Source organism: Lissotriton vulgaris, chromosome 2_1 (assembly GCF_964263255.1).
Source record: "Lissotriton vulgaris chromosome 2_1, aLisVul1.2, whole genome shotgun sequence".
Taxonomy (NCBI): domain Eukaryota; kingdom Metazoa; phylum Chordata; class Amphibia; order Caudata; family Salamandridae; genus Lissotriton; species Lissotriton vulgaris.
The window spans coordinates 1,103,750,688-1,104,039,045 of NC_141687.1; the positions used below are offsets into that span (position 1 = coordinate 1,103,750,688).

The 288,358-nt window shown below is 47.2% G+C and overlaps 1 protein-coding gene across 1 annotated transcript; it reads right to left on the reverse strand.

Annotated features, from left to right (window-relative positions):
- Positions 1-12,979: 12,979 nt before the first annotated feature.
- BUD13 (BUD13 spliceosome associated protein) lies at positions 12,980-216,264 on the reverse strand. The gene is made up of 11 exons (XM_086956813.1): positions 216,065-216,264; positions 168,452-168,539; positions 145,596-145,680; positions 129,271-129,328; positions 102,747-103,531; positions 98,231-98,490; positions 96,984-97,092; positions 37,890-38,028; positions 32,707-32,891; positions 32,388-32,469; positions 12,980-13,591 (listed from the first exon to the last, which is right to left on the reverse strand). The coding sequence occupies exons 1-11, from the start codon at positions 216,223-216,225 to the stop codon at positions 13,498-13,500; spliced, it is 2,046 nt and encodes a 681-aa protein (XP_086812939.1). The 5' UTR covers positions 216,226-216,264; the 3' UTR covers positions 12,980-13,497.
- Between the last annotated feature and the right edge of the window lie 72,094 nt (positions 216,265-288,358).

Sequence of the window (288,358 nt, forward strand, 5' to 3'; positions counted from 1 at the left end):
TGTGCCCAAAGACAAGCAAAACATCACTCTCATGATAATCAAATCATCAATGAGACGGAGAAAGTTGTAATCACTATACAGCCCAACCCGGAGAGTAAAAGAAAACAAAAATATTAGAAGAAAGGAAAAGGGGACTCCACGTTACTGTACCCGCCCCATGGCGATAATGGCGATCAACAATCCAGACAGCAAACATTCTTAGGGGCGGGGCAGCTAAGTCAGGATAAGCAAAACCTGAAAGTACCATATCGTATAGGAATACCCAAACCTCCCCCCCCGGGCACACATCCCGCGGGGATCATGCACAGTCATGGAGACCCAAGAAAAGGACACAAAAGAGCCATAGAAACAAAGAACTATCTAATAGACCCCCATCCACCCGCCCCACCCTGCACCCCTGCAGAAGGCTATGGCCTACCCCTCCCAGCAGCGTGCCTGTCGCCCTAAGCATGAACCCGAAATATAGAATGAGATAATGTAGGGAAAGGGAAAGAAAACAGATAAAAAGGAGAAAAGAAAAGCCAGGGGGGAGGATACCATGTAACAAGGCGCACGGCCCCCGCCCCCCGCCCATACAAACATTCTAGTGCAGCCCAAAACGAAGCTGGCACGGTTTCAGGTAGCCATACATATTAAGGATTCGACATATTATCTCAATTTGGGGCAGTCCATAACTCCATGCATTGAACAGCAGTCCTCCGGGTGAAAAAACCGGGCTCACCCCAGTCCTTTCTTAGCCATCGACTCGATCTATGGAAAGGTAGCGGGCATAAAACAAAGCGGTGAGAAAAGGCCATGGAGCAACCGCTGAACGGCCAATGGAAGCCACCCACGGGATCTCCTCCGCCAAAGGCAATGCAAAAGCTGTTCACGGCAGTCATGTAAATCAGTGTCAATGATCGCCAGCAAATCTTCCCGCATGCGATCCAAGACATCGCTGCCCCCGCCAAAGTGCGGGAAACAAACAGTAACCACCTCGGGCACGTCCGCATCTCTGAGGGACGGCTCGGGAGCAATGGCGATCACCACATTGTCTTGCACACAAAAATCCTGGGCCAAGGTCACTTGCCAAATCTTCAGCGCCCGTAGGACGTCGCCAATCGTGGGTTCACACTCCCCAGTGCAGGCCCCATCACGGCACAGAGGTACAGCATCAACATCCCTGGGCGTTCCACAGCGTACGGCATCAGCCGCCATTTTGTGATTGCTGCGCCGTCTTTTCGAGACCGACTCCTGGGGTGGGCTCACAAGCAGGGCCCCCGCGGGATCCCCCTCAAGCATCCAAACAGCAGCCTCGGTGCAGAGATGAGGGCCACCAAAAGAGAGGGACCCGCCGGCGCCAACGCTCCGCCGGAGCCACTCTCCACCACCGAGCGATGGAAGTCGGAATGACCGGGCGAGGCAACAAGGGGGGGAGCCACCAGCACGGCGTCCCCCACACACAACTTGCCGCACCTCCCCTCTGGACCACCGGACGGTAGTCCCAGGCGCGTTCAGTTGCCTCCGGCCTTTTCGCACAGCGGCCTCCTCCGGCCGGCCTCCATCCTCCACCCGAGGCCGCCACCGACACCGTCTCGCCGGCTACTCGCTGAAGGCAAGGCCCCGGTCTCCACTCCACAGAGGCCGCACTTCCTGGGAGGACGCCGCTGCGGACCCACTGATCTCCGGAGCCACCAGGACGGGTGGTAAGTATCAGCAGACCTTCATCTATAAAATGTTGTCGTTTCTGGGCAGGATAGATGAGTTTGGGCAGGGAGGCCGGCGGAGCCGAGCTACCGTGCGGCCATCACGATGTCGAGCTTGGCTCCTCAGTTTTTAACAACTTTAAAGATTTTCCTAGCTGTATTTCCTGATCTCTCAATACTGTCTTCCAGATGAGCCTACTTGGCTATTCTGACTTCAGTATAGTATTTGTTTTAGAGGCACCTTGTAAATAGCCTTAGCATTAGGGTTATAACATTTCCACCATTGTCTCTCTAAGGTTTTGCATCGTTTCTTTCCTTCCCTGAGACTATCTGTGTACCAGGGGCTGGATGGCTTAATACTGCATGGTATATGTTGGGCCACTGGCGCAAGCTTATGGGTTATGTCGCGGATCCAGCTGTCCAGGAGTCAGGAGTTATCCTCCACTACGCCAGAGAGAGAGAGAGAGAATGCACTCTCTTCCAAGGACCTAGTGAACTCCAAACCAAAGGCTGAACTCTATGAAACGCTCTGGAAGCGCATGAGGTTATTATTGTCAGGGGTTTCACATTTACTAAGACCAGCCAGTCAAACTTAATCAAGTGGTATTCTCTCCAGACTTTCCGAATAGGTTCACCCATTTCTAGAGTGACGTTGGAGAAAATGTGGTCCAGTACATGACCTGCTTGATGTGTAGGGCTGAACATGTGTTCAGTAAGTTCCAGGGAAGACATGACTTAAAGTAGTGTAGCCACCTCACTATCTTCTATTTTGTCCATGCGTAGATTAAGATCCCCCAATATTAGAAAATGAGCATATCTTAGTGTCATATGCCAAAGCATTACCCAGGAATTAAAGGGAGGGTCCAGTAGGGCACGGAGGTCTGTATATTAGTACCCAGTTCATCGATTGTTGGGGAGACAGGGTGAGGCAGAAGTCAAGAGCCTCAGCTCCTTCCAAACAATAAATAGGGACTGCTTGGCAGTCAATCTTCTCTGTACACCACGGCTACCGCTCCTCCCCTTCCACTTAGTCAGCTTTTTTTGTGCTTTTTATGGCCCTTTGGAATGGCTGTGGCTATTCCGGGGTTGGATGTCTCTTATGTTATAAATAGCATGTATGAGGTTCAGGAGTCGAGAAAACTTGGAAACAATAAATGTGATTTGGGCAGATACAGCCCACCTCTTAGTGTCTGCTACACAATCCAAAAGCAAAGGCATTAACATATCACTGTTAGTCCGTAAAACACAGCACCATAGCGAAGGAGAGCCGTGCTGACTGACTAACCTTGGTCAGAATCCCTATAACTTGAGAAACAAGAATATAGAAAAAAAATTCATAAGGAATACGGCCTATTGATTTTGAGTTCTGGAAAATCAGTGTTTATGTTTTTCCTCTTTGTGGCTTACTTTTTCTAATGGTGTCTTTTAGACTTGGCATCTTTTAGCGTGTTTCCCCTGACTTTTTGCTTTCTGACCTCCCATTTTTGACTCTGTTTTTGCTGGTGTAATGATTCTGTGCACTTTCCTCACTGCTGTCCAGTGGTAAAGTGCAAGTGCTCCTGTATAAAATGTGTTATGGATTGGTGTTTTTATGATTGGCCTATTTGATTTATGTGTCAGTCCCTAGTAAAGTGCACTGCGAGTGCCAAGGCCTATAAGTGAAATGCTGTTGGTGGGCAGCAGCACTGAATTGTGCCACCCGCGCAAACAGCCTGTAAAGTGTAACTCTGGCCTGCTATTGCAGAGCCTGTGAGCAGCCTGGGGCTGCCATGTCGACTTTGCAAGTGCACACACTTGCAAGTCCCTAAACCTTTCCTTTTCTACACGTGAGTCGCCCTTAAGGTAGACCCAAGGTATCCCCATGCGCAGGGTGCATTGTATGTGAAAGGTAGGACATGCCCTGGTGTGTGTGGCATGTCCTGATAGTGCATTACAGCCCACTTCGTTTTCCACTATTGCAAGGCTACCTGTTCCCATAGGCTAGGATGGGCAGTTTGAATATAACATCCTATAATCCTAACTGACCCAGGGAACATGGTAGAAAATCGAGTTTAGAGTGCCTGAACTCAGAATGATAAAATGCATCTTTTAGTTAAGTTGGTTTTAAGATTCTGTGTTTGAAAATACTACTTTTAGAAAGTAGGTATTTTCTGACCTAACCATCCAGCCTGCCTCTGCTAGCTTGTATATTGTCTGTCTGGTTTGTGAGTGACAGGGGCTGGGGGAGACTCCAGGAGACAGGGTGAGTCAGCACAGGGCTGAATAGGCACCTCTACACATAGATGGGTGGGAGGAGTAGCACCTGGGTCTGAATAGGGCTGGGCTTGCCTTCCACAATGCTGGCTCACCTCCTGTGGTGCGTGTGAGGACCCTGGCCACACTGACAAAGTAAGAAGGTGCCCACTGGCAGAATGCATCCCAAACTGGTTTGAACTAGGTCCAGGCCCCTCTGCCTTCAGAGGACAAAGGGATTGCTGGTATAATTATTGGGGCCAAGACCCCAAGATTTGAGAACTCGTTGGAATCAAGGAACCTGACAAGAAGAAGAGCTGGAAGAGCTGCCAGGAGGAGTACTGCCCCTTTGCTGTGTTGTTGCTTTGTTGGGTTGACCTGCAGCTGCTGCTTCTCCCTTGGGTAGTGAAAGGACTGGATTGAACTTTCTCTACTTGTGCAGAGTATCTCCAAGGGCTGAAACTGAGATGGCCTCCTGGTAAGAAGTGTCCAGGACTGCAACATTTTCACCAACCTCTGGGTACCACTCCTGGAACCACTGTTTCAGTTGCCAGAGAGAAGAGGGAACCGCGACCGATTCTGTCAATGACGCCGTCGCTGGCCTTATGTCCTGCAGACACCGCAGGCCGCACAGTCTCGCCCTGCACCGCAAGCCTTGGTCTCACCAGCGCCGTCTGCACGATCGTCACCAAGCGGCTGTCCGCACAGCATCAAGAGGCACCGCAACCCACACCGCCTCGCTTCACTTCGCTGGCCAACACGATCACCGCTGGCTCGATACCCGTGACCGTCTCGTCACGCACAGCTGTCTGGGTCCGCCAGCACCAATTTCTGCCAACCGGCTCTGTCGCTTGCATAGCAACCTGCCAGCACCGCATGGAGCACCGTCTTGCCCTGCACCGCAAGCCTTGGTCTCACCGACGCTGTCTGCACGATCGTCACTGAGCTGCTGCTCGCACCGCATCGAGGGACACTGCACCGCGCACTGCTTCCACTTTGCATCGCAACCGCGATGGATGCCAAGACTGACTCGCACCTCCGTGTGAGCTGCACTAAGAAAAGGTACTGTTAACGAGTCTGTCCCGCTTTTGTTGGCCCGGACCGACGCGGTCAGCTGGAACTGCGAGACTCCGTTGTTTTCAGCATCGTGATAGGCTCGGACCGAGCTACCGACTCGTACGAACTATGTTTCCAATGTATCTTTGCAATTTAAAGACATCAACTATTTTTAAAGTACTGTTTTGTGAATTTTTTATCATATTTGGTCTTGTTTAAGGTATATAAAAATATTGGATATTTTTCTAAAATGGCGTGGTGTCCTTTTGTAGTGCTTACATTGTATTACTGTTGGTTATGTGCAAATGCTTTAAACACTGCCTCTACGATAAGCTGGACTGCTCGAGCAAGCGGGTGAGCAGGGGTTATTTTTAGGAGTGTAACTCCCTTATCCGGACTAGAGTGGTGGTTTCTGCCTGGTTTTGGTGCAAACCTTAGCCAACCAGAAATCCCATTTCTAACACTGTCCATAGCGGTCTGAAGATTTCTGCCACTAGCGGTCTATGATTTCTTATTGATATGAAGTTGCAGTGTTCAATGAGCTGTATTCAGTTCAACCACTCTGTGTACAACAGAGACCTCATCCATATCTGATGAGACCTGGAATGAGCCGGAACATGCCAAATAGAAAAGACCCAGACTACTGCTGCCTGCTAGGCACTCCCTCTGGGTCCAAGTATCGTAAGATTATTTTGCAATAATCAAATTCTTCTGACATTATTTTTTGGTGATTCCAGTGAATTGCCACTTAGATCACCCAAAAATAATGTCAGAGAAACTGGACCTCAACAAGGCTAGTGCAGGGCTGCTGTTTGAGACTCTTTTTTTCCCCCTGGTTCATAAATACATACTAAGCCAACCACGTGTCCATGAGTTTTTCTGGTGCCAGGGCTCAGAATTCTATAAGTGCCTAAATTCCCATTATTTATTGCTCACACCGTTGCAGGTACAAGCAGCCAGGATTTCCATTTGTTTCCAAAACGTGGACTGGTCTCAATGACGTCAAGAAAAGACATGAAAGACAATCTTATTGATCCTAGAACTTTAAAATCTCTTTGAGCAGCTGCAATGTCTCTAGAGACTTTCAAAAGAGAAAACGGAGTATATGGAGGCTCTACCAATCTCTTCTGCCTGATGGCCTATCTAGTCACAGGGCAAGGTGTTTATCTGGTAACTATCGTTTTGTCATGAGTACCCTTCCTCAATAGATAAGCTATGAATCATTCATGTTGCCAGGAAGAGATACAGACTTGCAGATTGTCACACACTACGAGCGATTCTGTTCTAACGAATCAACGCATCACTGAGCTAGATGCGGGAAACACAATTCTAAGAAACATGCCGCTAGGTCCAAATGACTAGAAGAGTGTAGTCAAACACTCAAAAGGTGATGGGAGAAATGCTTGAAATCCTCCAATAACTGACAATCACTCAAGGTAGCATTCTAAACCATGCGTTTCTTTTGCTCATCATGTCACCCCAGATTAGAGCCAGCAATATGCAAAATGGCCTTGGTCCTGCACCAATAGGAACAGTCCAGTCTGTACATCTAAGTCGATTCTCGATTCGATTAGCTTTATTCGATTTTGAAATATAAAATCATAAAAGCAACATTACATATATATACACCATTACATTTCATTTCACAATAAATAACGTTATATTAATATAGCATTAAATCTTTGGAGCAAATCAGCTAATCATTGAGTTAGTTACGAATTATGTCAAACCGAAGTCTGAATATTATCGCCCCTCACCCCAGGGAGGTTTCCTCCCATCAGGAAGTTACTCTCTTCGTTTAGTCTTGATTGGGGAGGAGAGAAGCTCTGGGATAAAAGTCAGATAGTTCCCAGGTGTGTATAGGGCCGTCTCCTAATTGTGGCTGCCAGGTTTCAAGATATGGGACAACGTTATTATATCTAAAATGTATTAATACCAGGTCACCAGGTATACCTTTTCGGAGGGGACCTAGCCAGCCCACCCTTCTAACACTTTGTATTCTTCCATCAATATCAGGTGGCAGGGGGTCTATTTTTTGTTAACCAAAACACCACCTTATTTCTTAGGTCCTGTTGTCTTTCAGGTTTTCCATTTGTAAGTGCTGGCACTCCAGAGAGGACGCACACAAACGGAGCAGCCTCCGGTGGTAATTGTATATGATTAGATTTTCGTGACATATTCCCTCGATTAGGAAGTGACCCTTTATGTGGTATGGGTTCTTTATTCAGCTCTATTCTGGAAGAAGAACTCTGTGCTATTGTGTATTTTGCAGATACTTTAAGAGTGTTTGAAGATAACATGTGTGAGGCTACTGGTTGATTTTGGTCAGTGTTACTTTGTAGAGACGTTATGGGCACTATAGTGGCGGATAAAGACTGTGTTTGGTTGGGGCCTGCCATACTTTTTAAAAGTAGCAAGTTTGCCTTAGTCATTTCCTCTATGCCCGTAATCCTATCCCCTAGATTGTTCATTCTTTCTATCAAGGGGGATATTATAGAGTTGATCATGGTTTCAATCTGGGCCAATAGAGTTGGCCGGGTAGAGGATGCAGAAGTTACCCGTTTCGCAGAATCCTTACATGTTTTAGGAGTGAAGGTGATAGGCAGTGGAGGGCTTAAGTTCAGTTTTTGCTGTTTCGCTTGACTCCCTGTGTGTTTATCCACATATCGTTTTCTTTTACCAGTGGGCACCTGGGGGGACAATATGGATTTCGTGTTTCCTTTTGCAGGTAAACAAATGGGAGTATCCAGCAATCTTTCATTTGGTTGGGATAATGTACTAGACTGGGGACTTGAAATGATTGTATGGCAGATAGAAGCACTGAGTTGCTTGATTCTCGATTCGACAGCAGCGTATTTAGATTTACATAAATTATTTAGTTCCTCCAGCAATGAAGAGTTTTCTACTACGTCAACTGTCTGAGGGAAATCGCTCACTGAAGGTGTAATCTGTAGACAGTCGTCGTTCTGTTATCACTGTTTGATGGACAATGGGAGTCCCTCTGGAGAATGGGATTTTTGCACACCCCCTTACATGTCATGATGTAATTAGCACGGGAACAGCAACAACACCTAGAATAGTCTACAAAATGTCACAAATCACAATATGGTTTCCCTTGCGGAGGGACGGAGTGTCCCTATGAATATTAAACGGGGCTCTTTACCTCCTTTAGTTGCACGGACAGGGGGGGTGGCCCGGCCTGGCCTTTTCTGGCCTGTGATGGTCCCGCCCTTGTCCCGGGCTTCTCCCGGTGCCGACCCGCGCGCGATCCCGCGACGCGGGGGCTGGCCTCCTTTTGTGGCGCCTCCTGGCGCAGGAATGAGGTGTGGCGGCGTTCTCCGCCGCTAGGGCGTCTGGGGAATGAAGTCCTGTCCCGAACGCCCCCCTCCCATTGCGGCCGCTGGTGTGGCTTTGCGGCGGCGGGGGAGAGCGATTCTGCGGCGGTGGTCCTTGCAATGGGACTGGCGAGGCATGCCCACAATTTCTGGATGATTCCCCCCTCCACCGAGGCTGGCCTCCTTTTGTGGCGCCTCCTGGCGCAGGAATGAGGTGTGGCGGCGTTTTCCGCTGCTAGGGCGTCTGGGGAATGAAGTCCTATCCCGAACGCCCCCCTCCCGTTGCAGCCGCTGGTGTGGCTTTTGCGGCGGCAGGGGGGGGGGGGGGGGGGGGGGGGAGGGGAGCGATTCTGCGGCGGTGGTCCCTGCAGTGGGACTGGCGAGGTATGCCCACAATTTCTGGATGATTCCAAGTCAAGCCATCTCTGTACCTGAACACAAGCAATCCAAGACCGGTTGCAGCCTATTTGGGCCTCTTCAGTCAGGTGCCGCATGGTTCTAGAGGCACAGTGTGCAGGGGATCCACATCTGGGTAGAAAGTTAAATACGCAAAAGATGGGAGAAATGCAATTGCTCCCAACACCATTTTTTATTTGCCCACCATGCCACCTCAGATTAAGCCCAACCATGTACAAATCAGCCTTGGCCCTGCACCAATAGGAACAGTGCAGCCTGAAGTGACAAGCAAAGTCCTCTCTGAACCAGAACACAGGCAACCCAAGACCAATTTTGGCCTAATGTATAGTCGCTTAGCATTGTATTCCTTCTTAAGTGTTTTTGAATATTCACTGCTGTCTCACAGGCCAACAACAATAAAAGATATAAAGTAAATAAATCTATGAAAGGAACAATGCTGGAGATTAAATCTCTCTGATGATGAGTAGAGTTAGGATACTCTATCCTAAATAAATGGTCATGTTTGTTCTATCAACACGTATTCAACACTTGATAAAGTAGTGTATCTTTAAACAAGGGCAGCTTTCCTTAGACGAACATTTAAAAAAAACAGTTGGGATGCAGTTAGGATCATCGAGCACAGAATAATTGAAACCTGGCAAGTTATGTTGGCAGTTCTCAAGGGCCATAACATGACTGTTTAGCACTGTGTTCGTATGAAAGAAGACAATGACAAGACCTGTTGAGCACCGAAGATATACGCAAGCGAGAAGGCCGTGGTCATACACAGGTAAGCAATCATGCTGGTTTAATGGATGGTGGTACAACAGAAGTTATTTGTATCTAGCAGCGAGCTTGAACAATGAATAAAGCTGACCGAGTGCTGCAAGAGGCTCAGGAGATACACCCTTTCTCCATCATCCTCTTCTTGTGCTTATTGGAGGAAAGTGAGGAAGTGTAAACGTTTTGTGGAATTTCATAGGCCCTCTCATAATCTTTACATCATTCAAAACCTGGGTATTGGCTCGGGGGTCTGCTGTTCACAGCAGGAGACCAATTTTTCGGAACATAAGATTTTCGCTTTTGGAAACGAAAGGGAGAGGTCTTCTGACACAAAGCAAAACACTCAGAAGCATTCACCGGGGGGTGGGTGGCTCTTGATGTACTGCCAGATGTATGGGATAAAGAATTCCCTATCATGCTTCTTGCTATATGAGGATACTGTAATTCAGCAAGTAAGTTTATAAAGGAAAGAGGATGAAAATAAAATTCCTTTGTAATGTCACAGTACTCCATGTTAAATTGTCACATCTTTCTTGCTACATGTGGTAGGGGATATTTTATTCCTTACTACATGGTCACACCCTCACTCTCAAACCAATTTGAATCCGCTGTCCTGCTGCCGTAAGCAGTTTGTTATGTATGGCTCTCACTGAGCGCCCCTAGACTGACCACCAGATTCAAAATCTTTTTACTCACTGCACTGATATAGCAAATGTGGGAATCAAAAGTTGTTTCCCACTGTTGATACCTCAAAAAGGAATTCCTGGCTGCTCTCACAGCTCTCTGAGAGACAGTCCGCCCACGGCTGTCTCTCTGCTCCGATGGAGAGGAGAAAGCACAACTTAGGGAGGGTAGGAGGAGGGAAGAGGGTGGCGAGTTTCAGCAAGCCAAGTATTCCTTTTATTTTTTTTCTACATTTTCACATTTGGGGCAGGGAGGACAGGCCATGCTATGTATAGTTCCCCCTTAGCCCTCTGTCTCCGTTTAACAGATAAAAGAAGCGGCAGATGATTTTAGGGGCCATACAAAACATAAAAATCTAGATGGGTAAAAGGTGAATAAAGGGGATTTTTTCATCTTGGGGTACCGAGTTACATGTCAGAAAGCTTGAGCTTCTCTCTTATTGCCTATTTAATGTCACTCAGAGTAAAAAACATTTCGTTATTCACCATGATACCATTCATAATTCTATATGTAATACACGGAAGTCTGCAGTCCCTGTATAACCGCCGGTCTCAAATCTCCTTATTACAGCAGATTTCTGATGTTTCGCTTCATAAAGATAGTAGAGTTTTTGGGACTCAGGGATGCGTAGTGCATAGGGATTAAGTCAATACTTTTTAGGGCTTTAGGGCTCAGGGTTGAGTACTTTATAGGGGAAGCTACAAGCTTGTAGGCCTCCTGGTTGGGCAGTGGGAGTAATAAAACGAGCTAGAAAGGATTTGTTTTGTTTTAGGGGTCATTGGTGGTTAGTAATGTGTTTGAGGGTTAAGGGATGGGTAGTTTAAATATTAATACTAAATTGTGGTGGTTTCGTTAATATGTACTATTAAATTAATTTTAAATAATTAATTTTTGTAAAATTAAATTGGAATATACATATCTATATATATATACCGTATTTATATCAATCTATATATATATATATATATATATATGTGTGTGTGTGTGTGTGATTAACACCTTACCTGCTAAGTAACCTACTCTCAATATAATAATCTGCAATGTAAAGGTACTCCCCATGTAATGACTGCAATCTAATGACTTCTGATGCAAAGACCTGCAAAATAACTTACATGTGGATATGCATTTAAAACATTACAAATGTAAGCGAATCAGCTTTCCACATACATTTCACCTCTCCCAGGCTGCCTGCAGTACCCACCGTTGCTGAATAGAAAGTCACAAGCAAACTTTCTGGTCCTTTATGAACCAACCATCACTCAAGACCCTCCAATATCTTCTCTGCAAAAATGTGGTGCTCTTAGGAACCGACTCACTGCTGTTTTAACAAGCAGTGGCAATGCCACCCAGTCTCACTTACCCTTACCTACAAGTCAGACCAACTGGCATTGACAAGGCTTCTTTATAAAAGCTTTCAATGCAAGTCAAGATCGAAGTTGTACCTTTCACATTTCTGCTGCAGTTTTTTTAGTGACCACTATGTGGCAATGGTGAGTGACCTTGCTTTTATAGGTCAATGCAGTATTCAGAGCAGGACGTCTGAGGTATCTGATGACGGTGAAACCAAAAAGCTCCTGTAGGTGGGTCAAACACAGGGAGTAAGAACGCCACAAACATGAAGCAAGGCAACTAAAATTAGCATGAAAGCCATACAGGCTTGAGCAAGGATTGGCTCTGTGGCGTATAGTATATAATACTGTCTGCAACAGGCAGATGGATCTGTTTGTAGCTTGACAGTAATCATTCTGTAAAAACATTGTTACTGTAACTTTAAGTTCATATTGATAAAGGAATACTTGCTCATCCAGCCCCCTGGAGTTGGAGACAATGATTGTTCAAGAAGGACCAATTTCAAGAACCTAAACCTGTCTGTTGTACTTACTTAAGAGAAGCAAAGAATATACCAGAGAACCACTGACTGTTTTGAGCAGTATTTTAAATTAATATGCTTTTAAGAATCCAGTAACACTGAGCCACTGAATTAAGTCTAACTGGATCAATAATACAGTTATTTCAAGGCAGAGGAGCAAAGGTTACTGGCAAGTAATACTAGAGTGGCTCTCCACAATGTATTTTCAAACTTCGAGTACCTATTTCGGATCCAATCATTTGATGGTAGGATTAAGCAAAACATGGGTCCATCAGGAACAGATGCCTGCTGTAGTTGCAAACTGACTTTTTGCAGAAACAACAGACCCATGCTGCAAACTAAGCTAGCCTGTTACAAGAGCAGGGGACACCTTACAGAGATGCACGTCAGCTACACCACAACCATGCTGCAGAGAAAACTGGTTGTTTTCGAAATCATTTGTAAATGGAAAATATTCAGGGGTCCTACATAGAGTATTAGTCCAACGAAGCCATTAGTTATGAAAAACAATGACTGGTTCATGAACTGGGAGTTGAACTTACTAATGAGGCAGCTTCTACCACTTTCTGCTCAATCACCCTCTCAGTCACCAGCATGGCCAAGAACCAACCAAGAAAAAGGTGCTGCCATCTCCATCAGATTGTCAGACTGAATGCTAACACTCACAATCAGCCTCATCCTTAATGGACCTGTGTCACTGCTAGTGCCTTGACAAACACACACACAACGCAGCCTTATTCGTGAGCTGGGCACCAAAGCTCTGCCCCAAAAGATGTATTTTATCAAGGTCTGGCATTCCAGATTTTGATGATACAGGGGAAAAGTAAAAGATAACTCTTGTGCAGCTCCAAATCAGGATGCTCCCAAGCACACTAACCATGACAAGAATAAACTCAAAACTACACTGGCAGCACAAGGCATGACCCATCACACAGCAAGACTGTAACAACTTGTTTATTAAGGTAAGTTGTCAAATAAATACCAAACTGAAAAATACATCTGCAATGAAAAACGAATGTTGTAGGTTCTTGGAATAAGAAAATACACTTTTTAAAAATGTCTAAGGAGTCAGGTTAACAGTGAAGACTCCTTCAGAACCTACCCTGAGATGGCAGCAAAGGTCCATCAACCCTTTTCCCAGAGCTCCAGCAGACTGTAAGTGCCAACCTTCAGAGGAAGGCATTACAGCAGTTCATTGTTTATTAAAACTTCTTAATGTTCATGGGCTCATGTAGCTTTTTCGAACGTACTTCACATTGAGCAGCAATTCCCTCTGCAAATGCCCCTACTCAGAAAAGGACTGCCGTTGATGGGGTCTACAAGAGTCTCTCCTAGCTCTGTACTTTCCTCATTGCTTCTTCTGCCACCAATCATGTTTTGAAGTATCTTGCTTCACTATGAGCAACAGCAGCAGGTTGATCCTTAGATCCATGTTAACTACCCAGCCAGCTCCGGGTTACATGTCCTCCACGCTCCACTTGTAGGCAATTTCTTGGACTGCCTTCTTGTCGGCTTGCCTGGCATACCGTTTCTGTTCAAATCCATTGGACCTGTTGGACGGAAAAGAAACAATGCATAATTAAAGTTTCCCTGTATTTTCAAGGCTTAAGAGTTAATGAGCGTATGGTAGCATCATTTTTTGCAGCACCTTCTTTTACAGCACTTTCACTTCAGACTTTCAATAGAGAATTTAAGACAAAGGTCATCTTCAGAACTGGCCTGTAGGAGTAGACTGCAAGGCCCCTCTGGTTTTACGTTAACCCGGTCAATGATGCAAGTGTAGCCAACCATCTCCAGCTCTCACACACACAACACCAATTCTGCCTAACGAAGTAACTCATAAACTTAAGCTTAATTAGGGTGGGTGACTATACACCTCAAGGAACAATCATAAACCTTGAAATGATGAACCTTCAATGTTACTGAATGAACCTGAACTCAAATTGCTGGTAGCTATGGCACAGAGCTAACAGGCCTAATATATGGCAATTCGTAAAGTATTTATGCAGTACCAAAAAGGTAATAAAGTGAAAATGCAAAACAATAAAAATCCCAAACCAAATTAGAAAGATTATCAACAATTTAGTAACAAAATGACAGAAAAACGATTTTAAAAAATCTAATAATGGGAACCAGAAATATGAATTTTCAAAGTTGTAAGTAGAAATGATGCCAAAAAGCACAAAACGCCAATGTTAGTAATGAGTAATAGCCAATGGCTGAGGTTAATTTAGGCATCAAAAATTAGGAAGGACACGCACAACCTGGTGATTCAAAGGTGAATGTTTTGGTTATAAAAATGTCGCGTGCAACTAGGGCTTTGTTGTCTGTACCAACCAGCTTGTAGAACAGTAACAAAAGTGCAGCCCCTAAATAGGGGTTGTCCCCCAATGCACAGCGTAAAGAGACAAATAAGCTTGCATCAAATTTTCAAGGTAAATAATCCAGAAACGTGAACCAATCCGTACTCAAATGTTCTTTAGTGACCACTTAACATCAATGATCATTCATTGTTCAGAACAGTTCATCAAGGTGCGAATAGATATCACATGGTCATAATTCAAAAGTAGATCAGTAATCCCAATGCATTTCGGGCATTACATATGCCATTCGTCAGGGGACATTCTATAAGCAAAAGATGAAAAAATGGTCTTCATAAGGAAAGACTCGCGTGTCTAAGAAAACTATATAAACTATATACTGTGCAGATAGACATTAGCTTATAATGACGAGATGCCAAATGTGCTAACGAGTATACCAGAGTGTGAAAGGCAAAATGCAAAAATGAAATGAGGAAATCATGCATTAAACAGGCTGGTGTTGTGCAATGCATTCGGGATGTGCCAAGAAGTCCGGGTGGTCAAGAGAGTTGCCAATTACTAAAAGTATACTGGTAAGGAGAAGGAAAATAAAGGGTGAACAGTGCCACCACCGACTAAAAGTGTGTTGAAAGAAAAAATATATCGAGTGCAAGTATTAAGTACAACAAGTAAAAAGTCTCACGTGGTCAATGGTGATGTTTGGAAACTGAGACTTCTGTAAGAAAACAGTGCCAAAGAAATGTGTTAAAAGACGTGTTGTCTGAGATAAACCGTTACAAGCGAACACACCGAGTGGTACTTACTGACTGCTGTATAATCAAAAGCGGTGAGACAGAGTGTCCCGCAAGGCTCTGAAACGCCCAGCACCGTGAGTCCGAGTGTGCATCTGCCGAGTCAGCCGGTGGGCTGAAGTAGCGAACGTGTGTGTTAAAATAGAAAGAGGACAACGCGATCAAAAAATAAACAAGCGCCATCTTGGAATGGGGTCAGAAGTAAATAACCGAAAACGTCTCAAACAGTGAAGAGATCTGTATACTGGTAATGGAAATACAGTGTAAGAAATGTCAAGGAGGGGAAAAACAGAAAACGTCATGTTAATATAAACGATAAATGCATAAACATTGTAAGTGCAGATCAGCAGAGCAAACAGTTTCAGAGATAACATAAAAATTCCATGCGGTCATTTAGCCCGTTAGGCTGCATTGTGCACAGATAACGAATCCAATGGTTTTCTCTTTGTAATAATTTGTTCTTGTTGTGAACACCTTCTCTGGGTTTGCTAATCTGCAAAATGAGAAACTTCAATTGTGATATGTTGTGTCTTTTTTCCGCAAAGTGGGTCGCCACGGTGGATTTCAGGTTGCATGTGCGAATATTACTTTTATGTTCCACGATGCGTGTTTGAATTTTCCTTTCAGTGTGTCCCACATAACATGCCCCACATGGGCACTTCAGCATATATATTACGTTGGAAGTGCTGCATGTGGCGTTTGATAGCGGGGCCTTTCATTGGATGGTTTATGACATTCCCTGGAATGCTGTTGTGACAACAGCTACAGTTATAGCAGGGTACCAAACCTTTGTACTGGGTGGATTGTGGATCATCTGATGGTTGATTAAGCAAGTCTTTCAAGTTGTAACCCCTAGTGTATGCAAAGATCGGTTTATTCTCAAAGAGTCCCTTAAAATCAGGTTCATTGCTAAGTAATGACCAATGTTTCAATATCATGTTGCGAAACCTATTGCTGATGGTTAAATATTTGGACACTACTACCATCCGATCCTTAGATTCTTTGTGTTTAAGCTTGAGTAGGTCTTGCCTTTTGAGTGTTTGGCATCTTTTTTCCGCAGTTTTCAAGATTTCCTCTGGATAGCCTCGATCTCTGAATCTAGTTAACATAGCATCCATTTGTTTTTCGCATTCAGGAGAAGATGAAACAATGCGTTTGACTCGGAGAAGCTGTGAAAATGGCAAGTTGTTGTTTAATCCTGGTCTATGGAAACTATTGTAATGCAAAATGCTATTTCCATCAGTGGGCTTACGAAACAGATTTGTTGAAAACATGCCATCTGTTAAATTGAATTTGTACATCCAAGAAGTGGATTAGCTATTGGTTGTACTCCCAGGTGAATTGTATCCGTTCATCAGTGTCATTCATTTGGTGTACAAAACATTCAAGACTGTCTACAGTACCGGACCAAACAATGAAAATGTCATCAATAAATCGAAGGAAAATCCTGCCGTGTTGCAACCATGATTGTTTATTTACGATGTGTTGTTCCTCAAAAATAAATTTGCGTAGGCAGGAGCTGCGCAATTTCCCATGGATTTCCCGCATAGTTGCAATTACCAGTCATTATTCCAGTTGAAATAGCTGTGGTACAAGGAAAACATAAGCAGTTTAATTAGAAATACTTGTAAGTCAGAGTCTAAAGAAGAATTCTGTAGGACTTGTTTGATGGCTTCTACGCCTAGACTGTGAGGAATCGATGTGTACAGAGATTTAACATCAACTGTACACAGCCAGAGTTCCTCTTCTGAACACAGTTGAACGGAGTTGATCTTGATTAAAAAATCTGTTGTATCTCAGATATATGATGTTGTGGTGATCACAAAGGGTTGTAAATGTTTGTCTATGTATTTGCCAACTGTTTCATGGATGCTGCCTCTGGTTGAGACTATATGTCTGAAGGATGGATGCTGTAAGTTCTTATGAATTTTCGGAAGCATATAAAGAGATGGTGACCTGGGGTTGTCTTGAATAAGGAACCTTTTAACTCTTTCTGTGATGGTGCCATCATCCAGTGCTTGTTGAACAATGTTCAATAAAATAACTGCAAATTCATGTGTAGGATCATGATGCAGAGGAGCATAAGTGTTGGTGTCAGACACATGTAACAAAACTTTTTCTTGATAATAAGTTTTATCCATGATCACTAAGGCTCCGCCTTTGTCAGCGTTCTGGCAGATGATAGTCTGATTTTCATAAAGTTTTTTCAATGTACTCTTGTCTTTGGCAGTCAAATTTGAATATTTGGAAGTTTGTTGGAATTTCAAATTTGATAAATGATGTTTAACCAGGTTTTCAAATGTGTCAATCATTTTATGGCTTACTGGAGCCAAGAATGTACTCCGTGGTCTTAGTCCCAACAAGGTATCTTCTTGTTGAACATTAGTTTGTACCACATTCTCAAAGTAGTGCCTCAATCTGATGTTGCGCATCAATTTAAAGAAGCTAACTTCTAGTTCTAGGGTGTTGGTATTTGTGGTTGGAACAAATGTTTGTCCCTTTTGTAGGGGTTGTGTCTTATGTTGTGTAAGATCGTAAGAAGAAATGTTAATAACCAAGTTGTTAAAATCTGTCATTTTCTCCTGACGGTGCTGGGCGTTTCAGAGCCTTGCGGGACACTCTGTCTCACCGCTTTTGATTATACAGCAGTCAGTAAGTACCACTCGGTATGGACGCTTGTAACTGTTTATCTCAGACAACACGTCTTTTAACACATTTCTTTGACACTGTTTTCTTACAGAAGTCTCAGTTTCCATACATCACCGTTGACCACGTGAGACTTTTTGCTTGTTGTACTTAATACTTGCACTCAATATATTTTTCTTTCAACTCACTTTCGATCGGTGGTGGCACTGTTCCCCCGTTATTTTCCTTCTCCTTACCAGCATACTTTTAGTAATTGGCAACTCTCTTGACTACCAGGACTTCTTGGCACATCCCGAATGCATTACTCAACACCAGCCTGTTTAATGCACGATTTCCTCGTTTCATTTTCGCATTTTGCCTTTCACACTCTGGTATACTCCTTAGCACATTTGGCATCTCGTCATTATAAGCTTATGTTTATCTGCACAGTATATAGTTATATAGTTTTCTTAGACACTCAAGTTTTTCCTTATTAGGACCATTTTTTCATTTTTTGCTTATAGAATGTCCACTGACGAAGGGCATATGTAATGCCCGAAATGCATTGGGATTACTGATCAACTTTTTCTTTTTTTTACTGATCAACTTTTGAATTATGACCATGTGATATCTATTTGACCTTGATGAACTGTTCTGAACAATGAATGATCATTGATGTAAAGTGGTCAATAAAGAACATTTGAGTACGGATTGGTTTACATTTCTGGATTATTTACCTTGAAAATTTGATGCAAGCTTATTTGTCTCTTTACACTGTGCATTGGGGGACAACCCCTATTTAGGAGCTGCACTTTTGTTAATTTAGGCATTCCATCCCTTCTTCTTTCTCATTGATTAACCAACTCTCCAGCAGCTTCTTTCATATTGATGTGGGTTAACTTCCCATTACGCATGCTTCTTTGCTGTCCTCACCCCCCAGCCTTCCCACCCCTTTGCATAGCCCCCTGGTCCTCCCCGTTTGTAGTCTCCTCCAAAGTGCATTCCGTACACTTTTAGGAGTTTGTCATTCACATCGTTTTTCATCCACATGAGGACTTAGAGTGGAAATGAGAAGAGGCCAGACCACAGGCAGCAAGTTTATACTCGATGAAGAAGAGACCTGGGTATTAATGTTTCATGATATTCTATTCAGAGAGGAAACAGATTAGCGAAAACTACTCTGAGGGTGTTATGTTCTTACTGGAAACAAATATGGGGAACTCTACCTGAAAAAGCTATTCCGACTGTCCTAGTTATGTCCTGACAGGGAGCAGGTGTTAAAGTTAACACGGAGCACAGTTGAACCCTCCCATCTTGAACCCTGATTGTACAGCATATAAACGGAGACAAAAATATGCAGTGTGTCGTTTTGTAGAGTTCAAGCGATAAACTGAGTTTTGAAAGCTTTTTGACATCATAAACCTTTCTATGTGAGGCATGTTATGTTGTGCATTCTAAATAGCGCACATTAATGTTTTTGGTCCCTAAGAATTTTGGTGGAGAGCTTGTATGCGATTTTGGGGTTTGCCCATCAATCTGGGGCTCCACTTGGGTGATGTATGTGGGTATGCTGTGGCCCAATAAATAAGTGTATAAGGGGATGAAGGAAGGGGGCTTCTTTCCTTACAGAAGATGTGCATTGGTGGTGGTGGTGGTGGGTGCTGAGGGGAAGGAGGGCGGGGCTTGAAACCTGCCGTGGGGCTATGTGTGCTGAGTAGGAATCTCACATATGTCAGTGTGTAATTAAATGCAGTAAATCATTTGTATAGCACATAAAAAGAACTGTTTCTTACATCACTTAATAACAATTCTTTAGTACTTCCCAATAAAATATATGTTTTTCTAAATTTAAATAACAACAGATTGAGTGAAAACTCGCTAGGATTAAAAAGTATATAACACACGTTTCCTTCAGGTGTTTAACTTACACAAATATCTACTAGTAATTTGGGCTCACACTTTTATGCCATTACTTTTAGGCATTTCTGTCAACATGTATCCATATTTCTTTTTTGTATTCATCCATATTATTTATGTTGTGTTCTGTAATAAAGTAAAGCTGCAACTAGACTATGTCCAAAGTGTTTCACCAGGAAAGGTACTCAAAAACATTAGTACTGTAGTAAGATTATATGGACATTGACAGCTGCGCAAAGCTTCAGTAAGAAACCTAATTCCTTTTACTTTTTACTCCATTGCTTGTCAGGCTGCACAGCTACTGGCCTGGCAGTCTCGAATAAAAGAAATGAGAGACCCTGAAAAGACCAATTTTCTGTTTTTTATGTTTAAAAATAAATACAAGAAATGTATGTTTTCTGTCAGTGTTTAACAAAAATCAGTAGAAACGGAAAACTATGAGCGTTAACTATAATGTATGGCTGGCACACTTTGCTGCCATATTTTGCTATGTTGCAAATTATTTTGCGGGCAAAGTTTGTAAAAAATAATAATAATAATAATGTACTGGCAGTATGTTATTAACCTCTCAGCTGTTTACATCGATGTCTGCAGCAGGTCGTTTCACTCTAAGTATCATGTCATGTCAAGGTAGAGATCGAATAGCAAAAAAAGCAACGTTCTTGGTAAGAACCAGAACAAGCATTTGCAATGCTATAGGTCTCGCATTTGCGAGAGTTTAAGCTAATGGCATTGTAAATGACAATGCCTTTTATTTATCTGTTTTGATAATTAACACATAAATAAAAAGGCACTGTCATTTACAATGCCAATAGCTCAAACTCTTGTAAATGCGAGACTTATTCAAAGAAGTGGGTGTCATTGACCCGGACTGCTTGGAAAGTGAAAGTGCGCATGGCGTGCTGAATGTTGCAGTAAAGCATGTGGTGCCTGCAGTAAGAGAAAGTCATTAAAGAAAATAGTGCTTACAGACTAAATGCACAAGTTACTACTTGTGTAACGATATATCTGTAAGAGACATTAGTTAGTGATAGATTCCTTACCTTAGAATATCCCCAGGCGTCAGACTGGATCCGGAAATTTTTGCGTAGCAATACCCCTGCGCGCTGGTAGGCGTCGTCTGCGGCTCCGCGTCCGTCGTCGGCGTCGTGAGCGCCGGGATGACGTCATCGGAGTATATAGACGGCGCCCATGCGCGCTGACGTCAGTTCTGATAACACAGCTTTTCCGCGCCAGATACGCAGAGCCATGATAGAACTAACACTGGTGCCATTGAAACTAGGGCCCTGGAAGGGAATGACCTTAACCCTAAATATCGGTCCGCAGAACGGGGAGGATGGGAGGGCGGTAAGGAATCTATCACTAACTAATGTCTCTTACAGATATATCGTTACACAAGTAGTAACTTGTGCATCTGAAAGAGACACGTTAGTGATAGATTCCTTACCTTAGAATAGATACCCCAGCAATACCAACCCCGGTGGTGGGTCTGCGAACCAATATCACACCAGAAAGTCCTGGAGGACGGAACGGCCAAAGAAGCCATCCCTCCGGACTTGACTGTCCAGGCAGTAGTGTCTTGCGAACGTGTGCAGTGAGGCCCACGTGGCTGCCTGACAGATGTCCTGCAGGGGGACACCGCGGCCCAGGGCAGTTGTCGTTGCCGTGGCCCGAGTGGAGTGAGCCCGCAATCCAGCCGGGGGCTCCTTCCTCGCCATAGAGTAGCATGCTTGGATGCACAAGATGATCCACCTGGAGATGGTCCTCTTGTGTACAGCCTTTCCCTTCTTCGCGCCCACGTAACCAACGAAGAGTTGGTCATCCACCCGGAATTGGCGAGTGCGGTCCAGGTAGTAGGAGAGCGCACGTTTTGGATCCAGACGGTGGAGCCTCTCTTCCTCTTTCGAGGGATGCGGAGGCGGAAAGAAGGTGGGCAAGGTGATGGACTGCCCGATGTGGAAGGCCGTGACAACCTTGGGCAGAAAGGAAGGTCGTGTACGCAACACCACCTTATCAGGATGAACAGACAGGAAAGGCGGAGAAGAAGAAAGAGCCTGGAGCTCACTCACCCTCCTGGCAGAGGTGATGGCAACCAGGAAGGCCGTCTTCAGTGTAAGGAGACGAAGAGGACAGGTATGAAGTGGCTCAAAGGGAGCACACATCAGATAGGTGAGAACAAGGTTCAAGTCCCACTGGGGCATCACGAAGGGAACAGGAGGGAACATGTGTGAGATGCCCTTCAGAAATCTACTCACTATAGGGGACTTGAACAAAGAAGGCTGATCTGGTAGCCTCAAGAAGGCTGAAAGAGCAGAGAGGTACCCTTTAAGAGTGCCCAGAGCAGAGCCCTGCTGGGCAAGGGAAAGAAGAAAGAGCAGCACTTCCGAAAGGGGTGCAGAGAGGGGATCCACAGCCTTTGCTGCGCACCATGCCACAAATCTGTTCCACCGGCAGGCGTATACCGACTTAGTGGAGGGACGCCTGGCTGCCAGAATGATGTCACAGACTTCGGGAGGCAAGTCAAATGGCCTCAACTGCCGCCGCTCAATCTCCAAGCTTGTAGGTGGAGACTGGACAGGTTCGGGTGCAGGACCGTCCCCTGCTGCTGCGACAGAAGGTCCTCCCGAAGAGGCAGACGAATCGGGGGATCGACTGACATGCTGAGTAGCTCGGGATACCAGTATCTTCGTGCCCAGTCCGGAGCCACAAGGACGACCTGGGCCCGGTCGCGCCTGATCTTCTTCAGCACTCTGGGCAGAAGTGGTATAGGCGGAAAGGCGTACAACAGACCGCAGCTCCACTCGCGACGAAAAGCGTCTCCGAGCGAGTGCCGCCTTGGAAACTCCAACGCGCAGAACTGCTGACATTGCGCGTTCTCTTCTGTGGCGAATAGATCTAACCAAGGCTCTCCCCACTGTCGAAAGAGACCTTGCGCCACGTCCGAGTTCAGACGCCATTCGTGATCCATCATGCACCGGCGGCTGAGTTCGTCCGCCCTGGCATTCAGAGAGCCTGCCAGGTGTTGAACCACCAGGGTCACGCCCTGATGTTCCAGCCACTGCCAGAGGCGCAGAGCCTCCTGGCAAAGGGTCCACGACCCCACACCGCCCTGTTTGTTGCAGTACCACATGGCGGTGGTGTTGTCGGTGAACACTTGCACCACGCTTCCCCTGACAGAGGGGAGGAATGCCTTCAGTGCAAGACGAATCGCCCGCAGCTCCAGAAGGTTGATGTGGAGCCGGGACTCCGCCGGAGACCAGAGGCCTCTGATCTCCGCCTCTCCCATGTGGCCTCCCCAGCCCTGGAGGGACGCGTCCGTCACAACTACGTGCTCCGGCTGGGGTAGGGAGAGGGGTCTGCCACTGACCCATTCGCGGTCCGTGAGCCACCACTGCAGTTGCTTCGCAGTGCCCTCCGAGATCAGGACATGATCGGACAGGTTGCCCTGATGCTGGGCCCACTGAAACTTCAGGTCCCACTGCAGAGCCCGCATCCGCCACCTGGCGTGACGCACCAGAAGGATGCAGGAGGCCATCAGTCCCAGAAGCCGCAGCGTCAACCTGACCGAGACTCGGGATAACGGTCTGAAGACAGGAATCAGAGCCTGAATATCCCGAACCCGCTGTTCGGGTGGGTAAACCCGAAACTGCGCCGAGTCGAGAACCGCTCCGATGAAAAGGAGCTTCTGAGAGGGACACAGGTGCGACTTCGGCACATTGATGGAGAACCCCAGCAAGTGCAGGAGGTCCGCCGTAGTCTGGAGGTGGCTGACGACTGTCTGGGGCGAGCCCGCCTTCAACAACCAGTCGTCGAGGTAGGGGAAGACTGATACCCCCTGCCTGCGCAGATGGGCTGCGACCACCGCCATCACCTTTGTGAACACCCGTGGGGCGCTGGTAAGGCCGAAGGGGAGCACGGTAAACTGAAAGTGCTCTAGGCCTACCGTGAACCGCAGGTAACGCCGGTGGGCCGGCAGGACGGGGATGTGGAAATAGGCGTCCTGCAAGTCCAACGCTACCATCCAGTCTCCTGGGTCCAGGGCAGCCAGGACCTGAGCTAAAGTGAGCATCTTGAACTTCTCCGTCCGGAGGAAGCCGTTGACGTTCCGCAGATCCAAGATAGGGCGTAGGCCCCCTTTGCCCTTCTTGGGCACCAGAAAGTAGCGGGAGTAACAACCACGTCCTACTTCTGGCCCAGGAACGCGCTCGATGGCCCTCTTGGCCAAGAGGGCCGAAACTTCCTCCTGCAGAAGTTGCAAGTGATCCCCCGACACACGGTGGTATTGAGGTGGCATGGATGGAGGGGAAGACTCGAAGGGGAGGGAGAAACCCCTTCGGACAATTTGCAGCACCCACCTGTCCGAAGTGACTGTATGCCAGTGGGAGAGGTGATGGCGAACCCTGCCTCCCACAGGCGTCACATGGGCCTGAAAACTCGGACTAGGAAGGTTTTGAGGCGGGGGCTGCTGAGGGAGGTGTGGACTGGCCGCGCCGCTGACCCCTACCACCGCCACGGCGGTTCCCACGTCCGCCACCGCGCTGCTGGACATTTTGCGGCGTGTGGCTGGCGGCCCGTGGAGGGGCGCCCCTTCCGTGGCCACGAAAGGAGCGAAAGGCACCCGATTGCTGGCGTGGGGCCGTAAGGCCCAAGGACTTGGCCGTGGCCCTGGAGTCCTTGAAACGTTCCAGCGCATGGTCTGCCTTGTCGCCAAAGAGGCGACGGCCATCAAACGGCATGTCCAGGAGGGTGGCCTGGACATCGGCCGAGAAGTTGGCGGACCTCAACCAGGCGTGGCGTCGAACCGCCACCGTCGTTGCCATCGCCCTGCCCAGTGAGTCCGTGGTATCCAGCCCACACCGGATAGAAAAGCGTGCCGCATCTCGGCCGTCCGCAAGGGTTTGGCTGAGTTTAGCCCTGACCTCCTCAGGGCATTGTGGCAGCACCTCCGCAACCGTGTCCCACAGAGTGTGGGTGTAGCGGCCCAAGAGACAGTTGGTGTTCACTGACCGTAGCCCCAGGCTCACAGACGAGAAGACCTTCTTCCCGAACTGCTCATATCTCTTGAATTCCCTGTCGGGCGGGGCCGACGGGAATGCGGATTGGGAGGTAGAGGCCTGGATGACCAGGCTCTCGGGGGTGGGATGGGTGGACAAAAAGCATGGGTCGCCCGGTGCCGGGCGGTAGCGTCTGGCCACGTTCCTGTCCACAGGGGGGCCTGTGGCGGGCTTGGACCAAGTGCCCAGCAGAACGTCACACAAGGCCTCATTGAACGGCAGAAGGGGCTCCGTGGAACCGGACTGCTGTTTGAGGACCTCAGTGAGGAGATTAGTCCTCACGGCCGCGACGGGGAGCTGAAGGTTTAAGGCCTTAGCTGCCTTCGTCAACACTACGCTGTAAGCAGAACCCGCCTCCGAAGCCACAGTCGGGGGCGATGTAAATCCAGTGTCTGGCGAGGTGTCAATACCACTGGCCTCCCCAAGCTCATATGTCCAGTCCTGATGCGACTGGCAATCGCGTGCCAGAGGGTCCTCGGACCCCTCCCATTGCTCCTCGTCACCCGGCTCCTGGAGACCAGGATTAACAGCCAGGGCCTCCTCGTGGAGATAGAAGTCTCCGAAGGCCGACGGAATCGGCGCCCAGCGGCGCCCCTCCGACACCTGAGTAGGACCGTAGGAAGCATTGGGGTCGGCAACCACATCGGCTGCCGGGGACGACACCTGAAGGGACGGCGCCGGTGAGGTCGTAAGGTCGACCGGCGAGGTCCCGGATCCGGAGCCGGATCCAGCGAGGTCGCGCGGCGCCGGGACCGAAGCCGCCAGCGGCGCCGGGGCCGAAGCACCCGACGTCGTCGGGGCCGAAGCGCCCGACCCGGAAGGACCTCCAGACGGAGCCGATCGGCCCGAAGGCGCCACGGGAACCGACTGAGGAGGGAGGGCCCTCATGGCCATGAGGTACCTCTCGACCTCCTCCTGCGACGCGCCGTGCCCAGGGACCCGGAGGTGTGGGGCAGGCGGCGACGCTTGCGACTCCCGCGGAGCCGCGTGGGCGGTGTCGCCCGAGTCCCCGGTCGCATCGCGCGAGCGACGGGGCGGGTCGGAGGATCGATGGTGTCGCTCCGACCTCTCATGCCTCGTACCTGAGGACTTGGAACCGGACGATCGGTGACCACTCCCGGAGCGTCGATGACTCCGACCTCGCGACCTGTCCCTCGACCTCCCGTGGGACCGGGACCGGGACCTGGAGCGGCGCGGGGCCGACTGCCTCAGCTCGAGACGCTTGCGGGACCGCTCCCGCCTAGCCTTCGACGTCAGGGCCCGGCAGTCGTCACAGGTTCGATCGTCGTGGTCGAGGCCTAAGCACTTCAGGCACCGGCGATGGGGGTCCGTGACCGACATGAGTCGGCCGCACTTCGAGCAAGGCTTGAACCCGGGCATCCCTGGCACCTATAGTCGAGAAGCGACTAAATAGAGGATCAAAAAGATCAAAAAAGTTTTCAGTCAAAAAGTGACTGGGGGTAGAGCTTCTTCCGGATCTGCGCTAGCTGGCGCGGAAAAAAGAAGAACTGACGTCAGCGCGCATGGGCGCCGTCTATATACTCCGATGACGTCATCCCGGCGCTCACGACGCCGACGACGGACGCGGAGCCGCAGACGACGCCTACCAGCGCGCAGGGGTATTGCTACGCAAAAATTTCCGGATCCAGTCTGACGCCTGGGGATATTCTAAGGTAAGGAATCTATCACTAACGTGTCTCTTTCAGATAAGACCTACTGTGTAACAACAGAAGTAAGAGGTTGAATCCTCATGGGAGGTTACAAATGAAGACAAGGCGGTTAAGGAGGGACTGACAAGCCTATTCACGAATCAGAAACCAGCGTTTACAAAAGACAATGACACAAGCCAATGACAGATATGGGCTGAGAGTGAGCGTGGCTTCAACTCCAAACACGGATACAGCAAGCCTTGCAGAGCAGCGCATGCGCTGCCCAGGCCGACTTAAAAGCTTTGGAATGCCCCCACATCTGTTACCATAGCATGATAACTGCACCCCATAGAATGGGCCACAGTCTCTACAGTTAAAGCCACATTTTAGTTTGCGTTTGGGTGCAACAAGTGCATCACTCACCAGGTATGGATATAGCCTCTTCTTGTGCTCTGGCATACTGTCCACAACGTTTTGCTAGTCCTCATAAAGCATGGATATAAAGGTCCTAAAGACAGGAAGCAGTAGCAGTGTGTAACAGCCAAGTTGCCAGAGGGAAAACTGTGTGAGCCAAAGTGTCAAGTTTCTTGGACTGTCTATAGAGGCTGTAGGAAAGGAATTTGTATTCTGCTTCAAAGACATCAAACACCCAGAATTTCAGGTGATGGATGGGAGGACTAAACCTATTTGCCACCAGGAGGTAAAGCTATAGCACCTGGCTATCAGCCTTTGGGCTGCTGGGCCTAAAAAGATTTCTCCTGAGCTACAATTATAGTGTCTTGGCATACCTTATTAAAAGAAAATAGGACTTCACAGAAACTGTAGAAGAGGCGGGCGGATCAACTTATAAATCATATTCATAATCCTCCATGCGTCCATAGCCCTTCTTCTCCATTGCCCAGGTATCTGTATCTAAACCAATAATTTCCTCTAAATATCATTGGCATAGGGGAGAGGTACACAGTGATGCATCACTGAAGTAAGCCTCGATTTCTTCCCTTGCCATATGGATGATAACTTTTTCACATCCATACATCAGCCAGCTCTGGGCTAGCTTTGTGGGCAGCGTCACAACCTACTTTTGGGTTGCCACAGAGGGATCGCCTGAATTAATGGGGGCATAAGGACAAGACAGTACTTAGGTCAGTTATGACTACACTTCAAGCACTTTGGCTGAACTTGCAGAGAGAGCAGCCAGAGTGACACAGTGAAACCTTTTATCGAGAAAAAGACAAAAAACACAGGATCACATCTAGCCTTCTTTCTGTATTACGCAGTTATTGGCAGCTTTTTAAAAAGGAAAACTTTGATTTGCGTATATATGTATGGCCTATATCATGCAAAACCCACCCCAAAATGGGTTTCAGAGCTCTGTACAATCATAGTGGAAGCAGCAGGGATGGAATATAAATAGGATCCACACATGAGCCAAATTTCCAATAAAAGGCAGCGGCTTCAAAGCGCTATACAGCTGCTTTATAGAATCACATTTAGAAGCACATTAACCTAGATTGCAGGCAAGTTAGAAGTCGCTGAGCACTCGGGCTAGCAGTGAGTAGGTACGACCAGCTGCTGGAAAGGTACAGGATGAGCTAAGTAGAAACAAGCATACAATCTACTGTCGAACATGTCATATAGGACGATTTCAAAATGTGTGCTATTTCATGAAGGTCCACATCAGTAACAACCATGAGTAAGTTTGCACGCTCTGGTCTCAACCGAGAGACACATTACACACAAATAGCTGGGTGTCGGGCTTGCTCCAGTTTCTCATAAAACACCATCATCAGAAACATCTGATTTCACCCAAGGTGTTTGGACAATGTTCAAGTGACACACAGCTTTGGAGCTGGCATCCAAGGATGGGTAAGCCTCATCAGTGCAGAAAAATTCAATGGACGTACAGGTTCATCTCCTGATGTCTGAGGCATTGTAACAAAAAGAAACCTTTAATTGGCACCGGAAACAGACAAAACCAGTGGTCACTTCACATAAGTCAATTAAAGACCAAAATGCGCGGAGGAAAGGAGAAACTCTGGGGCAAGGACTGCGTGCCCCATCATACCGCGAACCTGAAGGCTGGTTGATTGATTGTACAGCTGCCCATAATCTGCCCCGTGTTACAAAGTGTTTAAGGTGTCCTGTAGTGCGGGACGTGCGTGGGCCGGGCCTGGGCCTTCTGAACGCACATTTTTTAGAGTTCTTTTATAACCGATAATGAAGGAAAATCATTTTTGGTGAAAAAAAATGTTACCTAAAATCAGACAATTTACGAGGAGAAGCAGTGATTTATCCACGTGTTCTCGTTTCGCTTTGTACCAAATAGCCAGCAAAGTGTAATCTATTTGTGTTCCCTTAGGCTAAGGCTTTGTTTGTTTCATGTGTACATTTCCCGATGCTTATGATGTCACATGAGGGAATACCGTATCTCTCCTGCAAGTTCATGCACTTTAAAGTCACCACATGCCTAAAGTACACGCTATATTCAGTAGATATAAACAAAAAAATCATTGCGAGTTACACTTTACCCCTCCTCATCCATTCGCGTAGGACCAGCGGTGGCAAATGCCGCACCCCCTGCTAACTTTCTACTATTCCAATTTCAAAATCTATCCCTTTTTTCCAGGGCACTAGAAGCGCTCCAGCTGGGAAAGTGCAATTTTGCCTGGAGCGCCGTACATGCTTCCATCGTTTCTGGAAGCATCTCTGACACTGGAGATCTCAGTATCTTAGAAAGAGTTTGAGTCATGCAGACAGCTGACAAGTGATATCCTTATGTTTTGCTGTTAGTCCTTGTAAATTAAGCGAGGTATTGGCACGGAAAGTGCAGCGGGAGCAACTGTAAAGCGTGCGCATATGTTTAAGTGGCAGGAGAGAGTGCGTGGCAGAGTGAAAGGAAGGACAGGGAATAACACCAGGATAGGTGGCAGAATAAAGTGCATGGCACAGGAAGAGGCATGGGTAGACAAAAATATAAGGTTAAGTACCAGGACATGCTGACAGCGCCTATTTTTCGTCCTAGTCTGACCCTGATGAAGAATCATAGCAGTAGAAAGCACTGTAGTAATGCTTACAGTTGCAGAACATATTCACTGTGGGATAGGCTAAGGCGGGGTTTTTTTCAGTTAACAGGCGGCATGAGAATTCCCTTTTAAATAAACATCGAGCCACTGCTGTCTGCAGCGCTCTTGTGGATGAAGTGAATTAGCACAGAACAAACAGATAATACTGCCTTTTCATATAATGGGAATCAACAGGAGAAAACAATCACACAGTGGCATGTGCGCTCCGAATGACAGCGTCTCGGCTGCCGCTTCCGTGAAAAACAGTAATAATGGCAGATGTAATTAAATGGAATAGGAGGATGTTTCAGGAAGGCTGCAGCTGGGAGGGTTGGCGCTGATGAGGACAGAGGCCCCTCTTACCTCATTTCTCTTCACTTGTGTTTTTTGACGACTGTCCTGTTTTATCTTCCTTTCAGCTGAGCAGAAATCATGCACGCAACGCTTCTCCTCCCGGTGCACGCCATCATGGCCCTCACGCGAAGAGGGTTGTGAATGCTGGTATATTTTCTGAAGTTTAAAACCTGTCTATGTCACGTCATATTATGTGATGTTATCGGCATTACATAAAACATTTCAACAGGAAAGTGGGAGGTTAAAAAATGCGCTACGGCTCCGGCGGTGAATGCTTGCAAGAGGTAACAAGCCGTGAGCGTGCACTCTCCCGAACTTCTGGTTTCGGGATGTGAACGCTCACGGCTGTCGTGGGGCGGGACTTATGTCTTTCGGAGAAGCCCGCGCCCACGGAGTGGATGGCCCAGGGGACTGGTGGCAGCAGAAGGAGTGGCGGCTGAGGCCGCTGATGCAGTAAGTGGGGCTTAGGGGGCTTGGCACGTGCGTGTGTGTGTGTGTGCGTGTGCGTGCGTGTGTGCCTGCCTGTGTGCGCGCGCGACTGAGAGAGAGGCATGGCTGACTGACTGAGATGTGCACAGCTCCGGGGGGCGGGGCATGCGCGTCAACGCTGTGAAATCGCCGCGCGTGCCCCTGCCTACGTCCCTTGAGAGCCGACTTAATAACAATAGGTCTCGAGCGAGACCTAAAAAGGGACAGCCACATCATTTGCTAACCACCCATTGTAAGTTTTGAAAAAAATGGACTTGGCCTTTACTCTGGTCTGTAAGGATTTGCAAAGAAAACTGAAAAATCAGAAAAGGATCCCCTTGCTGCAGATCGTGGGAAGGTCGTTCTATAGTACAAACATTGTTGAAAGGGCCAAGTGCTTAGCTGTGCTCTGTTCATCTGGCCCTGGTAGGCTCATTAGCTGCCACTACCCCTTATTTCTAAATTTATATCAGCTGCAATTCCGAATCCAGGTTTTCTATTGGCAACTTAACACCTGTTTGTAATGCCCCCTCCTGAAGATCGGGCCTAGAAACAAATCAGTGTCTAGTGCACAGATTACAAGTAAACAAGTAGAACAGCTGGCCATAAATTTAACTGCCTTGACCCACAGAAATGGCGTTCGTTCATCCAATAAGCACCTCTCTAAGTTAATTTCCATCAATGACAAGAAACAAATATAGCCAAACGGGAGGTACATGGTAGAGGCTCAAAAGATGCCAACCTTTGTCTACTCGGCAGGACTCGAGAGTTTAACACTATGTTCCCTAGCTCGGAGCACACCTATTGTGCTCCATCACACAAACTAGCTACTGGCCATGGAAGACCTACTGGCCTGGAAGGCACACTATGCCCTGTCTAATTTCACAAATTGACCTCGCACACCAAGAAACTATATGATAGACACAATATTAGTGCTTAATAAACATTTGTATTGTAACAAAGATAAAATCCAACTGTCCTCCCAAGAAATTTTTCAAGTCGATTTTCTTCGTTTTATTCTTTCTTTATTTGTTCAAAAACTCGCAGATAAAAATAGCCAACGCGTTTCGTCCGAAACCGGACTTCTTCAGGGCTTTGCGCAGTGTATTCTTAAGTTAAACGTCCCATCCGTCCTGGCAGGTGTATAAGCAATGGGTTTTATAATTATATAGTTGGCAGATCTAATAATCATCCATTCGTTTTAGGATCCAGTAGAATTTTTAAGAGAAGAGTAAGGTTTGTGCCATAAGTTCGGCGTCGTAGTCGCGTGCGTGTGCGGTCGTCTGGTCTCCCGGTCCGACCGCGAGTTTTTGAACAAATAAAGAAAGAATAAAACGAAGAAAATCGACTTGAAAAATTTCTTGGGAGGACAGTTGGATTTTATCTTTGTTACAATACAAATGTTTATTAAGCACTAATATTGTGTCTATCATATAGTTTCTTGGTGTGCGAGGTCAATTTGTGAAATTTGATGTACAGAGCAAATTTTTATTTGTTCTTTGTTGGGATCTAGGGGGTTGTATCCCAGACCGTTTGCACCCGTATCATAACAGATATTAGGAACTTGACCCTTGGTGCGGCCCATAAAGCCTCAATCCCCCTCTTTGCTGTGACACACTATGCCCTGTCTGTATGGATATGTCCGTTTTGCACGAATTTTGCCTCTCACCCCACCACGAGCTTAAAGCCTAAGTAAACCTGGCTCAATGAAAAATGTAAGTTCACATTTTTGTATCTTAGAGGTGAAAAAAAGAAATACCATTGAGTCGGGCATTTACAGTGTCAACAGATGCCAAAAATCTGTGGTAGCAAACTACTGCATTAAAAACGCACACAAAAAATCACCTTGTGGGAGGTAACATACCCAACCCATATTGTGGACATGGGGTGCGTGAGATTTTGAGGCAAAAATGCAAGCAATGATCATATCTTGAAGGATGGTCACCCTGAAGAGAGCAATCAATATCCCAAAAAACGGCACTGTAATTTCAGAAGCTCATGCCAACCTACTTTAACTCCATGGTTACCCAATTATTGCTTCTGAAGTGAAACTGTCGTCAAACTGTATTTAAAATGACATTAAGAAACAAATATACAACAAATACCTGTCAACTCCATCCCAGCGGTAACCAGGCCAAATGTCAAACCGATTCGGTGGAGGGTTTGGTCCACTGTACCTTGGGCGAGCTGTAGAGAACAAAGAAAAAAATGTCTCTAGCTGTTGTGATTACCAGCATTGACAGAGGCTACAGCTGACTTTCTTGGGACAAGGCCTAGCTGACTTCAGGACTGAACCCTTCGGGACATTGCATAATGACAGTGCTTTTTTGTCTGCATCCAATAAAGAAGTACAGTCAAATCAACCAGTTTAGCATCAACCCTCCAGCAACTCAAAGATGTCGAGAGTGATCCCACAAAGCTCACCTTTCTTGTTCTTTTCCTCCTTCACTTTCTTCTTTCTGATGAAATTGGCCATGGGGTCCCCGTCTCGTTCCTGCTCCCGTAGCATTTGGTCCAAGTCCTGGTCGTCGATGTAGCGGGCCAAGGGTTTCTCAATCTCTTTGGCTGCATCCAGCACATTTTGCTGTTGCATCTGCCGCTGGGCGAGACTACCAAGTGGGAAAAGAATAACGGACATTAGGGAAAGGTAGGCTTCATTTCCTCTGCCGTTAAACAGTAAGATAATTGTTACGTTCTACACTAGACCACTTTCAGTGGTAACCAATGTTAGGTGAAAACCTAAAAAAAACAAGATTTTGTGGATGAGACAATCGGTTTCTAAAAAAACAAACCAACTAACAGAGTCAGCAGGCACAGAAAAAGTAGTACATATGATCTTGGACCTACAAAGGCTATAAGCCATGAAAGATGTTCTACTGTAGAACTATGTGTGGGTACTAGTAATGGTGTTGCGGCTTATGCAGGTGAGGATTTAGGTGCCTGGTAAAGCTATGTGTAGGGAAATGGGTGCTTGTTGCCCTACCTCCCCCCCCCACTTACACTTTTTGCCTGGTTTTGTGAAGCAACTTTGACTGAGGTGTACTGGGTCCCTGCTAACTAGATTCCCAGAACCCGTGTTCTTGCCCTAAAACTGTACCACAATTGGTACAACTTATGTGGCCATTGTAAGTCCCTAGTAAATGGTACCCCTGGTACCGAAGGCATTGACACTGAAGAAGGACCCCAAGGACAGCAGCACGAATTATGCCACCTAGGGTCCCCTCACCAAGGCCATGCACACTGTCACTGCAAACTGTGTGCCTTGGTGCAGACAAAAAAAAAAAAGATTCAACATGGCACAAATCCCTGTGTGCCATGCTCGCAGACACTGCATGGGATATAGGTAAGGCACCCCCAGAGCAGGCCTCATAGTCTTAAGGCAGGGTGCACTGTATCTTCTGTCGTAGCTTCAAGGTGCCAGCCTCTGACAGCGCAGTGCAACTTGGCAAATCATTGCCCAGCTGCCTATCTTCACTGCACCCAGTCCGCCCAGCTGTGGGATCTTCGAACTAGCTGTTCTCCCGTGGCCCCAGAGCCCTTGTGACCTCCACTCTCCCTTGAGAGCCTAAAGACTTGCATACAAGTGCCCGTTTGCTTTTAAGTTGCCCCCCCTCTTTCGTAACGTGCCAGTTACTAAGTAAATTTGCTCCTATGTCCTGGAGAAATTCGGGAAGCCCCCGAGAACTTGGCCTTGGAACTTAGGACCTTGGCCTCCGAACCTTCCAATTCCAAAAGGTAAATCACCTCAGTGATGGCATTGCATTGAGTTTCAGAATGCTTTTTCCTTCCATAGGAAATGTATTATGCGTAATTGCGCACAACTGTGAATATTGCATTTACTGTCATTTTTCCACATTGCGAAAAGGATTTACTGTGTAGCTGAAGTTCTTGGTCTAAATATTTATATTAAAAAAGTTTGGTCTCAACTTCATTCATTGAATGTGTATATCATTTATTGCCTCTGCAGGTGCAATAAATGCTTAACACCTCTGAGAAGCCTAACTGCTCGCTCACAATACCACAAAAATAGAGCGTTATTATTATCTACTTTTGCCTCTGTAAACCAATAAGGGTTTCCTCGACCTCTCTGCACAGTGTACCTCATTGTGGTGCACTATCTCAGGAGGTGGCTTACCTATACTATGTAACTGCCCAATGCTAAAATACAATGATGAACTACAGATCAAGATTGAGGAGAGATGGCCAAACAGAATGCTTGTCCCAGCACCAGAATGGCCCAGGCTGCAGATCAGGATTTTGGTTTAATGTAGATCAAAGTACATAATGAAACCGTCATCAGTTTGATGCAATTATTGAAAGTTCACAAGGACAACATTCTTTTCTCAGCTGTCAACGTAAATGTGCCCTGTCTTTCTCATTTGTGACAAATGTCAAGAACCTATTTTCTGAGAACCAATGGTCAGGCCTAGTTTCTAGCTTCTTCTTAGATGCACACATTCTGTAGACCAGCTGAGAGATTCTTCTGCTTGTCGGTAAAGGTCCCAGTTCTTTTCCGCCACAGAGTGAGGTGTTGGTTATGCTGTTCAAAAGAAACAAGATACCTGCTCTCCTTCCTCTTCAAAATATTGTGTACCAACCTCTGGATCCAATAGCACCGCCCCACCACCTCCTCGAGCCAGGTTAGGTCTTCTGAAAAGTTCACTTCCTCTTCCAGAAGTGAGAACATAATTTGGGTTTGGAAGGAGCATCATGGATTAAGGTTGTTTTTTTGAGCCATGTTTTAGCTTGCCTTGGTGATAGTTCCTATAGATTGCTTTCTGTTAGTGAAAGAGGTCCCCTATCCTGCCGTTCCACATGCTGTTTTGTGATTTCCCCCTCTGGTTGGTTTTCTTTACCCATTTAAGATATGCTTGAAATTTAGCCTACACCTGAAGTAAAGTTTCTGTTACTCCTCTGAAGAACCCTTCGGAGTCAATGACTATTACAGTAGACTTTTCCAGTTTTCATTACTTTTGTCTAGCTCTGCACTTCTATGATGTTCTCAGCACTGGCTGTCTGCTCTGGTCTGCAAGTGCTTCCAAGAGCCTCAGGAGGCTTTTGTACTTGTTTCAATATATTGTCTTTTTTTTTTTACTTCCGACCAAGCCAATGCGGATTCTCTCTCTTTTAGTTCACCATCTGATAGGGACAGTCTTCTGGCTGCTCTTTGTAGTTCTCTCTATTCCTCAATGTGTGTTGGAACAGGGTCTTTCTCTCGCCACTTTTGTCTGAAACAGCACTTCTGGACACCTTTCACTGTAGTATTTCAAGTCTGAGACGATATAAGGAGCCAAGTCACAATCTACGGCTTCCATGAGGTGTTTTACAGCTTCTGCAGCTTGAGCGTGTTTCAATGGAAGTTCGGCCTAGATTACATTTTTCACTACAGAATACCATTTTTTTGTGTTGAAATGAAAGTCCTCAGCAGTATCTTTTCCTTGCCCTACTCCTATTAAGATGTTTGTTCCCTTACTCATAGTGAAATAAATGAACTCGTTATTACGCTCATTCAGAGTTACAATCTATGGAACACCACAGTACATTTAAAAAAAAAGATTAGGGTGCACTGTGAACACACCATGAATTGACAGAGGGCAGGGCATGGATAAGTAATTCAGGGCATGGATAAGTAATTGAATACAGAAAAGCCCTCTTTCGCTCGCATCCTAGGGAAACTGTTGTGCAACTGCCACAACAGACCCTGTACCATCCCATTATGGAGGGACTGAAGGGTGCATCACATTAAAGTATGCCATACCTAGGCAGATGTCAGGATCTTTAAGTATCCTATCAAAAAGGTATCATTATTTCATGGAAGGCTGCATAACAGATGGCTAGACAAATACTCTTTAAACTCGCCAGGTTCGCTTATGAAACTCACATTAAAGATAACCCGCATAATAGTATAAAGACTCTTTTATGTGTATCAACTTGAGGCCCGTCAACCCAGCCTCATTGTATTTGTCTGCCCAAACTTGCTTACTGCATGTTGCATACTGTTAAAGCCATCATTTCTCGATGCTGGGTGAGATCTGTCCTCCAGGACATCATAATATGCTTATCAGGTACCCCATTTACATTGACTTGCCAGTTGCTAAAGATTTTGACCATTGCAGAAAGAATGTTGGTATCTTTACCATAAGCACTAGACACTTGCTTCTTCCTCAAAGTGGGTAGGCCTTTATCTTAGGATAATAGGAGCCATAACTCCATGGAACAGTTGTTATGTAAAGCTTTAACTACAGTGCAAGAATGTTAATTTTTCTGAAATAAGTTTTATACCTCGTTTATATTTTTCTTCCATGTTTGGTTGGGTTGCAGTACTTTCTCTTCATAATGTATACAGCAATTTTCCAAAAATATATTTGCCTCTGCCTGCATAGGCCATAGGTTTTGACAATTAAGGACATACATTGTATTGAATCACATTGGCATTTGTAAGTACACATTTTTATGTATATAATGTTTAGAAGCACTTTGAAGCAACCTGTGCAGGTTTTTGGGCTAGGATAAATGCTGTTTTATTTTTATCCTGATGAATTCTATTTTTATTGGCTCTAATCGACCTGTCAAATGATTTCACATGGTACTTTGATGGCATTGTTTAACTCTGATAAATTTTTACTTATGGCACTTTGACGTATGAATTTTTATGTATATAATATTTACAAGCACTTGGCACTTTGAAGCAACCTGTATGGTTTTCTGTGGGCTAGGACAAATGCAAGTTTATTTTTACTCTGATTAAATCTATATGCATGAGTTTTAATCGGAATGTCGAACAATTTCTCATGGCACTTTGACGCATCTTTCGACAATGAGGAATTTTTACGCATATGTCTATAAGCACTTGGCTCTTTGGCACAACCGGTATTTTTTTTTGTTTGTTTTAAAAAAAAAAACTATTTATTGTTTTCCAACAAACAACATGGTATCAGCACATAACATATAGAAATAGCATTGAATAGTTCCCGACCCCATCCAACAGCTCCACTTGACATCTACATTGAAAATACATCAATAGCTTTTACGCACCCTATGAGAAATGTCAAGCCCTAATACTGTATGGTTTTTTGCGGGCTAGAGCAAAGGTAGCTTTATTTTAAACCGTGATTAATTTTATGTGCCTTAGTTCTAAATTGATTTGTCTATTCATCCCACAATGTTGCATGGTTTATATAAGAATGGTATATGTTAAATTACGGGAAATGTACTGTAACATATCCCTTTGTGATGATTTTAATTAATCAGACAATAAAATGTATTATTATTATGCAATACTCTTATGTATACCCACTTGAGATCTATCATCCCTGCCTCACTGGCTGTCGCCTACCCTTCTCCACTTGAAGTTTCTTACACATAACCCTATTGTTACTGTATTACCCAGGTGCCAGCTGAGCCCGTCTTACCTCACTGCAGCATATCCAACAACTAACTCCCACTGAAAGCTCTTAAGAGTGTTTCCATGGAACATCTTTTACCATTCCCTGCACTTGACACCTCTAACTCCTACCTGAGCGAGCGTCTCAAATCTGTGTCTCTATATGCATCTATTGAATCTGCCCCTCCGTTGCCTTACCACAGCATCATGAAATGTCTCTTACCCCTGACCCCACCGGGCATACTGCTCTTCCCTCTGGGACTTCACACCAGCTGTGCGTTGTTGCTCCTCACGCTCTGCCTGCAGATCCCTCTTGCGCCCAGACTTATCCCGGAAAACTGTTGTTGCAGATCTGGATTCATCTATTGGAAGAAAAAAAAACACAGGATCATAAATACAAGACCAGAGAAAACTCCTATCCTTGGAGATGGCACACAGCAGCAGAAATAGCTCCCAGCCCAAGAGAGCTACAAGCCCCAGAAAAAAAGCTATACCCTAAACGGGAGTCCTAGTTTTAAAGGTGGCTTCTAGACCACAGGCAGCTCCTCACATAGATACAGTTCTTACGGATGGATATGGATCTTTCATAGTTGCCAAATTCCACAATACTGAAAGTTTCAAAAACTCAATAAGTCTAGACGAAAAGACTGAAATTAAGCCTACTGTGATAACTCCATTTGAGATTATGACCATAGCAAAAAATTGTTTGGTTCTTCAGGTCTCAGCGCAGTCTCACAAAATGTCTCCTGTGGGGTGCATCTTTTATAGGTTTCTTTTACCAATGATGCCTTTAGTGGATAAGAACAGCCCAAGTGTATCCCTTTTCTATGTCAAACACTTAAGTACTAGAAGGTACAAATCCCTACCAAGAAAGTACCAGTCCCAAGAACAGGTTGGATCATGGAAACCTTACTGTTCAATGAAAAGCTCTGCATGGCCGTAGCTTTCACGGGACACAACCCGCACATACCTCCAAATACATTAGTTTAGTGCAGGGTGTGCCTCAGGGCTCAATCTTGAGGCCTACCCTTTTCAATCTATATATAGCCCCCTTAGCTAGGATTGTGGAAAAACACGATGTCACAGTGTCATATGCAGATGACACGCAGCTAGTGGTCACCCTGGCTCCGAATTCGGTGCAAGCAGCCAGTAGTTTTGCAGACTGTAGTTTCTTGCCTTTTGGATGACAAGCAATTGCCTGAAACTGAATGGTAATAAGACAGAGATACTGATAGTAGGGAACACTTCATGCATTTGGTCTTCAGGCTGGTGGCCATCAATCTTAGGTCTGGCCCCACCCCTAAGACAGAGGTGAAAAACTTAGGAGTCTGGATGGATTCCACCCTCTCCTTTGAGACTCACATCAAGAAAGTTGCAGGCAGGTGTTTTGGAATCCTGAAGACTCTTAGGAAAACTTTGGACATTCTCTCTGTTTCTGCTAGGAAAACCCCGACCCATGCCCTCGTTACATCGCGATTAGACTATGGGAATGTTCTATATCTAGGCACAACAAAAAAGGGACTCCAGAACGCAACAGCTCGCTTGGTCCGGAGTCTGCCCAGAAGGGTGTCCTCTAAGAAAACGCTAGACTCGCTACATTGGCTGCCTACTCAAAAAAGGATTTATTTCAAGGGACTATGCGTTTTCCACCGTACTTTGCAAGACAAAGGCCCACTCTACCTACGGGATCTTCTTAAACCTTACAATCCAGAACAGCATCTTAGATCCACCGGGACTCAGCTGGTGAAAGTTCCCATGGTAAAGAAAGCATGAATGGGAGCTCGCTCTTTTGGCTATCTGGCAGCGAAAAGCTAGCACGCCCGAGCCCTGGTCCTTCGTGTGGAACCATCAGAGAGCCTCTTCAGAAAAAAATTTAAAACGTGGCTCTTTCAACTGTGATTGTTTATTGGTTCCCCTCGGGGTGCTTGCCCCTATGCCCCTTCGTCCCTCTGATGTTTGATTCCGTAGTTGACTGATAGAGCAGTTAGCACAGGGACACACCAGTGGTGTAACCAGGCATTTTATAAATACAAAATAAAGAAATAAGTTACAGTTCGGTACCTTTTAATTGTTATTCAAACTTATATAGCTCAACATTGAAGTTATTGCATTTCATATAGTCAGCATTAGAAAGTTTTGTGCAACTGAAACATGTTACAGAAGTTAAGAATGGGTGGCAAAAAAGGCAAAACCATGTAAAATGAATGATCTTGGTGTAGCACACACAAAAGTAGAACCTGAGTGCAGGGGTTTTGAGAGTGGGGCAAACTACAAGGTAAATCAATGAGGAAGGCGACGGTGTGGTCCAGGTTTAAGGCTGGTAGCACATAGAAGAAAAACCTGAAACCAAGTGCTGGTGACTGCGGGATACTAAAGACGCAGGTATATACAGAGACATCTGCGCCTCCCAAAAGGCTACAGGCAGGAGTCCCAATACGGTTTCAATGGTGCCTATAATTTAAGAGACAAACAGCCACTGCAGGAATGTTCCAAAAGATAGTGACAACCTTGATCTCAAACACTAAATGAGAAGGTTGATGCCAAGAAATGAGCCACAAGATATTCTTCTGACTTCAGAGTAAGTCTGGTCCCATATTCTTGGGAAGGCTCTCCCAACTGGGATAAAGAGGGGCTACAGGGAACCGAAAACGAGGGGCACCCGATAGTAACTGAGCCACCTAAACTCTCATTGGCCTAACTGAGTATTACTCCACGTATCAACAACCTGCATGGAAATTGAATACTGCAAAGTCAAAAAATGCTACTGTGCTGCTAGAAGACCGAAAGGGGACCAAAGCTACACCAGAAAAGGCATCCAAGAAAAATTAAGGACAGTTCACCGATGAGGATTTGGGTTTGATGCAACAAGGCATTCACAAGGAACAGAAAGAAATTGTGAAGTAGGAAATGTGTAAAACTTTGCAGAAACAGTTGCTTCTCTATTGCACTCTAATCCAGAGAATATTTGACTTGGAACAGAAAGCAGAAAATGTCCTGATGCTTGATCAGACTGTGAATAACAAAATGAGATAGATGGAACCTGGCCAAACCTGCAGGTGACGTTTGAAGATTTAGAAAACCGAGCCGGTCAGGAAAAATCCAGAATCAGGAAATGTCTCGGAGGTGGTAGAATGTTTGGACATTAGAGATTTTGTGCATATAATCTTTGCCCTGATCTTATACTAAAGGAGTAGGTAGTAGTGGGCATAAAAATTATCCTAAGGATTGTTCCTAGGCTGCAGGGCCCAGCAACGAACAAGAGACTAGGTGGCTTGATTTATATAAGAAATGCAATAGAAGAGTCCAGTAAATTTTGTGGTGATAAAATACTCCTACTGCAGGACTTTGATAATTTACTCTGACCAAAATGAAGACTCTTCACCCGACAGTGCAAGAGACAGCTCAATTTTTACTGTAATGCAAAGCCAAATGAATGGCAGAAACCAACGTATCAGAATAATGGCAGAAGAGGGTAGATGCATCCTTCAGTTGGGTACAGACCCGGATGGCATCACCTCAACAAAAGTGACTGTCCAACAACCCAACAACAGCAATAGGAACAATGGCACACACAGAACCACAGATCAGTGAGACAGGGCCATAGCAAAGAATGAGGCAGACCTTAACAAGCATTTACAATGCAATGGTCTCGGCATTCTTAAAGTTAGAGCTATTGGCATTGCTCATGACATTATTTTTATTTATGGTTTTGTTTTTAAAACATAAATAAATGGCATTGTCATTTACAATGCCAATAGCTTAATCGCTCGCAAAGGCGAGACCTATTGCATTTGCACCCACACAGAGCAACACACACAAAGCCACCCACACACACACAGCCACCCACAAACAAGCACTGGCGTTGCCAATAGGTCTCGCAGTAGGAAAGTTGGAGCTATTGGTTTTGTAAATGACAAAGCCCTTTATGTTTTTAAAATGAAAACAAAAATAAAAGGCATTGTTTTTTGCAATAGTAATAGCTCAAACTCTTGTGAATGCGAGACCTATTGCATTGCAAATGCTTGTTTGTTTTTTGTTTTAATGACTGCTTTGTTTGTCCTGTGCACCATAGCATTAGTGAGTACTTAAAAGATAATGAATATTATTGTTATCACAATACATTTCAGCATGCCATACCACTACAAAATACCTTTGTAAAATCTAGGGTATAACAAGCCTTTCCTGTAGTGTCGGGGAGCACATCACTTGACCCTTGATGGTGCTATAGGAGTTAATGTCTATGATGGCAGAGGTAACCAATGAAACGGGGGTAAAAAGTTCCTTAGAATAAAATCACTGGTTATAGGCAAAGAAATGTGACGAAGCGTCATTACCATATAGTTGCATATTGAGATGCTGAACTAAAATTAGAAGGTGCTTTCAGGCAGGCTTGCAAGCTGGAAATGGGTTCCATTAAAAATGAGCTATTGGCATTGTAAATGAGAATGCCATTTATTTATGATTTGGTTTTAAAAAAATAAATAGAAAGGCATTGTCATTTATAATGCCAATAGGTTAAACATGCGTAGAGGCGAGACGTATTGCATTACAAATGTTTGCTTAGGGAGAAGGCAGAGTGAAGTCGAATTCATAGTGTGGCTAGAAGAGATGGAGATCAGAAGAAATCGCTATGGGCAGAACGACAGTAAGGGAGAGGTAAGAATGGCATGGAAGAAATAAAGGTAAGGCGAGACCTATTGCATTTTCAATGCTTGTTTACTGAGCCAGCGGAGCCGGCCCGAAATCGGATTTACTGGGACAGCGCCCTGGGTGGTATGGAAAGATTGGCGTTTGTTGTGAGTGGGGGGTCCTGGAGGTGTGAGGAAGATGGGGTGGGGTTGGGGGCGGGGGTTGATAGGGAGCTAACAATTACGAGGAAGTACCTTAAGGGTTAATTAAATGTCTTTCCCGGCACCCAATGTACACCAAGTAGGATGGACGAGCTGCTTTTTGCATAACATTATGCCAGGCAGCTCCCTGTTGCGCCCCACGAATATCAGCGCCCCGGGCCAGCTTCCTAAGGCCAGCCCGGCGAGCCAGTACTCTCCTGCTAAAACTTTTAGTTAAATATAGAAAGCTGCTGAAAAGGGTTGTACTTGCCTTTTCAAAGTACAGGGGTGCAGGACTCAGTGCCTGCATTTTAAGTTGTTCACCAGGCGAGGAAGAGGTTTGTACCTGGCACCCCTCACCCAAGCCGGCACCCCAACAAATCCAAGAGCAGTAAACCGCCGACGGCCGAATTATTTCAACATACAAACATCTGCAGGGATTGTGCACAGCTACTGTGTGCCCTCCATGTCATGTGACCTCCTGCAGCTGTGACCTCAGGCTGTATAGTCAGCAGCACTTACTTTGCATGTGAATTGAAAACTGCGAGCCCCGGATACTGTTTGCTAAGAGCCATGAGTGGCTGACGGGGTCACGTGACGGGTGCTAGGTTATTGTGCAGCGTGAGGAACCAATTATACATATATTTACAGTACTGCTGTTTTCCCCGCTTACAGTAAACAAGAACAAACACGTTTTGCTCTGTCTTTTTTTTTGTTTTATATTCAATTCATCACCAACTTCTCTTCAGCACTACTGCTGCATTTATGAACAGAAATATTACTACAAACTCCATGTGTGAACGCGACGGAAAGATGGGTAAGTGCTGGGAGCAGCTCATGCATACGTTTACAACACTGTGAAGATGGAGCTAAAGGGAGAGAAGGTGAAGAAACAGTACTAGGAGGAGGAGAGAGAATTGAGCAGGCACGAGACAAAAGATAAGAAGAGGGAAATGAGAGCGATGCAAAATGATTAAGCATAGAATAGGACACAAGAAAGATGAGGGAGGCAAGAGCGAAACTGTAAAAGGAGCGAACAAGCACAAAGATTTGAGAAAGAAATGAGAACAAGAAGAGAACATCGAAAGAAGCAGACAATCAGGAACAAGGAATATGACTGCAGTTTAGTATTTGAAGCATTGTTGTAACAATTACTTATTGTTACATCAATCCCGATGTATTTCTATCATAGCAAGTTATCTTGGAGACACAAAGGGTAGGAAAACAAGAGCGGCCGGGAAACTGAAAGTACGGCCGGCCAGCCATGAATAATTAGGGGAGGAGAAGCCGCAGAGCGCACGCTGGGAGAAGCCCTTTGATGTGGTGGCGGCGGTGAAAAAATGCAATTAGGAGGGAGGGAGGGAGGCTGATGCGCGTGCTTGTTTGGTCATGTGATTCATGTGAACTCGAAGAAAACCGCACAGAAAAAAGCCTTAGTTTGACGAGTATTTTGAGCACTTGAATTCTCTCCATTTTCCATTCCTGCGGAATGGAAAAGGCGAGACCTAAAAAAGCTACCCACACAGAGCCACACACACACAGACAGAGCCACACACACACTCACAGACAGACAGAGCCACACACACACTCACAGACAGACAGAGCCACACACACACTCGCAGACATACAGAGCCACACACACACTCGCAGACATACAGAGCCACACACACACTCGCAGACATACAGAGCCACACACACACTCGCAGACATACAGAGCCACACACACACTCACAGACAGACAGAGCCACACACACACTTTCAGACAGACAGAGCCCCACACACAGAGTCCCACACACAGAGCCCCACACACACAGAGCCACACACACACACACAGGGCCACACACACACACAGAGCCACGCACACACAGAGCCACACACAGGAAACAGAGGCCAGAAAAAACGCTCACAACGAGGGAACAGGGGGAAGGAAAGCAAGCACAACGAGGGGGCAGGAGAGCAAGCACAAACAACGAGCGGGCAGGAGAGCAAGCACAAACAACGAGGGGGCAGGAGAGCAAGCACAAACAATGAGGGGGCAGGAGAGAAAGGACACACAACGAGGGGGCAGGAGAGCAAGCACAAACAACGAGGGGGCAGGAGAGAAAGGACACACATCGAGGGGGCAGGAGAGCAAGCACAAACAACGAGGGGGTAGGAGAGCAAGCACAAACAGCGAGGGGGCAGGAGAGAAAAGACACACAGCGAGGGGGCAGGAGAGCAAGCACAAACAACGAGGGGGCAGGAGAGCAAGCACAAACAACGAGGGGGCAGGAGAGCAAGCACAAAGAACGAGGGGGCAGGAGAGCTAGCACAGAGAATGAGGGGGCAGGAGAGCAAGCACAAACGACGAGGGGGCAGGAGAGCAAGCACAAACGACGAGGGGGCAGGAGAGCAAGCACAAAGAACGAGGGGGCAGGAGAGCAAGGACAAACAACGAGGGGGCAGGAGAGAAAGGAAACACAACGAGGGGGCAGCAGAGCAAGCACAAAGAACGAGGGGGCAGGAGAGCAAGCACAAAGAACGAGGGGGCAGGAGAGCAAGCACAAAGAACAAGGGGGCAGGAGAGCAAGCACAAACAATGAGGGGGCAGGAGAGCAAGCACAAATAACGAGGGGGGCAGGAGAGAAAGGACACACATCGAGGGGGCAGGAGAGCAAGCTAAAACAACGAGGGGGCAGGAGAGCAAGCACAAACAACGAGGGGGTAGGAGAGCAAGCACAAACAACGAGGGGGCAGGAGAGCAGAGCAAGCACAAACAACGAGGGGGCAGGAGAGCAAGCACAAACAACGAGGGGGCAGGAGAGCAAGCACAAACAACGAGAGGGCGGGAGAGCAAGCACAAACAACGAGGGGGCAGGAGAGCAAGCACAAACGACGAGGGGGCAGGAGAGCAAGCACAAAGAACGAGGGGGCAGGAGAGCAAGGACAAACAACGAGGGGGCAGGAGAGAAAGGAAACACAACGAGGGGGCAGCAGAGCAAGCACAAAGAACGAGGGGGCAGGAGAGCAAGCACAAAGAACGAGGGGGCAGGAGAGCAAGCACAAAGAACAAGGGGGCAGGAGAGCAAGCACAAACAATGAGGGGGCAGGAGAGCAAGCACAAATAACGAGGGGGGCAGGAGAGAAAGGACACACATCGAGGGGGCAGGAGAGCAAGCTAAAACAACGAGGGGGCAGGAGAGCAAGCACAAACAACGAGGGGGTAGGAGAGCAAGCACAAACAACGAGGGGGCAGGAGAGAAAAGACACACAGCGAGGGGGCAGGAGAGAAAGGACACACAACGAGAGGGCAGGAGAGCAAGCACAAACAACGAGGGGGCAGGAGAGCAAGCACAAACAACGAGGGGGCAGGAGAGCAAGCACAAACAACGAGAGGGCGGGAGAGCAAGCACAAACAACGAGGGGGCAGGAGAGCAAGCACAAACAACGAGGGGGCAGGAGAGCAAGCACTCACAGGCGGCAGTGCTTCGCCCGCGCCCCGGCGCCAGGTGCAGGGAGAGCCCGCGAGGGGCCGAGCCTCGCAGCTGCGCTGCGCAGAGGAAGCCTCTCCTACCTGGGCCGCAGATCCGGGCACACGGGGTTCCTCAGCTTGGGCAAGGCGCCGATTCCAGGTGTCCTGCAGGCACCATCTTTCCGCTCTCCTGCTCTTTCCAACACCAACACATCCATACAGCACGCCTCTGCAGGGTTTTAACTCGCGGCTTTAACTTAGAAATACGAAGTCTACCCTTCAGGATACTCTCCAGCCCCAGTCCGTCCCGGGGAGCCCATTTCCCGGGCCCTCGAGGCCCCCCAGCCGCTCGTTCTCCTTATTCTCATCCATGAGCCCAAGCCGCTGCTCCGTCAGCTTCCGCTCTGCACGCTGCATCACAAGATTGACAATAGAGACACGTGGGCAGAGAAGCACCGGAAGCACATTCTCAATAAGGTGGTGACGGGTTATTGAGAGTAGACAAGGCGGCAACCATGGAGGAGGCACGGACGGGGTTGGTTGTGGCTTATAAGTAAGGCTGCCGGTTTTCCGTTTAAACTGATTTTTACATATAAATACAGACGGAAAACGTTTTTGTCTGTATTTATATATAAAAACGGGAAAATACTTATAAAATAAATGATCCTCCTGCCTCGGTGCTCCTCTGTAAAATCCGAGTCAGACGTGCACAGAGGCGGTGCTGCCCTGAAACTGCTCCAGAGAGGGGGGGGAACTGAGAGCACTGCAGAGACACTCAACCACCCCTCACAGCAGTAGATCACGCAAGATAATCGTCGGAGCAGTGCAAGAAGCCGATGTCCATTAAGAGGTGTGAAAACACCCCAGGACATCGTCTGCAGCTCCAGCAACATTTTGTTTTGTGTTGTATGGGAGGGGGAAGGAGGTGGGGGGCTGGGGGCCGAAATGCCTTTAACAACTATTAGCACAAAGCTTTTAGGGTTCAGAAGAACTTCACCCTTTGTCTTTTATTTGTAACCATTATTTCATGTTTAGTACACAGACAATGCATGCGCACACTGTCACAGCACCAGTCAGTGCAGGCACGAGCAGGGGATCTCTGATGCAGAACTATAAAGATGGACATTCCTTTCCTGTGCTGACAATGGTAATTTCCATCCTCCCCTTAAAAAATGTCATTTTTGGAACCGTACCGATGGTGGGTAACAGAACAACGACCCAGGTTCATTTGACTGGTAACTGAAAACGATTGCAAGGCAGCAGTGCAAACAAACATTAATGGGTTTATCATTGGTTTCTCAGTTCTTTGGGTGAGTTGATACCCGATGTCCCAAACATCATTATCAAATGTTTAGGATTGGAGAAGTCTAGTGCATTCTGTTTGCTTCTATGCTAATATTATGCCTGGTGAGAACGTTTTTATGCCGCTCGGGTGCCTTTCCTCGCCTCAGCCTCTACCCTTGCTCCCCCCTTCCCATCCCCTCCCCTTCCCTTCCAGCACTCGTGTAAACCAAGGAAGAGAACAACAGCGCTCCGACATAGGACACTGCCAGCCTGCGAAGACACTGACAAATAAGGCTGCTTTTTATCACTCAGTGCTTTTCTTTCCCTAGCACACTGGTTGGTAATGTACAATGGCCGATCAGGTGCCTCTCCTCGATTCTTGCGCTGGTCTGTGTCTTACAGACGGTGCATACACTTGTACATTAATTGCTAAGCTGCATATCCAAAAATAGTATTTATGAATGGAAGGCATGTTTTCAAAAGGGACATTTTTACATTAGACGTGTTTAAGATGTTTCATGTACACCACGTTCTGTAAACACTCTTTAGAAATTTGTTATGGTTCAAGGGGACATGTGGTTAAAAAGTGCAGCACATTTTTAACAATTAGAAAGGGCAGAGCTTTCCCACAAAAACCTATACATTCAATCCATACATTCCATTTAGAGGCATGGTGCAAGAAGCCCAAAATATTCAGGGAGCCCCCATTTCTTTAAAGCCCTATGAATATCTGAGATATGGGATGCTGTGGGGACCCACATATTAGACAGGGAATGATCTGATATTCTCCAAGCAGACATTTTCTGTGTTGGTCGATTAAATGTGAGTAAAAGAGGTAGTAATGTGTTTACATTTTGCAAGACAACTGCGCAAATGGGACCTAATCAAAATCATGAATTAATGCCTCTTTTCTTAGAACACAGGGAATAAATTGGCTCCCAATATGTAAAGTGCACTAAACATAGGCTCCAATAAAAAAAATACAGCTATAACAACCTAGTGCAAGTGTGCATGTCAATTTAAATAAATGTGGAAAAATACAAGCTTTAGCGCTTTTTTTCTTGCGTCAAAAAATAGATGTGGATAAATACAGATAATATGGCCCAAAAATAAATATGGATAAATACAGACGGAAATGTGAAAAAAATAAATACCATAAAACCGGGAGCCCTACTTATAAGGTTAACCGTACAATAGAATACAGCAATGCTTTAGAGAGGTGACTTAACGTTTATTTCCAAAGTGTGAGTTTTTATTAGTACACTTCTTTGTTTATACTTATAGATGAAAGAAAAGGACATTGAGCTGTCTATTTTGAATGTTTGCCAACATTTGGCGCTATACTTAAGAGGGGCATTTAAAGGAAAAGTGAATGTATTTTTATGCCAAGATCAGGATATCCTATTATGATTCTTTCTTGCATTTTCAGTAGCAACCATAGTAGCAAGAACAAGAGAAGAGCGCTCCACACGACCACGTTTCTCAGAGGCAAAGCAGAAATGCCTCGGAGAAAGCATCGTCATTTTCGGATTCGGGGCGTGGTTTTCGTTCTCTCCTCTTCCCATTGACTGCAATGTAAAATTCCAGCCAATGGGAAGAGGAGAGAAAGAAAACAAGAAAGAAGCGAAAAAAGACGCCCCGAATCCGAAAAAGACGGGGCTTAAACGGAGTGACGCCCCTCTCCTCCAATGGCTGGCCTCCGTTTAGGAAGCCAGCCAATGGAGAAGAGGGGCGGGTTTAAGCCCCCAACTCTAAAACATAAATTCTCGCCAGCGAGACTGCGCAAGCGCAGCCTTCGCAACTGAGACCTAAAAAGGTGACATACCTAGCTGGAAGAATGGCAGATCCTTGAGACATTCCAACAACTATGGCCTGGATTACAAGTGGCTTCTGAAATCCCATTATTTCCCTGCCCTGGAGAAACCTTTACCACAGTTCTGGTAATTCCAGTGGAGATTATGAGATTTAGGGGGAACAACACGTGGGAATCGGTATTTGCAATGCTGCTTTCTGCATGTTTTCCCACTCAAACAAAAATTTTGGCTGGTCCTAGCAGCTGAAATCTGTGTGTCAAACACACAGAACTTATTCTGATGGGTGTTGTAACTTGTCTTACTAGGCTCACTAGAATTTAAGGGCCACTCATAATAGTGGGGTAGCGTGATGTGGAAGTGAGGGTTGTTACGAAGCAGGAGAAAGACAAAAGTCCCTGCTCTTCTTACAGACTCACGGCCGTTACAGAATAAGAATACATTTTACATGAAATATTAGCATTCAGGCTATTGGTGGTATTGCCATAGAATATACATGAAGTTAATTTGCAACAGGCAAATGTTTAAAGGGGAAGTTCACCATATGAACACCTCTATCCAATCTCATCACATCTCTCGCCCTCAGCCAAACTGCGATGCTGTTGCTGACTTCTTCCTCGAAAAGGCGAATGATATCTAATCAGATCTAAAGTCGGCTTCACTTGAACTCTCACCCTCTCCTGTTTCCTCTTTCTCCACACCCCTTCCCACGTCTCACGGTCTCTCCCGAAAAACAATGCCTCTTGGAGTCAATTCACACCCCTGAATCTCATTGATTGCTGTGACTTGTGAGATCTGGAGAGTGCGTTACTGCCTTTTCTGAATGCTTCTCTGTTTATTAAATTGTCCACTTACCCGCACTTTAAAATTGTAAAGGAAATCGATTTTCCTATTTTACAGCTGCCACGCATTTTTATTGGTTCTTAACATTATCTGGGTGTAGTGTTGCTGCTAGGGTTTTAATTGGTATCTTTTTGCACTTTTTCACGCTGCCTGTACGTGTAACCGGTTGTTCCTCTTCTGTTTTGCCACGGAGGGCTCCGGTCAGCACCATTTTTGGAGGTTAGCACGCTAGTGGTTGAAGCTCTTTCCCTTATTTAAACTATGGCCACGCGCGCAGCGGGTGCGCCGATGGCGCGCCAGAGGTACGGCCGTCTGAGCCCGTGCACGTCTCGACCGCGGCTAGCGCTAGCCAAGCTGCCTGTGGTATATTTACCCCGGTTATCCGATGGTCCAGGGCGGAACTTTATGTCCTGGCACCACCGACTTGTCCGGAGATCATTAGGATTACCCTTGGGGATTGTTAAGAGTCTCTAGGTGAGCAGGGGTATGGCAGTTGTAAGCACGGTCAGTTTCGGATTAGAGCTCCATGGAGGCAAACAAATGTCAATTCTCACCCCATGGAGCATAACTGCTTACCTGATTCTAAGATTAAGGCCTGCTATGTTAATTGCAGGTCTCTCCCCAAACATGCAGAGGACATTTGGCTAAGCATTCAAAATGAGGCATGGGACCTTGCCTTCCTAACAGAAACCTGGTTGAATGCTAGCTCCGAGCATGATATCGCACCGGCAGTCCCTGCAGGCTATAGGATGGTGGCGGTTAATCGTGTTAATAACAGATTGGGGGGTGGTCTTGCAGTCATAATACGGGACAAATGGGAGGTTTCCTATAAAAAAGTGGAGAATACTGGCCCTATTGAAGCCATGTCTTTTAACATATTCTGCTCTAATTTCTCTATCATGGCAGGATTACTTATATATAGACCCCCTACCTCACCAGCTGTACATTTGATGGACCTTTATGGCATTATTGGGGACTTAGTTTTAAGGTACCCATCTTTCACAGTCTTAGGCGATTTCAACCTGCATGCAGATATGTTGAATGATCCGGCTGCTAGTAAATTGACAGACGCACTTCTGGGGTTTAATCTCTCTCAGAAAATTCATGCAGCTACGCATAGAGGGGAGCATATGTTAGATCTTATTTTTAGCAATGACTATACACTTAGTATAGATGTCCCGTTCCCTTTACGTTAGTAAGGAGCCCCTCCATCGGACGTTTTCTGCCCCGAGTAAAGGAGACTAGAAAGTGGAGTAACATCACCCGACTAAATTCGGAAGTGAATTGGCTAAAACACCTTGTATATTAACGGGTGACCCTAGTCACGGTGTTGTTGCATTCAATGTAGGAGAGTAGAGTCTGTTATCCTATGGTCACCCCAAATGTTTGCTTTTTGCTTCACTGGTTTATGACTTAATGTGGCTGTGGGCCTGCTAATCATACCCACAGCCTGCTGTTCTCTCTCTAAATTACTGCCAATGCACTTTAGGTGCATTACGAATTGGAACTGGTTCACCTTATTGGCCCCTGTAACAGTGTACCCTAGGTACCCAGGGCATAGGTGTTTCCAAGGCCTACCAGGGGCTGCAGCATGTATTGTGCCACCCCTGGCCTGGCCTCCATATTTGACACAACTGGCTGATCACTCAGCTGGGGTAAGTTGGTGTAATCACCTCTTACTTAGGTATAGTATCCCTATATCTAACCTTAAACTGGACACATATGTTCCTATCAGCCACTCCTATGGAAGGCCTCTTCAATCCTGGAGGCAGAGTGCTTGGAAATATGTGAGATGGTGCTCTAGCACGAGCTGAGCCTGTCTGCAGCTGTCGGGAACCACTCCCTTAGCTGTTCCGGGATATTTCCGTACCATATACTCTTAAGTGCATTATAATCCTCGCGGTTATATGCTAACTTTGGTTTGGCTTTATCAAAACATGTTGAGTAAGGTGTCATACGATTTAGAATACTATCCCCTCAACAGTTCTGTCGACGGGGAAAGCATTCCACCCTTCTAGAGGGACACGACATGTGTGTAGCCTTAACCCCGGTTAAAGTTAACCAGAGCCTCAGCATCACAAAATGGATGCTGCCACCACAGACACAAGTCTGACCTCCTGCTGCTGGGAGTCCTTCCAGCGAGGGAGGCTTGGACAAAGGGTTTCCTGCCTTGGGAGGTGCGAGCACCACCCCAGACAGGGTTTTGTGTATTGGGTAGGACAGGGCTGAATAGATTGAGACATGCCCGGGGCCCACAAGGTGTCCCCGTGGATAAGCCAGTCCAAACCGGTCCTGGGACTTTCCAGACCCAGGGCTGGCGAGGAGCTGGACAAAGGAAAGGGGGTGTAACCGCCCCCCTTCCTGGTCCCACCCAGAGGAGGGACCTAGTAGGTGATCCACCCCTCAGATTGGGAATAAGAGTGGGAGCAGTGCCATTGCACAGCAGATCATTCTGAAATCAACTTTAAACGAAGAAGACGACTGGACTTCGACATTCTGCTGCACAGAAGACTGAAGAGAATCTCCCTTGTGGCCTAGGAGTGGCCACCCTGTGAATACAGGTACCAACCAGCGAATCGACGTCTGCTTTGCCGCCGCCTCCCGCCGGAGCCCGAGCCCAGAGCCTGACAAGACCCAGACTCCCAGACTTCTCAAAGCCCGATCCACAGTCCCTACAAAGAAGGGACCCGTGGAGGCACCGAGAGACGTGGGACCGGACATCTTGGAAGACACCCGAAGAGCTGACTGCGCAGCATCAGAGGCATCCTCGACGTTGTGCTTTGGGGACTGAGAACCCCCACCACCGAGCAGCCCTTGCACCAAAGATCAGCCCCCCAGCATCTCCACGATCTGCGTGGGGCCCTTTTGCATTGTGCCACTCGACGCGCCATCCCGGCCACTAGCCACGTGGTCAGCGGCCATCTTGGCGACGAAACCGAAGAACTACACTGTGGGTCTGGTTGCTCCAGACTTGCCCTAGCTCCTGTAAAAAGGAGCACCCGCTCTGACCTTGCTGGTCCGAGTAAGAAGCCTTTTTCAACTCCTGCGTGGCTTGCATTAGCCAAGGCCTGTTTGCTCCGATCAAGTTGCCGACACCGCCAACAGCGAGAAGCCTGCGTGGGACAGCTAGTGACCGACTCCTGGACGTCCTCGACCCCCGGTGTCCACGTGGCTGCAGAGAGAAGCTACACCTCAACCCCTGTTTGCACCCGACATCGCCTGGTTCCAATCTGGTTCCACGGTAGTCACTGGCTAGTGACTTTGAACATTGTCCCCTCTGATTTCAGGTCTTCACATCTTCAGATCCACCCTTGGATCCACCGGAACTCCTCACATCGAGCCGCCTGCAGCATCTTCAGCTCCAAGCACCATCGACCAGCGTGACGAAACCCGACACTACTTCGACCCTGTGCACCCGCTTCCTGTGGGTGAGGTAAATCAGCAACGCCGGTGTTCCAACACTGGTACACACCTCTAGGGCCTGTGTCTCAAGTTTCAACTTTCTAGGTCACTCGGAAGGTTCCGAACTAACTAACCTTCTAACTTTTACGCACCATAGACTTTGTATTGGTGAGCGCGTGCACTTTAAACTCTGCACCAGAGTCCCGCGGGCCTTTCCCGACTTATTCACTGCTAGTCCTGAACAGCTCCAGCCATTCCCAAGGCCCTAGGCCTACTTCCTTTCAGATTGGTATCTCTTATACCACTTTCTTAGTATATGGTTTAGGTGGCCCCTAGGGCTCATCCATATTGTGCAACTTTTGTGTATTTTAAACTGTGTTTTGTTTAACGCTTGTGCTTCTGTGCTCATAGAGTTCAGGGGATATTTGTAGTTAATAAATATATATATATATTTTCAATATACATCTGTGTGGTGTCCTTTCATTTGGTATTCAAGGGGGTTGTGTATGGTAATACAGCTGGCTTCACATGCCTTTCAGAGTTTATCCTAAGACTGCTTTGTCCACATTACCACTAGGATAACTGGTCTATAAGGTTGACTAACAACCGATCATCATAAGGGTTGCTTGGCATGGTACAAAGTGATCACTAGAATTAGTGAGCATTATATACCAGGCCAACTTCTCACATTCAAGACATGCGTCTCTTCTGCATAAAATTGCCCCAGTAGAAAGGAGGCATGCAGTGAGGTCACGTCCCTCCACTCCTTGGTTTACGGATGAATTGAGTAAGGCTAAAAGTGCCTGCAAAAGACTGGAAAGGGCTTGGCGACGGAGTTATGCTCGAGAAGCTAAACTTATTTATAAGTCTGCACTTCGGTCCTTCCAGCGCGTCAAAGGTCTCAACATTAGGGAGCATTATACTGTGCAGATTAAGACCTCCAACAACTCTATAAAAGAGATTTTTAAAATTGTGCAAAGTCTTACTAACCTGCAGGCTTCCCAGACTCCCAATCAACCCTCGGAATCCTTATGTAATAGCTTAGCCACTTTCTTTCATGATAAAATTCCAGATATTTATGCTGCCTTCCCTCCTCCAAAAGAGCAGGTCTTGGACTCTGCTGTGACTTTTCGACCCATCTCCTTGCTCTCAGCCCCCGCAAAAATTCTGGAAAAAGGAGGTACAGAGGCAGCTCTCTGATTTTTTAGATTCTAATGGTTTGTTACACGGTTCTCAGTCAGGTTTCAGAGAGGGTTTCAGTACAGAGACAGCTCTGCTAGAAGTTACAGAGTCTCTGTGGGAAACCTTGGATCAGGGACACTGTGCAATGCTTGTGTTATTAGATCTTTCTGCAGCATTTGACACGGTGTCCCATAAAATCCTGCTGCACAGATTAGAAAGTCTGGGAGTGTCGGGCAAGGTGTTATCTTGGTTTCATACTTTTCTTGAAGTTTGGTCACAACATGCGGTTCTTCACCCTTTTACCTCGGAAACCAAGTGGCTCTTGTGCGCAGTACCTCAGGGTTCGGCTCTAAGCCCCACTCTTTTTAATATTTATCTGGCCCCCTTAGCTGCGGTGGTGGAGAATTGTGGTTTGAAGATCATTAGTTATGCAGATGATACACAACTGATGTTCTCATTTGAGGAAAAGGAGGGTGTGGATTTAGCCAGCTTCAAATCTTGTCTGCTAAACATTGTTGCACGGATGACAGACAATTGTTTGAAGCTGAATACAGAGAAAACGGAAGTTCTTTTCTTCAACAACAAGTCCCCCTTGCAATCGGCTCTGTGGTGGCCGTCCAAACTTAATCCTCCCCCGACACCGTTCAGGACTGGCCGGAACTTAGGTTTTAAATTGGATACCGCACTCTCAGGGAAGGAGCATATTGTGCAGGTGTCAGCAGTGTGTTTTTGGAAACTCAAGACCCTGCGCAGATTCTTACATTTTCTCCCTGTAGACTGTCGGAAAACAGTCATCCATGCAGTTATAACATCATGCTTAGACTATGTTAATAGTCTTTTCATTGGAATATTTGATGGCCAGGCTTCAGATTATTCAAAATGAGGCAGTCAGACTTATCAGAAATGTTCCAATAAGACATAGCATCTCCCCTCATCTGGTGAGTTTGCATTGGCTGCCGATAAAGAAAAGAGTCCTCTTTAAGACACTGATGTTGGTTCATCGGGCTTTGCACGATGTCGGCCCAAAGTACTTGAAAGCTAGAATTCAGAGGAACGTGCAATCAAGGACATTACGTTCCAATCATCAGAACTTCCTGAAGGTCCCCAGATTCTCAAAAGTTAGAATGGGCGGGCGGGCTTTTTCAGTACGTGCCCCCTCACTCTGAAACTCGATGCCTGCAGAGCTTGGGAAAATTCCTCAGGAATTGGCCTTCAGAAAAGCTCTGAAAACATGGTTGTTTTGCTTGGATTAGGCTGGTCTCCCGCTCTGTGTGGGGTCTTTCGGTCTCTGCAGTTGTGACTAGCGCCGGGACACTTCCATTGGAGGTAGCTATGCGCTATATAAATGACTATAATAATAATAATAATAATTCCCATCCTCAACGTACTCTAGACCCTTAAACCCTCAAATCACTTCAATGACCCCCTTCCCCCCAACTTTTTCAAAGATATGATAGGATCACTAGCACCGCTCTGGTCCAAGATCATCAACGCCTCTTTTCTTCAATGTGAGATCCCGGACTGCCTGAAGGCTGGCCTAGTGCTCCTTATTCACAAAAAATCCTCGGCTGACCCTGAAGACTTGAATAACTACAGACCAATCACAAACATCCCTACCCTGGCAAACTACTGGAGAAATGTGTACATGAACAACAGCGCAAACATATTGAGCAATTCCAGCTTCTCCACCAATTCCAATCGGGCTTCCGCACTGGCCACAGCACCGAAATAGCCATCACTCATATAGTGGGCGACGCTCTCTCACTTGCTTTACCAGAATGAAGCCTGCCTATTAATTATTCTCGATCTCTCATCTGCATTCAACACTGTCAAACATGACAATCTACTCAACCTCTTCCAAGGCAGGATGGGGCGCTCAGGCACGGTCCTTAAATGGTTTGCCTCTTTCCTCAACAACAGAACACAAAGAATCAAATCCAATTAGACTCTATCCAACCCCAGTCCATGTATGCTGGGTGTCCTCCAAGGTTCCTCACTCTCCCCCACGCTCTTTAACCTTTTCATGGAACCACTGACTGTAATTCTTAGAGCCTCCAACATCCAATATCACATGTATGCGGATGACACCCAATTTTACATAGTAGTAGAAAAGCTTTATTTCGATATTTTAGTCATATCATAAAAGCATAACAGTATAAGAAATATAAAAACACAGTACTGGCATTACAGTGTAAGGAAATAAAACAGCAGTACATTTTGGTATTATATCCTACATTAAAAAATGTTAAAAAGGCAAAACCCACACAATGCGATTAGGGGAAACACTCATTAGTGGAGAAATTTTGATAGCAGCAAAAAGGAAAGCAATAGTGCAATACAGTACATATTATTGGAGACTCAATTGTCTGGCGGATCTAATCCGCCAGGCCCAACCCAGAAATTTCGCCAAACAACACGCAAACAGGGGGCGGGCATCAGATCTTAGTATGCCTAACGCTTCCAGGTGAGATCTAGTGCCAAGGTTCCTACATAACGGTTTTAGCCACACGCAGCGCGGGGCTGCATAGGCTGGGCATTCGAACATTAGGTGGGGAACTGTCTCTTGTCTATTATCACAAAAAGGGCAATATGGACTAGATTGTAACAATGATTTCCAAGTTGATGTTAACTGTCCTAGTGGCAAGACACCCACCCTAAATTTAAAGTATAATGCCCTGTCGTAAGATTTGTGGATCATATCTAGATAGGGTTCTCTAAGTGGGAGCTCCTTAACCATCAAAAATTCTGCAGTAGATCTACATAGTTTGGAGTTAATGTTTCGCTCATTTGCCACCCAGGACCAGTATAGCTTCTTAAGTATCTCTTTTGGAGGGGCAGATCTATTAGCCCAGGCGTCTTCCAGTCCTAGGTCATAGAGAAGCTGCTTAACTTCTCTAAGCCAGCGGACCTTGCGCCAGCCAGATGTAATGAGGAGTTCCCTCAAGCCTTCAGCATAACTGGATAATTCTGGTACCCTCCATATTCGTGCCCACAATAGAAGGGGACGTAACCTCGCCTGATCTTTTATTGGGCGGGTGCCCGCATCTAATAAAAGTGGAAGGGAAGGGGTGCTATGCGGTAGCCTCATGAGGTCTTTGTGAAATTTGTTTTCTAGGCTCCCCAAGAAGTCTGCGTTCTGCACGCCCCACAATTCAGACCCATACAGAGCTGCGCTCACTACCCTTGCCCTATAGATGTCAAGAACAGCACCAATTGGTTTGAGGGACGAAGCACGTTGTTCCTTCATTAGGCTTTGGTACTACTGGACCTCTCGGCTGCATTCGACACGGTCGACTATAACATCTTGGTCGACCGTGTCGAGCAGGCAGGTCTCAGGGGCCTGGCACTGAGCTGGATTCGCTCATTTATCACTGGGCGCACTCAGGCTGTCAGACTGGGACCTTTCACTGCCCCCACCATCCCTTCTACCTGCGGAGTCCCGCAGGGCTCTTCGTTATCTCCTCTGCTTTTTAATTTATATCTACGCCCCCTCCTGCACTCCCTTAGGAGGGCCAAGGTGACAATTTTCAACTATGCAGACGATTTGCAGGTCATCTTTCCTTTAAACACCAAGGACGCTGTGGTTGAATTTCAAAATACTATGTCCCACATCTTAAACTGGATGAACTGCAGTCATCTGAAACTTAACCCTGGCAAGACCGAATTGGTCTTGCCGGGGCAGAGTGCTCTTAGTTGGAACCTTAGCTTTTGGCCTCCCAGTTTGGGAACCCCTCCATCCAAGTCCTCCTCGGTCAAGAGTCTGGGAATATACATCAGCGAGTACCTTTCTCTCAAAAAACAAGTAGGAGCAGTTGTTTCAGCTAGTTTTTTCCAGCTGAAGAAGATCAAGAATATCGCCAGCTTCTTTTCCCCTGCTGCCCTCACTCAGATTGTCATCTCCCTGGTTCTGTCCAGACTAGATTTTTCCAACAGTCTCTATTTTGGCATTCAAGCTGGAGAGCTAAAACGCCTCCAGCTGGTTCAGAATCAGGCTGCTAGACTCCTCCTGAACCTCTCTAAGAGGCAGTCTGTTAGATCTGGCCTGAAACAGCTACACTGGCTGCCCGTGGAGCAGCGCGTGGCTTTTAAAACAGGGTGTATTTTATTCAAATCTCTGCACGACTCTGGCCCCCTTTTCATCAGAGACATGTTTAAAAGATACACTCCTTCCCGCAATCTCCGGTCCATCCACAAATCCCTTCTGACTGTCCCACCTTATAAGAGGAAACGTCTTGGAGGCAGCTGTTTTGACCATCTTGCAGCTGGCTTTTGGAACTCCCTTCCCCTTCATCTGAAACTGAATGACAACATCCTCAGTTTTAGACATTCCCTGAAAACCAGGCGCATTGCTGAGCTGCTCCCTCTCTTCTGTGATCTTTGCGTTCGTTCCTTTCTACAGCGCCATGAAGCCCCCGGGAGTACGAGCGCTTACAAATACCTACTAACATTAACATTAACATTAGGGCTCCTGTTAACCTCTTATGTGACAGGGAAATCTTTTGATGGTGGGCCTTCCAATTCATAGAATCGGAGAGGCGGATACCCAAATAATCGAACTCTTTTACCCTTTCGAGAGGGGCTGAGTCCAAGGTGGGTGGAGTGACAGTTTTCCTTGGGGGGTTTAAAACCAGAAACTTAGTTTTGCCTACATTAATAGCAAGACCCCTCAAATCACAGAATAGTTTAAAGCTGGATAGTAAGGATTGGAGGCCTGTTGGAGTCTTTGAGATCAGGATGGTGTCATCTGCAAATAGGAGAGCAGGGATTTTTCTGCCAGCCAGGGAAGGTGCATCTGCTGGATGTTTAAGGAGATGCTCCACCACCCCATTAATATAGAGAGAAAACAGGGTGGGGGCTAGCACACAACCCTGGCGGACTCCCCTATTTACAGGAATACGTGCTGTTTTTTGGCCCTGATCTCCCCACGTGATCTGCGCAAAATTACTCTCATGGAACTTGGTAAGCATGCTAAGAAGGTAGGAGGGAATACCCAAACCCTCTAAGACACTCCACAGCTGGGCGCGTGGGACCAGGTCAAAGGCAGTCCGTAGGTCTATAAATGCGAGATACAGACTGCCCTTGCCCAATACGACCACTTTCCAGTATAACATCAGTAAGCGGAATGTCTGTTCGATGGTCCCCGTTCCGGATCTAAAACCAGCCTGGAAGTCTGACAGTACTTGATTGTCATCAACCCACTGAAGGATCCTGCCTAAGACTACCTTGCCCGCTATCTTCTGGGTGGAGTCTAACAAACTAATTGGGCGATAATTGGCGGGGTCGTCCCGACAACCTTTTTTAAAGATCGGGACGACCTCCGCTCCCCTCCAGGAATCGGGCAAACATCCCCCCATCAGTGCTGCATTTAGGAGTAAGGCAATAAGTTTGCTCCACACCTCCCGATTGGCCCGCATTAAGTCACCAGGAAAGCCATCAGGACCTGCAGCTTTGTTGGCAACCAGGCACTTAATTGCCCTTTCAACTTCCTTAGTGAGAAAGAAGTGGTCCTCGTTTAAGTGGTCAACCGGCACTCGGTGAGGAGGATCTGACGTAGCGTCTACAGAACCCACAGCAAGAGAATAAAGCTTAGAAAAGTTAGCAAACCAGGCCGCCCCCGTGATGTTACATGTCAGAAGAGAGTCAACGGGTTTATCCCTGGCTCTCAACAGTTCCCAAAAGGCCTTCGAATCTTTCTGGGAACTAGCCATCATTAAATCATTCCAAAAGTTAGTTTCGTAAACACCCCTAGCGATAGACAGGACTTTTTTGTGCTTTTTCCTAGCAAGGCTGATTTGGCCAGGAACTTTAGATTTCACTGCCAGTATAAGTTCACGTTTGGCTTTGGCACAGGTGGAAGTATACCATTTAGCTCTACCCTTAGACATGGCTCTATTCTTATCCCTAGCTCTTCCCTGGGGGACAACAAACAGCTTGCTTAGTGCTAGAGTTGTTTCTGAAAAGACGTTAGAGATTTCAGAGTTACTAAGTTCCGAGGAATCAATCCTCAACTCCACACTAGACATTATGGAGTTTGCTTGGGCTATCCTTCCCTCATCCGCGGCAACTTTGTTCCATTTTAACCGCCTAGCGCAGTTCGAAGGGACTATATCATGAGATGATTTCCATGTGTGCGGTGGCTGAGTTAGGGGCAAGCCTTGCCACGGGGGGGTGAGGGTCATGAAAATATCCTTCCCCGAAGACATCAAATCTCTCAACTGAACCCTGCTCAAAACCCTAAACTGGCTAACCTCCAACCATCTCAAACTAAACCCCCTCAATACGGAATTCCTCCTCATTGCACCCGCTAGGCAAACCTCCACTGTTGAGAAATATCTTTGCACCCTCACCGCATCATTGATTCCACTAAATCACTGGGAGTTCTGCTGGATAAGAACCTAAACATACAAGATCACATGAGAGCATCTATCAGAGGAGCGAACTTCCAACTGAGCATCCTAAGAAAACTCAAACCCTACCTTCCCCAAGAAGACTTCAAATCGGTGGTGCAAGCCCTTGTCATCTCTAGACTAGAATACGTCAGTGCTACTCTATGCGGACTTCCGAAACTCAGTTTAGGCCCCATCAGAGCATCTCTAAATGCTGCTACTAGACTCATCACGGGTTCCAAGAAGACCAACCACATTTCGCCGGACCTGAAATTGCTCAACTGGCTTCCTTTTGAGGCAAGGATCCAACTAAAGATTACTTGTATGACCCATAGAGCACTACACTTCAATACCCCACTCTACCTAACAAATAGGCTGGAACTACCTGGTGGCTCCCGGCCCTCAAGGAGCACCAGCACACTGCTGCTTGAGCCAAAGAAATGTAATAAACTTAAAACCTACAATTTTACATTCTCTGGCATTGCCCTGAGAATCTCGAACTCCCTTCCAGTGGACACAAGACTGATTCCCCCAACATGTGCCTTCAAAAGGGAAGTTAAAGCCCTACTAATGAACAATGCACTGAACTAGAAGCTTTTCTCCTCTTGCCACGAGCCCGTTTAGCTGTTTTACTTATTACATGTCATTTGTTGCGACCTTGTCGCCTGCCATAATGTCATTGTTGTTCTTGATGTATACTGCCCTACTTTTCTCCCCCCCGAGCCTTCTTCCTATATCCGCCATAATGCCATTTTTGCTCTTGTTGTATATTGTCCTACTTTTACTTTGATTTTTCTCCCTTAACTGTCTTCCTAGGTCTTCCTCAACCGTATGTAAAGCGCTCTGATACCCACTTTGGTCATGTTCACGCTATACAAAACTTTAAATAAATAAATACATATGAATCAAAACATACTCCTGCTCGCCTTCCATAGATTGGATGCTGAGAAAGCTTTTGTCCGGGTCAGCTAGGAATTGCTTAGGAAAGTGATGTTAGCATTTGGACTAGGAGACGACGAAGTCTGTATTAAAAGGGCATTTTATATTGCCTCGACAGCTCATATTCCGGACATTGGCATATTCTCAGAGAAATCTCTGATATCTTAAGGAGCCAGGCAGGGCTACCGAAGGCCACTATACTTTTTACAATAGCTAGTGAGACCACTGCAGTAGCAATACATGTATAAGCAGGAATAAAAGGTTATAGACTTAGGGGTGTGGTCCGCAAACAATTATTATAGACTGCAGACAATGTTCCACTATCATTGACAGACTCAATAACCTATTCCCCCCTGCCTTACTCACACCTCTGCTAGACTTACTGGAGGACTAAGGAGCATTATCTGAGTACATAAAATGCAGATAAATCTCAGATCCTACTCATTCAGACATTATAAAGAAGAGGAAGATGTTTTAAGACAAAACGCTTTTTTAACACCATCGGTGCGGCGCATTTTCCCGCTGTGCGCTAAAGATTCGAAAATCCCGCGGTTCATGAGAAGCTCAGCTCGTCATGAGCGTACGAGAGGTGTACTTCATGACGAGCTGAGCTCGTCATCAGTGTCGAAGGGGTTAAGAGAGACACTCACTTCCTGAAGTACTTTGGGATACAGCTCACCATAAATATCTTGGGTTTATTTAAAATCCGACTTTCCTCTAATGGAACAAGAGGTGGTAACATATGTATGGATTTAGGAAAGATGGGATTAATTCAATCAAAATGGCGGTGATACCCAAACTCCTGAATGTCTTTCAAGCACTCCTGATCAAAACTGACTAAGTTGTGTTAAGGAAAGGGTACTCAGGAAAATCTTGTGAATGCCAAAACACAAATGGGGTGCTACTGCCAGATATCGAAGTTTACTACCAAGCATCACAACTCCAGAGAATGGGACAATGGTCACAGAGGTATTTCAGCAGGCACTGGGTGAACATGGATATACTCTCAATCAGTTATGAGGGAGGAGAGGAAATCGTGATCCGTTCAATTCCCTGTAGTTAGATTATAGCTAATCAAAATTGGAAGGATCACTTGTCCTGCATAACATTGGGTATGCGGGATCGGTTAATCCCAATAAAAAACCCTCATACATGTGTTCACTGATGGTAACGTTAAGCGGTATATTTTCGTTCTCCGCCTTTCCCCACACGTGTCTGCATAATCATAGCGTTTAGTGGTTATGCAAACTTCACCTGGAGGTAATACCCTTTGTTAAAACAGTAGTGACCAGAAATGGTGCTCGTGAAAGGTGAAGTGTGTTAAAAGTCTCTAGGTTCCAGATACAATTCTTTATTCTTTCCGGGTTCTTAGAGGCAAATTAAAATTATTATACCCAATGTTATGCAGGACAAGTGATCCTTCCAATTTTGATTAGCTATGAACATGGATATAGCAATGACGGGAACAACCCTCTGGGATGTTTTGTGTTTGTTCAAATCATCGCAACCACCAAGACTATACTATCCATAAATCAAAGGTACCACACTAGAAATTTTGAACTGAATAATGCCAACAACATACCTGACAACTAACTCACCCCATTCACACCCATGACTAACAATGCCGATTTCGCCACTGCGGACAGTGGGGGGGACTGCGTAGAAAGGTGGGCGACACAGCAACTACAGGGCGTTAGCAGGCATGTATAACAAGGTAAGATAATCCTTTAAGTATTGGAAAAACACGTTTGAAGTAAAGATGGCAGATTATTTTAGAAACTAACAGTTACAACACACCACCACCTATACTGCTAAAAAAGAGTGGCAGCTAATAGACAGTTATGCGAGTTTGAAAAACCTGGATATGGAGATGGATGAGACTAATAACATTTGGGGGACTACCATTAGTGGAGACATTTTGGACAGAGTTGATGGCAGAAATAAACCAAAACTAACGATTCAGAGCCTTGAGCGGATGGTTGGTGGGGGACAACGGGAAAGGGGACTAGTCCCTGGTTTTTCAACTATTAGTAATGGCTAAAATAGTGACAGTACACATGTGAAACAGAGGACTTTACCGTTGTGGAACCCGTAGTACAACAAAAGATGGAAGACGATGGTTGTTAATCTCCAGGAGTCTTAAAAACAAAACATAAAAAGTGGTATGCATGCATCCGACATTCTACTTCACGGGGCAAGTCCCCATTCTCTTACTTTTGGGGGATGGAAGGGTGGGGGTGATGTACAGCTGGAGGGGGGAAGGAGGATCGGTGGGGAGGGAGGTTTGGACAAGACCATGGATGGTGGGAGGGAGTCAGGAAAAGCACAGACAGTAGGGTTGAGCAGACAGACTGCAGACAGATGCACTCTAACGAGTACCTTGGAAAGCATGTGTCCAGTGGAAGGACACTGGGCACAAAAAGCAGCACCGGTCCAAGATCCATGGCATGGACGAAGTCTCCATGCTCAGGAGGAGGGAAAGGCCGGAGTCCAGGAGGAGGGCTGACTAATAGGAAACAAGGAAATAAGAGTGACATGGGAGCCAACCACTGGTAAGTAAAAGGTAAATAATGACCTGGGTACCATTTTATTTTTTTCCCACTTTCCAGATTCAAATGGTAAATGGCAGATGCTACTTCGATCGGTAAAAAAAAGTATTTGTTTTAGGGCGAAAGAGCTAATAAATATAAACAAGCATTTGTAATGCAATAGGTCTCGCATTTGCGAGAGTTTGAGCTATTGACATTGTAAATGACAATCCTTTTTATTTATATGTTTTGAAAACCTGCAAGCGGTGCGCGTAAACACGCACTTTGTACTTTGCAGGTTTTCTTAACATATACATAAAAAGCATTGTCATTTACAGTGCCATGTTGCATTGTAAAAGCTTTTCGCAGTGTTTATTCTATAAACAATCCCTTCTGTGCCTTCCTTTTTAAGCCGTAATTCTCTCCTTTTCCACCGTTCCTCCCTTCCTGCATTACTTATACAGTGTAAGCGCCAATATAGTTCAAATAGAGAAAATCGATTAAGCTATCCATACGCTTCTTGGCGTTTAGATTTTTTCAGAGAAACAACAGGCTGCAATTTGGAGTGTGACATTGCAAATATGGTCGTGGATAATGGTTCTTATGACTGGCTAGGCTGAGTTACTTAACTTACACAGACTAAAAACATCAATTGGGAAGTTAAGGAGGACATTGAAGTCTAAGTGAGAAGACGTGTACACTGAGGTTAAAAGCACAGAGGGGGGGAGACATTAAAACGAAGAGTAGGGGGGTTGGCACCTGCATTGAAGTATAGGGGTGGGGGGGACAACTTCTTCCGAGGACGGGGGGGGGGGGGGGGGGGGCTAGGGGGGCAACGAGGATCGGGGCGGGGTGGCACCTGCATTCAAGCACATGGGGTGGAGGCGGGAAAGGAAAAGCGGAGAGAAAGACAGGCAAGTGAATAGTGAGGTGTAGAAACAGGAGTAAGAAAGAGAGAGGCAAAGAGAAATACTGAAAAAGATAAATAGAGATTTTGGGATGTGGTGGTGGTATAAAAGTATGCTGGGGAAAATGCTTTGTTAAGAATAAATGCAAAGGCATAGAAGTGTATGATGAAGAGGTTTCCACTGTGGCTGTAAAAGTGTCATTAAATTATAGTTCTAATGTTGTCAAAAAGCAGGATTCCGTTCTTCTTTTGAAAGGGTTATTCACACAGGACTTCGTAGTGTTGTATGGAGGCTTGCCAAGCAGCAACTGCCTTCCAAAAGGAATCTTGCACCAGGCCAGAATAGAAAGATTCTCTTGCAGCAAAGTTATTTTATTAACTTTTAAAGTCAGAACACATAGAGTAATGTACACATTTCAAAGCATGTTTTTGGATGAGACCCTTCATCCTGAAGGTTATTCAGCTAACTATATTTCTGACCAATGTTACTGGCGCTGCTGGCTTTAAATTGAACAATTGTTCAGAAACTTCCCAGAATGTAATTGCCCAATGCCCCTTTATAAAGCTGCCTTTAAGTGTGCCACATGCTGATAGTCCACAGCACTGCAGAGGTGGCATCCTCATTTTGGTATTGAAATGTTAACAGAAATACTATGCTTACCTCTTCCTCAGGTGCCCCCCCCCGCAGATGGACCTCCTCGTCCACCTCGACTTCTGCCTGCTCCTCCTCACTTGACTCTAATCCCTCGAGCTGGAAAACGGTATTTATGACCTCAAGAGACCACATATTCTCTTCCTCTTCCCCCATTGAGCCTGAGAGCAGAGAATCCGCTTCTACCGACTCCATTTCCACTTGAACACTTGTATTCCGCACTCAAACAGCAGCAAAACACAGCTCTAACCTCTCCGAAAAAAATACACCCCAAGATGTAGTTATCAATGAGATTCTACACTGTAGACAATAAGACAAGTTGAGTGATAACTTTCATGTGTGGAAGAACAAGCTGCAGTAAGAGGTTTACGTTTAGTAAAACACACTGCACTTTTATCATTGTCCCTTTTTTTGCTTACGTGGGGCGGTGCTCTGAATGAAACCGAGCATGGTGTCCCTGAAGAGGTGCAGCGCTTAAAATAAAATTAGAAAGAAAAAAAACCTGAAGGATCAAACATGAATACTGCTTGCGCTCGTATGGATCCGCTGGTTCCTCCTTCGGCAGCCCTTCCCTCCTGGTACTGCGAAAAATATTCAGCCCGCGGGGGCATTGTCTGAGCGTGTGAAACTGAAAGCGCGGTGAGAGCGCACAAGATGCCGAGAGTGTGCACATCGGCTGTCCCGGCGCAAGCTGAGGATCGCCAGAAAAGACACGCTGTCTATCCGCGCTCAGGCTCCGAGTCTGAATCAGAGGCTGAACTGTCCTTGAGCCTGGCACGCACCAAAACACGTTCCTACGGCAGCACGGCCGGCGTGACGGCAGCCGCCTGGGCCAAGAGGTACAGCGAGCACCCCGTGAGTTCTGGGGATATGCTGCAGGGCAACGTGCTGACGCATGGCGTAACGGCAAGGAATGCGGGGAGGGGGTAGCTGTATGGAGGGGGCGTCAGGGGCTGCAAGGTTCTGCCGCAATGTCTTCGTCTTGGCGGGGGAAGGAAACGAAGTGTGTAGTCATGGAGGACTATGGCGGGAGTCGGCAGATGGCGCAGGGCTGGTTGACACTGGAGGGGGTGCAGGGACAGCTGAGGATTGGAGAGGAGCAACCTGGTGAGATACGCAGGAGGGTATGTGGCAGTAGGAGGAAGCGCTCGCCCAGGCAAGTACTACTCACGGCGAGTACACTGTGAGCTACTGGGCCCGCTGCTCTCTAAGCACCATCTGCCGTTGCGTGTGCTCCTCTACTGCTGCTGTCTGATGTGAGCGCTGAGAATAAATAACAAGCTGTTCACACGTGTTCACGTAAGCGCGGCGCGCACAGACAGGAGATGTGCATGCGTATGGTGCGAGCAGCTGTCTTGCCGTACTTGTGCACATGTCCTGTCCCCCTCCAAACTCAAGTCGACAACAATAGATCTCAGCTAGCAACAGAGCTTCGCGCTGCATTGCTGGGCGAGACCTAAAAAGGAAAATGTGGGCTACCAGAGCAGTAGTGGGAGCAGGTGGTGGGAGGAGGGTAAAAGCATTACACAATTAGGACCACAAAAGGGGACTCAGAAGCAGCATATGACTGAAAGAACACAGAACGCGAGGGTTTAGCGGGGAGAAACACACATTAGAGAGAGAGCAAACATCGCACAAGGGCAAGAGGAACACCGGTGAGGGGAGAAGGACACAAGGTAGAGGTAGCAAAATGGACAGGTATTTGGTGTGGGCAGCACAGTGAAGCTCTCTACAAAAAAAAAGCTTCAAATAATGAGAGATTTCTAACAAGGACTGCAAAATCCCAATTTGTGCCAGTCTAAGCTATTCTTTGAGGCAAAAATATGCACAAACATTATATGTATCAATAAATTACTTCATGAACAAGACGTGGGTCCATAGTATTAAAAAAATGTACACTATCAAATGCAGAGAGTGAAAAGACTATTTGAGCATTTTTCAGTTTCAACAAAGTGTTTTCAGCTGCACTGAAAGCAATAAGATACTTTGTACACAAGTGAGGAAACACATGATTTGTAGAATTTTACTTTCAGATGCCAGCCGAATAATCTGGAGTGAATCATACTGAGCACTTGCAAGCCTCACCAGCAATAAAAAGATCTGTTTTTATTAAAAAAAAAAAAAAAATCCTTAGAAATTCACTGAAAAAAGCAAAGGTTAAAGTGGCGTTAGGAGAATATGTCAGTCACAAAATTTACATTTTGAACTTAAAAAGCCACAGAAATTCACCAGTTATATAGTAAGCAGAGCTAACTATAACATGTGCCCCACCATGCACTGCTTATGACCTTACATCTTACATCACTCACAGCATGTTCTAGGACATCATTTATGACGTCACTGGTGACATAATCTATGCTTTTTTGTGTACACGCTGCTATATTAACGAGTGTGCCATTAGAGCCGGCAGAGTAAGTGCAAAAAAGCACATAACAATATGAGGGGCCCAACAGACTTGACTTCTAAAGAGCAATTTTGGGTGACTCTGGGGTTGATGATTGCCAGAAGGAATATAGCTAGGAAATGGAAAGCACGAGACCCACCGTCTCTAGATGAATGGCGGAAGGATATGGACTGGTGTATGGTGTCAGAGAAGACCATATACATATCTAGAGGTTGCCCCGCTAAGTGGACACATATCTGGGAAAAATTGAACGAATACAGGGGCAGAATATGCAATCCCCCGCCAGCTGGGAGACGCGAGGATTTAATAGACCTGCTGTCGGTTAATTGAAATTATAAAGTAAGGCTTGACTATGTGTACCCTGGTTTGCCGCCCTTAAAGTATTACTAGAGGGGGGGCGTGGCCAAGATGGCGGGGTGAGCGGACGCTTCCTCCCGTAGCTCCTCCGGCCCGGCTCAGCTCGAGCCCCGATTCCTGCGCTTCTCTCCCCCCGCGGCTGCACTGCGGGCGAGAGAACTGTGCCGGAGTGCCTGGGGCACATTTTGGTGCCACTTTGACTTCTGGGGCCCCGGGGGAAGTTCCCGAAAAGTTTATTCGGAGATCGCTCCGAGGATTAGAGCCCGGGTCGCCCCGAGGAGAAGAGCCTGGAGGCGGAGCGTAGTGCGGCGCTGTCCGCGCGCCTTGGCTGGCCCGAGTGCTGAAAAGCGGACTAGACGGACTCCGCGGAGTGAGGTGGCTTCCTGGCCGGTGCCCTGGTGGCGGGCACCATTGCTGGGCGACGGACCTTAGCCCTGTACCGGCGATCCCCCCACTACCCGGGGTCTCGAAGGGCGACGCCTTGCGAACTCCGCGCCCGAAGGCGCTGATGGCGGAGTTTGAGCAGTGCCCGAGCCGGGCAAATCGACTGGTGATGGAGGGAGGCACCGGTTTCGTACTTTCCGGGCCCGTTATCATTTGAGAGTTGCCCACGGACTTGCTGGCCCGGGCTGCCTTCTTGGGTCCCACCCTCCCGCCATCTTGTCTTTGTGTGGCTGAGCCCAGTGACCCCTGCCCGCGCCCTTTTCACACGGGAGCCTCGACTCGTTCTGGCGCCAGCTCATCTGCTGCCCTCCCTGGGAACACGAGACGGGAGGCCTACTCTTCGGACATTGCTGCCTGCCTGCCCTACTGGCCCGAGGGCCGTCTTGCCCGTGCCCGGACCGCCATTTTGTCGCCTGTGACGCACTACCCTTGTCCTCGGCGAGGGCCTCACATCTTGTGCCCGCGAGCGGTGGCGCTCGCCTACAGCAACTAACCCTGGGCTTTGCCGGGCGCCAAGATGACTGGAAGACGTGGCGCGGCACGGGGAGATCGCACCTTGCCGGAAATGCTCGGCAGGTCCCAGCAACTACGCGACAGGACGCAGCCGTCCCCGGGGGCCTCCCGGGCATCCACGGACGCAACTGCGGGCGAGCCGCCGGTCACGCGGTCCTTCATGGAGGACTTATTCACCTCCCTCAAGGAGGAATTTCAGACTCTTAAGACTGAGGTGGCTGGAGAGGTCCGGGAGGTGCGCAGGGAAGTCGAGGGCCTGGGCGAACGGGTCGATACTGTGGAGACGGCGGCTCAACGTCGCGATGAGGAGATAACCCATCTCCAACAGGATGTCCTCCGCCTCCGGGAGCAATGTGTCGAGCTCCAGGCCCACTCGGAGGACCTCGAGAACAGGTCCAGGCGGAATAACATCCGGGTGCGGGGTGTTCCATCCGCCGATGAAGGTGCGGACCTAGTGGCTTATCTGCAGGACCTGTTCCGCGACATCTTGGAGGAAGGAGCAGATTTCCCCATCCGCATTGACAGAGCACACAGGGTGGGCCGCCAGCGCCAGTCATCAGCACCCCCGCCTGATATCCTGGCATTCTTGCCGGATTTCTCTCTAGAGGAGCGCATCATGACGGAGGCCCGTAGGAAGCAACCACTGACCTTCCGCGAAAGACCTGTGGCGCTCTATCAGGACCTGTCCGCTATCACACTGCAAAAGCACAGGTCTTTCCGCATCGCTACGGACTTTCTGCGAGAGCACGAGACAGCCTATTCCTGGGGTCACCCCTTCCGTCTTATCTTTCGATGGAATGGGGTACTGCATCAGCTGCGCTCCTTACAAGATGTCTGCGGGGTGCTGGGTCTTACTGCTACGGAGGAGGACGGGGCTACACCCGCATGGAGGCGCCCCGAGCGGCGGGACCGACGGAGGTCGAGAAGGCGCCCATCGTCGGCGCCAGCGAGTCGCCCAGACTCGCCCACCATCAGAGCTGAAATGGCGGAGGCCCTGAGGACTGCGGCCAGGAACTTGCCTGAATCTACTGGTGTGGCCTTAACGGCCTAACTTTTCTCCGGGGGGAGAGGCTCTTAGCTTTAACGATGCTGGGCTGGGGGCTGGGGGGGCGGGGGGGTGGTGTGTGGCTGGACGTCCACTTGACTGTTTTCTGCAGACTCGCCCATTTGGGCTAGACTGAGACTATGGGGTGTTGTTTTTTCCCTTTTGTTTTGGCCGGTTGCCATAAGTGGTTTTTGGGGGGGTTTCATTGTTGGTTTGTTGTGGGGGGGCTCCCGTCCGAAGCTGTCCGAACGAGTACGAGGCCGCCTCTGGCCTTCCCTGCGCCCCTACCCCGCGCGCCCCCTCCGCTGATCCCCCGCCTGCTGCATAGCGCGCTGTTTCCCTGGAGGCGATGCCACCCCTGAAAGTAGTGACCCTTAATGTCAAGGGTCTGAATAACCCCGTGAAGCGTAGGGCGATCCTCTCCCTGTTAGAGGGGTCGCAGGCGGATATTTGCCTCCTGCAGGAGACCCATTTACTCTCCAGAGATTGCCATAGGTTGCGCTCTGCCAAGTTCCCCACGCAACTCTTTTCCTCTGCTGCGACTAAGACCGCTGGGGTGGCCATTCTTCTAGCCAGCTCCTTTAGGGGGGAGGTGCTGTATAAACATGCCGAGCAGAAGGGGAGGCTCTTAGTGTATCGCATGCGCTTAGGAGGTGTTGCCTTTACGGTTGGTTCGGTTTACAGCCCAAACGACCACCAGGATCGTTTCCTGGAATCGGTGTTGGTGGACGTTACTGCCTCGCCCGATCGCCATATCATCCTGGGGGGAGACCTGAATATGGTCTTCGACTCCACTCTAGATAGGTCTGCCCAGCGCTTTCCGCAGACAGGGGAGCTTTCTAAGGCGGTACGGGACCAGATTGCGGAGATGGACCTGCATGACCTCTGGCGCACCATGCATCCCACCGATAGGGACTACTCCTACTTTTCTCACGCACACCGCACTTATTCGCGGTTGGATTATCTCTTGGTGAGCGGCCCACTTCGCTCGCCCGCCACGGCGGCGGACATCGGGGTCTTGTCCCTGTCCGATCATGCGCCGGTTTCCGGAGTCTTTGCGTGGCCGGCGGCCCCCCCCTCGAGAGGGATGTGGCGGCTTCGGGACACGCTTCTCCATAGGAAATCGGTGGTGAAGCCAGTGGAGGAGGTCATCCAGGACTACCTGACCCACAATAACAACTCTGACACGTCCCTGGCTACGCAGTGGGCGGCTTTGAAAACAGTCGTCAGGGGAGAGTTTATCTCCATTTCCTCGGCGGAAAACAAGGAACGCCAGCGCAAGAGGGACGAACTGACGGCGCAGGTTAGGGAGCTTGAGCAGGTCCACCGCCGGACGGGGGCTCCTCGTGTTTGGAAGCAACTGAAGGCGGCACGAAAACTCCTCTCTGCGTTGGATCTAGATCGGGCGGAGTACGCAGCGCTGCGCCTGAAACATGCCTTTTACACCGGCGGAGACAGGTGCGGTAAGCTCCTGGCCCATAGGCTCAGGGCTGCGCAGCAACGCAATGTGGTGAAGGAGCTGGTGGGAGTGGATGGGATCCCGGTTTCCGGTGACGCGGAGGTGGCAGATACCTTTCGATCCTTTTACGAGGCACTGTACGCTTCGGAATCTTCCCCACCGGGAGAGGCTGAGGCCTATCTGGAATCCGTGACCCTCCCGGCCCTGGACCCCTCCCAGGCGGACCACCTAGAGAGGGACATTCACGTGGAGGAGGTCATCTCCGCGATCGCACGGCTGAAGCATGGTAAAGCCCCGGGCCCGGATGGCTACACGGCCTTGTTCTACAAGACCTTCTGTCCCACTGTCGCTCCTCTCCTGGCTCGCTTGTTCAACTCCTTCTCCGAACCGGGCGCCATCCCACCGGACCTCCTCTCGGCGACTGTGTCGGTTATCCCCAAGCCGGGGAAGGACCGGACCTTGTGCGGCTCGTACCGGCCCATTTCGCTCCTAAATGTGGACCTCAAGCTTTACACCGGAATCTTGGCGGCCAGACTGGGTCTACACTTACCAGGTTTGGTGGAGGCGGATCAGGCCGGTTTTGTACCCGGTAGGCAGACGGTCGACAACACGAAGAGGGTGACGCACGTGCTGGAAAAGGCCTCACGCGTCCCGGGGGAGCGGATGCTGCTATAATCGACGCGGAGAAGGCCTTTGATAGGGTTCATTGGCCATACCTCGAGCTGGTCCTTGGGAAACTGGGGATCGGCGAGAAGTTCCGCACTATGGTCTTTAACTGCTATAGGAGACCGTCGGCGTCAGTGCGTGTCAATGGACACAGCTCCAGCAGCTTCACCATTGAGCGCGGCACGAGACAGGGTTGCCCTCTCTCGCCGCTCCTCTTCGCCCTTTATATGGAGCCGTTTGCGCAGAGGATCCGCGACAACCCGGACGCTGTTGGGGTGAAGATGGGGCAATACACACACACTGTCAGCTTATACGCGGACGATGTCTTGCTGACCCTAGATGACCCCAGGCGGTCACTCCCTGCCTGCGTCCAGGAGCTGAACGCTTTTGCCCGCGTTGCGGGCTTTAAAATGAACATGGCCAAGTCAGCTGCACTGGATGTGTCGCTCTCTGCCGACACCAGACGGGACCTTCAAAGTCTCTTTCCTTTGCAGTGGTCCTCCTCCACGGTGCCTTACCTGGGCATTTTGCTTGCTCCCACCCTGTCTGCCATGGTCGCAGCTAACTATTCCTCTCTAGGCAAAAAGATAAAGGAGGAACTCGGCCGATGGAACAAGGGCCTACTCTCGTGGTTGGGCCGTATTGCGGCGGTGAAGATGACAATACTGCCCCAGATCCTGTATCTCTTTCGCGCTCTACCTCTTCAGCCCCCCGTGGGTTGGATACGGCAGGCGCAGGCAGACATCTCCCGCTTTGTGTGGCAGGGCCGTAAGCCTCGGATGAAGCGGGTCCTCTCCATGCTTACCCCGGAGGCGGGAGGTCTCGGGGTCCCGGACCTCCGGAAGTACTTTCAGGCGGCGCAGCTCCGGTACCTGGTGGAGTGGAGCCGGTGGGAATCGGACAAACACTGGCTCTTTCAAGACCAGGCAGTTGCAGGCCGTACCCTCCAGGAGGTCCCGTTCCTACGGCGCATTCACCGCCCGCCTAATCTCTACGCCTCCTTTATCACCCGGGTCCCGCTAAGAGTGTGGGACGCGGTGTGTGAGCTTCGGGAGCTCACCACTTTTCCGTCGCCGTTCACTCCCATTGCTGGCAACCCGGACTTCACTCCGGGCCTGGAGCCGGGGGCCTTTTCCCACTGGGTGAGTGCGGGATGTAGGGCGCTTTTCCAGATCTACGGGCCGGAGGGCGTGCTCCCCTTCCAGCAGCTCCGACAGGAGTTTGGCCTGACGGAGGGGGATAGACTGCGTTACATGCAAGTCCGCCACTGGGCTCTTCAGCCCTCAGTGCGTGACGTCGCCGCCCGTACGATTACGCCCTATGAACGATGGTTGGTGACCCGGGCCTCGGACGCCAAACTCATCACTGATTTGTATAAATTTCTCCAACCCCCGCCGTTTCACTACCATAACCCAGGGAGGGAGCGCTGGCACAGGGAACTGGGCAGGACCCTGAGCCACAGGGAATGGGACAAGATTGCGTATCGGGCGAGGCACTCTGCGTACCACACTGGGCTGACGGAAACCTTCACTAAAGTGTCCACCTATTGGTACTACACCCCGGAGCGGCTCTACGAGATGCGCAAACTAGGCGATAAGGGTTGTTGGCGCGGCTGCGGACAGGAGGGCACCCTGACGCACATTCTCTGGGAGTGCCCGGTGCTGTCGGCCTACTGGAAGGAAGTCTTAGATGAGGTGGATAGGCATTTTGAGATTGAGCTCCCGCGCTTCCCAGCGTATGTCTTGCTTGGCCTCCCCAATGACTTGATGTACCCGCTGAAATCCCGCAGGGGCAGGCAGATTGCGATTGCGCTAGGCTCAGCCGTTCAGAACATACTTGTCCTTTGGCGCACCCCCACTGCCCCCTCTATCACTGGTTGGTTGCATAGACTCTGGCAGGTACTGGGTATGGAGAAGATATCGCTAACGGTGGCTGGGAATGTTGACCAGTTTGAGGAGCTCTGGCATCCTTTTTTGGCACTGCTGTCCACGGAATTTCGCGAGCTAACGTGTCCACGGTACTTGCGCCTCCTTAGGCTGACACCGCCGGCGCCAACGGCGGAGTGATTGTGCGGGTTGGGGACCGGGGGCTGGGGGTGGGAAGTGGGGTAATATGCTTCTATTGCTGACTTTCGGACGGGGATGTTGGGGTATTGTTTTCTTTTCTTTCCTCCTTGCTTTTCTTTCTCCTCCTTTTCTGGGGTCGAGGGGCTGGTGGAACGGTATGCTTCTCTTTTGCTGTGTCGCAGAGTGCTATTCTGGCTTGGCCTTGCCTAGGGAGTGGGGGCCTACAGGGGGGTTGTTCACAATGCCTTATTGCCTTATGTTTTTGCCTTGTTACCCTCTGGGGCATCCTGCCTCCCTCTTCTTCTTCTGACTCGCTGCAACGTTTTGCTTCTTGTATTGTATGTTTACCTGACCTCCTGCTCCCCTCCCCGTGTTTTTTATGCCTTAATAAAATACTTTAAACCTAAAGTATTACTAGAGCACTGAGTTTGCTCACGATTGTACGTTGTCTAGATTGTCTGATCTTGTTCTCAATAAAAATATATTAAAAAAACAAAACAATATAAGGCATCATTACTGCTATCATACACACAACCTCCAAAGGACAAGCAAGCAAAAGTTATGTGCAACATTGACCTTATACCATACACTTCATGGGTAGCAGAGTTCATGTTGACTATCAACCACAGATAAAAGGGTAACTGTACAGCACATGGTATTCAATCTGTATAGAACTGTTCAGGGAAAACCAAGTTCCTCCAGATATTCACACCCTGTTACATAACTAATGCCCTACTACGGACAGTCTTTACCTGTATCAAATTCCTCACAGTCACTGTACCTACATTAAGAAAATGAAGTGGGTGTGAGTAGAAAGGTGGGTACTCTATAGGGAGAGTTTACTCTGTACCACACTGTTTGTAGACAGTGAAACTCTCATCTGATCTTAAACACACTGTAATGTACCACAGGGTATTTAAAGAGAACTACTAAGAATAGTGCACACTCTATGCAAAACTTGTCCAAACAGAGACTATTCACTTAAAATAACCAAGTTCTGAAGGTGCTAAAGGTCATACTACCTGCAGCCTTCATACAGTAGTGTAAACGTTGGATAATCCATTTTCTGAAGTACCTGGTGCACACACTTTTCTATGTTATGTAGAATTTGTCATGCTGAGATGATTCTGACTAATAAAGTTAAGATATAAGGAAAACAAAAAATCTAAATCTCTAGTGATAATTAACATATGGGTACACCCTACAGTAAGCGCAAGGAGTATCATGTGTTCTATTCTTACTAGTTTTTTGTTCCAGCAAATGATGGCCGACCCATTTGCAGACTATATAGTTCCAGGGGATTTTAATTGAAACTTGTGTGTGCCTTATTTAAGAGATGATACCACTTTAGAACAGGACTATCAATGGGCATTCCCCCAGCAAGCAACATATACAGTAATTAATCATAGGCAAAGCAAAGTAGGTACAAACTGTGTCAAAGATATTGAAGCAATGGGATTAAGAATATTAAATGGGAGACTCCCTCAAGACTCACCACCAGCATGGACATACCACTCACAAAACCACAAATCAAGAATTGATTACACCATGGAATCATTAAATATTTTGAGCAGTATAACTTTGTTCCATATTGAGAAGGTGTCTGATAGTGATCATTGTCAGCAAATACTTACTACAAATGTATCCTATATAAAACATCAAACATATGTAACCACACCTGGACAGACAGGAACGATCAATTACAGGAGACTTATTTGGAAAGCACACACTAAAGACAGCACAAATAAATTGGTCCAAAAATTAGTTAAGGATTGATTAGAAGAAAAATCTTTACCTGTAATGGAACAATGGGTATATTTCATACAAAAATTAATTAAAACTTATGAGCCAGCACCCAAGGTTAAGAAAAATCAGAAGAAGGAAGCTGGAAAAGGAAATAAAATTAACTTATCCTACCTAATTCAGACTAAGAGAAGGACTCGCAACAAACTAAGGAGACAGAGAAAAAAATTCCCACATGACATGGAATTGCCTACTAAATTAAAAAAGTATTAACAAAAATCTGCAGAAATTAATCTAGAATGAAAGGAACCAGGCAAAGCATGATCTCTGGGCTAAAGTTTCACGCTAGTAACCAAACGAACTCTAGAGAATTCTGGAAAATTATAAATTGCTTAGGACGACTGAACAAAACAGAGGTATTATCAACTCTGGGTGAAAAAGATTGGATTAGACAACAGATCTAAACTCCGACAGTGAAACAATACATCTGACTTGCAAAGGGAATACGATTGAGGCAAAAATAAATGATATGGCTCACGAAATGGATATATCAAAAAATCACTTATGTAAACAAACGCCAAAACAAAAAGATGGCGCACCAGGTATTTTTTTTTTTTAACTCTTTATTTGTGACTGCAAAGTATCACATTACTTATGTATACATTTCCATCAGTGTACAGTCTTTTCCTTTTTCTCCCCAATAAACTTTAACAGACTGACATGTTAGCAAGTTTCCTAATCGGCTAGTACAAGGTGTCGGAGAGTCCTTAATCAAATCAAGCTATGCATAATAATCAACCATATTGTGGACCTTACAGGTATTACTGTGTGTTACATCAACGTTGTGTAGCCGTGATCTCGTATAGTGAAGTCTTAGTCGGTCCCCACCCCACCCAACTCCCACCCCATCCTGTACATCTCCTGGTCTCTCCATCTATAGGGCATCCTTACTTTGGTATGAAGACAAGGGAAAACAATCTCACCTAGAGTAGTATGCTTGTATCCTTCTGACTAACCTGTGTGCACCCTGGACAATTCCTCATCTCTCTTCCCACTACCCCCCCCCCCATTATTCTCAGTTATGAGGTATCCGCCTGTGAGGGCGTCGGGTCTATTTCTTCTATTTCCAGCACCATCCGCTCCCAATCCTGTGCTATTGGTTGTTTCCGTAGCCCCTTCTCCTCCTCTCTGCGCAGAACTGCACCCTCTGCCCTACCCCACTTTAACAGGTCGGATCGCCACATCTCTACAACTGGGGGCCTGGCGGATTTCATTCTCATAGTTAAAACTCTAACTGCTAACAATAATGCTAGGTCCAAGAGCTTCAGCTGGGCTTTATGATTCTTAGGTCGTTTCCTGTGTCCTATCAGGCAAGGTAGAGCCCCCTCTAATACCTGCGGGGCCGTGACGGTATGTAGTATATGGCAGACCTTTCCCCAGTAGATGCGCAGGCATGGGCATTACCACATCATGTGGAGAAGGCCGGCCTCATCTGTCTGACATCGGGGACAGCAGTGGGAAGAAGCAGGGAACATCCTATGTAACCTTTGGGGGGTAAGGTATGCTCTATGAGGCACCATAGCCTGTATGAATTTGAGCTTGACATTCCTGGACACCCTTCTGGGATGTTCCAGGACAATTTTCCAGGCCACCTCCGTCATAGCCTCTCCCGTGTCTAGGGTCCAGATGTCTCTGAGTGCACTGAGAGGCATAGCAGCATGTTCTCTAATCCCAGTATATAGCCACCGCACCAAGTGTTCCCCAGACCCCATGTAGTAGAGGAGATGTACTAGTTCATCTTGCGTGGGTTTATTGCGTTGTGGGGCCCATGTATGCCGTACATAGTGCGACACTGTGGCGTTAGAGGAAGTATAATCGTGGGGGAGCCCCCGTGGATTGTATAAAGGAATCGTGATGTAGTAGTGTGTCGTCTCCGAATAAGTCACCCGCTTTGTCAACCCCGGTCTCCGTCCAAGGTTGTAGTGTGCGCTGCGTCAGACGCCCCTGCGGCGTTGGGAACCCTAACAGAGGGATATTATCTGCATAAGGTTTGGCCCCCGTCGTGTACGCCAGTGCCTTTCGCCAGCACATCAGGGCGGTGTGCAGAAGAGGTGGCAGTCTCGAGGAATCTTAGCCTTGGGCAAAAGGAAGGAGTGCAGCGCTCCGCGCGCTAAATGGTCTGTTGTGAAGTTAATTTTGTGCAGGTTCCTACCTGCCACCCAGCTGGACAGCCACTGTAGTTGACTTGCGTAGTAATAACCACGCAGGTCCGGCACTCCAAGACCTCCCTGTCTGGTACCCAGTTGTAGCTTCCGGAGACTTATCCTCAACCGTCCAGATCCCCAGATGAGGGTAATCAGGATCGTATTTAGCGTAGTAAAGATGTGTTGCGGGAGGAGAACCGGTAGATTCACAAAATAATATAGCATACGGGGAGCATGATCATTTTAGAGACTGCTATTCTACCCATGACCCAGGACGTCCAAAAGTTCACACTGTTACGGAGGCTGTTAATGACCCTCCGGACATTACCTTCGATCTGGTCCTCCGGCCACCTGTATACATTTATGCCCAAAAACTTGAAGGTGGTCTGTGCTATTGGGATCTGGTATTCACCAAATTGTATGTGGGAGGGTCGCTGCCCCTCCCTGAAGTAAAAACCCACAGATTTTGCCAGATCGACAGCTAGGCCCGACAAGGCCTCAAAGCGGTCAAAGATGGTTGTTATGGTCGAGTGGTCCCCATCCAGGTCTTGGAAGTACAATAGGATATCATCAGCATATATCGATATCAGGTTATGTGTCCCCCCCAATGGATATGCCTACTCTGTCCGCTCGGGTCCGGAGGGCTATCGCTAGGGGCTCCAGTGTCAGGAAAAACAACAGGAGCGACAGTGGGCAGCCCTGCCGGGCGCCTCTATGAATGCAATAACTGTCTGAGACGTATCTGCCAGTGCGCGCTCTGGCCATAGGGTTCGTATAGAACAATCGTACCCATTTTAGTAGTGAGTCGGGGAAGCCAAAACGGCGCAAAACTTCGAACATGAACGTCCACGACAGGGAATCAAACGCTTGCCGAAGGTCCAACGCGACACAGCCGGCCTGAGGAAGGTCCTGCGGTGTGGCGGACATGAGGGCGTGAAGCCTCCGTGTATTTTGGGAAGTACTCCTCCCCAGGAGGAATCCGCATTGATCGGGGTGTATTAGGGCAGGGAGGCGGGTCTGCATCCTTAGAGCAATGGCTTTACTAAGTATTTTGTTCTCTGTAGAGAGCATTGAGAGGGGCCTATAATTGGCTAAGTCGAGGGCATCTCTACCAGGTTTGGGTATGGACATGACTAGGGCTTGTAGTGTCGAGGCAGGTACGTGACCGGACTCGTATGATGTCTTATAGATGTTCTCCAAAATGGGCACTAGAGTTGTAGAGTAGGTCTGGTAAAATTCTACAGGTAACCCGTCCATGACGGGTGTCTTACCCCGATTAAGGGATCGGATGGCTATTCGGATTTCCTGCTGTGTGATGGGCCCGTCCATCTCCGTCTGCTCATCCCGAGTCAGGACTGGGAAAGGTAGGTCCCTCAGGAAATCTAACATCCCGTCCATGTCATCCGTGTGGAAGGGGGCGTATAACGTTCTCAAATGGTCTCGAAAGGCCTCGTTGATGGCCGACTGCGTAGTCACTACTCTCCCTGTTCCATTCCTAATTTGTGTAATCACCGGAACTTCGGGACTATCCCGTACCAGGCGAGCTAGTAGGGCTCCCGACCTATCCGATTCGGCATGCTGGCGTCTTAAGTAGTCCTTACGATCTATGACTCGTAGTGTTTCTAGCAACTCTGCTTGTTCTATATTGCCAGTTTGCAATTCCCCTTTTCACCTTGGGTCTACGCTCGCCGCCGCCTCTAAGCCCTTCAAGCGGTCTTCGACTTCGCAAAGCTGCCTGTGAATTTCCTGCCGAGCTCCCACTAACTAGCCCCTCGTATCACTACCTTCATGGCATCCCATACCGTTAAATTAGATGTTGCAGTGCCCCAATTCTCTCAGAAGTAATTGTCTAGTGTATCCGACAGGGACGCGCGGAAGGGACCGTCTTCCAGCAGTAGTGGGTTAAGCCTCCAGGTGGGTACCGGGGACGGCACCCTCCCCCACTGCAGATCGAGTGTCAGCGGTCTATGATCGGAGAAGGTTTTAGCTAAATATTCTGAGGACGCGCATTTGGATAGCAGAGAGCTATGTAGGTCATGTACAGGGGAGTAATAAGAGTATTCCTTATGCGTCGGGTTCAGTGCTCGCCACACGTCCACCAGTCCCCATCCCGTGAGCCAGGTCCGGAAAGATTCTGCCAGTCTGTGTACACCAGTCGTCTGTGGGGGGTGGTGCGACCTATCTAGACCTATGTCTAGGATCATGTTCCAGTCCCCTCCCAGGATCCAGGGGATGTCCACCCAGTCCACTAAAGCCCATCCTACTTTTGCAAGGAATGTATCTTGTTCAAAGTTCGGGGCGTAGATGCTGCCCAGAACCAACAGTGTACCGTCCAGTGTGCCTTTCACCAGTATATATCTCCCTTGGTCGTCAACCTTCCTCTCCAGTTCCACAAAGGGAGTGCCATGCCGTACCCATATGGTAGCCCCTCTGGAGAAGGCAGAGTACGACGTAAAAAGTACAGGGCCTCTCCATCTCTTCCGTAGTGTGTGTGCCTCGAAGGTTGTTAAGTGGGATTCTTGCATAAACGCTATGTGGGCATGGTGGCGGAGTAAAAATGCGTGTATTCCTTGTCTCTTCTGTATAGCTCCATGTCCCCGTACGTTCCAGGTAGCCAGCCTGTATTTCCCTATAGTGTCAGCCATACTCAGACTTAAGCGCCGTAATAAACAGCGTCATGCTCTTTATGGCATGTAACACCAACAGTAACCAGGAGATGTACTTCTTCCCACCCAAAACCTGAATTCTCTTGACGCAGCTTGGAAACATTGCTGTGCCGAACAAGAAAATGTAAAACATAACAAACCAGTCATTGGTGCATACACCTTTGGGGGGTTAGCCGAGCACTTTTGTAGTCCACTTATTCATTCGTTTCTACGCTGCCGGCTCAACGGTGCCGCCAGGGGAGTCTTTATTTAGGCATGAATTCCGTGTGGCCTCTGGGGAGGGCCGCCCAGCAGGCATCGAGCACCCCTCGGGAGGGTATATGTTCGTTAAAGCTACACACTGTCACTGTCCTTTAAGAGATACGCAAGATTTGAGCCCATGCCAGTCACCTGTTTACCTCAGAGAAATCGCCTCTCAACCTCCCCAGGTCCCTCCCCCACCTTGTATACCATAACAACATTTAAGTAACAGAAAAAGGATATCTGTAGGCCGTAGGGCGACAAGTCACATCATATTGAACAGTCACTCCAGGCCATTGTCTAGTAGTTCATCCGCTGCTCTCGGCGTCACAGTTGGGAACAGGACCATGCTGTGTTCCGAGTCCGAGTGGAGTGTGCTATCATCCGTGTCCGTGTTAATTGTTCCTCGCTCTTCTCTGAAGCTGCCCACCATGGTGACCGCATCCATCTGGTCCACCTTCTGTTGGTTTGTGGAGGGTCTACACCATCCTGATCGCGCTGTCTGAGTGGGAGATGCTTCACCTACACGTTCCGAGCCTTTCCTGGAACTGCTGGCTGACGCTCCATGGGCCACTTCTTGACTCCCTTCAATGTCCATCACCTCAAGCTATTCCTCCACGTCGGTAGGGCTTTCAAAGAAATGTGTTTTGTTATCATGTATTATCTTAAGGCGTGCCGGGAACAATAAAGCATAACGGAGTTTGGCTTTCTGAAGTCTCTTCTTAACCTCAAAATAGGAGGACCGCTGTTTTTGCACCGAGTTAGTGTAGTCCGGGTATAGGGAGATGCGTCGATTTTCATATTCTATGAGAGATTTCTCCCGGGCCTTTTAGAGCAACATGTCTCTATCCCAATAATTGAGGATCTTGACAATCAACGGGCGTGGCGGTTTACCCGGTCTAGGCCGTCCGGTAGGAATTCGGTGTGCCCTTTCCACACAGAAAAGCAGTGACAGGGTCTCTGTGGTTACATGGTCCCAGAACCACTGTTCCATGAACTCCGCTGCGTGGGTCCCCTCACTTCGCTCCGGAAGCCCAATAACGCGGATGTTATTGCGTCGGTTGCCGCCTTCTGCGTCCTCCACACGGTCTATTAGGGACGCCACCTGTTGTTGTAGTTGTTGGATGGAGGTAGTGTGATCTGTTACTGTCGGGGTTAGATCCGCCAGTGTCGCGCTCTGGTCTTTAACCTTGTCGGCTAGCTTACAGTGGTCGGCCTTTAATAATGAGAGGTTGGTGGTGATAACTTCCATTTGTGTTTCCATAGCTAGCCTGGAGTCCCTAATCTCTTGCAGGATCAGATCCAATTTGTCAGCGTGTTGATCCCCAACAGGAGTCTGTTCAACGTCCCCGGTGTGGTCCCCTCCGATATAGTCTCTGGGGCAGGTCCCGCAGCCATCTGGCAGTCCCGGCCATCCAGCATCTTAGCCCCTTTCCGGACCATGGTTATCTTAGCCGGTTGTATCCAATGTTCAGGGTCGGGGTGCTTCTCAGGGCGTATCCCGGGGTCTCTGCCGACCAGGGCCAGTCGCAGCCTCCTCGCCGCGTCCTCAATCACTGTCGGTGGGACCCACTAAGCAATGTGGGGTTCATCTGAGCCTCCCCGCAGCATGGCCACGCGGTCCGAGATCCCGCACCCCCTCATCCACCTTTAACCTCGGGCCTCCGTCCACGGGCCAGGGAAGGGGCAGCGTGCAGGGGGGCGGGCAGTCCAGCTTTCTTTCTCCCGGGAGCGTAACAGGAGCCCAGGCGGTCCCAATTCGGCCCAGAATGTCTACAGTGTCCCCCCAGCGCGCCAGGGCTCAGCCACGTGGTCTCCCTCCACAGTCTGTAATGGCCGGCGTCAGCACCGCTCCTCGGCTGCGGCCGTCTCCGGGAAAGAGAGAGGAGGGGGGGAGGGCTAGGGGCACAATCTTAATTATCTCCCTCAGGTGTCATCCGCCTCACCCCTCTACCTTCCAGTACCTCAGGATCCTCGGGCCTCCGCACGTTTCAGGGCTTGTCCGGCCGGGTCCCGCTTCGGCTATCAGCCTCGTGTGTGGTGCGATCTCTCAGCCCGGATCAGTCCGCCCCCGGGGTGCCTCCGTTGTCCTCACACACCCAGCCGGCCGTCGGGGAGGCAGGGGCCCTGAATGCCCCGTCTGGACACAGTCCCGGCATTCCCGGCAGCCGTCGCTCTGCGCCCTCGGCGTATTTCAAAATCTAGGTCCCTGCTGCCCGCAGGGAAGGAGGCCGCACCTACTCCGAGCTCGCTCGTGGTCCACCCTCGGCCGTCAGGATCACCAAAATTTCACCGAACCTCCGGGGGGGTGCAACGCAATAAAATCCGTTCCTTTGAGGCGGCACTAGGCTCATCAGAGGCCTTCTTCAGGATCGCAACTCCCCGGCGGCACCGGAGCTCTAGCAGACTCCGTCCGCCATCGTGGCTCGCTAGCCACGCCCCCCATGGTGCACCAGGTTCTAATGGTATACCATTTGCAGTTTTTAAAGAACACCCTGATCTATGGTCAGAACATCTTACAACAGTGTTTAAAGAAATTGTCAGGACATAGACCATACCTGGATCATGTAGGTGATCATTAATATCGCCAATTTTTAAAAAAGGAAACTGGACCCAGCCTGAAAATTATAGACTAATCACTCTTCAAGACACAGATTCCATGCTATTCGCAGGAGTTTTTTTATCAAGCCTATCAGCATGGGCAAAGGAGAAACAGATCATTTCGCCCAATCAAACAGGATTTATCAAGGGAATGTGTACCACAACAAATATACTATTTATTTATTTATTGAGTTTGTAAGGTGCTCAGCTACCTAAATAGGGTTTCCCGGCGCCAGGACGAACATAGGTAGAGCTTGCGGATCCTGCAGTTAACATTACTGATCAAACAGCCAGGTCTTCAGATTTCTGCGAAAGCGGATGTAATCTGTTTCTTTGCGTATGAAGGTGGGAAGAGTATTCCAAATGGAGGGGCCCAGATAGGAGAAGGATCTCCCTCCCATTCTGGAGAGTTTGATCCTGGGAACAAAAAGGTTGCCTACGGTTTCAGATCTTAAGTGGCGGGAAGGTACATAAGGGCGTACTAATGCTTGTAGATATTGAGGAGCTGTGCCTGCTTTTATTTTGAACATATAGCTCAGGGCTTTGAACTTAATACGGTTCTCCACCCTGAGCCAATGTAAATCACGTAGATAACCAGAAAGGTTTAAGGAATTCTGCAAAGCAACCTGTCAGCTGAATTCTGAATTAGCTGCAGTCTGCGGATCATGGCCTTGTTTGACCCCAGGTAGAGAATGTTGCCGTAGTCCAGTCTGTCAATACTAGTTCTATCAATGCTAATAGATAAATGCATTTTAATGAAACAACCCCTGTATCTGTGCTTTGTGGATTTTAGATTGGCTTTCGATTGTGTACACAGACGACTTTCATTGGCAAAAATTCAAGGGACAAGGTATTCCGGTTTCCTTTTTAACATCAATCCAACTCCTCTATTCTGATACTTGGGTCAGAGTTCGGATGGGAGATGGCTCAACGTTATCAAAGGAAATTCCAACCCCAACTGGCTTAAAGCAAGAAGCCTTAGAAGATCTAACGACCGCACTGAACGAAAAGAATGCATATTGTCCCAAATTAGTGAATACTCCGATATCAAACTTATTATACGCAGACAATGTCATTTTACTTGGTCAAAAACAAGTGGGTCTGCAACGTCTGATAAACAGGATATCATTATACTCACACAAAAATGGAATGATTATAAAAGAAACAAAGACAAAAATTATGGAGGTTAACAAAAATTCAAGGTTAAAATACAAGCTCAAATGGTTCCTTGACAATAAGCGATTAGAACAAGTAGAATCATATAAATACTTGGGAGTATTATTTAAGTCCCACATAAGACTGATATTAAAAGGAAAGAAAATGCCTTGATAGCTGCATTCAAAATCTTGCAGAAAGCGCTAGGAGAGCTGAGTTACCGACTGTTTTTAAAAGTAATATCAGCAAAACTATTGCCAACTTTAACATATGGTAGCGAAGCACTGTGCAGGAACGACTCTGAGACCATCAATAATGCAGTGACAAAAACTTTTAAAACCCTCTTTAATCTTCCTCACAATGCATCCGCGGTGCAGATAAGATTGGAATTTGGATTAACTAACCAAATGTTCGTATGAAAAGGTCAATTTTTAAAAGTAGGAACAGAATAAAAAATGAGAACGTAAATCAAATGTACCTACTATTATGGCAGGAAATAAATGCAAATAGCAAATCATACGCCTGGAAATATTTACATGCTGCACTCGATGAATACTCAGCAACTCCTATTTGGAATACTTCAATAACTACAGAATCATTCAAAAAATCTATTAATAAAGTAACAAAACATCTATTGCTGCTTATGGATAAAAACTCTTTTGTAAAAATTGAAACATGCCTGGCCACCAATGAATGGTTTCACAAAGGTGAAAGTACAACCATACCTGGAAACCCCACTGTCTCTGAAGCACAAGCAAACCTTCATAAAAGCTTGTTTTGGTGTATTTCCCGGCCTATGTCATCTTATGTGGTGGCTAAGAACAAAGGAACTGTCGTACTGTTGTTTACGCAATATGGGAGAGAAAAGCATGATCCACTTGCTGTGTGTATGCCCAGAACTGAAAACTGAAAGAACAACTATTCTTAACCCGTTTACCGCGGCAATAATTTTGCCGCAGTGCGGGGGGTTCTATTATCGGGGCGGGGCCGCGTCGGCCAATGGACGTACAGCACTACCAAGGTAGCGCTCGCGACGGCCGTTGGCCGACAGCAGCAACTGAAGGGTTAAGGGGCATTTTAATGCACAAGGAGTTCGGACTTGCAAGCAAGCTTTGATTAAGTGCTTACACCCGGACGATATATCATTGAACTCAGCTTATGTAAAGTTTTTAATAAGAACTGGATCAAAATGAGAAAAGCAAAATTAAATTGACACGTACTGTATGATGTATATAAATATGTAAATAGTATTATGTAATTGATATCTAATTTCATCTACTTAAAAATATGGCATAATTTATTTGTGTTTTTCCTACCTATTTGTTTTTTCTTCTTTAAAAAAATACTAATCTGGTTTTCTATAGCTGGAACGCTTCCCATTACATTGTAAGATTTTAATTAATCAAACCATAAAGAATTAAATTAAAAATGACTAATAACTCAAAGCTGCTTACAATACTAAGTATTTAGAACGTAGAATCTTTGCCCTGCTGGAAACTTTTTCTGCAGAGCCAAAACACTTACATACTGAATACATGTCGTCAACTGTCACCTGCACACAGCTTCAATACAAAGATGTATAACGTGTTCAATACCTCTACACAGCTATGATGCATTAGCAGCACATGCGTTTCTTAAACACACCTATTAGCTGGACACAGGCTGCACAAAATTAGGAAGAGACGTATTACGGTAGTCACCCGCCACTACATATATTATAAAACAATCAAACACACTCCTTGAATGATGTCATTTGTGATGTCATAAATGTCGCAGAACATGTCATGCTTGATGTTATATGTGAGGTCATAAGAGGTGTATGGCAGGGCACAAGTTATAGTTAGCTCTGCTAACTCCAACAGGTGAATTTGTGTTGTTTTTTTAACGTTAAGGTTTTTTTTTTTAACTTTTTATTGGAAAACCTCAAACATACCATTACAGGAGATTAAAAGCCCGGACCACTGATAATCAATAACAGCATACAAGAACATAAAGCCTCGCAGAACGAGGGAAATCATTACAGCAATGGTCAACACAATCTTGTATTAAGGATCAATAAGTGGATATGTCCACAATGTTCCAGGAGTTGGGAGGATTTCCTTTTCTAATAGGAGTCGAGGATATTATAGCGTGCAATTTTATAAAACAAGAGAGGAGAATTGGAGCTAATCGCAGAACAGGAGAGCAGTCATCATTAAAGGAGCACATAGCGGGAAACATGATAAAAGGAGGCAGTCGCCGAAACGCAGTTTCCCACCAGCAAGAAACTAGAACCAACAGCTACGTCACATAACGACACAATACAGTAAACTCCCCAATAACACTGGACCCCGATCCCAAATTAAGCAAAAAGGGTATATAAGAACAAAAGAAAAAACAGAGTAAGAGAAGAAAAAGAAAGAGGGCCATAGAAACAAAGGAAGAACATAAAACACATCCCATCCCCCAACCCCCCACCCTGCATACCAGCGGAAGGCCACGCCCCACCCCCCATAGGCATGCCTGTCGCCCCAAGAAGACCCCAAAGCGGGAAATAATGGAGGAGGGCTGTAGCTCCAGCCCCAGACTCACCCCCAGCCTCCCCACCCCCAAAAAGCGGAAGTCCACTAAGAAGGAGCGTGGGCAACAGTGTATGATCATCCCAGCAGTACAAAGTCTCTAGTTCAAACAACGTGTCGTTCCGGCACCGAGGTCACTCAGGAGATGTCGAAGCAGCGGTCAGCCCTGACCAGTCCGGAAAAAAGTCAGCATGCCACCCAATCCGTGCGCAGTGAGACGCAGTATACCAAAAATACCAGTTGAGGCCACACAGATCCACAACAAGGACCACATCAGTATCAAAGGAACATAGTCCGCGGTAGTGCATGGCGCCCATGATCGGGAAACAAATGAGCCGGTAGTAGATCAGAGGAGTTAGCTGGCACACTATCCCAGATACAATGTTCCCCAGTCTCTTCATCCAGCGGCGCACATTCTTGGAAGTCAACTACTGCGGTAGCCGGGGATAAGGTGGCCAGACACTCTTTGCTGCATGTATCTGCGACCAGGTGCGCCACAACAGGAGAAGGTATCAGCTGCGCGGGGCGCATAGTCGTCCCCAGATCCTTCAGGGCAGTGTGCAGGTCTTTGATGGCCAACAAAACATCTTTCACCGTAGGCGCCATTACACCCCAGGCAGTCAGCCGGGACCTCGGGACTCAAGGAACAAAGAAAGAGCCGCCCCAGTAGCAGTTCAGCTGAAACAGGAACGTGCAGTTCGTAGAGGGGTCGCGGAGAGTCGCATTTGAGCCCCAGGCAGCCACAGCAGCACTCACCTCTTACCGCATTTCGGTTAAGATCCAGCCTGGGCAATAGATTCTGCCTCGCAGCGTGCCGTCCCCAAGGTCAGGATTACCAACCAGAAGGCTTTAGTATGCAGGTAGTAGGTCCGGCGCTGCGAGCGCACTCGATGTCTGCGGCAAGGTGGTTTCGGTTTTACCTCCGGGGCTCCGGACTATCATGGCCGATCGGGGCCGTTGTTTATCTCCTGCGAGGCGGCCATGCTTCAACCCGAGGTCCTGGCTTATCCGGACTGAAGGCCGGAGATTTCAGGACGATGTTTCCAAGCCATCCGGGGCGGTACACGGACCGGAGTTACACGGTCGGGCTCTGCTACTGCTCATCTGCACGAAGCCACGGCTGGGGTGCAGGATCGTGGGCAGTATGTCTCGGGAGACGAGGGCGAGCGGCGGAGCTGGGCATCCGCGCGGCCATCTTGGCCGCCGTCCAGGCTCCTCCCATGTAACGTTAAGGTTTTGACTGACATTCAGCTAACTAGAACGTCACTTTAACCTTTGTTTTTCAGTCGATTTTTATGGGTTTTGTTTTAATGTAAAGAATACTTTATTACAATACGTAAATCCAATCCCCTGCCAGTCATGGCTGAAGGCCATGCGGCAAATCTCCCACAGTCAACCACAAGCTGTGCGTGGCTTTCGGCAGTCCATAGCGCAGGGTTGGGCACAGGGTTTGCCCTGTCACCAGCTCCAATGGCCAAACTGGCAGCAGGCTGCCAACCACACGCTGGGCACAGCTTTTGGCCATGCACAGCGAGGGGTTGGACACAGGGCATGGCCTAGCACCAGTCCCTGTGTTCAAATCCCCAGCAGAATGCACAAACTTTGGCGTGTGTGGCATAGGGTTGGCTTTGAGCCCTGGGATCCCATCCAGAGGCCAACTGGCCCGAGGAACCTCATCCTCCAGGGCCAATACCAATAAAAAGTGGAAGCGGCAGCACCCCCCAACCTTAAAAGGCCTTTTGGCCCCATTCCCCGGGGCCAAATACAATTAAACAATGGAGGGGGCATGTGGCCCCCCTCCATAAGCCTTCTTAGGCCCAGGGGACCCCACCATTAGGGATAAACTCTAAGGGGAATTGGGCGTGCAACCACTCCTCCCGAGCCTTATTAGGCCTCAGGAATCCCATCTCCCAGGGCCAAACACAATAAAAAATTGGAAGGAGGCATGCTGCCCCCTCTCCCACACCCATATTAGGCCTCAGGGAACCCATCCCCCAGGGCCGAGTATTTATTAAAGGGAGAGGGGTGCCCCCCTCCCCAGAGCCTACTTTGGTCCCGGGGACCCCATTCCCTGGGGCCTGCATATTAAATAGATGGTTAGCATGGTGAAAACTCCCACCGGCTGTGAGCAGACTTGGTGTTGGCTCCCGTTTGATGGGAGATTTGAGAATGCTCCCACCAGAGGGGAGAAAAAACATGTGTTAGACCCGTCTGCTTCTGAGAGTCCCCTCACCACTATGATTTCTTTTGTTACCCTGTACCTCCCAAAATTTGTCGCTTTTCTTTGTCTACCAGGACTTTTGTGTGCTGCTTCATGGGGCTAGATGTTCCTTGACGCCCAGTTGTTCACAAGGTTTTTGGCACCTATTTACAAGGCACCTGGCGAAACCTGTGACATTATAGACTGGGATTGGCAACCTGTATGAATGACCTCAAAATGGTGGCCATCCTTTTTCCTCATGTGAGTGACTCCCCTTGGAGCCTCCATGAACCTTGACCTTTCAAGGTTTTGGCGACCTTTTACTCTATTTTCCTCAGGTACACAAAATGGCTGCTCTAGAACCCCAATATGGTGGCTTTTAGGGTCCCAAATACCTCATAGAAGTGCCATGTCATTGGCTTAGCCCAAAGAAGGTTCTAGAACCTACTGGCACGAGCCAGCACCTCAGGGCACTGGCTATATAAGGTCCAGTCCCTGGCGGCCAATTTAGATGACCAGAAGACTAGATGGGATAATGATGTTCCAGATCTAGGTGAAGGAGATTCCAGACTTGACACCAGATTGACACCTGCCCTGTTGACCCCTGAGGCGGCTGGTAGCGCGGGCAGTAGAGCAAGCAAGGGTCACTGGCATGGATCCTGACTGGCGTTCCAGTCAGCTGTGTGTGTGCGGTGACCTCGCGCCTACAGCGCCTGCCCAGCGAGTGCCTCGTCACCTCCAAGAGACTGTGGCCGTTTCCGTGTGCCTTCCCCGCCCCCCCAGGTGGTGAATTACGACAGACTCGGGTCTCGAGGCGAGAGCAAGTTCGCCGTGACCGCGAGCGTCTTCTGTGCCTCCTTATGACAGGCGCCTCCAGCGAGGAGCTCGGACGTCTCCGAGCTCCACCAGCTTAGAGTGCTTCCTGCGCAGACTGAGGTGAGGTGTTGCGCCGGGGCGGGGAAAGGCCGGCCTTCGTTGGGCGGGACTATTGTCTCTGCCCCTCCCCAGTGAATTGGCGGCTGTAGCTGTGGGCGGGAACCATCCCTGTTTGAGGAAGTCGGAGGGAGGTCCGAAGAGCCCCTGAGAACCCGTCGCTGGTGAGAGAAGTGCTGAACCCGACTGAATCGCTTTCCGATTACAGCCGATGTGAGGTGGGCCCGTTTCTTCAGGTGGGAAGCGGTGATATAAAGGAACTGTGAACCGGCATTTAATTGACTGAGCGCGAAGTTCGTGTGACCTCTTCGGCAGCCCCGTTCGTCAGTCTACAGACTTTGAACTGGTGCCGCCTGAGTGCTAGCAGTGGTAAAGTCCCTAGGCGCGCTTAGAACCCACTGGCAAACAGGGATCTCAACCCGGTGGCAGCCGAGTGTAAATGAAGTGTTCACTGTGTTTCCTTGCCTTTTGGATACACGCGCATATCCCCCGAGTGATTCTTAAAGAGTCCCAACACTCCTTTTGTGCCCAGAGAAGCCTGTGTACATTAATGGTGAAATCGTCATAAACTGTAAGAGTAATCTTTCCAACCTGAAATGAAATGAATTTGCAAATGTAATGTTCCTGAAGTATTTAATTGGTGGCAGCGATACCAGAATGAACCTGTGAATGTTTATTTAACTGAACCAGTATTTATTCTGCCATACAGAAAGTGATATTTATTCTATTTATTGAAGATATTTAATCCTGCTATTTATTCTATTTATTGAAGATATTTATTCCTGATATTTATTGTATTTAACCCAAAAACGAAACCCAGCAAATTGTGACCAAAAGAAATATAAATGTACTTTCCTAATTAAACCCCATTCACAACAGAGAATTTTTACATTAAGGAATCGTATTTTTCTACAACAGTGGTGTGGTGTCCTTCTTTTTGGTGGTTGTACAAGGAGATATTATTGGGTCAAAGCCGGCTTAACACGACAGCCTTCACTTGCCTTGACACTTGAGCCAAGCTACCCCCTTTGTGCTGGGCTTGCCCATCGCAGGTCCAACAACATGTATATCTTCCTGTGGTTGTGCGAGCGGGGAAAAGACTGTCCCCTTAGGTAAGTGAGCTGGCCCTGGGGATGGGGGACCCGGAGCTATTAAAGGGTCGGGACATGAGCCACTACCTCTCTTTCAATTAAACTGATGGCCCAGGGGGATGGGGTCCTCAGGGCCTATTAAATGCAGGGGGAGAGTGGCTGTGCACCCCCACCCCCTCAATAAATTAATTGGACCCCGGGGGATGGAGTCCCTGGAGCTGAAAAAGGTTCGGAAGGGGGTCACATGCCCCCCTCCCAATAATAAAAGCATTGTGCAAGGGTATAGGGTCTTTGGGGCCGTAAACAGCTCGGAGGGAGGTGCACCCTCCCCTAAATAAACATGGCCCCAGGATGGGGTCCCCGGGGTCCTATATGAGCTGACGAGTGAGGCCCCTCTGGAAGATTATATGCAGTAGAAGCTGCAGAAATGAAATGGGGGAAAGCACAGGAGGAAGAGAACAACACAGGTTAGAGGGCAGGAGCAATATACGGGGCGAAGGGAGAAGCAGACAAGGGGCAACAGGGAGAGAGCAACGCAGAGTGTGGGGGCAGTAGCACATGAGGAGAGCAGTGACAGACACAAGCACTTTCCGAGTGCTTAACTGTTAGAAATGGGATTTTTGGCAGGGTAGGGCATGCGCCAAAGCCAGGCAGAAACCACCACTCTAGTCAGGATAAGGGAGTTACACTCCTAAAACAACCCTTGCTCACCCCCTTGGTAACTTAGCACGAGCAGTCAGGCTTATCTTAGAGGCAGTGTGTAAAGCATTTGCACATAACCACCAGTAATACGGTGTAAGCACTACAAAAGGAAATCACACCAGTTTAGAAAAATATCCAATATTTTTATATACTTAAGACAAGACCAAAAACGATAAAAATCCACAATACAGTACCTCAAAATCTTCACTTATCAAAACATGCTTTAAAAATAGTTCCTTGATGTCGATAGCTCCATCAGGGGCTATCACGGCGTTGTGCGCAAACAAATACAAACAGTTCTTGCTGACCGAGCCATCGCGGGCCAGCTACGGTGTCGGGAAGACCCGCAAACAGTATCTTTTAGAAATGCAGGGCGTCGATGACCTCTCTCTGAGCTTCCGAAAACACAGCGTCCGCAGGCTTTGGTTCCTGGAGGTCGGTGCAGGAGTCGTCGGGGCCCTCGAAGTCACACGTGGTCAGGTCGATCTTCTCTCTGATGGAGTCAGGAGCGCTGGCGTCGGCAGGCGTCGTGTGCTGCCGTGCAAAGTGCAGCGTGCTGTGCCCTCTGGTTGCAGTTCGAACAGCGGCTCATTGGCGGCGTCAGATGGCGTCATCGGTGAGACCAGGGTCATGGTGCGAGATGAAGGAGGTGCTTGTCACGGTGCTGGCAGGTCACGGTGCAAGCAGCGTAGTTTTTGTTGCTGAATCGCTGTCGTCGGCTGACAAACTAGAGTCACAGCATCGGTAGGCCAAGGCTACGGTGTGGGATGCAGGCGGTGAATCATGTAACTTTACGAGCGGTGCCCTCGAACCATGGTGCAAGCAGCGTCGTCGATTTCGGCGTGGAGCAGCGTCATTGGGGAGGCCAAGGCATTTTCGTGAAGCGAGGCAGTGCGGAGTGCGGTTCCCAACATGTTGGGGTGCGAGCAGCGGCTCGGTGGTGGAGCAAGGGTCGCGGTACGGCGGTGGCCTCTGCGGTGCCAAAGCGTTGCCGTGAAGTGAGGCAGTGAGGAGTGGGGTGCCCAGTGCCCACAGGTCGTGGTGCGAGCAGCGGCTCAGTTGTGGCATCAGCAGGAGTCATCGAAGAGACCAGGGTCGTGGTGCGGCGGTGCCCTCTGCAGTGCCTTCAGGACACGGAGTCGGCAGCGGCGTCGTAGACGTCGTTGGGTTGCTTTTCTTCTGTTGCAGCACAAAACACACAGTTCCCAGTGCTGAGGGCAGAAGACCTTGAAGTCTTTGCTTTTCCTGAGACTTCTTGAAAAGGTGCAAGCTCTACCTCAAGCCCTTGGAGAAACTCACAAAAGTAGATTGCAGAAAATTCAGTCCAGTCCTTTCATTGCCCAAGACAGAAGCACCCACTGCAGGCTAACACAGCAAAGTGGTAGTTCCTCCTCACAGCTTCTCTAGCTCTTCTTCTTGGCAGTCTTCTTGATCCACAAGAGTTCAAACGTTCAGGGGTCTGGGCTCTAATATTTATATCCCAAAATCCTTTGATCTCTTAGGCAGAGTGTGTCTGTGTCCACCCAGAACCAGTTCTGCCTTCTCTGGTGTGATTTCCTGGCAGGAGGTTGAGACGGCATTGTCAGAGGGAGACCAGGCCCTTTGAGGAGCAAGGAAATCTCCTTCCCCTTCTCCCATTGCAGCCTGCCTAGACTATCTTGAGTCACTCCTGCTCCCCAGCCTTCTGTCATACAAAACCCAGAGAGGCAATCCACATTCCAGCAGAGGCACACGAGATGACTGAGCAAGAAAATATCTACTTTCTAAAAGTGGTATTTTCAAACACAGAATGTAAAAATCACCTTCACTAACAGATGCATCTTTAGATTCTGAGTTCTGGCATACTAAACTTTATTTTCCTACCTAGTTCCCAGGTCCAGTTATGTTTATAAGATGTTATAAACAAACTTCTCATTCTTTCCTATGGGGAACAGGTAGCCTTGCAATAGTGAATTACAGCCCATTTCGTTTTTCACTATGAGGGCATGCGACACACATCAGAGCATGCCTTACCTTTCTCATACTATGCACCCTGCCCACAGGGGTACGTTGGGCCTACCTTAAGGATGACTGACATGAAAGAAAAGGGAAGGTTAGGGACTGGTAAGTGTGTGCACTTGCCAAGTCGACATGGCAGTCCCAGACTGCGCGCAGACTCTGCAATGGCAGGTCTGGGTTACCTTTTTAGGGCTACTCAAGTGGGTGGCACAATCAGTGCTGCAGGCCCACTAGTAGCATTTGGTTTACAGACCCTGGCACACTCAGTGCACTTTACTAGGGACTAACAAGTAAATCAAATACCCAATCATGGGAACACCAATCCATAACACAATTTACACAGAGAGCATATGCACTTTAGCACTGATTAGCAGTGGTAAAGCGCCCAGAGTCCTAAAACCAACACAGACCAGTCAGGCAAAAATAGGAGGAAGAAGCAAAAAGTTTGGGGATAACCCTGCAAAAAGGGCCATTTCCAACATTAACCAAAAACAAAAAAGAAGTTGCCTAAAAGTATGCAGTGGAAGGATAAATCATAAGGATGGTAAAGAGGTTATGCTCAAGGAAAGGGACAGAGAAAAGAAAAGGAAGGCAAGCCATCAAATAATCCACCAAGAAGCGAGTAAATGTGAGTGACAATAAAGACAACCAACTGTAAGCAATGGGTGGGCTCTAAGTTCACAATACGTCTTTCGCAACTTGGCAGCTTGAGCTGTCGGGTAGGCCTGACCTAAAATGTAACTCACCATCAATAACGGATACGCTCATGCCAAATGTGCTACAGAGTGCTGGATATTATTCAGGTCAATAGCATTGTGATGTGATTTTGGTTTAAAAAAATTGACTTAAAGGATGATTATAATAATTTTCTTAACTAAAACTTTGTAAAGGTGTAGTTATTGTAATCTTACAATTTATAAACTTTGATTTTTCCAGGTTTATTACTGACCATTACGTCCCCACAATCTGTAATCATTGATTTGTGAAGCACATTTTGCTTGTTACTGGATTCGTACCAAATAGGACTTTTCTCTCTGCAAGTCCATATTACAGATACACCCTGACCATGCTCAACTTTTTATCAAAAACAATGGTCTTACATTTTGCAATTTTTTAAAGCACATTTACAGTCCCAGGCTAATTTAATGTGCATTTCAAAATTGCTCACATCTGACGCAAAAAGTCTTGACTTAGGATGAGATGTAAACAAATGACCAAACAACAACTTCAAATAGGTCAATTATGCAAGTTGAGGATTTTGGACATTTCTGTAACCCTTCCTCCATCGACCAAGGCCATTAAAGTAGCAACATATATCGTTGCCTATTTTGTACTCTATTAACAAGTACATTATGGATTTAGGCCCAGATCTCTGTACTGGGGTGACTGTTTGACCGTGTGCTGCATTCTGTCCATTAATGCTCTTTTTGCATTTGTCACCTGAGTAGGACAGGTATGCCCAGACGTTGGTCCGGTGCTCTCCATGACCCTGGAGTCAAGCTAGCCTGGCTGATATGGGAAGATGCCCCAAAACCAGTCCCAAGATGCTCGTTTCCAGTTCAGGGAGGACCTGGCCTGGCAGTTCGAGCTGGATTGTTCCCATGGGGGAACAGGGTAAAAACTGATTTGCATTTGACTGGGTCTGAACTGGATGGCATGGGGAGCAAAAAAACAATGGATTTAGTCCCAGATCTCTGTACTGGAGTGAAGGTGAGACATTGTGCTGCGTTCTGTCCATCAATTGTTCTTTTTCTATATATAATGTATGCCACTCATGCTCATATAGAGTGCAAGAGAAAACCGCTCACATCTGCATTAGCTATCAGAATATCATTCAATACAAACCCCCTTATCCCACAGTGAAAAATGTCTAAAAAGTACACTTCATCTAACAGGCCTGTGGTCTCAATACTGATGCTTTGTATTATGCATCATTCAATGAGGCCTGTGTGGCAGAAATTGTAATATGGCACAAAATATTAGTATTAATCCATATTACTTTCGAACCAAAAACCTCAAGAGACCCACAACCTTTTAAATCTGTACTCCAAGTGTTACCTTCCAATGGCTTATTTTCTCGTTCCTTTCTTTTAGAGTCCTGCTTTTCTTTCCTTAGAACGTCCGCCGACACCAGCCCCGATTTTCCACCTGAAAGCATGTGATTAGCCTGGTCATAAAAAAAGAAAAATTCATGAAAAAAACCAAAGAACAAACTTCATGACCATCCAGTGACTGGTCCCTTAACTGAATAATAGGTAGAGTGTTTGTTCAGGAGATAAAACAGAAATACCTTAGGGCTTGACTTAGATCCTGGTTGACGTGTTACTCCATCACAACGGTGACTGATATCAGGTCCACTGTAATGTAAATCCCATATGATACAATGGAATTGAAATTTCGGTAGGCAAGATATCCGTCACCATTGTGGCGGAGAAACCCGTCTGCCAAAATCTAATTCGGGCCCTTAGTATTTTACTGGAGGGTTCTTATTATCACCAAGAGAACCCGCATCCCCTGCCCTTCGGCTGCCTGTCGACCAGATGTCAAGTTGAAATAACCCCTCCACACCGTGTACCTTTTTAAGGGCACCTTCTGATCAGAAGTGATATCTGAGACTACAGGTTTGAGAAACCTCTTAGGCCCATATTCTGAATTGAATAGGAGTTACCAGCTGAATCATGAATTACAACGAATACATTAAAAAAACGCACTCCTGGTGATCTCCCAGCTCTCAAACGTTTTACTGGTTTTTTTTTATTGCAGAGTTTTATATTGCATGAACTTGACCCGAATCGGGTATCAGAGCGCTTTATATAGCACCAGTTACATTACATGAGGACACACATTCATTTTTGGTAGGCGAGTGGAGATTAAGTGATTTGCCCAGAATCACAGGATGTTCAGCGTCATTGCCGAGACTCGAACCCAGTTCCCCAGATTAGATGTCGACCGCCCTAGCCGTTAGGCCAACTCCTCTCCCCAAGTTAATATCTTATGAACTATCAAGGTGACAACCCATTTGAAAATGAGAAATTTCCTTGGGATTCAGATGTGGTAACACCAATTGCAACAGTAATTCTCCACTTCTTAGGGGACATTCAGGGTGTACCCTGGTATACCACAATATTCATGCGGAAGTACCTATTGTATTGGTAATTCCAAGTATGAGAATATCACAACACTATTGCTAGGGGAATCTGGAATGATGGCTTTACAGTTGAGATTAATACCTACTTTTGTCAATTCCCATTGAATCTACCAAGAATAAATTAAAGTCACGTAACTCGTGCCACACACACACCTACCTGAGCAGTATCCCCTCTCTGTCTTGAAGGTGAGCCCTTTGTAGTCAGAGCTCTGCGGGGTGGAGACAGATCAGAGTCAGAATTTTGCAACGTCCTTCTTGGGGGAGAAAGGTCTGAATCAGATCCATGATGAGTTACATTAGATCGGCCACGGTTTCTTGGAGGGGAGAGGTCAGAATCAGAGCCTGGACGGCCAGTACGTCTCTTGAGCCGTGGCGAGTCATTACGCTTCTTGTGTCTTTTGGGAGATGCAGGCAGTACTGCAAAGTAAAGAACAGTCATGATTTTTATGCTTGGCAATCGAAGGGCAAATAAGTTTGATGACTGCTAGGAATTTACTGGCAGTGTAAGGAGACACACAGTCTTCAAACACTTAAGTCTCTTGTATTAATTATCTCACAAAATAATTGCTCCTAAGTACCCCATTCGATCCATTCCCACACTGCTCACAGTGCGCCTCTGAACACTCATAACATATTTTAGAACAGCACCTTCAGCTTGCAAAGGCTCTAATGATTCTGACAGAAAAATATGCTCGTTTAACATCAGTCTATCTTCATTTCGGACTGCCAACTTTATAAAGAAAAAAAATGCTATTCTTCTATAGAGATACTGTGAGAAGTCTGTGCATTTCTGAATTGGGATCCATTTCAACAAAACAACGGCACCACTCACTAGAATATGCATATACAAAACCTATTTTGTTGATTCTTACTAAAGCACAGCTAAAAACAAGCTGTGTTTTACTAGTGACTATTATCCGGTTTTCAGCCGAATTTTTCTATTGGCAGTAAGCACACTCCTTTGCAAATGCGACGGAGTATGCTTACCGTCAATATAATGGTTTGCCTACCAAATGTATACGCAGGCAGACCATAGTTTGGCAATAAAGGGACTACTGCATCTCCACTGTAGCCAACCTTCCCGAATGGCCACACGGAGCTAGAGCCATTGGAGGAATGATGACTATATGTCCGCCCACCCATTTTAGGTAGCTGTTTTACTGTCTATCACCATCAGGAACACCCTGGCTGTGTGGGGCAGTAAAAAACCTAAACATGCCCCTTTCATTATGGGCTCGAGTGGCGAGGGGGTGAGTTTTTTTCCCCCCAAAAACCCACTATGAGGTTTTGTTTTTGAAAATAAAAAAGCGCTGAAATGTTACCATACGGCTCAGCATGTTTGACGGAGCCGTACGGCAAATTTCCAATACATTCACAGAAGCCGCCATGTTGGGGGGTCCCGTGAATAGTAGAAACGTATGTTGGGTTGCTAGGTTTCTAAATTTGGCAGGCCTTTACTCCTTCAGGATTCAGAAAAGGGGGTGGTGATGAACAGAGTGTCTGAATTAAGCAGACCACTCTTACCCAGTCCAAAGATCAGGGCTTGATCCATCACCGTTATTTAGCTCACTGCACCATCCCAGCTCAGAACCTGGCTATATGCAAATTAGTCTGTCCCTGGCCCAGTGCATCATGGGAACAGGGCAGTCCAAACTACCAAGCCAATTCTTCACCAGAAAGGAGACAAGCTTCCGGGGACCGGTTTCTGGCATTTCAGCCGTCGTCGGCCCGGCTTGCTTGAATCCTGATGGTGCAGTGAGCAAGGGACTCATGTCTGAGTATACCCTGCCACACCTATAGTGGCCAAAAACGATTCAGAAAAGGGGGTGGTGATGAACAGAGTGTTGAATTAAGCAGGCCACTCTTACCCAGTCCAAAGATCAGGGCTTACTCCTTCAGGGCAATGGAGTAATTTACTCTATCGCTCTGACAGAGTACAATCGGTCTGCTAAATATCGAAGGAGACCCATAGGTTGCTACCTGCGTTATAAAATGCACTTAGAGAACAAAGTAATCAGTATCACTGAAGTTTGTGTTTAAAATCTCCTTTACCATTTTAAATGCTCCAGCTTACGTAATTAGAAAAATAAATGATTTCTCCCTCAGTTACAAAAAACACATACCATAAATAGCCTAAACAGCCAAGCTAATTATTCGTTAACAAATTCTTCAAAATTCTTAATACGAAATGCACACTTTATTTACAGATATCCATTTCCAACTCCCTGTGCAAAAAAGTTGGTTGTTTAAGACACATTTCTCACTCACAAAATATGAAAGAAAGCCTGAGGATAGCATCAACATTTTTTATACTTCTTCATATTTATTTTGTCCTATTTGTTTTAGGTCTTTGAACAGTAAACATTTTTACTTCAAATAAAGAACTTGCAGATAGGAAAGGTGGTTCTCGTAAACCTGGATAACCTCAGTGAAATTATGATGGTGAACTAATAAAAAATAAGTAAACATATAGGGGATAAAGTACACCATGTAGTACATTATAAGGTTATTTATTGCAAGTCACAGAAGGGTTCCATGATCTTTGAGAGGAATAACTAAGCCTGGGCGGAACTCCGCGAAGTGACAAAAAAACTCTGCAGCCCTACGCGGAGTTCTGCAAGCGGAGGATTGCATTGCGATCATGCCGTTCTCTGTGATTCTGAGCGCCAGGTGTGTGTCCCGCACAGTAAAATCATAGCGAAACGCACCATGCACAGTCAAAGAGGGTGCAACTTCCTTTCTGCTGCTCGAGTAATTTTCTCCTCTAGCGGCAGCTTTCTCAACGACAACGGAAGGTTTCTCAACGCAAGTGGTCTCGACCTGCTTCGACCACTCGCATTGAGAAATCCAACCATCCCCATGGAGAAATCTCACCAGGAGGTTAATTTTCCTCGCTCGTGCTCGCCAACTAGACCTTGGCAAGCACGAGCAAGGAAAAATCTCACCGAGAGGTGGATCCGTGAAGGGAACTCCACGTGCTCCGCGGATAACTCCGCAAATGCCGCAAACGGAGCAGAGTTCACCACCCAGGGTTAGGATTAATGCAAAGGTTAAGTTCCTTGATAAGGTCATGGAACTCAGCCTTGGCCTTATGATAAAGGGTTAGGGGTGCTTTATTCCTTTTAATAAATGGTCACACCATCCCCTTTCCCACAAACTGCGTAAATCCTTAATGTCTCGCTACTGCATATTCCTTATAGACCAGAAAAATAAAAGCAGAATCTGTATTCTGAAATTAAACACACCAAAAAGTATTAGGAATTTTTGGTTAAAAAAAAATCATAATTTATATTAGGGTCAATTTAATGTAAGTCAGGTTAAACAATGCTGTGGATCAGATTGTGGTAAAACATGCAGAGATCCCATCTTTCCTACAATGATCTTAGCTTGGAAAATGGGGTGTTGCTATAAATATCTCGTGTCTGATGGTCTCTTTTTCTTTAAAAAAAAGCCATTTCTTGTTTTCCTTGTTTAAACTGCAGCAGTCATTATTAAGCTTTGTGACCTGTAATTCGTCCAGGCAGCTGGGACCTGGAACTGTAACATCAGAACTCAACTGCAATAACTCATTACAGTTGAGCAGCTATGTCATTTTTCTTTTACTACGGGTGAATACAAACATCACAAGTTGACTGTAATAAGGAAATCAGAGACATGCTTTTATAGAGGGATAACTAGCTCCTACCAGATGATAGATCCTATTACAAAGTGACATCATTTACAAACATAAAAAGAAACTAACTAGAAAAGAAAGATGAATCAGTGGTGCAATTAAAGTTCCAGAGAAATGCATGCAGTGGATCCAAGACGTAACACTTGTGTATCCAGATAGCTGAGGCAGTGTGAAGATAAACTAAAGAGTTTCGTTTGTATCCTTAGTATTCTAATAAATGCAAGCAAGATGGCAAGTGCCAAGGCACCCACCAGTAAGTGTGGAGCTGAACGTTGAAGGCATGTGTCTTTATTCTTTTTTGACCAAAAACAAATCAGGAGTCAAATTAAAAAATGTAAATCCAAATAAAATGTAAAAATATAGATAGAGAACTATAATCCAAGTAAGATACAAAAAGAAAATTAAATGCAACATCTAATATACATAAACATTTAATGATTTACATGATAAAATATACAGTGAATAAACGAAACTAGGCATGAGTATTAATGAATTTAAATGTGTAAAGTTAGGGCCCGATTAAGATCTTGGTTAATGGGTTACTCCATCACAATGGTGACAGAAGTTCCGTCCGCCAAAATATAGATCCCATTATATCTGAGGGGATTTATTTTTCGGTGGATGGGATATCTGTCACCATTGTGACGGAGTAACCCGTCCGCCAAGATCTAAATCGGGACCTTGGTGTTTTAGAAGTTCTCTAATGGACATTGAGTAAACAGATCATATTTTCCTGCTCCTGAGGGTGTTACGGTGCAGAAAAAAAGTATTAGAAAGGAGAAAGCAAGCTTGCCTCTCAGGACACACCTCAAGTGAGTGGCATGTTTATTTGTTTTTTTGCATGTAGGAGACATGTCGGAGCTCGAACCATGTCGTTTGTTTCTGGGAGGACAAAGATTTGAAGAGCTGGGATGAGACAGGGACTTGCGGCTCGTCAAAAATCTGTGTTTTTTTACATTTTTGTGAACAAAATTAGAACTATTAGCAGAGGCCTGCTTACCTTTCCTCTGTGTCAACAGGTCTGTTGAAGAATGTTGCCCTTTCCTGGGTGGCGACAGATCAGGAGAGTCATGGCGGCCTTTCCTCGATAAGAACAGGTTAGGAGAAGCCTGCCGCCCCCTCCTTGGTGGTGACGAGTCTGAAGAGTCATGACGATCTTTTCTCGGTGGTGATAGGTCTGGAGAAGAATGTCGCCCTTTCTTGGGCGGTTTTTGATCAGGAGAGTTTTGATGGCCTTTTTTCTGTTTTGGTAAGTTTTGAGAAGCCCCCCGCCCTCTCCTAGGTGGAGAGAGGTCTGGAGAGTCATGGTGCCCTTTCCTTGTTGGCGATTGGTTGGCATTGTTATGGTACCTCCTTCTGGCTGGCGATTGGTCTGAAGAGTCATGGAACCCTTTTCTGGGAGGTGATTGGTCTGAAGAGTCATGGCGCTTTTTTTTCGGTGGCAATTGTTCTACAGGGTCATGGAACCCTTTTCTTGATTTTGATTGATCGGGAGAGTACTGGCGCCCTTTTCTGGGTGGTGACTGGTCTGGAGAATCAAGGCGTCCTTTTCTGGGTGGTGATTCGTCTGAAGAGTCATGGCGCCTTTTCCTGGGTGGTGAAAGTTCTGCTGAATCATGGCGTACTTTAATGGGAGAAGAAGATTCAGGTGAATCGAGACAGTGCTCTTCTAGTGTGCGGGAAGGAGAGGAATCTGTGGAATCATGGCGGATTCTTCGCAGTGGTGAGAGTTTGGCAGAATGATCAGCTTCCTCAGTTTCCTTTGACTTTGATCTGGGTTCTGAGCTGAAAGACAGATAAGATCAACAGTTTCACAATCTAGCACTACATGAATAGAGCTGCTACAATCTGAGGTCAGTTTTGCTTTGAACAAATTTGCTTTACATTTTTATTATCTCTTTCTTCTGTGTACACCTATTTACATTATTTTTCTGCCATACATAATTTCTTTTTATCAAAAATATCAACTATTTGTTAACTGCTGCTAGATTTCTATGACTAAATAACTTACAACTGCTTTAGTTTGGTTACTGCTGCAGCCTTTTTCTCTGATGCCATACCTTGGACTCGGCTGAATAACTGGATTGAGGAAGTGGGAATGAGGTTCTACACACTTTACCCTGACAAGCACAGTTGGTAAGTGAAATATTGAAACTGGATGGGCCAGGGCCATATTCAGACCATTACTAAAAGACAAAGGTGGTCATAGCTGTGCAACCACTACCAAATCAAATAAGTCACTGGATTTTCACTGCACCCAGAGCAAGCAGACTTATGATGTGCCACCTCCGCACTATTTCTACCCAGTGGACTGTTCCCCATGGTGGCATTTTAAATCCCTAAACAAGCATCCACTTCTAGATGGCAGCAACCTATACAGAGAACTGCGAAGTTTCACAGAAATATGGCACAACATTCAACTTTGAGAAGTTGCATTCCATGAGGAAAACAGATATGGAGGAAGCACATTTTGTGGTGACAGCTAAATAATCAGAACAGCAAGACCATGTTCTTCACTGATAAAAGCATAATACAGGTTGGCTAAAGTGGGATCAAAGTTAATCACACAAAACAAGATTGCAGATTGGCAGAATGTTCGGACATAGCCGATGGTGGGCAAGTATTTTATACATTTTCCCTATCTACCACTGTCTACTTACCTCGGAGTGCAGTGTTACAAGGACATAAATATGTATGAAAAGTGCATGGACAGTCATCTCATGCATGTCACATCATGTCAATCAAACATGAGTGATTGTACAATCTGCTACTAATGCCAGTCTTATTGCATCCACTAAAGAGCAAGAATTTAGCACCACATCACTATCAGAGAGGCAAAGGAATGGTGATGGGGTAATAAGAAAAATATATTTACCTTCAGTAAGGAAAATGTTGCTTACCTAGTAAGCATCTGTTTGTGACATGTTGTGCGAGTTACTTACCGCAGATTCCTTAACTTATAATATCCCCAGGTGTCAGACTGGATCCGGAAAACTTTCCCCAGCAGCACCTCTGCGTGCCGGGCGTGACATCAGCGGAGCCATATATGCCCCTCCCGGCGCACTAAGTTCAGTTTTCGTCAGAGAAACTTTTCTGTGCCACAACGCGGAGCCACCACCGAAAACTGTGAAAATATGGGATCAGTGTGCAAAAATTTAAGAAAAATAGAATCACAAAGGGAAGTGCCTGGCACTATATTCTGCAAACTAGTAGACGGAAGAGCAGAGCACCACTCTGAGAAGCACCCCCACAAATGCGAAGGCCAAACCACCTGTGGAGGTAGAGGAAGATGTGAAAAAACCGCATGGCAGATGACAGAAGCCTGCAACTATAATGTTTATACAACAACAAGTCCAGAACATAGGATCAAGGAAAATGTCACCATAAGACGTAAGCAGAAGAGGCGTCGCAACCCCAATAAAAGACCGAAAGAATGTGTCAGAGCCGATAGACTTGAACCAATGGGTCGCAGGGGTGGTAAGAGACCCCAAGGCGTTGGAGAAGGGGAGAGCGGAGCGTGGGAAAAAACCCATAAATAGATCCCACACCGTACAATCCAGGTACAGGGTTGGAAAGGCATTGAAGTAGTGTGGCTCACTGGTTAGAGGCGGCAGACCCGAGAGCAGAGGACGGCCCGGGACCAGGGTTCGATTCCCGGCGCGGCAGGTTTCTGGACCAGGGTCAGCGGACTCGATAATTCTCTCGCCTCGGTGCCCACTCTGATCAGCGATCACACTCGGCAACTCTGGGCATTAGCTTGCCTCATCTTCACTAACGGCCCCACCAGACCGCCGGGGATGCCTGGTCTCACCCTGGAGATACCCATTAAGGGACCATCTCTCAGGGAAGCCAGGAAGGGTTTCGCAGCGGTCGAAGCGCCTTGGGACCCTACGGGTAAGTAGTGCGCTATATAAATGCCTATACATACATACATACAAAGGACACATGACATATGACCATACCGCCAAATCACGTGAACGGAGTAGAGCAATGAAAACAGAATGAACACTGTGTCGGAGTGAAGTGAAAAAGTCACCCTGCAGAAAGGCAAGCCACCCGGAGGGAGTCAAGTTTAGAAAATCCAACCTGAAAAGGTCCTCTCAGAACGGGGAGGACGGGCGGGCGTTAAGGAATCTGTGGCTAGACTGTGTCGCTACCAGATACATCGTTACCGAAGGCAAGTAACTGGTCCATCTGATAGAGACATCTAGCCGCAGATTCCTTAACTTAGAATAGATACCAAAGCCATACACATGGAGGAGTTTGGTCTGCGACTGAACCCCATGAAGTTCCCGGGGGAACGTAGCTGCCAACAAGGTGACGAAACACGGTGCGGACCGCAAGCCAGCGCAGCCACACCAGACCATGAAGCTAATAAAACAGCGGAAAACATGGGGAGGCAAAGGCACCACAAGCCATCCAAGAACAGCATGAAAACCCATGTATGTATACCGGGGAGAGAAAGAAAACATATACTAGATATGTAGGTGTGAAAAGGAAAGTGCAGGAGTTCGCAAGAAGTGGAACTGAACCTAGGGTCTGATAGATCCGCAGGATCTGGCGTGCCGACCGTAAGTAAGACCCAGAGAGAAGGCAACTGGTATGACAGAGTTAGCACATATCAGTGCAGTATGCACAACAGCGGAAAGAAGCACTGTTGAAACCCGCACCAGCAAAAATACGTTTGACAGCAGTGAAAGATATGTGAAAGGGCCGACAGCAACCAGCACAACCGCCTAAAACAAGACTACAGTAAGAACGATAGTCAAGTGGAAGACTGGAAGGTACAAAAGCAGACCCTTTGGACGTTAGAACCACACGAAGTATAGCAAAGACCTTCTTGTAGGGTAGCGTGTGCAGCCGAGATGTGGGAGACGCAACAGCAAGAAGGCAACCAGCAAAAAGAGGGACCAGGCAAGCCGGACACCCATATAAGAACTTGTAGCACAAGCAGACCGGTGCAAAGACCACGGACACCACATGAAGGAACGTTGCCAGCAAGATTCTACTGTGTAAGAGCACAGCAGATATTGAATAAGAAGAAAGACGCTGAAAACTGAAGAGTAACACAACAATAGACTGGGGAACGCGAAAAGTACCAACAGACGTGTGGAAGCAGAACTGGACAGGACAATGTCTAGGCCCATAAGCGACATCCGCCCCTTGCCCGGAAGGAACAACGGTCGCTCGCAAGACAAAGGAGGAGATGGAGCTAGGCACAATAGTGGAAACAGTCAGGACCAACCTAAAGGTCCCGGGACCCAAGAAGCGAGTATCCTGAAGAGAACACTCCCCTTGAGAGCGTCACAGAATGAACCTAAAGCATAAGTGTGGAAAACACCTGTGCGGAAGCAGCAGGGAATGTGGCCAGAAAACGAGGCCATAAGATAATGTACAGCAGAGACGGACATGGTAAATCCGCTACCTTGAAAGACAAGCCCAGTAAGGGCTGACCATAGAAACAACAACGCAAACATACCAGGGTGTACCCAAGGTTGCGCCAATAGTAATAAGCGTGCCGCACAGCGGCTTTTGTTCCTGGCGCAAAGCACGGACAGGGCGTCAGCAATGAAAGAACTGCGCATGAAGTGGAGGGAACAAGGGCCCAGAGAGACAGTGGCCGTCAAAAGAAGAGCAGCCATTATAGACAAGAGGATCACTGCAATGCTGAAAAAATATAAGGATGGCGTCAAGGCAGGCGAGGGAGAGGCCGCACGGCAAGGAACCCATGCCTAGGCCTAGAAGCACCACAGACCACGGGAGCCAATTGTAACAGAAGTGCAATAGAGGGATGCTAACGGGAGGATCGCAGCAGAAAATAGGACAGCCTGACCCCCAAAAGGATGTTTGTGAGGAAGACTCCATAGGAGCGCACTAAGGCTAAGGCAGTCACCCCATAGCCAGCAAATACCCCACATAGGGTAAGTCTAAACAGCTGCGAGGGGGGTCCTCTTGGGTAAAACACACATTCAGAGGAGTGGAAGGATGACAGAACCAGCCATCCGGCTATACAAAACGAATACTGAAGGGGCGTGGCTTGAGCGCCGATGACGGAGGTCGCCTAGCGTCTCGGCTCCGCGGCCGAGCTTTCACTTATCCTGTTACCGGGGGGCCCCTGCGACACCTGCACCCCGGGAATAGTCCCCTGGAGACCCGGACACCACCCGCCTGTGAAAGGAGGTCCGTGGCGGCCTCAGAGCCGAGTGTAGACGGACGGAACGCTCGGCAATACGGAGCCCAAGATGGCGCTTGCTCCTCTCTCGCCTCCTCGGAGCTGAGGACGGACGGGGAACCGGGGGAACCGAACGCCCTGACCCCCCCGACGGACCAAGCGTGCCCCCCCTATTGGAGCGGCACCCTGCGACCTGACCCCTGGTGACCCCTGAAGGTGACCAACGCCACCCGCGCTCTTGGAGCGGAGTGGGGGAGGGGTGAGAATTCCTAGCTGCGACAACGGCCCGCAACACTGGTCCTGACAGCTTGGGGGTGCATGGACTGCACCCTGGCAGCGCGGAGAGACACTGCAGACCAACCACGCGTTCCCCCAACGCGAAGAGACTGCAGCCTTTGACACCACGAGGCGAGGCTGTGCGGCGCCCCTTGGGAGAGACAGCGACTGCTGCGTGGAGCCCTGACCGGGGTGCGCCCACTGGGGTGGAAGAGCTGAGTGGAGTAGGGAGTGCCAGCTCGGGCGCTGCTGAGGGGGGAACTCGGTGTGGCGACCCGCCATTCCGGCGTTATCACCGGCCCCGTAGAGGGCTGTCATTTTGCAGCTGCGGAACCTCCGAGAGGAGCCGGGGGACAAGTGAAAGACCCAGGGGGGCTGTGGAGGCTGGACGGCCCCGGCTCTACCGCCACGCCCGGACGTGCGGGGCTCCTGTCGACCGGCACTGCTCCTAGATTGGCCTACCGACGGACGCCCGTCCTGACCGCTGCTGGCCTCTGGGGGCCCCTGGGAGCGGAGGTTCTGGGGGCCGCACCGCTGCGGTACCGGCCCTCGACTTGCTTGACCCCACCGCTGCTGAGGCCTAACTGGAGGCCCTGCCCACCATGGGGAAACCGAGAGGCGCTAAGGGAGGCACCCAACCCGCGTCTGACGCGGAGCCGCCGGACAATGAAGAGCGACTGCACGTGGAGGGGCCAGGGGGCCCGCAAATTCAGGAACAATTGGATAAAATCCTGCTGGCGATCACTGAAACTAGATCAGCCCTCCGAGACGATATTGCACAGGTCGCGACGGGCCTGGGACTGCTCCGAGCGGATCATGGCAAGTTATCCGACAGAGTGAAAGAGGTGGAGGGATCGGTGCGACAACTGGAACCAGCGCAAAAAACTTTGGAAGCCACAATGAAAGACGCTCTAACCCGCATAGACGCACTGGAGAAGCGGGCGGAGGATGCGGAAGGGCGCAACAGGAGAAATAACATCCGAATCGTTGGCCTTCCAGAAAAATGTGAAGGTGGGGACATGGTGTCGTTCCTTGAAAATTGGCTGCGGACGACGGTGGCGCCAGAGGGGTTATCCCCCTTCTATACATTGGAACGTGCGCACAGAGTGCCGGCCAAGCCGCCGCTACTGGGCCGACCGCCCCGTCCGGTGGTTGCGCGGCTGCTCCATTTTCGCGACAGAGACCTCCTGTTGCAAACGGCCAGACAGAACGGTCCTTACCAGGTGGACAACAGCCGAGTGAATATTTTCCCGGACTATACCTACGAGACACAGAGACGTCGTTCCTCCTTCCTGGCCGTCAAGAGGGAACTACGAGCCGAAGGCATCCAGTATTCCCTGCTGTTCCCGGCGCGCCTCCGCATCATCGTGGACGACTCCACCAAATTCTTTGATACTCCAGACGATGTGTGCAGCTGGCTTGAACTATACAGGGCGGGCGCAGACGGATTTGGAACCTCCTCTCAATCCACGAGGGAGGACATTCTGCAGCGGAAACCTAAGAAGTTCAGACATCGCAGGGGCAGGACTGCCCGCCCCTCCACGACGGAGACTGCGGCGGAACGAAGAGACGCGCTGGTCATGGTCTCATCCATGTCTGGTCCCCAGCCCGGCAAGGGAAATGCTCAATCGGAACCTGGAGAGAGTGGAGGACAATCGGACACGGAGGGCTCTGAACTGGACAGTGTGAAGCTCCCGAAGGTCACCCCTGGGACGGCCGAAGATTTGCTTGACGAACAATGAAGCTATCGGGTGAGACAGTGCTGATTGCGGGGTTACGGGTTGAGGGAGGAAATGCGGGGAGGACTGGGCTCCTTAAGGGGAATTGTCTGTGCACTGATTCTAGAAGGGGTCGCAGGCGCTCTCTAGATGGAGCTTGATTCCATCGGGCTCGGCCGCGTTGCGGCTAGCAGTGGGACCCCGCGTCGTCGCTCGGACCCCCACGTTGCCCTTAAGGCATGCCTACGGTGGCTACCGTTAGGATCATAGGAGGGGAGGATATAGAGAACGCAGTTTGGATGGGGACTGGATGGTACTGTTTGGAACCTATTCTGGGGGGGTTGGACAAGGGCTTATGTTTGCAAGTTGTTTTACAGTTGTTAAAGGGGGAACTCGTCATCGGTACCGATTTCAGTGGGTACTTCACCATAGCTGTAAGGGGCTCAGAGGGACAGGAGGATGTGGAATGGGACAATGGCTGACCTATCGAATCTGAAATGTGTTACTTGGAATGTCAGGGGACTGCACACTATGTCCAGACATCATAAGGTCCATGCTTACTTAGTGCGCAGAGGAGTGCAGATCGCGCTGCTGCAGGAGACGCATCTCACCAAGACTGAGGGTATAGCGCTGCAGCGTAGATGGCGGGGACAGGTATACTGCACCACCTACTCAGCTTACGCAAGAGGCGCACTAATATGGATAAGGGCGGGGGTACCCATGCAGGTAGTTAGCCATACTATAGACCCGGAAGGAAGATATGTCGCATTAGCAGGGAGACTAGGGGGACGGGATCTAAACATTTGCTGTCTTTACGCGCCCAACGTGGACCAAATCGCCTTTCTAAATGGGCTGTCGGGATCCTTGGCCCGATACCTCTCAGGTCCCATCCTACTAGGGGGCGACTTTAACTCAGTGCTGGACATTGGCCTTGATAGGGCTCATCCTCCCCTCCCAGACTCCCCGACACATAGGGTGGCCAAGGGTAGATTACACTGGCAGACTAGTTGGGGACTGACAGACATCTGGCGGGCGCACCACCCACACACTCGAGATTACTCCCACTTTTCGGGCATGCACGAACTACATGTGCGACTAGACGGCCTATTAGGATCGGGAGAGGTGGTTGCTTCGGCTGTGCGGTCTGAATATCTGTCGAGGACTCTCTCCGACCATAACCCTTTACTGATTGATCTCAGGTGGCTCCAGTGTACACCGCAAGTACCTACCTGGAAGCTGCGGCCCGAGCTGCTAGAGGACCCGGTGTTCCGAGGGACCCTAGAGAACGAGATCGCTGGGTACTTTGAGGTTAACGAAGGTACGACTGCAGAGAGGGCCACGGAATGGGACGCCTTTAAGGTGGTGATTAGAGGTTATTGTATCACGCAGAAAGTTGGAGTGCGCCGGGTGCTACTGGAGGACCTGGCCAAAGCTGATCGTGCCCTCCGTGCACTGGAACTTTCACGCCCTGGCCATCCAGAACTTCAACAGCAAACTTTGGCGGCAAAGGAGGCGGTAGCTGTGGAGGTTGAGCGCTTGCGCAGTTATGACCACAAAGCTTACATGACCAGATCGCTGGCGGAGGGTGACAAGTCGAGTGCCCTGTTGGCCTGGCTTGCTAACCCTACGAGACGGACCTCGCCAATTGTGGCAATGAGGACAACAGGCAATGAGGAAGTCTACACCCAACCCGGAATCCTTAATTGCTTCTGGAGGTACTACAAGAGGCTGTACCGCAGTCGGTTGCCGCCAGACACTTCCACGACAGACACCTTCTTGGAGGATCTGCCGATCCCCACGTTAGAGGAAGAACAGGCGAAAGACCTAGGTCGAGAAGTAGAGCTGGGGGAGATCAGGAGCGCGATAAAAAACATGGCACGTAATAAAACACCGGGCCTTGACGGACTACCTGTAGAGTTTTATTCCACATACATAGATATCCTGGCCCCCAGGCTCGTGAGGGTTTACAAAGAGGCGAAGACCTTGGGTCGGCTACCGGGCTCGATGCGCGAGGCCCTGGTGGTTCCTTTACTTAAGCCAGATCGGGAGGGAGTGGACCCAGCGTCCTATAGACCGCTCTCAATGCTCACAGTCGATTACAAGATTCTGAGCAGCATATTGGCCACACGATTGCTTGACCACATGAGCTCACTGGTGCATATCGATCAGGCGGGCTTTATCCCTAAACGCAACACCACGATGAACATCCGACGCTTATTTCGACTCCTGGAGGGCGATCACGCAGATGCTCCCGATCCTATGATTCTCTCGATAGACCTGGAGAAAGCCTTTGACAGCCTGGAATGGAGGTATCTTCACAGGGTCCTTGAGAAATTTGGTTTGGGAGAGGGATTCCTGAGATGGACCACGGTGTTGTACGCCTCGGCGGTGGCTCGGGTGAAATCGGGTCCGTTGATATCCCAGCAATACCCAGTAGAGCGAGGCACGAGACAAGGCTGCTCACTGTCCCCGCTGCTCTTCGCCCTAGCGGTGGAGCCGCTGGCTATCTCGATTCGTACGGGGGCCCACTACAGAGGGCTACAATCTCCAACGGGTTACCAACACATCTCCCTGTATGCTGACGACCTACTGCTTTTCCTTGAAAACGCTGGAACGGCTTTGACCGGAGCAGATACGGTACTCACGACTTTTGGTGAGGTATCGGGACTCCGGGTAAATTGGGCTAAAACCTGCCTATTTCCGCTCCGCAGGGGTTGCCCCCAGCCTGATACTCATAGGGAGATTAGATGGGAGCCGGCCTGTTTTAAATACCTGGGGGTGTATGTCTACCACCGCCCTGCTGATATACTAGAGGGTAACATCTCCAGAGCCATCCGGGCGCTCAGGGGTAGCATGTCCTTTTGGTCCACCCTCCCCTTATCGGTGGCAGGGCGCATAGCACTGTTAAAAATGGTGGCGCTGCCCCGCCTACTGTACTACTTTCGAACACTCCCGGTATGGATCCCCCGATCCATCTTCCAAAGCCTGGATTCGATGATAGTGTCGTTTTTGTGGGGCTCGGGCCGCCGCAGAGTGGCGCTTAGGACCTTGATGAGGCCGAGAGCGGAGGGGGGATTAGCAGCGCCTGACTTCGAGAAGTACTTCTTGGCGGCCCAACTACAGTTCTACACCCAGGAGGTGGCGCGGGAGTTCCGAGGTCCGGAGGAATCCCGAGGCAATGGCATACCCAGACATGTCTTATCGTTCATTGCGATGCAACAAAAGCTCGAGCTGAGAGGCCTCACTCAGGAGGAAAGTACCATACGTTCGTGCTGGAACCGAGTGTACCGCAAATTGGGCAGACCGAGACCCTATGCCCCGGAGATTCCTCTGGGAATGCTCACTGCGTTGCCCCACGGCGGAGATTGGTCCCGGCTGGGGGTCTGGGAGGAAATGGGTGTGCAGACCATAGGCGACCTCTACGAAGAGGGAACACTACTGCCCTTCCAGGAGCTTCGAGATCGCTACGACGTCCCTAGGGGTGACTTTTTGCTCCACGCGGCGATCACGAGGGCACTCCAAGCACACTGGAGGACTGGGCGTGAGGAACCACAGACATCGGTAACCTGCCAGTATACTATGATGTCTGCAGGGACAATCAAGGCAGTGTCGTGCTTGTACGCTAGAATGATCGATGAGGGACTAACCTCCCTAACGGCTCTTAAGACCCGATGGGAAGCGGATTTGGGGAAGGAAATTCCAGAGACCACGTGGCCCCAGCTATTGCAACGGGCATGGAAGGGAACGCGAAGCGCCCGGTTTCAACTGGTCCACTTCTATGTATTGCATAGAGCCTATCTGACCCCGGAGAAGCTGCAGAAATATTTCGGCCTGGAGACGGCAGATTGTCCTAGATGCAGGACAGCCACGGCGGACCTTTTCCACATGCTGTGGTCCTGTCCAAGGCTGACCCCATTTTGGTCAATTGTAGGAGATACACTGACAGAGGTGACCGACAGATCATTGCAGATAGATGCGGCGGCAGGGTTACTACACTGGTTCCCACACACCCCTAAAAACAAACTTACTAGCAAGTTCATCGATTTGGGTTTACTTTTGGCCAAACGAGAAATTACCAGAAACTGGAAGGTGCGAGTTGGTCCAACGGGCGCTAAATGGCGCAATGAACTCCTCAAGTGGGCGGGAAGCGAAAGCACATTGAGATTCCAGCAGGCGGGACGGCGACGAGATGAGCGGGCCTTAGAGGCGGCGCAGGCTTGGGAAACGATAGTGCAGGCCCTGCGCGACATTGACACATTCACCGATTCAGACAGCACTGATGGGGGGCAGCCTGATTCCCAACAAGATGTTATTGCTGGAGAGCCCCCGACATAGACAATCACAGCTAACAGCACACGACATGCAACCTCGAGATAGACTACCGATGACGAGGGGGGAGGTGGGTGGGGGATAGGGGGGAGGAGCGACGGTCACTTCCGTTAAACATTAGAATCCTGTACCATGATGGAGGACACTTTTCTTCCTCTGGGGGGCAAGGCGATAGGAGGGAGGGGGGATATGTTGGGTTGGGGTGTTTGGAAAAGCAGAAGTGATTTATTCTATCACCTATGAAAACCGGTGAGGACAAAGACAAATCAACAACAGCAGAATGGCACACGCCGCCCGACCTCCGGGTTGTGGGCTGAATGGCCGTGTATAGGCGTAATGTTACTGTAACCAACACGAACCCGGATTACATTTCAGGTGCCAATGTTGTACTCATACGTGTTTCCTGCAATAAAAATATATTTAAAAAAAAAAAAAAAAAAAAACCAATACTGAAATGGAGGAACAACCGCTTAAACTATCCAGGCACTATGCAAGAAGCCGGGTTCGTGATTTTTTTGTTGTTGAAAACAAAATCAACCAAACAAGGCAAAATTGCCTATGCCAAAGAAAAACATAGGGCAGGAAGTCGCGCCGCAAGATTTACGGTAGCTCAGACAAGAGGTGGAGACCACCGAATCCGCGTTGCAGTCAAAAAGTTCCTCATTGAATGGCAGATCCCTAAGAGCATCCCGACCATTGTCTGAGAAACGACTGCCGAGCAGCCATGCATGGCGGCGCAAAGCCACAGACTGAGTCAGTGGCGTCAAGGGAAGAGCGGAGGGAAAATTGCGCCATTCCCCTACCATCATGCAGAAGGCGAAGCAATTGTACCTGCTGCCCTTCTGGAATAGAAGGAAGAAGGTTCTCAACCAAGTCCCAAAGGGTAGAGGATGCGCTTGCGAACATGCAAGACTTAATGCACGGATGCCAGCACAGGCAGAGGCGAAAAGCTAGCGACCACACGTATCCAACCATCTAGACTCCCTGGCGGGAGGTAACAGTGGCAAGGAGGAGGAAGACTGCAAGTCAAAAGCCGCCTGAACAACTAGGCCCCGAGCTCTAGGGTAAAGGGACAGGCACAGCGGATCATCCGGGGCAGGACGGGTTGACGAGCAATGGCCTGATCAACAGGGTCACCAGAGGAAGGCCTCGCCCATGTGCCAAGCATGATGTCAAACAAAGATGCCCCAAGGGGCAGCAAAGGCTACACCTCAACTGGCTCCATGTGGAGAAGATCCAACAAAGGATCAGAAGGCAGGGAAACCATAGGGGGGCTGAAAACGAAGAATAGCTGCTGCCCTGTGAATAGCTCGTGTGTAGGCAGCACTAGCCTCAATTGCCATCCGGGGAGGTGACAATAAACCATCGGTAGGAGACGGTTGGAGACTAACCAGTCCACTAGACAGCAAAAATGGAGAAGCCGAAGGCTGATCTGAAGGCCATCCAACACAGGGTACCTGCACCATGGACAGAAACTACCTCAGATCTGGGGAGTCCAGATGAGCGTCAACCTTTTTATTAAGAGGAGGCCTAAGTGCCAGCATGGTGTGGGAGTCGCATCGACATCCGAGGAGTCAGGTGGGACACCAACCTCGTGCAAAAGAGGAGGCATGGACGTCGGCACCGGTGCCGACCGACGCCGAGTTGGTGTCGTCTGGATGTTGACGACTTCCAGAGGGGACTCGGCCTGGGCGCCGTCCGACGTCAACCCCACTGCAACATGTGGGGAGGATATACATCATCAGGACGTCGAGCCCTGCGCCGCCTCCGACGTCAGAGCAGGATGCCCCTCAGGGCTATGCGGTGACTAAAGGGGTGGGCTGGACGGGCGACTGGGAGGGCCCTCGGGCCGTGTCTATCGTCAGCGTCGTATACGCTCCGGAACCGGAGTCAATGCACACAGCCGAGGACGAATCCACCGGTGAGGTGTCCGCGGGAACAACCTGGGGAATGGGCTCGATCCCGAGAGGGAGAGCATCGACATGAAGGTGCAGGACCGGACAGCTGTGCGGCCAGCAATTTCATACAAAGCTCCCTTAAGGATTTTGGTTTCATTCATTGACAGGCGTCGCACTCTTTGCAGTCGAGGTGCACTCCTAAGCACCACATACAGATGGCGTGCGGGTCCGTTACAGACATCTGATGTGCACAGGTCTCACACGCCTTAAAGCCCGAAGGCATTGCACACTGTTCCGGGAAGCCGAAGGAGTCGAGATGACCCGAAAAACAGACCAAGGAACCACTGGTTTTCCAGGATCAGCGTTGGGACGCGGAAAAGAAGAAAATTGATGTCAGTGCGCCGGGAGGGGCATATATGGCTCCGCTGACGTCACGTCCATGGACGACGTCAGGACGGAGTCGTGCGGTGCCGCCCCCGGCGTGCAGAGGTGCTGCTGCGGAAAGTTTTCCGGATCTAGTCTGACGCCTCAGGATATTCTAAGTTAAGGAATCTGCAGCTTGATGTTTCAATCAGATGTTGGAAGTGTGCAAGTTGCTTTTCTTCGAAGAGGTCTTTCGAGTCGCGAGGTGTAGTGACACCTCCTCTTGCATGCAAAGCAGATGGTCCTCGACTCCATTGTTTGGTTGTTTTCTGCTTGGCAGGTGAGGATGGAGTGTGAAGGATGATGTATCCTAGTGAGATGGCCATGGGAAAATAGTGTAATGTTTAGTGCATAGAAGCGCAAACCATACAGGTGTCCAGGGAGGAGGGTGAGCACAAGTGAATCTACAGCACTACATGCTAAAAACAGATGCTTGCTGGGTAAGTAACATTTTCCATTTGATGGCATGTGTGGCAGTAGATACACATGCTTAGCATAGACTGTAAAGCTGTCTTCCTCCCAAAACGGTGGCTAACCTGTGTGGGATTTGCTTCTTTGAAATAGTGTACATAGAACCGCTTGGCCCACATTGGCTTGCTGACAGATCATGACATCTACAAAGTAATGTTTTGTAAATGTGTGAGGTGCAGTCCATGTAGCTGCCTAACATATGTCAGCCATCTGTATAAAAAATACCATGGAAGCTCCCTTTGTGCGAATAGAGTGAGCCTTTGGAGGGATAGGTAGAGTTTGTTTAGCTTTAGTATAACAAGTTTGGATGCATTTTACAATCCAATGTGAAATGCATGCTTTAGAGACAGCCCTTCCTTTATGTAGTTTAGAGAATGCAACAAATAGTTGTGTTGTTGCGCTAAATGATGGAGTTCGGTCAATCTAATACATGAGAGCTCTTTTAACATCCACTGCCTGTTAAGCTCTTTCAGCAACGGAATCGGGTTGTGGAAAGAATACTGGCAACTCAATAGATTGATTTAAGTGGAACTATAAGACCACTTTTAAAACAAATTTACGATTTGTACGTCTTACTACTTTGTCTTTATGAAGTTGGAAGAATGTTTTTTCAAGAGTTAATGCATGAAGCTCACCGACACTTCTAAGTGAAGTGACTGCAATGAGAAACTTAACTTTCCAGGATAGAAACTGGAGAGGCACAGGTGTAACGGTACCAATGGGGGACCCATTAACCTTGTTAACACAACATTGAGATTCCAAGCTGGTGTTTTGAGGCCCTGTAGAAAGGCTTTAATGACAGGAATCCTGAATATAGAAATTTGTTCCCCGTTTTGGAGATATGCTGCGACCACCGCTAGGTGTAGTCTTATGGAATTGAAGGCTAACACAGAGTTTTGTAAATGGAGAAGGTAACCGACAATGTCTTGAGGCTTTGCTGTTAAGGGGTTAATATCCTTTGAATAACAATAGTAAAAGCGTTTTCACTTTGCGGTATAGCAGACTCTAGTAATGGGTCTTCTTTCTTCTTTAAGTGGTGGATGCCTCAGGGGTGGTGGTTTTGGACCCCTCGGGATACGATGAACGGTGAGCGGTGAAAGGAGCTACATTGTGATTGAGTTTGGAATGCTCCCATCGTTTTCGCTGTCTTATCTTTTTTTAAAACCTTTCTGAAAGGGTAGTCACCTGGGGCCCAAAAAGATGTTCGCTGTCGAAGGGGATGGGCTAACAAGTTCAGGTTTGGAACTTGAGACCATTACCCAAGCATGTCTTCTAAGAAGCAGGATTTTATTGATTCCTCTGACTGCTGTATCAGCTGTGTCAAGTGCACAGTGTATAGTTGTGTTCAACATTAGTTTGTCCTCAGAGGCGATCTGGTATGCTCTTTACTTATACACCTCTGAGGGATGCTGAAGAATGTCTCCCATCTCATCCCAGTGGGCACTATTGTAGCGTGATAAGAGACCAATGGAGTTTGCGACCCTCCAATGGTTGGGAGATTGTGCTGCCACTCTTTTATCCACAGCGTCTATCCTTTTTTTCACTTTATTTGGTGGTGGGGTGGGCCAGAAATAACATCCCTGGCACTAACTAGGTAATTGAAAATGTCATGAGTGTGTCTGGGTATGTGCTGGATGGAGCATTAGAAGGTATTGCGTTGAGCGGTGAGTAGAAGAGAGGTTCTAAAACAGGAAGTCATCTTCTAGTGACTCAGTATGAAATGGAACTTTGTGGAAAGTGGCTACCCTACTTATAAGGTTGTGATGAGTAGTGGTGTCATCAGGAGGGAAAGGTTTTGATGGGTAGAGATCGCAATTGTTTTTTGTGTGGATCTGCTTCAAATGAGTCCCAATCATATTAAGGTGGTATTGAAAATTGCTCAAAGAACAATAGATTAACAGAATGCAGAACAATGTCATACATTCACCCCAGTACAGAGATCTGGGCCTAAATCCATCGTTTTTTTGCTCACCATGCCATTCCAGTTTGAACCCAGCCATATGCAAATCAGTCTTGACCCTGCACCCAATGGGAACAGTCCAGTCCGAACTGACAGGCCAGGTCCTCCCTGGACTGGAAACAAGCATCCTTGGACTGGTTTCGGGGTTTCACCACTCATCAGCCAGGATAGCTTGACTCCAGTGGCAAGGAGAGCACGGGACCCACGTCTGGGCATACCCGTCCCACTAGGGGTGACAAATGCAAAAAGAACAATAGATGGACAGAATGCAGGACAATGTCATACATTCACCCCAGTACAGAGATCTGGGCCTAAATCCATCGTTTTTTTGCTCACCAGGCCATTCTAGTTTGAACCCAGCCATATGCAAATAAGTTTTGAACCTGCACCCAATGGGAACAGTCCAGCCCGAAATGATGATGGATTCAAACCAGATCTGTGACTGGTGGTGAGTGTCTGAAAAGTTTCAGCGCTCCGCGCATCATCTCCTTCTGTTTGCTGTGTTCGCCCTAAGTTGGCAGGGTATGCCCCAATGTGGGTCCCTTGATTACTTTGACACTGGATTCAAGCTAGCCTGGCTGATGAAGGGTTTTACCCAGAAACTCGTCCTAGGATGCTTGTTTCCGGTTCAGGGAAGACCTGGCTTGGCAGTTCGGGCTGGACTGTGTCATGAGGCATGGGGTCAAGACTGCTTTGCATATAGCTGGGTCTGAACTGAGGTGGTGAAGTAAGTTAAAGAATGATGATGGATTCAACCCAGATCTATGGCTGGGGGTGAGTATTTGAAAAGTTTCAGCGCTCCGTCTATCATCTTCTTGTGTTTGTATTGGAAATTGCTCACCATCACCTGTGTCCCCTGTGAAAGGGTGAAGTGAACCCTCAGGTGACCCAGCAGTGTTGTGAACCAGTGAAAGATGTGATGAGGGAGTGTGCACAGCAGGCAGAGGTAGTGGACTAATGTGCATTGGACTGGTGGTTTTGTCCTCTCTCTTCTTGTTCATTGTTATGTTATGTTAATAACACTTCTATAGCGCATAGATGCCCCAGCAAAGGGGTGTCCCGGCGCTTCTGGAAGGGAATCCAGACACAACACAACAGAAAGATGGAGGAAGCACACAAGACAGAATCCTAAGAGGGATGGGGGAACAGATGCGTTTTGATGGCTCTCCTGAATTTCAGCAGCTCATCAATTTCGCGGATGTGGGACGGTAAAGAATTCCACAGCTTCGCAGCCAAGACTCGGAAGGAACATCCTCCCGCTCTGCATAATCTAAATCGCGGAACCACGGCCAAGTTTTGGTCCATGGATCTCAAAGGGCGCCGGGGAACATAAGGCTTCAAGAGAATGTCAAGAATCGGGGGGGAGGCCATCTTGAGAATCTTAAACGACAAGCATAGTGCCTTAAAATGGATCCACTTTGCCACCGGCAGCCAATGAAGAGAGGGGATGGTACTCTCAGCAGAGCAGAACCTCGGTAGCCCCACCAGGGCTCTGGCTGCAGCGTTCTGAATACGTTGCATCCGCGTGATTTCAGCCTGGTTGGCACCCAGCAATAATGAGGTGGCGTAATCAAGCCTTGATAATATAGATGCTTGAATGACCAGCTGCCTGGTTGAGGCATCAAAGAATTTCAGGATAGGTCTCAGCCCTCGTAAGATGCCGAAACAGGTGGGCGCTACTTTTTTCGTGTGGCCACAAAAGTTGAGGGCAGGGTCAAGCCAAACCCCCAAGTTCTTTACCTCTGTCACTGGGGTAGGGGTTACACCCAGCTCAGGGGGCCACCACTTATCATCCCAGAGATCCGCTCACTTACCCACTATCATGACCTCCGTTTTTTGGGCGTTAAGCTGGAGACAGTTGGTGTTCATCCAGCTGGCCACTGCCAGGAGTCCTTCCCAAAATCTGGGAGCATCACGGTCGGAGTCCCCACTTAGGGTGACCGCCAGTTGCGTGTCGTCAGCGTAAGAGGCCATGGTAAGACCCCAATGCTTGACGACATCAGCCAGCGGCCTCACATAAAGATTGAATAATGTGGGGCTCAAAGACGAACCCTGAGGCACACCCAGATCCAGGGGATAGAGTTTGGACTCAAACGGTGGAGTGGCAACCTTGAAGGTCCAATCAGATAGGAAGGAGTGGAACCAATCGAGAGCAGTGCCCTCAACCCCTGCCTCTCGTACACGTTGAAGTAGGATTCTGTGCGAAACCGTGTCAAACGCGGCACTTAGTTCGAGAAGTATCAGTGCCGCAGTCTGACCGGAGTCGAGCACAGAACGAAGATGTTCCGTCATAGAGAGCAGGGCGGTTTCCGTGCTGTGGCCCGCACGGAACCCATTCTGGGAACGGTCCAGAATACATTCCCTCGCAAGATGTTTAGTCAGCACGTCGTTCACATGGGCTTCTGCAATTTTCGCGGCCCAAGGAAGGAGAGAGAGAGGGCGATAACTCTCAAGTTTAAGGGGGTCCAAGGTGGCCTTTTTAAGTATTGGTGTCACAACGGCCTGTTTCCATTTTATCGGGACAATGCCCGAAGTGAGGGAGAGATTAATGAGGTGGCATATTGGAGGGAGGCAGGCAGCAGCTGATTCTCTAAACTGGGCAGGCTTCAGTGGGTCTTCCGGTGAGCCTGATTTAATTTTAGAAGCCAGTTTATGGAGTGCCTCCATCGACAAACTGGGTAATGAGGAACTGGAATATAAATTGCTCCTCAAAAGATAGTTGCCTTTTAGTAGGCTGTGCTGTTGAATACAGAGGCCTGTTCAGGATTATGGTATCCTGTAAATGTTTTTGCTGGGAGTCTAGTTCTTGGTGAAGTCTCTCTAGTACTGGCTGTGCAGTGTCTGGAGAATGCCTCAAAGATGTATGTTTTTTCGCTCTGATGCTGGTTTATGCACAGGCATTTTCAGAGCCAAAGGCTTTGGCTCAGTGGCTGATTTTTCCAGTGTCATAGTTGAGTGTTGTTTCGGCTCTAAAGGTTTTGACACCAAAGGTCACTCTGCGTCCAATGTGGAGCATTCAGCCGTCGAAGGTCAAGTGGACTCAAATGTGTAGGGTCTCCGATCAGCAACCTACTGTTGAGGCTGTGTTTACGACAGCGAGCTGTGATTGGACGTTTCGGAAGTAGCAGGTCGGTGCTGACCATGGCCCGATGACAGTGGTGGCCAAACAACAGTCATTGTCTTGTGTGACTGGTGAGGCTTTGCCAGTGCCGGCTGTGGTTGGGGTGGTTATGTAGGGGGGCACAGTACTCACAGGTTGCTGTCTTGGAGTGATGTCGTTTGACTCCATATCAGACCCAGCCAATGAGTGCGATTCTTCCTCGAATTCCGGATTCTCAAAACCGAAGAGGCCTGACATATCTTCGACATCTCATCCATAGATTTGCATTCTTCGAGCCCTCCGATCTCCCAGTGTCTTTTTAGATTGAAAACACCTACAGGCCTCACAGGTTCCCTTCTGGTGTTCAGGAGATAAGCACAAGTTACACACCTAGTGTAGGTCGGTGCTTGGAAACTTGGCATGATAGAAGGGCAGAATCGAAAGGGTGTCCGATCCATCGCTAATTGGACATCCGAAGAGAAGTTGTGCCCTGAAGGGCAAAGGCCCAAGTGGGCTGGGGTCGAGTTGGGTCCCCTGGATGAATTGGACATCGATGGAATAAGAAGGGAAGTAGTGATCGAACAGCGATCAAGCACAATACTGATGGTATCAGATAGAGCCTGAGTAAGGTATTGAAGCAGAGCAGAGGAGAAAACGTCAGAACCCGACGGTGGGAAAAGTAATCTAACAATGGAGTAAAGGACAATGCGCATTGCAAGCAAGAGAATGAGTCCCTACACCTCGTGACTCAAAATACTTCTTTCAAGAAAAACAACTTGCATACTTCCGAGCCCAACCCTAGAGGGCAGACTTATGCTCAGTATGCTTATCAACAGTCACACATGACATCAAACTTTTATTTTTGGTGCATACTTTATGTTTCTGCAGAGACTTCACATCCTGAATACTCCTCCAGGTGCCTAACTGGCCTAGAAAATTCTTCCCCATGGCTCGACATTAACGGTAAGGGGCGCCAGCACCATTCGATGCCGGTTGTGCCGGTCCTATTAAGTGCTCTACTTATGTTGGTTTCCTAAACTTTTTTTCCAGAACTCCAAAGCAGCAGTAGGATGAGAATGACATTAGAAGAGGTTGACATAAGATAAGATATGTAGTGCAACAACAGAAACTTAGAACCCTGTAATGATGGCCCCTGGCCCTTCATCAAATAAGGAGTTGGGAGGAATTGGAGAGGAATCTGCCGGTATATAGAAAAGAATCCAGAAATATTATTAGCAAAAGGTAAATACATTTTCTTAATGATGGATTGGATACTTCTACCTGCAGATTCCTCACATCTTGAATAGATTGGCAAGAAATAACCACCTACAGTACAGAGGGCCTTGATAGCACAGACTGGGCGAACTGTCCAAACCTCCTCATCTCAGATTCCAGACAATTATGCCTAGCGAATGTGTGGACAGAAGTGGCTACTCTGCAGGTGTCACCTATAGGAACTCCCCTACAGGAGGCAGATGTTGAAGACTTAGCCCTCATTGAGTGTGCCCCAATGCCTTCTGGTGGTTCTTTTTTGGTGATAGCACAGCAGTCTTTAATGCACAAAATAATCACCTATTTAAGGTCCTTTTCTACACTGCTGTTGATTTTCTGGTGCTGTGGACCTGCAGTAACCATTCATCCAACAAGCACTGAGATCTACTTAGGCGGTAATGTTGTAGTCTCGCAGATAGGTATCGGAGCCCAGGGAGCTATAAAGATGTGCTATAGTCAAGACTTTACACTGGATCCTCTCCTTCACGGGTAGCCAATGAAGAGCCTTCTGATGGGGCGAAATTAACACAAATCAAGGAATCTTCAGAAGTAACCTTGCTGTTGCGTTTTAAACCACCTGCAGTCTCTGATGCAGATACTCAGGCACACCAAGATACAAAATGTTAGCATAATCAATATGAAGCATGATTACCGCATGAATTGATGTCCTCTTGGCCTGCAAAGGAAGAATGCGCAATCATTTTTAGGTTTTGCCTAGCCAATGCGTACGAAGTACGCATGTGCTAGGAAAAAGCGAATGAGTATAGTATGGGGGCTGGGAATCCGCCCCCGTCTTTCATTGGCTAGCTCCATAAATGGAGGCTAGCCATTGGAAGACACGTTTGTCCGTCAATGCAGGACCAGATTCGGGGGCGTTCCCGAGAATTTTTGGCTTTTGGCAACGTCAGCCGAAAGCCAGTTCTCGGGAACGCCCCCGAGTCTGTTCCGGCATTGACGGCACCCGCCCTCAATACAGTTCCCCCGTCCCTTTCCGATTTTTTTGAGCCCCTTGGCAGGTGCCCACCCTGCCAGGGACATTGCCGCCTTTGAGCGAGTGCCACCTCGCTTTATATTTTAATTGAAGCCGGTGCCCATCCGGCATTGCCCCATGTTTACACCGCCGCCGGCCCGGTGGGAGATTAGGAGGCGCTGTCCGGCCTCCCGACCCCAGGGCCGCGCTGTGATTGGCCGCGACCCGGAAGTCAGGCAGGCAGGGGGCGGGACAAGCAGAAGTGCCGGAGAAGAAGAGCTCCAGCGCAAGGAGAAGAAGCCGCCTGCCGTGTCCTTCCCTGGGCTCCCAAGTGAAGGGGGAGCCCCGGAGTTCTGGCCAGTCTCGAGGGAGGAGCGGGAGTCCTCCAGCCCCAGCCGCCGCCTAGCACAGATCTTCCCTGGGGTCAGTTTGTCACCACAGGTACTGATTCCGTACATGCAGTACCTATTTCTTTCTACGTGCTCACGAGCTAAGTAGTTGGGCGGGTCTCCTGAGACGTGAGACTCGTGATTTGCAGTGCAGGCCATCATGTTTTTTTTGCTAACCAATCGCGGTACTGCCTTCAAGCCCTTTTATTAGCACCGTTCACAAACTGGCAATAAAACCGCTGCCTCGCTCTCCGTGTCTCTGGCCCCGTTCCGCATTACATACATGGTCAAAGTGAAAGAGCAGAGGGGCAGGCGTTTCTTGTCACATGACGGAATTTGACAGCCAATGTGGCGAGCGCCTGGCCCTCGATCGCCTTCCCTCCCACCAGGACGAGACCCGCACCGGCTCTGGCGCAATATAAATACATCCCCAAGATGCGGAGGAGCTCCTCTGCCTGACAGCCTCCACGTACAATCCCATCAGGTCCGGCACAGCAGTGCACCTCTGCAGCATTCCTCGCACCCTGTCGCGGCCCCTGGCTACTTGCATGAATTATTCGTCTTCCAAAATGGTTTGCAAGACTAAAATAGTGGCTGAAGATCACAATTCCATACCGGGGAGCACACAGAAAGATGCCCAGATCGTGCCCTCCTCCCAGATGTGGCCCTTGATGCCAGCAGCTGCCCCGGTCTCCTCGTCCTTTGTCGCCACTGAAGAGGAGGATGCCAGGACCAAGGACCGGGTTTACATTCGGGAATTTCAGCCCTCGGACCTGCCCTCTCGCAGCCTGTCCTCTCCCAGCCTGCCCTCTCCCAGCCTGTCCCCTTCCTGCCCTTTTCCAGCCTGTCCTCTTCCAGCCTGTCCTCTTCCAGCCTGTCCACTTCCAGCCTGCCCTCTCCCAGCCTGTCCCCTCCATGACCTTTCCCAGCCTGTCCTCTCCAAGCTTGTCCACTTCCAGCCTGCCCTCTCCCAACTTGCCCTCTCCCAGCCTGTCCCCTCCCTGCCCTCTCCCAGTCTGTCCCCTCCCTGCCCTCTCCCAGCCTGTCCTCTCCCTGCCTGTTGTCGTGTCCCGGCGGCAGCAGGCAAGAGCGTGCACTGCGTCCCCGAAGTAACAGCCCTAAAGCAAGCAAGAAGTACGCCCCCTCCCACCAATCCCTGTTAGGTAGTGGAAACTGTCCATGTGAGCTTGGGGCTCGGAGCCAAACCATGGTGGACCTGGGCGGCTGCCCCAAGAGACACCTCTGCGAGCCCCTGCCGCCCCCCGCCCTGCTCTGCTGGGCCCTGCTGCTGTTCTGCGCCCCGGAGAGCTCCGCGCTGGCAGACTTCTCAGTTAAGACCCTCTCTGCTTCCCAGCCTGTCCTCTCCCAGCCTGTCGTCACCCAGCCTGCCCTCTCCCAGCCTGCCCTCTCCCAGCCTGCCCTTTCCCAGCCTGCCCTCTCACAGCCTGCCCTCTCCCAGCCTGTCCTCTCCCAGCCTGCCCTCTCGCAGCCTGCCCACTCCCAGCCTGCCCACTCCCAGCCTGCCCACTCCCAGCCTGCCCACTCCCAGCCTGCCCACTCCCAGCCTGCCCACTCCCAGCCTGTCCTCTCGCAGCCTGCCCACTCCCAGCCTGCCCACTCCCAGCCTGTCCCCTCCCTGCCCGTCCTCTTCCAGCCTGTCCACTTCCAGCCTGTCCTCTCCCAACCTGCCCTCTCCCAGCCTGTCCCCTCCCTGCCCTCTCCCAGCCTGCCCTCTCCCAGCCTGTCCCCTCCCAGCCTGTCCTCTCCCTGCCTGTTGTCGTGTCCCGGCGGCAGCAGGCAAGAGCGTGCACTGCGTCCCCAAAGTAACAGCCCTAAAGCAAGCAAGAAGTACGCCCCCCTCCCACCAATCCCTGTTAGGTAGTGGAAACTGTCCAAACTGGGGTGCAGACAGCCCCTCTCACCTTTCGGCCTGGTACCACTGCACCAGCCGCACTACTTCCCTACTGACCGTTCTCCACTTCAGCCCCGTCTAAATTACAATTCCTGCTTGTGACCCTTTTGCCTGCTTGTGCTTGTTTTCGTGACCCTGTTGCCTGCTTGTGCCTCCGTGTGCCCCTGTTGCCTGCTTGTGCCTCCGTGTGCCCCTGTTGCCTGCTTGTGCCTCCGTTTTCGTGCCCCTGTCGCCTGCTTGTGCCTCAGTTTTCGTGCCCCTGTCGCCTGCTTGTGCCTCCGTGTGCCCCTGTTGCCTGCTTGTGTCTCCCTGTGCCCCTGTTGCCTGCTTGTGCCTCCGTGTGCCCCTGTTGCCTGCTTGTGCCTCCGTGTGCCCCTGTTGCCTGCTTGTGCCTCCGTGTGCCCCTGTTGCCTGCTTGTGCCTCCGTGTGCCCCTGTTGCCTGCTTGTGCCTCCGTGTGCCCCTGTTGCCTGCTTGTGCTGTGTGGGTGTGTGTGGAAGGCTCTGTGTGGGTGTGTGGAGGGCTCTGTGTGGCTGTGTGTGTGGGGAGCTCTGTGTGGCTGTGTGTGTGGGGAGCTTTGTGTGGCTGTGTGTGGGGAGCTTTGTGTGGCTGTGTGTGGGGGGCTTTGTGTGTGTGTGGGGGGCTCTGTGTGGGTGTGTGTGGGGGGGCTCTGTGTGTGTTTGTGGGTGTCATTTGCGAGAGATAAAGCTAGTGGCATTGTAAATGACAATGCCATTTATTTATGTTAAAAAAAAACATAAATAAAAATAATGTCAAGAGCAATGCCAATAGCTCTAACTTTAACAAAGGCAAAACCATTGCATTGTAAATGCTTGTTTAACGTTCTTAATAGTCAAAGGCATGAGCCCACTGCTGCAGATGTCAGAGAGCGCGTAGATAAGTTTGAATTTATCTTGCCTTCCAAGGTTCTGTGGCAAAGTAGTGGTAGGGTGAGGGTCTTCAGCTCACTTTCGCCAGCAGTCCGGGCTCCAGTTAAATAATGAAGATCCAAACAGCAGAATTTCAGTTTTCCATATTTTGGGTCAATTTCTATTTTTGTTTGATGCATTTTCTTTTATATAAGTATCACCTTCAGTTTGTATTATGAGCAAAAGAAAAAGTATCCCTGAAAGGATCTCATAAGCCCCGCCCGGGCACTCAGTCCTGCCACTCCAGTTCCTCCAGTCCCAGCTATATGGTTTTGGATGGGGGGCCCGCCTTTAAAACATTTTGATGTAGTATCTTGCTGTGGGCACCAATTCAAAAATTGGGTTGAATCGCACTTGCAAGACAAAGCTCTACCAGGCAAGACTTCCCATTTATTCCACAAGTACGACGTAAACAGAGACAACACTCACCATCACTTTCGAAAACAGGAATTATTAGTCATCACTACTCACCGTCCAGAGAGGAATATACAAATGATAAATATCAAACAAACAAAACAAACTTCAATACAAACAAACTAACACATTTCAGGTGCTTCATTCTTTTCTGATGAGGGGATCAGGAGGCAAGAAGGTTTTCCAATAACAAATCTATCAGCCTATGCAAGGCAAAAACTCAAAATTTGTGTATGCTAATGAAGTTACTCTATAAAAGTATTGTTGCTTGGATACTATTTTCATCTGGAGTGCTTCCCTGGCAGGAAATGTGTTTTTCATGACTGGAAGCAGACCATGTGTTTTATTTCTTGCAAGACTTAAAAGGCAGAGAGCAATGTTGCTGTTTTCTCCAATGTCCTGCATATTTCTCTGTGGGAAGGACAACAGCCAAATCATGGCTACTGTTACTTCTATTTGAGAAATGCAATGCACTTATGCTTCTTATGACGCCCCTATCACAAGGAAATCAGACCAAGAAGTTACCATGGCACTGCCAAAACAAGGACCGACGACATTCCTAGAAAAAGCAGGTTCTACATATAGCGCACAAATCAAGAGAAATCATAGGACGATAACAGGGTGGGAGAAGAAGAGTATTTTGCTGCCTCTCTCTCTCCCTCACTACAACAGTCATACTCACTCCCCATCTTACTACTCGCACATTGATCCACCACTTCTTCTAAATAAGTCATTTCTTAAAACCTTCTCTTTAGATACATTAATTCCTTCACTTTGTGGAATGTTCAGCAAAGTTTGTAAATCATATACACACCTAACATTGCAGCATGGCTCTTTCCAGTGTATCAGCACCATCCGTTCATCCCCTCTGTTCAGAGCCAGTGATGAAAGATTTCCATAAATATTGCAAAAAGAACATTGATAACTACACACAAACACAACAAACACTGGTTGTGATACCAAAATCGGGGAGAGGAGTTGGCTTAATGGCCAGGGCAGATGACCTCAAATCTGGGTAACAGGGTTCGAGTCTCGGCAATGACGCTGAACATCCTGTGAATCTGGGCAAATCATGTAATCTCCCCGTGCCTAAGAAAAATGAATGTGTCCTCATGTAAAGTAACTGGTGCTATGTAAAGCGCTCTGATACCCGATACCTTCAGGGCAAGTTTGCACTATGTAAGACTCTGTAAAAAAAAATAAAAAAAATACCACAAGACATTAACATAATAACAGTGATGCCTGCATCTTGATCCAGCAATGCAGAGCCCTCTACTCCTCAAGAACTTTACCTTGCTGAAGACTTCGCTGCCACGGATAGGTCTGAGCCTTGTGAGTCTTCATGGTCATCTAAAACAAAAACCATAACATTTAGCTCAGTCTACCACTTGGACAAATTCCAATCCCACACATGTTCTTATGCAATACATGCATACTTGCCCCTGTACTCTATCTTCCATCTTTCACTGCCATGCTCGAGTGAATGGACCCTGTGCAGACGGAGTTGTTCTCTGCAGCTTGGATTCTAGCCTATCAATGCATCTCTTTGAGATCCCTTTACAAGCAACAAGTCTCATTCTGGAATGTGATGTGAAAGAATATGAACCAATATATAGAATTCAAAAGATCTGCAGGTGCAACACCAACTTGTCTGCCCATACAATGCCAGAATTTGTCATGGTATGAAGTCTACATATACAGTGCCAGCAGGTGCAATGCTCATGCATCTTTACATACAGTGTCAACAAGTGTCCTGTGCAACTCTCAACAAGCCACACCAGCATGAGCCATGCCCACTTATCTTCACCCAATGCCAGCACGTACAGAACAATGTTTGCCCTCATGCTGCCAGCAGGTGGAACACTCACATCCTTACACGCACTGCCATACTTGCGTTTCTCCACATGCAATAGCAGTAGCTGGCATACCAATGTATCTGCTTATCAAGTACCAATGAAAGTTATGCTGGCATATCTCCCCAATGGTAGGGCACTGCAACCAGGCATAATTTTCCATGTAGACCGTTATTAGGGACCCTACAACGCATGTAAGTCATTTATTTTAATTTTTAAATGTCATCCGATATATATATATATATATATATATATATATATACACACACACACACATACATGCATGCATACATACATATACACACACAATTCTCTATATAAATATAGTAAAAAAATTAGGATTAGGATTAGGATTATGCGATTTTGTTTTGGTGAAATCTATTTCAAACAGGATCTCCATTCCTGCGTGCAGAGTCCGCCCTGCAGGGTCGGGGGCCCCCGGTAAAATGGAGCCCTATGTTGTATATTATTGAGGGGGTTTGACTTGCTTGTATCACATACCTGCCACTGGACTTCCTTGGTTATTTGTGGTAACGTGTTTGAGAAAGGGAGACGAGGGAGGTGAGATTCCTCTTTCCGGTAGTTCCGCACTTCAAGGACTTATTGAGCATGCAGCAGTATATGAACTTTGCAATTTATTTTATGTTCAGCATGCACCTTGAACCGAAGTATATTTCGTGACATTTTGTGTGAAAAAACGCTATGCAGTTAAATGGAATGGTTTGCATTGTGTCACGTTACAAGTTAACCAAGCTGATGCATTCTGGGGCCCGTAGTAGATCAAAGGAGCGATGTGACCACTGGGACTATACTGCACTCACCTGTGAACAAGGTGTTGTTCGCCGAAACGCGTAAGGTTATTTGAGTGGAATAATGCTGTGCTGCATTGACGAATAAAGTCGCCATGGAGCTAAGACAGAGTTGTGGCTCTGCGATTTTGTTTTGGTGAAATCTATTTCAAACAGGATCTCCATTCCTGCCTGCAGAGCCCGCCCCGCAGGGACGGGGGCCCCCTGTAAAATGGAGCCCTTTGAGATATATATATATATATATATATATACCTCCGTTTCCCTCGCGTTGCCGTCTCACATTCAGCCACGAACGGGAACCAGGCACGGACCAAAGTTTTTTGGATGAGGTATTACTTTATTGCTGTTGCCATAACGTTTCGGGTCGCTTGAGCCTTGATCACATGACAGCGTGTCATAGTGAAGGGTGTGTATTTAAAGTGCAAGTGCTACCATTTCATTGGGTCATAGTTGAATAAACATGGAAAACAGACCTGATGCAACATCTGTGTAAAATACACGATATATACAATTAAAACAAAGGTTTTTGAAATGCAGGTAAAATACCAATATTCAATTACTAATGATACATCACCAGATCACTTAATTAACTGGTTGTACCTGGGACAATGTGTCACATTGTAACTCACATACGTGATCAACAATAGTCACCAAGACAATAATGGGATAAATCCCCAGCGGTGAAGTATATTCATTAGCTGGACTAAGTAATGTTTACAAAAAGCAACCCATACCTAAAGTACTTGAATAAGTGAAAGTGCAAAAAGTGCAATAGTGCAGATGAATAAAAGATATAAAACACATATTTTAAATAACTAATTTCCCGACAGACTGAGCCCAGTCTGTCATTTCCAGTGGAGTTGAGCTACCAGCTAAGCTCCCATTGTTAAACTAAAGGAACATTCTATATTCATCGTAAAGGCACATGCAGAAAGAACATCAGTATAGGATCAGGAGGTAGACAGTGCTGTTAGACATACTATTCAAAGGAGCATTCTGATTCAATAGCATCACCCTATGGTTCGAATCATAGTGGAAGACAGTGTGCAAACTGTGCAATAAATATCAATTCATTGAATATTTAATTATGTAAACACTCACAATAAACAGTTAGTGCAATATGTTGTGATATGAACCAGAGTCATGTTAAAAAAAAAAATAAATAGTTCGTTACTATTCTCATAAAACCACTATCTTAAAGGATTTAATAGAATCTGGATCACAAAAATTGCTAAAAAGTATCTTGTTGCTAACCTAAACAGCCTAGTGTAAACATGTGTAGAGGTCTTCCGTAACATTCAACCCACAGGCTGCTTGGTGTTTAACTGCAGGATGTACCTTGTTTCCAGTTTGCTTAATTTTGCGTCTCTATTGCCCCCACGTCTACTCGCCAAGACTGCATCTACAACATAGAAGCTAAGTTCCCTGTTGCTGCTCGGATGATGCTGCTTGAAATGTCGCGCAACAGGGTAGGTGTTGTCTTGAGAGGTGATACCTCTGAGGTGCTGTAATATACGTTTGTGAACGGGGAGCTTAGTGCTCCCCACATAACGTAATGCACAAGGGCATTCAAGAATATAAATTGCAAATACGGTTTTGCATGTAAGGGTTTTATTAATCGGATGTTCATGATCGGTAAAACCATCCTTGTAAAACCTTTTGTTAATGCCATGTGTACAGGCTTTACAGGTTTTACATTTGAAAAAAACTCCCTTGTTGTGTAGCCATGATGTTTCTTCCAGTGCCTCAGGGCCAGTATCGACCAACCTGTCCTTCATGTTAGGGGCTTTAGTATAGGTTATGGACGCCTTCCTGGGTAGTAGGTGCCCAATTACCGGGTCTTTGAGTAGAATGGGCCAGTTTTTATTAACCATTTTGCAAATGTTCTTTTCTTGGGTACAATAGCCAATGATGAACCTAAAAGAGTCTACTGCCTCAATATTGCCAGCATTATCCAAAGTGTTAAGTTTAGTTGACTCCACTGAGGTGTCATATTTGGATAGTAATGCTTGGCGACTGAACAACAGTGATTTTTGTATTGCTTTGTCAATAGTCTTGCATGTGTACCCTCTTTCAAGAAACCTTTCTGAACTTGCTGACTGTGCCTCGCGTAGATCGTATTCGTTGCTACACAGCCTTCTAAGGCGTATCATTTCACCAAACGGGATGCTCATTATGAGATGGGTTGGGTGAGTACTGCCCGCATGTAAAGTTGTCTTGCCAGCAGTACTTTTACGATATAATCTAGTCTCCAACCTATTACCACTGGCATACACCTCAGTATCAAGAAAGGGGACCTGTTTTTGACTCATGGTGACCGTGAATTTGATATTGTATTGGTTGTCATCGAGTCGTTCTACAAAATTCACGGCCTCCTCTTGACTCGCCCTCCAAACCACAAACAGGTCATCATTAAACCGGTACCATGCTATTACTCGGTTCGTCATTTCATAACAAAAGCAGGTTTTGAGGACCAGTTCTTCCCAAGCTCCCATGTGCAAACACGCGAAGCTTGGAGAAAAACTGGCCCCCATGGCAACACCCTGAAGTTGCCTGTACAATAAACTGTTGAACATGAAAAAATTGAGTTGTAAGCAAAATGTAAGCATTTGGATTAACATGTCATTGTGCAGCTTAAACCTAGCATCCCTCTGCTCAAGATAGTATTTCACTGCCGCTATACCGTCAGCATGACGGCGGCTAGTATACAGGGCCGTTACATCTAAGGCCAACATCCAGTCACCATCCTGCCACAGGACATTTTTCAGTTTGAACAGAAAATCCCCTGTATCCTGAATATACGATTCAAGAGATTTGACGTGACTTTGTAGGAAATAGTCAATATATACAGATGTCCTTTCAAGGAGACCCCCTCTGGCCGTGATGATAGGTCTGCCTGGGGAATTGATTTTGTCCTTGTGGACCTTGGGGATAAAATTGCCGGGGTCACAGGATAATCAGTTTTTAGGTACTTGTACTCCGATTCTGATAGCAGTTTCCTGGACTTCCATTTCGACAAGAGTAGATGAGACTCACTCTGCATGGTCTTAATTCTGCCCCATTCATCCTTTCGCAGTGGTCATGATTGTTCAGTTGAGCAAAGGCTCCTTTTCATAGTTAGCCCTGGTTTGTAATACCACGTTGCCTCCTTTATCGCTGGGGCGCACAATAACATATTTGTCCTTGCTAAGCTTAGACACCAATGATTCATAGTCAGCAGTCAACGGATCATATTTATAATGACTCTTGCATATTTTGCTATGTAGGTCCTTCAATTCACTGGTTAAATTCTCATGAAATACATCAATGACGTCATGTGGCATGAACGGACAGAAGGTGGAGGGCGGTTTGAAAGGTGTGTATATATATATATATATATATATATATATATATATATATATATATGCACATATACACACACACATATACATACATATACACACACGATTCTCTATATTAATATATTAAAAAAATTATGACGTCATTGAAAAAATAGAGTCTTTAGGATTGAGGGATAGAAAGGGGTAGTAAGGATTTTTTAGGTTTCAGGAATCAGTAGGGAGACGGGGAAGTAAGGTTTTAGGGTTCTGGAATGAGTAGAGATAAGGGATAGTAAATGTTTTTGGGGTTCAGCAATGGGTAGTGGTAAAGGCTTGTAAGGGGCTGTTAGGGTTCATGGATGGATGGGGTACAGAGTTTTTAAGAGGTTTTTATGACGTTTAAGGTTATATATACACACATATTCACTGAAAAGAAGCAAAGGTTAAAGTAACGTTATAGGTAGGTGAACATGTCAGTGAGAACATTAACGATTGGAACTAAAAAAACACAGAAGTTCACCAGTTATAGTTAGTAGAGCGAAATGTAACTTGCGCCACCACCATGCACTGCTTACGACCTCACAAATGACAGCGCTCATCACATGTTCTATGACATAATTTATGATGACATCTCAAATTAGTTTTAGCATCGGCTCAAAATTCTATGATTCTGGGCAAATCACCTAATCTACCCATGTCTAAAACCAAAATGGAAGTGTCCGTGTGTAATGTAACTGATGCTCATGCTAAGCACTTCAATACCTTCGGGTCAAGTCTGTCCTATATAAAACTGCAAAATATTTAATAAATAACCATTTTGCACACTTCTGTCACTGGGCTGTGCTTGGGCTACATGTGGGTGATATTTGTGCTTTCAGTTTTTTACTTCAATTCCATCAAGGTGGTGTTCAGGTATGCCACACTTTTGCCATGAATTCAGAATGTTAGCACTCTTGTTGCTCTCTCGAACACTGTGGTAAAGCTGCAGTTGATCGCCAGGGATTCAACTGGCAGTCTGCAGCTGTTGCTGAAAGTGCATGTTTCAGTCAGCATGTCAGAATGTTTTAATGAAATAGCAGAGGAACATACTTTAGATTTCATTTAAAATGTGTCCTACTTTTCTTTAAAACAGCACTAACCAACATTTCCATGACAAAGTTTCTCAGTTTGTTCCTTTGTAAATGAAATGTTTGAAGTTTTACCAGTTTGATTCAATCAAGATAGCTTTAGGTGTGCCAACCTTTGTCATATGTAAGACTGTTAGCGCTCTAGTTGGTCTTTCAAACACTCTAGGAGGCTGCAGTAGAACAGAAGGGAATCAATTGACAGGTTAAGGCTGTTCTTGTTGGAAGTAGATTTTACTGAGAATGTCACACTTTATTCTCACATGGATGAGAAAGATAGCGTGTATTTGCAGAATATATGCTCTCATTTTAGCTTCTGGAGCTCCCTCCATTACCTCTATGAGAAAATCATGAGAAAACAGTTTTCACTCAAACATGATTCATAAAATTCCAGCAGAAAGTCAGTATTTTCCACAGCGAAAAATCACCTTAGAACACACCACAATTCCTAAAGTTATTATGGTACCACCAACAAAGGCTTTGTATTGTAACTAAAGTCTTATCACCCTTTATCCATGTTCCTTTGTGTGGCTCTCAAAACCTGCCAATCACTACAATGCATTTCAATAAGGGTACATGTTCTAGGGTCTGGTGTGATTCCGTTAAGCAGTTTTCGCTTGAGTGTATTGAAAATGCATAGGGATTTTGCAATTTAGGACCCCCTTATTTTTCTCTGCCCCTGCTTTATGGATCACCCTGAAACTTTCCAGGAAGGAGCTGAGTGGATGAAATCTTTTTGAAAGTTTTGTGAAAAATCTTCAGATGGAGTTAAAGTTATTACCAAAACAAACAAATGTTCCTTCTATGGAAAAGCAAACTATCTAGTGGTGACCGGTAAGTGTGTGTAAGTGTGTGTGTGTGTGTGTGTGTGTGTGTGTGTTATATATCCAAATGAAATTGCTCTCGCAGTGAAGCGCCACATTCATTTAGGTAGCAGCGAACTACAGCGCACTTGTCCCAGCAATGTCACTCCTAGCCGTACGCCAGACACGTTTCTGGAGGTATTGTCCCTTCTTCAATGGCTGGCTATGTAGGAAAGGGACAGCTATCTTGTGCTTGTTTTTAAAGTGGACAGTACCGCCCAAAGGGGCTTGTTGGTTCGTGTAGTCTTGGGTAGGTAAATGTCCCCAGTGATTGCAGCTGTCACTACACCTTCCTAATAACTTAATACAAATATATATATATATATATATATATATATATATATATATATCAACTTCCTAACAATCAAAATGGACATACATGTCCTCAGCCTTATTTAAACCTGTTGGTTCCTTGGTACCGAACTCCAATAGGCACTACATATCTGCTCTGTTTTCTCTGTACGCACCTCTGCTTTTACTTCTATTCTATTCAACAATATAGTAAGCAAGACGCCAAGTATGACATATCTCAGGGATCACTTTACTTGTAGGTTGGATCACATGATTTACATGGTTACTTGTCCATGTCCCAGGAGATATATCAACAGTACTAAACTACAGCAGGGCTCGACAAATCTGAAAAATGGTACTAGTCCTGCAGGTCTAGTACTTTGAAAAATCTCCTCGACCTAACAGTAACCTACTTGACCTCCGTCTCTGAAAGCTGAGCAAATGTGACAAGATAACAATATTTAAAGGCATCTTTATTGCTCATTTGCTTTGTGGGCAATAAAAAGGCCTTTAAATCTTGTTATCTTGTCACATTTGCTCCGTTTCTAAAGATGGAGGACAAAAGTTAGTATATTTTCCTACTCGCCAGAAAGGGCGAGTAGGACCTAAAAATAGCTCAACCTCCATGAAATTTACCTCGCAAATGCGAGTGGTCGAGTGGATTCGTCGAGCCCTGTGCAGGTACACAAAAGGATCTTTCAACAGTTGAAAACCACTGAAAATTATGACACATATCTAGTAGCTAGACATTTCTGGCATCAACATGAGGGTAAAACGTCTTTGTTGAAATATAGTAATAGACAGGATTAAAATGTAGTAGCGGAGGTGGGGACAGAAAAAAAAGACTGACAATGACTTGAGAGCAGATATATATTGGAATGAGATACCAAAGAACAGTCAGGTTTACATTTGGATGAAGGAATGTATGTCCATCTGTAAAAACAACTTTTGTATAGAATGTGTTAGGATATCTTAACCCATGCAGTAATGTAGGATCTATTGTTATTTAAGGTGTTTGTTTTATTCAGGTTCCAGTGTCGTATGGAATGCAGTATATGGTCTAACGTAAACACCGTATGTGGACCTATGAGTTACGGATTTGGCCACTTGGGCCTAAATGCAATTTTTTATTTTTTTATTATTACAGTTCAACGTTCCAATGCACACAGCTCTCAGCCTACAACCCTGGGTCCGGCAGCGGATGTAACATGACTCCAATCTAATCTAGTGTAACATAGCTGGCATGCCGACATCCCGTGGGCTCGGCAGCGATCTCAATACCTAATCTAATTAGCATCTAAGAATTAAATCCAGAATTGGAAATGTACATCAATCCAATACGTTTCATATAATTTTCACAAAACCCAACAAACTCCCTTCACACTCCCCCCTCCCTGCCATCCTCAAATGTAATTCTATGACAGAAACAGTCAGCACCTACTCGTGCATTTTGGGTATAATCTTCCGCCTCAACTTTCAAACATTACTATTATGTCAATATCCAACATCACGATTCTGCACATTCCATCGACCCAACCATCTGATGGAATCAATCTGTCCACAGTTACCGGACATAAAATGTTCATTCTGAGACATCATTCCGAAGGTCTGCTCCGCCTGAACCCAACCAACTCACAAGAGGACCCCAGATGTCTGGAGGTCTAGACCTGCTTAGCATTAAATCCCAATAATTTGTTAACTGGTCCTTGCAGTATGTTGTCGCATTGAGCCATCCCGCTATCGTTGGAGGATGAGGCTTTTTCCAATGTATCGATACTTGGCGCTTCGCTAATAATAACAGCATAGCTGTGAGTTTGCAGGAATTCTTAGGGACCTCTAAAACGAATCCCAATAGGGCCACAAGTGGTGTAAGCTATAGTCGTTGTTCAATAATGCTCTCAATGTGTCTGCCCACCTCCCCCCAGAATTGTGCTATTGGCCTGCAGGACCAGGCCAAATGTATAAATGTAGCATCTGGTGATCCGCATCGCCAACATCTCGTATCCGGATTCAATCCCATCCAATATAGTTGAATCGGTGTTCGATACAACCTATGCAAAAAATGTAAGTGTATGAGCCTCAGTCTATAGTTTGGTGAAAGATGCTCTAATTGTGAGCAGCAGAATTGCCACTGTTTGTCGGTCAGTGTCATGTCTGATTCCCTTTCCCAATGTGCCTTCGACTCAATTGCAATAATGGGAGACGTTTCTAGTGTTGTGTTATAAATACCGGTAATAAGCTTACGGGGAGAAGAGTTTGATAATACGTTTAATCCGAAACTTTTATGTCTTGCCCTGGTTGCCGCTCTGATCTGGTAATATAACAACATGTGTGATGCTGATGGTGCACACTGGTTACACATCTGTTGTAAAGACAGGAATGTATCATATGGATACAGATCACTACCCTTTGTTAGATTTCGGGCTTTCGCTCTCAGAGTGGTAGCAGCATCCATCAGTGGTGCTAAAAGTGGATTTCCCTTTAGTGGCATAGATGGAGCATATAGCTCGTCCTGGCCCGCTCTCTTGGCGATGTTTTTCCATGCCAATCTCGATATATGGGGTCTTTTGTACGGTTAATACACCGCCACATTCAACAGGAGAGGTGCGACTCTCTATTTCTAGTGCTACGTGCGGTTGGTATGGGGTTGGGTGGTGCCAATAGTGTGAGTATTGCGCCTGTGCGCTGTATGCATAAAGCTCAAGTCTAAATCACCCAAACTTCCCTGTGTAAAAGGTAACGTTAAATTCCATGAGACCCGTGATTGCTTACCTGCCCAAACCAAACCAATGATGAGTGTGCGGAGTCGCTTAAAAAAATGAGTGTTCAGTGGCATTGGTATATCCACAAATAAATATAGAATTTTGGGTAAAATAACCATTTTTGTGATAGCTATACGTCCAGTCAGGGATAACGGAAGTTCTTTCCAGCGCTGGACCCTGCTTTCTATCCAATCAATCGCTCTTCCATAGTTTGCCAACCATATTTCCTGAATGGACCTGCTAATCCAAATACCCAAGTAACGTACCTCACCCTCTGCCCATTGTATTGGAAACTCAGTATTGCATGGGCATGTTTCATCAGTGAGTGGCAGCATCACGGATTTTGCCCAGTTTATTTGTATCCCTGTCAACCCACCATTTCGAATCATTTCCCTCATAATAACATCGAAATTATCTTTGGGATCCACCAGGTAAATAGTCATATCATCCGCATACATGGATATCAATAAACACCTAGATGTAAAACCTATGCTCCTCTGTGTGTGGTGTTGCCGGAGCCTGGCCGCCAGTGGTTCAGTAGCGATAGCGATCAGTAGCAGCGATAATGGACATCCTTGTCTTGTCCCTCTTGTGCCATCTTGTGCCCATTCACCTTCAACCTCGCCATCGGGCTACTATATAAGAGTTGAATTTGTTTAATGAACATAGAACTCAGGCCCAGTCTGGTCAAACGGTGGGAGAACAGGTACTTCCATTCTAAAGAGTCAAACGCTTTTGTGGCGTCTAAGAATGCAGCAACTGCCTGAACGAGAGGGGTTAAATAATGTAGTAAACCAAATATGGTCCGTAGGTTAAGAGCCGTTGATTGGCCGGGGATAAACCCAGACTGATCTGGGAATGCAATTCGTGGTAACATTGACTGTAGCCTGTTGGCAAGTAATTTAGCGTAAATTTTAGCGTCTACATTTTTTAACGACAATGGACGATAGGAATCTGGTTTGGTGGGATCCTTATCAGGTTTAATAAAGTGATTATCGTGGCCTCTCTAAGGGTAGGGGGCAAAATGCCTGTGTCCCTCGCCTCCAAATATACCTGTAGTAGCTGAGGAGCCAGAACATCAACATATTCTTTATAGAAGGCCGCAGTAAGACCATCCGCCCCTAGAGATTTATCAGCAGGCATGCCGCTTATCACCTGTCGGACATCATCTACTGTAATCGGCAGATCCATGTATTCCCGAGCACCCCTGTTAAACCAAGCCAAGGCTACAGTATCTAGGTAGTCCGTAATGCCCGACTGCGGTGGGTTCAAGTGGAAGGTGTAAAGCTGTTTATAGAAAGTAGTCATTATTTGTAATTTGTCTTGCGGCGTCCTAGCCATCTCGCCAGTATCAGTCCGTAGTTCGGTAATATAATTAGACCCCCTCGGGGATAGGAGGAGTCCAGACAATGTTTTGCCTGCTCTAACTCCTTCTCCATATCTCCTAGCTTGTGTGTATTTGCACATATATACTGTTTCCCTCTCCGCCTCTGTCTGAAACTCCGTCAATTTAGACCGAAGCTTGGCCCTATCGTCAGGCGATGGAGATGATTGGATCGAACGCTCTAGTTCTCTGATTTCACGTTCCCATCTGGCTAGAGTAGTGTGTATATCTCCAGGTACCCCTGTTTGAAGTGCTACGCAATTACCTCTGGATACTACCTTGAACGCCTCCCACAACACCCCTGGTGAGTCTACCGTACCCTCGTTCAACGTGAAGTGTTCAACGATTTTTCCCCTTAATTCTTCCCGAAATACTTGATCCAATAATGCCCCCGTTGGAAGGCGCCAGGTAAATGGTTGTCTATACGGCGGTGGAATTAGCATTCGTATCTGAGCAGGTGCGTGATCAGAGAAGGTACGCAAATTAAGTGTAGCCCTCGCCACCCAAGAATGAAGATGAAGGTCTTTAATGAGAAGCCAGTAATCCAGTCTGGACCATGCGTTACAGTAATGTGTCATGCATGTACCCTCTTTGACCTTCGGGTGGAGCTCCCTCCATGAGTCTATTAGGCCGAGGTCTTCTACAATCCCCGCCAACATTTCAGCTGCCTTTGGATGGTGGTCGCGTGTTGCTCCTTGTCTGTAAAGCACAGGTGACATTACTACGTTAAAATCTCCCCCCCACAAATTGGCCACATCACCCATTGCCTGGATCTTTTGCCTGAAATGCTGGAAGACGGTGGAATTGTCAGTATTTGGACCGTAAGTGTTGACAATCGCTACCGGGGTATTATGATGTGCGCCCTGCAGGATAATATATCTCCCTTTAGCATCTCTTAACTTGTGATGCGTTTTCCAGGGTAGACCCCTGAGAATAAGAATCGCCACCCCTCTGGAGAAGGTCCAGTATCCTGCCTCCAACACCTCACCCCATCTATTATGTTTAAGCGTGTTAGCAGCAGCTGACATTAGCTGAGTCTCTTGAAGTAAGCAGATATCTACCTCATGTAGTGAAAGATAAGAGTGGATCAGCCGGGCCTTTGTTCGATCATTCAGGCCTCTAATGTTCCAGGAAAGGCAATTGAGCGCCGTCATGTGGGGTGATAGTGATGCGTAAGTATGTGGTGTGCTGCAATCTTATATGTGTCCAATATACAATCAAATATGAGTGGTGAGGAAGATGACCTTCTGCAAACCTGATCTAGGTAGTCTACTAACTCAGAGAAATGAGCGCGTTGACCTCAAACAAATACGTCCTAAAAAAGTTGCCATTTGACTAGGCAGGTTAATGAAATAGAACATAACCCAACTCCCTCCCTCCTCCCACACCAACCCCCCAAATAGGTTGTGAAGCTCCCTCCCCTTTCCCCCGGAACTGTAAACATTTGGTCCACAGTTGGGAACTCAAGGGAGTCATCTCAGTGGGGTACGTGAGTTTACCGGAAATACTCCCCTGCTCTCCAGGAAGGGTGGTCGAGTGTGTGACCCACGTCCACGAACCACAGGAGCAATGTTCCATACTAACTACAGCTCAACATCGATGCTTACATATCAACTTGCTCTTTAGTCTCTCATGAACAGACTATGTCTATAATGACGACGCTCTTCCAATGGTATCAACACATTAAAACACATAGGTCAGTAGATTATACTTATCTCAGCAATCAGCTCCCTGGGTCAGATCTATCAGTCATTATCACTCAGATTGCTGTCAGTCTGTCGGCCTCTGGTCGTCGCTTGCGGTGTGTGTTCCTTGGCCAGCTGTTTCGCGTAGGTGAGCGCAGCTTTAGCGTCCGTGAAAAATGTTGGTTTACCGGGCGCCTGAACTCTTAGTTTAGCTGGATATATTAAAGCATATTTGGTTCCTATCTGTTGAAAGATTTTCTTGGCTGGAATGAATTCTCACTGAGCTGGCAGTCCCTGGAGTGTGGAGTCTGGGTAGAGCGCAATGTTATTCCCTTTGTACTGTATCTCACCTTTCTCCCTGGCCAACCGTAGAATAGTGTTGCGATCCCTGTAGTTCAGGACCCTGGCCAATATTGGCAGAGCAGGTGCGCCCAGTCTCGGACGGGGCCCCAGAGTGCGGTGTGCTCGCTCTATTAGGATCATGGCTGACAAGTCCGATCCGAAGAGGTCTGACATCATCGTCTCCACATACTTCTCCATGTCCTAGATATCTGTCGTTTCGGCAATTCCAGTAATTGCATATGTTGTTCCTTAGAGACCTAGCTTCCAAATCTTCATTCTTCAGTTGTATGGCATACAGCACGCCATCAATGCCCCGCAGCTTCGGGTCCATTTCCGTCTGGCCTTCTTCCGTTTCCGTCACTCTGGTTTCCAACACTCCGAGACGTCCTTCCTGCTTTTCTACCCGCTGCGTTATCCTGTCCATCCTTTCCGCCAAAGAGGCCATCTTGGTATCCAGCCCTTGAAGACTAGATTTGAGATCTTTAAACATTTCTCTGATATCTTCTGCAGGTGGCTGTCTTGCCGAATGGTCTTCAGATTGCTCTTGGTGGCACGCATCGCCATCCGCCCCTTTGGCAGCTTTTTTGTCAAAATTCAGTTGTGGTTGCCGTGTATCCGGCTTGCCCATGGTGGCCCACAGCTGTCACTCGTGTGTGTAGTACGATGATATTTACCCACTACAATTAAACCTGTGTTTACAACAGGCCCCGTCTCTAGTTCTCAATATGTATTAGAAGGGGGCTGTGGTCACCACCACTTGCCAGACCTTCTAGACCTCTGTTGTACGATCTTCCAGGCCACTCCGGCACTGCCTGTCTCGCTGCACTCACAGCCACCCCTCCATGACACTCAGCTCTTCAAACTGCATAGACTCTGAATTTATGGAATACCTTGTGAGTGAGTGCTCCCAGAAGCCAACAGCATGCCTCACAGCGATCACCACCTGTTCCGCCCAGCACCTGCCACTTACGCCCATCCACAGTGCCACTCTGTATGGCACAATAAATGCTGTGCGGTTATAGATGCTCCATATAATGTTAGCAATATCTGCTTATGGCGGGCTAGAGTTGTGTCTCTTCTTTGTTGTGCCTTCAAGTATTCTATGAAATACTACGTTGGAACTTGTGATCTCCACACAAGTTCAAATGCATGTAGGGTTCACCAGACTCACGATCACCCCTCTGTGCGCCCACCACACCTGCATCAATGCAAGGCAAGTCCTCCTTATGCAAATATACTGTGTTTCTTTATGCCTATAATGGGCCTCTCCTTGCCCCAATGAATGTCTCACCTCCTCTTGTGATCCATCCCGCAGCGTTGGTACAGCCACCCTGGCTGGAACGTCCTCTGTGCAAGCGATCACCCGGGCGAGGAGCGCGGCAAAATCGCGGCTACAGGCACCCCCTCTCCCACGTATCTTCAGGCAGACCGCCAGGGGACCGGCAGCCGCTGTTTTCCCCGGCAGCCCGCAGGGTGTGCTAGACGTTGGCCCCGGCCGCCGGGCAGGAACACACGAGTCTCACCAGCTCTGGCCGCGCCGCACTAGGGTATCTATGCTCACGCTGGTAGCGGCAGGATGCCGCAGTGCAAACACTCCGCCGGGGCTAGGAGTAAGTATTTCCACCTCGCGGGGTCCTACTCCAGCTTCGGGGCTTCGCAGTCAATCTTCTCCACCACACACCGCGCCCAAGGCCCCAGCTCTATCCCGCTCCGCGGCCAGGCCTCAACTCGAAACGGGGGCTCGACCGCCCAATATCCGCACCTTGACCTCGAGCCCGGGTTCGCTCAAGTCGCTTGCCAGTTCAAATATTTGTACTCCGTGGTCAGACAGTGGAATCTTGTTTTATGGTCGGATATATGCCGGATTTATAACACTCGGCCGGCGGAGCCGCTCTAGTGAGCAACCATTCCGCTGCTTAGCCAAGCCACGCCCCAGGGCCTAAATGTAATTTAGTTACATTTATTTTGTCTGCACATAGAGAAATGTTGTTATATTTTTTAAGTGAATGGACAGTATACATTTGTAAACTGATTAGATTCTAAAATTCTGCCTTAATGTATATCTTACTTGTTGATTTCATTTGTGTGTAATTATGAATTTTTGCTTCCTTATGGAACTTTATGAACTGTGTGCAGTCAAGCATATTGCCTCTAAAGAATTTTATTCATGTATGTTTGGGATAAAGGCACTCACAAAATGGCGCTAATTCACTTAACCAAAGCTGTATAACAGCTGAAACGCACTGAGCTGATTCATGGTCGAATAAACACTTTTCTGCACTGATTTGGTATGCCGGAGCCTTTTTTGGATTGTTTGGAGGCAATTTATTGTTTGTAACCAAGGAAGGCAGACCTCAGGGGGGCCTGGCACAAACTGCAGTTAGGTGTTTCAAGGCAGTTTACCACAGTTGCAGTTTGGGGATCAATATGTTTTTTCTTTATAAAAAATAAAAGGGGGACACTTACGGCGCTTCCCCAATAAACACATACATATTTAAACTTATATGTATATAAGCGGTGGTGGGGTTCTACATTTAAAATAAATATATATCACACTTTTTTAAAAGGGAGTTGACAACAGAAACACATATATAATACTTACCAGCATTTCGGGATGGTAAAGTACAACATTATAAAAATAAGGTGTTATAAAGGTCATCGTGTTGTAATACATGCACTGTAAAGTACCACATGGTAACGGTATGCATGTTGACAACTGATATTTCTTCCCAAACAGTGTCAATAAGTCCCCCAGTAATGATGTTTCGCCACAAACAATCTAACCACACAGGTCTCTCCATTCAGAGCGCTTATCTACACATTATAAGCATGTCCCATGTTCAATGTCTTTCTATGTAGTACAGTTTTGAATACTACCGGTCTCTAAATAGTACCTGCATGTGCCATACTCATTAGGATTCTCTGATGACTGCCAGCAGGCGCCATGTTCTACATTTCAGGATTCCACATAATACACACATTTCCATATGAGCACAATCGCCACGCTCAGTATCTTTCCATCGAGTAACACCATAGAGGTCTTCTTAGATCACTGGGGCCAAACCTCAGCTACTCGCATGCACCGTCGACATCGAACTATCATCAAGCAGCCAGGCTTCACTTGGGTCGATTTTCACAGTGGTGGTTTAATAATAAAGCATATACACTTCATGTGCATACCCACCTCCCAAGAGCTTCCACTTATTTCCGCTCCGGAATTCCTCCATGAGCTTGATTTCCTTTGGACGCTCATCCACAAACTCTGCCACCTAAGGGAGACACCAGTCCACAGTTTATCATCCAACCGAAAGATGTCGAGTATAGTTACACAGAACCACAGAGTAAAAAGCCACAGTTAAATAAGAATCCGAAGACAGAGTTGGGTAAACACATCTCAGACACCACGGCCCGCTGGCAAGAAGCACATTTCCAAAGCAGACTAGTTGATGTCAGTTAAACCAAAATGGATGTTTTCTCAAGGCAGTGTGAGCTACTCTACAATCCTTTAATAATTTGTATTTTTGACTGGCTGTCATTTCTTCTGGACCTGGAAGCAGACAATTATTCATTAAAGGACATAAGTCATCTCGGCTAATCTAATTTCTTATTAAAAATATGTTTATGCTGGAGAGAACACATGCAATATAAGATTGCCTACTCAGTGAAAATCATTGATTCGTAAACACGGCAAATTACAAGCAGTAAGGCTATATATTCTTAATACTCTATCAATTCGGACCTATCTTGTCTTTCATCTCCATCACATTCAGTCTCTGGCAGGTTTGGCATCATGGCCACCATATTATTTACGGAGGGATCAAAATGCTGCTTGTCCCCTAGCTGTAGGACTGTAAAGGATATGTCCTTTTCTCCACGGTCTTCACCAGCTTCGGTCTCAGATAGGTCTGGTTTTCCATTTTTTGCAAAAGCTTAGTTTGCAAATCCACCTCCATTTTCAGGCTAAAATGTCTCCCTGCACCGTTCAAAGTTAAGGTTGCCGGCCTGCACTAAGTCAACAAAACACCAACTTTCCTTTTAGAAAAGGATTATCAGGTTATATTCATCCGAATGGTTCAAGTTAAACAAATCACTACAGCTCCCAAAATGCAGCAATTTGTATAACAAAATGCCATGCATGAAAATAGAATGCCCCATGACATTAAGCAATCTAGCGACCCTATTGAAGTAAACTGGCATCTCCTGTTAGCTTTTGGCACTCTCTTCACTCAGCTATGCAAATCATCATCAAAATACTTCATTCAGATTGGAGCCATTAAACCACAATACACATAGAATCAATACAGTAAAATAAAACAGATGCAAAATTATAAGAATACAGAAGTTCCATAGCGCTTCCTTATGATAAGTGCATCTTTGATCAAATTTAAAACAGCATAGCATATGTCGAGAAAGGTTAGTTTCTGTAAATATAATAAAGCAGCATGAGGTTGTTGAATGTTAGCCTCACTGAGATGGGGGTACAAAAAAACATCTGCGCGGAACACTATAAATTGTGCAAAATAGCAAAGTGCCTCGTGCTTTGGGGTTGATACAATAACATAAGAGGAGTGAATCAAACCATTTGCCTTATATCTGGAAAGCATTAAAAAGAGCAAAGTGCGGAGTCTAAAACGCGTAAGATAAACATCTAAATTGAATTTATTTATTCATTTTTTTTTGGGGGAAAACCTTTATTTACGACACAGTAGTACACAGCTATTCAGCCATACATCCCGGAGGCTAGGCAGCAAGTCGTTACGTAGCATGAGTGGTGCACACAGAATACAGTACAAAATTATATGAGGTTTATTTTCATTTTATGAAAAGAAAAAAAACAGTGCAATAACGGAAAGGCACCTATAACGGTGCAAGGAGACAAGGCAAAGGAACATGAATGCGGCATCGCCCCACTTCAGGGGAAGGATGGGCTTATATGCGGAATAAGATACGTGAACAGGTCACATGCATGGATATGGGGGGGGGGGGGAGAGGAAGACAGGACATTGCATACCATTAGTTCACCGGAGTCAAGGGCTAAGGGGACAGTCGCTCCTCCGAGGGCGCTGTGTCCGGTAGGAGGCAGATATCACCCCTATACTCATTCCAGGGCCCCCAAATCTTATTCCATTTTTTGGGCTTACCTCTGGCAACATACACCGTCTTCTCCCGGAACATGCACCAGTCCATGTTAGCCTTCCACATCTCTACTGTGGGGGGCAGAGCCGCTCCCCATTTCTGTGCAATGTCCCTCTTCGCCACCATGTTGCCTAGAGTGACCCATTGAGTCTGTGAATTGGTATAGTCTGTGGGGCCCCACACATTTAACAGACAGCGCCGGGCTTCAGCCAGCAGGTCAACTCCAGTCACTTCACCCATCACTATGTGTATACGCCTCCAATATGCAGCCACCGCCCTACATTCCCATATAATGTGCATGAAGGTCGCTAGGGAACCACACCCTCGTCGACAAAGACCATCCTCCGAAAGGCCCATGTGAATCAGGCGGGGGCCAGTGACATAGACCCTATGTAGGATTTTCAATTGTACCAGCCTCAGTCTGGCCGGAATTGCCACCTCCTTCGGAGACGAGACCGCACACTGCCAATCCTCGTCGTCCAATTCAATTCCATCACGGGTCCACTGATCTTGCACTCCCAGAAGAAGGTCCGTACGAGCGTTAATCAGTTTCTTCTAGGTCAGTGAGATAGCGCTGTCGGGCATGTAGCCGTCCAGCAACCTGTCCTCTAACGGGGAAGATTCAGGGATCTTTTCACCCTCCGGCATAACTGCCAGAAGGGCGTGCTTTAACTGGGCGTATCTGGAGACCTCCCTTTCCCCCAACTGATACTCTCTCTGCAGCACCTCGAAGGGTTTGATCTGTCCCTTAGCAATCATGTCTTCCACCCTAGAGATGCCTATCAAGTCCCAGCGGTCAAACCCCTTGGTATGCCACAAGTTGCCCAACAGATCGGAGTCATAGAGTGGAGTCACCATCGTGAGTTTGCCTTTCCATCCCTGTGCCTTCGTCACCGCTCTCCAGATGTGGACCGTTGTCTTAGTGGGACCTGTCATTCTTCCATCCAGAGACCTCGAGTACAGAGCCCTGTAGTATTTCCCAGCACTCAGGAGCCACCGCTCTATGCAAAGCCTGGATGTATGGCTGGACCATAGAAGCCGTGATTAAGGGCCGCCAGCTGAGACGCCCAATAATACCTACGGATGTCAGGCAGCGCAATCCCTCCGTCATACCACGGGAGGGTCAGTTTAGTAATGGCGATGCGCGGCCTACCATCCCAGAGCAGGGTCCGCTGTAGGCCCTCAACCTCTCTAAAATATCCAGACGGGACCAGATCCTGGGTATTCTGAAGCACGTATAGAAACCGGGGCAGGGACATCATCTTGAACAAGGCCGCCCGTCCAAGCAAGGAAAGCGGCAACTTCCGCCACCCCTCCACATCACGCCGAAGGCGCGCAAGAGGGGGAAGTAAGTTGTTCGCGTAACGTACCTGGGGATCAGTGGAAATGTAGATACCCAGGTATTTAAACCCCTGCCTCGCGACCTGTATGTTACAGTCCCGCGGGAGTCTCGGGACCTCACCCCTCAGGACATACAGATGAGACTTTGACCAATTAATGACGAGGCCAGAATGTTTACCGAAGGTGCGTAGTACATCACATACAACAATAAGGGACATACACGGCGAGGTGAGGTATAGGAGGATGTCATCTGCGTACAGAGACACCCTATCCTCAAAGCCCGGGGACCACTTGATCCCCCTGATGTCCGGATGCCCTCTCAGCCACGCCGCCAGTGGTTCCAGTGCCAGTGCAAACAAAAGGGGCGACAGGGGACATCACTGCCTGGTGCCCCTGCCGAGGGTAAATGGAGCCGATGCGCGGCCGTTAACCGCCACGTTGGCAAGCGGGCTGGCGTATAGGAGCTTGACCCATCCTATGAACCCCGGACCAAACCCAAACTTCTCCAGCACCGCCCACAGATATGGCCACTCGAGGGATTCAAAGGCCATCGTGGCATCCAGGGACGTCAAGATGGCCAGCTCCTGGAGGGTGCGGACCCTCGCAAGGGCTCCGTGAAGTCTTCTCAAGTTGAGGGCGGTGTTACGATGTGGGATGAAGCCAGACTGGTCCGGGTGCACCAGGTCGCCAATCGCTCCAACCAGTCGGTTGGCAAGCAATTTAGCCAAGATCTTGGGCTAGGCGTTCAATAACGAGATAGGACGATATGACCAACACAAATCTCTGGGCTTCCCTTCCTTATGAATGACCACAATGGTGGCTAGCCTCTGGTCGGGGGGAAGTGTACCCGCCTCCCGTGCCTCAAGAAACATAGCCCGCAGTGGCGAAGAAACGAAATCCGGTTTAATCTTATATAGCTCCACTGGGATACCGTTGGGGCCGGGAGCCTTACCAGATCGCAGGGAGCGTATCGCCTGAGCGATCTCGTCCACCGCGATGTCCCTATCCATGTCCTCTTTTTCAGTCTCCGACATACACAGTACCTCTATGTCTCGCAGTAAGACGCCAGAGTCTTCCTCCGACATCTCGGAGGCCGAGGCGTAAACATATGCAAATTATTCAGCGAAGGCCAGAGCAATAGCGCTAGGGTCGGTGACAACTGTGCCATCCCCCCCCAGCACCTCCGGGACCACGTGGCTGGCTCTTTCCTTCTTATCAAGCCAGGCAATGAGCTTGCCGGCCTTGTCCCCGACTTCATAGATGTGCCCCTGCTGCTCCCTACCCATGGCCTTAGCCGCCTCCGTAACAGTAGCTCGGTACTCCGACTGTTTGAGTGAAAGAGCATGTAGGAGGTCCGGCGTCAGGCCGACCTCCAACTGAGAGTTTATCTCCGCTATGTTGGACTCGATTGTCACCACGTCCACGTCTCTGCGCCTCCGTACCTCAGCTATTAAGGAGAACGCCTCCCCCCTCAGGACGGTCTTGAAGGCCTCCCACAAGGAGACAGCGGAGGTAACCGAGCCCGTGTTTTCAGAGAAGTAGAGCTCCATGGCTTTGGCCAGGAGTCCACGAGTCTTGGGATCACGAAAGTACCACGGGTTAATCGGCGCCACCCTCTCAGTTACCCCAACATCTAAATCAAAGGACACCCAGACCGGAGAGTGATCCGAGATGCCCCTCGCCATCAATCTGGCCTCAGAGATCGCCGATGCGTGGGCCGCCAGTGTCAGGACATAATCAATTCTGGAGAGGCTACCATGAGCCCCTGAGTGAAACGAGTATTGGCGCTGGGTATGATGCAGAAGCCTCCAGCAGTCAACAAGTCCCAGAGTGTCCAGAAAATCGGGAAGCCAGGTCTGCGCACCTCGGAGGTCTCTGGATGGGTATCGATCTAACGTCCCTGAACCTACTGCGTTGAAGTCTCCTCCCATAAGAAGCAGCCCCTCGGGTAGACCTAAAATGGCGCCCCCAAGGTCTTTGAAGGTGTCCGTCTGTAGCCCCGGGGGGACATAAATCGAAACTAGGGCCAGGGTACGCCCCTCCCATCCCCCCGTGACGGCGACGTAACGTCCTCGCTCATCGACCACTCTTGAGTCAATCTCCAATGGGAGGGCCGAGCGCACCATAATCCCCACCCCCCGGGACCCGGAGGAGAACCCCGAGTGTGCCACCATTTTGAAGCCCTTTCTGTTAAGTGCGTGGCACGTGTTCCCTACCAAATGCGTTTCCAGCAACAGTATTACATCAGGCACACACCTCTTAAACATTTGAAGTACAATACCCCTCTTGATACGGTCCCCCAGCCCATTGACATTACAGCTTAAAACATTCAGTTTCCTACCCCCCATCATCGAAATCCTCACCTATCCCACCCTCGGCGGGCACAGTCGCTACATAATCAGAATCAAACCACCAATTGCCTTGCCAAAAAGAGAACAAAGAAAAAAAGGGAACAACCCAAAAAGGAAAACAAAGAACCCGTCCACCCTCCACCCTGCACCCCTGCATTAGACTAAAAAGCCCACCCAACTCGCAGTGCGCCTGTCGCCCCTAGAAAAAACTAATCTACGAGAAGCCCCCGAGGAGGAAGGAGGTGACCCTATCCCCCGCCCATCCTCCAAACAGAAAACAGAAAAGTACAGGGAGAGCCCCCCCATGAGTACAGGATTACCAAACCAAACTGCTGAAAGTAAGCCCATTGTCCAAAAAGTTCTGCAGCCAGTCATCACTCTTGCCGGTCGTGGCCGCCTGTAGCTTCTTCCGACCGCTCCTCGTTGTCTTCACGCCGCTGGGGTAAGGTGTTGAGCGAGTCCAACACTACCTCCGGCAAGTCAAAGAACAGAGCCCGGCCGCCATGTTCGATCCTCAATTTTGCAGGAAACAGCATAGCATACTTCATGCCCATGTACCGCAAACGCCGTTTCACTCCCATGAAGCTTTGTCTCCGTCCCTGCATGGACTGAGTGAAGTCCGGAAAGAAGTTAATGGCAGCGTTTTGGAACTTCAAAGGCCCACCGTTCCTTGAGGCCTGTAAATTGGAGTCACGGTCCCTAAAGTTGAACACTCGGGCGATGATGGGTCTCGGAGGGGCACCCTCCTTTGTCCGGCCCTCAGGCATCCTGTGCGCCCGTTCCACGGAGTAGAACTTACTAAGTCCCTCAGGGGCTACATGGTTCTGGACCAGGTCCTCAACGAAAAGGTCCACAGCCGAATCCTCGGCCCCCTCCGGCACACCGATAATGCGGACGTTCTGCCGCCTGGCCCGACCCTCATAATCCTCAAGCCTCCTCGCAAAAAGGTCGTTGGCCGACTTCAAGTTCCGGACCTCGGTTTGCAGGTCGGAGACGTCCGTGGTGAGGCTCGAGGTCTTGATGTCTAGCGACTTGACTCGCTCATTTGTTTTGCCCAAGTCCGCTCTAATCAGGTTAACGTCAATTGCCGGGGTGTCCACCTTGTGCGCCATCACCTCGTGCTGCTGATGCATCTCGGCCTTCATGCCTTCAATGGCGACCATTATGTCGCGGAGCGTGGGGTCTTGAGCCTCAGGCGACACCTCCCGATGTAGGTCCTTGGGTCTCGCTGAGACACCAGGCGAGCCCTTCGGCTGAGCATATCGCTCCATATTGTTGGACTGCGAGTACGTAGACTTTCTGCTGATCCGAGGCTTAGATCTATCGGGGTCTCCTTTGCCAGCCATGGTTAGCCACCGGGCCACCTCTTCCGTCCACACATCGGGCCTCACCGGCACACCGATGTCAGGAATTAGCTGCCCCGCACTCCGTCTGGTACGTGCTCACTCCGCCACTACGCCAGCTCCGCTGTAGGCTGGAACAGCCAGTCATGCGTCTCGTCACCTCCGTCTGGCTATGTCGCATCAGCCAGCTCCGGCCCGGAGACTGGTCCCACTGCAGTCCGCGAACTTCCACACGGTGTAACTGCGCCAAGGAACATCGGATTTGAGATCGGACAACGGGTCCCGTGTCAGCGTCGGTTCACCTTCAATATTCCACAATCACTGATCAGGATATGTGACAGGATTAATACGGAGGATCGGAGGGTCTTCGGAGCTCCGAGCTCACGCGGCCATCTTGGTTGCCCGCGAAGCTCCTCCTCTAAATTGAAAATTTTGGATAAGAGTCAGATACAGTTCAGGCCCTATGAAGGCACAAAGGAATGAGTGTGCTGTCACTGTCCTCAACAATTCTGCCTTTAAATAGCACATCCTATCCATATATATTAGAAATGTTTTTTTCAGAATATCTTTAGAAACAGTATCTAAGACTCCGGGGTTATCATAATACTAGGTGACTCCCATGTCAGAAAAAGTAAGTTTTAAATATAAAAAATACGGACTCCGAAGTACATTATCATGGGCCAAACAGTCAATCAAAAGCTATTTTGATAGTCCTGAATCTGGTTGGTGCCAATCCAATCAGATCCCCCAGGTAATCTACCCCTACTTCAGCGCGACAAATTATGTTTGAAGGGGTCCTTGGTATTGCCAGCAGTTTACATAGAAATCGGTCTCCAGTTCTCTGAAATAAAGAAGAGTTAGTATGTCCCCAAACACCAACTCCACAGAAAGCCCACTGCAGAACATTTTTACATATACATTTGAATAAGTTCCTTCACAGGTCTATGGAGGAACCTTGATGCAAATCTAAAAACTACATCAACAGCTCTCTGAAATTGCAAATACCTAACATTGAGTAGGAAAGACCCTTTAGCTCATCAAAGGGGATGCCCAAATAGTTCAAATTTTAACCCTATATATCAAGGCGGTCTCAACTGCGTGCGTTTTGACCCTAGTTTGCCTAGGACCTGAGGCCTTAGTGTAATACTTGGACATATTTGCTCTTAAGTCAAGCAGATTTATAAAGTAGGCAACCCCATCCAACAAAAACTGTAGCCGGTTTGCTGTTCTTGCAAAAAGAACGGCATCATCCGCATGTAAGAGGACTAGGATAGGTCGCTTCCTAATTTGTCGCGCATACTTGCCACAAGTCGTTAGGTTGTCATCAAGGCCATTTATTTAGAGTAAAAAAGGAAAGGGGCCAAAATACATCCGTAGCGGACTCCCCAAAAAGATTTAATAAGTGAGGTGCAGTCTCCATCTTCAAATCACGGCAGTCTGCACTGCTTCTCTGGCAGGGCACCAAACTGTTCTAGGCTGGGTCTTCTTTCATGCTTTGATTTTGTGGGTCGGACATCTCCTTCTACAAATATATTACAGAGCTGACGATAGTGACTCTGTTGTTAATAATATATGACACATAGAAAAAGCACGTTTTGATTTTCTTGTATAACCCTAATGGTCCCTTCTACAGCTGTAGGAGTCTGCATTGTACGTGCCTACACACAGTTCGCGGTAGATGCACTATCATCAAAAAATTAAAATAAGCGTAAACAGGCTTTTAACAGCCATAGCAGACATCTCTCAAAAACACTGATCTATCAAAAATGTACTTTGCAATGTTGGGAACTTGTGTTGTATTTGCCCTGCTATGAAGGCCCACAGATGTTAGGCTAGGGTGTTTTTAAACCGGTAATTGAATTGAGGTAAAGTTTGCCTGCATTTGTGTTACTTCTGCAATATAATCTATTGTAAAGTAATTTAGCTTGTGTAGTGAACACCACACCGATTATCATTATTAGCTGTTGAAGGCTTATATGATTTTACGGTGAAGGCGCCAGGCCGGTACACTGAGGCACAGGAATTTGAAGCTTCAGAGTTAGCCCGAATTCAGTTTCAATGGTCCTATGACCGGAAAGGTGTTGCAAAGGCTCAGACAGTTTTGGGGACGGGCTTTTCAAGTTGCAGCTATCATAAGAACAACACTCTGTCGCTACAAGACCAATATCATAACATCAATTTCTACTATTATCATGATAAACTATTCCCGGTTCTCATCATGCCAGTGGTACATTAATCAGTACCTTTCCCCTTCCATGATGCTACCACAAATATAGCTATATTCTCCAATCATAACGGCATTACGTGACAGATCAGTTGTCCTGCAATGTGAGGTGCATAAGAATTAGTACAGTTTGTACTGGGTAGATGCTTCAAGATTCAGTTCGTTGCTTGTTTGATACTTAGGAACGGAAATCAACAGTTCTTTGCTATATGGTTAAGTCATTACAAACAAAGGTGATCAGAGAAATACCAGTGCAGAGAAACAACTACAGAGAAAAGATGGTACGAAGAAATAAAACGTTAGGTCGCTACAACAACATTAACAAAAATGTTCTTATTTTGATATTAGTGAAAAATCTAATTAACAGGTTCAAAGATGCTACAAAGTAGTAGGTAGGGTGGTGTTAGTTAAAAGGCATGAGGTTTCAAAATACGTTCTACTTTGCTGGTGCACATTGAATTCACGAGAAACAGGTCTCTGCTCCTTCTGTGTCAGAGTTCTCTATTCTAAAGGTTGTAAAGTCACGGGAATATGTTCTGTCACTACTACAAGACCATAAGAATATGTTATTGGGTCTTAACACATCCGGATAATATGAACTACCCCTACACAGCCTTTCTAGCACTACTGTTTGCCTTGGTGCCTTGTAAGGTGACCAGTAATTGCCTATACCAATGTGGGCAAATATATTCCAGGTTGTATTTGTTTATGATGGGGTGTAGTGTAGCTCCTATTTTCCCTATAGGCCCTGCGCATTGGAATAACATAAACAGCAGTGTAGACGTAGGAGTGCGGTCTTCTAGGTCTCGACTGACTATGTTAGACTTAATTTAGGTTTGCGCCAGCTAGCTCAGAGGTCACTGGAAACTTTCTTGACTGAATAGGAAGTGATCAGCTTCCCAGGCTCAGCCAAGAAGGGATTCAGCTTCCGACAACCGCATTACCATGACAACTTTGCTCCTCAGAATAAGAGTCAATCTCTAGAGTCGTGTGAAACAATAGACAGCTATTTCACTCAGTCAGTTGTGCAGAATTACTTTCACCAGTTATGCAGAGAATAGAGAGACTGGCGTTTTCAATAAAAGATATTATTTATTGAGCAGTCTTCCTTCTCATGCAAGAGAAATGAATTGCCACAATTGCAAGACTTGTTATTATAAAAAGGACATACAGTAAAAGGAGTATTGCGAAATAATACTGTAAAAGCATTGATATGGTTTCTTAGCCGTACGATAGTAAAAATAAATAAAATATATACATTCATATATACATTTGGCTAACGTCCTCAACTGGTGCTTCTAACTACGCCTACCCCAGTGTACCTGACCTAAGCCTAATACGTAGGAGGGAGTAAGTAAGTAGCAGTTTAAGTTAAGTTGGTTTTGCCAAGGGTTTGCTTCAAGTATTCTCTCTAAGGGTCTAGTCAGCACCGTACCTCTGAAATAGAATGTTGGAGGTCTGGTATATCCTCTCAGGACTCGATATTCCAGTTACCCGCAAGGGTAGGCTGGAAACGCCGGAGCTGGATTTTCCCGGCAGGAGAAAAGACAGCGTCTTTCTCAGCGCGTCAAGGAGGAGGAGGGGCAGCGTCCGTGGGCTTCTCGCATCTGCTGGGCTCTGCAAGGGACAGCTGTTCTGCTCCAGTATTCACCACCACCATCGCGTTTGCTTAAGGCAACGTTGGTATTATTTATACCTGAAAGGTGCCGAGTTTGACGTAAGTTTTTGGACATAAAACGTCAATAAAGATGTCACTAAGAACTGGTCGTTCTTACAGTGCTCGCAAGAGTTCTATTACTAGTCAAAACAAAGTAAGCGGGGCTTTCCCAGGTTGCTGGGGGTTTGAGCTGTCGAAAGAACTCGGTTTGTTATCTAGGAATACCCACCGAACCCTCTTCTCTGTTTCTCTAGCGCCATGAAACCCCTTGGTGTCCGTGCGCTTAACAAATTCCGCATAGAAAATAGAAATAGAAATAGGAATCTAAGGAAGTGGCTTCTGCTGTGTCATGTACTGTAATGAGCTGCAGAGACGAGTTACTGAAATATGGCTGATAGTTTATGCCATTATAGGGATATGTATTGATTATAGCCGTATAGGGGCATAAGGTCACAATATTGATCGGGGTCCTAGATAGAACACAACACCCACTCCACAAATTTATGTCCATCAATTTACTAAAAACTAAAGCAATAAGATGCACGTGTATTCCTACCCACCCCAAAATACATATTGCATTTGAAATGGCGTATATGAAATACATGAAAATATAGGTACTGTACGTTTTTTAAGCATAGTAATTTTCATATGTAATCAGTTGAACGATTTTGCGAAAAATTACACATGAAATGTCTCTTAATACAGAAAAGAAGGGCAAGACTATTTCATCACATATAAATACAATTGCAGTGAATTGTGCTAGAGGCCGAGGTAAAGTTTTTGTCTCTAGATTTACTAAAAATAGAAGTTCTGTTCTTTATGAATAGTTCTAATTTAAGCAAAAGTATTTGTGCCAAAAACAAAGTAAATATTTAGAAAAATGTCCGATTCAAAAATATTTCATGGGGAACGGGGAAATAGAGTTCCAAACGCTATTCAGTAGTTTTTGTTTATCAAAACTGAAGGCCGAATTCAGAGTTCATGGGAACGCTGTGCGCCGGAATGTTATTCCAAAAAGTTATTGTTTCTGTTCAGGGGAGAACATCATATCAGACAGGCTCTCAAAGAATAGGTCTACATATTCAGGTGACAGTTCGACCAGGTTCGATAGTGCAGTAAGCTGGCAGTTGTGAGAATGATTGCTATCATCGATGTCTGGATCAGCAATGCTCACAGAAGGCCGTACCTGGGTGATGTTGCTTTCATTTATCGCTTCACTGCCGCCACCTAGTTGTAGCGCAGGAGTCTCAACGAATGCCGTCATCAGGATTGGTAGCCGCTGGGGACAACACAATGCATGAGCCGTTACAGGACTTAGCAAAGTATCGATATCCATTGGTACTGCTGATGGTAGTGCAAGACAGGTGTCTAACACGCATTCTTCTCCGCATAGCATACATCGAAGCACAGGTAAGATGCAGGTCTGCCATATAGGTCTTAATGAAAGAAACCAGGTCATGTTCAGGTCTCTCAGCCGGGCCAATCCAAGGACTCTAGTTATGCGGTCCCGGTAGCGTATTGCTAGGATCGTTTCTTCCATCCTTGCCGGAGTCATGTCTGCGTTTTGGCTTGCCATATCGGAGCAGGAGGGTCAAAAATAAAATGCCCGCTACAAGTCCCAAAAGTAGTGGTAAGCCGCCAAAGACTGAATGGACAAAATTGGGAATAATTCCCAGAACTGCTTTGAATGGTGTTAACAGTCCCGAAAAAATTGTCTTTAATACGTTTGAGATACCAATGGCATCCGACATATTTAGGATTTGGCTGAGCATTTCTGTGAAATGCACGGGGCAGTTTGTTGATAAAAGTTCATGTATCTCCGATGTTGTCCTTGCAACTTGGAGATCATACGTCTCTTTTGATGACGTGATGGGCACTGTTGTCTGCAAAAGCACAGACTTCATTCTGCTTAAAGTATCAATTTGTATAGAAGAGATATTTAAAGGAGGCCAAATCGGCGTCTCGGAATCTTCAGGGCCGTTTGGAAGCAATGCTTACATACAGCAAGTGACCATGGAAGTCACGCTTACGAGATATGCTTTCCCTGGCACCAAGCCACAACAGCTGTGATCAGTTATTAGAATGTAACTCCCGTTAGAAAGTTGCCTAAAGAAAGGCTCTATCTGCGTTGCAGGTGTGACGTGCTGGTGGCATGAAAGGTTGTTTGAAGTCCCTTCACAGGCCCCATGTAAATTAATACCCTGGCACAAAAGTATACCGCTTAGTGAATGTTTGCAATTTTCACCACTAAGAAATACATTTTTGTCGTTGTCACTATAGCATGTATGTGTATATGGTAAATTCCACGATGACTTAATGTACCCTTTACCCAATCGTTCATACTGGCCTGTCGGTATATACTCAAGGCAATTTTTAAATCGGAAAGTTGTTATCGGAATTGTGATAATCCCATGTATTATCCATTCATTGACAGGTCTTTCTGACATAGTCAATGGTAATCTCTCAAGTTTTTCGATGCTCAGGATTGTATAGTCTGCTCCTTTCTGTGCCAAAATGATTTGTTTATCAGTAAGGTTAAACATTGAAAACAATGACGTTGTGTTGATTAGACGCCATGGCACATAGCCTGAACGAAGATTTTGCAGCGTCCAGCCTAGCTGTACAATAGAACGTAATTGGGACTGGCCATGTTGTAACATTAGCAAATCTTTATCTATTATATCAATGGCAGATGATATAATACTGTCCAGTGAATATATTCTGGAGGACAGAGTCATTAACCCATTGTCCACAACAGAAAGTGATTTTTCCAAATTAATACGATCAATTTCTCGTATTTTTTCTGCGGTTTCAATTTGCATTACTTTCCATGCCTCGTTGTATGCCGCATATACACTTGCCACTATGAAACGTTTTTGACGCTGTTTGCGTGGTCCCATAATGAAATCACGCAAGTCAGCACCATCTTTAAGTAAAGATAAGTGTTGCTTAACTTCTGCCAGTGTGGATGTTTCTAGCCATTCAAGGCACAGTTTCCCTACACTGTATGTTGTTACTATCCCTGGATGTTGTCTCTGGGAGTATCTAGGGTCTGGTCTGGTCATTTTTAACCCCTGTGTTTTGTTCAGGAATCTATCTTGACATTTATTAGTGTCTTCTTGCCAGATTAACCACTTTTTCCAATCAGGATGTGTTCTGTTTTGATGTAAAATTTTGGATATGTCTATTTCAATATCTGTGGTTGCATTATCAGGTGTTGGCTTTGGAATAGACGGTTTGTTTAGGTCCTTAATCTTAGCTAGGCCAAGACAGGTTTATTGGTGAATTGTGTCATTTAAGAACATTATTTGTTCTGGGATCATGCAGGCTCGAAATAATGCTTCTAGGCCTTGTACCTGCCAATCTTTTGTACCCCAGATTGTTTTTGTTTCAATGTTGTTTTTCCAGAAATTAAAACCAAATGTAATCATTTTTTCATAAAATGCTTCTGAATATATCAATTTAGTATTGTCAGCATGGTTTTCGTCCCTGTTTTATCCAACAGTTTATAATAAAATGTTTCTGCATCACTTGTGTTAAACCCTGAGAAGTATTGGAATTTCTCAAAAAACGTTTTTGAACTACTTTTAGGTGGAGTAGCACAATGTTCCCATTGGTTATATTTAAAAACATTTCTAGGTTGAGCAGATTTATGTAAGTAATGGTCTGCGTAATGTGAAAAACAGTACATCTGTTCATAATTAGATGAACCTTGTAAATAATCATGTTCTGGAAATTTTGCTGACAACACTAAATCCGACATCATATTATTTATACTTTCAAAATCCCAATCATCAGAGAATGTACTTGGTTTTACAAAGTCACTTAATGAAACCTTGAACTGGTGAGGATATTTCAAGATCTCGACCGGGCCATATATTTCATAGTCAGTCTTGTCCCACACTACCCCGCCGGGTATTGGAATGTCTGTGACATTTACTGATGATAGTTCTCTTTTCTTGATGTGAGATGATTTGTGAGGTTTCAGAACTAAGTTGATGTTCTGACTTGCTGTGTCGATTGAACTGCATTTTCCCTCAATGAATTTTCCCAAACAAAGTATCATGATGAGCCAAAGCAGGAGAAAAAATACACCTAACCCAAACCAAAACTCTAACCATGGAGAAATAAGATAAGTTTCCTTGAGTTGATGAAAGAGTTCTGTTGCCTTTTCTTTAAAAGTCTTTGTTTCTGGCGTCACTTCAGGGTCGCTTTGATCTTCAGAAAAGTAATCGAAATTGATGAAGTAGCCAGAGGCAGTTCTGTCGATTGTTGGAATTGTTTTCTCAATTTGTCTTTCATTAGCACATTCTGATGCCACATCATTGTAGACTGGAGTTTCATGATGAACTGTTTCCATCTGTGTTTCAAGAGGCACAAGTTCCATGGCATTATTGCATAGTCCTTCTCTGTGCACTGCAGATTTATCAAATGTGATTAGTCTCTCAGTTTGAATCTCTTGGATTGTTGCAAATTTGGGTATTCTGTTATTTCTTGGGAGTCCACGTGGCCTACTGTTGATTATAGGCCACATGATTGTGGTTTTACCAGGTCGATTGATACAACTCGGTTCTCCTTTTTATCAGCAAGGGGCGGTAGTACTACTGATCTTGTTCCGTTGATCGCTAAGACAGGTACTGCTTTTCTGTAAGAAGGCCCAAATTCCTTCTTCACCGCTATTTTCTCTCTGACCAGATCCCCAATTTCTGGAATCCAGACAGGTCTTGCTGGGACAGGTGGTGTGTCTTCAGTGGTAGTTGGTTGTTGCTTTATTTTTATGTTGTTAAGGATTTTCTTGTTTCATTCAAGTCCTGTAAAACAGCCAAACGATCTTTGATGTCAAAGCCTTTATTCTTTTCTTTTACCACTGAAGCCTGACTATCAAGGTCCTGAACATGCATTCTAGTTCCGAACAATAGTTCGTACGGGCTGAAACCTTTTAGAGAATTTCTTGGCAAATTTTTAAGACTACGTTGGACACTTATTAAATGTTTGACCCACCCATCACCCGAACCTAATACCTTCGCTGTTATAGATTGCTTTATGTCTTGGTTTTTTCTTTCCACTACACTGTTTCCCTCAGGGTGAAATGGACAAGAGAATCGCAACCCAATGCCCATACTGGCCATAGCCTCCTTATAAGCTCGAGAGCTAAAAGCAGGACCCTGGTCAGAATGAAGCATGGCAATTGCGTATGTGCCGATAAAGACTCGCAAATCTTTTATAACAGTTTTGGCGTCAGCCGAGCGCTGGGGCCACATTTTTAAAGTGAATGTAGTCTTAAACAATTAATAGGACGCTGGATTGCATATAGACAGCATTACCCTGTCCATAAAGGGTATCTGGGCAACAGGCTGGTCCGGTTCACTACTGCGATCTCTGCTGCAGTCTTGACAGTTTTTTGCAAATATTTGATGTTGCACACTCATCCCCGGCCACCAGTATACTGCTTGTAATTCAGTCAGAGATCCTTTGATCTTTTTGTGCCTCGGACCCAGTCCCATGTGTGCGTCTGCTATTAATAACTTCCTCCGGTTCGTGTTTGGAATTACCCTATCCCCCACTTCAGGGATTCGAGCAAAAGGAACGGAGTTTGCATCAATTTCGTATGTATAATTGAGTGGATAGTTCACGGGTAGTGCTGCACAGTTGCCTTTTGAAGACGTTTTTACTGCCAGCAGTTTTCCCCGTCTATGTATTTTTCTGAACGCTTTTTTGTGGCTACGGAAGCCAGTTTAGTTGCTTCCTCTATGGCTGTATTAGCCAATGAATTCCCTGCAACGTGAACGCCATCACGTTGATGACTCAGAGTGTGTATCACGTGAGTCTTTTGTAGTAATTTCTGTTAAAGAACTATTTGCTTCCAAAGCATTTTATGCTTGATTGTGGCACCTGTGTCATCTTTGTAATCATTTTGAACCCAGTTCTGCAACTCATTATTGTAAGAGTTGACGCAAAAAAATGCGAATCGCACACGATTAGTGTCGGGAATTCACGTTCGGCATTTTCAAGCGCCATCTTTAAAGATCTGATTTCAGCTCGCTGAGCCGAACATTTTCTCAGTGATTCAGTTTTTGTTATTTTCGGTCTGAATTTACCGCAGAGCCAGCGACCTTTAACAATCGCGCAGGCTGCATCGTAGGATTTATTTTCTACATTTTAATGCTGTACAAATCTGTCTGTATAGATTATACAGGAGTACTGTTGTAGAGGAAGAATTTCGATTGGCAGAGGATATTCTTTTTCATAAGTTAAATCATTCAGTTTTTTCATGTGCGGGACGAAATAGTATTTCACGTCTTCTGCAGCAAGAGAATTTTCCCACTGTATCCATTTTGGATCCAGTGACACTGTAGGCAGGTTTACTGGGCTGAATAGTGCCTCGAAGGCGGATTCTGCTGTGAGAACAGTGATCCTTTTGCCTTGTGCTAGTTCTCGTTCTTTCGCTATAGCAGTTTGCACTGCTTTCACAGTATTTTCTGTGAGACTGAATGTTTTTTCTGCTTGTGTGTACAAGTGAGATTTGTAAGCTATTGGTACCGTTTCTCCCTCATTTGAGGTCAGGTACGTGAATCCGCATCTTCCTGGGATGACTCGGATTACAAGGTTGCGTGTATTGTCACGTGTTTCTAATTTTGTTTTTGCTAACATGTCTGTTTGCAGTGATCTCAAAATTTCCGTGTGTTTTTGAGTCCAGTTGATTGGTTTAAAATCAGGTTTAATTAATTCGTAGAGAGGTTTAATCCTCTCTGCGTAGTTTAGAATGTAAGATCTTCCAAAATTCAGGAAGCCTAGAATAGATTGTAAGTTCTTCAGCGTTTTTGGTGCTTGGAGTACAGCGCACCTCTCTAAGAAGTTGTCCGCTAGGCTTTTTCCTTCACTTGATAATTCGTATCCTAAAAATAAGACTGTCAGATGGGCAATCCTTGACTTTTTAAAGTTGAATTTGTAACCCTCTGCTGCGAACCCAAGTATTATGGTGTTCACCCTTTTCAAGTGAGTATCCAAGTCGTCGTCTGTGAGATAGATGTCATCGACATAAGATAATGCCACATCATCATATATTTGTAGTAACTCTGTTACTCTGGCTGAGAATAGTCCTGGGCTGTTCTTGAATCCCTGTGGGAACCTACAGAAATTTTTCTGGGACCCCATTATTGAGAAAGCGGTCAAGTACCTGCTTTCTGGTGCAATATTTTGACAAAAGAACCCATTAGATATGTCTAATGTCGTTTTGTATTTTTTGCGAACCATGTTATTCATTAGTGCAGCACTATGCGAATTTTGTACTGAAAATGTTTTGCAACATGAGTTAAGGTGTCTGTAGTCCAAGACTAGACAATACGAATCATCCGGTTTGGAGACAGGAAACAAAGGATTGTTCATTTGAGAGGTGCATGTTTCAATCACCCCCTGGTATTCAAGTTGATCTAAAATCTCCCTGACCTGTTTTTTAGCTTCTTGCTTAATTGGGTACTGCCTTTGTGCAGTCGGTTGACTTTTTAACTGGATTTTGTGAGGAGGAGAGTCCTCATCCCATCCTACATGATTCTTATATAATGCTGGTGCCTGGGCTACTGCCCATTTCCTTGCATATATATATTTAGTGTGAATTGGAATGTGATTTGAGAAGGCAGGCATAATCATTTCTTCGCCATGAGGGCACTCCCTGACAAACTCTGGGGGCCAATCTTTCTCAGCTAACAGGATGTCATAGCCTTTTGAGAGGTTATCCCAAAATAGACCCCTTATTTTCCTAGTCTTATCTCCCTCTATACGCAGTGTTATTTCGTATATCTTATGAGGTTCGCTAACTCTGGTGTCTGCAGTTTCTACCTGAATGTATTCATTTGTGTCCACTGTCTCCAAATGACTCATCAGGATCTTGCGAGCTATGGTGATTTCTGCTGCATAGTCTAGCATTGTCTGTGCTCACTCCCCGTTTTTCAGCTGTGTCCTCAGTATTCTCGGCATGTTCGATTACTCTAATACTGGCTACCTTCTTTCTTGGAAATTGTTATTTTTTACTTTGAGCAGGTTCCTTGTCTTTGGACTTGGTGTGCTCTCCTGGGTCTGACCGTTCTCTTCTTTCCGATTTCTGCGAAAAAGTTCGAGAGGGACGTGTATCAATACTTTGATATCTATCAGGCTTTTTCAAGTTATCCCTATTCCTAAGGTTATATCTTTTCTCAGAGTGCTCCCTCTGGGGAGACTGGTGTTCTCGAGTCGGAGTTCTTTCCCTCCGTCGAGGAGACCTTCCTCTGGACTGGAAAACTTTTTCTTTGGGAGTGGATTGTTTATTTCCATCCCAGCTCTTTTTAGGAGTGTTTAGATTATTTTTAATAAATAATTGTTCAGGATTTTCGAGTAGTTGGGGTTTTACAGGTTTCCCACCCAAACTATCTCTACCTAATTCTTCATAGCATTTTTCTATAATTCTGGCAAGCTCAATTGGTTGATCTGTTATATCTGTTTCTTTCAATTTCTGGTGGATCGCCACAGATGCTGCTTCTCCTTTTATGTTGGTTAGTAATATAGCCGAGACCTGCTTGAAGTCTTTCAGTAATTTCATACCAAGAGTTAAAGCAGGTTCTGGACCGTATTCATTCTGGATTTGTTTTAGCACATCTGGTATTACTGCCATGGACGGAACACCATGTGTTTTTGTGTAAATGGAAGCAAAGACTGTACCCCAAGTGTCACAGTCCTCCACATGTGGTGCGACCCCCATTGGGTGGCAGATAGTCAGAATTCTGTGTTTCTCAATAGGGGTAGTATTCGGAAATACTGCCTCTATTTGAGTAATTTTCTGCGCTAACCAGAAAGGAATTTGTTCCCGTTTTATGGGTGTTTTACCAAGACATGATTGTATGTTTTGTGGTGTAATCTTATTTGTGTTCCCCTGATGAGGGGTCAGCTGTGGAACATTAACAGCTGTTTGGACTGTTGCAGTCCGCATTACATATTGGACTAACTGTCTATGTATTTTAATTAATGTTTTTAGCTGTGCTAACAGTTCTTCGCGAGACATTTTTTCAATATCCGGATGTGGTGTGTAGCTGGCTAGAACCGGCCACGTTGCTCCTGGTCTACCTAGTGGACCGAGCCTGGTAATGTGATCATTGTGTTTTAGGGCGCCTTTAAACCAGAGCAGGTGCTCTTGGTATTTTAATGGGATTTCAATCTCCTCGAAAGGAGCAGACTCTTCCGGTGGATCCTCTATTTTGTAATAGTGGAACTTGTGTGTTGTAGCGTTTGCTGCTGGAAATTTTATCCAAGAGTAGAATACCTCTGTCTGCCGATATTCGCGTGCCTCTATCACGAAAACGACGGTACCACCTCGTGAGGTCAGTCCGTTTTCTATAAGTTTTAACGTTATAGTTTTTCTTATGTTGACCGGGATGATAATAGCATCCCGTTCATTCATTCCTGTATCATTGGGACCCTGCTGATTCGCGTCTACTGCGACATCAGTGGTCCCGTTGTTCCCGCCTTCTCCTGGCATTTTACTGTCAGGAAGGTCTTTTGTTGCAGATCAGGTTTTCAAGGAAACAAAGATTAGGTGCACAATATTTTGGAACACTGTATCCTTCACCGTTGAATAAACCAGAAGCTCTACATAGGAATCTCTTCCTACTAAGTTCAGGCGGATTTTAACCTTTCACCCACTCCAGACGTCTATTAGAGTATTTACGGGAGAAAGGGTCTGTGTGAAAAAGCACGACTGAGTTACTCTAACGTCTTGCGTTAGTTTTATGGCCTTACCAAACGTTGAGCGCCATGTAGTGTAGTTCCTATTTTCCCTATAGGCCCTGCGCATTGGAATAACATAAACAGCAGTGTAGACGTAGGAGTGCGGTCTTCTAGGTCTCGACTGACTATGTTAGACTTAATTTAGGTTTGCGCCAGCTAGCTCAGAGGTCACTGGAAACTTTCTTGACTGAAAAGGAAGTGATCAGCTTCCTAGGCACAGCCAAGAAGGGATTCAGCTTCCGACAACCGCATTACCATGACAACTTTGCTCCTCAGAATAAGAGTCAATCTCTAGAGTCGTGTGAAACAATAGACAGCTATTTCACTCAGTCAGTTGTGCAGAATTACTTTCACCAGTTATGCAGAGAATAGAGAGTCGGGCGTTTTCAATAAAAGATATTATTTATTGAGCAGTCTTCCTTCTCATGCAAGAGAAATGAATTGCCACAATTGCAAGACTTGTTATTATAAAAAGTACGTACATTAAAAGGAGTATTGCGAAATAATACTGTAAAAGCATTGATATGGTTTCTTAGCCATACGATAGTAAAAATGAATAAAATATATACATTCATATATACATTTGGCTAACGTCCTCAACTGGTGCTTCTAACTACGCCTACCCCAGTTTACCTGACCTAAGCCCAATACGTGGGAGGGACTAAGTAAGTAGCAGTTTAAGTTAAGTTGGTTATGCCAAGGGTTTGCTTCAAGAATTCTCGCTAAGGGTCTAGTCAGCACCGTACCTCTGGAATAAAATTTTGGAGGTCTGGTATCTCCTCTCAGGACTCGATATTCCAGTTACCCGCAAGGGTAGGCTGGAAACGCCGGAGCTGGATTTTCTCGGCAGGAGAAAAGACGGCGTCTTTCTCAGCGCGTCAAGGAGGAGGAGGGGCAGCGTCCGTGGGCTTCTCGGATCTGCTGGGCTCTGCAAGGGACAGCTGTTCTGCTCCAGTATTCACCACCACCATCACGTTTGCTTAAGGCAACGTTGGTATTATTCATACCTGAAAGGTGCCGAGTTTGACGTAAGTTTTTGGACATAAGACGTCAATAAAGATTTCACTAAGAACTGGTCGTTCTTACAGTGCTCGCAAGAGTTCTATTACTAATCAAAACAAAGCAAGAGGGGCTTTCCCAGGTTGATGGGGGTTTGCGCTGTCGAAAGAACTCGGTGTGTTATCTAGGAATCTAAGGAAGTGGCTTCTGCTGTGTCATGTACTGTAATGAGCTGCAGAGACGAGTTACTGAAATATGGCTCTGATCGTTTATGCCATTATAGGGATATGTATTGATTATAGCCGTATAGGGGCATAAGGTCACAATATTGATCGGGGTCCTAGATAGAACACAACAGGGGGAAATACATAACTTCATCACTTTGAGGCTGGACATGATAATAAGACAGACAAAGTCTGAGCAGAGTCCCTCTTCTTTTATGCTGGCTGCAGTTTTGTGTTATTGTGCTATCCCTGACCTATTCGTTGATTTAATGACTATGTTTTATTTGTGGTAGTTATTTGCATAGAGAATTTACATACAATAAAATGAAATTTATTATTAATTCACTTCGACTATTTAAGGTACAACGAAACAGACAACAACAAAATGTGCTTATTAGAAAAAAAAACTAGAGTATCTCATATAGATATGCTGCTTGAGATCCTTTCCAAGCAGTAATTACTACCCCTCCAATTCATTGTAATACCAATATTTAATGGAATGCTTGGAGCGTCTGCAAACCTTGGACAAATTGGAGAACTTTTTCAAATCTTTTCCACTGATGCCATGTTTAATTGACTGCAGAATATGGGTGAGCGCAACTTGTGCAGTTTGATGCAATGTAATTACAGCAGAATTACGTAAGATTATTGCTTCAAGAAATTGCACCATATACAACAGAACATCAGCAGCCAGCCAGCAACCGTTCACACTCGCTGAGTGTATTGTTTCTATGCTCCTGTGGTAGGAATTTTGAGCCAAATTAATCATAATTACATGAGCGGGTCCAATCTCTTTATTTTCTGTAATGTCTCGTGAAAAGAGTAGTGTGAAATTACCAGGACTACTCAGATTACTCCAGCATAATTCAGATTTTGCCCTGGTGTACCGCAGAAGGACTGTAATCACAGATCTGAGGAACATAGAAGTTTAACCACTCGCACACCTGTGCAGTCTGGGCTTAGACACAATTAAGAACAGGAAGAATTGCTTGTGTGATGGACATGTCCTTACCACTGGTAAATCCTCCTCATCTAAAGCGTTATCCTTCTTGATTTCAGGCTCTTTCCAACTCTCTTCATCATCGTCCACAATGCGCATACTGTCGGAAGCAGAACAACAACAAACAAATCTTAGAAGAGATTAATGCACCCCAACTGCAAATGTGTTAAAAACTCTATCATATCATATATATTTCAAATATGAATGGCAAAACCTTAATAATATACTGGTTTACACACATGGCTGTAAATTATCACTGGGTGATTCGTTATAAACTCAAGAAACTATGAAAAAACAATTATTCGCCTAAATCCTAAACGTTGCTTGAATTCTTAATCTTTCCAGCATTACCGCAAACCTTTTTAGGTCTCGCCTGAGCCAGCGTGCATGCGATACCCTGCGAGGCTTTTAGTAAGGGCTTTAAACTCGAAACACACACTTGTGCGTGTGCTTTTTTTTAAATCTCCTGCGATTGCCTTTGCATGCATCTTTCTAAGAAAGACATCACGCAATTGACCCAAGGTCGTTGCATGTCCCGCCTTCTCTATTCCCTGGCCTAGGGTGCTCGGGAGCAAGGAGCAGCACGGCGGGTGCCAGCTGCATACCTCGCACTCCTGGCAGTGGGCGCACACCTCGCTTGTCTTTTTTTTACGGCCCACTTAGTGCAGTTTCAAAACCTCGGCTTGTTGCCTATGTTTGATTTCTCCCACGAAGGCAGTTTCCAGCCTCACCCTTCCACGCATACCTGGGCTTAAAATCTGACACCTTAACCTTATATAAACACTTACATGCATATGCCACCTATACCAGTGAGAGGTGGGCTCATTTAAACAATTTAATTTCATTTAATTTCATTTGTACAGTATGATGTACAATTCGTAGAGTAACGTCACAATATGACATCAAGATTCTGAATTGATGTCACAATCTGCTGAACTGAGATACTAGTCTTATGTATCACGCCTGGAGTGATGTCAAATTCTGATGTCCAGTTATTGGAGTGATACCACAACCTGATCGTGGTGTCCGGTGCTGAGTGAAACGTCAGTTTCATTACCAGTACCGAAAGTGATGTAAGGTTTAGATATCAGGTTTTGGGGGTGATGTTACAATGAGGCATCCAGTCCCCGGAATTATTACACAATCTGATGACCGGATCCAGAAATGACTTCACAGTCTAATATCCGGTTTGTAAAGTGCTGTCATAGTAAAAAGTCAGGTCCCTGGAATGATATCAGAGCCTGAGTACAGGCAAGTTGACTGAAAAAGAAATAGCTTGTTTCCGTGATTCGACCCTGAGGTTACGCACATACCTTTGTAACTGGTACATTATGCCTCTTAATCAGTGATCTGCAGATAAATTATACATCTCTGAGGCAGGCACATTAACAACAATCTATTTCACAAGCGAGCTGTTACTTCAGACCTCTGCATGGGATACAAAGAGCAGTGGAGGTCGGTGGCCTTGTAGTGAGTTTAGCACAAACAGAGGCGGTGGGGGTTGTGGGGGGGAGGAAACGTGCCTCTTCTGCTTTCTGGAATTCTGCCATCGAAGCATACCCTCCCACCCCAAACAGACAAGCACCCTCCCACCTCTCCGGTCACTATGCTTGTGTTGTAGCAAAGTCTGTTATAGGGGGCCGAGGGCCTCTAAAGCTGTCAGGGTTGGAGATGAGCCAATCTCATGCCAGGCCACGGTGGCCACTGTCTCTTGTGAGGCCACTATGGATGGCTGGACCCACATTAGTCAAAATGCTGTTGCCAAAGTAGGCCAGTAAGGCTGGGGTGGAGACATTCACGTCAGACAATGGTCTCTGAAAGGGTCTCTGAGGGTTGGACCAACGCCGGTCACGTGGGTTAAGAATGGCCGTGGATGGCCGATAGAGCTGCGGCAGAGTTAGTTTCATTTCAGGCCATTGCCTCTGAAACGCTGCTGGGGCTGGGCGGAGTCGGTCACACGAGAGCCCAGATATCGGAAATGCTGGGTCCGCCGCTGTCACACGCACCTCGCAGAATTATTTTCTTAGCTTTCCAAGAGGCCGTTATGCTGACCTGCACAGAGACCACATGAATGGGCCCTCGGGTATTGCCTTCATGGTGCTGGTGGCAAGGTCCGGGAAAGATTGGGGGCCATAACCCCTCTTGGTTCTCCTCGTCACAAGGTATCTCCTCATCTTTTTCACACTTTACTTGCGTGATGATACTTATGCAATCAACAATAACCTAGCTAGAGCCGTTTTTAAGAAAGTAACTACATTGTTTAATTTGTCAGGCAAAGTCTTGGTGAGTTGTGGTGATTTGCTGCCATTCATAAAGGGTGTGCATTACAGGGTTCTAATGCACTCTGCCAAGCTGTGATGGTGCGAAGCCCCAACTGTACCAGATCCACGTTTCAAAACCTCGGCTTGTTGCCTGTGTTTGATGTCTCCCATGAAGGAGGTTTCCAGCCTCACCCTTCCGCGGAAACCTGGGCTTAAAATCTGGCACCTTAACCTTTAAATAAACACTTACACGCGTATGCCACCTATACCTGTGAGAGGTGGGCTCATTTTAACAAGGGGGAGTTATATTCTTACACTTCCTCGCTAAGAGCATGCATGTACTGGTTACCCGCTCCCGCCCCATCTCTCCCCTCCCCCCCACACACACACGTGTGTCTGTGGGAGTAAGCGCCTGCCTCTGATCAGAGGATAGATTCATGGATACCTCAGTCGAGAGCACCGCAGTGCTCTGGCGCAGCGTGTAAGGCAATCACCCCACCCAGTTACTGAATGAAAGTACAAACCCTGCCATGACATGCACAATTTATTACTCAGGCACCCAAAAGGCATGAGTAACAGCGATGCTCAGCAATCCTTCTGGGAGATTTGTTCACTTCAAACACTGAATGTGTGCACCACTTCAACACGGACAAAAACACATCTATACCGACGGATTAACTCATCAACGACCTGCGGGAAAGACTGACAAGGTTTGCATATAAAACCACTGTATAATCTTATTTATTAAATGAACCGATTCGACCTGGACTTAACCCATAAAAAACAAGCATTGGCATAGCCAATACGTCTCGCCTTTAGGACCTTATAAGTGTTTAGACATGCAACAGTTGATGTTGTTGCACCAAGGATATTGTACTGCATAACTAAATATTTATGAGTTTCCAAAGGCAAGACCTGTTGGCTATGCCAATGCTTGTTTGAAATGAAACTGAAATCAACAAAATGTTACACAAAACAATTGCAAAGTTGTCTATGACAGAGCTGAAGATAAACAGTTAGGGTCTAACTCACAAAGGTAACTTACACTTTTCGGTAGTCATAAACTGCACTTTTACAGTAACTTACGCTTCCGCAGTAAATCCTGCACAACACATGGCCAATCTTTGGTACTGCAATATCCTCCCATAAAAGATAATGGAGGTACGGACTTACCATAAAACAAGCATTGGTAAAGCCAACAGGGCTCTGCAATGCAAGAGCTATTGGCTTTATCAGTGTCAATGTCTTTTAGCCATGTTGTGTAGAATCATGGCTGCTGTTCAGCACGTCTGAAAGTCAGGGAAAACAGAGTTATGACGCCGCTACACAACTTGGCTAAAAGGCATTAACAGAGTCAATAGCTCTTGTATTGCAGAGACCTATGGTCGAGCCTGGGCAACGCATGCTCTGCGAGGCCTGCTGTATTCAGGCATGGACTTGAAGCTCCACCCACTCTTTGCCCATCTTTTCAATTGGCTCCTGCTACTGTCCTTTCTAAATGTTTGTTTCTGATTAATAGTCTTGTTAGTCCCTCCTTATTAATGCCTTGTTAGATTTTGTAACCTCCCATGAGGACTGGACATTTTACTTGTGTTGTTACACGGTCTGTTTCATCTACAGTCTGTGGCACTATTTTCTTTAAGGTGTTTAATCTACTTGCTTTTGCAGGCACGACAGGCTTTCCCTAACCCACCCTGTTTTCATGACAGCGCGGTGCCCGATCATGGACGCTGCGCTTTATCTTTCAAAAATGCTCCCTGCACAGCGCAGCACTTCTGCACGTGCTATGCTGAATAACAAATGCTTTTTTTTCAAATCTGTTTTATAGTTTTCAAATGACTATAAGAACAGTTATCACACATATAGCATTTTCAGTTGTACAGTATGTACATATCTTAACAAATTCTGCCAATACACCTTTAATAGCCCACAGCGCTCTAAGTGATCTTATCGCGGTACAGTGAATGCAGGTATGCAGCAATGTCTGTTGAGTTCAGGCAGATGCCCCAATTTCAAAATACACCGCACTTAGAGCTAGTCATCAATAATAAGTAGGCAGGAGAGAGAAAAGGCCCATCATTCAATCCCATAAGGTAACATTTTATTCTTGATCATGCGTACTCTATGTCACCAAAAAGCTGTGTAGCAATCTCAACAGACCCACCCGGTGATATCGCTATGAAAGATCTATTGCTTCTGGGCAGATAGTGCAAGGTATGGAAGCCACTGCTCACCGAGTGATAGGTAGAGGGGCTACACCACCCGAGTTAAGAAGTGAGTTGCAATCCAGAAGTAGGATACGGCTCCTGTCATATTGTACAGCAGGGCCAAGAAGAAAAATAAGAACAAAGATGCAAGGGGGGAAAAAGGGGGGGGGGAAGGAGGATGGGAGGAGGGTTGGGGCCCTTGAAGGTGGTCACCCAGCGTCTAGCCATAATTGGGGGAAAGCATGGATGTATGAGAAGGGGGCTGAGAGGTTATGATCATGTCACTGGGGGGGTGGGGTCAGGTAGAAGGGGAGGGGAAGGAAGTGAGGCCCCTAGTTACAGCAGGCTTGTCCCATATATCCAGGACAGTTTTTGTGGGAGTGGCAATGTAAGCGCTAAGAGGTCCTATCCTTTTTGGTAGCCAGGCCAAGTCCCAGAGAGGTCTACATGGCACCGCTCTGTCCATATGGAACCATAGTTTTTCGCTCTCGCGGACCATCCATTCTGAAATGTAGCGGGGATGGGCTGCCCAGTAATAAACAAGCAGATTGGGACTGGCAAGTCCCCTCCCCCCCGAAACCCGGGGTAGCATAATTATTTTGTTGGAGAATCGTGGACGGCCCTTTCCCACAAATAAAGGAGTTTAAATCCCTCTGAAGGCCCTTGATAGCTATTTGGGGGATGGGTGTGGGAAGGGTCTGTAATAGATTGAGCACTTTCAGCAGTATCAGCATCTTCACTGCGTTCAGTCGCCCAAGCCACGGCATAGGAAGTGGCCTCCAGCGCCTCAGATCCACTAAGACAGAGCGTTGGCATTCAGGACAGTTAGTTTGGGACCAAGAAGCCAGTGTGGGTGTTATGTTGAGACCCAGATATCGGATCGAGCAGGTCGGCCATTGAAAAGGAGCGAGTGACTGCAGTTCCAAGACCTCCTGTGGCGAAAGTGTTAAGTTCAATGCCTGCGATTTGGCAGTATTACTCTTGAGACCAGAGATTTGCCGGAATGTAAGAAGAAGCAATATTAAGGCAGGGAATGAGTCACTAGGATTGGTCAAGGTCAGCAAGAGGTCATCCGCAAATAGCGCAACTTTGTGCTTGTTGCATCCAAAGAGTTGATATCAGACACTTGGAGGATCGCTATCACCGGGGGTTCCACTGTTAAAGCGAACAGTAGAGTGAAGAGTGGGCATCCCTGTTGGGTACCCCTGCGGATTTTCACTGAAGCAAAAAGAAGACCATTGACCCGGATGTGCATGGTGGGAGCGACATAGGATGCCACAATCCAGGATATCATATCCGGCCCAAGCCCAATCTTTAGCAGCACTGCTTTAATAGAGGACCAGTCCACCCTGTCAAAGGCTTTCTCAGTGTCTAGGGAGAGGAGGCACGCCGGGATATCCAGTCGCTGGACCTTTTCCACCAAGTGGGCCAAGCACCGGATATTGTCCGCTCCCTGTCGCTGGTGAATGAACCCAGCCTGGTCGGGATCAACCAGGCCTGCAGGTAGGGCTCCAGTTGGTTTGCCAGGATCTTGGTGTAGATCTTGGCATCTGTGTTTAGGAGGGAGATGGGCCGATATGACGCACAGAGCGATTCGTCCTTCCCCGGTTTGGGTATTAAAACTATCTCGGACATTGTCATCGTAGGTGTCAGGCTAGTGCCAGCAGAGAAAGAATTAAAAAGATTTAAAAGGTGATCCTGTATTTGGGGCAAGAATTAGCAATAGAAGGACACCATAGACCATCTGGACCCGGGGTGTTGCCCATCGGCAGGTCTTTCAGTGCCCAGTGCACCTCATCTAGTGTAAACTGGGTTTCCAAGCTATGGGTGTGAGTCAGGTATAGGGCGGCCATTAACAAGAAACAAGGAAGGGCCCCATCGCAGCTGGGGCCCCTCAGTCATAGAGGGCGGAGTAAAATCTATTAAATGACCGCTGTTTGTCAGTTTTAGAGGTGGCTCACATACCATCCTCATTTTTAATCTTAAGAGATATGAGTTCGGGAGATTTGAGAGCAGATCCGATGGGCCAGAAGAGAGTCAACCTTGTCCCCTCCTTCGTAATATTTTTGTTTTAGTGTGAGAAGTGAGCGTTCCGCTTTGTTTACCCTCTCCGCCCGTAGTTGGCCCCTTAGTAAAGCTAACAGCTTTTTACGTCGTCTCGAGGGAGAAGCATGGTCTAAATGCTCCAGGGTCTTAAGGTCTTTGGCGAGCCCAGTTTACACCCGCTGGGTCTCCCAGGCGCGAGCAATCCTGACGGATGTGATAGTGCAGCGGATGGTAGCCTTAAAGGTGTCCCACAAGGTGTGCTTCTTAGTGTCGGGTGAGCATTAGTCTCGAAAAATGCTTGGATCTCCTGCCGGAGCTCCGCATTGTTGACTGGGTTGTGTAGGATATGGAGTGGGGGAAGTCTCCAACGGGGTGCAGAGTGGAGCGCCCTCCCAATCCCCGTTAGAGTCATGTTGAGGTGTGCATGGTCCAAGAAAGATACGGCAGAGATACTTGCCAATTCAAGTGTCCCGAGGAGGGAGTGTGACAGAAAGAATGAATCTTTGCCGGAGTACAATAGTTGAACAATAGAAAAGAAAGTCTTGCGCAGACGGGAATTTATACCGCCATGCGTCTACCAGGCCCAAAGCCATGATATCCTTCAGGGCCACCAACATTGCCCCTAATCCCTGAAAGGAAGTCGCACTGCGATCCATCTCTCGGTCCTATACCAAATTAAAGTCCCCTACAGTGAGGAACCACTCGTCACCTTGTGGGGCTAGCTCCTCTTTTTTTTGTTTATTTTTAAAACACCCCATTCCGTGCTTTTATTTTAATGGTGGCCACCCCTTTCATTAGACGAGCTGTGTCTTAAAGAAAGAGGCGCAGCTGACATTACAGTAAAAGCACTGTATGGGGCGCTTTTACAAACAAACGAAAAAAATTGTTTGCCAACTTGACAAACAAATGCTTTTTTGTAAAAGCGCCGTATACCGCGCTTTCACTTTAATGGTGGCCAAGCAGCTTTCTTTAGAGGCAGGTCGTCTGAAGGAAGGGGCGTGCCCGCCATTAAGGTGAAAGCGTGGTATGGAGCGCTTTTACAAACAAGAATTTGGAATACAATAGGTCTCACATTTGCCAAAGTTTAAGCTATTGGCATTGTAAATGGCAATGCCTTTTTTATGTTTTAAAACCCAAAACATAAATAAAAGGCATTTTCATTTACAGTGCCAATATATCAAACTCACGTAAATGCGAGACCTATTTCATTGCAAATGCTGTTTTTTTACTGCTGGTAGGAGGGAGGGCAGGGTAGGAGGCAACACAGAGGGAAGGTGTATGGGTGGGGGCAAGATAGAAAATAGAAGGTGGCAATGGCCTGAATAGCAGTGTTGTTTCTATTTTACTATTCAAGCCAGCCTTGCCACAAGGAGGATGACTTTTCAGAGGTGCACGACACAAATGAATTCCATCATTTACTTTAGAGATATACTTAAACATGTATTTTTTTAATGCACCAAGCAATTATTTCAAACTTGCTGGCAACATTTCATTCATCCATTCAAGAAGGAATCCATGAATTCGTTTATTATTAATTCATCCATCGATTTATGAAGTCAATAATTCTTTGGTCCTATATATAGCATGCATTTATTCAAGCAAGACTTTATTTATGTTCTCTATTAATCATTCAATCACCCATGCATTCGTTTATCCATGCATTCAATAATTCCCTTGTAGTCATGAATTCAACCACTCATTCATGCATTCAGTCATTCTTCTAAGCTTCCGTTTACTTGTGTTTAATCATTCATTTAAATATCGATGCATGCTTTAATTTATACATTTAATAATTCACTTATTCATTCATGAATTCAATCATTCTTCAATGCATTTGTTCATTCATGCGTTAAATCTGTGTCCCACTATTCCTGAAATGCCCCCACCCTCTTCAGACATCTTCAGATTCTGCAGTATACATCTGGATAACATAGATCTGTTTACATAACGATGGGATACGCAACAGTGCTGGTGTAACACAGCTTTGGTTGAGTACAAAGAAATGTCACTTTGGGAATATCAGAAGGTTGAGGCGCACGATGTAATGCAGCTTGCTCAGGATCACACTTTGACAAACGTTGTGAATTATGCGAAATAAGAGACGGAACAGACAACCATGGAAGAGTAGTATTCTGACACTTGGGGATAAGAGGTGCCTACGGTCTAGCCAGGATATATGGTATTCTACCCAAAAGGTACCTCCGTCGACCTTGCCCTGGCAGAGACCCCACGCATCCACAGAACCAGAGCAGGTGGAAAAACCTTCTCCTACGTCGCAGCAAAGGCCTGGAACAACTCCCAGTCAACATCAGACGCTCCCCCACTCTGCACACCTTCAGGAAGTGCCTCAAGACCTGGCTCTTCGACTGATCCGGACCTGCACCTTCGCCCCCAGCGCCTTGGGACCCTCACAGATGAGTAGCGGCTTTAAAAAACCCTGATTGATTGATTGTGGGGAAGGGAGCTGCATATAGTTAAGGGAGAGAGAGAGGGAGGGAGAGAGATGTGCGGGTGGCACCACAGACAACGGATGGGTGGGAGAGGCCACACCATAAACAATGGAAGGGAAGGAGGGAGGGAGGGTGCAAGGGAGGTGGCAACAGCACAGACAGCGGAAGGAGGACAGGTAAGAGGAATAGGGAGGTGGGAAGTACATGATGTGGCAGAGGAGCGTTGCACCACTGCTTGAACCAGCAGACACATGTAAAATGAAATGATAATAAAGCATTTAATAAAACTGCTTTATTATCATTTTATTTTTAATCGGAGCCACAGCCGAGTCTTGAGATCGCAGGACATCTCCTGAGGAACAGCAGCAGGAGGAGTGGTGGCCACAAGGCACTGCAAGCGCAATATGTCGGTTTGGCCTGCCGTCTTAGGACGCCCAAACCAGCATGAACACTTAATATCACCAGGCTTGGAGATATCAGCAGGGCTCCGGAGCACAGGCTCCCAGTCCCTGCTGGAGCGTGAAACCAGCCCGCTCCACCCAATCCCAGTGCTTCTCTCATGCTGGGTAATACCAGCATGAGTGCAGCATCTGGGACACAGGGGAGCCTGGAGCCTGTTTGTTCATCGTCGGGAGCTGAAAAATCGCAAGTGAGCGGCAGCAGGCTGCAACTAAGTTTTCTTTTGTCTTTTTTTGGGCCCCCGTGCTGCCTCACCAATTTTCCCTGCTAGCGGCCTCCACTGATGCTTGCTCAATGCAGTGTTACTGGTAATATCAGGGAAATTAACAAAAAAAGCCAGCCCACCAGACCATACAACTGGGTCCTAAACATCCCCCAAAGAAACAAGCATTGGCATAGCCAATAGGTCTCGCCTTTGGGACATTATGTGTTTAGCCATGAAACAGTTGATGGTGCACCAAGGATCTTGTGCTGCATAATTAAATACTTATAAGGCCCCAAATGCGAGACCTATTGGCTATGCCAATGCTTGTTTTGTGAAAAAGCATTTATACCATTTTATTTGTTTTGTGTGTTTGTGGTTTATATGACAAGGGAAAAGTAACTTTGCAATTATGCTCTAATGTTGCCAACAGAGGAGTTGTTTCTGTTACACATCGTACTGTGGACATCTGGTTTGTCAACATTACCAGAGCTGAGAGCTCACCATGGGATAATATTTTAAAGCCTGGCTGCCTGATATCTGGCAGCACTGACCCACATTACTCTCATCTGAATTCCAGGGCCAGACACTGCAAGCAAGAAAACAGCAATTTATTAAAGGGAAACGCGAGGCTATGTTTTGGTGTGTGTTTGTATATGCGCGTGCTTAAGCAGAACCCGTAAAGGTTTGGAGTACAACCAGAGCATCCTCGATTTTAAAAGGTACAAAAGCTTCACTCAACCGCCCTGCAGCTGCTTACGCAGCATCGATGACCCTGTTATTTGTTGTACAATATGTGGATTCATTTGTTTTTTCTTTACATAAAAGAGTTCACAGGCAAACAGTTTGCAGAACAATGCTAAGTGACGTTTCATGTTGGCCTTAAGCTCTTCAAATAAAACCAAGCCGGTGCTTCTTGAAGAGTGCTGCATTTCCATAAAAGTGTGTGTGTTCCACCAGGACATCGGTGTTATGCAGCCCTTTAAAGCAGCTCAGTGTAAAATGTTTTTCTGATAATATCATTTGCTTCATTTGGACACAAAATAATAACGTTATTTTGAAAAAATATATGAATGTTTATTTGTGTTGCTATAATTGTTTATTTCCATTGATGCCATAGACAGGATATTTCCACTAGCATGTACTGAAGAGGATATGGCATAATGGCAATCTTTATATACTTTGGTGCTGGGGAGCAAGGTTCTAGTCTGACTTGAGCGCATTATCCAATATCTTCTTCTGAAAACAAGGTGTGCAAGCTTTTCAAATAGATTCCAATGCAAAATTACCAAATGCTACAGCAACACTGATAAGCATCCTAACTGCAAGCCCTGTTTCTGTTTGTTAGAGGATGGCATGCATTGGATTCACAGCAGCTTACAACCGAATGCAAATTGTATGAAATTTAAAGTGACCGTGAAGTAAAAGCAGCTGCGCGCATGTGTGTGTGTGAAATCTGACAGATTGCACACTGTGCGCTGCTGCTCGTAACCGCAAGCCGTAGGCCTTTTCACACGCACGAGCGTGTGAAAAGTCCAGCGCGAATCCAAGAGGTCGTTTAACTAGAGCAGCGTATGCGCTGCTCTAGGCTCGACCTACTGTAATGGCTGCCCTTTTCTGGCTCCTTTAAGGGGGGAGAATGATGGAGAGTGACTCCAGCCTATCACCCCCATAGCATAGGGATTAGGACTATAGACAGGACCCCTGCCTTCCATATATTAGAGCATTTTCGTGTCACTTTCCTTAATGTAGGGCCTATGAATTTAAGTTAGGGGATAGATATATAAGTATTAGTCATGATTCGCCCATTTGCTAACGTGTTAGGATATTTTCCATGGAGTTACGCATATTGTGGGCCCCGTAGGCCTTAAACGAGACAGACTCCATTTTGCTTTCTGCCTGGTAGCTCGAGAAGGCTTTCTAGGTGAAGTGTAATGTTTTAGTTTCAAGCTGTTGTTCGCTTGGAGAGAACCGGCTCAGGCTGGCCCTTATCGAAGGAATGTATTTTTCTCCACTCCGAAGACACAACTTCAGGCCGGCCGGCTGGGAACGTGTCCTTGGTACGGGGAGGTACAAGAATTTGGTGGGCGGCAGGTTACTGGCCGTAGCTTTCCATGAAGGAACGGGCTTTGATATTAGCGAAGGTGTTAGTCAGTTTGTCAGTTAGTCCGTAGGCGGCATCTAGCCGTTAGCATCTCTGCCATTAATTATTTCATGGCGGACAGTCGCCATCTTTGAAGTCCGAGAAAGATTTAAGACCGAATCTCTCTGAGAAAGACTGAAGGAGACTTAGCGCGGAGCGCACTGGCGCAGAGAGAGAGAGAGACGGTAGCTAATAACCAGCGAGGTTCCGGTGGCCTGGAGGGAAGCAGACGAGGTTGAGCCTAGCGGTGCAGACGTGTACTTGTGACGGCTCGGGTGTGACTGCGAGGCGAGCCAGGACACAGAGACGAGAAGGGAACCTAGATGACTGCCGAGCCCAGACTTCATATTAATAAGGTGACCTCTGCCCTTTTCCCAATTAGCGCGCATTCTAATCTTTACCTTTTCTTTGCAGAAATTATGTTGCATAGTAATGTGATATGTGTTTATTGTTAATAAATACCCTAGTTCTTATAGACCTAACGTGTGCCTTGTGTTCCTGTTCAATCTTGGTAAATGCATCTCCTAGTCGAGAGTTGTTTATATGAACGGATGTGAAATCCCGATCAGGTAAATAGTGATCGAACAAAGAGGGAGTGAGTGGACCTTTGATGCCAAGAATAGGAGGCACATCATATAATTTGGAAACCGTATTAAAAGTCATTATTATAGTTTTATCCCAAGTAGATAACTGAGACATTGTCCCGATGACTGTTCTAGGAATGTGGTCGTCGTTGATATGCGGCGTTAGTGAGAACGTTGGGGGGGGATCACCAACGTGTATACCCACAAGATTGTGGCTTGCATAAGTGAGAGCGTCAGGGAGGACACTGGCGTGGAGATCTACCAGATTGTGGATCGTTTGGAAAAGGGAGCATTGGGTTCTGCAGGCCCATGTGTAGACGCACCGGATTGTGTGTCATATCTGCCCTAGGGTAGACCGGTCTGGGTCGGGGTGACCGCGAGACCAACTGATGTGAATAAGATATTGTAGAAAATCTATGCATGTGTATTGCTATTCCCCATCCTTAGGTGCGACCTATATATATCTGTATATCTATCCATTGTAAATACGTTCTAAGGAGGGAAGGTGAGTACGTTTTGGCTGGGTCATAGGGGCCCCTGGTGGCTGATCCGGCCATTACACCTACAAACGGCCCACACATGGACAAGTCAGACGACCGATTCTGACACTGCCAGTCTGATTGTCTTATAAGCCGGTATGGCCCTGGATCTGACTGCAGTGCTTATAGTGGAGACACTGCTGGGACCTGCATTACTTTCGGTAAAGGCAGTTTGGAAAGGCAGTGCTTAGAGTTAAGATAGTAATGGGATATGCAGTGATGGCAGTGGAGGCGCCACTGGGATGTCTGCAGTGCTTGCAATGGATGTGCTGCTCGGATAAGCAGTGCTGACAGTTTGGACACTGGACAAGAAAAGCACTGCAGGGATTGGCAGTGCTTACAGTGGTGGCAATGCTGCATTTTGTCTTCGGTGCCTAAAGGTGATGCACTGATGTGATCGGCAGTGACTACTGTGGAGGCACTGTATGGACCTGCACAGTTTACTGTTGAGGAACTGAAGTGAAATGCAATGCTTACAGCAGAGGCACTTCTAGAATCTGCCTCCAGTGCTTAGAGCTGGGGTACTGTTGGGATCTGCAGCGCTTACAGTAACGGCACTCTGAGATCTATCTTACTTACAGTGACAGCACAGTTTTTATCGGCAGGCTTACATTTAAGGTGCTGTTGGGATGTGTAGGGATTCCCACTGAGGCACCAATGGATATGTATGCATTGCTCACTAAGGAGGCACTGCTCGGATCTCTCTGCAGTGTGTAGAGTGGAGGCACTGCCGGGTTCTTTAATGCTTACAATAGAGGCACTGTTTCTGATCGCCAGTGGTTATAGTGGAGGCAGTGCCGAAATCAACAGTTGTCATGCTGTGGTCAGGGACAGAATGAAGAGGAGAACAGAGATTGGAACACGGGCCTATAGTCTGCGGTGGATGATGCTCTGAATTAAATTCCAGACTTTGCCCCGAGACACTGCAAGCACCAAATGGATTAGTGAATAAACTGGAAGGTTGGAAGTAGATGCCCGGGGATCCACAATAAATTCATAAGTTGGACGCCAGCCTCTGCCTGGCACACACCTGATCTTCGCTACTGGTGAGACTGAGGAGTATGGGTAACCCTCTTCCTTAAACAGCACTCTATGGGTGACACAGTGGGTAGGCGGTGCTCTCCTGTTTACGGCCGTGCTCTGCTTTGGTTCAAGCAGTGCTTATGAGGAGACATACCAATTACCTGCAGCTCCCCCTGGCAGTCCTCTACCCGGAGCCGGCCAGCTCGAGAGATCTAGTACTATGAACGCAGGCCGCAGGAGATAACAATTGCTGCCTTTCCATTCTGTACAAATTACTTTCGTTTGAGAAACTCCAAAAAGTTCAATGGCGAGAGATGTGCAGGTCAAAAAACACACAAGGGCCTTGACTCCTAACTCAGCACGGCTGAGTCAAACCAAAACTATATAACAAAACAAGAACCACTGCTGAGAAGTTCCTTTGGCCAACAAAAGATTTGTACAAGTAGCTGTTTTGAATCAAGCACAAACAACCTGCTTAACGTATAGCAACATACAAAATGTATTCTTTTTGAATTTTTACTTGTTTATGACACTATATTTTAGTGCATGGAAATACAAACAATTTTATATACAATATATACATTAATAACGTGAATAACAAAGAAAACATTTACACACTTCAAACATACTTGGCCTTTCAGTCATACACAACACATTCATACAAAATGATCTAAACTAAAAAGACAATGGGTCCACGTATCGGTCGTGAATAAATGGAAGCAATCCCTTTGTGATTTCACAATTTTAGAGTCTTTGCAGATCGCAATTCAGAAAGAGTATCCACTTCTCTTGCTGATGGTGAAGGGACCGTTGTAACACAAAGAGTATGAACCAGATACGGGACTAGGGTGGTCGACGCGTTTCGAACCCCTATTAATGGCGGGGTTCTCCTCAGGACCAAAAAGGGTTCTGTAACAATGACAAAAAACACTACTAAGGGAGATGTTTTTATAGGCAAAAAAGACGTAACCCCTGAGTTAGACAACAGCCTACCTTAACCACTTGGTCAATGATCAAAACGTGAATAGAAAGAATTTCAGGCACGAAGAACCAAGATGTTTCCAACAATGAAGTACACACGGGGGCTGCAGAAGAGAGAAACAGACAAGCGCGCTGCATTTAGTCACAAGCACTCTCAGTCGATCACTCTGACTGACCAGGTGTTGGGGGGGGTTTGTGTTGTTACCTGCTACAGCGGTGGCTTCTGACTCGCCAAGGGTTCCATGACTCTCCTTAATCCTGGAGGGGAGGGCTGCTCCGCCGCTGAAATGTAACGGACAAGAGACGCGAGTATATCGGTTCCATGGGACTGATCCTCAGAGCTGTAGCTGATAAGGAGTTGACGTAAAAACGTACCGGTGGAGAAAAAGGCTTCCGTACTTCACTCAGGCACACGGGATGAATCACCTTTGCTTGCTGTCGTGGCTGGGACTTCCTGGTTAAAAAACCTCCCAAGCGTTTCTGGGACTTGTAGTTTGATGCACAAGTGGAACGGCTGTTGGCAAAGAGGAAACGGTGGAGTGGAATGCCTGGAGGTGTCTCCACTATTACTTGCTGTGACCGCAGTGTTGACGGGCAGTGACCTGGAGGGATCAGGTGCTGGGTTTATAAATTTCAGAGATTTCATTTAAGCCCCGTAGTGCTGTATTGAATTTCATTATTAACAGTGCTTCACGCTGGGCTAATTTTGCATCCAAATCGCCTCCCCGTGGGTCTCTTTCAATTTTGGAGAGGACTGTCCATCTTAAGTCAGTTTGCTCATGTTTCAAATTAGTCCAATGATTGACTAACGGGGCATTTTCGACCCCTCTCCGAATTCGGGATTTATGTTGCGTAACCCGATTCCTGACTTCTTGCGTGGTTTTACCGATGTAGACCAAAGGACACGGACAAACAATGGCATACACCACATTTTTGGTTTTGCAGTTCGTGAATGTATCATGCTTCCAGTGAACGTTTTCAAAAGTGAACACAGAGTCCTCAATGGTTTCATTACAGCAGGTACACGTCCCGCATTTGTGATGTCCTTTGGTGGGGGGTAGTCCGAATAGACTTTTCAGTGTTGGAGCTTTGACAGTCGGGAGAGCAGCTCTTACAATGTGATTGGCTACACTTTTCTCTTTTTTGTACGCAAATAATGGGGGTGCAGTGAAATCTTCATGGAGATCTTTCAATAAATGCCAATTGGACATTATGAGTTTCATGTGTTGATTTGCTGCTGGACAGAAAGTGGTGACACACACCATCCTTCTCAGGTCTGGTTTGGTTTTCTTTTCAAGTAAGGTCTCTCGTGGGGTCCACCAGGCTCGTTTGAGGGAGTTCTTTAATAGTTTTTTAGGATAACCTCTTTGAATGAGACGGTCTTTTAAGTGGCCAGCATGTTTGAAATAATCCTTTTTCCCTGAGCAGTTTCGACGGATCCTAAGAAATTGTCCGTAGGGTAAGTTTTGTTTCAGACTGCGTAGGTGGTTGCTGGTGAAGTGCAACGCTTTATTCCTATCAGATGGCTTACGGAATAAGGTGGTACTTAGGCCCTCTTCGTGGGGTTCTACTTTCACGTCCAGGAATGTGATGGATTCATTGGATGCTGTAACTGAGAACTTGATGTCACTTGTTCTTGAGTTAAGCCAACCTACGAATTGGTTCAGTTCTTCATGGCTTCCTGTCCAAATAGGGAACACGTCATCTATGTAACGCATATAGTTGGAAATGCAGTTGCTGTATGGATTGTCGTTGTATATAAATTTTTCTTCGAACAGTCCCATGAACATTATAGCTAGCTCTGGAGCAAAGCGGCACCCCATCGCTACCCTTTTGTTGGCCAAAGGAACTTCTCAGCAGTGGTTCTTGTTTTGTTATATAGAGAGATGTGCAGGTGGCACAATGGAAGGGAAGGAGGGTGGGAGAGGAAAAAATCACAAACAAGGGAAGGGAAGCGGGCTTGTAGACAGTACTATATTTTTGGGGAAGGGGGCATGGCCTCCACTAATGAAAACATGAAGGGAGGGTTTTGTGCTAGGGTTTCCATCTTGGAACTTCTTGAAGGTGTGAGCAGTATTAGTGAGATTTTTAACCCACCCTGTGATGTCACATTTTTTGATTATGGCATTATTCTATCCAAAGGCTTTTGGGGCAACAATTGTGACAAATATTGCTTTTCAAAGTTTTTGAATAAAACAATAAAACAAAAACGTTCATTCAAAGATAACTCTAAAGGGCGATACAGGGGTATGAAATGTATAAAATAGCTATTTGTCCACGGGAAGAGATGCTTCAGAAAGCTACTTGTCCTGTAAAAAAAAATCCATGTGTCTCTTTCATGCTATGCAGTGAGGTGACAATTGATGTGATCATTCTTATATCAGAGCTCTGATAATAGCCTGTCTGATTATGCCAGGACTCCTACATTAGCAGGGTTTGGTTTCTTGCAAAGCCCTGATTTTGCCATATTTTTACAAATCTAGATACTGGGGCTGGAAGTCACGGGAAGTAGTAGTTCCAGGGCTGGAATGTCCGTCTGAGTCTGTGCACACAACAAGTCACATTATGTAGCAAATATAACCCTCCGGCAGACAATGAATTTGATAAAGTGGTCCATGATATCATTGCTGGAGGTCCTTGAAAACCATCCTTGGCCCTAATTTTCACATGCCTAATGCCTGCACATTTGGGGCGAAAAAAAGCCGACCCACTTCTGTCACACCAACGGTGTGACCTTGGCTTTGGGTGTCATCCTGCACCACATTCATAGGCTGCACACAAACCCCTTTCACATTTTCTCATGGAGCAAAACATGGATACAGAAGATTTAAGATATTTCTTGATTCAGTCCATTGCCAGGAGGGCACCCAAAGTTTGTGAAATCTCTATATCAAAATTCTCCTCAAACGGCAGATACAAAACCCAACAAGCAGAGTGACCAAGGGACATTCTTCCAAAAGTGCTTAATTTGTATAGTTGCTTGATGGTGTTGGTCACCAGCACTCATTTTGGGGGAGCTGGGCCTATGTTTCATTGTCAAACTATGACCTAGAGCAAGAGAAAGACAGATATGGGACAAGGAAGGAAAAGAAATTGAGAAACACAGGAACAAAAGACAGGAAGTGCAGGGAGGTGGACGAAAGAGAAATGAGGTGGTATCAAGACTAGCCAGCCTCACTATTCGGCAGCTCGGGCATTCCGCAATGTCAGTGAAGGGTTCCTAAGGAAAACCTTTGGGTTCCTGCTTTTATCATTATTAGGCATGATGCATGACTCTGCAGAAGCTGCTGCATGAACTAGGATGAAGCATTCAAAAAAAGAGATGGGTGCAATACTAGAATTAATCTCAGGCAATTGTACTTACTCTGAACCACCATGGAAAAGATATATTTTTGCTGACAGTGCCACTGCAGGCAAGTGATGAGCCATGTGCAAATCAGCCTTCAGTAGGAATTTTCCAGTCCAATTTGCCAAGCCATAGCAACCCAAGAGCAGTTTCAGCTGTATTTGGCCCCATCAGTAATGCAAGTTCAGTACTAGGCACAGTGAGCTATACCACCCATGTCGGAGCATGCCTGTCACACTTAAGGCATTTCACTTGGAAACAGGGAGGCAAAGGAGTGAATGGATAGGCACAGTGAGCAATGGGACCCATATCTCAGCATTCCCGTCACACCTATGGCATCTCACCTGGTAGCATACAGTGTATCCCATGATGACTTGTGTGACTCATGACCTAGGAATGCAGGGTACACAGATGGAGGCTGTGTGGTTGTGGGTTAGTTTTCTATGCCTCATACACTGTGTCCCCCAAGAGCTTGGGCACTGGAACACGTATGAGTAGAATGAAGGAGTGGGCAGTAGCAGTTCACCCCAAGCTCTATTGTACACTCCGCTGCTGGACATAGTGATTGAGAGTGATGGAGTTTTATTAGTGCTGGCTATGGAGAAGAAAAGTCAGCCCATGAGCCAGGGGTGATGGAGTCTGCTCCTGTTCCAATGTATGAGGGATGTCTCTTCCTACACTAAGAGAAGGGATAAGGGTACTTGGATTTTTAGGCTGTAGGGGAGATAGCTATGATTATACAGATGAGGTAGAAGGAGGTGTCTGAACTGTTGGGGCGAAGAGGAGGAGATCTGAGTCTATATGTTCAGATGTGTACAGCAGAAGGGGTCATTATTGCCAGGTGTTTTATCGGGATGCATGCATTTCTGTCAATTTGTTCAGCTGGAAGCTGGCTGTTTGTTTGAGGTGATGGATGTTGTGTTTATGGCTTTGTGTTGTTTGGGGGGTCCGTATAGTAATGGAAAATAGACCTTTGTGAATCGCACTTTGTAGGAATGTAGGATCTGCTTTCATGATCACCCCCACTTTTTGCTGGTGTCCTTATGTTTTCTGACTAGCCTGACTGGGATCCTGCTATTCAGGACCCCAGTCTTGGAGCGTCTTCCCTAAATTGGACACAGTGAGTACTTGGGTACACTCCAGTTTGGCTACAGGTGTACCCGTGTAAGTCCCTAGCATATGGTTCTAAGGTAGACAGGCATAAGTACCCCATGGGCTGAAGCATGTATTATGCCACCCGTGTGAGACCACTCGAATTGTGACTACAAGTCTGCAATTGAAGCCTGTGTACGCTGGTGCTAGCACCAGTTACAGCAGATAAAAGTTTCCTTATATCTGAAGTCACTGCACTTAAAACTTAGAAGTCACCCTTAAGGCAGGCCTCTCATTCCTGAATGCAGGGTGCTCGGTTGTAAGTGTGAGGGTGCCCCTGCATGAGCAGGACACCCCACAACCTTCGGAGTCCATTCTCCTGGGTTGTAAGTTATGTTATGTTATGTTAAGTTGATTTCTATAGCGCATGGCTACCCCAGCAATGGGGCGTTCAGCGCACACGGACATGCATAACTATGTGACAATGAGGCTGCGTGTGAAAAGAGAATATAATACCAGGCTCCATAGCACGGCAGATTAGATTGATGAAAATAGCCAGGTTTTAATTAGCTTACGGAAACACTGATGGTGCGTAGTGGAACGTGCTTGTATAGGAATAGAGTTCCAAAGTAGAGGAGCCTTGTACTTAAATGATCGTCCTCCCGCTCTGCTCCTTTGCACCCTCGTAGTACAGGCCAAGTAGTGATCTGCAGATCGAAGATCGCGCGTTGGGGTATAGAAGGTGCAAAGTCCCTTCAGGATACGGGGCCCCTGTGTGTGCCAAATTTTGTGAGCTACACATAGGGTCTTAAATATAATTCTCTGTTTTACAGGGAGCCCGTGAAACCGAACAATGACGAGAGATGTGCAGGTGGCACAATGGAAGGAAAGGAGGGTGGGAGAGGCAAAAATCACAAACAAGGGAAGGGAAGCGGGCTTGTAGACAGTACTATATTTTAGGGGAAGGGGGCATGGCCTCCACTAATGAAAACATGAAGGGAGGGTTTTGTGGTAGGGTTTGCATCTTGGAACTTCTTGAAGGTGTGAGCAGTATTAGTGAGATTTTTAACCCACCCTGTGATGTCACATTTTTTGATTATGGCATTATTCTATCCAAAGGCTTTTGGGGCAACAATTGTGACAAATATTGCTTTTCAAAGTTTTTGAATAAAACAAAAACGTTCATTCAAAGATAACTCTAAAGGGCGATACAGGGGTATGAAATGTATATAATAGCTATTGGTCCATGGGAAGAGATGCTTCAGAAAGCTACTTGTCCTTTAAAAAAAATCCATGTGTCTCTTTCATGCTATGCAGTGAGGTGACAATTGATGTGATCATTCTTATATCAGAGCTCTGATAATAGCCTGTCAGATTATGCTAGGACTCATACATTAGCAGGGTTTGGTTTCTAGCAAAGCCCTGTTTTTGCCATATTTTTACAAACCTACATACTGGGGCTGGAGGTCACTGGAAGTAGTAGTTCCAGGGCTGGAATGTCCGTCTGAGTCTGTGCACACAACAAGCCACATTATGTAGCAAATATAACCCTCCGGCAGACAATGAATTTGATAAAGTGGTCCATGATATCATTGCTGGAGGTCCTTAAAAACCATCCTTGGCCCTAATTTTCACATTCCTAATGCTTGCACGCATGGGGCGAAAAAAAGCTGACCCACTTCTGTCACACCAACGGAGTGACCTTGGCTTTGGGGGTCATCCTGCACCACATTCATAGGCTGCACACAAACCCCTTTTACATTTTCTCATGGAGCAAAACATGGATACAGAAGATTTAAGATATTTCTTGATTCAGTCCATTGCCTGGAGGGCACCCAAAGTTTGTGAAATCTCTATATCAAAATTCTCCTCAAACGGCAGATACAAAACCCAACAAGCAGAGTGACCAAGGGACATTCTTCCAAAAGTGCTTAATTTGTATAGTTGCTTGATGGTGTTGGTCACCAGCACTCATTTTGGGGGAGCTGGGCCTATGTTTCATTGTCAAACTATGACCTAGAGCAAGAGAAAGACAGATATGGGACAAGGAAGGAAAAGAAATTGAGAAACACAGGAACAAAAGACAGGAAGTGCAGGGAGGTGGACGAAAGAGAAATGAGGTGGTATCAAGACTAGCCAGCCTCACTATTCGGCAGCTCGGGCATTCCGCAATGTCAGTGAAGGGTTCCTGAGGAAAACCTTTGGGTTCCTGCTTTTATCATTATTAGGCATGATGCATGACTCTGCAGAAGCTGCTGCATGAACTAGGATGAAGCATTCAAAAAAAGAGATGGGTGCAATACTAGAATTAATCTCAGGCAATTGTACTTACTCTGAACCACCATGGAAAAGATATATTTTTGCTGACAGTGCCACTGCAGGCAAGTGATGAGCCATGTGCAAATCAGCCTTCAGTAGGAATTTTCCAGTCCAATTTGCCAAGCCATAGCAACCCAAGAGCTAAGAGAAGGGATAAGGGGTACTTGGATTTTTAGGCTGTAGGGGAGATAGCCAAGATTATACAGATGAGGTAGAAGGAGGTGTCTGAACTGTTGGGGCGAAGAGGAGGAGATCTGAGTCTATATGTTCAGATGTGTACAGCAGAAGGGGTCATTATTGCCAGGTGTTTACCGGGATGCATGCGTTTCTGTCAATTTGTTCTGCTGGAAGCAGGCTGTTTGTTTGAGGTGAGGGATGTTGTGTTTATGGCTTTCTGTTGTTTGGGGGGTCCGTATAGTAATGGAAAATAGACCTTTGTGAATCGCACTTTGTAGGAATGTAGGATCTGCTTTCATGATCACCCCCACTTTTTGCTGGTGTCCTTATGTTTTCTGACTAGCCTGACTGGGATCCTGCTATTCAGGACCCCAGTCTTGGAGCTTCTTCCCTAAATTGGACACAGTGAGTACTTGGGTACACTCCAGTTTGGCTACTGGTGTACCCGTGTAAGTCCCTAGCATATGGTTCTAAGGTAGACAGGCATAAGTACCCCATGGGCTGAAGCATGTATTATGCCACCCGTGTGAGACCACTCGAATTGTGACTACAAGTCTGCAATTGAAGCCTGTGTACGCTGGTGCTAGCACCACTTACAGCAGATAAAAGTTTCCTTATATCTGAAGTCACTGCACTTAAAACTTAGAAGTCACCCCTAAGGCAGGCCTCTCATTCCTGAATGCAGGGTGCTCGGTTGTAAGTGTGAGGGTGCCCCTGCATGAGCAGGACACCCCACAACCTTCGGAGTCCATTCTCCTGGGTTGTAAGTTATGTTATGTTAAGTTGATTTCTATAGCGCATGGCTACCCCAGCAACGGGGCGTCCCAGCGCTCACGGACATGCATAACTATGTGACAATGAGGCTGCGTGTGAAAAGAGAATATAATACCAGGCTCCATAGCACGGCAGATTAGATTGATGAAAATAGCCAGGTTTTAATTAGCTTACGGAAACACTGGTGGTGCGTAGTGGAACGTGCTTGTATAGGAATAGAGTTCCAAAGTAGAGGAGCCTTGTGCTTAAATGATCGTCCTCCCGCTCTGCTCCTTTGCACCCTCGTAGTACAGGCCAAGTAGTGATCTGCAGATCGAAGATCGCGCGTTGGGGTATAGAAGGTGCAAAGTCCCTTCAGGATACGGGGGCCCTGTCTGTGCCAAATTTTGTGAGCTACACATAGGGTCTTAAATAGAATTTTCTGTTTTACAGGGAGCCAGTGAAACCAAACAAGGGCCTGCGATGCGGAGCAATGTTTTGGCAGGGTGAGCAGAGTGCGGGCTGCAGCATTCTGAGCCCCCTGAAGTCTTTTGATGACATTCAGATTAGAGCCCAGAAAGAGTACGTGCAATAGTCCAGATGTGAGAGGACCATGGACTGGACTATTATCTGCCGGGTGGAAGGTTAAAAAAATCCCAGGATGGGTCTAAGAGCGCGGAGGCACTCATAGCAAGTGCCTGCCACTTTTTTTGCATGGGAGTCCAAGGCCAAGTCATTGTCCAAAGTGACTCCTAGATTTTTTACTACCTGATTCGGGGTCGGAGAGAAGCCTAATGTGGAAGGGCACCAATGTTCGGACCACTCCTGTGGGTTCCGACCAACTATGAGTACCTCTGATTTAGAAGCATTCAGTTGTAAGCAATTATCCGATAGCCATAAGATCTTCACCAAATTTGACTTGGTCAGACTCAGCATTATTAGAGAAAGTAAAAATAAGCTGAGTGTCATCAGCATAAGAAGTTAATTTGATGTCCCGTTCTCTTGCTAATATGGCCAGGGGTCTAACATACACATTGAACAGCGTGGGGCTGAGCGCTGAACCTTGAGGGACCCCACAGCTCAGGGGGTGTCTGCTGGACGAGTACGGAGCAGCATGCACCTGGAAGGATCGGTCAGCTAGAAATGACACGAACCAATCCAGGGCAGTGCCCCCGACTCCGATCTCCCCAAGACGTTTAAGCAAAATCCTGTGGAAGACCGTGTTGAAGGCCGCACTCAAATCCAGCAGGATAAGGGCGGAGGTTTTGCCCAGATTTTGTTGCCACCCTTAGCTGTTTGGTAACTGCCAGGAGGGCCGATTCTGTACTATGATTGGCTCTAAAGCCATTTTGAGACTTGGCCAGAATGTCAGTTGTTTCTAAGTACCTGGTCAAGGCAGTGTTCACGTGGGATTCCGTGACCTTGGCCAGATACGGCAGCAGGGAAATAGGCCTGTAGCTATCCGGCTTTAAGGGGTCCAAAGTAGATTTTTTGAACAAAGGGACCACCTTAGCATGCTTCCAGGAACTGGGCACCGTGGCTGATTGGAGAGATTGATTAATCAGCTCACGACCCTCCAACAGAATGGGGTCGCAATGAAGTCGGAACATCTCGGGTTTGACCGGGTCATCCGGAGAGCCACACTTCACTTTAGTGGCAAGAGGCTCCAACTCGGCCAAGGATAGGGGGGGAAGGTAAGAAGGGAGTAAGATAAGGTGGTTGACGCTGTATCTTCAGGGAAGGACATATTCAGGGCGTTGGAGTTTAAGGTGTTTTAGATACTATTGACTTTTCCTATGAAAAAGCAAGCTAGCTCTTCACATTAAGTATCGGATCCTATTGCGCTTTTAGTGGCCTCAGGGGCTTTAGATAGATCCTTTACCAAGGAAAAGATAGTTTTCGAGCGATTGGTACTCGAATTGATCAAATTGGTGTAGTAGATTGCTTTAGTTTTTTTATCTGCTTATGATATAATTTAATAGCAGATGTATAGCTGGCCTTTGCTATAGGGTCATATGAGCGTCTCCATTTGCGTTCAAGAATTTTACATTGTATTTTTTCCAGTTGCCAATTCTTCAGAGTACCACGGGTGAGCCTGGTCACGATAGGGCCTTGACAGCTTCTTAGGAATAAAATGATCCAGGGCGTCAGTGATCCATTTCCTATAATCTTTATCAGCCTCCTCCAGATTGCTGGCCAAGTTAGGCTTTGAAGATTTCAGTCTGGATTCGAATAGGGTACTATCAAGTTTGTGCCAGGGACGTCTCAGGAGGGGGGGAGAGGTATAGACCGGAAGCCAGCTGAAATCCCTATGGAGATATGAATAAGGTGGTAGTCCGACCAAGTGAGTAGGAGGGGAGGATGTGCAATGATGTCTTGAATGTTGGAAAATACAGGGTCCAGCAAATGTCCAGCAGAATGCGAGGGTCCTCTAACCAGCTGAATTAGTTGGCAAGCCTCCAAGTCGCCCACAAAATTCAATATGTTAGGGGAGTCAAGACACTCAAGATGCAGATTTGAATCGCCCAGGACACTAAAGTTGGCTGATTGCAGTGTCAAAGTGGAGATAGTCGCTGCCAGGGAGTCTTGAAAAGTGCCAGCTGGGCCAGGAGGGTGATATATGAGGAGGCCAGTGAGGGTGAAGATGTCCGAAACCCTAATCTTGAATAGGACACTTTCACAGTCCATTATATTGGCCGGGGATAAGGTGCAGGCCAGACTCGATTTAAAAATAATAGCCAGTCCTCCACCCCTCCCCTTCCTCCTATTCTGGGTCCGAACAGAGTAGCCTGGGGGTAGGGCTAAGGCCAAAATGGAGCCAGACTCGTCAGTCAACCACGTCTCAGTGAGATATAATATATCAGGATTATGATCCAGGAGGAGAGATATCTTCATGGTGTTTAACCATAGACCTGCAGTTTAAACTAAAACTCTTGAGATTTTCACTTTTTTTTAATGTGCAGCTAGGAGTCAAGGAGGTCGTGAATGCCTCAGTGGCTTTAAGGCCACAGTTTTTGCACCATAGACTGGGAGTGCCCGGATGCCATATATGTGGCATGCAGGAACTATTCCTGCGGAGGGCCAGTAACTCCTCACGCGTGTAAGTGGCCATTATATGTACTCCTAGCGCCTAGCGCCGGCCCGGCGCTGCGGCGACCCGCCGGCTACCCGCTGCGCCGGAAAATGCTGAGATCCCTAAGTAGGCACCGACCCCACCTCTGGCGATGTGGACACCCTCAGGGGGCGGGCCCAGGTCGTGAACGTCCTCCACTGCAAACGGCACTTGCCGCGGTGGAACGAGGCGCCGACCGGAATGACAACAGGTAAGGGCACAGAAGTTAAATGCACGATTCACAGTAGTTTTAAAAGCATAATTTTTAAAAGCATAAGATTTGCCAGGCAACACCCTTCACCGGAAGCACCTCTGCGCCTAGTAATCAAGCGCGTCCGCTGCGCGGGAAAATGCTGAGATCCCTAAGTAGGCACCGACCCCGCCTCGGGCGATGTGGACACCCTCAGGGGGCGGGCCCAGATCGTGAACGCCCTCCACTGCAAACAGCACTTGCCGCGGTGGAACGAGTGCATCAGCCATTACGACACATAGAGTGGCCATACATCATTACGCGATGAGAATCTCTAAATTGGTTTTAACAAACCCTGTCGTGTTTGGTATGAAATATGTTGGAAACATACCCCCACACAGCGCACTGTAAAGCTCCTTCAGGAGGCCCTCAGTGCTCACAGTACCAGCCTTCTACACCCAGACAGCAAACTATGGCTGCTGCCGACCAGAAATAAGATTCTACCCTCCTGCTGCTGAGCCAAGCTCGATCCGCGGAAGGTAGGACAATAGGTATCCTGTCACAGGGAGGTGTGACAACCTCCCAGACAGGACTTAGTGTATTGGGACAGGATGGGGGCGTTTACCAGCACCACTCAGATTGCTTGAAGGGCACATTTGGTGCCCTCCTTGCATACTCCTTTTCACACTAGTTCAGGGAGTCGTTGGCTCCCACTCTGGCGCAAAACTGGACCAAGGGCATGAGAGTATCCTCCCCACTGTCCAGCCCCTCCTCTGGGAGGGACTCCCATTCCAACCCTTTCCTTAGGGTACTTAACGGCTTACCTGTGGGTGGGTCCCTAGATTCATTGTGGGACAAGATTCAGAAACTACACCACTTTAACTTCGATCGTCTGGACACTCTGGACCCCACTGGACTTCGCCCTTGGGAACAGAGACTGGGAAAACTCCTGCTACTCCTGGTCTCATCGTCCTGCAAGTCCACTGCAACGTCTGTGCCCATGCTCCATATAAGTTCTTCACAAGGCCTGTGGACATCTAAGACACCCAAAGGAACCTCAGTTGGAGTGAAGGAGTCACTTCCCTGCATCTGCAGGCACCACAACAAAGCTGACCGGCCTGCTGATCCTGGATTCCCACGGACTTCAAAAGGCTCAGCAACACAGGTGGTGGTTCTGCAACTCCCTCGAGGCCTGCACTGTCTTTTTACTGAGTTTGAGGCCAGTATCTCTGGTCTGAACCGCTGGAACAGAACCCTGTGCACCGCATTGACTTGCCGTTGCAAAGACTTGTTGACTCTCTCCTCCAGAAATCTTCGGGCTTCAAGAACCTCCAGCCTCAAGCATCTCCTCCAGCCAAGATCTTCGCCTTCATTGTAACCTGTGCACCGTGGGCCTTCATCCTTTGGTGAGGTACTGGACGCCCCCTTGCGACTCCTGTGCCTTCAGCCTTTTGTGTCCTCTTGAGGGCCTTCTTGGCTCCAGTGGGCTCCCCTGCTTGCTTCCTTTTTCTTAGACTATCTTGTTTGCAGCTGCCAAGGCTTGTTGGTGCCCCTGCCAGACACCGGCGCCTTGGCTCTAGAAATGGGACAGCTCGTGAATGGCTCATGGTCTTCTATAGCATCGCCTGGTCCACACAGCTGCAACTTCAAGGGCACCGTCAAACTCTCCTGCATTTCCGACATCGGTGGGCATTCGTCTGCCCTGCCTCCTAAGTGGCATAGACTCTGTCCCCTCTGCTTGCAGGTACCACTCATCTTGAATCCACCTTTGGGTTCCACAGGACATTTTCACCTACTTCATCAGCGGCATCTTCTTGCAGTCCTCCATTGTGGTCTATGGCGGTTTCCGACACCACTTCGCACCTATGCACCTGGTTTTCCTGGTGTAGGTATCCTGGTTCCTGGGGTATCAACAGGTGGTGTGGCTTTAGAACATTCCGGCCTCCACAGGTGTTCTTCAGGGTCCGCTAAGAAGGGTCCGCTAAGAAGGGTCCTTCTTCTCTAAAACTGCAACTGTGTCTTACCCATTGACTTGAATGGAGTACGGGGTTCTGTTCCCATACTGCACACTACCTCCATGGGGTTCCTAGATACTCACCTTGGGTCCCCGACTTTTCTACGTCTTCTGGGTCCACTCTTGACTTGAGTCGTGGTTAGCATTCCACTATTTTAGTATATGGTTTGGCCTCCCCCTGGAGACCACTGTGTATTCTTTGCTAACTCCGCATTCTATTGTCTATTGACAAAGTATTGTGTGTATTATGTTTATATCGCCAGGAAGGAGAAAATACAATGTGTTAGTTAGTGTTAAATACATACAATACATACCATTTAGAGAGCTTTCTACGATTGTCTAAGACCACTAAAATCACGATAAGCGTTGTTTGGATTAGCATGTGCCCAAAAAGAAAGACCTAACTACGTTAAAAAAACAACCAAACTGTTTTAATAACCAACTGGCTACTGAACATCTGTACCAGTATTCTGTATGAACACAGCCTAAGCCTTCTCTGTTCCTAACAAATTGTTCAAAGTTTGGGCTCCCAGAAACGTGCTGCTCAGCGTTCTGTTGAAAACACTGCAACAGATAAATATTATTTGGGAGGTCGATCACGTACAGTGAATTGATTGTACAAACCTGAAGTGAAGCAACAAGCATGGGTTGAACGTAAAAGAGCAAATTGCTCGTTTGTGCAATTTGGGGACACTTTATTTAGCTTGGTTTGTCACAGAGTAGATCAATGACTCAATTTCAACAAACGAAGGCTTTGTTACCATAGTAAAGACATGTTTAGGTCCTCAGCCACTCCCACATCCTATAACCTGCAACCATGCGATAGATACATTTTATTGTTTCAAGGTATTTAAAACCGTTACAATATAAAAGACACCAATGGTAAAACAGTTAAAACTGCTGGAGGACAGAAGATGTACTGTTTAGCCCCACCATGCTTACTTCTACCCATTTAGTACATTATAAAGTCACCTGATCATGGAGTCTTTTAAAATCTAAATCTAAAACAGAGGAAGAAAAAGGCCGAATTCTTAAAGAAGGCTGTCAGTAACATGAGAATCGTTGAAGGTCAGGGGCAGATGGTAATCCCCTCCAAACTTATGAGGAAGTAGGCCATGATAAACGACGGAGGCTACTAATCGAAATGTGTTCAATAAGGTGCATGGTGCAGTGTCTTGTGTCCCGTGGATTCGACTTAGTTCCTTGATGTCCCGGAGTTGCCTTTTCTTAAGCCGATTGCTACCATGCATGGGGCGTTTCCTGTGGCGTCCCCAACAGACTGACCAGTAGTTAATAAAGTGCAGAGTAAAATCTAGTGGATTATTCTCGCGTGCTTCTTGACATCATGTATGACCTGTTAATTTTGGGTTGCTTCTATCCCAGCTGCCCTGGGTCAAGAAATAGTGAAAGGCCAGATGGTGCAAATTGCAAGGCGATTTCATATAGCTTAGCAAGCCCAGCAAATTCGTATTTGGTCAACAAGGTTCTTTTATACAGAAGAAACCAGTGAGTCCAGTGGAGACAGCACTCAGACTGGATTAGATAAGGTGCATGGTGCAATGTCATTTGACTTGATGCTTTAGGCAAGCTTATATTAAGGAGCAGCCAGTGGCTAAAGAGCAGCCTGTAATCAGCTTCATTATGATAAAGTGAAAGTGCGAAGACTTGAGACAGATCTGGCAAATCATGAAAGGCTAGTTGGTGCCCTGTGCAAGACGAGTTTATGTAGCTAAGCAAACCTAGACCATTCTCATTTTCTCAATAAGGATCTTTTATACTAAAGAGACCTGTGAATAAAATACAGGCAGCGATCAACATGTACAAGGTGAGTTTACTTTGCTTCACAAGCCAAGATGACTCCTATTAGGTCGACAAGGTTCTTTTGTGCTGAAGGGACCAGTGAGTCAGGTAGAGGTAGCCATCAGATTGAGTTTGACAAAGTGCATAGTGCAAATGAGATTTGTCATGATGATTTAAACAAGCTCTACTAAGGCACAGCTACTATCTTAAGTGCAGCCTGCACTCAACTTTGAGTAAGATAAAATGCAAATGCGACGACACAAGGCAAATTGGCTTTGGCTAGTTCTAATAGTACAATTCTATTGGAATGGAAGGGGGTCAGCCATGAATTGACCGGTATAATGTAGGCCAGCTCTGACCCTGCAACTGCCATTGTGAGCCACACCTAACACTGCCTCAACAGACTGATGTAGATGGCACTGCCTCAAAGTGATGGAAAGGCAGGAATTTCCACTATTAACAACCCACAGGGCACGGGCTCAGTAGCTTGAGTGCTTTTCTGAAGAATTTCACACATCTGCTGAAAGCCTCCCGTCAGCTCCACTCAGACATGCAGAAATGGCCGTGTTGCATTGTGTTATTCCCAGGTGGCGGAACAACAGTTCCTGCCAGAAGCTCTTTAAGGCGGGATACATGAAGACCACATTTGTCAGAGATTCCTTCTTGTAGTTACACAAACGGCAGGTGTGTTCCGAGGATCCAGTTAAATGCCCAAAGTTATAAACTTTTAACCCCTTCGCCGCGGCGCGAATTCCGTTGCGGCGCGGGGGGGGGGGGTAGGGGGTGGGTCTAGGGGGCGGGTCGCAGCGCTTCGGTGCTCATGACGGCACCACGCCGTCATGAGTCACTGCGGCGTGTGCTTATGACGGCGTGGTGCCGGCATGACTCCGCCCACTCAGTAATTCGCCCGCATAGGCGGGGATTTAGTGCCACGTGGGTGGAACAGCAGAGGCATGACGGCTCCACTCCGTCATGAGCACGCAAGGGGTTAAGGAAAGTAGACTGCATCTGACCCCCAAGAGTTCTTTTTTTAAAATGCAATTTCATAGGGTTGGATAAGTATAATGCTTTCCCCTGTTCTGGTACAAAGTGCCACATAGGTCGGCAGGGGCCTTTCGTGCAAGTTCTTGCCTTTCTTCATCTGCAGATTTTATTTTAGCAGAGTTAGACAACAATTTTGCAGTTCGCTTTGGAGTCAAATTTTGTTCGAGGATATTCTGGGCTCCAAGGGATTCAATTGCATTCCTCACATAGGGTTCTCACTAGAGTTTTTGTTTATTTTTTATCTTAGATGGCTTATCTTATTTCTTTGAGGATCCAGAGAATGTCAAAGACACCGAAAGATGCTTTCTGTCGGCAAACCTCAAGAAAATGAAACCATTAACTGCCTATTAAAGACTGAACCCTAAATTGATATATTTAACAAGAATTTAAAAATCCAGATTTTCCAAACCTACCTATAAATTCAATACAACTGCGTTATTAGCACAGACATATTCTAGTCTCTATTCACCATAGGATGTTTATTTGGAAGGTATGCCTTGTTCTTTACTGGCTATTAGCATTGACAGCTGTTACCTGGCTTATTTCAGTTGCTTGTAATGATATATATATATATATATATATATAGTGCGTATTTCATAGCTTAACAATACATCATTGAAAATTTCGGTGCTAGAATTTGCAATGTCGTTGGTTTCCCTTCACAATGCAGAAGGGCTGTGGAAACCCACTAGTCTCAAAGAAGAGTGTGGTACAAAGAATGTTGCAACTAAGACACTTAAACATTTTGATGGGCTTACTTAGACCTACGCCATCTTAAGCTGAAGCTTTTAGATGCAAGCAATGGAAAAACAGGCTCTGGTAAAGCTAAAAGATGCAAGTTTAATGTGCTAAAACATTCAGCTTTAGCACACGCGCAAGGCGTGCAAAAGAGCCAGTAAGAATCGATAACGAGAGCTACAATTGTTGAGTAATTCACTATAAAGGTCCATGCAAGCTCTGGAGTGATGGTGGAAAGGATAGCCAAGTAGCCAACTACAATAACGCCAGGTGCGAGATGAATACTCAAGAGAGTGAATCAAGACGTGCAAGGCAGAGTCTCAAGCCTGTGGATGAAACAGCCTGTGTGAAAAAAAAACAATATTCGTAAGCGGGCGAGGTAAAGCTTGTTGTGTTTTTTCTCTTCTTCTTACTGCTGCCCTAGTAAAACCCAGACCTAAAAAGAGAAAACTGCATCACTACTAAGAGACAGCAAAGTGGTGATATCTTTGTAGAAGGGCAATGTGTTCACTGCAGAGAGATGACTTCACCATGAGTCAGATGGACATGTTGCCTTAACTGTAGGACAGATATAATAGTGTTGCGGGGATTCTGCACCTACACAGAACTATGCGCAGGGAAACAGGACCTCGGTGTATAGGGGTTGTACATTCCTACCACCTTAGTACCCACAATCCCAAACCTGACCAGCTATAGTGTCACATTAGTTTTTCTACATAATCACAAAGCTACAAATGATTAGATAACCCAGAACACAACACTCCTGACTCTCTCAGGAATCGTGGTAGCAAGACATACCCTTTCGCTCACTCACTCGTACTTATCCACAATAAGGATTGTCAGAGTCACTGTATAGCTCAAAATGTTTATTTTAACTATTGTGCTCTATAAGGCAGTATACAAGCCACTACCAGCAGCAACATGCATAAACCTAGAACAGTTAGCATTGTTACAATACCATAGACTATGAAGGCGGATGTCATCATATACATACAGTGGAAAAAGGACTATAAGGCTATGAGGTTTATTATATAAAGGAAGATCTCTGGGTTTTGTCAGCAGACTCCAAGCAATAGGGCCTAGATAGTAGATTTACATCATAGTAACAGCATAGCTCTTCTCCATGGAAAGGTCTCTCTCCAGTGTGTGCGAACAACATGCATCCCCGTAATATCAAAGCAGGAGCTTTCCAGCAGGGCAGCTGGATTTAGCATGTTTTGTCTAGGTGCTAGGGACTGACCAGAACAGAATAACAAGGGGCATGTTTATCAACCTTGCACATTGTGTTGTTCCACCAGGAACAGCAGAGAACGCAGAAAGCAGACAGTTCTCATGTGAAAGGCACAAACAGAGTTTTGCAAAATAAAGTCATGTAGTAACATGCGCAAAGGCAGCATCATGGCAGCAGACCTCATGCTAACTTAGCAATGTCAAGAATAACCCTAACGGCCATATGACAATAGGTGAGTGACAAAATAGTTGAAAATAGTGCGACTGAGAAACAGCTAAGTTGATGTTGTGAAACAGCTATGTTGATACTGTGATTATTGAGGGGGGATGGGAGAGATGGAAGGGATAAGGATAGAGATCAGATTGATTGTTAACTGTTAGCAGTGACATCCTCAATTAATTACTCAAAAACAGTAATTTACTACACAATAAGCCACTTCGAACAGCCATTGTTTGATACAAAGAAAAGCTCCTAATGTAAATCCAAAAAGACAATCACATTATCCTGATGTTCCATACCAAGGTCTATGGATGAAAAAGCTGAGCTGCACATGGAGAATATGACCGGGTATATTCAATAAATACTCTTTGGAGTGCATTGGAGTACATACTATAGCTTCTCACATACCTCAATAAACTTTAGCATGCCTATCAGCCGCAACAAGTTTGATGTGAAAAAGCCAAACGGTGTGTCAGGATCTCAAGCATCACATCAAACTCTTTCCACAAGGAGCATATTACAATCGCACACTCTCCAACTAAACATACAGGCATGCCTGTATAATATTTAGGTTTAAATCGTTTTATTGATTTTGAAAAGGTAATCATTACAAAAGTTGCCACCTACATCCCCTGGCCAGTGGGGAACAGTCGTTTAAACTAGAAGTAAAGAGAAAGAAAGGAAGAAAAAGGAAGAAAAGAGAGGTCAGAAAAGTCTATCCCTGTCTTCTGTGCATGGGATCGCGGAGGGGTCTCCTCGGTGATCCAAACAAAGTCAACCTTCCTTAAACCGTGAGAAGGGAGGAGTTGGTAAGGCGCAGCACTCTAAGGTACTTCGGACAGGTAAGCTCAGTAAACTCAATGGACAGGAATTCAATGGTAGTTCCTCATGTCTTATCAAATTTAGAAAGGGATCGGGTGAGGCCCACTGTAATCTTTTCCTTCACCAGTAGGTCCCATATCTTGTATAATCAATCCAGACGAGTTGGAATCTCTGCCGTCCCCCACAGAGCCAAGAGTGCCTGTTTGGCAAACCCCAGCGTAATAGCTCTACCCCGGTTGGATTTAAGGGGGTACATCAGATCATTCGGGAGACCTAATATTATGAATGTGGGGAGTTTAGGCAGGTTGAAGTGGCATATAGCATCTATATCCCGCAAAAATAGTCTCCAATAAATTCTGTATCTTTTGGCATGCCCACAGGATATGAGTGAGCGTGCCTTGAAGACCACACTGCCTCCAACACTGCCCATTCCCACCCGGTATCCACTTCAGAGTTCTCACCGGAGTGTAGTACCAATAATGTGCAATTTTCATAAACATCTCCTTGCCTGCTGTGCGACATGAGGAAGCCCCGGCCCAGTGTATGATGTCTTGCCACTCCTTGTGGGAGAACTCATATTCCAATTTGGATTCCCACCCGCACTGCGCCTGGGATTTGGTTGTCTGTCTGGGTGTGTCTAAAAAGGCATAAATGTCAGACAGCAACCGTTTATCAAACTATAAAAGCTTTAGACAGTTTTACGGCTCCGAAGCTACACCAACAGAAGCTGTGTGCTACAAATTATTTAGATAAGAAAACATGAATAGATGATACCAATGATTCTTTAAGAGTGGCTAAAATACAAATACAAAAACCACAGTTGATGGACAGAATGCAGAACAATGTCATACGTTCACCCCAGTACAGAGATGTGGGCCTAAATCCATTGTTTTTTTGCACTCCACACCACCCCAGTTCAGACATGGCCATATGCAAATCAGTCTGACCCTGTGCCTCATGGGAACAGTCCAGCCCGAACTGCCAAGCCATGCCTTCCCTTGACCGGAAACAAGCTTCCGAGGACCCGTTTCTGGCATTCCAAACGTCTTCAGCCCGGCCTGCTTGAATCCAGTGGTGTAAAGTGCATGGGACTCACGTCTGAGCATACCCATCCCACTCGGGCCTAAATCCATCGTTTTTTTGCACTCCACACCACCCCAGTTCAGACATAGCCATATGCAAATCAGTCTGACCCTGTGCCTCATGGGAACAGACGTGAGTCCCTTGCTCACTTTGCCACTGGATTCAAGCAAGCCGGGCTGAAGACAGCTGGAATGCCAGAAACCGGTCCTCGGAAGCTTGTTTCAGGTCCAGGGAAGACATGGCTTGGCAGTTCGGGCTGGACTGTTCCCCATGAGGCACAGGGTCAGACTGATTTGCATATAGCCATGTCTGAACTGGGGTGGCAGAGTGGGCTAAAGAACGGTGATGGATTAAACCGAGATCCTTTGACTGGGTGTGAGTGTTTGATTGATTCAGATGCTCCGGCCATCACCACCCCCTTTTGTACCACTTTTGGCCGCCATAAGTGTGGCAGGGTATGCTCAGACGTGAGTCCCTTGCTGACTTTACCACTGGATTCAAGCAAGCCGGGCTGAAGAGGGCTGGAATGCCAGAAACCGGTCCTCGGAAGCTTGTTTCCGGTCCAGGGAAGACATGGCTTGGCAGTTCGGGCTGGACTGTTCCCATGAGGCACGGGGTCAGACTGATTTGCATATAGCCATGTCTGAACTGGGGTGGCAGAGTGGGCTAAAGAACGGTGATGGATTAAACCCAGATGCTTTGACTGGGTGTGAGTGTTTGATTGATTCAGATGCTCCGGCCATCACCACCCCCTTTTTTAAAATGCAAACACAGCACGTTGTAGCCCAAGGTTTGCAGGTGGTGGGAATAAAGGATGGACTTTAATTTCACCAAACAAAAGTCAATTACGAAAGTGTCAATGATCTGTTCGACTAATCCAGATATCCGGCCATAAGGACACTTGCAGTTCCAATAGACTCAGATCTACCCTTTGTAACAAGCATGAGCAAGGTATCCTAGTCCTTACTGGTTTCGCCTATGATGCTTTATAGGTATATATATCTAAGTTGCAAAACACAAGGGAGTTACCCTGGGTCAGAGAAAAGGGTCAGGGTATTTGCACAAACAACGCTAACAGATATCCCTTTTCACTTGTACAATAACCTAACCATAAGAGGTATTGTTTTACGAAATGGTAGTAAAAAGAACAAATCTATCGTCAGGAATCCACGGTTCTGTGAGTTCCCAAGAATGGGACCAATTTTATAATAAAAAACTAACACAAGTATATCTATAGCTATATATATTTATATCTAACTATCTATTTATCTATCTATCTATTCCCAAAAATCCGATCGCAAAGCGAGGTAAATATTTATTTATTTATTTATTTACGGGTTTATACCGCGCTAGGATCACCTCCCGAAGGAGTATCTCCGCGCCTTTGAAAACCTTTGCAGCTTGTGGCAGTAGGTACACAGGTATCACTAGTTGGAAAATAGGAAGGTTTTTAACTGTTTTTCTGAACGGGAGATAATCCTGGCAGAGTCTCAAAGAGAGAGGGAGGCTGTTCCACAACCTTGGTCCGGCTATGGATAGCGCCCTTCCACCTTGCCTGGTCTTTCTAGCTCTTGGGACCTGTAGTAGAGCTTGGTCACTAGATCTCAGGGACCGTACAGGTTTATAGAGGGAGAATCTGCTGTTTAGATACTCAGGCCCTCTATTCTGGAGGCTTTTATGTATAGTACATCCAATCTTGTACTTCACCCTTTGTTTAATGGGTAGCCAATGTAAGGTGTTCAAAAGAGGCTTCGATGGTGTGCGGGGGGGCTGATTTAGTACAAGACGGGCCGCAGTGTTCTGGACTACTTGCAATCTCGCAATAACTCCCTCGTTTGCTGATAGGAGCATCCCGTTGCAGTAGTCCAGACGACTCAGTATTAGGGCCTGCACTAACGTTCTCCTAGTTGAGTCAGGGAGCATAGGGAAAACTTTCCTCAGCATGGCGATCACATGGAAGCATGAGCTCACCACTTGGTTGCTGTATTGTTTCAGGGAGAGCTCCTGGTCCAGGCGCACGCCGAGATTTTTTACCACCTGCTTTGGCTCTGGGACTGGGCCTAGATCTTGCAGCCACCAGTCTGGGGACCATAGGAGCTTTACCTCACCGAACAGCATCACTTTCGTTTTTGCAACGTTGCATTGCAAGAAGTTAGATGCCATCCAGTGGGCCACTGCCTTCATCCCAGAGGAGAAAGAGTTCCTGACCGTCTCTGTAAGATGTTTGAACGGAAAGAGGAGTTGGGTATCATCCGCGTATGACATAGGGATGAACCCATGAGATCTCATGATGTTTGCCAGGGGGGCCACATAGATATTAAACAGGGTCGGGCTTAAGCAAGAACCCTGTGGCACCCCCTTTGAGATCTCCAACTCCTCTGACCGATGGGGACCCAGGATGACTGTCTGGGTGCGGTCAGTCAGAAAACTCCTTAACCATGCCAGAGCTCCACCTTCCAGACCGATGTTCACAAGTCTGGTAGTCATGATGTCATGTGACACGGTGTCAAACGCCGCAGACAGATCCAATAGAACCAGGATGACGGAGTAGCCCCCATCCTGGTACATATGTAGATCGTCTGCGACTGACAGCAAGGTGGTCTCGGTGCTATGGCTTGGCCTGAAGCCGAATTGGGAGGGGTCCAGCCCATGTGTATCCTCAACGAACCTGGACAGATGTCTGTTAACATATTTCTCTATCATCTTGCCCATAAAAGGGAGAAGAGAGATGGGACGTAGGTTGGCAAGATCCGTCCAAGGAATGGTGGTATTTTTTCTTAGCGGTCTTACCAGAGCCCGTTTCCAATCTCTCGGAACTTCTCCCGTACTTAACGATAGATTAATTAGTTTCTGGATACCAGGACCAAGAGTTTCGGCCAACATGGGCATGATACGGGCGGGAACAGTGTCCTGCGGACTACCGCTCTTAATCATTTTTGTAAGGGCGATGACTTCCTCTAAGGAAATAGGGGGAAAGTATTTTAGTTGATTGGCCTGTGTGTTCCGCTGCGGACTATTGTGAGAGGGGGTATTAAGATCGGCTACTTTAGTCGATTTAGCGGCCAGTATCTTTGCATAAATTGAATCGATTTTGTTCATGAAAAAGTGTGAGATCCCATCACATAATTCTTGTGAAGCAACCTCCACAGTTGCATGCTACAGTCTTGGTGAAAGTTTGCAGGATTTGAAAAAGAACTTTAGAGTCCTTCCCAGCCTCTGCAAGTTGCATAGCAATGTGACTTTTCCGGGCCATCCTTATGGCTTTATGATAAGATCTAAGGGATGTTAAGTAACATTGTTTATCCTCCTGACTCCGGGATTGTCTCCACACTTTTTCCAGCTTCCTGGACTTTTGTTTCATATGTCTCAGGTCTTCAGAGTACCAGACTTCTTGTCTGGCTGCTTGACGGGGTTTATACACTTTCAGCGGAATAATGCCATTAATTGCTTCATTGACAGCATTTACAAACCGATTGAGCTCAGTTGACATCATTCCCTCATGCTCATTAATCATAGGGGCTTGATAAGCTTCTCGGAAAGTGTCCTGTGTTAGTTTGTGCCAAGGTCTTCTCTTGGTCGCTAAGGTGGTCGTTACATTTGATTTACCCATAGGCTTAGTGTAGAATTTTAAAATAAAATGATCTGTCCATTCTACTTGAGTGGAGGGTGTACACATATTTAAAGATGAGTTGGAGAACACCAGATCCAACGTGTGACCTGCCTCATGTGTGGGTCCCTGATTCATCTATTTAAGACCTATGTGTTCCATGTCCATAAGAAGTGTTCTGGCCTCCAAGCATGTCTCTAATTCACTGTGGAAGTTGAAGTCTCCCACTAATAAGAAGTTCTGGTCATTTAGGATAAACGGCGCAAGAACCTCCATAAGTGAGATCGAAAAATCCACGCTTGAACCTGGGGGTCGATATAAAACCGCACCCCTTCTATTCTCCCCAGAGGCGGAGCAAAATTTAAAAATCATTAGTTCCATCAGAGGGGTGCTGATTTCCTCCAATATTGTGACAATTAGTTCCTCCCTATAAACAATGGCTATTCCACCACCTATTTTGTGTTGACGGTCCAGTCTAGAGACCTTATAGCCCATCGGAATGCCCAGAGTGATAGCTGAGATTGAATGAGGCTTGAGCCAGGTCTCTGTTAAAAAGCAGAGATCAGGCTTCTCTGTAGATATCAGGTCCCACACCTGTGATGCATGCTTTGGTAATGAGCGCACATTACATAGTAGATGTTTGCTTCCTATGGGGGTGGGATCCTTGGTAGTTTTTACTGGGCCGGTATTATGTGTGGAGCATAGCGTTTTGATTGGAACTCGCAAAGGAGTGTTATCCATTGCCTCAAGGCCAAAATGTGTATAACAATCAGGGCATGTAAATGGGCCTTCAAGATTAGAATGAAAAGTAACATCACATGTGGAACCTATACTGGGACGTAGATCCCATAGTACCTGTGATGAGTATGTTAGATGGCCAGTATCAGGGGTTCTCGTGATGGTATTTGGGACAGCCATGGTCTCCTGCCCCTGGCCCCGTCCTGGCCCGGACGGGCACAGACGGGCTTCTCTCTGGCTTGTCTCCGGCGCGTCCTCCGGCGCGTCCTCCGGCGCTCCCCTGCGCGCGACCGCTGCGCGCTCAGGCGACGAGGGGGCTAAATAGCCCCTCCTTGTGGGAGGCTAGACCGCTAACCGAAGGGCTGGCGGAAGTGAGGTAGTTAGTCAGGCTCTTACCTGTCCGCCCTCCGCTCAACGGCAATAAATTGCCGAGTCGGACCAGGGCGGGCAGGCTACAGCATCGAGCGCCGACTTCCCAGTGCAGGTAAGTTTCTAAATCACCCCCAATACACTGATTAACATGCAAAACAGATTTTACAGTATGAGGCAGAAACGAGTGGTTTTAAAATCAACCAATGACGTTATTAAAATTATTCAGTATTCCTGATTTCAGACAGTTAAAAGCTCGTTACTGTGTACCTGAGCTGATGCAAGCTGTTGTCATCAAGCAGAACGGGCGACACTGCCACTGTCAACCCTATCTGCACTCTCAGGAAACAATGACAAATATATCAGGAAGTTTATTATGCTTACACGCTACGCGTTTCGGCAGTTACGCCTTGCTCACAAGATGGAAGTGTGATTGAAATCACCCATAAGAACAAAACACAGTGATCGCCACGTACATCAGTGTAATAGACAGAGGACTTGCAGGAGAATACAGGGTCATATTGTATAGCCGCCATATTGGAAAGGGAAGGAAATCACCCAATACGATACATATTCCAAGTATTAGACATATGGAAAACCTTACATAGCGTCGCCATGTTGTATGCGCATCAGTTTCTAATCAAATGTAATTAATAACGCTATGTTCGAAAGAAAAATAGAATTCTTCTGCTCCACATTAGAGCTTCATAATACGAGCAAATCATACGATAATCATAATACAAATTAACAATATGCAATACATTCATGTAAGTCTGGCCAGATTACGACATTGCAGTGTCTGCATGTTTCTGTTGTAATAAGCTATTGAAATCAAGTTGTGGCGGTCACGTGACATGTGCTTAAAATTGTGTCAAAGTTATGCCATGATAGTGATGGTGGTCCTTGAAAGGCATTGGCACCATACCTATACGGAATTGTACACTCTTTTAGGCAGGTACCTCATGGACTCTTCTACATAGAACAAAGCAATGGGGGAAATTAAAAGCAGATTTAAAAAACATGCAGCAGACATAAAAGAGTGCAAACAGTGGAAACTCCACAGAGATTGCGAGGACTATGAGCATGGCCGCATACTAACGTTCAGTAGAAAATACGATCATATCTACAAAAACCAAATGCCAGGAACAAGCCCAACCTCGAGGATTTCAGAACGTTCCGCACTGGAAGAAACATCATTGAGTGGCAACGAGACGGATAACTCAGTAGCATCAAGCAGTGTATGGGCAGAACGAGGAGTGGGCAACCGTCCAGCAACTTTTTTAGACAAATACAGGAATCTACGCAGGGGCAGCAAAACTCTGAGAGGGCCACTGACAACCAAGCTGAAAGCACAAAGAGGACGAGGAAGAGGCGCAACAGGGAAAGACGAAAACGAATCCAACAGAGGTGGACGAAGAAGTGGTAGAGGAAGGGGGCACATGGGACAGCAGGCAAAAAGCTCCACATCAGCGGAATAATGGAAATGGATACTGTGAACAAAACTATCATAAACCTAACCAAGAGAAACATCACAGATACAGAGAAAAAAAAACACTCTGCCTGGGTATGTCATTCTGCCCATCTCGTTCCTTTAATTACGTAGAAACCCGCATTGACTTATTCAAGTTTGTCCGTAAATTAAATCTAAAGAAATGGCATTTGCTTAAACCTAGTAGATCCTGAGAATGTATAGGAGGAGACAATGTTAAGGACACTTTGGACTTGAATATAAGTAATGCTGATACTCTTATCATGTTGCATCAACTGAAGTCTAACAGAGTAACTGTTGATACCGCGAATAACAGTGAAATTGACAGAGTATTGGATGAACTAGACATAACACACAACCAAACTACTATGACAATTCAAAGCACGATCTACATTTTATCCACAGCTAGGGAACGACAACATGGACACGTTCCAGGATGTAGTTAATTCACACCTGATCAAATTCAGGCATAAAAAATGTTTAAGACACAACAAACACATAACCTGACTCCGTCCCCGATGGAAGCGTTACTCTCCCTATCGGAGGATCAAGACATTGTCACCCGCCCCGCGGATAAGAGTGGAAATGTGTAGATCCTGGATAGAAAGAAATACATTGCTGAAGCCCACAGACAACTGACAGATCACAAATTCTACATAAAAGTAAACAGGGAGACATATTCCAACAGTGTGGAAAGTATTTGGGAAAAACTAAAAAACTGGCAAGATCTAGGGATTTTAGAGTGGGAGGAATACTGCTATCTAAAACGAGACTATCCCATACTCCCGTTACTTTACCTTTTACCAAAGGTACATAAGGACCTGTTAAACCCCCCTTGAGGCCCATAGTATCTTCCAAAGGAAGTGTTACTGAAAACATTTCTAAATATGTTGATTTTTTTCTGAGGGAATATGTAAGCAACCTTCCATCCCATGTCAGGAACACCAAGGATTTCCTGGGGGAAGGTGGAAGGTATACACTGAGAGGAAGAGTTCCTAATAGTCACGTTAGATGTCAGCTCACTCTACACCATAATCAGACATGAGCATGGTGTAGAGGCGTGCAAACATTATCACCAGACATACAAGATTCAAATCCCCCACAAGCATGGTTCTTGAAATGATGGACTTTTGCCTCACAAACAACATCTTCATGTTCAATGACACATTTTACAGACAGGTGACCGGTACCGCAATGGGCACTTGTTTTGCCCCAAGTTTCGAGAACCTGTTCTTGGGCAAATGGGAGGAGGAGACCTTATCAGACACTTCCATCTTTCCTGAAATCGAGAAAGTGGAGCTTTGTCTCCGCTACATCGATGACATTTTCATGGTATGGAAGGGCAACGAACTGGAGGCCACAAAATTCATTGATAAACTCAATAATAATAACTACAACATCACACTGACCAGTACCATGAGCAGAACTTCGGTGGATTTTCTAGACGTCAAAATAGAGGTAATCGGTGATACCATACAGACCAAACTCTCTCACAAAGAAACTGCAAGGAACACCTTACTACATACCCTCAGCAGTCACTCAGATCCCCTGAAATGGAGCATTCCATTTGGGGAACTGTTGAGGGCTAAACGTAATTCCAGTACAGAGACCAGCTGCAAAACACAATCTACCATCATGATGGAAAGGTTTAAAGCCAGGGGATACCCAAACTGGGTAATCAACAAAGACCTTCACAAAGTAGAAAATATACAGAGAACTGACACACTAAACCAGGCAATGAACCTACAGCCCTGAGTCAGAAAAGTGAAACCAGAATCATACTCACAAACAACAGGAATGCCAAAGACATCAGGAATATTCTCACCAAAAATTAGGATATTCTTAAAAGTGACCCGAACATAGGTCCAATCATAAGTGAAAACCCCTGCATTACCTATAGAAAAGGTTACAGTCTCAGAGAGAGAATGGTACACAGTGATATCACAATTTATAACACCATGCAAAATCAAAGTCTCAAAGGGTTTTTCCCTTGCAGGCACTGCAAGGCCTGTAAAAACAGCCTGATGAAGAAAGAATTTCAAGGTGGGGGAGGGACAATGAAAACTATTTCCCAATTTCTCACTTGTGTACCCGAATTGTAATCTATTGTTTAGTATGTCCCTGCAATCTAAGGTACATTGGCAGCACTGTCTATCCAGTAAAGAAACAGGTGTTGGAACATCTGCGGACCATCACCAATCAAGACCAACAGTACCCCATAGGCCGCCACTTCCAACAACATCACTTCTCCAACAATGCCCTTCTTAGCCATTTTGTAATAGAACACATCCCACGTTCACCCAGGGGAGGCAATAGAGCACTGAGACTTTTTCTCTTTGCGTTTTGTATTCTTATGCTGGTATTTTGGCATTATGTAAACAATACTACAACTGCCAGAATACAAACAAAAGCAAGCCTTAGCAATGGCTTTGTAAATGGTAAGGTCTGTTACTCCTGTGTTATTTTGTTTGGAGTGTTGTGGATGTATGTGGCGTGGATTGGAGCGGAATTATGTGGGTCAGCACTAAGAATCAAAAATGTGCTAGCATTCGCGCCAAGAATTTTCAATTCTATTAAGGACACGGAGGCGAGGATTATGCTTCTCAATCTTTACTGTCAAATTCACAGCAGCCAATGAAAATGCATATTTTCATAAATAACAATAAACAAACTACATTTCCCATGATGACATATGCATAGGCACGCCCCCACAGTCCATAAGAACACTTAGCGTGCCGCCATCTTCCTCTTTCTTTGTAGCGAACAAGTCCAAAAGAAACTTGAACAACATCAGAACTCCTCCAACATGGAAGAAAGAAACGTGCTCCTTAGGTTTAATATCCTGGCAGTCTTCTGCGTTTATTCAGATTTCTTGTCTGATCCTGAAACAAAGGAAATGAAACCGTAACCACCGAAAACATCAGGGTGGGCAAGCTGTTACACTTAAACAAGCAGGGTGGGATAATCCTCGCCTCCGTGTCCTTAATAGAATTGAAAATTCTTGGCGCGAATGCTAGCAAATTTGTGATTCTATTACAGGACCGGAGGCTTCAGATTATGCTAGTTTAACGCTCATTATAGACAACAGAGGTCATATCCCCCACCGGCTTATAATAATAGGTCTTAAAAGTTGACTCAGAGGACCAATCTGCGCAACGCATAATGTCCTGGATGCTAGAACCCAGCATGAACGATTTTGACGCCATAGCGCCTCTTACAGAATGGGCACCGAAAATGGAGATGTCAATGCCAGCCTCATGCATAATATAACGCAGCCATCTGGCAATGGTGGCGGCCGCCACTGTTTTAAAAGGTTTTTGCAATGCAATCAGTAATTGTGAACAGCCCTGAGGCCTAATGGCCTTTGTGCATTCCTCATACATTTTCAAACATTGTACCACACATAATTTCTCATTATCATGAAAAGCATTATAATCATTTCATTTTCTATCTTTATAATCAATATGACGTGACAATGTTTTGGTGCGACCTGTAATGGTAAAGGAAACTCCTTCCGGAGTAAATACTCTACCTGTAACGTCGAGAGCCCGCACGTCTGATGATCGTCTGCACGCTGAAAGGCAAAGTAACATGGCCAACTTGGCCGATAATTGCTTTCTGGATAAGAGCGCGTTGAAAGGTCGTCTGTTAAACATCGCGAGTACTAAAGAGACATCCCCCAAACCTGTATATTTGGGTTTAGGTGGGTTAGCAACCCTAATATCCTTAAGCAATTTACACACCACCGGGTGCATGCCTACCGGTTTCCCATCTATCTGGGCATGCCCCGCAGAAATGGCGGACCGGAAATTGTTCACCGATCTATAAGCCAATCCGTCTGCTGCCTTATCCGACAAAAAATTCAGCACGTGGGGTAATTCGGCCGCCACGGGATCCAAATGTCGTTCCACGCACCAATCCACCCAGTTCTTCCACGCCGAAGAATGCCGTTTTCTTGTGGATGGCGCCCAGGCCTGTCTGATAAATTCAGAAGTCCTGCTCGAAACTCCTGGCAGTTGCCACTGTTCCCTGAAAGCCTACATGCCATCAGCTGGAGTCTGCCCTCCAAAATCAATGGGTGCCGTTCTGGATGAGGGCCCTGCAACAGCAAGTCCGACTCCGGTAGGAGTCTGGGGAGATCGCAACTCCACTGTAACAACTTCGGAAACCATGACTGGGACGTCCACCACGGCGTCACCATGACTATCTCCGCCCGTTGTCTGATCACCTGCGACATTACTCTGGGGATCAACATGAACGGGGGAAAGGCATACTGGATTGCCTTCGACCAATCCTGTAGAAAGGCATCGGTCGCTTTCATCTGCGGATCCGGCCTCCAACTTAAGAACTGCGGGATCTGGTACGTTAGTCTGGAGGCAAAAAGGTCCGTCTGGAGTGTACCCCAAATCTTATGGATCCACTGAAAGACCTCGGGAAGCAACTTCCAGTCGCTGTAATCCCTGAGGTACCTCAAATTCCAATCCGCCACCTGATTGGATTGACCCGGAAGGTTCTCCGCTATTACTGAGATTCGATTCGCCAGGCAGTAATGCCAGAAATCCTTGGCTATCTGTACTAGAAGCGACGACCTCGTGCCGCCCAACTTGTTGATGTATCTCACCGCTGACACATTGTCCATGCGAAGAAGGATACAACAGAGGTCTGCCTCAGGGATAACGTCCGAATGGCGAACGACCCTGCGAGCAGTTCTAAGCAATTTATATGCAAGGAAAGTTCCTGTGGAGACCATCTGCCGCCTGTGGAGATGTCTCCGCAGCGCGCACCCCAGCCCCAACGGCTGGCGTCGGACTCGATTATGACTTCTGGTTGGGAGCCGAATATCGCTCTGCCATTCCAGGCGTCTACATGACCTAGCCACCATTGTAACTCGGTCCGTACCTCCTGTGACAGAGGGATGACGTCCGAGTAGGACAGTCCCTTCTGAGATGCCTGATCTTGAGGTGCTGCAGGGCCCTATAATGAAGAGGGCCCGGGAATATTGCTTGGACAGATGAGGCCAATATTCCTACTACTCTGGCGATCGCCCTGAGGGTGACTGACTGCTCAACAACGTCCGGATCTCCTTCTTGAGATCCTTCAGTTTCGCCTTTGGAAGGCACAACTGGGCTGATATCGAGTCTATTGTAAATCCTAGGAAGTCTATTACCTGAGTGGGAATTATCGCCGATTTCTTTGGATTGATCACGAATCCTAAACTTTGAAGCAGCATTGTCGTAAGGACGAGATGCTGCTGAAGCACTTGCTGACTCTGTGCCATTATCAAGATGTCGTCCAAGTAAATTATGAGACGTATCCCCCTCTCCCGTAGATGAGCCACGACCGGCTTCATTATCTTGGTAAAACACCAAGGAGCTGAGGAGAGCCCGAAAGGGAGAGCCAAATATTCGTACCATTGGCCGTTCCACCTGAACTGGAGGTACCTGCGATGCGGCGGGAAGATTGGAATGGAGAGGTAGGCGTCTTTGAGGTCCAACCTGACCATTCAGTCCCCTTCCTGTAGCAAATCCGTTAGAAGATGGATGCCTTCCATCTTGAAGTGGATGTACGTTAGAAACTGATTGAAGTCTTTGAGGAGAAGCAGAGCGATCACCGTTGAAAAACCTCGTTTAAATGACAGGGGATTTGCGCCGCTAGCGCGCTGCCCAAACGCTACTGAAAGCCGCCCAAAAGGAGCCCAATATCAGAGCGCTGGGGAGCGCGTCGCCGCCGAGAGCCACCCGGTCTGTACTGCGTCACAGGGCGATGAGGGGAGCCCTTGCGCATGCGCGAGAAGCGCGCTACTGTTGTGGGAAGGCCTTCAACCCCGGGACTAAGGCTCAATGTGTACATGGTGACGGTCTGCCCCCGGTCAGCGACCGTAACGACAATGCACCAGCAAGCGGCGCGAAACTCGCACATAAGCCACAGAGGAATGAAATAAAAGGCGGGCCGAGGAGACGCGTTTCGTAACACTGCGCTCGCCCGCCGATGCACCAAATCCCTCAACAGTGTATTCACAATGAAGGTACCATAAAGGCAATTCAATAAATATCCATATCAAATTCAGTAATGTCCATATCAAATTATAATCATAAAAAACAATGCACTACAGCAAAGGGAGGGAACAAGGTGCACTTATCTCTTGCTGTGAGCAGCAAAAAAAAGAGGAAGATGGCGGCACCCTAAGGGTTCTTATGGACTGTGGGGGCGTGGCTATGCATATGTCATCATGGGAAATGTAGTTTGTTTATTGTTATTTATGAAAATATGCATATTCATTGGCTGCTGTGAATTTGACAGTAAAGATTGAGAAGCATAATCTGAAGCCTCCGGTCCTGTAATAGAATACAAAACGCAAAGAGAAAAAGTGAACTGTATTGTTCTCAGACTTATGGGACTGGAAAACGTCAGAGTTCTGGAGAGAAGCGTGGAACACACTGTACAGGTTTGTGACGCTGCTTTTTCGCAAAGCGAAGTAATGGTAAACAGTCGATTACTACTATTACATAGCAATGGCATCGAGGCATGCGCAAATCGCCCGGTGCTGTTCAGGGCATGCTCAGTAACCTCGGCGCATGGGCACTCACCCTCGCCCGCCGCCAGGCTTGCTCAGCCCAGGTACACGTCTTGGTTTCTTTTTCCGCTTCTTCCCGTCCTCTGCCCCTTCCGCACCACCTTCAAGATACCGCTTCAGGTACTCTGCCTTAGACAGTCCGGCGGCTGCACCTTTCCCAACTGCACCCGCCATGTTGCAGAGATCCGGATGTACGGAATGCGCGCGCCGCCCGCCAGTGTCAATGACCGCGGAGGAAAATACGTCACGCGAAAGCATCTGAACCAGGAAGAGATAGAGTTGACATTGATCACACAAGCAAACGCTTTAGGCATGGTGGGGTGTAACCCTTAGCAACAACGAAGCGCTGTACCCATGGTTTCGAAAAACAGCTGTGCCGAAACAGAAAGAGAAAACATTTGGCAACAACTGCGGGAGATTTAAAGCCCGGAATTTAATTTTCAGATGAATTTGCGTTGAAGTGGGCCATTTTTGAAGCAGAGGAATGCTAAAATAAAGCTTTTCCGCCTTTTAAGTATATTTTCTAAATAGTATGTGTTGGCGCGTAGCTTCAGTAGCAAGAAGGGGGAGTTATGTTATTGAGTGTGGATTACATTTATTCGACATCATGAATAAAGACACATGGGTTTGTTGATGGTATTTAATTACTCCCTGCAACGTGGCAGATATTAACATTGCATATTTTGTTCTTTTACAGAAAACAGTGTGGCGCTACACGATAATACAATAAATAGTCAAAGGTCGGAGATCTCACGTGGCGTGTCTTCACTTCGGTGTACTCACTGCTTGCCAAGAGGTTGGCAAACCAGCAAATCAAGAGCTAAAGTAGGCCCAAGCCAAGGGTGTAAATCGGCTCTATAAGCCGAGCCAGACACAAGCCAAATATGATAGCGATTCATCAGGTTTTTTTTGTAACATACAGCAGCAGTGTTACACTTTAGAACATTAGATTGTATCACTGCATTGGGTGGCCTTTATTAGAAAAGATAGTGTGTAAACATGAACATTGAAACATTCTTGTTCCCGCTCCCCACTGCCTTGACGATGATGCCAGTTATCAACTAGTGTTGTATTGCAGCCTTTATATGGGGCTTACTACCCCTATATGAGGCTTTGAAGTGCTAACCCAAATGAGTAGTACACTACAACATCTAGGGTGTGTGGTTGAAAGGATGTCTTTGTTTTGGTTCTGTATTTCTATGTCATGCGTGATGACCACCGAGGTGCAGTTATCATGTTTTGGAATGCTGGGCAAAGCAAGTCAAATGTCATGCACACCCTCTAAATGACCTACTTATAAATGGAATGTGGCAGTATTGTACCTATTAAAATGGTTACATGAGAAGTTTTTGCATAGCACATATTATGAACCCAAAAATGTCCGGTGCTCCCAAATGTGATTAAGGAAAAGGAAGCAAACCGAAATAAGGCAAGTGCCTAGAATTATGCAGTTTGGTCAAGAAGAATAGTGGAGATTGAGCAAGAGACTCAAGGCCTCCAGTGAAAGCAATTACACACATTAACAAAAGAAAGGTCAGGAAAAGTCCATAGAATTCGAATGACAAATTGAAGTGGCGAGCTCAGCTGCCAACATACTTTAACACAGAGCCTACATACTTTGGATTTTTTTGCATTACCTCCTGAGTAGTGGGTGGCATTTCAGATGTGATAGCCATATAGATCCTGAACAATGTTGAAAAAGGGCTCAGGGAAAATAATTAGCATAACATTCCACTCCAAGCACTTCCACAGCCCTCTACAGTGATGTTCATTTAAAACCCATCTACTAAAGGAATATGGGGTAGAGCCTCCTCTACTGCAAGGGGGTTAGATTGGTTTAGTGGTTGAGGTAAAAGGGCGGTCTCCAAATCCACATGGAGGTTCAGCTTATTTTTGATTTAAGATTCCAATATGGCCTTGAGCTGACCCAGAGCCATGATACTGGCTTGATCGTTTAGTGCATTGCCTGGCTCTATGTTTCTCACGTGTCTGTGCCTGCCTTTTCATGCCCGCACAGCCTCTCCCACACACAGGGAAATTACATCACTGCATGTAGAAAAAGAATTGGCAGGCAGGAGGAAGTGAGAACATTACACTCCATCACAACTTATCTACAAACCTCACTGACTGTACAGAGGTGATAAGTTGCTCAGAAGGCCTTATGAATCTATAAGGGCATTGCAGGTCAGTCAAAAAAAGCAGGTGGTAGAGAGGATCACAAGGAAAATAAGGACAGGGAATAGAGGGAGAATCAGATGAGGGAACAGTAAGAGACGGATTCAGAAGCAACAGAAGATGATGTTACACTGTTTGGCCTCCTGTTTGCCTGAGTTAATTTCTGCATCACTGAATATATCAGTGACTGCTGCATAGTCTTCTTCTGAGCCTTTATCCAGATCAGATGGTTCCTTTGTGGATGCCAACTCACAAAAATCACCCTGTAATATATGCAAGAAGGATGAATTATGGGTGATGGTGTGGGTGTCTGACAAGCTGTGATTCTGGTTCTTTGATGACAACGTAATATACAAGATCACAATTTAGTAGAGGTGTATCCAGTGGCAGCTCCTCTGTTATGGCAGAGGAGCGTTGCCGCACCTGCTGCGAGTGCAGCAGGCACAAACATTAATAAAATGGAATGGGCTGATTAGTGCAACTGCACTATTTTTTGTTTTTAATAACTCTTTATATTAAACCTTACTGCTCACGACATCATACAGTCACATACATTTTAATTCAGGCCTAATCACAGTTTCTAATACCTCGCTCATGAAGTCATGTACCCAATATTTCTGGATATCTCCACATTCCCACATAATGTGCATAAACAAGCCTTTCTGACCACACAGTCTCCTGCACTTTTCATCTGTCGCCTTACCCATTTGGGCTAGTCTGGGTCCAGAGATATAGACTCTATGTAAAATTTTTAGTTAGACGAGGCGTAGTCTGGATGAAATCGCCACCTCCCATGGGAAGGCAACTGCCTCCTGTCACCCCCCGTCATCCAGCTCCAACCCATCCCTCTCCCAGCGCTCTCGTATTGGTCCAAGAGGATCTGCAGTGTTATTGATTAGTTTGTTGTAGGTAAGGGATATGGCTTTGTCTGGCAGGTAACCATCCAGTAGTCTATTTTCTAATGGAGAGGATTACGGGGGGGAGGTTCCCACTGGCAGATTTGATCTAAGGGCGTGTCGGACCTGCAGGTATCTAAAATATTCTGTGTCAAGCTGGAGTGATGCAAACGGGACCACCTCACCTGCTTCCCATAGGTCCCTGATCTGTAATAGCCCAATGATGTGAGAAGTTAGCCTGGCATATGTTGTCCACTAGTTCTAGTGGGCACCTTGCACCAGTCTAATCGACCCTTATTGATGGTGGTTGTAAAGTCAACCTTATAGAAAGCTATCCTAGTGGTAGAGTGGACCAGCAGTCAATAGGCTAAGACTTCAGAGAGCATGTGAAGCAAGCTGTTTTACCAATTATAATCCCTTGAATACCAAATGAAAGGACACCACACAAGGTATAGATCAAATATATATGTATTTATTCTAAACACAACCCCTCTGCACTCTTTATGAGGTCAGAGGTAAAAGCACAGTACAAGTCACTTAATTAGCATACGATAAGTTGCACAAATACAGTTTTGCCCTAGCGGCCTCACATACCATATACTAAAATAGTGGTATAAGAACCACGTCAGACATAGAAAGTAGGCCTAGGGCCTAGGGAATCGCTGGGGCTACTTTAAACAACCAAAGGTTAGGAAGTAGGAGGCCCACAGGAGACGCATGCAGTGTATAAACACATTCACGAGTTACCATTGACTTTCTATAGGACATGTAAAAGTTACAAAGTTACTGTTTAGGAGCACTTCCGGATGGACTATGACAAAAGCCCTTTAGACTAGGACACTTAGAGAGTCAAGACCCACAGGAGCCCCGGAGTACTCGTGTTACCTCACCCAAGGAAGCCGGGTGTATAGGTGCTTTTTGGTGTCTGGTTTTGTCGATGTTTTCTATGGAGATCTGCAAAGTGCTGCAGGCGACCAGAGGAGAAGTGTCCGGGTGGATCCAAGGGTGGATCGAAGATCTGAAGAACCTGAAAGCAGAAGGGACAGAGTCTGGGTCACTAGCCAGTGACCAGGAAGGAACCAGGAAGGAACCAGACGATGTTGCGATGATCTCAGGTGAAGAGGTGAAGCTTGTCTCTGCAGCCACGAGGTCCAGGAGGTGTCGACGACAAGCAGGAGCTGAATTCGAGCTGTCCCACAAAGGATCTAGTTGACTGCGGTGTCGGTATCCGGATTGGACCCAACAAGCATTGGCAAACGCAATCCACACAGGAGATGAAGATCGGCTTCGGTGCAGACCAGCAAGGTCTGTGGCACTTCTCCTTTGCAGGGAATCTGAAGCAAGCCTGGAGCAACCAGGCAAGTAGTTTAAGTTCAAAGAAAAGTCTTCAGGGGACTCACTAGTCAACATACTAGGAACTGGGAAGACACGTCAAGCTGAAATGCAAGAGCAGGCCCCACGTGGCACTCGTGGAGTGTGGAGGGCTGAGTTGCGGTGAAAATGGTGCTCGGATCTGGGGCTTCTCGTACTCTAATGCACAACTGCGAGTTACCTCAGGAGTCGATGCAGTTAGCAAAATGCAGGATGTCCAGGAGTTCCGGTCCTACGTCTCTCGTGTCCGCTACGGGTCTCAGCTTTGCTGAAGTAGTCGAGCAGGGTCAGAGATGTCTGGAAGTCCGTGTTCTGTGTCACAGAGTCTTTGAGTTCCGACGGGAGCCTCGACAATGCAGACCGGCAAGTTACTGGTGGTGCCTGTTTGCACAGGGTGGTCACTTCTTGATCACAAGGGAGATGTCTTCCCTCTTCCAGTCGAAATGGAATGTCGAAGGTCCAAGAGTTCAGTATCAAAGTTTCGTTCCAGGATAATCTAATGTCCTAGGGACACAGCTCCTATACTTATACCAAACTAAGGGGTTGGATTACCTGCTAGGTCCGTTCTATGGGTGGACCTGGGAAGGGGGTGGTTACACCCCTTTCCCTTTGTCCAGTTTTGCGCCAGAGCAGGGCTGGAGTGCCCCAGCAACTGGTTTGAACTGGGCTATGCATGGAGCACCTTGTGTGCCCCAGGCAGTGTCTGGAAAAGCATCTGCTGATGCAGCCCTTCCTGCCCCAATACACATCAGCCTGTCTGGGGAGGTGCTGGCACCTCCCTTGACAGGACACCTATTGTCCAGGCCTCCCGTACCAAAGTTTTGTCCAGCAGCAGGAGGTCAGACTCGTGTCTGTGGCAGCAGCATCCATTTTGTGAAGGCTGCTCCTCATTCTGAGGCAAGGGGGAAGGCACTGCCTTAACCCTACTGCTTCTCCTCCTGGTAGGCAACTGGTCCATTATTCCAGAATCCAGTGCCTGTTCAGTGTTGCAATTTTTGAACTGTGACCTAGTCACAGCAAGGACATGTGCTGAGATACCTAACATTTCTGCATGGGTCCGATACTCCACTTCAGGCCAGGATGAAGATTCCAGGTCATTGCCAAGCAAACATTCTACAGGGAGGTCTGAGCTAACAACAACCTTCTTTAGGCCAGTTACCCCTCCCCAGGAGAAATTAACAATTGCCATACTATGGGTGGTAGTGACATTGCTAGCATTGGCCACTAGGTAATTTCCACCTAGTATGATCTGTCCAGGGTCCACAAAGCTGGGTGTCACCATTATGACACTCGCACATGTATCCATGTAGTCCTGAGCCACGTTGGCATTAATTAAAGGTGTCTGTCTGTACTTGCCCAAGTTATTGGGCCTCACAGTAGAGGACATCGATATGTCCCCATCACAGATCAGGACAGCTTGAGTTGGTATTCTGACTAGGCCAGAATCCATCTCAGTTTCCAGGGTTAACCCTACTACACCCTTCTGTTGAGAATCACCACTTTGAGCTGAACTAGGGGGAATAGTTGCCTTAGGGGCAATGGTGGCTGGAGCTGCCTCCTTCTTGGTGCATTCACTGGTCCTGTGAGTATTTACTTTACAACACTTGCACCATGGTTTCTTAGGACCTTCCTTCTTTTTGGATTGTTGGGAACCCCCACCAGTAGAAGCTTTTTGGGGACCTTGAGGAGACTCCTGCTCTTTTGCTTTCTCCCCACCCGTTTGGTCTTGCTTGTTCTGATCACCACCTTGGTTCTGCACCTTCTGCTTCACCCTTGTTCTGACCCATTTGTCTGCCTTCTTACCCAATTCTTGGGGAGAGGTCAAATCAGAGTCAACCAAGTGCTGATGCAACAACTGGTTCTGGCAATTATTAAGAATCTGTTCTCTCATGATAAGGTTATACAATCCTGTATAGTCACTTACTTTACTGCCTAGCACCCAGCCTTCCAGAGCCTTAGTAGCACAATCTACAAAGTCAGTCGAGTCCTGAGTCCGTGTCTTATGGGTATCTCTGAACAGCAACCTGTACTGCTCAGTGGTTAAGCCAAGCCCATCTATCAGAGCACTCTTCAGGACAGTGTAGTTGTCAGCATCCTGTTCATTAACTGTTAGTAGCGTATCTCTGCCTTTGTCTGCAAAGGAGAGCCATAGAATTGCTGCCCACTGCTCCTTGGGGACCTTCTGTACTTTGCAGTCCCTTTCCAAAGCAGTGATCCACTTGTGGATATCATCCCCTGCCTGATAGGAGGGCACAATTATGTTCATGTTTCTATGGTCATGAGACCTTTCCCTATCTCTAAGAATTATGCTGCCACCAGTGGGCTCTAGCCCACACAATTTTCTCTCCCTTTCAAGAGCCAGGGTCTCCTTGGCAAGGGCAATTTCTTGCCTCTTGATCCCAAGCTTAGATTCTTCATCCCAGCCTTATGCTCTCTTCTCTGATGGGGAAGTCATTCTCCTCAGAGCTGAGGCACTGGACCCTACTGATGAGTCAGAATGTTCAGATCCGCTCGAAAGTGATCTTGGTCTTCTGTGCTCAACATTAGGCCTACTTGTGGGTCTGGGTTGGATCCTTCCTTCTCCAGTCCATGTAGTCCTAGGTTAACCTGGTTCAGTTCACTGACTTCTACCTGGTTCACTTCATCCTCTTCAGAGTCCAGTGGGTGTGGCCCACTAGGATCCTCTTCAGTGGAAGGCAGGCCCCCTCTCTACTACCTTGGTTATCTGGGTCTGATGCATTATCTGTATCATAAGCCACTAAGATATCCACTAGGTGGTTAAAGGTTGGACTCTGTCCTTGTCTCAGCCTTCTGACTGATCACAGACTTCTCAGTTCCTAAAAAGTAAATGTGTCATACTTAGAAGGCACCCTAGGGTTGTCTTCTGGCAGAGGCCCACTAGGCTCTACTTCCAAGGTCATTTCTAGTGAGGTGTGGTGTGTGCACCTACCTACACTACTTGTTTCCTACTAGAACCTCTCTAGGAGTTGTAGTCAGAATGTGCTACGCCCTCACCACCTACAACTGCTAAGTTCAGTAGAACTTATGTATTATAAGAACTTGATTTATAGGTACCTTAATGTGATCTTTCAAATGATATTTTAAGATTATATGGTAAACAACAGCAAGCTGTTTTCCCATCCACTGCACACCAATGTGAGAAGTAAGCCTGGCATATGATGTCCACTAGTTCTAGTGGGCACCTTGCACCAGTCTAATCGACACTTATTGATGGTGGTTGTAAAGTCAACCTTATAGAAAGCTATCCTAGTGGTAGCATGGACCAGCAGCCAATAGGCTAAGACTTCAGAGAGCATGTGAAGCAAGCTGTTTTACTAATTATAATCCCTTGAATACCAAATGAAAGGACACCACACAAGGTATATATCAAATATATACGTATTTATTCTAAACACAACCCCTCTGCACTCTTTATGAGGTCAGAGGTAAAAGCACAATGCAAGTTACTTAATTAGCATATGATAAGTTGCACAAATACAGTTTTGTCCTAGAGGCCTCACAAACCATATACTAAAATAGTGGTATAAGAACCACGTCAGAAATAGAAAGTAGGCCTAGGGCCTAGGGAATCGTTGGGGCTACTCTAAACAGCCAAAGGTTAGGAAGGAGGCGGCCCACGGGAGACACGTGCAGTGTCTAAACACAGTCGCGAGTTACCATTGACTTTCTATGGGAAACCCAAAAGTTACAAAGTTACTGTTTAAGGGCACTTCCGGATGGACTACGACAAACCCCTTTAGACTAGGACACTTCGAGAGTCAAGACCCTCGGGAGCACCCGAGTACTCGTGTAACCTCGCCCAGGGAAGCCGGGTGCATAGGTGCCTTTTGGTGTTGGGTTTCGTCGATGTTTTCTATGGAGATCTGCAAAGAAGTGCTTCAGGCGACCAGAGGAAAAGTGTCCAGGTGGATCCAAGGGTGGATCAAAGATCTGAAGAACCTGAAAGCAGAAGGGACAGAGTCTGGGTCACTAGCCAGTGACCAGGAAGGAACCAGGCGATGTTGCGATGATCTCCGGTGAAGAGATGAAGCTTGTCTCTGCAGCCACGAGGTCCATTAGGTGTCGATGACAACCAGGAGCTGGATTCGAGCTGTCCCACAAAGAATCTAGTTGACTGCGGTGTCGGTATCCGGATTGGACCCAACAAGCCTTGGCAAACTCAATCCACACAGGAGATGAAGATTGGCTTTGGTGCAGACCAGCAAAGTCTGTGGCGCTTCTCCTTTGCAGGGAAGCTGGAGCATGCTTGGAGCAAACAGGCAAGCAGTTTAAGTTCAAAGAAAAGTCTTCAGAGGGCTCACTAGCCAACGGACTAGGAACCCGGAAGATGCGTCAAGCTGAAATGCAAGAGCAGGCCACACGCGGCACTCGTGGAGTGTGGAGGGCTGATCTTCGGAGCAAATAGTGCTCGGGTCTAGAGCTTCTCATACCCCAATGCACAATTGTGAGTTACCTCAAGAGTCGATGCAGTTAGAAAAATGCAGGATGTCCAGGAGATCCGGTCCCACATCTCTCGTGTCCGCTACAGGTCTCAGCTTTGCTGGAGTAGTCGAGCAGGGTCAGAGATGTCTGGAAGTCCATGTCCTGTGTCACAGAGTCTTCGAGTTCCGGTGGGAGCCTCGACAATGCAGACCGGCAAGTTACTGGTGGTGCCTGTTTGCACAGGGTGGTCACTCCTTGACCACAAGGGAGATGTCTTCCATCTTCCAGTCGAATTGGAATATCGAAGGTCCAAGAGTTCAGTATCAAAGTTTCGTTCCAGGATAATCTAAAGCCTTAGGGACACAGCTCCTATACTTATACCAAGTTAAGGGGTTGGATTACCTGCTAGGTACCTCCTATGGGTGGACCTGGGAAGGGGGTGGTTACACCCCTTTCCCTTTGTCGTGTTTCGTGCCAGAGCGGGGCTGGAGTGCCCCAGCAACTGGTTTGAACCGGGCTATGCATGGAGCACCTTGTGTGCCCCAGGCAGTGCCTGATAAAGCATCTGCTGATGCAGCCCTCCCTGCCCCAATACACATCAGCCTGTCTGGGAAGGTGCTGGCATCTCCCTTGACAGTAAACCTATTGTCCAGGCCTCGACCGCCGGAGTTTCGTCCAGCAGCAGGAGGTCAGACTTGTGTCTGTAGCAGCAGGATCCATTTTGTGATGCTCAGGCTCTGTTTAACTTTAACCGGGTTTACCAGTAACTACATGTCTTCTCCCTCTAGAAGGGTGGAATGCTTCCCCCGCCACCAGGACTGGTGGGGTGGGGGGGTAGTGTTCCAAAGTGTTTAACACCTTACACAACATGTTTTGATAAAGCCAAACCAAGGTTAGCATTAACCGCAAGGATTATAATGCACTTAAGAGTATAATGGTATGGCTATATCATAGAACAGCTATAAGGAGATGGTTCCGAAAGCTGCAGAGGGGCTCAGCTCATGCTAGGGCACCCTCTCACATTAAACCAAGCACTCTGCCTCCATGATTGATAAGTCCTGCCATAGGAGTGACTTATAGGTGCATATGTGTCTATATATAAGGTAGATATAGGTAGGTATACTATATCTAAGTAAAGGGTGATTACACCACCTTACCCAGGCTGGGGGAACAGCCTGTGGTGTCATTTTGGAGGGCCAGCCAGGGGGGGCATAATACATGCTGCAGCCCCTAGTAGGCCTTGGATGCACCTATGCCCTGGGTACCTATGGTACACTATACAGGGGCTCACAAAGGTGACCCAATACCTAATCTGGTATGTACCTAAAAGTCATGGTATCAATTTAGAAAGAGAACAGCTAGGCTGTGGTCCTGATTAGCAGGGCCACAGCCAGTCTAAAGTCGAAAAACCAGAGTATCACAGCAAAAAGTGGGGGTGACCATAGGAAGCAGACCCTACTCTCCTACAAATTAGATCCCATTTGTCGAACCCTTGACATCCCCAAGGGGCCCAGTTGTTCCGGGTCCCATAGTGGGGTGGTGTTAGAAACGAGTAGCGTGGTGCAGGGCGGGCGGGCCAAACTCAGGGGGAAATGTGTAAAGCATCTGCGCAGCACATACAGGCAACACACCCGGCACACTACTACAAAAAGAGACTCCACACCAGGTTGCATGAAAAATAACTTGTGTATTTATAAAACACATTAGAATGCAGAACACAGGTGTATATCTTACGTGCCAGCCGGCACCGGGTAACAATTCACATGGGACTATTTACAAGGCATGGCCAATCGGGCCGCTGCCAGAACCATCAGAAGGTAAAATCAGTAAATGTAAGGTCCATCAGCAATAAGCAGAAAAGCATTATCATTAGACATGAACCTGTGGGTCTAAACCTTGTTAGCATGAATCACAGGATACAGTACCATGTAATAATAGGGGTATTGTCACATTAGCCTGAGGCAGAAATCAGAGTAGGCAGAACACCAACAGCATAAATCAAAGTATGAGCAACACCGTAGGCATATAAACTCATTATACCTCATAGGCATAAAGCATATGAACATGGAGGCATAACTTTAGCATTAGGCACAGTAGGCATAATTCATGTGAGCATTAGGCCTAAAAGCATTAACATGAACACAATAGCGCAGGCCTGGCCTCTGCGCATCATAACCTGACGTTAGGCATGAAAACACATTTGACAGAAATCATGCGCTTAAATCACATTAGATTAGGCATAAGCCCATTAGGCAGAACTTCAGGCATAAATCACAGTTGCCGTAAGCTTGGAATGGAAACATCAGGTTAGGCACAGTATACAGAACACCAACGCTGTAGCCTTAGGGGAAAAGAAACCCTAAGTATTAGGCATAGATGCATTATGGAGACATCATGTGTCTCATTAGGCGTCACCACCTTAGATCAGGTAAAAGCTCCTTATGCCTTCAACCAGCAACGCAAGCATTAGGTATCATCCTAGGTACAAATGCATTATGCAAGAATATTACGCAATAAATCATATGGGGCAATAGGCCTCGTCAGCATAAACACAGTTCGCCCCCATCGGGGGCACAACACTCTGAAACTTGCCCCAGGCCAACTGGCCTCGCTCCAGGGCTCCAATGCCCTATATCCCGCAAAGTCAGGGCTGGCTGCAAAAACAGCAAAAGCAAAGTGCGCAAAGCACTGGGGCAGGGCAGGAGTGTCTCTCACTCCTCTCTCTCTTCTCATGAGTAGTACAATGCCCCCCAGTACGTTGCAGCTGCCTGCGCACTTGCAGGGCAGCTGGGAGTTAGGCCCAAAAACAAGCACTGGCGCCACTGCGCAGTTGGGAGCCCAACTCCGAGACCCCTGAAATTCACAGTGCTCCCCAAGGTTGCCTCTGCCTGCTGTCAGACGGGGCTACTGTATGGTCAGCACGGGCACCACGGTGCCCTCAGAGCGGCACGGGGAGGAGGCGAGCACCGACAATGTGCCCCGACACCACCCCCACCAAGTTGGGACTGAGCCCTACTCTCCGGACTCTCAGGAGGCCTTGCGAAATCTCTGGGCACCGTCACTGTGCTTTGATAGGCCCCTTCCTGCTGGCAGGCGATGGGGGCAGCCGGAATGGAGCACGCACTGCTCCCGCTTCTTCGGTGGCTGCAGGGCGTTCTCTGGCAATAATGTGGGGAGTCCCACAGGCCTTCTCCTTGGGGGGGCGTTGAAATACAGCACACAGGAAAGTAGCGCCCATGCTCCTCACCTCCTTCTGGGGCACAGCTGTAGCGCTCATGAGGCGCTAGAGTGCTCCCAAGTTCAGGGTCCCCCAGAATAAAGTAGTACTCTGGCAGCACAGCGCTGCAGGCGTCAGATGCTCACCTCCTTGAAGGGCAGACCACCAAATATAGCGCTTTGGCAGCACAGTGCTGCAGGCGTCACTCCTCCTCTGGCAACCAAGAAAATAGTGCCTTCAAGGCCCTAGGGAGCTGGTGAGAATCCAGAGTCCAACACAAGACAGTAGTGCCAGCGAGGCGCTAGGTCCCAGGAATGCCGTCAGGGTCTCACAGAATCAAGCTGCAGCAAAAATGTGGGGAATTGAATATATAGTGCTTTAGCAGCACAGCGCTGTATTGACAATAACCAGCTCTCCCTGGCAGCACGCGCAGCAAGTACCACACACCTTCTTCTCCTGGACAGGTGCTGGAGGCAGCGCTCACCAGGCGCCAGGGAGGCCCAGCAGCTCCAGGGACAACAGACAGTGCTCCTCTTCTCTGGCAATGTAGACAATAGTGCCCACGAGGCGCAAGAAGCAGGAAAGTCCTTTGGGGGCTGGGATAGCGTTGTAGCCCTCACAAGGCGCTAGACAGCAGGAGGAGCCCAGTCACTTGAAATGGAGCGCTCATGAGGCTCTAGGGGCCAGGAGACAGTTAACGCAGGGCAAGATCAGCAAGCAGCAGGACAGCTCACCCGAAAAATGAAGCAGCAGTTCCTAGAAACAGTCATCCTTCATTACAATGGCAATCCTGCTAGCACAGCAGTCTCCACTCCAGCAGAGTCTCTCAGTGGCCCTGTGGACAGTAGAGGGGTACAGATGGGCACAGGGGCCAGCACACAGATGCCATGTGCTCCTCCTGGCAGAGTGTCCCCTCTCAGTCAAGCCCACCCTCAGTCTGAGCACATGGCATCTCCACTGCTCTACGTATACACCCCTCCTCCCACCTACCAGAAAGGGCTGGAAGCTTCTAGAAGGTCCCTGGCAGTTTCAGCCTCAACTGTTACTGTGAGGGAAGTGTAGAGCACCTTGTCACTTCAAACACTAGACCACCAACCCACCTCAGGCAGGCGGCACAAGCAGACAGAAATGGCGTCCATTTTAAAAGTAACTCTTCTGCAAAGGTGAAAATAACTCTGCGCAAGCCACTGCGCAGCATGTATCACTGCATCTCGCACCACACATGGCCTAGAAATTTCTCTACCATGGGGAGTGTGGTGAGGACGTGGAGTGCGCCGCGCTTGAAGACCGGAAGTGGAGCCTGGCGGGCGGTGACACCCATGACCACCCGGAAGCAGCTGCCGGTCTAGTTGTTCGCGAAGAGAGGCAGGCGGGGAAAGCGAGGAAGGACAATAAATACACGGCACTATCAGAGTCCTGGGGGCGTCTACAAGATGGGATTCCATGGTGCCCGGAGAGATCGGAGGAGCCTAGCGGTGTAGGAGAGGAGCGGAGGTCGGAGGAGCCCAGCGGTGTAGGAGAGGAGTGGAGGTCGGAGGAGCCCAGCGGTGTAGGAGAGGAGCGGAGATCGGAGGAGCCCAGCAGTGTGTAGGAGAGGAGCAGAGATCGGAGGAGCCCAGCAGACCCAGTGGGAAACAGCATCTGGAGGAGCCCAGCAGACCCGGCAGGAACCAGCATCTGGAGGAGCCCAGCAGTCACGACAAGGAGCAGCGTCCCGAGGAGCCCAGCAGTCCCGGAGGAGGTGTGGACCAGAACCTGTGGGAGTACACCCCAAGATTGTACAAGGCGCTCATGCCCGGCGGTCCCAGGAAGGGAGAAAACGCCCCGGGTCCGGACGCCACGGCCCTGTGGATGGGCTGTGGCCAAGGCAAGTACCTTTGAGGGATGCTTTCCAGTGGGGGTGGTGGGAGTGTTAACTGTGATTCACGTCGGCCTCCTTCCCACACACTCCCTACCTTCCTTATATCCCCACTAACTATGGTGACGGTAGCACATAACTTTACAGGTGAAAAGCAGTTTGACTGATCCCGACCCCTTCAATCAGAAAGAGAGCTATCCTTAAAAACAGCACAAACGTTCCCAATAAATTCTCTCTAAACTGATACCCCGTATGACTAGTGACTCATTGTAACAACCACTCGACCATTCTTACAAAGTGGTGTCAGAAGTGGGATCTTGCACGCCCACCATACCGTGACTAGCTATGACCCAGCTCATACAATTGGACGACATGGTCACTCAGTTGGTCGAAGGGCAGAGGCACCTCCAATTAGTGCTCGAACAACAGATACAGGAAGCTCGATTGGGGAGGGAAGCCTTGCAGGATGCCCTAAAGGAACATGCAGCCAGAACAGCAACCAATCAACAAGTCCAAGACACAGCTGTCTTGAGACTCACTGATGCAGTTGTCAATGCCCGAGTCCACCCAACCGTTCCTGGGACGGTATTACAGAAGTATACAGAAGGGGAAGACCCTGACTATATTTTTTAAAACTTCGAGAGGGTAGCATCCACGGCGCCTGGCCTAAGGAGAGATGGGGCCAGTACATCGCCCCTCTGCTCTCAGGGCAATTGTAGGCGGCATATCAAGCCGCCAACCCAACAGGAACAACCTCCTATGACGACCTGAAAAAGGCGATATTGGAGAGACTGGGGTTCGACCAAGAATATTACCGTCTTAAATTTAGAAAGGAGAAATGGGCTGCAGGAGACAATCCCCGGGCATTGTACTACCGGACACGGGATATGGGGAACAGATGGCTAACCCCTCATGTATCCATAGTGGGAGAAGTGGTGGAAAAGGTTTATTTAGAGCAGTATCTAGAAGCATTACCGCCTTCCACCTGCTCATGGGTGAAACAACACCCTAACTTGGACGCGTCCTCCGCAGTAGACATAGCATGTGCCTACCATAGATCCCCTGATTTCAGAGCAGGCAGTCTTCGGCCCCAGCTTTCCCTTCCTTCCTCCCGGACCCCTTCCTATACCCCGCCCAGGTTCCCGAACAAAAACGACCCAAAACCCCTAATTCCCCCTCGTCCTATCCCAAGACCAATCCTAACCCCTCCCAACTCTCGTGGACAAACCCCACAATGCTTCCATTGTGCAGAATGGGGGCATATAGCCAGATACTGCCCACAAAAGCACCCACCCGCTGAACCTATGGAGGTGGGCTTTTCATGAGGCAGGATATTCCTCACTAAGGACGGACAGCAGCAGTATAAGACCGAAGTCTACCTAAACGGGAAAAAAAGACAAGCCTTACTGGACACCGGGTGTCATGTCACTGTGGTAGACGGGTCCCTATTCAAAGCCCCAACTCCACTGGGCTCAGAGCATGTGAGGGTAACCTGTGTTCACGGAGATACGAAGTCCTACCCGGTAACCGAGGTTCTGTTGGACGTAGACAACGACCCTCACCTTAAGAAAGTAGGGGTGATTCTGTCCCTCCCAGAAGCGGTGATCATAGGGACCGATCACCCTAAATTCGATGAGTACCTGGAAAAAAGGAAAGGAAGGTACCGGCAAGGCTACATGAGGCCCCATTTTCTTCGACAGACCTAGAACACCCAACCCCTAGGGCCAGAAAAAGCAGAAGGGAAAGGCGTAAGGAAAAAAATGACTTCCTCTTGTCTCAGACGTCTTGTACCGCTCTCCCTCTTTCCCTTGCAGACAACAACGAGACGGGCTACTGCAGTTTCAGAACCGCCCAGCGAGAGGACAAATCCCTCACACATGCCTGGGAACACGTCCAAGAGCAGATACCAGAGCAGGTAGGACCATTCTTTCTTATGGAAAAGGGATTGTTATACAGGGCAGAGCAGAAATCTACCGAGGTTAAAAAGCAATTAGTTGTACCAGCCCTTTACCGGGAAAGAGTCCTTCTGCTAGCACACAACAAAATGGAAGGGGGACACTATGGGAAAGAGAACACCCTCAAATATCTGTTAGAACAGAAAACGTGGACGTGGGCCGCACATGCAGGGGCACCCGCAGGTTCTCTTCCACTCTGGAACCCGATGGTTATCTCTCTCTCAAACCTCCCTGGACCAACTAAGCCACCCCACTAGTGCTCCCTAGTCGGTTGCGGCCAGGACCAGCCCCAAGGCCATCCAGATGTCTCTGGCCCTTGCTCTCTCACAGAGTGGGGGGCAGTAGCCTCAGGCCGATAGTACCCGTTGACCACTCTCCTTCTCCTCCGTGCAGTTCCAAACTGCCACTGGTCCTCCCACCTGGGGTCCGCACCCTCAGGCTGACCAGCAGTCAGGGGCGAGGCTCTCCTCCCCCTACCTCTCCTTCTGGGGTTCTGCCCTCTCCTCCTATGCGGGGCACCATCAGACCACCACTCTCTCACTCGTCCAGGGCTGTGACCCTCCAACTGATCCCCCAACCCAGGGTCTAAACCCTTAGGTTGCATTGATGCCACAGGTGAGTCCTCCCTCCCCCTGCACCCCCTCCTAGAGTTCTGCACCCTCCCACCTGGAGAAGTACCCCTGGAAGACAATTCTGGGGAGACACTGCTTACAGATGTCCCACCCGCAAGGTCTGGCAGTACCTGTCCCTGGCCTCCCAACCCAGGATCTAAGCCCTGTGGCTGAGCTTGTGCCAGAGGCGAGCCCTTCCTCCCTCTGTGCCCCCTCCCAGAGTTACGCACCCTTCCACCTGGAGAAGTACCCCTGGAAGTCAACTTGGTGGGGACACTGACCACAGGTGTCCCACCCTCCAGGTCAGGCAGTCCCTGAACCTGGCATCCCAGCCCAGTATCTAAACCCTGCGACTGAGCAGACCCCCGAACCTCTGGAGCTCTGATTACAGACACCCCTGGTTCACCAGGGGCTCCCCTTCAATGGATGGACTATCAGGACAGCCTAGGCTCCTTACCTGGGGCTCTCTTTTTGAACTCTCCAGGCCTTGAGACTGCGGTTGGGGCATCTCCGGACACCTCCCCATCTCACTCCTTCCTGTGGATAGGACATGAGGCCCTACAACCCCCTTACTACCCCGGGACCTAGCTGGGCTATTCTGCACCTCTCCAGCCTCGCTGGGTCGGAAAATCCCTGCACTATTTCCTTCATGATCACTCCCCAATGCCCTCTGAGACTCTCTTGCACTCACCCAAAGGTCTGCCTCCTGTGCAAGCTCCCTGGGGTCAGAGAACTCACACTGCAACAGCTGTTGGCGCAACCTGTGAAAACAACTCCTGAGCAAGTGCTCCCTGATAATCCGATGAAACAGCCCTTCCCAATCGATCACCGCGCCACACTCAATCCGCTCCTCCAGTGCGGTTCAACACACGTCCACATACTCCCCCCAAAACTGATGGGACAGTTTTTTGCCGCCCCTAAATTCCAACCTGCCTCCCTTCTCCTGGGGATCAGGCACCATCTTCCAGGCTCTAGGAGTAGGACTTCCCACACTGGAATCACACTCGCTGCCACCACTGGATCCCACCTTCACTAGTGAATCCAGACTCCTGAAACCACTCTCAGGGGACAACCTACCCTCCTGAGCTAGTCTCTCTGTAGCGAAGGACCTCTCTGCCTCCGCCATCCTTTCCTGCGCTAGGACCCTTTCGGGCTCTAACCTTTTCTCTTGCACCCTCAGGTGTGCTATCTCCTTGGCGTGCTCTAACGTGAGCCTCTCCAAAGTCAGCTTGTGCTCCCTTTCTTCCCTCCTATCTACCCACTCTTCTGGGGACAGGGAAAGGGATGGGGCAGTGCCCCCGGGACTGGACCCAGCACAGGACTCCATGTCTATGGCGTCCTGATTAGCTACTGGCGTCTCCGCCCTGTCATCTTCTTCTTCCACAGTATCACCACCCTCTAGGGTTATGGACCGGGAACCATCACTCTTCGAGTCCTCCTCATACTCAAGGTCCTCCTCCGGGTCTCCACCAAATCCACCCTTTATATATGTGGAGGGGTAATCTGAAAGATCCCCACAGGGCTCTAAGAGTTCTCCCCTTTTAAAAACTTTGAAGAGAAAAAATTTCTGCGGAAGTCACCTTCTATTGGTATCCCCCTCTCTCTGCAGAAATCCATCACTTCCTCTTCAGAGTACTCCCAAAGTTCGTCCTTGTCGTAGACCAACCCCATCCTGGCGACATACACCCGGGATACACAACCCACAGTGCAACAGGGGAACCCAATTCAAAAACAACACTTTCAGGAGGAAAGCACAATCAGGAAAAATAATCCCGAAACCTGTGATAGTTTTAAATGCTCAGTTTGCAGTGCAACCCGTTGTCGCTGTGGTACTGCGCAAACACAAGTCCTATCCCTTAGCTGAACACCAATGTTAGAAACGGGTAGCGTGGTGCAGAGCGAGTGGGCCAAACTCCGGAGGTAATGTGTAAAGCCTCCGCGCAGCACACACAGGCGACACACCAGGCACACTACAAAAAGAAATGACACACCAGGTTGCATGAAAAATAACTTGTGTATTTATAAAACACATTAGAATGCAGAACACAGGTGCATATCTTACGTGCCAGCCGGCACCGGGGAATAATTCACATGGGACTATTTACAAGGCAGGGCTAATTGGGCCGCTGCCAGAACCATCACAAGGTAAAATCAGTAAATGTAAGGTCCATCAGCAATAAGCAGAAAAGCATTATCATTAGACATGCACCTGTGGGTCTAAACCTTGTTAGCATGGATCACAGGATATAGTAATATGTGAAAATAGGGGTATTGTCACATTAGCATGAGGCAGAAATCAGAGTAGTCAGAACACCAACAGCATAAATCAAAGTATGAGCAACCCCGTAGGCATGTAAACTCATTATACCTCATAGGCATAAAGCATATGAACATGGAAGCATAACTTTAGCATTAGGCACAGTAGGCATAAATCATGTGAGCATTAGGCCTAAAAGCATTAACATGAACACAATAGCGCAGTTCTAGCCTCTGCACATCATAACCTGATGTTAGGCATAAAAACACATTTGACAGAAATCATGCGTATAAATCACATTAGATTAGGCATAAGCCCATTAGACAGAACGTCAGGCATAAATCACTGTTGCCGTAGGCCTGGAATGGAAACATCAGGTTAGGCACATTATACAGCACACCAACGCTGTAGCCTTAGGGGAAAAGAAACCCTAAGCATTAGTCATAGATGCATTATGGAAACATCATGGCATAAAAACAAAATGTGTCTCATTAGGCGTCACCACCTTAGATCAGGTAAAAGCTCCTTTTCCTTTCAACCAGCAACACAAGCATTAGGTATCATCCTAGTTACAAATGTATTATGCAACAATATTATGTAATAAATCATATGGGGCAATAGGCCTTGCCAGCATAAACACAATTCGCCCCAATCGGGGGCACAATACTCTGAAACTTGCCCAGGTCAACTGGCCTCTGTCCGGGGCTGAAATGCCCTATGTCCCGCAAAGTCAGGGCTGGCTGCAAAAACAGCAAAAGTAAAGTGCGCAAAGCGCTGGGGCAGAGCAGGAGTGTCTCTCACCCCTCTCTCTCTTTTCATGAGGAGTACAATGTCCCCCAGTACCTTGCAGCTGCCTGCGCACTTGCAGTGCAGCCGGGAGTTAGGCCCAAAAACAAGCACTGGCACCACTGCGCAGTTGGGAGCCCAACTCCGAGACCCCTGAAATTCAGAGTGCTCCCCAAGGTTGCCACTGCCCGCTGTCAGACGGGACTGCTGTATGGTCAGCACGGGCACCACGGTGCCCTCAGAGCGGCACTGGGAGCAGGTGAGCACCGACAATGCGCCCCGACACCACCCCCACCAAGTTGGGACTGAGCCCTACTCGCCGGACTCTCAGGAGTCCTTGCGCAATCTCTGGGCACCGTCACTGTGCTTTGATAGGCCCCTTCCTGCCGGCAGGCGATGGGGGAAGCCGGAACGGAGCACGCACTGCTCCCGCTTTTTCGGTGGCTGCAGGGCTTTCTCTGGCAATAATGTGGGGAGTCCCACAGGCCTTCTCCTTGGGGGGGGGGGGTTGAAATACAGCACACAGGAAAGTAGCGCCCACGCTCCTCACCTCCTTCTGGGGCACAGCTGTAGCGCTCATGAGGCGCTAGAGTCCTCCCAAGTTCAGGGTCCCCCAGAATAAAGAAGTGCTCTGGCAGCACAGCGCTGCAGGCGTCAGATCCTCACCTCCTTGAAGTAAGTACAGGCCACTAAATATAGCGCTTTGGCAGCACAGTGCTGCAGGCGTCACTCCTCCTCTGGCAACCAAGAAAATAGTGCCTTCAAGGCCCTAGGGAGCTGGTGAGGATCCCGAGTCCAACACAAGACAGTAGTGCCAGCGAGGCGCTAGGTCCCAGGAATGCCGTCAGGGTCCCGCAGAATCAAGCTGCAGCAAAAATGTGGGGAATTGAATATATTGTGCTTTAGCAGCACAGCGCTGTATTGACAGTAACCAGCTCTCCCTGGCAGCACGCGCAGCAGGTCCCACACACATTTTTCTCCTGGGTAGGTGCTGGAGGCAGCACTCACCAGGCACTAGAGAGGCCCAGCAGCTCCAGGGACAACAGACAGTGCTCCTCTTCTCTGGCAATGTAGACAATAGTGCCCACGAGGCGCTAAGAAGCAGGAAAGTCCTTGGGGGCTGGGATGGCGTTGTAGCCCTCACAAGGCGCTAGACAGCAGGAGGAGCCCAGTCGCTTGAAATTTAGCGCTCATGAGGCGCTAGGGGCCAGGAGACAGTTAATGCAGGGCAAGATCAGAAAGCAACAGGAAGCTCACCTAAAAATGAAGCAACAGTTCCTAGGAACAGTCATCCTCCATTACGAGGGCAATCCTGCTAGCACAGCAGTCTCCACTCCAGCAGAGTCTCTTAGTGGCCCTGTGGACAGAAGAGGGGTACAGATGGGCACAGGGGCCAGCACACAGGCCCTTGCAGCTGTTCCTCCTGGCAGAGTGTCCCCTCTCAGTCAAGCCCACCCTCAGTCTGAGCACATGGCATCTCTACTGCTCTACGTATACACCCCTCCTCCCACCTACCAGAAAGGGCTGGAAGCTTCTAGAAGGTCCGTGGAAGTTTCAGCCTCAACTGTTACTGTGGGGGAAGTGTAGAGCACTTTTTCAATTCAAACACTAGACCACCAACCCACCTCAGGCAGGCGGCACAAGCAGACAGAAATGGCATCCATTTTAAAAGTAACTCTTCTGCAAAGGTGAAAATAACTCTGCGCACGCCACTGCACAGCATGTATCACTGCATCTCGCACCACACATGGCCTATACATTTCTCTACCATGGGGAGATATCCTCTAATGGGGGAGGGGGGAGCGAAAAATTCCAGGAAAACGGGCCAAGTCCAACATAACCCCCTCCCAACCAAAACCCAGGGCACACCGATCAATGCCTTGATGGGCTTCCCTGCTTGGGGTGAGAAAACGTGGACGTGGGCCCGCACCTGCAGGGGCACCCGCAGGTTCTCTTCCACTCTGGAACCCAATGGTTCTCTCTCTAAAACCTCCCTGGACCAACTAAGCCACCCTACTAGTGCCCCCTAGTCGGTTGCGGCCAGAACCAGCCCCAAGGCCATCCAGATGTCTCTGGCCCTTGCTCTCTCACAGAGTGGGGGGCAGTAGCCTCCGGCCGGTAGTACCCGTTGACCACTCTACTTCTCCTCCGTGCAGTTCCAAACTGCCACTGCTCCTCCCACCTGGGGTCTGCACCCTCAGGCTGACCAGCAACCAGGGGCAAGGGCTCTCCTCCCCCTACCTCTCCTTCTGGGTTTCCGCCCTCTCCTCCGGTGCGGGGCACCATCAGACCACCAATCTCTCACTCGTCCAGGGCTGTGACCCTCCAACTGATCCCCCAACCCAGGGTCTAAACCCTTAGGTTGCATCGATGCCACAGGTGAGTCTTCCCTCCCCCTGCACCCCCTCCGAGAGTTCTGCACCCTCCCACCTGGAGAGGTACCCCTGGAAGACAATTCTGGGGAGACACTACTTACAGATGTCCCACCCGCCAGGTCTGGCAGTACCTGTCCCTGGCCTCCCAACCCAGGATCTAAGCCCTGTGGCTGAGCTGGTGCCAGAGCCAAGCCCTTCCTCCCTCTGCACCCCCTCCCAGAGTTACACACCCTTCCAACTGGAGAAGTACCCCTGGAAGTCAGCTTGGTGGAGACACTGACTACAGGTGTCCCACCCTCCAGGTCAGGCAGTCTCTGAACCTGGCATCCCAGCCCAGGATCTAAACCCTGCACCTGAGCAGACCCCAGAACCTCTGGAGCTCTGATTACAGACGCCCCTGTTTCTCCTGAAACTAGGGGCTCCCCTTCAATGGATGGACTATCAGGACAGCCTAGGCTCCCTACCTGGGCTCCCTTATGGAACTCTCCAGGGTCTGAGACTGCGGTCTGGGCACCTCGGGACACCTCCCCGTCTCACTCCTTCCTGTTGGTAGGCCGTGAGGCCGTACAACCCCCTTACTACTGCGGGACCTAGCTGGGCTATTGTGCACCTCTCCCGCCTCGCTGGGTCGGAAAATCCCTGCACTATTTCCTTCATGATCACTCCCCAATGCCCTTTGAGACTCTCTGGCACTCACCCAAAGGTCTGCCTCCCGTGCAAGCTCCCTCGGGTCAGAGAACTCACACTGCAACAGGTGTTGGCGCTACCTGTGAAAACAACTCCTGAGCAAGTGCTCCCTGATAATCCGATGGAACAGCCCCTCCCAATCGATCACCGCGCCACACTACATCCGCTCCTCCAGTGCGGTCCAACACACGTCCACATACTCCCCCCAAAACTGATGGGACAGTTTCTTGCCGCCCCTAAATTCCAACCGGCCTCCCTTCTCCTGGGGATCAGGCACCATCTTCTGGGCTCTAGGAGTAGGACTTCCCACACTGGAATCACTCTTGCTGCCACCACTGGATCCCACCTTCACTAGTGAATCCAGACTCCTGAAACCACTCTCAGGGGACAACCTACCCTCCTGAGCTAGTCTCTCTCTAGCGAAGGACCTCTCTCCCTCCGCCATCCTTTCCAGCGCTAGGACCCTTTCGGGCTCTAACCTTTTCTCTTGCACCCTCAGCTGTGCTATCTCCTTGGCGTGCTCTAACGTGAGCTTCTCCAAATCCAGCTTGTGCTCACTTTCTTCCCTCCTATCTACCCACTCTTCTGGGGACAGGGAAAGGGATGGGGCAGTGCCCCCGGGACTGGACCCAGCACAGGACTCCCTGTCTATGGTGTCCTCATTAGCTACTGGCGTCTCCGCCATGTCATCTTCTTCCTCCACAGTGTCACCACCCTCCAGGGTTATGGACCGGGAACCCTCACTCTTCGAGTCCTCCTCATACTCAAGGTCCTCCTCCGGGTCTCCACCAAATCCACCCTTTATATATGCGGAGGGGTAATCTGAAAGATCCCCACAGGGCTCTAAGAGTTCTCCCCTTTTAAAAACTTCGAAGAGAAAAAATTTCTGCGGAAGTCACCTTCTATTGGTATCCCCCTCTTTCTGAAGAAATCCATCACTTCCTCCTCAGAGTACTCCCAAAGTTCGTCCTCGTCGTAGACCAACCCCATCCTGGCGAGATACACCCGGGATACACAACCCACAGTGCAACAGGGGAACCCAATTCAACAACAACACTTTCAGGAAGAAAGCACAATCAGGAAAAATAATCCCCGAAACCTGTGATTGTTTTAAATGCTCAGTTTGCAGTGCAACCCGTTGTCGCTGTGCTACTGCGCAAACACAAGTCCTATCCCACCGCTGAACACCAATGTTAGAAATGGGTAGCCTGGTGCAAAGCGGGCGGGCCAAACTCCGGAGGAAATGTGTAAAGCATCCGCGCAGCACACAGGGGACACACCAGGCACACTACAAAAAGAAACGACACACCAGGTTGCATGAAAAATAACTTGTGTATTTATAAAACACATTAGAACGCAGAACACAGGTGCATATCTTACGTGCCAGCCGGTACCGGGTAACAATTCACATGGGACTATTTACAAGGCAGGGCCAATCGGGCCGCTGCCAGAACCATCACAAGGTAAAATCAGTAAATGTAAGGTCCATCAGCAATAAGCAGAAAAACATTATCATTAGACACGCACCTGTGGGTCTAAACCTTGTTAGCATGGATCACAGGATATAGTAACATGTGAGAATAGGGGTATTGTCACATTAGCCTGAGGCAGAAATCAGAGTACGCAGTACACCAACAGCATAAATCAAAGTATGAACAACCCCGTCGGCATATAAAATCATTATACCTCATAGGCATAAAGCATATGAACATGGAAGCATAACTTTAGCATTAGGCACAGTAGGCATAAATCATGTGAGCATTAGGCCTAAAAGCATTAACATGAACACAACAGCGCAGGCCTATCTTCTGCACATCATAACCTGATGTTAGGCATGAAAACACAGTTGACAGAAATCATGCGCATAAATCACATTAGATTAGGCATAAGCCCATTATACAGAACTTCAGGCATAAATCACCGTTGCCGTAGGCCTGGAATAGAAACATCAGGTTAGGCACAGTATACAGAACACCAACGCTGTAGCCTTAGGGGAAAAGAAACCCTAAGCATTAGGCATAGATGCATTATGGAGACATCATGGCATAAAAGCAAAATGTGTCTCTTTAGGTGTCACCACCTTAGATCAACTAAAAGGTCCTTATGCCTTCAACCAGCAACGCAAGCATTAGGCATCATCCTAGGTACAAATGTATTATGCAACAATATTATGGAATAAATCATATGGGGCAATAGGCGTCGCCAGCATAAACACAGTTCGCCCCAATCGGGGGCACAACACTCTGAAACTTGCCCCAGGTCAACTGGCCTCTGTCTGGGGCTGAAATGCCCTATGTCCCGCAAAGTCAGGGCTGGCTGCAAAAACAGCAAAAGCAAAGTGCGCAAAGCGCTGGGGCAGGGCTGGAGTGTCTCTCACTCCTCTCTCTCTCTTCTCCTGAGGAGTACAATGCCCCCCAATAGGTTGCATCTGCCTGCGCACTCGCAGGGCAGCTGAGAGTTAGGCCCAAAATCAAGCACTGGCACCACTGCGCAGTTGGGAGCCCAACTCCGGGACCCCTGAAATTCACAGTGCTCCCCATGGTTGCAGCTGCCTGCTGCCATACGGGGCTAATGTATGGTCAGCACGGGCACCACAGTGCCCTCAGAGAGGCACCGAGAGGGAGGCGAGCACCGACAATGTGCCCTGACACCACACCCACCAAGCTGGGACTGAGCCCTACTCGCCGGGCTCTCGGGAGTCCTTGCGCAATCTCTGGGCACCGACACTGTGCCCCAATAGGCCCCTTCCTGCTGGCAGGCGATGGGGGCAGCGGGAATGGAGCTCGTACTGCTCCCACTTCTTCGGTGGCTACAGGGCTCTCACTGGCAATAACGTGGGGAGGCCTTCTCCTTGGGGGGGGGGGTTGAAATACAGCTCAAAGGAAAGTAGCACCCACGCTCCTCACCTCCTTCTGGGGCACAGCTGTAGCGCTCACGAGGTGCTAGAGTCCTCCCAAGTTCAGGGTCCCCCAGAATAAAGTAGCGCTCTGGCAGCACAGCTCAGCAGGTGTCAGCTTCTCACCTCCTTGAAGTACAGGCCACCAAATATAGTGCTTTGGCAGCACAGCGCTGCAGGCATCACTCCTCCTCTGGCAACCAAGAAAATAGTGCCTTCAAGGCTGTAGGGAGCTGGTGAGGATCCTGCGTCCCACACATGACAGAGCCGCTAGGTCCCAAGAATGCTGTCAGGGTCCCACAGAATCAAGCTGCAGCAAAAATGTGGGGAATTGAATATATAGGGCTTTAGTAGCACAGCGCTGAATTGACAATAACCAGCTCTCCCTGGCAGCACGCGCAGCAGGTCCCACACACCTTCTTCTCCAGGCCAGGTGCTGGAGGCAGCGCTCACTAGGCGCTAGCAAGGCCCAGCAGCTCCAGGGACAACAGACAGTGCTCCTCTTCTCTGGCAATGTAGACAATAGTGCCCACAAGGCGCTAAGAAGCAGGAAAGTCCTTGGGGGCTGAGACAGCAGGAGGAGCCCAGTCACTTGAAATGTAGTGCTGACAAGGCGCTAGGGGCCAGGAGACAGTTAATGCAAGGCAAAGAACAGCAAGCAGCAGGGCAGTTCACCCAAAAATGAAGCAGCAGTTCCTGGGAACAGTCATCCTCCATTACGATGGCAATCCTGCTAGTACAGCAGTCTCCACTCCAGCAGAGTTTCTCAGTGGCCCTGTGGACAGCAGAGGGGTACAGATGGGCACAGGGGCCAGCACACAGGCCCTTGCGGCGGTACCTCCTAGCAGAGTGTCCCCTCTAAGTCAAGTCCACCCTCAGTGTGAGCACATGGCATCTCTACTGCTCTACATATACACCCCTACTCCCACCTACGAGAAAGGGCTGGAAGCTTCTAGAAGGTCCCTGGCAGTTCCAGCCTCAAGTGTCACTGTGGGGAAAGTGTAGAGCACCTTGTCACTTCAAACACTAGACCGCCAACCCACCTCAGGCAGGCGGCACAAGCAGACAGAAATGGCATCCATTGTAAAAGTAACCCTTGTGCAAAGGTGAAAATAACTCTGAGCACACCATTGCGCAGCATGTATCACTGCATCTGGCACCACACATGGCCTATACATTTCTCTACCATGGGGGAGATATCCTCTAATGGGGAGAGAGAGGGGTGGAGAGCGAAAAATTTCAGGGAAACGTGCCAAGTCCAACAGGTGGCACTGTGAGTTTCTGTTCCCACCCCAAGCTGTGGTTCGCTGCGTGCCGGACTTGGCTGAGTGCTTAGTGGGTGCCGTTAAAGGATACCTTTGGGGTCTGGAGAGGAGCGCTCTGTTATGATTCCTGCCAGGGAGTATCCATCTATCCATTCTATACCCAGGGTCGTCTCCAAGGCAATAAGTGCAATCAATGATTTATGGCGGCCAGGTGGGCGGCCCAATAATTATTTCTAATATCCAGAAGTCCTATTCCCCCGTCATACCACCTGAGTGTGAGTTTATGTAAAGCAACTGCACTAATAATACAGCCCCCTACCAGTGCACATGTCAGATTGGCCAACTGTCTAGAGCTGGCCAATCTGACATGCGCACTTCAGAGCTAGCCTCCTGCCTCAAAATGAGAGCTGAGTTAGCCTGCTGCAGCTCCGTGATTGGTTGGTTTAATTCCCACAAAGGAGGAAGTCCTTCCCTTTATGCCGGACCGACCCTAGTCACTGCCTAGGAGAGCAGGGAGACAGCAACGAGATCCTGCGTGTCAGCGCAACAAATATGGCGAGTTTTTTTGGTATCGCGCCCTACCATATTTTAATGCTGCCTGCCGCTACTGGGTGTAGCAGTGAGATCAACACAGAGTTTGGTTTGATGAGTACACAATTGCGGAGTTCCCCGTCTAGGGAAGTAGGGAACCATTAAGCTAAATTCAATAGACATGAAAACCAATGTAACAGTAAAAGTAGAAATTAACAATATTTCATACTTTGACAGACTGCACATAGAAATGCGCTAAGTTTTAGTGTTAAGTAGGAATAAAACCACAACTTGGTGTACCCCAAGAATGAAGGGCGATCAGACTACAATTTTTTTAGATACTTTAAAAAGATAGGCTGGAACCATAAGTGAGTGTGTCAGACACTGAGGGAGCCCGGCTGCCATGGATTCAAGAATAGAAGGGAACACAAAATCAGTCTCTTTTGATAAACATGATCTTTGACCAGCACTTCCAAAATAAAGCACTGTATCGCATAGCAGTCAAATATAAATGGCCTGGCACAACACAATTGGGCAAACCTAGAGGGGTTGGGGTGGACAAAGCATGTTTCAATGATACTACAGCTTTTTCAGTCTCCTGAGAATCAACACACAGAATCAGAGTTATCTTAATGAAGTTTTGAAAAGGTTTACCAATACTTGAAAAACCCTAAATTCTCTGTCCACAAAAGCCAGCCATCTCCAAAAGAGTGCATACCTGAGAAATGATGATAGTTTGGGGTAGCTTAGGGTCGGCAGATGGGTATCTTTCATCAGTTGAGATTCCATGACCTAAATATCAAACAAAGGATGACCCAAATTTCAAATAACTTGAGAAGCATTATGCCCACAGTTTTCTTAATCAGGGAGCAAATACAGAGAATCACCCATGCATTGCTTCTAGCAGTCTAAGCAATCAACAGATTGCCAACATAATAAACTAGACTATATCTTCCCATAAAGCCCACTGAGTCTAACTCTTTCTGATGTTCTTGTGAGAATATAGAACATATAGCCTTTAGGTAACCATGTCCACATTAGTTTGGACCTGGAAAATGTGAAGGAGAAAAGGATCTGACCATTGGGATGTTGGGAGAGAAAAAGGCAGACCACAAATCAGCTGTAAACCATGTGGCTTTCATTAGTATGCATGACAACAACATCATTAACGGTAAATAGATGTTTTGAAAATGTTTAGGTGTCCTTACTAGGCTTTTTAGGTCGAGCCTAGCGCAGCGCGCATGCGCTGCACTAGGAAAACGACCTCTTGGAATCGCTCTGGCCTTTTCACACGCTTGTGCGTGTGAGAAGGCCTATGTCTTGCGATTATGAGCAGCAGAGAGCAGTGTGCCATCTGTCAGATTTCATGTGTGCGCGCAGCTGCTTTCTCTTCACGGTTGCTTTAACTTGGGTTGTTTCATCAGAATGTTTTCTCACTTTAGCTGGCATATTATTTTAAGGTTCTAAAGTTGTGTTTCAGTTCACATAACACACTGGATATCTTCCTATGGTTTTACTAATTTCAAATGTTCCCACAAAATTTGGCAACCACTCACACACCACGCTTCTGGCTTGCAGAAGGGGTTGCAGTTAAGACACAGAGCTAGACTTCTGTTCCTTCCTGTGGGCTGCTTATTTTCCCCGACCCCCTTTCTGATATGCTATGCTATATGCTATGTTTCGTTGAGGGTCACAAGATTTCTTTTTCTGTACCCCATAAGTTCCTCGCTTTATCCCACCACCTTGCATCCTACTCGTACATTTATTCAGTCATCCAGGTATAAGCCACCATGTTTGGTGGCTGTAATGTTTTCATTGTCATCTGCTGCCATTCATATTTTCTCCATCTAGCCTGAACCCCAATCCATAATGGTATGACAGCAGTCACAGGTTCTTGTTATGGTGTTTTTAATTTTCTGGGCACCATCCTGTCACCACTCAATCTGTCCCCCACCATCATTCACCCCCACCCAGAACCTTCCTGCACACCATGGTGCGTCGTGGTCACAAGGTGTTTCTTCCTGTGCCTCCCTTTGCCACACCTCTCCTTGTCTGACTTCTGCTACCCTGGAAACTCCACATACGCTGTACTTTCTTCTTCCTGCATACCACAACAGCCATGCTGCACCAACTGCTTTAGGTCGTTTTTTTGGGGGGATGGACTGTCCATAGCTTCATTAACTGCTGTCTCTTTGTTCCGTCGCTGCTTCTTCTGAGCGATCATTCTGATGATGATTTCCAGGCTCATGAGCTCCTCTGTTACTCTGTATTTCTGCTTCATCTGGCTGCAGTAACATGATGATGATGGTAATAATTATCTTTCCTCCTCTGTGTTTCAATACTGTCTCTTTTCTCCCCACCCATCCCCCTCACTCTTTTTCACTTCTTTTCATCTTCGTGCCTGTAATGAGGAGTTCTCACCCTAAAGCACTGCATTCGCAGAAGGCATGGCTATACATTTCTTTTTTAGTAGAAATTCAATTTTGGTCCCTTCAGCTGCATGACCGTTTCCCACACAAAAGATAGAGAGATGGCCACCAGGCCAAAGTCAAGTCTACATCAGCGATCACACTGCCAAGAGTACTCTGGGAAATGATGTTTGCAGGCATTTGCACAAAAATCTCTGGTGCGTCTTTCTGTTAAATCCAATGGGACCATTGAGAACAGGTAGAACGATTCTGTGCACCAAGATGTGCAATTTACTCCCAGTATCTGAGACTGTACTTCAATGTGTGGGATTTACATAAAATGATAGAGGCTCTGCAATAAGTTTTGAGACTCCCAACAAATCAGCCAGACTCAGTGCCACAGTAGGAGGCATTCGGTGACTGAAACAGTACTCAAAAAAATGTAACTCATACTCATTGAATGAGGTTGCCCTTTAAGGTGTGAGGCTTGCATCTATTGGAAGAGACTACATCAACACCAGTGAACCCAGTGAATGAAATTTTGCTAAAAAACTAAAAACCCACTCAGTGAGTGACACTGTTCTCCAAAAAGTGATACTCATACCTTATGAGTGAGACTGAGTTGCAAAGAGTGCCATTTGGGAGATACTGTGCACCAAGATTGGGACTAGCACCAAGTGGTTGAGGTTGGACTCCAAGGTTTGAGCATTGCACCCAGTGAATGTAACTTATCCAATTGGTAAGGCAGTGTTAGATTTGGGGGTTTCTGGTTGGCACAAGTAGGTACTTGTGACAAGCAGGGACCCTCTCCTCTAGTCAGGACAAGGGGATTACCCTCCTAAAATAACCCCTGCTCACCCTCTAGGTTGCGTGGTGCGAGCAGTCAGGGCTTATTTCAGAGGCGTTGTAAGTTAAGCAGTTGTGACCACATCCAGTAACAAAGTGACAACACTACAAATGGACAACACACAGGCTTTATATAAAAATAAGTAGACTTTATATAGAGTTACCACAAGACCATAAACAACAAAAATACACAATATGATTACTTTAAGATGGTAGATTAAGCTTTTTTATGTTCAGTTCTTAGATGCAACACTCTGCGTCTATGTACCTTAAGTTGCATTGCGCTTCCACGACAAGCAATGTTGCAGCGATGGGAAATGCGGCAAATTTCAGGTGCAAAGAAATAAAGACATGAAGATCTTCCTGATGCTGGACGCTTCTCCGGGATGCGAGAACCTCTCGGTTGGATGCGTGGACTACAGCGGCGACATCTACAATGCGACGGCAGCAGCTCCAGCGGCGACACTCTTCTCCCACGATGCCTGAAGCTTCCGCACGATGCAAGAACTACAGCGGCGACATCCAATATGCGACGGCAGCAGCTCCGATGGCAGCGCGCTTCTCGGGGGATGCGAGGTGCTCTTGAACGTTGCGGTGCAGTGCCACAGTTCCAGAGACGACACCCTCCTTCTTCCGGAGTTGTGACGGCAGGCACAGCGACGGCGAAACGCTCCGATCTCGTTGCTAGATTCTTCTCCTGATGCGGTGCAGTGCGACAACCACAGCGGCGACACCCTCCTTTCTCGGAGTTGCGACGGCAGCAGCAGCGACAACGACACACTTCCTCTTCGTTGCGGCATGCTTCTGTCTGATGCGGTGCAGTGCGACAGTTCCAGCGGCGACACCCTCCTTTCTACGGAGTTGCGACGGCAGGCACAGTGACGGCGACACACTTCTCGTTGAGTCACACTTCCAGCTCCTTGCGACACGCAGATCCGCAGAAGGCCCAAAACAGCAACAGGCACTTCCACAAGAACTCTGGGGAGCTGGGGGGTGAAGTCTGATGTCTCTGAGACTTCAACAGGAGGCAAGCTCTTTTCCAAGCCCTTGGAGATCCTTCACAAGTTGAAAGCAAAGTACACAAAGTTCCTTTCTCCTTCCTTTGGCAGTAAGGCGACCACTGCAGGCCAATCCCCCAAGCAGCACTTCAGGTTGGGAATAGTCTCTCCTCAGTTTCTTCAGGTTCCTCTCCTCAGTCAAAGATTCTTCTTGTTATTCAGAGTGATCTAATTTCATGGGAGCAGGGTCCCGATATTTATATCCCAAAATCCTTTGTTCTCTGAGAGGAGAGGGGCCTTTGCCCTAGTCCATACCAGTTCTGAAGCACTCTGTTTACCAGACGTATCCTTTCTTTTCACAGTGCAGGGCAGAAACATCAGATGCCCCACGGGAGGTGGAGCCAGCATTGTGGAAGGCAATAACATTCCTGGAGCACTTTGTTGACAGGACTCCTTCTCTTCTTTCAGTGTGCAGGGCAGACATCAGCCGCTCCCCAGGGGGTGGAGTCAGCATTGTGGAAGGCAGGCACAGCCCTATTCTGAGTTCATGTGCACTCCTCCCTCCCATCTAGATGCAGATCTCTCTATTCACCACTGGGTGACTCAGCCTGTCCCCTGGAATTCCCCAGCCCTGTCACTTCATGAAACCAGACATAGGAATACACATCCTAGCAGAGGCAGGTTTGAAGGGTTAGAGAAGCAAAGCCTACTTTCTAAAAGTGGTATTTGCAAACACAGAATATTAAAATAAGCTTCACAAAAAGATGTATTTTATTATTCTGAGTTCAGGCATACTAAACTCGAATTTCTACCATGTTCTCTGAGCCTGATAGGATTATAACATGCAACAATTCTAACAGCCTATTCTGGCCCATGGAGAACAGGTAGCCTTGCAATAGTGAAAAACGAAAAGGGCTGTAATTCACTATTAGGACATGCCACACACACACCAGAGCTTGTCCTACCTTATCCTTACAATGCACCCTGCCCTTGGGCCTACTATAGGGGTCACTGATATGAAGAAAAGGGAAGGGTTAGGGACTGGAAAGTGGGTGCACTTGCCCAGTCAGCATGACAGTACCAGACTGCATGCAGGCTCTGCAATGGCAGACCTTAGTCACATTTTACAAGGCTGCTTCTGTGGGTGGCACAACTAGTGCTGCAGGTCCACCAGCAGCATTTGGATTACACGCCCTGGCACACTCAGTGCACTAGACTAGAGTCTGAGAAGTAAACCAAATAGCCAAACATGGAACCACTGATTCATACATCAATTTACAATAGGAAGCACTTGCACTGTGACACTGAACAGCAGTGGCACAGTGCCCAAAGCATCTAACACCAGCAAAAATACATGAGGCAACAGCAAAAATGGAAGGGAGACCCACACCAATGTTGCCAGATCTAACACGTGTCCCCTCCAGTTGAAAAGTGGGGGGAACTACCCTAACTCCTGGGAGTTCTCTTCACTAAGGTGGAAAAATCTGGACAGACCATCAGCATTGGCGTGTTCTGTACCAGAGCGGTGTTCCACCGTAAAGTCCATACCCTGTAGGGAGATGGACCACCTCAGCAGCTTTAGATTCTCACCCCTCATCTGCATCAACTATCTGAGGGGCCTGTGGTCTGTCTGAACCCGGAAGTGAGTCCCAAACAGGTATGGTCTCAGCTTCTTCAGAGCCCAGACCACAGCAAATGCCTCACGATCAATAGCACTCCACCTCTGTTCCCGTGGAAGTAACCTTCTACTGATAAAGGCTACAGGTTGATCTAGGCCCTCCTCATTCATCTGTGACAAAACAGCCCCCACACCATGTTCTGAAGTGTCTGTCTGGACAATGAACTCTCTTGATAAGTTGGATGCCAGGAGCAAGGCTTTCAGGGCCTCAAAGGCTTTCTGACAGGAGTCATTCCAAATCACTTTCTTGGGCTGCTTCCTGGAAGTCAGCTCTGTCAAGGGTGCAACAATGTTGCCGGACCCCTTGACAAACCTCCTGTAAGTACCCTGTAAGACCAAAGAAGGCTCTCACCTCTGTCTGGGTTTTGGTTGGCTCCCAAGCCGGGATAGTTTCAATCTTGGGTTGTAGGGGCGCCACCTGGCTGCTCCCAAATTGGTGTCCCAAGTACACCACAAAACCCTGCCCGATCTGGCACTTACTCACTTTGATCGTGAGGCCTGCCTTGCACAGAGCCAACAACACTTCCCAGCGGTGGCACAGATGTTCCTCCCAACTGACACTGAACACTGCAATATAATCCAGGTAGGCGGCACTGAATTCCTCCAGCCCAACCAACACCTGGTTGACCAACCTCTGAAAGGTGGCAGGTGCATTCTTCATCCCATAAGGTATAACACAGAACTGGAAATGCCCATCTGGTGTAGAGATTGCTGACCTCTCCTTTGCCCCATCAGTCAAGGCGATCTGCCAGTACCCAGACGTTAAATCAAACGTGCTGAAGTACCGTGTAGCCCCTAGCCGATCTATGAGCTCATCAGCTCTGGGGATGGGGTGCGCGTCAGTCTTCATGACTGAATTGAGCCCTCTGTAGTCCACACAGAACTGGAGTTCGGGTTTGGCACCCGGCGCTGCAGCCTTCGGGATCAAGACCACTGGGCTGGCCCAAGGACTACTAGATTACTCAATCACCCCTAGTGCAAGCATCTTTGAGACCTCCTCTTTGATGCAAGCCCTCACCCTTTCAGTTACCCTGTAAGACTTGTGCTTCACAGGTTAACTGTCTCCAGTGTCCACATCATGGACGCACCAATCTGTGGCACTAGGCACCAGGGAGAACAGATCAGGAAACTGTCCCAGCAACTGGCGGCAGTCATTCTGTTGCTGAGGGGTCAGGGTGGAAGAGAGGATAACACCATCCACTGACCCATCTTGCTCTGAGGCTGACAGGAGGTCAGGAAGAGGCTCAGTCTCCTCCTCCATCCCAGCATCTGTTGCCAAGAGCATGCCCACTTCAGACCTCTCTAAGTGGGGCTTAACGGGGTTGACATGTAGGACCCTCAAGGGGTTCCTAGAAGACCGCAAGTCAACCAAATAGGTAACAGGACTCTTGCGCTCCACAACCTCAAAAGGTCAAGTCCACTTATCTTGGAGTGCACAGGGCTCCACTGGGGTCATGACCCACACCTTCTGTCCAGGCTGAAGCACTACCAGAGTGGCATTCTCGTCGTACCACCGCTTCATCTCCTCCTGGCTGGCCTCCAGATTCGCCTGAGCGAGTTCACTGAAGCGCCTGGTCTGGTTCCTGAAGGCCAGCATGTAGCTATATACATCCTGGGGAGGATTCCTCCTGGCTGGCCTCCAGATTCGCCTGAGCGAGTTCACTGAAGCGCCTGGTTTGGTTCCTGAAGCCCAGCATGTAGCTATATACATCCTGGGGAGGTTTCCTGGGAGATTGCTCCCAGCCTTCTTTAACCAGACTTAGAGGTCCTCTGACCGGGTGTCCATAGAGCAACTCAAAGGGACTGAACCCTAGAGATTTCTGTGGCACCTCCTTTTATGCAAAGAGTAGGCATGGTAAGAGGACGTCCCACTTACGCCTCATGGGTTCCTCAAGACCCATAATCATGCCCTTCAGGGTCTGGTTGAACCTTTCAACCAACCCATTTCCTTAGGGGTGGTAAGGAGTGGTTAACTTGTAAGTTACACCGCACTCCTGCCACAGGGACTTCATATACTTGGAAATTAAGTTGGTTTCCCGGTCAGACACTACCTCGCGAGGAAATCCCACTCGGGAGAAAATTCCCATCAGTGCTCGTCCCACCACGGGGGCCATCACTGTCCTCAGAGGTATGGCATCCAGGTACCGGGTGGCATGGTGCACCAAGACCAGGATGAACCTGTTGCCTATGGCTGTCTTGGGGTCCAGTGCCCCCACAATGTCAATCCCCACCCGCTTAAAGGGGGTACTGACCACAGGGAATGGCTGGAGAGGAGCCTTGTGCTTCCTCCCACTCTTTCCATTTGCCTGGCAAGTCTGACAGGTCCTGCAATTAGTATCAGAACTCTTGCGCATTCGGGGCCAATAAAAGTGGGTGACAAGCCTTTCAAAGGTCTTGCCCTACCCCAAATGTCCAGCTAAAGGTACATCATGAGCCAGCCCCAGTAAGAAGGCTCTGAACTTCTGAGGTACCACCAGCACACAGGCTGACCCAGGTTCAGCAACCTTAGGCTCACTATACAGGAGACCATCCTCCCAGTAGATCCAATGTGATCCTGACTGATCACCTGCTGCCTGGCTTACAGCCTGTTGCCGCAAACACATGAGAGAAAGGCATTCTTTCTGCTCCTTGCAAAATTCCTCCCTGGAGGGGCCTCCTTCTTGCTGCCAATGGGTCAGCTCAGGCAGGTTTCCCAGTACAGCTATCTGCTCCCTCTCAGGCTCCAGGGCACCCCCCTCAGGGTCTACCTCCTCCTGGGCCGTGGGAACTTCAGGGGCCGGTTTCCCATGCCCCATGCCACTTCTCTCTAAGGCAGGTTCCTGGGCCTCCCTATCAGGCTCCAGGTCCTCTTGAGAACCCCTACAGGCATGGTGGGCCTCACAACTACCTGAAGGTTTCCAGAGACCCCCCCCACTCAAAGGGAACCTGAGCCATTGGACAATGACTCTCTATGTTGTCGGCCTTAACAACTCAGCAAATGCATGAGGGACAATCTGCTCTTGAGTCACCAGGTGACACCTGACAGGTGTCACACTGGCTCCGGTGTCTCTAAGAGCCTCCACCTTGCTGCCATTGATGGTCACTCGCTGCCCATATTTCTTAGTGTTCCTATGCAGCTGAGCCTCTGAGACATCTCACTATCCCCTAAAGAGACAAAGGTCATCTGTGCGGGACCCCACCCACCTTGGACATCCATCTCCTCCCCCAAGGCTACACTAGCCATCTGCCGGGGCGAAGCACCAGTGGGTACTTGTTTACCAAACAGGCAGCACATGAAATCACTCGCCTTGTGACCCAGATCACCACACTTGTAACATTTCAGAAGCCACTGGGGAACAGGACTACCTGTCGGGCCCCTTGCTTTCTCCCAGGGGGAGGCTGGGAACCTTTCACGGGGTTCCCTTGGGGACTAGTTTTGGGCCCTTTGCGGAACTCCTTCTGTTTACCCTTGTCCCCCCACTCTTCTGCTGGGGACCCTGCCCACATTTGTCTGAATCTCCCATGTGACCTTTGTGGACACATGGGAGACACATTTCTCAGCCTAGGGGTTCCTTCTATTGGAAATACAGAGGCTTTGGGAGGCCGCCCTTTCAGACCTACAAACAGCCTCAGCAGAAGCAGAAGAACGTCCTATATAAGTCATATAGGGGCAGAAACAGAGGTCGCCCACGAGGTCGTCAGCCCTCCTCCTCTTCCTCCTCCTCTACCTCTCCCCCTCTGACCACAGCAAAGCAGCCCTAGATCCACCATTCTGGATCATGTTGGTCCTGTGGGGGGCCGGCTAATAATTTTCTGCAAGCTTGGGAGCGGTCACTACAGACCTCCTTGGCAAGGGGCTTGCTCAGAGGATCACCTTCTTCTCCTGCAGGAGGCAGTCCTAACTTTGTTGAAAAAAGGTGTGATAGAGGTGGTTCCAGAGCGGGAAAGGGGTCATGGATGCTACTCCCGGTATTTCCTGCTACCCAAGAAGGATGGCAGGTTACGCCCATCCTGGATCTCAGGATCTTGAATCTTTTTCTGAAGCAAGAGAAGTTCAAGATGCTCACCCTAGCGCAGGTTCTTCAAGCGCTGCAGCAAGAGGACTGGATGGTGTCGATCGACTGAAGTCGCACAGGAAGTATCTCCATTTCACGGTGGGGTCGCAACATTATCAGTTTGCGGTTCTCCCGTTTGGACTTACTACTGCACCTCGAGTCTTCACCAAGGTGATGGCAGTGGTGGCAGCCCATCTCAGAAGATTGGGGAATCCAGTTTTCCCCTATCTGGACGACTGGTTGCTCAAAGCAGAGTCGCCAGAGAAGGTGCTTCATCATTTGCAAGTGACAACTCAGCTGTTGTACAAATTGGGTTTTTTGATAAACGTGCCCAAGTCTCACCTGGTGCCCTCTCAGCGCTACCTGTTTATAGGGGCTGTACTGGACACTACTGTCTGTCGAGCATTCCCTCCTCCTCAAAGGATTCTCGACATTCAGGAAACAATTCCTTTGTTTTGCAATGGAGAGGTCATTCCAGTCCTGAAGGTGCTTCGCCTGCTCGGTCTGTTTGCTTCCTGCATTCTGTTGGTAAACCATGCATGCTGGCACATAAGGGCACTTGAGTGGTGCCTCCGCAGGCAGTGGTATCAACACAACAGAGATCTCAGGGAGTCGATTAGGATCTCCAGAGAAGCTGCTGTGGATCTGTCTTGGTGGAGCGTGGAGGGCAATCTGTCTCAAGAAAAGTCCTTCCATCTTCCTCCATCGGTGGCCACAGTGATAACGGATGCCTCCACCCTAGGGTGGGGTGCTCATCTGGGGGATCTGGAGATGAAGGGTCTTTGGTCTCCAGAGGAAAGGTTGCTTCACATCAACCTTTTGGAGTTGCGGACGATACGTTTAGCGCTCAAGGCCTTCCGCCCTTCCCTTCGCGGTCAGTCGGTACAAGTCCTGACGGACAACACTACCGCGATGTGGTATGTCAACAAGCAGGGAGGAGTGGGGTCGCATTGTCTCTGTAGAGAGGCTCTGCGTCTCTGGTCCTGGGTTCAGTGCCATCAGATTTGTCTGATGGCAAATCATTTGGCCGGAGTTCTGAGCGTGTGTGCAGACAGTCTCAGTCAGCAGTTCTCTACCAACCACGAGTGGAGGCTTCATCCGGAGGTGGTTCGTCACATCTTCCGGACGTGGGGGTCTCCTCGGGTGGACCTGTTTGCCACTCGCGAGAATGCTCACTGCCTGTCATTCGGAGGTCTCCAGTTTCCGATGCAGGGGGCTTGGGGGACGCGTTTCAGTTGAGTTGGGGCGCACAACTCCTTTACACGTTTCCTCCCATACCCTTGATTCCTCGGGTTCTGAGGAAGATTCGCCAGTGACAGGACACTATCCATGTGGGACTTGCCTTGTTTGTAAATTAACAACTATGACCAAGACTATACAACTGACAGAATCATTAACCTGGACCCAAAGGCAGCATACGAACTGCAATTCGACACACGTTATCTATCTGATAACATGTCCCTGTGAGAAAAAATACATAGGAATGACCTGCAGAAAGGTAAAATTAAGAATAGGGGAACACAAAAGCAATATCAAACTGAAGAAGAATACAACAAAACTTTGTACCCGTTTTGTCGAATCTGGCCACAATTCTGAAGAACTCAAATGGACTGTAATAGAGATGTTGAAAGACAAAACCAGTAATGCAGAAAAAAATGTGTATGAGAAGGAACAAAGATGGGTGGACAGACTAAAAACCCATCAATTTTTTCTTAGCGACAATATTCCGTGGCATCAGTTTTCATAAAAATGACCATCAACCATGATATTGATAAAGAACATTTTATGCTCATTACGTCTGTATATGGAGACATAGAATACCCCTAGTCCTATCTCGATGTTTATGAATTTATGTTTTGTAAATACGTTAATCACATAGAAAACTAGGTTTAACGCTGAAATTGTGTTTTATAAAACACTATGGAGTGTTCTGAAATATAACAAACAGCTCCTGAAATAATACAAATTTATGAAATGTTCGTCATCTTGACAGAAAGAAAATATCAGGAATACCATCTATAATAACAATGTTTATCTAGAATTAAAGACACACTTGAAAAAGTAACAGGATCAACATTTACATCCAGAATAAAAACAGACATAATCGGTCCTCTATCTATCTCTTACATCACCAGACTACTTTATGCTTATCACTCATAACGTCTGAATATGGAGACATAGAATACCCCTAGTCCTATCTCGATGTTTATGAATTTATGTTTTACAAAAACGTTATTCATATAGAAAATCAGGATTTACGTTAAAATGTGTTTTTGTAAAACACTATGGAGTGCTTGACAATATAACAAACAGCTCCATAAGTAATATAAATTTATGAAATTTATGAAATGTTCGTCATCTTGACATAAAGAAAATATCGAGAATATCATCAATAATAACAATGTCTGTCCATAGTTCAAATTAAAGACACACTAGAGAAAGTAATAGGATCGACAACGAGAATAGAAACAGACGTAATCCGTCCTCTTTCTATCTCTCACATCATGCAGATTGAAAAGCAGGATTATGACGACGATTCCACGTCCAGGGGCAGAGCCAGCACTAGACGCGGAATTCGCCTTCCTTGTGGGTTAGAATGGCGGAATAAAGAACACGCGGCCAACGTGGCGTCTATACGGTAACATTAATACCTCTTCCCTCCCCTTCTCCCATTGCCTGGGACCTTGAGTCCAGCTCCCCTGAGGACGAGAATAATTCACGCAATCAAGGTAAAAAAATTAAGCGGATATGTAGGACGAAGTAAAATATACGCTTGCTAAAAAAACATTGTATTAACTGATATTTATTTCTGCATGCAAAATGATAGGAGTAATTAACATGTTTAGAACAACAATAGAGGACTAAAAATAACTTAGTAATACAGACTTGTGTACTCCAATAATCACGTGGTATTTATACCAACGCCATTGTCGCGCTAAAAGAGGTTGATATTACACATACCTAAAGAGAGAAGCGACTATACATGAGACAACGTGATTATAATACATAATGAAGAAAATTGAATATACGATAAAAACCCTTGTGATGAAAATAACAAAAGGGGATGACAATATTAAACCACCTGTCTCTCCACTTGTTTCCTAATAAAAGGAATAGACCTTGCTCGTTTGAAATCTCCCTCTGTGACTCGCCATGATGGTCTACATAGTGACTTAGAATGTGAATAATATATGCATAAATGAATGCGTTGTCTTCTAAAACGGAAGTTAGCAAAAATATGCCAAAATATACCCCCGAGAATAAAAATGTTTCGTATTCAATTTGTATTACAGGTGAATCGAACTTTTTGAAACAAAGTGGGTAACACAATTAGACCACTGAATACTGCACAAAAGGTGTGAGTAGTAACTTTATTGTGTTATGTTTTGTCCTGACGAATGCTCCATAGACCCGGCTGGGAAAAAAGGAGCAGAAACATGTTGACTGTGTGAGTAAAGTGATATGCAAGGATCCAGTAACTTGATCTAAGTACATACCCATTTATTTTAACAACAAACCGCACCCTGTTATAATTAAAGGAGTTTTTTGGATGTAGGTTTGTTTTTTTATCTAAACCTTCATATTGGGGGTATCTATGCACATCTCTGGACACTACTACGCAACACCAGAGGTTGCCTCAGGCTTGAGGCTGGCATACAGCACGCTAGATAACCCAATGATAAATGCCACAACGCTTATGTGGGGAGGAAAAACGATATAAACCGCGACAAAACTGACATAGCGTTTTTGAGGTTTATCTACAAAACCTAGTGTAACGTAGTTACAAGTGTCCTGTCCTACATTTGATTTGTATATCTGACATGGGGAACTGACTGGGCACTAATTCCTCCTCCCTATTCTGATCAAAAGAAGATTTGCCAAGACCGGGCCCAAGTCATATTGATCGCCCCGGATAGGCCAAGAAGGGTGTGGTACACAGATCTTCTCCACTTCTCCTTGTGCCCTCCGCTCCATCTCCCTCTGAGGGCAGACCTCCTCTCCCAGTTGCAGGGGCAGTTTCTACAGCCCCACCTCCAGAGCTTACCCCTTCATGCCTGGAGATTGAACAGGGCAACCTGAATTCTTTTTCACTTCCTTCTGATGTGGTGGACGTTATTTTGTCCACCAGACGTGTCTCCACCAAGTCTATTTATTCTTATAGGGGGTCCAAATTTGTCCATTGATGTGGGGAGAAGTCTATTGGCCCTTTGAGGGCTCGCTTATCTGAAATTCTTCAGTTTGCTCTGTCTCTGGCCCAGCAGGGTTTTGCTGTGGCTACTGTGAAAGGTTATTTATCAGCGTTTTCGGCATTCTTTTGTTTGCCGGATCAGCCATCTTTGTTTAAGTCACCTGTTGTATTACGTTTCATTAAGGGCCTTACAAACAAATTTCCGCCTACTTCATTTATTGTGCCTCAATGGGATTTAAATCTTGTCTTAACCCACTTGATGGGTTCTCCTTTTGAACCCTTGCACAAGTGTCCCTTGAGACTATTGTATTTCAAGATTGTTTTTCTTGTTGCCATTACCTCGGCAAGGAGGGTAAGTGAGCTTCAAGCTCTGAGTTTGAAACCCCCATTCTTGACTATTAATGCTGAAAGAATGGTACTCAGGACCAGGGCTGCTTTTCTGCCTACGGTGGTAATTCCCTTCCATCTGGGGCAGTCAAATTACCCTTGCTACCTTCTACCCTCACCCTTCCAAGGAGGAGGAGCGGCTTCGCCGTCTGGACCCTAAGAGGGCGGTGAGCTTTTACCTCGATAGGACTAAAGACTATCATGTGGACGACCAGCTTTTTGTGGGTTTTGCTGGCTGCAGGAAAGGAAGAGCGGTGCACAAGTGCACACTTTCCAGATGGATTATCTTGTGCATCAAGATCTGTTACTCCTTGGCTGGTAAGGATCCTCCAGAGGGTATAGGCGCTCACTCTACTAGAGCAAAGTCTTCTACATCTGCTTTGTCTAGAGGTGTTCCTGTAGAGGACATTTCTAGAGCGGCAACTTGGGCTTCCCTCAACACTTAAATCTTATCTAATCCTACTTGATGGGTTCTCCTTTTGAACCCTTGCACAAGTGTCCCTTTAGACTATTGTCTTTCAAGACTGTTTTTCTTGTAGCCATTACCTCGGCAAGGAGGGTAGGTGAGCTTCGAGCTCTGAGTTCGAAACCCCCATTCTTGACTATTCATGCTGAAAGAATGGTACTCATGACCAGGGCTGCTTTTCTGCCTAAGGTGGTGTTAGAAATGGGATCCCTGGCTGGCCAGGGCTTGCGCCAAAGTCAGTCAGAGACCACCACTCCTAAGTTAGGGCAAGGGAGTTACACGTCAAGATAACCCCTGCTCACCCTCTAGGTAACGTGGCGCGAGCAGAAAGGCTAAACTTGGAGGCTATGCGAGTTAAGTATTTGCGCACGCACCCCAGCAACAACACCCAAGGCCCACCACAAAGGAAACTCCACACAAGGTATATGCAAAAATAGCCTTTGTATTGAAAAACACATTAGAATCATAATCACAGGCTGTACATTGTGCCAACTGGCACGGCCAATATTTACAAGGGATTATATGTACACAGGACAGGGCCACATGGAGCCTTGTCGGGAATACGCACTTGGTAAAGAAATACAGTTTTAGAACTTAGAATACAATACTTGTAGGCCTAGAACTTAGAAGATAGAGCCTATCGGACAGTACCTTCCGTCCTGGTTGTGCGGGATAATGCGAGTGATCTCCTTAGTAGGCTTCAGCGGGCGGCCGGCTAGCTACAAGCGTCTGTCTGGGGTGACCAATGTGTTTGGCTCAGGGGAGGAGGGGGAGGCAGGATGCGGGCGGCCCAGCGAAGCGGCGCGGCTCAGGGGAGAGCAGCGCGGCTCGAGGCTTGGGCGGGCAGCCGGGCACGAGCTGCCGAGGGGAGCGAGCGAGGCACACTTCAGCGAGGCCCCAGGGGCCCAGGGAGATCAGACAAGTCCCAGCAATATGTCAGGGAAGGCACAATAGAGTCCACTGGTCCTGGGACTCTGGTCAGGGGGCGAGCTCAGTATCAAGCCCTTGGAGATAGTTCAACACCAAATAATCATGTAGCACACAACCAGTAACTACTGGTACCAGGTAAGCACCACCTATGCAACCCTAACCACCTAAGGAGAATATTACACAGGGAACCTGGACTTCGCTAGCAACACCTGTACTAGCACGAAAACAACCACCTAAGTATCACAATACCTGTAGGGGTTTAGGCATATCACACATGATGTATCACAACACATTCAGAGGTGTAGGGAAGGAAAACACATGATGCAGAACCTACATTCAGCGGTGTAAGGAACAAGGCACATGATGCATATACAACACATTCAGAGGTACAGCAAAGAACACTTCGCAGAAATCACATCAACACAGAACTTACATCAAAAGTCCAGGGTTACAGGTTGCGCCACTGCGCCAAAACCTAAACGTGGCAGCTGCCCACAAAGTGCAGGGCAGCTGTAAAGCAATGTTGAGCCAACGTTGGAGCCTTGTGGGCTCTGACCACCTGACTGTGTACCTCAAGAGCCTCTCAGGGCTCGCAAAACCAATAGAATCGCACTTAAGAGCTTCAGCGCTCTAAAACAATATGGGCGGTGAGCCTCTCGGGCTCAAAGAACAACTGGAGCCCAAGAGCCTCTCAGGGCTCGAAGAACAAATGACTGGCACCGAGCCTCTCTGGGCTCGTAAATCAACTGCGGGCGTGGAGCCTCATGGGCTCGAAGACAGAAATGCCCCTGAGCCTCTCGGGCTCTCAAGAAAACGAGAATGCCACCTAAGATCGTGGGAGCAGTGGGGTCCCTCACGGGGGACCCAGGAACAACTGGAGAGCCTCTCGTGGATCTAAGCAAAGTGGTGCCTTCATTGGAGTCCCTCCTGGGGGACTCGGAACCAACTGGGGCACCGGGGGAGCCTCTCAGGCTCGGGAGACAATGGAGGGGGTAGGCGGAGTCCCTCTCGGGGGACTCGGCATCACTGGAGGCCTCACAGGCCTCTCTGCACCCAGGTGCTCGTTCTGGAGGGGAGGGGCGGGCACCGGCAATGTGCCCCGACGCCCCTCCTTCCCTTCTATCCACTCACCTGGTCTGGGGGACGCGGCGGTCTCTTCCTCTTTGCCGGCCTCCTCTCGCTCTCCGGGGCTCTCCCTCGCTCTTGGGAGCCCCGGGGGGGGGAACGGCAACGGTCATCTGCGGCAAGGCAGGAGGGCGGGTAGGCTCCTGCTGCTTCCTGATTCCTCGGCTCCTCCCCCTATGACGTGGTGGAAGACTCGGCCGGCTGGGCCAATCCCAGTACGGCCGGGTGGGGATGCCAGCGGCTGCCTTTCTCCGGGGTCAGGGAGAGCTCGGGGCCGCGGCGGTGATCTCGTCTTGGCAAAAGGAGGGGTAGGCTCCCTCCGTAAAGTAAATAAGAAATAAAGCGAGGTAGGCACTCGCTGGGGGTCCAGGAACCCTTCACAGAATGGGGCAAATCCCGGGTGGGCACCGGCTTTGGAAAACAAAGCGCTCTCAGCGCTAGTGGGAAATAAAGCGCTCCAAAGCGCTAGGGACAGCACACAAGCGCTTCCAGGCGCTAGAAGCTACCAGTCAAGCGCTCCCAGTGCTACCAGACAAGATAAAGCTCTTCCAGGTGCTTCAGGGGAACACAAGTCCAGCAAAAGTCCAAGTACAGCGCTAGAGGGGAAAGTAAAGTGCTCCCAGCGCTAGGGGGGCCAAGAGGGTCCAGAGAAAGCGCTCCCCAGCGCTAGCTGAAAGGTCCAGACCCAACAAAGTTCTTCAGCCATCCAGGAAACCAGCAGTCCAGGAGCTGGGCAGGGCCCAGGGAGGCAAGCCTTCCCCCGGGCCCCAGCAGCAGCATGCCCCATGTAAGATTCAAGTTGGGAACAAGAACCTTTTAGAAGAGGTCACTGCCTCTTTTTATACATGAAATTCCTTTGTCTAAAGGTGTAGGGAGGAGGAAGAACCAGTCGCAGCTGGTTTGGGAGCACTCTTGATGTGCTCAGGCCCTCACTCTATTCACTGGCAGGGCTAGGGTCGTTAGACGCACCACAGGGGGCGGAGACAGCATTGTGTGGGGAAAGCCCAGCCCTATTCAGGAACCAGGTGCACTCCTCCCCAGCCATCAGCATGCTAATCTCACAATCACCACCGGGCAGACCCATCCAGCCTTCCTGGAGCCAGGCTCACCAGCCAGCTCCAGCCAATCACATGCCAGGCATATTTTACACTAATATGCCAACTCCTAGAAGTGGCACTTCTACACAAGACATAATCATGCCACATACATCGTTGCGAAGCATTCAATTACATGAGTCCGCACATACCAAACTCGAGCCTGTACACCCCACGCATCAGGAACTACCAGGGGCACATACATTCCCCATGCATTCCTATGGGAGGGCAGGCCAACCTCACTCCACGCTCTCATGAATGAATGAATGAATGAATGAAGTGGTTCTTATAATGCGCACACTTAGCCCGATGGGCGTCAAGGCGCCTAAGTCAAATGCAGAAGCTAGCACCCTCCTAAGTACTATTCTATCATAAGTAGGCCCTCTTGAAGAAGTAGGTTTTGAGAGCTTTTTTAAACGATTCGATGGAAGGGAGAGTTTTTATTTCAAGGGGGAGGGAGTTCCAAAGCTGAGGAGCCACCACGGAGAAAGCTCTGGCTCCCCATCTAGCAAGTCTGACACGGGGAACAACCAATTGACAAAGTCCCGCAGAGCGAAGGCTTCTTGTGGGGACGTAGCGCAGTAAAAGAGAACCAATTGCACTGGAGGAGCCATCCTTCAGTGCTCTGTGGGTCAAACAGAGGGTTTTGAAGGCGATTCTGTGCTGCACCGGAAGCCAATGGAGCTCCTTCCTGGCTAAGGTAGCAGAGGAGGCTTTCGGAAGATCTAAGACAAAGCGTGCTGCAGCATTCTGCAAAATCTGCAAACGATGTATCAGGCTTTTATTGACTTCCATGTACAGGGAGTTGCAGTAGTCTAGCCTCGAGCCTACCAGGGTGACTGCAACCTGTTTGCGCGCCTGGGAGGAGAGGTATCCACGGATTTTATTGAGTGTTCTCATCACACCCGAACAGGTGGCCACGGTCCTGTTGACTTGCAGGGACATAGAAAGCGAGGTGTCAAATAGTACACCAAGATTTCTGGCAGATTGGGAGGGAGTGGGGCAGATGCCAAGAGAAGAGCGCCACCACTCATTCGACCACAAATCTTGGTCCTTCCCAAAGATCAACACCTCCGTTTTTTCGCCGTTCAGTTTGAGGGAATTTATAGTCATCCAGTCTGCCACATACTGCATGCAGACCTTGAAACTGGCGGCAGATGTACTAACAGAGGTGTGAGCTAGTGATACCATGATCTGGGTATCATCTGCGTAGGATACCACCTCCATCCCCTGAGATTTAACTAGTCTTGCCAGGGGGGCCACATAGATGTTAAACAGGGTCGGGCTTAAGGCCGACCCTTGTGGCACCCCACACTGCAATGACTTAGCAGGGGAGAGGTGGTTCCCAAGCATCACTCTCTGCTCCCTTTCAGTAAGAAAGGAATTAAGGAGGCTCAGAGCCGGACCCATCACTCCAGCTTCCCTCAGCCGAGATGTAAGAATGGCGGGGGACAGGGTGTCGAATGCGGCCGTGAGGTCTAACAATACCAGAACCGTGGTTTGGCCAGAGTCCACTTTGCGTCGGATGTTATCGACGACACAGGTGAGAGCGGACTCTGTGCTGTGATGTTTTCTGAAACCATGTTGGGTGTTATTCAGGTATTCAGAGGAGTCAAGGAAGGAGGACAGATGGAAGTTAAGATGCGCCTCAAGCATCTTCGCGGGAGCAGGAAGGAGGGAAATAGGTCTGAAGTTTTTAAGCATGGCTGGATCCAGGGATGGTTTTTTAAGAAGAGGTTTGACAATAGCCTTCTCCATATCGGAGGGAAGGATCCTTGAGTAATAGCCTTGTTCAGAACCCCAAGCATGGGGGGAAGAAGGCAATTTCTACATTCCTTCAGTTTTTTAAGAGGAATCGGATCAAGGGGAGAAGCCGATTTGGTCTTGTCCAGTAGTAGGTTAAGTGCTTCGAGGGATAGGGATGGAAATTCCGTGAATAGGCGAGAAGGATCTTTGCCTAGCGAGTCAAGACTGGATATGGCAAGTGGAATATTTTGATCGAGAGCAAGGCGATGGGCTTGAAGAGACACATGTATATCATTGATTTTGTTATGAAAGAAGTCAGAGATATTGTTACAAAGTTCTTGCAAGCTAACTACGGGATCGGGGAGTTGCAAAGAGCATAAAGAGTCGGCAATTTTAAAAAGCTCCCTAGAGGAGGAGAGAGAGCTGGTAAGATTAGAGAAATATTCCTGTTTCTCTATGATCACTCTCTGTTTGTAGGCCCGAAGTGCTGATTTATGAGCCTCTCTGTCATTTAGGTCCCATGATTTCCTCCACTTTCTCTCACTACTCCTACAGCCTTGTCTCATAAGTCTCAGTTGATCGGAGAACCAGGGTGCCGTGGGCTTACGGCGCGCTACATAACGCATGGATAAGGGAGCAAGTTTTTCCACTGCGTTAAAAATGGAATCGATCAAAGTTTGGGCTGCCTCTGCTGCATTACTTGTAGCTAAAGATTCAGGAGAGGAGATCAAGGGGGTTAGGGCCACATCATAGATATTTCTTAAATTTCTCCTAAGGGTGAAAGGAGAGGTGGTCCGGTGGGTGGAACAGGGGACAGGAATAAGAAGTTCCAATGGTACGGCATAATGATCAGTCCAGACCACCTGAAGCGGAGGGCCGGTGGAGAGCCTGTCGTCGTTAGAAAAGACCCCGTCAAGGATATGCCCCGCCTTGTGAGTAGAGCTTTTTGCAAGCTGGACGAGGTCACAGGCTTCTAGTATTTCGACAAGAGAGGTTGTGTCCTTAGAATTGGTGTCGTCAAGATGAAAATTGAAGTCGCCAAGGATGGTGAAGGCCGTTTTTCCAAAATAAGGTTCAAGGGTGGTCATTAGTTCAGAAGGGAAGCTGGCCCTTGAGCCTGGGGGTCTATAAATCAGAATCCCAGAGAAAGAGGCAGAGGGAGAAAGGGTAATACAAAAGTAGAGTGATTCTAAACGAGATAGAGAGGTCGGTATAGGTTTGGTCACACAGAGAAAAGAGGATTTCACAAGAATGGCAATACCACCTCCTCTGCGCGAGAGACTGTCATGTCTATAGAGAGAGTAGCCGTCGGGAATGGCCATGAGCAGATCATGTCCAGAGGTATCAGAGGCCCAGGTCTCAGTGATGAACACCCAATCCGGTTGTCGATTATCAACAAAATCGTGAAAGGCAATATTGTGCTTAATAGGAGAGCGGGCGTTAATTAAAAAGCCGGATCTCCGCTGTGGGGTAGGCTTTAAGGGTGGACGTTGTACACTTAGGGCGACAGCCCTAGAGGACACAAAAGAGGCCGAACAGGCCCAGCACTTGCGTGAATGCAGGATCCCTTCGGGAGAGTAGCGGTGGAGGCAAGATAGGGGTACGGGTCGTAGAGCAAGGAAATCTGATTTGGAATAAAGTCCGAGTGAATTAACGGAAGGGGAAGGAGTGAAAGTAGGGTCCAGCCCAACCTGCAGCCCGTCCTCAGCGCGGACGGACGCAGACGGGCTGGACTCTGGCGTGACTCCGGCGGGCATCCGGCGCGTCCGCAACTCGTCCGCTACGCGGAGAGGCCCGACCGTTTTTAAGGGCAGCTAGAGCGCGTGAGTGCGTCCCCACACCCAAGATGGCCGCTGTGACACCCTCGCCTCCCGGGGCCAGCTCTCAGCGTCAACACTCAGCTGAGAGCGGCCCAGGTGGTAGAGGGAGGTCGGAAAAGGCAAGGAAAGTCGGAAATGTGCAAAAACGCATTTTAAAATCAAGCGCCAAGTAAAAACAGAGGTCACTCGAGGACCGGTTCTAAAATGCTAATAATACCTCACAAGTAGTCTGTTGGCAAAGCAGATAGAGGAAAGTGCAGAGAAACCTCCGGCTTCCGCCTCAGAGGGTGAAATTAAATTTTTTAACAGTCGCTAACTAAGCCCCCTTTTAAGGGCAGCTAGAGCGCGTGAGTGCGTCCCCACACTCAAGATGGCCGCTGTGACACCCTCGCCTCCCCGAGACCAGCTCTCAGCGTCAACACTCAGCTGAGAGCGGCCCAGGTGGTAGAGGGAGGTCAGAAAAGGCCGGGAAAGTCGGAAATGTGCAAAAACGCATTTTAAAATCAAGCGCCAAGTAAAAACAGAGGTCACTCGAGGACCGGTTCTAAAATGCTAATAATACCTCACAAGTAGTCTGTTGGCAAAGCAGATAGAGGAAAGTGCAGAGAAACCTCCAGCTTCCGCCTCAAAGGGTGAAATGACATTTTTTAACAGTCGCTAAATAAGCCCCCTTTTAAGGGCAGCTAGAGCGCGTGAGTGCGTCCCCACACCCAAGATGGCCGCTGTGACACCCTCGCCTCCCCGGGACCAGCTCTCAGCGTCAACACTCAGCTGAGAGCGGCCCAGGTGGTAGAGGGAGGTCGGAAAAGGCAGGGAAAGTCGGAAATGTGCAAAAACGCTTTTTAAAATCAAGCGCCAAGTAAAAACAGAGGTCACTCGAGGACCGGTTCTAAAATGCTAATAATACCTCACAAGTAGTCTGTTGGCAAAGCAGATAGAGGAAAGTGCAGAGAAACCTCCGGCTTCCGCCTCAGAGGGTGAAATTAAATTTTTTAACAGTCGCTAACTAAGCCCCCTTTTAAGGGCAGCTAGAGCGCGTGAGTGCGTCCCCACACCCAAGATGGCCGCTGTGACACCCTCGCCTCCTCGGGACCAGCTCTCAGCGTCAACACTCAGCTGAGAGCGGCCCAGGTGGTAGAGGGAGGTCAGAAAAGGCAGGGAAAGTCGGAAATGTGCAAAAACGCTTTTTAAAATCAAGCGCCAAGTAAAAACAGAGGTCACTCGAGGACCGGTTCTAAAATGCTAATAATACCTCACAAGTAGTCTGTTGGCAAAGCAGATAGAGGAAAGTGCAGAGAAACCTCCGGCTTCCGCCTCAGAGGGTGAAATTAAATTTTTTAACAGTCGCTAACTAAGCCCCCTTTTAAGGGCAGCTAGAGCGCGTGAGTGCGTCCCCACACCCAAGATGGCCGCTGTGACATCCTCGCCTCCCCGGGACCAGCTCTCAGCGTCAACACTCAGCTGAGAGCGGCCCAGGTGGTAGAGGGAGGTCGGAAAAGGCAGGGAAAGTCGGAAATGTGCGAAAACGCTTTTTAAAATCAAGCGCCAAGTAAAAACAGAGGTCACTCGAGGACCGGTTCTAAAATGCTAATAATACCTCACAAGTAGTCTGTTGGCAAAGCAGATAGAGGAAAGTGCAGAGAAACCTCCGGCTTCCGCCTCAGAGGGTGAAATGAAATTTTTTGAGGGTGCGCACGCACTTTCCACTGGGACACAGTGAAAGTGCGCAGAAACCAAGACATCACTATAATTATTTAATAACACCAGGCAAAAAGTTCAGGGGTGAACATGCCAGAACGGCCAAGTCCAACAGGTGGTAACTCCCTTCCATCTGGGGCAGTCAAATTACACTTCCTAGCTTCTACCCTCCCCCTCACCCCTCCAAGGAGGAGGAGCGGCTACACCGTCTGGACCCTAAGAGGGCGGTGAGCTTTTACCTCGATAGGACTAAAGACTATTGTGGGGACGACCAGCTCTTTGTGGGTTTTGCTGGCTGCAGGAAAGGAAGAGCAGGGCACAAGCGCACACTTTCCAGATGGATAATCTTGTGCATCAAGATCTGTATTTCTTGGCTGGTAAGGATCCTCCAGAGGGTATAAGAGCTCACTCTACTAGAGTAAAGTCTTCTACATCTGCTTCGTCTAGAGGTGTTCCTGTAGAGGACATTTGTAGAGCGGCAACTTGGGCCTCCCTCCAAACTTTCGCGAAGCATTACTGCTTAGATTCCGAAGAGAGGAGGGATGGTCATTTTGCACGCTCTGTCCTACAGGATTTTCTGGTATAAAAGAGTGGACACCCTCCTCCGGGAGTGGGGACTGCTGTGGGACTCTATTCACAAGGTGAGGAATCCACTGGCAGTTGTATTCATCAGAAGAACAAGTTACTTACCTTCTGTAATGCTTTTTCTGGTGGATACAGTATCTGCCTGTGGATTCCTCACTGACCCACCCGCCTCCCTGTTGTCCGCTCTTCTATACCTGTAAAGTGTTTTATTTTATGTTTATATTTTTCAATGGAAATGTTTAACTGTTTTTGCGTTTTGCATTGCATTCACACTATTTGTGTTGTTTAAAAGCCTGACGCGTTTCTGAGCCTACGTAGGCTGTAGGCTCAAAAACGCGTCAGGCTTTTAATCGAGACATGAGAAGCTGTAGACTGGGATGCAGTGATGCCTTTTACCCGCTTGAAAAGGGCTGCTGGATGAGTGCATTCCTTACCTGTGGGTACCTTGGAGCTTTCATTTACAAGCGGCAGCCCAGCCGCGAAGGTGTGCACCCCCGCTCAAAAACCACAGGGGGTCATGGGCCGGAAGTCGCCGAACATACTGTGAAGCAGCAGCCGAGGGATCCACGGACATCTGCATCCCGGGGCCCATCCAGGGCTGTGAAATGGCAGAACACGCACCCATACAGGGAAGAGACACAGACTATAAGACCCACAAAGCAGTGCGAGTGGCAGTGTCAAAGCGTCAACTCAAGTCGAGCCTCTGAAGACGAGCGTAGGCTCAGAAACGCGTCAGGCTTTTAATCGAGACATGAGAAGCTATAGACTGGGATGCAGTGATGTCTTTTAACCGCTTGAAAAGGGCTTCTGGATGAGTGCATTTCTTACCTGTGGGTACCTTGGAGCTTTCATTTACACGCGGCAGCCAAGCCGCAAAGGTGTGCACCCCCCCACTCAAAAACCACGGGGGTCATGGGCTGGAAGCCGCCCAGCCTACTGTGAAGCAGCAGCCGAGGGATCTATGGACATCTTCATCCCGGGGCCCATCGAGGGCTGTGAAATGGCAGAACACGCACCCATACAGGGAAGAGACACAGACTACACGTCTCACAAAGCAGTGCGAGTGGGAGTGTCAAAGCGTCAACTTAAGTCGAGCCTCTGAAGACGAGCGTAGGCTCAGAAACGCGTCAGGCTTTTAATCGAGACATGAGAAGCTGTAGACTGGGATGCAGTGATGTCTTTTACCCGCTTGAAAAGGGCTGCTGGATGAGTGCATTCCTTACCTGTGGGTACCTTAGAGCTTTCATTTACACGCGGCAGCCCAGCCGCGAAGGTATGCACACCCCGCTCAAAAACCACAGGGGGTCATGGGCCGGAAGTCGCCGAGCCTACTGTGAAGCAGCAGCCAAGGGATCTAGGGACATCTGCATCCCGGGGCCCATCCAGGGTTGTGAAATGGCAGAACACGCACCCATACAGGGAAGAGACACAGACTATAAGTCCCACAAAGCAGTGCGAGTGGCAGTGTCAAAGCGTCAACTCAAGTCGAGCCTCTGAAGACGAGCGTAGGCTCAGAAACGCGTCAGACTTTTAATCGAGACATGAGAAGCTATAGACTGGGATGCAGTAATGTCTTTTACCCGCTTGAAAAGGGCTGCTGGATGAGTTCATTCCTTACCTGTGGGTACCTTGGAGCTTTCATTTCCACGCGGGCAGCCCAGCCGCGAAGGTGCGCACCCCCACTCAAAAACCACAGGGGGTCATGGGCCGGAAGTCGCCGAGCCTACTGTGAAGCAGCAGCTGAGGGATCTATGGACATCTGCATCCCGGAGCCCATCCAGGGCTGTGAAATGGCAGAACACGCACCCATCCAAGGAAGAGACACAGACTATAAGTCTCACAAAGCAGTGCGAGTGGGAGTGTCAAAGCGTCAACTCAAGTCGAGCCTCTGAAGACGAGCGTAGGCTCAGAAACGCGTCAGGCTTTTAATCGAGACATGAGAAGCTGTACACTGGGATGCAGTGATGTCTTTTACCCGCTTGAAAAGGGCTGCTGGATGAGTGCATTCCTTACCTGTGGGTACCTTGGAGCTTATATATATATATATATATATATATATATATATATATTATATGTAGAGAGAGAGAGAGAAACAACTGGATAGTCCAACAATACAGCAGAGAACCAATAGGTAGGTGCAAGGGCAAAGACATTTTTCCAGACTGGTTGCAGACTTTCTTGAGAAAAGATATGACCGCAGAACATTAAAGAAGTCTTTCAACAATAACCCTTTGTTTAGTTTAGAATGAGAATAGGTCCTTTGAGGTTTCTGCAAACGTGGATCAGTATCTAGGTATGATTTTCTTTCGATTTTCCAAAGGCCAGGATGTCACTGCTATAATGGGAAAATTGTACTATTTTTGAATGACATCAGGTTTCTTCTTGGGCGATCTCAACGGTTGAGGAAATGCCCAAACTGAAGCAGTTGTAAATGAAGAGGACGCAAAAAGATGCAAAAGTGTTAATGTAAATTTGAAGAGAATTTGGAAGAACAACGGCGGACTCCAGGTGCCACACTTAGACTTGGACAGCGTACTCAAAGTGAAGTCTAAGGTTCAAATAAGATGGAGGGTGTGCACTATCCTCTCCTGCACCTTCTGTTGGGGGGTGCAACCCGTGAAGGCCGGGAACAAACGTAAGCTAAGCAATGGAGCGGTGCACTTCCCAAGTCGTATAATGTCCAATAAGGAAGCCCAATCAGTGTCTTCTTTGGAAAAAACTTTATTCAGGTGCATCAAACATGATAGGCAAACATCAGCCAACGCGTTTCGTTGGATTTCCGAACTTCGTCAGGGCGTATGTGATGTATCTAATGAAACGCGTTGGCTGATGTTTTCCTATCATGTTTGATGCACCTTAATAAAGTTTTTTCCAAAGAAGACACTGATTGGGCTTCCTTATTGGACATTATACGACTTGGGAAGTGCCCCGCTCCATTGCTTAGCAAAAGTGTTAATGTAGTGTGATCCTTCTTCCAAATCAAGTTGATGTTGGAATATTAAAGAGTGGCATGGAGGGATGTAGGATTGAGTGGCGCAGAGCAAAGTGGAGTTGCATAGAGTGGAGTGGCATTGAGTGGAGTAGTGGAGTGGAGTACAGTTGAGTAGTGTGTTGTAGAATAGAGTAGAGTAAAGTGGTATGGAGTGGTATAGAAAGAGTTGCGTAGAGCGTCCAAGAATAAAGTGGAATGTAGCATGGAGTGGCATAGAAGAAATTGCGTAGAACGTAGTACTGTTGTAGAGTGCATAGAGTGGAGTAGGGTGTTGTAGAGTGGAGTGGCATAAAATGGAGTAGAGTGTCATAGAGAAGTGTTTAATAGAGTAGACTATCATAGAGTGTAGTATTGTAGAGTGAAGTGTTGTAGAGTGAAATGGAGTGGCCAAGAGTCCAAAAGTAAAGTAGCGTAAAGTACAGTGGTTGTAAGTGCAGTGGCATAGTGTGCATTGGTTTTGTGTAAATTGGTGTGGAGTTCATTGGTGTAGAGTGCACTGGTGTATACTGCATTAGCAATACAGGGGTGTGGAGTGCAGTGGTGTAGAGTGGTGCAGAACAGATTGCAGTGGCGTAAAGCACAGTGGCATTGAGGTAGATTGTTTCAGAGTAGAGTGGTACAGGGTAGAAAGGAGTCGTACAGGGTAGAGTGCAGAGGAGTAGAGTAAAGTGGCATAGACTGTAGTGGCAAAGAGTAGAGTAGTGTAGAGTGTAGTGGCGTGGAGTGCAGTGGTGCAAAATAGATGAGTGGTGTGAGAGATGCAAAGAGTAGTAGTATTGAGTGCATTGGCGTAGAGTGCAGTAAAGTGGCATAGAGTTGAGTGTTGCAGAGTAGGGTGCAGTAGTGTCGGGTGCAGTGACATGGAGTTCCGTAAAGTGGCATAGAGTTAAGTGTTGCAGTGTAGGGTGCAGTGGTGTAGAGTGCAGTGGTAGAGTGCACTGGCATGGAGTAGAGTGGTGCAGAGACAAGTGGCGTAGAGTACTGTGGTGTAGAGTAGATTATACAGCAGTAGAATGCAGTGACGTAAAGTGCAGTGGCACGGAGTGGCATTGAGTTCTGTCTTGGAGTAAGAGTGTCATAGCGTGCCACGGCGTAGAGTGGTGCAGAGTAGAATAGAGTGATGTAGAGTGCAGTGACGTAGAGCCAATAGTGTAGTGTGACATAGCATGCAGTGGCATAGAGTGCTGTGGAATAGAGTGTTTTGGAGTAGAGTGCAGCGGTTCAGAGTACTTAGCATAGAGTGCAGTGGCGTAGAGTGCATTGGTTTTGAGTAAAGTGGTTGTAGTGAATGAACCACTTTTGTGGTCTGACATCCTATGATGATCCTCAGCCACCACCATTCTTTCCTGACTTTAGTGAGTTATGTTATCCTAGCCTTAATGTAGGATGGTCTTGCATATGCCTACTTCTGTTCTGTTCTGTTCTATAATCTTGCTGTCTTTCAGTAGAATAGTCTTGCCAAGAATAGAAGCATGGGATGTTGAGGTGCAGTGTTGTTGGTGATGATGCACACATGTGCTCCATGTTGGAGACTGCGGGATTAAGTGCATAATGTTATTTGGGTTAGGTGAATTATGACTTTGACGTGGTCTAATGTCATTCTGTTTTCTGACTTTACCTTGCTTTATGGCAGTTCTGACTATTGCCTTTGACATGCTCTCATGTCATCTTTCTTTTCAATTCCATCTTGCTTTGGGCCTTTGTGTGCATGGCTTAACTAACTCTATTTTCATGACTGAAGCCATTTTCTGTGCCTGCACGAAGTTGCAGAGCTGAAGAGGGCATGTTTTGCTTTCCTTCTGTTTTTACACACTTTACCGACTAGAGAGAACTGGCTCTTATCGGAGGAATGTACATGCTTTGTCTCGAAGCCATAGCAAAGGCCTGATCAACCGATGCCGTGGCCTAGGAGCAGGCTGGTGCTGGCTCTCAAGAGAACAAGGGGGCGAGGCTCACCAGGAGCTTCGTCTTACGTTTCCACTGGTACTAAAGGAAGTGTCTGGGTTCTGCTCTGTGGTAGTTCAGCACAGTGCAGACGTGTAGCTGTGATAGTGGGGCGTATGGTGTCACCCTGTCTCCTGGTTCGGCTGGAGAAACGGACTCCCTCTGGCGAAGTGGAAACGGGATGAACAGACAGTTTGGTGAGGTGTTCCACTAATTCTTATATTCCTACTGTTCTTGCTTAACTATCTCTTTCTGTTTTCAGGTGTCATTCTTATATACATATATTTCTACATATGTTTTCCTGATTGAGTTTGCCTTTTCCTTGTAGCAGTAGGTGTGGACTCTTCCTGGCCAAATGCTTATGTTGTAGAAGGATGGGAGAATTCCCTTCTAGCAGGTAATTGAGTTATAGGAAGTTGTTCTACTCCTGGCAAGTGATGTGCAAATTCTAATTATTTCACCTCTAGAATATACTGTCTGGTTCCTTTCTCTTGTGGTGAGAGGCATTGTGTTTGTTGTATGTGGTTCTTCCTAGGCAAGTATTCTGTAGCAGAGAGGATCTGCTAATTGCCTCATGCACAGCGCCTGTTGCTAGGAAGATTGTTGTTGTAGAAATCCTCTCTGCAAGAAACAAGGTATAAGTGGTATTCCTACCTTGGGTAAGTATTGTAGAGTGTTATATTTTTGGGTCACAACGGTGGATATGTCTGCATGACCTGATCATTGGCAAAAATCGAGTCATTACAGTGGTCTTGAGTGCATTGGCATAGAGTGCAGTAGTTTAGAGTAGAGTGGCGTAGAGCGATTTGGCTTAGAGTAGAGTGGTGCAGAGTAGACTACAGTGGCGTAGAGTGGTACAGAGTGAAACAAAATGGCGTAGAGTCCAGTGGCATAGATACCAGTAGCGTAGAGTAGATTGTTTCAGAGTAGGGTGATGTGGCCTAGAGTGGAGTAGTGCAGGTTAGAGTGCATTGTTTTGTCAGGTAATCATCACATCAAGAGACAAATTCTTGATCAAAATAGTGAGCATGATTAAAAAAGGATTCAATCAAAACACCCAGATGTATTTCTTAATTCATTGTATTTCACTCAAAGAACGATATTTTAATATGGGGGTTCAAAACGAACAGTACTTCAAAAACATTGATAACAGAACTGAAAAATCCTTCACAGTTAGTTTTCGCTTGTTATCAATGCACAATAACCCATTTCAAATAGCAAACAGTATGGAGACTGTCCTAAACACAGGAGCAAAATCTCCCAAATTAATTTTTAACAAAAACTAAAAAGAAAATGGGTAAGAACGTCAACGTTTTGGTCTCTACTGAAATAAATCTATCAGACTATCTTCAGGATGGGTTATTTCATGTGAAGAACCAAGACCCCTTGATCCATGAGTTAAGAGTTCAAAAGAGTGAGTTTTCGCAGTTTAGTTGTGGAATTTGTACTCCGAATGGTAGTGGCGTTGTCAAGCAACAAACAATTTGAAATGATCGTGTTAATTAAAAGGCAGAAATGCCGCATCAGCCATCAGCAGTCTTCGTACTCGTTCCACAAAAATTTGGAAAAGAGTGGGTAGAGTGCAGTGGCATAGAGTAAAGGTGTAGAGCAAATTGACGTAGAACAAAGTGGTGCAGTGAAGAGTGGCATAGAGTACAGTGGGGCAGAGTGGAGTAGAGTGGCATAGGTTGCAAAGGCCTAGAGTAGATCGTTTCAGAGTACAGTGAAGTGGCCTAGAGGGGTGTGGTGCAGGGTAGAGTGGAGTGGTGTAGGGTAGAGTGGAGTGATGCAGGGTAGAGTGTCATAGAGTATTGGCATAGAGTGCAGTGGCAGAGTGCAGTGTTGCAGAGTAGAATTGCATAGATTGGAGTGGTGTCGAATTGAGTGGTACAGAGTAGAGTAGAGTAGAGTAGCAAAGAGTGCAGTGGTGCATAGTAGAGTGGGGTAGAGTGTACTTGCATAGTGCAGTGTGGTGCAGAGTAAAGAGGCATAGAGTGAAATGGCCTATAGTGCAGTGGTGCACAGTATGTTAGAATGACGTAGTTGTGTAGTGTGCATTGGCGTAGAGTGCAGTGGCATAGAGTGCCCTAAATTGGAGTAGAGTGGTGCAGAATAGAGTGCCATAGAGTTCAGTAGGGAGAGTGTAGTCTTTTAGAGTAGACTGTTGACGAGTGCAGTGGTGTAGAGTGGTGCAGAGTGCAGTAGAGTAGTGTTACAGTGTAGAGTATAGTGGCGTATCAGCAACTAAAACACAAGGTTCTGAGAGGGTCAATCCCAAGATCAAACAGACCCACTTTGATGAGGTTGTATTGGCGCAGTGAGTGGGTTGGATTTGGAACTCCCCCAAAAGATGACTACATTGTGGTGAATTTTTGTAATTCTGGGAGGCTGGGCTTTTTATTAAATGATCTTATTTCCCATCCCTAGCATAATCACAGTGTATTTTTTTTTTTAAAAAAAACATGTTTTTACAAACCTATGAACGGGGGGAGGGGCAAATACAGGCCAGATGCCGGGATCAACATGGTTGAACATCCAGGCGAGGTCATCCAATGTAGCTCTGAGTAATCGTTTTAAAAATCTGTGTGGACTTCTATCTCAGATCATATGAAAGTTATTTGCCCCACTAGAAATCTGAAGGTGCTAAGTTTGAATATTGTAGAGGTTAATGGGAAAATCTATGATGATGGATTGGTTATGATGCTTAACTGTTTTGACGTTATTAGTCTTCAGGAGATGTGGGACACTGAGGAGATTATACATTAGGATGGGGTTGCTACCTACATTTCTAAGGCTATCCCCTCTACTCATTGGAGAGCAAGGGATGGTACAGCAATCTTAGTAAACCCTGAAGTGTAATATGGAGATGATGGCAGCAAATTCACCTTTCCTACTCTGTGTCCTGTTTTCCTGTGAAAATAAGCTTAAGATTTTGTTTATTAAAAACTATAACACCAGTTTTGGAAGGGATGAGGTGATTAGGGGTCTTAGTACGTTTTTACACAATTATTTCTTGGCCTGCCCCTCGCAACACACAGCACTGATACTGATGGGAGATATTAACTTGCATCCCTGACTGGAATGTTACTTGTATGACTCGCCTGATAACGAGTGTACCTGTAGCGACCAAGTACAGCTCAAGCATACTGTGCAGGGCAACCAGCTAAACAATTTAGTTTTAGGCTTTAACCTAGTCAACCTAATGAACACAAAAGATGCTCATGCTGAAGAAGGCCTATCCACCTCTAAAGGAGCAAAGACAAAGCCTATAACTGATAACATTTTTGCGTCAGCTGGCATATTTCCTTTTCCTTTACATTTTAGTGTAGACTGGAACATCTTTAGTGGCCATAGCCCCATCTCGGCCATCATCCGGTGGGATATGAAGCCAGCAGAATTGTGTCCCTTTTACTCAGAGCCTGCCACCCTTCAATTCTGAACTGCTGTCTATCTGTCAGTTGGATGTCCAGAGCTGTCTGGATGAGGATACCTCGGATGATTGCATCTTGATAGCCTATGACCGATTGGGTACATTAAATCTGTCCTTACCAGGTCAGGGTTGGTTGCACCTCATTCTCTCTTTAAGTGGAATTGCTCAAGGGCATGAAAATAGTTGCTAGCTGCCCTTAAAAAGAAATCCTGGACTGGAAATTAGGTCAAATATTCAAGGCATCATACAGGAGGGCACTAAGGGATAGAAAGATAGATCTAAAGAAAGAGATGTGGGAGAATGTGCTGGCTGCCAGAGTCCTGCGAGATAGTGCTGCCTTCTGGAGGATGGTGAACCACTCCTTATTTAGTTCAGAGCAGGTTTCAGGTCAAGCCTTTACAGTACCATCTCAGGTCTGGTTGGACTATTTTTCTACTGTATATATCTGACTGCAATCACATGGAGCCTTCTGTCCAGAGCATCCTATGGGACTCAAGGCCAGAGATACACTGGGAAGAAGTCAGGAATGCTATCCTTTCCTTTCCAGCATGCCAGCCCTGGGGCCTGAAGGGGTTCTTGAGGACTTGTTCAAATCCTAGGTCATTCTTTGGATACCTATCCTCCCTCAACATCTAAATGCTGCTATGCCCATTTAATTGCCAGCGGGCTGGCTCCATTCAGTGATAGTGCCAGTGATCAAGAATGGGGATAGAGCGACCTGCCTGCTTTAGACCAATTTCCCCGATGTACGTCAGTACAACGCGATCTTTTAGATTGCGGTACTTTACAACGCTGCCATTACAACGCAAGTCATTACAACGACTTGCGTTGGTGTGCGCGGATTGAGGAATATTATAATTTTATATTCCAACACCAGTCCACGTAACAGTAGGGAAGGTGTTGGAATATAAAATTACAATATTCCTTATCCAACAGCGCCATCCAGCGCAAGTCATAGTAATGACTTGCGTTGTAATGCCATCGTTGTAAAGGTACTGCGGTGTAAACACCGCATTGTAAACAATGTTTCCCAATTTCCCTAGTTAACACAGAGGTTAACATCTTAGGGAGCTGATCCTGGAGAGACTTACTGCTTGGGCTAATGAGCATTGTCTGACATCCAATAAGGGTTCTGGCCATGCAGGGGTATGGTGGAGCAGAATTCGAATCTACACCTACTAATACCAAATACACAGAGCCAGGCTTCATGGACCGCAACTCGGCCTTTGATACGGTGAATAGATCCAAGCTTTGGGATGAACTGGGAGTCATGCGGGTCGATACAGCTCTCCTTGGGCTTTTGAGGGATCTTCATACAGGTCTGTTAACATCAGTAAGGTATGGCCCCTCTGGTGAATGCATAATTTAGAAAAAAGGGGGACCCCTACTTCTAATGCATACACTACCGGTAGGGAGTAAAAATAGACAATTTTTAGAAGAACACGTAGTAGTGAGCTTAGTAATTAAGCCAAAAAACCCAAGGAGACCAAGAAGCTAATGAAATAATTAGAGTGACATGTAAACAAAATTGATAGAACAAAACCAGTATTTATATTCAAAAAATAGTTTGTGGTTTATTTAAATATTTTCTTCATTTTTTTTAATAAGAATCTCATTTATAAAAGATACATATAAGTATTTAAAACATCACTGACATACATGCTGTGATATTGAAAAATTATTAACACATATTCAAAAACACGTGGAGAAAGAAAAATGAGAAATAGGGAATTTAACACACACAAAAACCAATGCACAAATGACTATGATGGTAAAATGGGCTAGTGGAGTAAGCAAAGCGGTGGGTGGAAACTCTACGCGCGTTTCGGCATTTGCCTTCTTCAGGAATCCGTCATTTGCTTTCGGACAGAAACATAACACTGCAAGACATATAGAAATCATGTCACATACACTTACATAAAAAATATTGTATTGTTGTTATACATTTCTGATGGGAGTCTTGGGTCTAGGTCTAGATAATATACACTTACGTACTATATATGCAGGGTTGGAACCATTTTTATCAAGTGACCTTTTATCTTTGAGCAGTTACATATTCAAAGCAAACAGATTAATTTATATACATGAAATAATAATTCGATTGAAAGGCAAGTGAAACTGATATATTCTATCTGAGACAATTGTAATCAAGACCTGTTTTTCTCACCTACTATCTAACACTCTGGATAGTCAAGTCAAAAACCACTTTATTCGATTTAGTTAAAAATCATAAAAGCATACTACAAGCAATTAAAAAGGCATTTCAATTTCATAGGAATTTTGAATACATCAGCCAATATCAAATTACATATATTATTTTAAAAACAGGTTAAAAAGTAATGTACAGCTAAACGTTTTACAGATAAAAAGAACACATTTCAGCCTCCAGCACAGACCCCCCAATTACATTTGCGATCGCCTTCTCCTGATTCTAACTGCGGCAACAAGATAGTTGGCCACACTAAACATAACCAATGGTGAGTCTAACATTTGCAGATACAGGAGAGCTGGTTTTGCCTGGTGGAAGGCTTTGTCCTTCAGTAAAGGCACCAAGTATTTCTGTCTGGGCATATTAAAGAAGTGGCAGAACAGCATTAGGTGCATATTGTCTTGCAGTGAGAAATTGTCACAATTGCACACAGGAGCATCCTCCTGCTTAAACCAACCATGACTGTCACAGAGAACCGTATAAATCTGATTGAACCGAAATTTAACCAGAAGCCACCTGTGAAAAGGGATGTTAACTGTAGCAAGATACGGTTGAATGGTTAAGCAAGTAATAGTCAAAAAATGGGCTCTAACTGTGGGCTTTGTAAGTTGCTGTTCCTCTCTCTGCATGATCTTCATTTTACAGAAATGGAGCTTAACCCAGTCTAAATCAGATTTTTTCAAACCCAAGGGTGCGGAAAATATCTCAGGGAGGCCAAGTTCCAAAGAGCATTTGTAAATGTATGACAACCAAGCAATGTCTTTAAATTTTTCCAGTTTTAGGCAGTCCAACAGTACTTTGTGGTTTAGACCTAAGTTGTTATTGGTCCAAGTCCTGATCCAAAGAAGAATAGGTGCCATTGAAAGCATATCTGCAATGTACCCCATTCCAAGCTCCTGATGGACTGAAAATGTGGCTGTCGATTGAGGAAGGCCTAATATAGACCTCAGGAACTTATTTTCTTCTCTTTGGATGGTTTCACTGCTCGTATAGCCCCACAAGCCTGCACCGTACCTTGCTATTGCCAATGTTTTAGCCTTATACAAACTTAAAAGTGCACCGCTTGGTTTCCCTCCAAGTCTCCTTGAGAAACTCAGAATTGCGTTTGCCGAGCTCCTCACTGCTTTGGTTTTTGCTATAATTTGAGGGCTCCAGCTACCCTTAGTATCAAAAATGACACCGAGGTATGTGTAGATTTTGACATTAGTGATCACTTCATTTTTACAATAGAAAGATTTGGTGTTATTTTTAGCAGCCCCAAACACCATGACATGGGATTTAGAGTTGTTTACCACTAAGTCAAGAGATGACATGAATTCACTAAATGCATTTAAAAGTCTCTGCAGGCCTAAATGTGTCCGCGCTATCAAAGCGGCATCGTCCGCGTACAAGAGAACGGGGATGCGGGTGTCCCCTGCCCGCCGGGTATCCAGAGTAGCAGTTAAAAGGCTTTCCTCTAATGCGTTTATATATAAAGTAAACAACATAGGAGCAAGGATACAGCCTTGCCGTACACCTCTGCTTGATTTAAACCAATCTGTGCGGTTACCGTCTTGGTCCATTCTGATCGATGCTTTCTGGTCTTTATGGAGTTCAGCCAGGAAATGTACAAGCGGAGGGTCAAGAACCAGTTTTAACAGCATGGTCCACAGCCGAGCACGATTAACTAAATCAAAGGCCGTGGACAGGTCCTTAAATGCAACATAAATTGACCCCTTTGCTGCGGTTATATATTTTGATATTAGCATGTGAAGATTTAAACACTGATCCTCTGTACCTCTTCCTGTACGGAACCCATACTGGACATCTGTTAAAATGTCATTTTCCAGAGACCACTTAATAATTTTTGCCAATAACACTTTACCAAGTACCTTCATTGAAGAATCCAGCAAGGATATAGGGCGGTAGCATTTAGGGTCGCTTCTTTGGCCTTTTTTAAAAATAGGGACTATAATTGAGCAAGCCCAGGTTTTAGGAAAACCCCCCTCAAGAACACAATTAAACACATTAGCTAGTATTTCAGCCCACATCTCAGGGTTTGATTTATAAAGATCCAGAGGGACCCCATCTGGACCGGGGGCTTTATTAGCAGCTGAACCTTTTAATGCTACCTCCACTTCACTTTTACTGAAATTTAATTTAGGGGATGAGGTTGAGAAAGGTGGTACAAGAAATGTCTCAACAGTTTCGTTACACCCATATATATTAGAGAAGTGATTTAGCCACTCTGCTTCAGGAATGTTAACTTCGAGGTCTGAGTTCGTTAATTGGGCAAATAGAGGATTATTGATTATGGACCAGAATTTGGAACTTTGTCTAAGGGTAGTGGAATCCATTAAAGAATCCCAGGCTTCTTCTTTAATGACCTTTTTTCGAGCCTTTACCGCCACAGCATATTTCTTCCTTAATAGAGCTACCAGTGGTTTATCTCTGGGAGAACATTTAAGGGCTTTCATCAGAGCGGAATGTGCCTTAGAGCATGTATGATCGAACCAGCCAAAGGCTGGGGGAGGGCCTCTCCTTGGTTTAACTGTAAGCTCTGATTCCACTCTGGCACAGATAGCCTCAAAAGCGGTGACTACCTCTTTCCTCCCCATGTCCAAATCCCTGCATATATCAAGTTCCACGTGCATTATTTGCTCAATTTGACCTAGGAAGTCCTCGGGACAGACATTACACCATTTAAGACGTCTTCCCTGGTCTTTACTCTTTACATCCTTTATAGCAGTGGCCCTCTTGGCCCCTTTGGTTAAACCAGTGGAGGCGTCCAGTACTAACAACACCGGGTTATGATCACTGAATCCACTTACTATGGCATTATAAAACAATACAAAGCGGAGAAGACCAGGGGACATAAAAATGTAATCAATAATAGTTTCACTTCCCCTTGCATTATATGTGACCACACGATCATTTAAGTCAGCAAACCCTGGTTCGAATAGATCATTAGATGATAGCAGGTCTTCCATTGCTACTCCCTTTGGGCTATGCTCAAAATGAGGTAAAGTCGTATATTCTGGACCAGTATATTCCACGATCTCGCAATGTAGCCCACACAAATGAACATTAAAATCACCCATCAATATAAGTTGCACAAAAGTGGTTTGTTTTGACATGTAATTACATAAAAAAGAAGATAAACCTTCTAAAACAAAATTCGGGGGACCCCCTTGCATAGAATTATAACAGTTAACAAGGACTATCTTGTTCTTATCCGCTAAATGGATTTCCAGCAACTGAAAATAATGTGAGGGGCAGGGAATTTCCTTGACACTACCATCTAAATTAACTGAAACCAGAAGCAACAAGCCCCCTTTATCCCTTCCCGCCAAGGAACTCTGTGCTTTTACAAAGAAGGATATATAGCCATCCAGCCAGAAAGCATTGTCCCTAGCCCAAGTTTCTTGTAAGGCTATTATATCGTGTTCTTTTAACTTTTGCAACCACAGCGGGTCATCCTGCTTAGCGCGTAGACCTGCAATGTTCCAGGAAAGTAACCTGACATTTCTCCGTCCTGGAACTATTGGGTCATTAGCAGCTCCAAGTGGCGGGTTACATGATGAATCAATGGGGGCACATTTATTACAATGTGTGTTCATGCTAGTGTGTTCGTGCTCTAGTCAGTCAATATCTATCTGCTCAGCTAGAGCCGAAAATCTGTTCGAAAGAATTAAGTCATTAGTGGGCATGTACCTTACAGTATTAACTGGACCACCAACCCTAGGTTGCTTTGTCACCCATTGATTTACTTGTGAAGGCGTTTGTCTGTCTTCGACCCTTGCATTATTAACATGCTGTGACCTGCTGTTCCCACCTCTGCCTATCATATGAACTGGGGGATAGAAGAAGCCCAAGGGCATCGCACGGACCCCCTTACCTACTGGATCCAATGGGGAATCATCCCAAAAGAGACGACTGGAGAAGTTTCCAGATTTAAAATTAACAATTACACAGTCTCCTGCTGCACACTTCTTAGTGTTGCCCACCCAGTTGACCCTTCTCCCTGTCAGGATGTTATCTGCGATGTTACCTTCACCCGTACAATTAGCATTGCACCAATTCTTGACCTTCTTAAGTAGGGTTTCATGATGTTCTACTTCCCCATCAGCAAGTTTAGGTACGTTAACCAGTATAGCGACAAATGGAGTTGCATCAGGGGGTAAATTTACTGGCGGTACCAGACCCATCCGTCCCCCCTGAGGACCTCTAGGCCTTACTGGTGGAGTTAAAGTAGATATAACATCCATCAAAGGCGTGGCGATTCCCTTTTCAACTTGCCCACTATTCAGCACGGAATTATCATTAACTATCTTTGAGACCGTGATGGCTGTGTTAACTGGTGGCCCACCAACTTTGGGAGCAGAAACCTGTGCACCTATTGGACACGATGATTTTTGTACAGATGAAGAGGGAACCTGAGTGTTTACAAAGTCATTGATTCGCTCACATTTCGCCAAAAGGTCCTTGACACAATCTTTTAAGGTTTCATTAATGTCTGTGGCAATCTGGATTAGGATGGATTCAAGTCTGTCCGTAAAAAGTTTTTCAAGTAAGGACGAAAGGCCCTCTTCAGTAATATACATAGCACGTTGAGCCCCCGGCTGACTACATGGAGTGCTTCCAGAACCCTCCGGAACCAGAGTTGTATGTGGTGTCACTGTTTCCGATAAAACCGGAGTCGGTAGCACAGTGGAGGATTGGGGCGTTATGGGTCTGCATGACTCAATAATGACCCTGGGTTCCAGGGGGATACAGTTAATAGTGGAGGTGTTTGAAGTATTTGCGCCAACTGGGACAGTTTCAAGACCCAGCTTGCGCTCAGACTCAGCAATCTGCGTAGATAATTCATCCACTTTTGTAGTCAGGTACGTAATAATGCTGGTAGTGTATTTAGGAACCTTAGCTTTTACTTCGCCCACCACCGATGTCACGAGTTTGCGCTTACCCATAATATGATGTTAGGGATGTGGCCCGTCCCGTCCCTGTTCATCCTTGGATGGCCTTAGACGGCCCGCCCTCTGCCCGGGCTCCGCCCGGCGTCCCCCGCGCGCGTCCCGCGACGCGGAGGGAGCGTCTGCTCTTTATAGCGCCTCCAGGCGCGAAGAGTGCGGGAAGCAGGAAGTACCTGCAAAGCTCGCTGGGAGCTGTAGTCTCCAGCCGCGTAGATGGCGCTGTGGCGGCGAGACTACAGCGTTCCCCACCCAGGAGCTAGCGCTGGAGCTGGAGCGGCTGTCGGCGTCAGCGTGATGGTGGTGTACTGGCCGGTAAGGTCTAGGTCTAGATAATATACACTTACATACTATATATGCAGGGTTGGAACCATTTTTATCAAGTGACCTTTTATCTTTGAGCAGTTACATATTCAAAGCAAACAGATTAATTTATATACATGAAATAATAATTCGATTGAAAGGCAAGTGAAACTGATATATTCTATCTGAGACAATTGTAATCAAGACCTGTTTTTCTCACCTACTATCTAACACTCTGGATATATTCGATAGATCAATCTAGGTGAACTTTTAAAGAACCGTATGTGATATAAGTGAAGAGGCTTAGAAAATTAGGAAATGAAAGTGAAAGAAAAGGGTGGGAAAGAGAATTGAGAAAAAAAAGTAAAAAAGTAAAAAGTGTAGCAGTTTGCTTACTTTATATTTTTAAAGGTAGCTTAAAAAGATATGGATTATAGGTTAAGTTTACCTAGTAAGGTAAGGGTAGATTTCTAGTATATTGACCTCGTCAGAGATTAGAGGCGAACTTATAAGATTTACTTACAAAGACAGAGGGTATACTCCTATTTTCAGAAAATTCTCTTGCTGGTAAGTCATGTAGGTAAGGACGTTCTCTGTACCTCGCTAGATGTAAAAGATAGACAATTTTTATTTAGCAAGCTTTTGTGGAACATATTTTTGGTATTCATAGGCAGCTGAATATTGACAACTAGTTAAGAAAATACCCATAATTGCTCATCAATGAGGTAAGCTAGACCATTTTTAGTTATCACAAATATTAATGTAAAAGGGAGAGAATCATATCCATGCAAGGAACCATATTAATGTTGTTTATCATTTTCATTACCTTACTAATCTTCTCTGGTGAATGCAAACATCACCTTAAACTGAAAAGAAGTATTTGCCAGGGTTGCATCCTGGCTCCCCTTCTCTTTTGTTTTGTATAATAATCATCAGGAACAGGTTTTATGTGTGCTAGGGAGTGAAGTCCCGAGGGTGGGTGAAAGACCGCTCCACGCCCTTTTATATGCGGGTGATGTAGTCTTAACAGCTCTTATGGCAAAGAGTCTTCAACGCCTTTTAGATATTTTTTCTGATTTTATGGATAGCATGGATTTTGCGACCATTTAAAAAAAGTCCTATATTATGGTGGTGGGCCCTAAGAATACAAAATCATATGGATTTTCGGTGAGTGGTCATAGCCTAAGTTAGGTAGGGAATTTTTCTTAACTGGGGCATCCTACTCAATTCAGGCCTTAATTGGCATTGTGAGGAATACGGTCAGTTTTAAGAGCGCCATATTTAGCCTTTAGGATGTCTTGCGTCGTCTGAGACAAAAGCCAATACAGATCCTCCTGGGGAAATATAAAGCAAAGTGCCTCCCCATAGCTAGTTTTGAATGCAAAATCTGGGGCTACGCTGCAATTGTTCCACTTCATGTAGCAGAAAACACCTTTTTGAAAGGCCTTTTATGTGAAGCACAGGGTACCCCCTCAAGACCGTCTCCCTAGGTCCTTAAAGTGAGACCTAATTTAGCGCATCTATGGGATAGGCAACATTTTATCCATGCCCAAACAATTACGGATGATTATCTCATTTACATTCAGCTACTCCTTGTGAGAAGTTGGCCTGGTCTATGATGTCCACTATTCTAGTGTGCACCTTGCACCAGTCCAAACGACCCTTATTGATGGTAGGTTATTAAGTCAACCTTATAGAAAGCTATCCTAGTGGTAGCTGTGGAGAGCAGCCTTCACGCTAAATCTTAGAGGCGAGTTAAGCAAGTTGTTTTACCAATTATAATCTCTTGAGTACCAAATGAAAGCACACCACACAAGGTATATATCAAATATATATGTATTTATTCTAAACACAACCCCTCTGGACTCTTTATGAGGTCAGAGGTAAAAGTACAATACAAGGAACTTAATTAGCATACGATAAGTTGCACAGTACACGTTTTGCCCTAAGGGCCTCACAAACCATATACTAAAATAGTGGTATAAGAACCACGTGAGAAATAGAAAGCAGGCCTAGGGCCTGTGGAATCGCTGGGGCCGCCTAGAACCACCAAAGGTTAGGATGTAGGAGGCCCACGGGAGACGCATGCGTTGTCTAAACACAGCCGCGGGTAACCATTGACTTTCTATGGAGAACGAACAAGTTACAATTTTAAAGATTAAGGGGTACATGGAGGTGAACTTCGATGGAACCCTTTTAGACTAGGACACTTGGAGAGTCAATACCCACGGGAGCACCGGAGTACTCATGTTACCTCACCCAGGGAAGCCAGGTTCATAGGTTTCTTTTCATGTCGGGTTTCGTCGTCGATTCCAATGGAGAGCTGCGAAGAAGTGCTGAAGGCGACCAGAGGAAAAGTGTCCGGGTGGATCCAAGGGTGGATCGGAGATGTGAAGAACCTGCAAGCAGAAGGGACAGAGTCTGAGTCACTAGCCAGTGACCAGGATGGCGATGGGAAGCTGCCAGACAATGTCAGGCGATTTCAGGTGAAAAGGTGAAGTTTGTTTCTTCAGCCACGAGGTCCAGGAGGCGTCGACAACAACCAGGAGCTGGATTCGAGCTGTCCCACAAAGGATCTAGTTGACTGTGGTGTCAGTATCCGGATTGGACCCAACAAGCCTTGGCAAATGCAATCCACGCAAGTTGTCAAGATTGACTTCGGTGCAGACCAGCAAGGTCTGGGGAACTTCTCTTTTGGGGAGAAGTTGGAGCAAGCCTGGAGCAACCAGGAAAGCAAAGTAAATCAAAGATTGGTCTTCCATGGGGCTCACTAGCCAACGGACTAGGAACCGCGAAATGCGTTGAGCTGAAATGCACAAAGCGGGTCCACAGGACACTTGTGGAGTTTGGGCCTTTGAGCTTCAGTGCAAAAGGTGCTCGGGCTGGGGCTTCAAGCACCCCAATGCACAACTTCGGGATACCTTGTGAAGTAGATGCAGGTTGCAAAATGCAGGATGTCCAGGAGTTCCGGTCCCACGTCTCTCGTGTCCGCCACAGGTCTCAGCTTTGCTGGGAGCGCAGGTCAGCATCAGAGATGTCTGGAAGTCCATGTCCTGAGTCGAAGATTCTTCGGGATCCAGCGGGAACCTCGAAAATGCAGACCGGCAAGGATGTAGTTGGTGCCTGTTTGAACAGGGTGGTCACTCCTTGACCACAAGGGATATTTCTTCCATCTTCCAGTCGATATGGAATGTCAAAGGTCCAAGATATATGTTGCAGAGTTTCGTCCAGGGTAATCTAAAATCCTAGGGATTGGGGTTCTATACTTATAGTAAGTTTAGGAGTTGGACTAACTCTAAGGTCCCTCCTATGGGTGGACCTGGGGAGGGGGTGGTTACACCCCTATCCCTTTGTCCAATTTCGCGCTGGGGATGAGCACCCCAGCAGCTGGTTTGAACCTTGTGTGCCCCAGGCAGTGTCTGAAAAGCATTCACTGAATGCAACCCACGATGCCCCAATACACTAAAGCCTCTCTGGGGAGGTGCCAGCACCTCCCTGGACAGGAAACCTATTGTCCAGGCCTCCTCTGCCAGAGTTTCGTCCAGCAGCAGGAGGGTAGAATCTTGCCGGTGGCAGCAGCATCCATTTTGTGATGCTGGGGCTCTGTTTAACTTTAACCGGGTTTACCAGTAACTACATGTCTTCCCCCTCTAGAAGGGTGGAATGCTACCCCAGCTGCCAGGACTGGCGGGGGGGGAGGGGTAGTATTCCAAAGTTATTGATCTACTGGGAGGGTTTTTTAAGGTATTCCAGATTTGGCAAGGCGCGCACCTGAGTAACCGCAAAGTATAATACTGCTATGGTATAAAGAAATCCAGGCAAAGAGGCGGGCGGTAATCCCTCGTAACCGCTCAAGGTTGGATCAAGAGATCCACACAAATTGCACAAAAACAACAAAGCCCCTGCACTGGACAAAAGAACATACGATGATGCTAAGGTGACTTCGAGTTTCAGTATCAAGATTCAAACGTGCACATCGAAAATTCCAAAGTTCAAAGAACACATAGTGTTGAGAAACGGAATTCAAATGATGTAAAGTTCATGGTATAAAACACCGTTTATTGTTCCTCTTGTACTGGCCAACACGTGTTTCATCGCAGGGAAACAGACTGCGAATCTTCAGGGCTGGATATAGATACAAAAATTGCATTTGTGAGGATGTTCTACACGAATTTACTTAAAGTGGTTTGTGAAACCTGGGTGAACACTTGGCATGCCATAAAGTGACATTGTGTCAAGATGTGACTTGGATTCTGTCGTACAAGTGACTTTGGTGAAAGTGAAAAGTGATATTGATTCAGTCATGAAATTACATGAAATCTAGAGAGTTGCTTATTTTATTATTAAATGAAGAACACACTGACCAGTGCCAAAAAGAAAGAAAAACATGAAAAGTGGCGGAGTGAAAAGTAAGTGTCTGTGTTTGTTATCGGGTGTAAATCCCCATAGTGACTTGTAGTGACTGTTTGATAAATACATACGACCCATACTGTCCAAACGAATTACATATGCTTAGTTGAACCTAACGAAAATGTTGCAATGTATACTAGATTTGGTAGTAATTATAACAGGCAAGGAAAAGGTCGATTGCGCCTATTTGTGTCAGGAAGGGACGTGAATTCATACTAGAGTTTCATGTGGGTCAGGGTATCTATTTTGGGTAATATTAGGCTCGTTTTATTTGTGGTGTTGTAGACAAGAAAAACCCCAAAACCTCATATAATATTGTGTTTTTGACAAAACAAACTCCAAATGGTGTATCGTTCTGGAGCCAAGGGGTAATCTCCACAGTTAAAGTGGAAACGACAATTAATTCGCCCGCCACTGGTCAGTGCCAGTAAATGAACGGCAAAGGAGGATATTTAAATATGGATCCTGGAAGTACAAAAAACTGTTCACTAAACGGAACACCAACTATAGAGTACCTCGTATGTGTATAATCACGTGTTACGCGGTAATCCTTTTAATTTGAGCCCGTGTTTACATGTTTGCTGCTGGAAGTAGATTAAATCCGGAATGCTTATAAAAAACTGTATAGAACTGAAGGACTCACCCTCTTAAAGAATGAGCCAGAAATGGTGTTGTAGCCAAAGCCCGAGATGGGCGGAGTGTGGAAAAAGGCGTTGCTCGCGTAGTATGATGGTTTCTAGAGA

Coding starts and splice junctions, on each gene's coding strand:
- BUD13 (XM_086956813.1), bottom strand. CDS start 216,225: ATGGCGGGTGCAGTTGGGAAAGGTGCAGCCGCCGGACTGTCTAAGGCA. Junction 97,093..98,230: donor AGAGAGGGGATACTGCTCAG/GTAGGTGTGTGT, acceptor TTTTATGACCAG/GCTAATCACATGCTTTCAGG. Junction 13,592..32,387: donor CGCTGGGATGGAGTTGACAG/GTATTTGTTGTA, acceptor TCCGTCCAACAG/GTCCAATGGATTTGAACAGA.